At 38.2% G+C, this 288,358-nt stretch overlaps 2 protein-coding genes and 2 pseudogenes across 4 annotated transcripts; 3 read left to right on the plus strand and 1 right to left on the minus strand.

The window, feature by feature from the left end:
* Positions 1–2,226: 2,226 nt before the first annotated feature.
* PLBD1 (phospholipase B domain containing 1) lies at positions 2,227–80,901 on the plus strand. 2 transcript variants are annotated; one of them, XM_032644190.1, is made up of 11 exons: positions 2,227–2,830; positions 21,303–21,522; positions 40,949–41,032; positions 42,361–42,499; positions 44,636–44,776; positions 45,185–45,329; positions 70,019–70,219; positions 70,327–70,467; positions 74,779–74,964; positions 75,645–75,751; positions 77,776–79,766. In XM_032644190.1, the coding sequence occupies exons 1-11, from the start codon at positions 2,728–2,730 to the stop codon at positions 77,941–77,943; spliced, it is 1,635 nt and encodes a 544-aa protein (XP_032500081.1). In that variant the 5' UTR covers positions 2,227–2,727; the 3' UTR covers positions 77,944–79,766. The 2 variants fall into 2 exon arrangements, with proteins under 2 accessions (XP_032500081.1, XP_032500082.1); XM_032644191.1 differs by having other exon boundaries at positions 2,830–2,921; positions 77,776–80,901.
* On the plus strand, positions 16,858–18,647 carry LOC116760441 (annotated as a pseudogene).
* Positions 78,749–208,451, minus strand: ATF7IP (activating transcription factor 7 interacting protein). 2 transcript variants are annotated; one of them, XM_032644189.1, is made up of 15 exons: positions 208,259–208,451; positions 157,171–158,720; positions 149,924–150,004; positions 142,064–142,209; positions 140,250–140,387; positions 129,443–129,508; positions 108,811–108,884; positions 108,170–108,258; positions 104,705–105,343; positions 99,226–99,290; positions 90,924–91,002; positions 88,956–89,111; positions 86,593–86,775; positions 84,874–84,986; positions 78,749–83,365 (listed from the first exon to the last, which is right to left on the minus strand). In XM_032644189.1, exons 2-15 carry the CDS (start codon positions 158,711–158,713, stop codon positions 82,943–82,945), a joined length of 3,795 nt encoding a protein of 1,264 aa, XP_032500080.1. In that variant the 5' UTR covers positions 158,714–158,720; positions 208,259–208,451; the 3' UTR covers positions 78,749–82,942. The 2 variants fall into 2 exon arrangements, with proteins under 2 accessions (XP_032500080.1, XP_032500079.1); XM_032644188.1 differs by lacking the exon at positions 208,259–208,451 and adding an exon at positions 190,113–190,435.
* A 54,799-nt stretch (positions 208,452–263,250) lies between these two features.
* Positions 263,251–264,128, plus strand: LOC116761234 (annotated as a pseudogene).
* Positions 264,129–288,358: the final 24,230 nt, after the last annotated feature.

The raw sequence follows: 288,358 nt of genomic DNA on the forward strand, positions 1-288,358 counted from the left end.
TGTAAAATTTTGAATCCACCACATATATGTTACAGCAAGGGAAGAAACATAGACAGAGGCCACTGTCTCTGTTTCTACAACTGGTCCCCCAGCTGTAGTTATTCATGACTTCTCTTTTCCTGTTCCCTTTGCTTTGGGCCAGCATCCCAGCTGGTTGGCGTTCTTTGCCCATCGGAGTGAGGGGCCTGAGTCACTGGAGGGGCGGCCTAGGAGAGGTGACAGCACTCTAGTTAACCTTTTCAGGAGGACATGGTGATACAAGGGACTCTCCTGAGCTCCTTCTACTGCCCCCTCCTGCTGAGTAGCAATGCTATATTCATTCAATTGTCAGGCTCACTCACTCTGACCAACACTACAATCCTATTCTTGCCTGTTTCTTTCACAGCAGCCCAATAAAGGCCAGGCAGAAATTTAAAATTCCAATTCAGTGAAACAGTTATTGTATCTCTTGGTGGAAACATATCTCCTCCCTTGTTCACTGAAACTCCAAAACCAATAGGGTCCAGATTCATGAAAAATTGGTAATAGGAACTGGGTAATGAGTGGTAAGTAGCCCAAACCGCACGTGTCTATCTGCTACAGAAGTGATAAAAACATTGCACAGTCAACGTCTTCTTTGGTCCCCCTCCCCTCAGCTTTGCTGAGTTTAGCTGCTCATCTCCCTCCTGGATATGTAAACTGACAATTTAAAGAAGGCAAGATTTATCATCCTCGAATTCAGTGATTCTCAACTGAGGGCAACTTTGCTCCCTAGGGGAACGTGTGGCAATGACTGAAGACGTTTCTGACAGTCACAACTTAGAGGGAGGTTCCAGTGCATAAAGACCAGAGGATGTGTAGGACCACACTCACAACAAAGAATTGCGTGGTCCAAAATGTCACGGCACTGAGGCTGATAAACCCTGATCCACTTAATTTGTTTACATGTATAACTTGCTTCCCGCACTAGAACGCAAGCTCTGTGAGGGCAGGGACTTTGTCCTGTTTACTGTTCTGTGCCTGGAATGTGGAATTCGGCAAGTATTTGATGACTAAATAATAGATGAATGAGTGTCTCTCGTAGTTCGCATCAGGCATCTTACACATGATCGCATCCAACCACTTGCTTCTTGGATTGGAAGGGTTATAAGGTGAAGGAGGGTGGTGGAGGGTAGCATGACTGAAATATTTGGGGTGGCACAACTTCCTTTTTAAATTTTTTTAATTATCTATTTTATACATATTAGTGTGTGTATGTCAATCCCAATCTCCCAGTTCATCCCACCACCACCACTCCGCTTTCCCTCCCTTGGTGTCCATATGTTTGTTCTCTACAACTGTGTCTCTATTTCTGCCTTGCGTTTTTCTAGATTCCACATGTATGCGTTAATATACGATATTTGTTTTCCTCTTTCTGACTTACTTTCTGACTTCCTTGAATGTCCCATTGTAGCTCTCTTCTCGACATGGCACAATCAAAATGTGCATCATTTTCCTTCACTGTTATTTTCTAACTTGAAGAAAAATGGACATTGCAATTTTTACAGTGTCCTCAATTCCTTCATTCATGTCTATTCATTACATGATATTATCATCCAAGTACTGTGATAGGTGTTGTCACCAAACAAAATTATGACTTAGGACTCGCGTTTAACATTTTGCACAGAGAGTTGATGTAATTGTTCTGTATCTTTTCTAGCGATTACAAATGTGTTTCCCCTTCTAGGAAATGTGCCTCTTTTCCTCCCTTCCCATTAACACTTCAGTTAAGCTTGGAAGAAAGATGGAGAAGAAGGGGGTGTCTAGGCCCCCAGCTGGGTTCCCTCACAGACCCTTAAGCAGAGCTCTATTGCGGCGATAACGTCAGCTTCCAGTACCTGTTTATTTATACAGTTTTATCCCTACTTGCCTGTCATAGACATGCTTTTAATGGTCTTTATATCACTGGTACCTGACACAAAAGGGGGCTCAACAGATGCTTACTGAATAAATAAAATGCCTTTTGCCTACTTCTCAATGTCACCCAGGGCACCCTCTGCCGACTTCACAATGTCTCTTTCAACTGATCCTGCACAGAAATGGGGACTTCACAGGGGGTTTGGAGATATATCTGGTTTCAGACCCGTCTGAATCACTCGCCAGTGGTGGATCCAGCCAATGAAGAGAAAAGCAAACGATCCAAAGTCTTGAGCAACAGTCAACGGATTTAGGTTAAACAGCCTGAGATGGAAGGGCACTAACCTGGAGTTAGAAGGACCAGTGAAGACCTCTCCAGAATGGCGAAGAATCGGGGCTGCGTGTAGGCAGGGGTATGCATTTCTCCACGGCCAGGGGGTCTCCTCCCAGCTGCTGCAGACGAGTGGTCGGCCCTAGAGGCTAGCCGTGTGGACATGAACTGATTTGTTCCAGCCCAGGACCGCCAAACCGCCCGACGAGTGAGGGGAAAGCAGCACGTAGCCTCGGCAGGCCCCAGAAGTTTAGCAGGTGAACTGTCTCAGCCCTGCCCACAGGGCGCTAGAGGGTCAGAAAGGTCCCGCCCTTCCCCGACTGGGGCCCAGCAGGGCGAAGGTTGTCCTCAAGGCCACGTGAGCCTTCCTCGCCTCTAAAAGCCCCAAACAGGCCGGGCTCACGAGAGAGGAAAGTTAAGGACGCTCCAACCTCTGCATCGCTCCGCCCCACCACCGGCAGCAGAACCGCTCTGCAAACAGCCGCCTGGTCCAGCCGAGCGGAGATCGCGGCCGCCGAGCGATGTCCCGCCGCAGCCCGGACGGGAGCCTCGGGCTGCTCTCGCCGCCGGCCCTGCTGCTGCTGCTGCTGCTTCTGGCCGCCGTGGTGCCGTCGGGCCTGGCAGGTGAGCAGCGCGCCCCGCGGGCAGCCCGGGCGGGGGGCGCCGGGAGGGTCCCTGGACGCCCGCGCGCTCCACGCTGAGCCCGCGCCGCTCGGTGAGTTCCAGAGTCGGGTCAAGTTTACTTCCCGCGGGTGTGTCCGTCTGGCTTCTGGGTGGACGCCAAGGAACGCGCTTCTGCCGCGGTTGCTCCAGCCCTGCTGGAGCTCGGGGATGGCCCCAGACGAGGGCATAGGGTGTGTGCTTCTGCGAATTTAAGAAGCGCTGGCCAGAATTCCTGGCAGACAAATCGGTTCGCTCCTGCACGACTCTTGGCTTTGCTGAGCCTTGGCTGGTCCTAAAAGCGTCAGCCAAAGGACGTCTGAATATATTTATTCGCACCATAGAGAGGTATGATCCCAGAATGCCACTTTTTTTTTTTTTTTTTTGCCTTAATTGACAATGACTTTGGTTTAAAATGATGAGAAGTGCAGCCTGGTATTGTCAAGTTTGATATGTGCCAGGCAGCGTGCGGAAGGATGTGTGTTCTTTCATATAATGCTCACTACAATCCTAAGTAGGCTTATTATCCCCATGATACAGATGAGAAAGTTTGAGACTGAGAGATTTCAGTAATTTGCATAAAGATACACAGCCAATGAAGGCAGAGCTGAAAGGCAAAAGACCATTTACTTGACTACTCCCCTCTTAGTAAAACAGGTTTTAAAACTGTTTTATTCCTACGGGTATTGACACTGACCCTTTGCCTAAAAAAAAAAAAAAGTTTGGGCTTTGTCACTTTCATTCCCAATGAGTAAAACCAACATTAAGTTAAAAAAAAAACCTGAAAGACTTGGAAAGTAATATTAAGAGAGGATTCATTTCATTTTATCTCCTAATCCCTTTTCTGTGCTGACCTTCTGAAAGACTAGGGTGGGGTTTGGGAGAGCAACCCCTTCCTAAAAGCACCTACTGGTTCTTGTTCCTCCACCTTCCTTCAGCAAGTGTGTGCAGTCCAGATTTCAAGGCCTTTGCTTTCGCAACTTGCCCACTTATCATTCTTAAATATTTCCAGTCTTTGAAGCTGCCTGGGCTTCTGAGCTCAGAAGTGACCAATCCCAGGCTCCTGCACATTCTGGAAGTGGTGGAGTCCCCATGCCACCCCTTAGCCCATTGAGACTACTCATTAGGACACACCTGGGACAGGCTAGGGAGCGCCCTGGAAATGTCTTGTGTGTCTGGAGTGCTGGCGGAATCTTCTCTCCCTTTTCTGTTCTTCTTTTGGATTATTGGGATTGTTTTAAATGTTTCTGTAGCTGTGAGGGGCAGCCTGAGGAGTGAGGTGGAGACCTTGTTTTTCTGAAGATGGGGCACCGTTTATTCAAGAAAATATCAGCAGACAAGAAACAGCTTCTTAAACTGAGTTCCCCAAATAAGAAGCTGAAGCCATGCCAGGTGGAGGGAGTCAAGGCAAAGAGTGAGGGCACTTCTGCTGCAACTGATCCTGATGGCACTGTGCCCAGCAATCCAGAAAGACGTCTTATCATGGCATTGAGGAATGACTGGTGATGCCCACCCCGACTGTCTCAAAAGATGCGATCTCTGTTTCCTTTGTTCCACCCATATTAACCTGTTTTCTAGTGCAGCTTTTGGGGTCTTTGTCTTACCCTCAACTGCTGGACTGCCAACAACTTTTGGGCAGAAAATGGGGCCTTTGCTACCCCTTGCCTTCCATGTTCTCTCTTAAATGCCCAGCTCAGTACTCAGCATTTAACGAGTGCCCAATAAACACTAAAGGGATTGTATTTTCAACCCCCTGGAATGAATTTTATATCTGCTAACATACACCTCTTTATCCAAAACCAACTTCCTTAATTTTTGAAAGTTACGTTGTAGTTTCATTATTCTAGAAATCGGCAAACAACTACCAATTCATCCTAGCCATATATTTCAAACTATTAAAGACTTCAGACATATAATCGCATTGCCTTTATCTTTCCAGACTTTCAAGCCCCACGTGTGTTTTTAGGATGTCTTGTATAATTTTTCTTTTCTTTTCTTTTCTTTTTTTTTTTTTTGCTACATAGCTTGCAGCTCCTACCAGGGATTGAACTCGAGCCCTTGGCAGTGAAAGCTCGGAGTTCTAACCATTGGACCACCAGGGAATTACCAGTTTTTCTAAGTCGTATGTATAGTGCAGTCAGGTTGTCACCAGGGAAAGAGGTGGGTTGGTTGCCAAGAGACTCGTAAGGTGGCATGTGCCTTGTAAAACTGGTTCCAGATCTGGCCCTGGGACTTGCAGGGCTAGACTCCAGAAATTCATTCTTTCCAGTTCTCCAGAGCTGATCAGATACAAGGAAGCTGATTTGTCCTGATAAACACACATCTATTCATCAAAATACTGATTGTTGTTCATTTTTATCAGACTGGTTATTTGTGTAGCCTGCTCCAGGCACATCCTCACTGCAATCAAACTACACAGGATAAAATATCAGGGATTCTTAGGCTGGGGACCTGATTCATCTGCATCTCACTAGGACTGGACACTTCAGTCAGCCCATGGGTCCTGCTTACCAGACACTGCTTGCCCAAAAACCTGGTCACCAACTCCTTTTCCACTCTCCCATGACTCACCAGTGCCACGTGAGACTAACAGATTGCCTCTCTAAAGAGGCTAATCCCTTTATGTGGCTGTCGAGGAGTTTACAGTCCTGGGAGTTGTTCAGTCTCCTTAACTGATGTAGCAGACCTGTGGCTGAGGCCAATCTCAATTGATCCTTTGTCTCTGAGAACTTTCTTATTTCCAGATTCCCTGAGGAAGTTGCTCCATATGTTCACTCTTTCTATGGCAGGTCTTCATTCTTGGAAGTCAAGTATTAGAGAGATATGATGGAATTCCAAAACAGAAGCTGTAGAGCCAGACTGCCTATGTTTGAATCCTGGCTTCAATACTTACTAACCACATGACCTTCAGTCAGTTATCTAACCTCTCCATGCCTCAATTTCCTCATCTGTAAAACGGGTATTATAATAATATCTATATCATAAGTTTGTTGTGAGGAACAGTGCCTGGCACATAGTAGGGGCTATAAAATTGACGAGCTATTGGAATTGCTTTTCTCTGAAAAGGCATCGTGGATCTCTTGATAAGGCAAAAGGATTGCAAAAAGATTGTTATAAAAACAGAATTTTTTCTTAATCATGGCCTAACATTGGGGTCCGTACCAGCACATTAAGCAGCTGTTTCAGAAAACACTTTCCTGGGTTATAACTGTCTGAAATCATCTTGATTATTTTTGCCACAGTGCAATTTTTATTAACCGTGGCTGCTTTAGAATTTCTCAACGCTTTTCTGTCTTTCTGAGACTCACTAAGTCTTCCTACAGCTCATTCCCATTGTCTTAGTGTTTTAGACCCAAAAGAAGACAGTGCTCTGTGTGAACTCAAACATTTTCTTGTGCTCTTTCTATACTAGTTTTTTTTAATGTGGTATCTTTTTTTTTGAACTTTTTATTTTATATTGGAGTATAGCTGATTAACAATGTTGTGATAGTTTCAGGTGCACAGCAAAGTGACTCAGACATACACGTATCCACTCTCCCCCTAACTACCCCCCCATCCAGGTTGCCACATAACACTGAGCAGAGTTCCCTGTGCTATACGGTAGATCCTGGCTGGTTACTGGTTTTAAATATAGCTGTGTGTATATGTCAATCCCAAACACCCTCACTATCCCTTCCCTCCACCCTTAGCCCCTGGTAACCATAACTTCATTCTCTAAGACTGATTCTGTTCTGTAAATAAGTTCATTTGTATCATTTCTTTTTACATTCCGCATATAAGCGATATCATACAATGTTTCTCTTTCTCTCTGTGACTTAGTTCACTCAGTAAGACAATCTCTAGGTCCGTCCATGTTGCTGCAAATGGCATTATTTTATTCTTTTTAATGGCTGAGTAATATTCCATTGTATATATGTACCACATCTTCTTTATCCATTCCTCTGTTGATGGACATTTAGGTTGCTTCCATGTCTTGGCTATTGTAAACAGTGCTGCAATGAACATTGGGGTGTGTGTATACTTTCGAACCATGTTTTTCTCTGGATATATGCCCAGGAGTGGGATTGCAGGGTCATATGGTAGCTCTATTTTTAGTTTTTTAAGAAACCTCCATAGCGGCTCTACCAATTTACATTCCCACCAACAGTGCAGGAGGGTTCCCTTCTCTCCACACCCTCTCCAGCATTTATTGTTTGTGGACTTTTTGAAAATAGCCATTTTGACTGGTGTGAGGTGATATCTCACTGTAGTTTTGATTTGCATTTCTCTAAAACTTCGCGATGTTGAACATCTTTTCATGTGCCTCTTGGCCATCTGTATGTCTTCTTTGGAGAAATGTCTATTTAGGTCTTCTGCCCATTTTTTGATTGGGTTGTTTGTTTTGATGATATTAAGCCACATGAGCTGTTTGTATATTTTGGAGACTAATCCCTTGTTGGTCACATCATTTGCAAATATTTTCTCCCATTCTGTGGGTTGTCTTTTCATTGTGTTTATGGTTTTCTTTGCTGTGCAAAAGCTTTTGAGTTTAATTAGGTCTCATTTGTTTATTCTTGTTTTTATTCCCATTACTCTGGGAGATGGATCGAAAAAGATATGTCAGAGAGTATTCTGCCTATGTTTTCCTCTAGGAGTTTTATAGTGTTTGGTCTCACATTTAGGTCTTTAATCCATTTTGAGCTTATTTTTTTGTATGGTGTTAAAGAATGATCTGATTTTATTTTTTTACATGTAGCTGTCCAGTTTTCCCAGCACCATTTGTTGAAGAGACTGTCTTTCCACCACTGTATAGTCTTGCCTCCTTTGTCATAGATTAATTGACCATAGATGCATAGGTTTATTTCTGGGCTTTCTATCCTGCTCCATTGGTCTATATGTCTGTTTTTGTGCCAGTACCATATTGTTTTGATGACTATAACTTTGTAGTGTAGTCTGAAATGAGGGAGCCTGATTCCTCCAGCTCCGTTTTTCTTTCTCAAGATTGTTTTGGCTATTCGGGGTCTTCTGAGTCTCCATACAAATTTTAAGATATTTTGTTCTAGTTCTGTGAAAAATGCCATTGGTAATTTGATAGGGATTGCAATAAATCTGTAGATTGTCTTGGGTAGTATAGTCATCTGGACAATATTGATTCTTCCAATCCAAGAACACGGTATATCTTTCCATCTGTTGGGGTTGTCTTCAATTTCTTTTATCAGTGTCTTATAGTTTTCAGAGTACAGGTCTTTAGCCTCCTTAGGCAGGTTTATTCCTAGGTATTTTATTCTTTTTGATGTGATGGTAAATGGGATTGTTTCTTTTTTTTTTTGGTGGTACGTGGGCTTCTCACTGTTGTGGCCTCTTCCGTTGCAGAGCACAGGCTCCGGACGTGCAGGCTCAGCGGCCATGGCTCACGGGCCTAGCCACTCTGCAGCATGTGGGATCTTCCCGGACCGGGGCACGAACCCGTGTCCCCTGCATTGGCAGGCGGACTCTCAACCACTGCACCACCAGGGAAGCCCAGGATTGTTTCTTGAATTTGTCTTTCTGATCTTTCATTGTTAGTGTATAGAAATGCATCAGATTCCTGTGTATTAATTTTGTAACCTACAGCTTTACCAAATTCATTGATGAACTCTAGTAGTTTTCTGGTAGTGTCTTTAGGATTTTCTATGCCTAGTGTCATGTCATCTGCAAACAGTGACAGTTTAACGTCTTTTCCAATTTGGATTCCTTTTATTTCTTTTTCTTCTCTGATTGCTGTGGCTAGGACTTCCAAAATTATGTTGAATAAAAGTGGTGAGAGTGGACATCCTTGTCTTGTTCCCCATCTTAGAGGAAATGCTTTCAGCTTTACACTGTTGAGTATGATGTTAGCTATGGGTTTGTCATATATGGCCTTATTATGTTGAGGTAGGTTCCCTCTATGCCCACTTTCCAGAGAGTTTTTATTGTAAATGGATATTGAATTTTTATCAAAAGCTTTTTCTGCATCTATTGAGATGATCATATGGTTTTTCTTCAATTTGTTAATGTGGTATATCACACTGATTGATTTGCAGATACTGAAAAATTCTTGCATTCCCTGGAATAAATCCCACTTGATTGCGGTGTGTGATCCTTTTAATGAATTGTGCATTCGAATTGCTAGTATTTTGTTGAGGATATTTGCATCTATGTTCATCAGTGATATTGGCCTGTAATTTTCTTTTTTTATGATATCTTTGTCTGATTTTGGTATCAGGGTGATGGTGGCATCATAGAATGAGTTTGGGAATTTTCCTTTCTCTGCCATTTTTCAGAACAGTTTCAGAAGGATAGGTGTTAGCTCTTCTCTAAATGTTTGATAGAAATCGCCTGTGAAGCCATCAGGATCTCGACTTGTTTCTTGGGAGTTTTTAATCACAGTTTCAATTTCAGTGCTTGTGATTGGCCTGTTCATATTTTCTACTTCTTCCTGGTTCAGTCTTGGTCTATATGTCTATTTTTGTGCCAGTACCATCTAAGAATTTGTCCATTTCTTCCAGGTTGTCCATTTCATTGGCATACAGTTGCTTGTTGTAGTTTCTTATGATCCTTTGTATTTCTGTGGTATCAGTAGTAACTTCTCCTTTTTCACTTCTAATTTTATTGATTTGAGTCCTCTCCCTTTTTTTCTTAATGAGTTTACTAAAGGTTTATCAGTTTTGCTTATCTTTTCAAAGAACCAGCTTTTAGTTTCATTGATCTTTGCTCGTCTCTATTTCATTTATTTCTGCTCTGGTCTTTATGATTTCTTTCCTTCTACTAACTTTAAGTTTTGTTTGTTCTTCTCTAGTTGCTTTAGGTGTAAGATTATGTTGTTTGAGATTTTTCTTGTTTCCTGAAGTAAGATTGCATTGCTGTAAACTTCCCTCTTATAACTGCTTTTGCCACATCCCTTAGGTTTTGGGTCATTGTGCTTTCATTTTCATTTGTCTCTAGGTATTTTTTGATTTCCTCCTTGACTTCTTCAGTGATCCATTGGTTGTTTAGTAACATATTGTTTAGCCTCCATGTGTTTGTGTTTTTTACAGTTTCTTTTTTTCTTGTAGTTTATTTCTAATCTCATAGTGTTGTGGTTGGAAAACATGCTTGATATGATCTCAAATTTCTTATATTTACCAAGGCTCTCTTTGTGGCCCAGCATGTCAATCCTGGAGAATGTTCTGTATGCACTTGAGAAGAATGTGTATCCTGCTGCTTTTGGTTGGAATGCTCTATAAATATCAATTAAGGTCCATCTGGTCTAATGTGTTATTTAAAGCTTATGTTTCCTTATTTATTTTCTGTCTGGACGATCTGTCCATTGATGAAGGTGGGGTGTTAAAGTCCCCAACTATTACTGTGTTACTGTCGATTTCTCCCTTTATGGCTCTTAGTATTTGCCTTATATATTGAGGTGCTCCTATGTTGGGTGCATATGTATTTACAATTGTTATATCTTCTTCTTGGATCGATCCCTTGATCATTACATAGTGTCCTTTTTTGTCTCTTGTAATAGTCTTTATTTTAAAGTCTATTTTGTCTGATATGGGAATTGCTACTCCAGCTTTCTTTTGATTTCCATTTGCATGGAATATCTTTTTCCATCCCCACTTTCAGTCTCTGTGTCCCTAGGTCTGAAGTGGGTCTCTTGTAGACAGCATATATATGGGTCTTGTTTTTGTATCCATTCAGCCAGTCTGTGTCTTTTGGTTGGAGCATTTAATCCATTTATATTTAAGGTAATTATCGATATGTATGTTCCAATTACCATTTTCTTAATTGTTTTGGGTTTGTTATTGTAGGTCTTTTCCTTGTCTTGTTTTCCTGCCTAGAGCAGTTCCTTTAGAATTTGTTGTAAAGCTGGTTTGGTGATGCTAAATTCTCTTAGCTTTTGCTTGTCTGTAAAGGTTTTAATTTCTCTGTTGAATCTAAATGAGATCCTTGCTGGGTAGAGTAATCTTGATTGTAGGTTTTTCCCTTTCATCATTTTAAATATGTCCTGTCACTCCCTTCTGGCTTGCAGTGTTTCTGCTGAAAGATCAGCTGTTAACCTTATGGGGTCTTGCTCTTGTGGGCAGGGATGTGCTCAGTAAAACTTTAGTCCACTTGTCTGTTGATGGATGTGGCTGTGTTCCTTCCCTCTTGGTTGTTTGGCCTGAGGCAACCCAGCACTGGGGCCTACAGGCTGTTTGGTGTGGCAGCCTCCGGGAGGGCTCATGCCAATGAGTATTTCCAAGAAGTGCTGTTGTCAGTGCCAGTGTCCTTGTCCCTGTGGTGAGCCACAGCCGTCCCCCCCCCAACCCCCTCACAGAAGACCCTCCAACATTAGCAGGTAGGTCTGGTTCAGTCTCCTATGGGGTCACTGCTCCTTTCTCCTGGGTGCAAATGCATACAGGCCTTTGTGTGTGCCCTCCAAGAGTGGAGTCTCTCACTGTGGCTTCTCCTTTGTCTCTGGATGTGGGTATCTTTTTTGGTTGGTTCCAACGACTTACTGTTGATGTTGTTCAGAAGTTAGTTGTGATTCCAGTGCTCTTGCACGAAGGGGTGAGTGCATGCCCTTCTACTCCACCATCTTGAACCAATCCAAGCTCTATACTAGGGTGCTTATAAGAATGTATACAAGATAAGTTCCAGAAATGGGAAGAGCCTCAACTAAAGTGATACATAGGGAAGAAAAGGAAATAGATAAAAGCCTGAGGACTTGGTAAATGGCCAGGAGGGATGACTTCCAGATCAAAGTGGTGGATGTTTCTTGCCTTTATCAAGGTGAGAACTAAAGGAAAAGGCACTTTTTTGAGGACTGGGAACAGGGTGACTTTAGTTTGGGACACATGGAGTTTGGAATATTTTGAGAAAATTTAGGGAGGTTCTCTCATAAAGATTAACCTACACATATTTTGACTGAACATTTATTGTAGACTTTGACAGGGCAGAGACAAGCGTAACACCACGTTTATTGATTAGACCTTAGCAAAAAACTTTTTTTTTCAAAGAGATAAGTTCCAGAAGAATTTCTGGGAGAAGTACTTATGAATCTTTATTATTAAATTTTGTTTCCTGGTCCTGAATCTGATAGCAAAGATCAAAAACTTTCTCTGGAAGAAAATTTAAAAGATCTTCCTTCAGTATTGAAATTGAGGTAGAACATTTTAAGTAACTATTTCATGGTGATTTACTTTCCATGATATATTAACTGTTTATCACATGAACTTCATCTTGGGTCTTGGTTCTGACACACAAAATAGAAACTTTAGTTTTCACACTTATTTAGACATTATTTTTACTTTTGTCACCTGTTATGTTTTGTTGGATTCCAAATTTCAAAGCATTACTATTGAAATAGCAAAAAAGGTAGTAGCAACAATAATGGAATGAATCTCAAGGGATTAATTTTGTTTAACATTTTAAGAGTTTTTTTAAAAAATGCATTTGTTTCACCTTTTTTTTAAATAAAGAAGATTCCAGTTGCTCCTACAACTTATATTTCACAATCTTTTGATAATTTGGCTTTAAGATGTGGCTAGAAAATGTATTAATAATGTTATTATGTAGGTTTTTTGTACTACTGTGAAACAGGAATTTACTTAATGTGGTTAAAAAAAGGAAACTAATAGAGGTAGTGAAATTATGAGGAAACTTGAGTCTAAAATTTGAAACTCTCTGTCTGTATAGACAACAGATATGTTATCATCTTCTTGGGGAAAACTGTGCAAGTCTCTTGATTGAGAGAGACAGGCTTGCTCTGAAATTTGTCCTTCAGCCTTGCACACACAGCTACAATTCCAATATAAGGTAGTGTCGAGTTACTCAAACCAGACCTAAGATATCAAAATTCTAATGTGCAATTAGAAATTAAGAATTAATATACTGTAGATGTGATGTGAATCTGTCTCCAATGGTGACCCTCCAGCCAGTGTGAAAGTTGGGGATTTACGTGGCCATATAATAAAGCATTGTGTTAAGCCCAAAGGAGCCAATACAATGAGATTTAAGATGCTATCCCTCATTCTTAAGAAGTTTGTAATGAAATTTATTGGACCAAATACACACAAATACATATAACTGAAGAGTGATCTAGATGAGCGGTGAGCTGAGTGCCGAATCAGAATGGGGCAAAGTTGACTTTCTGTTGATAAGACTTTTGGCAAGAACTCTGAGTTAATTTAAGCCAGCAATGAAGAATAGGTACATTTTTAGGAGATGAAGGAAAGAGATCATTCCAGAGCCAAGCAAATCTCCAGCATTTTTATGTATTAGTATTTTGTTTCCTTGAAGCTCTTTTTTTAAAAAAACGAATCCCTTTCAACCTGCCTTGTGTATCAGGCACATTATTCATCCCACCGCACATCTTCTTACCTGCCTTTTATTCTAGTTTCTCGTATATAAGCTGAAGCACCTCACCTCAGCCAGACTGCAGGAGCCCCCTGCTTTCTACCTCAGAGCTCCTCCGAAATCATAACTGTTTAGCACTGGAGCATGTGCAAACCTGAGAGTGAAGGATTTAACACCTCATTTAACACTCCCTTTGACCTATGTGGGATGGGAGCAGTTGGATAAATGCTCCCTCTTCCATCCCTGGGATGGAATCTTCAGAGGCTTATTCTGCACACCTCTTTGGACCATCTCAAAATGCACCCTCCTGCTTTCCCTCCCTCCCTGTTTCACTCTCCTGGCCCCCTACTCCTGTTCTCTGGGAGCACTTCCCCAAATAATTCTCCTTTCATCAACAATCCCAGGCTCTGATTTCTGGAGGGAGTGAGAGCTAAAATACCTACTTACAGTTTTGCTGCCTAGAGGTTGATTATTCATGAATCAGTTATTTTCTTAATGACTCCGATGAAGAGACAAAGCAAATCTAAAAACCAGGTATCAATTTACTGAAAGCCCTTTCGAAGAAGGAAAGGTGCAAAGCCAAGGTACACAGAGGGATGCTGAATGACCATGCTCATTGAGCATAAAAGAGAAAAGCAATTCAAGGATCACAGTCAGTAAACTATTAGCTAAAACCAATCTGGATAGATTAAGTTGCAATTTTATTGTTTTTATATTTTTCTCTGACATATTCTGCCTCTGCTTTCTCATGTTTCTTTTTTTCTCTAACTGACTGACTACATCAGGCAAAAATTGTATTGCTCAGGGTTGAAAACTACTTCCTCTTTCATAAATGAGGTGCTAGCAAACTTAGGTTCCAAATATGGGAAAGAGGGATTTAGGCCACTTATGATTATTTTACAAATTCTAAGACAGGGTTAGGAATTATTTTTCAACTGAAAACAATTAACTCATAGAAAATATTAGAATAAACAGGTAAATAAAAGAAATTCAATTTGGGTGTTTGGGTTTTTAGAGAGAAATAGGAAAATGATGGGACCTCTTTCATCTTTATTTACAGAAGAAAAATACTCTGCTTTTAGAAAGTAATATTCCCATTCATTCAACAAATATTTATCAAGTGCATTGATTCTAAGGATGTTAATGTTAAAAATGCTTAAATCTGGGACTTCCCTGGTGGCGCAGTGGTTAAGAATCCTCCTGCCAATGCAGGGGATACAGGTTTGATCCCTTGTCCGGGAAGATCCCACATGCCACGGAGCAGCTAAGCCCATGCACCATAACTACAGAGCCCGCACTCTAGAGCCCATGCTCCGCAACAAGAGAAGCCACCACAATAAGAAGCCTATGCACCGCAGCGAAGAGTAGCTCCCACTTGCCACAACTAGAGAAAGCGCGCGCACAGCAATGAAGGCCCAACGCAGCCAAAAAAAAAAAAAGTTGAAATCTCATTTTCATGACTCTAGAGAAAATATCAACACGTGGCCCTTGCCCCTTGGGCATCTGAACGTCCTCTAGGCTCCTTACCCAAGCGTGAAGACATACGACTTGAGTTATTTTAGATTAACTTCTGTGAATGTTCAGATAAATTTCACTTTTGGGTCAAGAACACACACAATTAAACGAGATTCATCAAAGAAACATTACTGTGCCAGCTACAGCACCCCAGGATATGGGGTCATAAGCAGAAGAGGCCCCTGCCTTCACAAAGCTTGTATCGAGCTAGACCGAGATTAGAATTATGTGATATTTGTCTACCTTTTTGCTATTACCCTTTCCACACCATTTGCCTCACAACATGGAGATGTTTTTTTAAAAATAGAAAAGCATAAGGCTTAAATTATTCGAGGATTTAAGAAAATCAGCAAAAAGCATGGGACTGGGCAACCAGGAAGAGTTGATACATGGAGAAAACATTGAGGAACGGAGGACATCAATTAGGGGTAGCAGGAGAAACTCAGATTTTGGCTTAATTCTCAAAGCAATTGCTAAATTGGTCAGTGTGGGGCTTCCCTGGTGGTGCAGTGGTTGAGAGTCCACCTGCCGATGCAGGGGACACGGGTTCGTGCCCCGGTCCGGGAAGATCCCACATGCCGCAGAGCGGCTGGGCCCGTGAGCCATGGCCGCTGAGCCTGCGCGTCCGGAGCCTGTGCTCCGCAACGGGAGAGGCCACGGCAGTGAGAGGCCCGCGTACCGCAAAAAAAAAAAAAAAAAAAAGTAAATTGGTCAGTGTGTTAGCAGTAAATTTTTCTCATTGAATTCTCTTGAGGACTGGGTAAAAGTTTTTTTCTCCATGCATGGGGGCACATGAGCGTCAAAAAAGCACAGATTTACAGAAGTTTATTATTTGTGGTCAGAAAAGTAGGTAGTACCAGTAACAGTGAAACAGCCACCCTTTTTCATTTCCTACAAAGCTCACTGGAGGTGAGGGTGGGAGAGAATGCATGAGAAAAGCTGGGGAGGGGCTGAGGCTGTGGCGTTTGTGTCGCAAAATCAGTTTGGAAAACATACTTATTATATTTGGGAGGAGAAGAAAGGACATATCTATGGATGATGCCAACAATTGTCCAACTGTGGTCAATTGACTTAGTAACAATTAGACTCATTCATCACCAGGAGCCTGTTGACATGTATTCTGCGCCTGCCTATGTTTATCAATGCCATTACTTCCATGTTACCGTTTTTAAAGAAAGCCCACCAATATGGTCATGACTCAGTTCAGAATGAATTGACTTTCCTGCTCAAGATCATTCTTTAAGGGTCATAATCAGCAGTAGCTGATTAGCATAGCTTGACCAAGTCCCAGTGTATCACCCTCTTGGGCCAAGGTGCCACGATGCTCTAGTATTAAGTTTCTAATTTTAGTGCTAATTTTCATAGCCAATCTTTGCATCAAAAAAGATAAAATACTGAGTCAGTTTTGAATGTGGAAAATAGATAACCATAGATAAATATTTAATCTGAGCTTTATAGTATCTTAACCACTAAAAACTTAGTGTGTCCGAAACTAAACTCATATTCCCTCCCAGACCTGTTTCCCATCTGCTCCCTCTCTCAGTGATGATACAACAACCATCCACTGAGTCACAGCCTAGATAGAATCTGAGTCATTCTGGCCTCCTCCCACCTCTTTGATGACCTTAATAAGTTTGCCTTTAACCTGAGCAGCTGTACAGTGGTTTCTTAGGCAGAGAAATAAATGCACTACATACCATTTCTTTTCTTCATTTCTTCTTTTTTCTTTTCTCTCTCTTCCTAAGTCTTCCTTCCTTTCACAGATGTTTATTGAGCACCTGTTGTGGGTCAGACACCATATCAAGTGCTGAGGAAACAATCTCTGGCCTCGAGTTCATAGGCTAGAAGCAGGGGCAGACATATAAATTACATTACAATGTGATAAAACTGGAAGAAGACCTGCTTTCAAGGTACATGGAGCTTGTAGAGCAAGTCAGTCCCTACAAAGCGGGTGTTGCTTCCTGAGTCTTAAATAGCAATTTTGAGATTGCTAGGTATTTAACAAGGGAGAAAATGTCAGACATAGGAAACAGCATATGCAAAGTCAGAGGTGCTGGACCAGCTCATGGCAGGTTGGAGAGCTGTGTGTGCAATGGTTTCAAGGTCACAAAGTGCATGGAGTGGTGGATGAAACTAGATAGGTAGGCAGAAAGCAGGTCATGAATGTCAAGAGGGTAAGTCAAAGAATTTTAATTCTAGGAAGTAGAAGCCATTGAAGATTTGGGGTAATTAAGTAAACAAATCAGTTTTGCATTTTAGAAAGGTCACTCTGGCAAAGTATGAAGAATGGTTTAAAGGTCAGAGAGACCTGGAAAAAAAGCCTCTTCATAGTTCAGAAACTATGAGAAAACTCTTTGTATTGCTGTATATCAAGAAGATCCAGACTACTTATGGAAATGTTTGCAATCTGTGAAAAGGCCAACCTACCCTGGAATTAAAGTTGTCATGGTCATAGAAGGAAATTCAGAAGATGATCTTTACATGATGGACATCTTCAGTGCAGTCATGGGCAGGGACAAATCAGCCACTTAGATCTGGAAGAACAACTTCCACATGAAGGGTCCTGGTGAGATAGATGAGTCACATAAAGAAAGCTCACAACATGTCACCCAGCTGGTCTTGTCCAACAAGAGTATTTGCATCATGCAAAAATGGGGTGGAAAAAGAGAAGTCATGTACACGGCTTTCAGAGCACTGGGACCAAGTGTGGATTATGTACAGGTTTGTGATTCAGACACCATGCTTGACCCTGCCTCATCAGTGGAGATAGTAAAAGTTTTAGAAGATCCCATGGTTGGAGGTGTCAGGGGAGATGTCCAGATTTTAAACAAGTATGATTCCTAGATCTCCTTCCTCAGCAGTGTGAGATACTGGATGGCTTTTAACACAGAAAGGGCCTGTCAGTCTTATTTTGGATGTGTCCAGTGCATCAGTGGACCTCTGGGAATGTACAGAAACTCCTTACTGCATGCATTTGTGGAAGACTGGTACAATCAAAAATTTATGGGCAGGGGACTTCCCTGGTGGTCCAATGGTTAGGACTCTGTGCTCCCAATGCAGGGGGCCCGGGTTCTGTCTCTGGTTGGGGAGCTAGATCCCACATGTATGCTGCAACTAAGGATCCCACATGCCGCAACTAAAGACACGGCGTGAGCCAAAAATAAATAATAAACAAATAAATATTAAAAAAAAATTATGGGAAGCCATTGTAGTTTTGGAGATGACAGGCATCTAACAAACCGAGTGCTGAGCCTAGGCTATGCAAGAAAATACACAGCTCGATCCAAATGCCTTACTGAAACACCTAAGGGATATCTCAGATGGTTAAACCAGCAGACCTGTTGGAGCAAGTCCTGCATCCGAGAGTGGCTGTACAATGCAATGTGGTTTCATAAACATCACTTGCGGATGACCTATGAAGCAGTCATCACTGGGTTCTTCCCTTTCTTTCTCATTGCCGCAGTAATCCAGCTCTTCTACGGGAGTAAAATTTGGAACATCCTCCTTTTCTGGTTAACTGTCCAGTTAGTGGGTCTCATAAAATCATCTTCTGCCAGCTGCCTTAGAGGAAATATCGTCATGGTCTTCATGTCCCTCTACTCAGTGTTATACATGTCAAGTTTACTTCCCGCCAAGATGTTCGCAGTTGCAACAATAAGCAAAGCTGGGTGGGGCACATCTGGAAGAAAAGCCATTGTTAATTTCACAGGACTCATTCCAGTATCGGTTTGGTATACAATCCTCCTGGGTGGTGTGATTTTCACCATTTGTAAGGAATCTAAAAAGCCATTCTCAGAATCCAAACACAGTTTTAATTGTTGGAACATTGCTCTATGCATGCTATTGGGTCATGTTTTTGACACTGTATGTGGTTCTCATCAAAAACTGTGGCAGGCGGAAGAAGGGACAACAGTATGACATGGTGCTTGATGTACGATCTTACATTTGATGTTTGTAGTTGCAGATGCAGACACACACAAAACCTTACTTCCTCTAGGGACTGTATGGTTGTGGCATCAGCTAATGCCACCAAAGGAGACACATCACTGCTGCTGGGACTTGAACAAAGACATTTGTATGGGTTTATTTTAATTCTGCCAAAGTAAAATGATACATGAAGAAGAAGAACTCACATTTAATCGGATACTTCTATGAAAATGGGAAGAATTCTTTGTTTATGCACTTTTTCCTTATTGTACATCCGCCTAACAGTGTTTTGCCCTATATACCTCACTAGTCATGCTTTACGTGGGTAACCATGGAAGAAGAGGATTTTGGAAGCTCAAGGAAAAGTTCTTTCAACATATACAACCTAACTTATGGACTGTGTTGATGCTAATTTTTTTTAAGAAAGGGTTTTCTGTTTAACTCTACCAAATGAAAGGCCGAAGGAAATTTTACAGGCTGTTGTCTGTGCTATATTTTTATATAATTGTACTGTGTTTTAAAATTTTGTATGCCAATTTTAAAACAAATTTTGTATATTTTATATTTTACTTCTCTGCCAAAATACACCTGTTCTTCCTTTTTTTAAAAAAAGAATAAAATAGGTTCTGAAAAAATTCATACTTAAAAAATTTCTACCCAAAATGTGAAGCTTGGTTGATTTATGTTGTTCATGATAGAAAGAATAAAATGTTTCTCTCTCTCTCTCCCTTTAAAATTGAATAGTTTGTTTCTGTGAAAAAGTATTTAAACTTTCAATATTTTAACTTTTTTTCATTTCTTTAGAAAAGGCCAATATACCTGTCACACTTTGGGAGGAGAAATTCATACTTATGTGTACAAAAAAGAAGTCACTGAAAATCAAGGCCAAAGGGGTAGAAAAGTACAATTTTTTCATAAGATTGAAAAAAAAGGGAATGCTAGTTCTCAAAAGAAAACACTAGGCATCCAGCAGTGGACAAAATCTGGGTATTAAAGATAGTCTTTGGAGATTCTCACAGTGTTTTCCCAGGCTAAGTAAAAAGGAAAGTGGGAAAAATTATCTGTACAATTTGGACAAATACAAAGCAGTTCATCATTTTGTTCTGTGACCTGTATTCACTGGATCCTGTCTATATATTGAACATACTTTACCTACCTTTTTTTTTTTCCAGCTTGTCAGTTCACTTTACATGTTAGTATGAGGTTTATACGGGTGAGTGGGATAAATTATAATAAGGCTAAGGCATACAGATTCAAAATTGGCAGAATCAAGCTCCACATGTCCTCTTTAACTTGCTAGGGAAGATTTTTTTCTGAATTATACAGATAATTGCTTCATCTCTTCAGTTCCTGGCCTACATAAATGTGTTTACATAGTAGACATGATATCAAGGCTTAATAGTTATATCAAGAATTGGCACAGGGCTTCCCGGGTGGCACAGCGGTTGAGAGTCCGCCTGCCAATGCAGGGGACACGGGTTTGTGCCCCGGTCCGGGAAGATCCCACATGCCGCGGAGCGGCTGGGCCCGTGAGCCATGGCCGCTGAGCCTGCGCGTCCGGAGCCTGTGCTCCGCAAAGGGAGAGGCCACAACAGTGAGAGGGCCCGCGTACCGCAAAAAAAAAAAAGAATTGGCACATAAAAAATTGATGGACCAGGTACCCTCAGCCTTGTTAATTTAGCTACTCTGGGGCCTCAGTTATCCAGTTTGACTTTTGACATGACCCATCTTACCTTGTAGCTGGTGCTGTGTTGTGTAGACCTGTGTTTAAAAACAACTGAACACATGAAGAGTTGCATAAAAAGTATTGTGAGGAAGCATAAATGGGGAGAAGTATTCGACCATGTGTTTCTTGCCTTTGTGCTTCCTTTTTATGCAGACACCTATATGCCATCCATCCTGCTTAAGAAAAAACTGCACATTCTACCTTCAGAGTACAAAAACTTACATAACGTTCTACAACTTAGACTCTCACTGATTAGAGAGCTTGTGAGAAAAAAACAGACCATGCCATTAAATGAGACTAAAACTTGAGTTTGCCTTTTTGAATATTTATGTTCTAAGTTAAGCTTTGATAACATTCAAATGTCAAATTCTCTCATTCTCATAAAACATGGAATTAATTGCCTATATTTATTCTAGCAATTATTCAATGTATTTCCAGTGTAGGATGTACAGTATAATTGAATTTTTTTGTAAATAAGATATTTTTGATAAGAAAAAAAAAAGAATTAAGCAGGAGAGATAGGATGGAAAGTGAGAGAATATGGATGCTTTGGCCCAACTATTGAGGGGGATGGAAAGGGTTGCAGACCAGGGATATGAACCCTATTCTTGGTTGAATGACAAGGTGGGTGAGAGCTCCAGCTCCTGCCTTGCCCAAAATCCCATCTCTAAGGATGAAGCACTTAGACCCACCTCTCTGATGCTCCAACTACGCCCCTACCTTTGACCTGGTTCTTTGTGCTCTAGGTTCATCCCCCTTGGTCAAGGCTCTGGTATTTTCCCACTTGTAACAAGGACAAACTATAGTGTGGCAGATTTCCCAATTCTGTTGTAATAGAACAGAACTCTTTAAAAGCAAATGTGCTGGAATTGTTGGTTACAAAGAAAAAAAAATGTATCAGCAGTTCAGTTCAATGACATCCTGTCATTATTCCTTTTTCTTTTTTTCCAGGGGTGTACTATGCAACTGCATACTGGATGCCTACTGAGAAGAGAATACAAGTCAAAAATGTCCTAGACAGGAATGGGGATGCCTATGGCTTTTACAATAACTCTGTGAAAACCACAGGCTGGGGCATCCTTGAGATCAGAGCGGGGTACGGTTCTCAATCCCTGAGCAATGAGATCGTCATGTTTGCAGCCGGCTTTTTGGAGGGTTACCTCACTGCCCCGTAAGTACTCAGTCGTGGTGGAGAACTGCCAGGCAACCTCTGTCCTTTTCTTTGCCCAACAGTGGTTTTTTCTTCCTGGCATTGTACACTAGAATTGAAAATTTGCCATGGTTTTTCTCATATGATAGAAAGATTATCAGAATTACATTTGAACCTGTAGTAGTCATACCTGCCTAGAAGGAGCAAAGCCCCCAATTGTGACACATTTTTAAATCTTTCCCTCTCATGAAACTCTTTTAAAAGACTGCTGAGTCATTTCATCTTACTAGTCATTTATTGTCAGGTAGAAAGCAAATGGAGGTGGAGTGGCTCTTTGAGGACCACAAACAGATTAATTCAAAATAAAAATAACATTTAAGAGCATTTATTTTCAACCATCTTAGAACAATACTTTCAAGTGGGGGAAGATTTTAAATTGAAATTTTAATGTCTAACATGAATGTTCTTTCCAACTCTATTGTTATTTAATTCTTGTGTTCTTCCCTTGTCTTATGGAAATAACAAAATATGTACTTATAATAATGCAATCATGACTCATCCTTTTTAGAGAACAGACCTTTGAGGAAAGGAAAGTTGCAACTCATTTACATAAGCCTCATTCTTCCTTTGATATAAAATGTCTTGAGGACGTGGTTTTCTTCTTTTATGCTCTGTGACCTAGATTGTTGAGTGCAGTTTAACCAAACCTTATTTTGCACTGTTACCATCTTAGTCATAGTAAATGTAGTGCTGATCTTAATCTGTTTCTGAGTACTGGCAATTATATCAAATGTTGAATGACTAATTGCTGGACTCTGGCTGCTCTTTTTTAAAATTTAAACTAAAAATTCCTGGTTTTGTTTTTATACCAAATTTTTGTTACCTTACCATACAAGTCCCCTTAATAGGGGACTCTCAGTTTGGAGATGTAGAAAACTTTATAAACTAAATACGATTTAAAAAACATGTTTAAAACTGTATTCAACATGTAAAAATCTGAACTTCTTCTTTTCCCCTACAAATCTTTATTTCAGGATCCACTGGTTTCTTACTGCATTCTTGAAATTGAGTTGCAAGTTTGGAGAAATAATTCAGATTGAAGTTGTGTGAACGTAAATATATTCAATGAAGTCACGCATAAGATACATATGAGTTATTAAGGGAAGCTATGTAACTTGAGTGGAGCATCTCTAATCTGTGTTAGAGATGCTAACATAGATTGAATGTTGAGAGCCTAAGCTTGTCTTCCTTGGACTTTGGCATCAGTACTAGAGAGCTCAGGGAGTTTGACGGAGGAGACTTCTGACAAAAGTGACCCTTCTGTTATTCTTATGTCTCAGGAAAACCTAAGTTTTAACATCTCACTTTGGGAAGTAGCTTTATCATTTCTGCCTTATTCATAATATAAAGTACTGACCTATCCTTGAGTTCCTTTATCCATAACCACAAGCTGTGCGGCTAAATAAATGCTACTATGTAAAAAAAAAAAGAAAGAAATACAACCAAAACCATCTTTAGAAGGGCATTTCCCAGAAGCTCCTTTTCAGAGGCTGTCATTCTGACTGCATTGCTGAAAAGTCCAATAAGTAGGGGAATTTCTGAATCAGCATGCATTCAAAGGCTCTGCTCTGTGCTTCACTCAAAGCTCAGAATAGTGGGATGTGACCCGGCAAGCTTAAAACAGACCCCTGGCAATGGGTTGGGGAAGAGGGAAGAGACAGAGGTGGTTACCCATTTCCTGCCTTCCTCTTCTGATACGGTCTAGGAGGTGAAGGCTTACTACACATTCTGTTGCCCAAGAGTTTAATTTGGAGGAAGGAGAAATGCCAAATGGAGTAAAGAATCAGGGCTCACAGAGACAAGACCTCTGGCAGAGAGATAGGGCAGAGGGGAGGCTGGAAGAATTCATGTGATTGAGACTCTCAGACCCAAGGCGTCACCCAGGAAGGACTGCACCAATAGGCACCCCGTGCACTGTCTCAACTGAGCAGAGAGGCAGTGGGGCTCCCTCCGAGCAAAGGTATCCAGCATTCTCTGAAGCAAAGCAGAAGAGCTTAAAATGTCAACCCTCTGGAAGTTGTGACTGTAGCCACAAACCAATGGCGGAGAAAGAATACAGGTCACAGGCTAGAGGTTTTTTTTTAAACATCTTTATTGGGGTATAATTGCTTTACAATCGTGTGTTAGTTTCTGCTTTATAACAAAGTGAATCAGTTATACATATACATATGTTCCCATATGTCTTCCCTCTTGCGTCTCCCTCCCTCCCACTCTCCCCATCCCACCCCTCCAGGCTGTCACAAAGCACCGAGCTAATATCCCTGTGCCTTGCGGCTGCTTCCCCCTAGCTATCTACCTTACTACGTTTGTTAGTGTGTATATGTCCATGACTCTCTCTCGCCCTGTCAAAGCTCACCCTTCGCCCTCCCCATATCCTCAAGTCCGTTCTCCAGTAGGTCTGCTTCTTTATTCCTGTCTTACCCCTAGGTTCTTCATGACATTTTTTTCCCCTTAAATTCCATATATATGTGTTAGCATACGGTATTTGTCTTTTTCTTTCTGACTTACTTCACTCTGTATGACAGACTCTAGGTCTATCCATCTCATTACAAATAGCTCAATTTCATTTCTTTTTAAGGCTGAGTAATATTCCATTGTGTATATGTGCCACATCTTCTTTATCCATTCATCCAATGATGGGCGCTTAGGTTGTTTCCATCTCCGGGCTATTGTAAATAGAGCTGCAATGAACATTTTGGTACATGACTCTTTTTGAATTTTGGTTTTCTCAGGGTATATGCCCAGTAGTGGGATTGCTGGGTCATATGGTAATCCTATTTTTAGTTTTTTAAGGAACCTCCATACTGTTCTCCATAGTGGCTGAACCAATTCACATTCCCACCAGCAGTGCAAGAGTGTTCCCTTTTCTCCACACCCTCTCCAGCATTTATTGTTTGTAGATTTTTTGATGATGGCCATTCTGACTGGTGTGAGATGATATCTCATTGTAGTTTTGATTTGCATTTCTCTAATGATTAATGATGTTGAGCATTCTTTCATGTGTTTGTTGGCATTCTGTATATCTTCTTTGGAGAAATGTCTATTTAGGTCTTCTGCCCATTTTTGGATTGGGTTGTTTGTTTTTTTGTTATTGAGCTGCATGAGCTGCTTGTAAATTTTGGAGATTAATCCTTTGTCAGTTGCTTCATTTGCAAATATTTTCTCCCATTCTGAGGGTTGTCTTTTGGTCTTGTTTATGGTTTCCTTTGCTGTGCAAAAGCTTTGAAGTTTCATTAGGTCCCATTTGTTTTTTTATTTCCATTACTCTAGGAGGTGGGTCAGAAAGGATCTTGCTGTGATTTATGTCATAAAGTGTTCTTCCTATGTTTTCCTCTAAGAGTTTGATAGTTTCTGGCCTTACATTTAGGTCTTTAATCCATTTTGAGCTTATTTTTGTGTATGGTGTTAGGGAGTGATCTAATCTCATACTTTTAAACGTACCTGTCCAGTTTTCCCAGCACCATTTATTGAAGAGGCTGTCCTTTCTCCACTGTACATTCCTGCCTCCTTTATCAAAGATAAGGTGTCCATATGTGCGTGGGTTTATCTCTGGGCTTTCTATCCTGTTCCATTGATCTATCTTTCTGTTTTTGTGCCAGTACCATACTGTCTTGATTACTGTAGCTTTGTAGTATAGTCTGAAGTCAGGGAGCCTGATTCCTCCAGCTCCTTTTTTCGTTCTCAAGATTGCTTTGGCTATTCAGGGTCTTTTGTGTTTCCATACAAATTGCGAAATTTTTTGTTCTAGTTCTGTGAAAAATGCCAGGGGTAGTTTGATAGGGATTGCATTGAATCTGTAGATTGCTTTGGGTAGTAGAGTCATTTTCACAATGTTCATTCTTCCCATCCAAGAACATGGTATATCTCTCCATCTATTTGTATCATCTTTAATTTCTTTCATCAGTGTCTTATAATTTTCTGCATACAGGTCTTTCGTCTCCTTAGGTAGGTTTATTCCTAGATATTTTATTCTTTTTGTTGCAATGGTAAATGGGAGTGTTTTCTTGATTTCACTTTCAGATTTTTCATCATTAGTGTATAGGAATGCCAGAGATTTCTGTGCATTAATTTTGTATCCTGCTACTTTACCAAATTCATTGATTAGCTCTAGTAGTTTTCTGGTAGCATCTTTAGGATTCTCTATGTATAGTATCATGTCATCTGCAAACAGTGACAGCTTTACTTCTTCTTTTCCAATTTGGATTCCTTTTATTTCCTTTTCTTCTCTGATTGCTGTGGCTAAAACTTCCAAAACTATGTTGAATAAGAGTGGTGAGAGTGTGCAACCTTGTCTTGTTCCTGATCTTAGTGGAAATGCTTTCAGTTTTTCACCATTGAGGATGTTTGCTGTGGGCTTGTCATATATGGCCTTTATTATGTTGAGGAAAGTTCCCTCTATGCCTACTTTCTGGAGGGTTTTTAACATAAATCGGTGTTGAATTTTGTTGAAAGCTTTCTCTGCATCTATTGAGATGATCATATGGTTTTTCTCCTTCAGTTTGTTAATATGGTTTATCACATTGATAGATTTGCGTATATTGAAGAATCCTTGCATTCCTGGAATAAACCCCACTTGATCATGGTGTATGATCCTTTTAATGTGCTGTTGGATTCTGTTTGCTAGTATTTTGTTGAGGATTTTTGCATCTGTGTTCATCAGTGATATTGGCCTGTAGTTTTCTTTCTTTGTGACATCCTTGTCTGGTTTTGGTATCAAGGTGATGGTGGCCTCGTAGAAGGAATTTGGGAGTGTTCCTCCCTCTGCTATATTTTGGAAGAGTTCGAGAAGGATAGGTGTTAGCTCTTCTCTAAACGTTTGATAGAATTCACCTGTGAAGCCATCTGGTCCTGGGCTTTTGTTTGTTGGAAGATTTTTAATCACAGTTTCAATTTCAGTGCTTGTGATTGGTCTGTTCATATTTTCTATTTCTTCCTGGCTCAGTCTCGGAAGGTTGTGCTTTTCTAAGAATTTGTACATTTCTTCCAGGTTGTCCATTTTATTGGCATAGAGTTGCTTGTAGTAATCTCTCATGATTTTTTTTATTTCTGCAGTGTCAGTTGTTACTTCTCCTTTTTCATTTCTAATTCTATTGATTTGAGTCTTCTCCCTTTTTTTCTTGATGAGTCTGGCTAGTGGTTTATCTATTTTGTTTATCTTCTCAAAGAACCAGCTTTTAGTTTTATTGATCTTTGCTATCGTTTCCTTCATTTCTTTTTCATTTATTTCTGATCTGATTTTTATGATTTCTTTCCTTCTGCTAGCTTTGGGGTTTTTTTGTTCTTCTTTCTCTATTGCTTGAGGTGCAAGGTTAGGTTGTTTATTCCAGATGTTTCCTGCTTCTTAAGGTGGGCTTGTATTGCTATAAACTTCCCCCTTAGAACAGCTTTTGCTGCATCCCATAGGCTTTGGGTCATTGTGTCTCCATTGTCATTTGTTTCTAGGTATTTTTTTATTTCCTCTTTGATTTCTTCAGTGATCACTTCATTATTAAGTAGTGTATTGTTTAGCCTCCATCTGTTTGTATTTTTTACAGATCTTTTCCTGTAATTGATATCTAGTCTCATGGCGTTGTGGTCAGAAAAGATAATTGATACAATTTCAGTTTTCTTAAATTTACCAAGGCTTGATTTGTGACCCAAGATATGATCTATCCTGGAGAATGTTCCATGAGCACTTGAGCAAAATGTGTATTCTGTTGTTTTTGGATGGAGTGTCCTGTAAATATCAATTAAGTCCATCTTGTTTAATGTATCATTTAAAGCTTGTGTTTCCTTATTTATTTTCATTTTGGATGATCTGTCCATGGGTGAAAGTGGGGTGTTAAAGTCCCCTAGTATGAATGTGTTACTGTCGATCTCCCCTTTTATGGCTGTTAGTATTTGCCTTATGTATTGAGGTGCTCCTATGTTGGGTGCATAAATATTTACAATTGTTATATCTTCTTCTTGGATGGATCCCTTGATCATTATGTAGTGTCCTTCTTTGTCTCTTTTAATAGTCCTTATTTTAAAGTCTATTTTGTCTGATATGAGAATTGCTACTCCAGCTTTCTTTTGGTTTCCATTTGCATGGAATATCTTTTTCCATCCCCTTACTTTCAGTTTGTATGTGTCTCTAGGTCTGAAGTGGGTCTCTTGTAGACAGCATATATAAGGGTCTTGTTTTTGTATCCATTCAGCCAATCTGTGTCTTTTGGTGGGAGCATTTAGTCCATTTACATTTAAGGTAATTATCAATATGTATGTTCCTATTCCCATTTTCTATATTGCTTTGGGTTCGTTATTATAGGTCTTTTCCTTCTCTTGTGTTTCTTGTCTAGAGAAGTTCCTTTAGCATTTGTTGTAAAGCTGGTTTGGTGGTGCTGAACTCTCTCAGCTTTTGCTTGTCTGTAAAGGTTTTAATTTCTCCATCAAATCTGAATGAGATCCTTGCTGGGTAGAGTAGTCTTGGTTGCAGGTTTTTCTTCTTCATCACTTTCAGTATGTCCTGCCACTCCCTTCTGACTTGTAGGGTTTCTGCTGAGATATCAGCTGTTAACCTTATGGGGATTCCCTTGTGTGTTATTTGTTGTTTTTCCCTTGCTGCTTTTAATATGCTTTCTTTGTATTTAATTTTTGACAGTTTGATTAATATGTGTCTTGGTGTATTTCTCCTTGTATTTATCCTGTATGGGACTCTCTGTGCTTCCTGGACTTGATTAACTATTTCCTTTCCCATATTAGGGAAGTTTTCAACTATAATCTCTTCAAATATTTTCTCAGTCCCTTTCTTTTTCTCTTCTTCTTCTGGAACCCCTATAATTCGAATGTTGGTGCATTTAATGTTGTCCCAGAGGTCTCTGAGACTGTCCTCAGTTCTTTTCATTCTTTTTTCTTTATTCTGCTCTGCAGTAGTTATTTCCACTATTTTATCTTCCAGGTCACTTATCCGTTCTTCTGCCTCAGTTATTCTGCTATTGATCCCATCTAGGGTACTTTTAATTTCATTTATTGCGTTGTTCATCATTGCTTGTTTCATCTTTATTTCTTCTAGGTCCTTGTTAACTGTTTCTTGCATTTTGTCCATTCTGTTTCCAAGATTTCGGATCATCCTTACTATCATTATTCTGAATTCTTTTTCAGGTAGATTGCCTATTTCCTCTTCATTTGTTAGGTCTGGTGGGTTTTTATCTTGCTCCTTCATCTGCTGTGTGTTTTTCTGTCTTCCCATTTTGCTTATCTTACTGTGTTTGGGGTGTCCTTTTTGCAGGCTGCACGTTCGTAGTTCCCGTTGTTTTTGATGTCTGTCTCCAGTGGCTAAGGTTGTTTCAGTGGGTTGCGTAGGCTTCCTGGTGGAGGGGACTAGTGCCTGTGTTGTGCTGGATGGGCTGGATCTTGTCTCTCTAGTGGGCAGGTTCACATCTGGTGGTGTGTTTTGGGTTGTCTGTGGCCTTATTATGATTTTAGGCAGCCTCTCTGCTAATGGGTGGGGTTGTGTTCCTGTTTTGCTAGTTGTTTGGCATAGGTTGTCCAGCACTGTGGCTTGCTGGTCGTTGAGTGAAGCTGGGTGCTGTTGTTAAGATGGAGGTCTCTGGGAGGTTTCCACCATTTAATATTATGTGGAGCTGGGAGGTCTCTTGTTGACCAGTGTCCTGAAGTTGGCTCTCCTACCTCAGAGGCAGAGCCCTGACTCCTGGGCTGGAGCACCAAGAGCCTTTCATCCACAAGGCTCAGAATAAAAGGGAGAAAAAGTAGAGAGAATTAGTAGAAGTATGAGGAAAGAAAGAAGGAAAGGAGGAAAGGAAGGAAGGAAGAAAGAAGCAAAGAAGGAAAGAAAGGAGGGAGGGAGGGAGGGAGGAAGGAAGGAAGGAAGGAGGGAAAGAAGGAAAAAAGACAGAAAGAAAGAAGATACAGTAAAAATAAAATAAAGTATAATATAGTTATTGAATTAAAAAATATTTAGAAAAAAAAAAGGGACGGATAGAACCTTACGACAAATGTTGGAAGCAAAGCTGTACAGAGAAAATCTTACACAGAAGCATACACATACACGTTCACAAAAAGAGGTAAAGGGGGAAAAATCATAAATCTTGCTCTCAGAGACCACCTCCTCAATTTGGGGTGATTCGTTGTCTAAAGGAGGGAAGGAAGGAAGGAAAGAAAGAAAGAAAGAACGAAGGTAAAGTATAATAAAGTTATTACAATTAAAATTAATTATTAAGAAAAAAAAATTTTTTTTAAAAACCATGGACGGATAGAGCCCTAGGACAAATGGTGGAAGCAAGAGTATACAGACAAGATCTCACACAGAAGCATACACGTACACATTCACAAAAAGAGGAAAAGGGAAAAAAAAATCATAGATCCCGCTCCTAAATTCCCCCTCTTCAAATTGGGATCATTCCTTGTCTATTCAGGTATTCCACAGATGCAGGGTATATCAAGTTGATTGTGGAGCTTTAATCCGCTGCTTCTGAGGCTGCTGGGAGAGATTTCCCTTTCTCTTCTTTGTTCTCACAGCTCACAGGAGCTCAGCTTTGGGTATGGCCCTGCCTCTGCGTGTAGGTCGCTGGAGGGCGTCTGTTTTTTGCTCAGACAGGACGGGGTTAAAGGAGCCGCTGATTCGGGGGCTCCGGCTCACTCAGGCCGGGGGGGGTGGGGGGGAAGGAGGGGCACTGCGTGCGGGGCGGGCCTGCGGCGGCAGAGGCCAGCGTGACGTTGCGGCAGAGGCCCGCGTGACGTTGCACCAGCCTGAGGCCCGCCGTGCGTACTCCCGGGGAAGTTGTCCCTGGATCCCAGGAACCTGGCAGTGGCGGGCTGCACAGGCTCCGCGGAAGAGGGGTGTGGAGAGTGACCTGTGCTCGCACACAGGCCCCTTGGTGGCGGCAGCAGCAGCCTTAGCGTCTCCCGCCCGTCTCTGGGGTCCGCGGTTTTAGCCGCGGCTCGCGCCCTTCTCGGGGGTTCGCGCTTTTAGCCGCGGCTTGCGCCCGTCTCTGGAGTTCCTTTAAGCAGCGCTCTTAAACCCCTCTCCTCGCGCACCAGGAAACAAAGAGGGAAGAAAAAGTCTCTTGCCTCTTCAGCAGGTGCAGGCTTTTCCCCGAACTCCCTCCCGGCTAGTCGTGGTGCACTAACCCCTTCAGGCTATGTTCAAGCCGCCAACCCCAGTCCTCTCCCTGCGCTCTGTCCAAAACCGAAACTCGAGCCTTTGCTCGCAGCCCCGCCCGCCCCGGCGGGTGAGCAGACAAGCCTCTCGGGCTGGTGAGTGCCGGTCGGCACCGATCCTCTGTGCAGGAATCTCCCCGCTTTGCCCTCCGCACCTGTCGCTGTGCACTACTCCGTGGTGCCGAAGCTCCCCCCTCCACCTCCCGCAGTCTCCGCCCGCGGAGGGGCTTCCTAGTGTGTGGAAACTTTTCCTCCTTCACAGCTCCCTCCCACTGGTGCCGGTGCCGTCCTTATTCTTTTGTCTCTGTTTTTTCTTTTTTTCTTTTGCCCTACCCAGGTACGTGGGGAGTTTCTTGCCTTTTGGGAGGTCTGAGGTCTTCTGCCAGCCTTCAGTAGGTGTTCTGTAGGAGTTGTTCCCCGTGTAGATGTATTTCTGTTGTATCCGTGGGGAGGAAGGCGATCTCCGCGTCTTACTCTTCCGCCATCTTCAAGGTCCCCCTAGGCTAGAGTTTTTTGTTTTCAGCTACACAGGGGCAGTTGTATGAGAAGCAATAGCATCTTCATACAGACATCATTTTATCAATTTAAAACATATACTGCTGGGGACTGTTTTGCAAAGGACAATTCCACGTACCAAGACACAGCCTTGGAGCCTGGGCAAAGAAGGTGAGTTTGTGCCAGAGGCCAAAAGAAAGAACTGCCTTGTTTTCCTCTCATCTTGCAGAGCTGCTCAGGCAGCTGCCAAGAGCAGTGGGAAGTATAGGGCTGCCACGTTTTTCCACATCACCACATTTAAAATGCAGCGGTGTGCCTTATATTCTGCCGCACCTTGGGGGGATGTGTGAAAGGACGAACATCGTGCGATGAACGACTGAGATAGGCAGATAAGGACGTTGGTTTGACGGCCTCAGAAAATATAATTTGCTTTTACCAACCTATGAAACGCTCGAGAGACCAAATCAAAACACAAAGAAATACGCTCAAATCCTCCATCACTACCTTCGAAGCACGCAGCAATTTGTTGCTTCTTTGAGCTTTTACGACGCTTTTACGACACCGTCCCGGGCCCCCGCTCTGTCCTGTATCCGGAAGCTCCTGGTGGTGTAAGTGCGTGGCTCCTGCAGGGTTATTTCGCCGTGTGCAGCGGAGGGAGATCCACCAGGGCCACAGCCTCGGGTAGGCATTCACAATTTTCAGGAGCTTCTCTCGCTGTCTTGCTCTTCTTCACTCTCTCTTCTCCCTCTTCTTCCACTGCCCCACCCCCGGCCCCTGAGGAGCCCCTCACTGCGTGATGCACCACGCAGACGTGCATTCCGGAGGGGCCCCTGAGGCTTGCTGTGATGCCCCTTCAGCCGCCCGCACAGCCCCTTCCTAGCATCTCTTAGAACTGTGATTCCTGAGAGCCAGATGCTGCCTTTTCCGTCTCCACCTATCAAAATCCTGCTCAGGGCTTCCCTGGTGGCGCAGTGGTTGAGAGTCCGCCTGCCGATGCAGGGGACGCGCGTTCGTGCCCCAGACTGGGAGGACCCCACATGCCGCGGAGCGGCTGGGCCTGTGAGCCATGGCCGCTGAGCCTGCGCGTCCGGAGCCTGTGCTCTGCAACGGGAGAGGCCGCAACAGTGAGAGGCCTGAGTACTGCAAAAAAAAAAAAAAAAAAATCCTGCTCAACCTCCAAGACCCATCTCAGATGCTCTCTTCTTTTTGTTTTATACCTTTTTTTTGAAATTACAATATTTTGTATTGTGTGTCAATATGATGCTACATCATATAGCTGTTAGAAATGACCTTTTTTTATACATCTTTATTGGAGTATAATTGCTTTACGATGTTGTGTTAGTTTCTGCTGTACAACAAATTGAATCAGTTATATGATGCTCTCTTCTTGATGAAGCTCTTTCTGATTCCATTTCCACTGGATCAGAGCCCCATCTCTCCCCTCCACCACCTGTTAGTGCCTTGAGGACAGGGTCCCCATCTTATTCATCTTTATATACCCCAGGCGCCTGGCACAGCACTTCTGCCCTCCCCCACAGTGGTTACTTAACTACACGCTTATGAAGTTTAATTGAATCCTGTTGTTCCAGTTTTATGAGAGATGAATCGGAAGTGTCAGCTACGTATTTCCGTGTAATGCATTGTCTAGCAGCCTTGGCCAAATGGAATTTCTGCCTTCATTTTTTTTTAACTCTACTGGGTGGCTCCCTAACAGTTGCAAATTAAGAGTCTCTGATGGCTCACTAATGATGTAAAACCTGATAAATAGTCATTGATAGTCAATAAAATAAGTCAGGAAAACTTTCTGGAAAGAATGGTGATGGGGGTGTGAGGACCTGGTCTGCTCTAGTTTTTAACAAAGTGGCTGATCTCTTGTGTCGCTGAGGCACATGTAGAAATGACCTCCTCTGGAATTACCTAGCCAGTTTGGATGCCACAATTCAATGTGACACACCCTCGTTATACTACCTGGTGCCGGGCTCTGGGGATAGAGAGACAGTGGGGAGTGAGTTCCTGAGTACTCTCCCCACTCGTTTTAAGGTAATGTGTTGACACAACAGTTGGTAAAACTATGATGAAAAGAGGTTCTAGCAAGATTATGGCACAAGTAGAGAGACTAGTCAAAGGCGGAACCTTTTTGGGCGTTTGTCTTACCATCAAGAGATACTTCAAGAATCTCCTCTGTACCCCCCCAACTTGCTCCTTCTGTTATTAGAAATTGAATATGGCTCCAGGTCAAGGCTGTAGCCAAAGCAAAGATAAGTAAGACACAGTCACACCCTCAAAATTATCAAGTGACCCATCAGTTGGTAATTATTTGGGACTTAACATGAAGCACAAAATAATGATGATGATGATGACGACTAGCACTTATATTTATATATATATACACACACGTACACATATATATATATAATTTAAAATATGCCGGACATTGTTCAAAACATTTTATATATGTTAAATTATTTAATCCACAGCCACGCTGTGAGGTATATATTATTACTATCCCCATATTACTGAGAGAAAACTTGGGCACAGAGAGGTAAAATACGTAGCTGAAAGTCACAAAGCTAGTTAGCAGCAGCCAGAATTGGAGACCAGCTGTCCAGCCACGGAGTCTGTGCCCATGCACACACATACACACGTGGATTAATCACACTGGGAAATACTAAAGGAGCCTGATATGGTGTCAGACCCAGGAAGCAGGAAGTTGAAACAGCTAGGAAAGAGTCGGAGAGATCACCTGACAAGCACTAAATGATATGGTATTAACACAATGCAAAAAGACGCAGGGAAAAGTAGGTGTCCGTATGTCTTTGTGATTGTCACAAAGTGTGTGTGAGAGATGGAAAGATGGGCAAAGTCTTGGCCAACTTAGGAGGAAACTTACTGACTTTATACACCACAGGGGCTGAAACGAAATCTAACACGTCCTTGACGTGGAGACTGGTCTTGGCTCTGTTGGATGAGAATTCGGAAGCATGGTGAAGTTGGGAATCCTGCTTATGGTTGTAGAGCCTACAAGGAGTGGATCAAGCTTTGAGTTCAGAATTCAAAGCCTCTGCTCTTATCTGCTGTCCTGTGTTGCTCCAGCACGCAAAGGTATAGGGCCCCAGGCTCAAAGATCAGAGAAGGGCCTCAACCTTCTCAGGGGACTGTGAATGGATTATGTTCCTCAGGGCCCCTGGGTGGGGCAGGGTCAGGTGAAGCCTCCACTTCTGGTCTCAAGGTGCAGGTTTCTCTTCCGCAGCTCTGAATATCAGAATCAAAAAGTTTAGCCCCTCCCCCTCCCCCCCCAAAAAGAAAGAAAAAATATTAATAATTCTGGCCTAGTTACCCTCTTTTATCTACATCTGTCTTTACTGTTATATGGACCTCCACAGCAACCACCCCCAAGTCAGGATGAATGTTCCTCTGTTTCAGGGTTTCTCAACCTCAGCACTTTTGACGTTTGGGATTGAATTATCCTTTGTTGTGCATTGTAGGAAGTTTAGCGGCATCCCTGGCCTCTACCCACTAGATGCCAGTTGCACCTTCCACCCCCCTGTTGTGACAACAAAATATGTCTCCAGACATTGCCAAATGCCCCTTGGAGGGAAAAATCACTCCAGTTGAGAAACAGCCCTATATTGAAATAGACTGAAAAATTGAGAGGATCTGGAACTCTGGGTGGAGCTGGGCAGGGTGCAGTGATGGAGACTTTAGGTAAAAAGTATGAATTTTTGTATCTTTACCTGAGTGCGCATTGGTAGGTCAATAGCCCACAAATTATTTTTTCCCAAAACAGAGAACTTTATTTCCATTTAAATCATTTTAAGAGCCCATTCCTCCTCATGGCAGGAAATGTTACCATAGTCATTTCTATAGGGACAAAATATCATTGAAACTGAGTCAATTCAGAATGTTCCAGTCCTCTTCCAAACGCTTTTTTCCAGAATGGATTGGTGTTACTGAGGCATCTTGGAGGGAGGGGGGATGTTTAAGCAGTGGTTGTCCTGTGTCCTTCTCTGGCACGTTTACTGAAGTGGAACAGTCTCATTGAGTCTTTAGCTGGGGTGTTTCCCCACCTGACATCTAATGAGGCTTCCATGGTCTCCCTGGTCTCCAGTTGCAAAATCAATGCCATTGAGGTTGCAGTAGTCACCCCAAGTATAAGTCCTCTGCCCCCAGGAGGTCCATCAACTCCCAATGTCCTCAGGCCAGACAAGAAAGCCTTTAGCTGCTCCCTGAAACTCATGGAGGGGTGCAGGGGTGCTGCATTTGGCTCCTGAGCCCGGACAGTCCGGGCAGCCATCTCTACTTCCCCATGCAACCTCGGAGGGAAAACTGAAGGGCTTTTGCTTCCCTAAGCAACTAAATCAAGTCATCCCACTCACCTGGAGTTTCTGCATTCCATTCACCTGGAATATGAGGCCAGGGCAGAGGGTCCCTTCCCTGTCAGCCACACCTGTCCAGCTTTATTGCTGTTCTCTCCCTCAGTTTTAGAGATGATAGAAAAGGGGCCAACTTGATAGAAGAATAGGTGTGGCAGCATAAAAGATATATAAACAAAAGTTAAATATGATAATTCAATTTTTAAAAAATATTTACAGATAATTTGAAGGAAAAGCACTCATGACGTTTGTTGAATTCAAGGACCATAAAATAAAAGATTTCAAAGGATTTTAATGTTCTTTGCCTCACTGGCAGTAAAACTCTCTTCGCATCGATTTCAGTTCTGGAAACTATTAGATGAAGATATCTAAAGTTCCACCGTGCTGGGGGCCGGATTCCCATTTCTGGAAGCCGAGTCACCTCCCGCTTACAGTGCTGACCTCTAGGTTGATGAAAAGCATCAAATAAAAACCAGAACTCAGACTTTAGGTAAACTTCCAGTCCAGAGGGTGCAAGGGGCTCACCATTTGACCCACTTTGCTCCAAACTTAGAGCAAATAGTAGATAAAATGTATAGAAAGAGAGCGTCATGGTAATAGAGCTGGCCCCCCCAAACAAGATTAAAGATCTCTTGAACCAGAAATGAAGCAGAAAAGCGCTGGGGTCTGGATCTGCTGGGCCCTTGGCATGAAGCAGGCAGAGACAGCCACCCCGGCCGGTGGGTGAAGGCCTCTGTGACCTGAGGGAGCTGAATCAAGGCTGGGAAGCAGAAGTAACCTTGCTGCTTTGGACTGTTTGGAACATAGGAGGCCACAGAATAACTTCTGCTGATGTGCACTCTGGTTTAGAGATTTATAAGAAACCGTGAGCTTGACGGGAGGCGGGGTGGGCAAAAGAACCAAATCATCCATGTGCTGGTTCCAGGACACGTATACGTGCAGCATTCCATAGGAAAGAAGTTCCCCCAAAGCCGCTATAAGACCTGGTTCTCAGGGAGTCTGATGGAAGTACCTAAAAGAAAATGAGAGGCAAGAAAGAGGGAGGGAGAAAGGAAGGGGGTTGGGGGGGGAAGAATTTAAGAATGTAAACAAACACATAACTTAAAATGCCTGAATACCAAGTTCAAAAAAGCAGAAAGACATTTTTTTTCTTAAATTCCATATATATATGTTAGCATACAGTATTTGTCTTTCTCCTTCTGACTTACTTCACTCTGTATGACAGACTCTAGGTCTATCCACCTCATTACAAATAGCTCAATTTTGTTTCTTTTTATGGCTGAATAATATTCCATTGTATATATGTGCCACATCTTCTTTATCCATTCATCCGATGATGGACACATGAAGAACCTAGGGGTAAGACAGGAATAAAGACACAGACCTACTAGAGAATGGACTTGAGGATATGGGGAGGGGGAAGGGTAAGCTGTGACAAAGCGAGAGAGAGGCATGGACATATATACACTACCAAACGTAAGGTAGATAGCTAGTGGGAAGCAGCCGCATAGCACAGGGAGATCAGCTCCGTGTCTTGTGATCGCCTGGAGGGGTGGGATAGGGAGGGTGGGAGGGAGGGAGATGCAAGAGGGAAGAGATATGGGAACATATGTATATGTATAACCGATTCACTTTGTTATAAAGCAGAAACACACCATTGTAAAGCAATTATACTCCAATAAAGATTTTTTAAAAAAAGATAAAAAACACAAAGAAATTGAATGCTAAGAAAAAGCAAAATCAACAATAAAGTAAGTCATTAATACACTCCAGATTAATTTTGTAGATGGGTTTAACAAAGACTTTAAATATGCTTAAGGTACTCTAAGTTTTAAATGAAGGAAAACTTGGAAATTCCCTGGTGGTCCAGTGGTTAGGACTCTGCGCTTTCACTGCCGAGGTCGCAGGTTCAGTCCCTGGTTGGGGAGCTAGGATCATTCAAGCTGCAGGTCACAACAATGACAACAAAATATATGTACACACACACACACACACACACATATATATATGAAGGAAAACCTGAAAATTTTATGGAACAAAAAGGAAGAAGTAAGAAGACAGGTAGATATTTTAAAAGAACCTGCTTGAAATATCATAAATGAAAATTATGGAAATTAATTTTTTAAAATATCAGTAAGTGGGCAAACCCTGGACTAGACCAACTCAGAGAAATAATTTCTGAATCAGACATTAGTATTGAGAGATTTGTACAGTACACTGCCCCAAAAGAGAAAAGGGTAAAAATAATGAGAAAGCTGTTATTAAACAGAGAAGTTTGATTGAGAAACTCCAACATATGTCTATTAGGAGTCCCAGAAAAAGAAACTGGAGGGAATTGCAGATAACCAATAGTTGACGGTAATAGTGAGAATTGATCAAAATTGAGAAAGACACGAGTCCTTAGTTGGAAGACACAGCCTATTAAAGTGCTACAACACAGAGGATGAAACTACAGAAATTTGAGGATAAAGGGAATAATTTAAAAAGCTATCAGAAAGAAAAACATTGATTACAAAGGAATCTCAGCTTGACTGACAGCATACCTCTCATTAGCAACAATAGACCCAGAAGATATGAGGATGATATTTTTAAAGTACTGAGGAAGAATAACTAACTAGAGTTTTAAAACCGTTTAAATTATCCAAGAGCAAGGGCAAAATAAGGATATTTTTAGATATATAAGTTAAAATATTTTACCATTCACAGGCTTCTATTAAACTATTATAGGACATACATTAACAAATATAGTAAGAGGGAACATTTGGGATATAAAGAAAAATAGTTAACACAAAACACAAAGAAGTTAATAAAATTTGATTGTAAAAGGTAAACAATAAAATTTATTTTAATATTTCTTTAATCAAAAGGTAAAACTAAATCTTCAAACAATAACATGATGGGTGATGTCAATGGGTAAAGCTTGCTAAAATATGTATGTTTGGAGGAGGAGAGAAATAGAAAATTCATTTAGATTTTATATAAGAATTCCCTGGCAGTCCAGTGGGTAGGACTCCATGCTTCCATTGCAGTGGGCACGGGTTGATCCTTGGTCGAGGAATTAAGATCCTGCATGCCACGTGGTACTGCCCCCCCAAAAAAGTCATTTATATTTTATAATAAAATGCATAATAATGAATGTTTTCACAATTTTTAATGATGATCACTAATGGAATAGAAATGCAGCTGACCCTTGAACAATGCTGGGGTTAGAGATGCTGAGTCCTCACCCCCAACCCTGCACAGTCAAAAATCCTCATGTAGACTTATGGTCGGCCCTCCATATCCAAAGAGTGTGTAATTGCTGAAAAAATCCATGTGTAAGTGGACCCTTGCTGTACAAAGTCATGTTGTTCAAGAGTCAATTGTACATTTTATATAAAGCTTCTAAATTGGCAGAAGTAAAAAGAAGGATAATGAAAATATTATTTAAACAGAGAAACCATAAAAGAGAGACCAAAAAAATGGGATGGTAAACGCAGAAATAAATTCAAGTATATGAAAATCACAGCAGATGTAAATGGATTATTTTCATCAATTCAAAAACCTTTAATTGAGGAGATGTTGTTCAAGGATACAGACTTGCAACTAGTAGATAAGTCCTGGAGAGCCAACGCACAGCATAGTGATTATAGTCAACAATACTGTATTATAAACTTCAGAGTTTCTAAGAGATTAGATCTTAATTGTTCTTACAACCAAAAAGAAATTACAATTACGTGACATGGTAGAGGTGTTAGCTGATGCTATGGTGATAATCACATTGCAATATATAAATGTATTGAATCATTATACAATGTTGTATGTCAATTATAGCTCACCAAAAATGTTTACTGTATAGCGTATGAGGGACATACAACTTTTTTTTTTTTTTTTTTGTGGTACGCGGGCCTTTCACCGCTGTGGCCTCTCCCACCGCAGAGCACAGGCTCCGGATGCGCAGGCTCAACGGGCCCAGCCGCTCCGCGGCATGCGGGATCCTCCCCGACTGGGGCACGAACCCATGTCCCCTGCATCGGCAGGCGGACTCCCAACCACTGCGCCACCAGGGAAGCCCAGACATTTAACTTTTTAAATAAGTTTTAAAAAATCTCAAATAGCCAGTAACGCTGAGGGGAATGGAAATTAAAACACAGAATCATTTCAGCTACAACAGACTGTTGAAAATTCGAAAGTCTGACTGTGCCAAGTGTTGGCGAGGGTAAGGAGCAAGGAGAGATCTAACATGTAGTTGGGGAGAATGTAATTTGGTACAATCACTGTGGAGAACAATTTGGCAGTATCTAGTAACTATAGGTGTATAGAACATTCAACCCAGAAATTCTGCTTTTATATGTATATGTATATATACACATACATACTAGAAAAACAAATGTGTACAAAGAGACATTTACAACAATGTTTGAAGTTGCACTGTAGTAGCGAAAAATTAGAAACCAGTTAAATGTCTACCATAGGACTGCATAAATGAATTTTTATATAGTCATAACGGGATACCATCAACACATGAAAAGAATAAGTTTAAGCTGCAGATGATAACAGATAATTCTTTCAAAATATCATGTGGAGAAAAATAAACAAGTTAGGGTGGTAGATAGTATGATCTTATTTATATTTGTCCTGAAACATGATTAATAATAATATACATTATTTATGATTAAATATATATATAGAGAGAGATGGTATAAAAATGTACATGAGAACAATAAATCACTCATTCAAGACTGCAGTTGCCTCTGGGGAGAAGGGAGGACAGTTAGTTTCAGCGGTTGAACTCTATCTTCTATTTTATATCTTTTTTTAAAAATATGAAGCAAATGTGGCAAAATCTAATGATTTTATGTAGTTGGGTAGTGGATACTTGGGTGTTTGTTATATTCTATGCTTTTCTATATGTTGGGAATATTTCCCAATTTTATTTTTTTATTTTTTTTAAATTTATTTATTTATTTATTTTTGGCTGCACTGGGTCTTCGCTGCTGCGCGCGGGCTTTCTCTAGTTGCGGCGAGTGGGGGCTACTCTTAGCTGCGGTGTGCGGGCTTCTCGTTGCGGTGGCTTCTCTTATTGCAGAGACCTGGCTCTAGAGCACAGTCTCAGTAGCTGTGGCGCACAGGCTTAGTTGCTCCATGGCCTGTGGGACCTTCTCGGACCAGGGATCGAGCCCTTGTTCCCTGCATTGGCAGGAGGATTCTCAACCATTGCGCCACCAGGGAAGTCCCAATATTTCCCCATTTTAAATTGTGCATTTGATTTATAAAAGAAGATAGAGAAGGTTTGCCATAGGGAACATCCCAGTTAGCCAAAATACTGGGTAATTTACTGTGATGGGAAAATCCAAGAAGTAAAATGGAAATGTAACAATTTTCATCTCTCCTTTCAGACATATGTATGACCACTTCACAAACCTCTACCCACAGCTGATTAAGGAACGTTCCGTGGTGGATAAAGTACAGGAGTTTTTAACGTAAGTATTCCTCTTTAACGTAAGCTTTCCTCTTCTCATTGCTGTTGAGGCTTCAGGGCTTGAATCTGTCATTTCAAACAGCAATTTCTCCTTCACCAATTTCTTTTCCATCTCTTAGGCAGGAATCTGGAGTAGTTCTTGTAGTTAAGTGTAGCACCTTTTGGTGATGGCATGAAAACTGGTTGTGGACAAATGCCTTCTAATTTGTGCTCTTTCAGAGGTCAGGTTGAGTATCCCATTATCAGTTGCTGATGCAGCTGGAGGAGGACCTCACCAGTGCAAGACAGGCAAAGTCAAACCCCTGGATCCCTTCCACCTGGGGGCTTCTCTCCTTGCAGAAATCCTTCCTCCTCCCTCTGAAAGGTGTTTCCATTTCATGGACCTGGTGACTCATCTTAGCTGGGAAGTTAGCTCATATCTAAAGTTATAATTCTTAACATCCTCTGAGAATATTTCCATTTTAGTAAAGTTTTCTGAAGACTAATAATTCTCGATATTCAGAAAATCTGTTTTATATTTGTGGGATGACAGACTATGAGACTAATTTGGGGATAAAGGAGCTCTTGGTTTGGCCCTCCAAATTATATACTAAGCAACCCCTTCGCCAGATGCTAAGGTCCTACAGAGCCTCTGGGCCAGATCCCATGGAGCCGTGGCACTGTATTTTTAAATTGATCTAGAGATATAGCCTGAACACACCAGAAATAGCGTTTAGTATACAAATTTATATCAGCTCATCCTGCATAAAGTGCAGACAACAAAAGGAGAAGAGAATGAAAGGACTATTAAAAAAAAAAGACTTTTTCCTAGGACAGAGGCATTGAGGCTGTTATTAGCGACAACTGGAATAGGGCAAACCATAAACTATGAAAATGATCTGAGAGAAATAGACAGATACAAACCACCCCTGTCCTTAAGAGCTTTTGTCTTTTCCTGTTGTTTATCACTTCTATCTACAAAGAAAAGTTAATCAACTTGTCCTTACCGTTTTAGTGAAACATGATTTTATATAAGATATATTTGAACCAGTCTATCCTCGACTTTCTTAGGTCTCAGTATCACAGATAAGTAAATATTACACCTGTGTTTCTAGATAGTTCTAGATAGAGCATGGGGGAAGTTATAATGGAAGAGTCATAGTCCTTGGGAGAAATTAAAAATCACTTAGGATTTGCTCTGATATCCTTTCAAAGTGATTGGAATGTTATAAGATCCAGAATTTAAATTATACTAGCTAACATAAGTATCTGAATATATAATCTCTAAATACCTGGGTTTAATTTAGCTTTGGATGGAGACCTCTAGTACAAATCTAATTTGTCTTCCAGGAAGCAAGATCAGTGGGCCCGGGATAACATCAAAAATTACAAGGATGACCCATTTTGGAGACACACAGGCTATGTTATGGCACAAATGGATGGGCTATATGTAGGGGCCACGAAGAGGGCTATAGTAGAAGGAACAAAGGTAAGATTTTTTAAAAGCTACTCAGGATTTATATGGTATGGCAAGAATATTGAAAATTATCTTTAAAATTATTGATACATTCCAATTAAGGAGAAGATCAAATTAGGACTAGAGAATAAATTTCTTGCACAAAAGAACTGTCTTATCTATCTCATTACTAGCACCTGACTCAGTGTCAGGTTAACTCACAAATAAACCAGCTTGTTTCTGTGTTCTTTCAGTCTCATTCATGCTATACTCTGGGGTAGGTTAAAGAGCCCCATATGAATGTACTAGCTATTTAATTAACCTAATAAAGCAAGTGTTTTAGACAACATGTTTGTTAAAGAAAAATGTCTAAGTTTTATAAAATGTACAATAATATTCTATGATTATATATTATTATATATTATTATGTATAATATTCTGTTTTTAAAAAACTGTGAGGTGGGTAATAGGAGTTTATTATTTTTCCTTAAACTGTGCATATACATCTTTATTCTTTCATATGTATGGTATCATTCTTAATTTTTAAAATAAAGGCAAAATATTTAAAAGCAAATTACAAACTGAAAGATATATTGCAATTCATCTCGGAGACAATGAACTAATCTCTCTAATACTTAAAGAACTCTTAAAAGTAGGTAAACAAGAATAACCTGGTAGAAAAACAGATAAAGCACATTCACAGTTCACAGTTCACAAAAAATAAATCCAAAGATTTTTAAACATATGCTCAGCAGTGCTCATAGTAGAAGAAATGCCAGTATAAACTACAATGAGATACTGTTTTTCACCTGTCAAACTGTTGTTTAATATGTTGTTAGGCTGTAATAGTATAATTGAAATAAGCCCTATGAAAACAATTTGGAAATATCTATTAAAATCAAAATCATTTCTAGAGCTCTGTCCCACACACAGACTCACACACATACAAAATGATGTGTCCAAGTCTGACTATTGTTACATTATTTATATTAGCAAAAGACTAGAAACCACCTGAAAGTCTACCAATAAAATACTGGTTAAAAATATTATAATGCATCCATTCATTGGAATACTATTTAAAAGAATGAGGAAGATTTTTATATCAAATATGGAAAGGTCCCCAAGATATGAAAAGATATTAAGAGAAAAAAATCAAGGTGAAGACAAGTATATGTAACACACTATCGTTTATGTTAAAAAATGTATTTGTAAGACATTTTTAGAAGTCTAAAGATACGCAAGAAACCAATAAAAGTGGTAGTAAACTGGAGACAGGGTGGGTCTTGAGTGAACAGAGGATAGGAGTGAAGAGAATTTCCACTATAGATCTTATAATTTAAAAAAATATTGAATAGTGAATGGATTACTTATTCAAAAACAGAACAAAGAGAATGTTTATATAAATAAATAATCAGGTGGTTTTTCTTCTTGCTTTTGCTTTTGTTAAAATTGTCATGTGTATTTGTCTTCTCACCACCTCTGTCCGAAAACCAATTTGTTTGTAGATGCCTAGCCCTGGGCGACTCTGGTGGTTTGAATCTTGCTGGAGCAGTGCTCTCTAGTTAACACAGAGTTCATGTTCAAGCCTGATAATTGCCTCAGGTTTAATGCTGTCAAGTCTGTTAGTCCTGTTTTAAACATACGATCAAAATCAAAAGCACCTTAGTTGAATATTTTCGCTGTAAAGCAGTGCTTCTCCGCTAAGGATGATTTCTCACCAGAGGACATTTTGCAATGCCTAGACATTTTGGGTTGTCAAAATTGGGAGGGTGCTACTGATATCTAGTGGGTAGAGGCCAGGGATGCTGCTAAACTTCCTACAATGCCCAGCCCCCCTGCCCAACAAGAAAGACTTATTTGGCCCCAAATATCACTAGTGCCAAGACTGAAAAAACCTGCTGTAGAGGAATGCAAGCAGAGGGCTCTGTTTATTTTACTCTCATAGGACCCACTCCCCAAATCTGTGGCTAACAGGCTAAAATGTCTCACAAACTATAAAGTAATAAAAATCATTTTATAAACTACAATAAAATCTAGTGTATCTGTTACATTAGGGAACCTTCACAAAGCAATAATGTAATGGATACCTAGCAACAGGAGCCCTCACAATAGACAATGACATCTGATTGTCTGAAATCAATGTTAAGTGCAGTCTCTCTCTTTTCCCAGCCCATAACCCTGTTCCAGATTCAGTTCCTGAATGCTGTTGGAGATCTGCTGGACCTGATTCCCTCACTTTCTCCCACAAAAAAGTCCGGCCTGGAGGTTTTTAAGAGATGGGACATGGGACATTGCTCTGCTCTTATTAAGGTGAGACATGCGACAGCCTTTCTCTTCATCCTTCTGGTCCATATGGACTTTTTCTATATGTCACCCAAGTATGGTAACATCCATCACTCCCAGCTATAGTTATATATCAGCTCATGGGTTCCTCTGTCAGAGAAGTTAAGAACTAGAAGGAACTGATGGAGGGAATTGGATGTACGTGATGTTACCCGTTTCTTCCATCATTTTTCCCATGCTCTATGTACCTGCCACTCCCACCATCCAGAGTCTTCCATTTTGGAAGCTAGGACAGACTCTGTCTGTTTTGTGCACATTAAAGGTTAATTTTCCAGTAACAAAAACAGCAGTAAACGCCTTAATAGACATAATCCCTCTACACTTCCTACATTTGTAGTCAGTTATCTGTATACTTCACTATGATTCTGGCTATAGGTTCTTCCTGGATTTGAGAACATCTTTTTTGCTCACTCGAGCTGGTACACGTATGCTGCCATGCTCAGGATATATAAACACTGGGACTTCAACATCATTGATAAAGACACCAGGAGTAGTCGCCTCTCTTTCAGCAGTTACCCAGGTAAATAAATTTAGAGAGACATCTGAGTACTCTGAGTACTATTTCAGGATAAAACCTTAGTGATTTAACTGGAGTGGAATAAGAAATGTTTAGTGATTAGCATACATTAATCAAAATTGGTTTTTAGAGTGCTATGAAATATAGCTCTAATACTTGTGTTTAATAGAATGTCATAAACTATGTTAATAGGGTTGACAGAACTTCACTTCAACAAATGCCAATTGAGTATTTAAGCACAAGGCACTTGCCTAGGCTCTGCAGTAGAATCAAAGATGAACGAGGTAGATCCTGGTCTCAGCATCTCCTTGACAGCCTGTCTCCATTTCTCTTTTTTTATGATTTCTTTTTTCTTTAAATTGGAGTATAGGTGATTTATCCATTTCTCTTATTCTTTGCAATATCCACAGCAGTTCACCTAGTATGTGGCACCTAGCACTTAACAAATTTTTGCTGAATGGATGGGTGGATGAATGTGCAAGCTTATAGATCTTACACAAACAAGATAAGTACTATACAGATAAGAACAGTATTATTACTGGAGACTGTATAGGCTACAAAAGAAGTGTAAGAAATGTTGTGAGTATTCAAAATAGGGACGGCTCACATCTGATTGTGGGGTAAAGGAAAAAGGTGGACATTTGAGATGAACCATGGACGATGACTAGAATTTGAGCAGGTAGAGATGGATGGGAAGGATGATCTTTGTAGAGTTGGGATTGCAAACTCCCATACCTAAGGGAGACAGAAGATGATGCAAATGAATGAAGGGGCTGGTATAAGAAAATAGAAATGGAAACAATTGTAGCAAACACGTGGTCCATTGACAGGGAGCCAGTCGGCTCCCACTGACTATTGTCACCCAGCCATGTGGAGATCGGTATTTCCATATCCTCTAGCTTCTCAAGAGAGAAATACGGATTTGAGAAACAAAACCCCAAAACGTGTGTCTGCTAGCTGGAATTGCCCTCAGCTGCAGGTTTGCAACCTCTTCAGGAAACACCATGAGCAAAGGCAAGGGGGAAATTCTTACCAAACGTCTAAGTGTCCGATGCAGGTGTGATGTGGACACTTTTGACCTTTAATTACATATATGCAACTTACAGGGTGGTTATACCAACCACCTGTCATCTCTAGCTTTGTAAGAGTATTTGTGTCAGAGTATTATTGTCCCTTCTGGCACTGTTGTTCTTGATAATATTAACATCACCCTATCGGGAATTCTGACCAGGGGAATAAAGTGATGTCTTTCTGTCCTTGTGACCTGATCCTTCCTTTGAGACCACTTTGATTTCATCTTTGTCGTAGTTTGCTCAATTGTTTTAGTACTGAGGCGGACTGAGAACTCCTTTCTCCAAGTTAGACTGTGCTTTGATTCTTCTGTGTTCCTTTGCACTGAAATGTAACGACGGCAAGATACTGAGACAGTCAAATATTCGTACTCTTCCTCTTGTTTGTGATAGAATGCAAAGTCCAGCTGTTACCTGAAACTTTTGCTTTGAAATCTCTGCAGAATGGTGTTCTTCCATAGTCTTAATAGTCTTGAATCCCAAAGGTAGTGGTGGAGAAGGACGTGAAGGGATTTCCTGTGAAACTTTTGACCTTGCTCATATTTGCATATATATCTTCCAGAATAGATAGATTTAGAAGTAGACATATAGATAATAGAGCTCTTTAGAGCAATTAAACTGAGAGAAAACAAAAGACTTTTTTTTTTTTTTTTTTTTTTTACTCCAAGATGTTTTTACAGGAGCCAGTGGAGCAATGTCATTCATAATTTCTCTAACTGGACTGCTTTGTTCTCAACAGCACACATGTCGAATTTTATTTATATTACAAAGAATTGTTTAGTTATGGGATCAGCCACACGGAATTCATCGCATAGATACAAAACTAAGCTTTACCGTGAACTTTATGCCATGTGTATGCACTGCTGATGCCAGAAATAAGCTAGGTGACTTGTTGTTTTTCTTTGGTGCAGGAGTACCGTGATAGATTGAGTGGGTTAGGAGCGTGGTGTCAGTTTTGTATTCAAAGGGGCAGGACCTGGAGGCTCTTCCTGTTACGGACAAGGATATTAAGAGTTATTGAGTCAGAACCGATAGATCAAGTCATGATATAATTTGTTCAGCTACAATTTTCTATTAAAATGTGCTAAGCGGAGTATTTGTGATGAAAAACAGGACAAATGCAGCCCCTATTCTAACAAACTTTACATTCTGGTGAAAAATAGACACAAATAAAAAAGCAATGACTAAAGTGTGATTTGTGTAATAATAGAGAAGCCTAGTTTGGGGATGATGAGATAGCTTTTAAGAGAAAGTAAAATTTATGTTGAGACTCAAAGGCAAGTGTAAATTCCCCGGGTTAATGGGGATAATGGGGTGATAGAATGTTCCCTGTGGAACAAACAGCACATGTAAAGGCCTATGGGCAAGAGAAAGTGTGGAGAAGGCCAGGGAGAGGGAATGAAGGGCAATGCAAGACCATTAAAATGACAAGTGAAAGTGACATTAATAGATTTGCATTTTAGAATTACAAAATGTCTGGCCCACGAGAGGAGGACAAGAGAGGCTTCCCACAGAACATGTAGAAGCCTGAGGCAACAGTCCAGGCAACTCCAACCACATAAAGTTTTGCAGATGGTCAGTCAATATACGGCTGGAAGATTCATATTGTAATAGTGTTCCTGTTGTCCTTGCCAGAATCCTTGAGGGATAATTGCCTAATAAGAATTGTTGGAAGGGCACTCCCAAAACTGTACTCTAGCATAGAATAGGAGGAACAGTAGTAATCCTTCACAATACATTCATCAATATTGCAAAAGGATTTGCAGACCCCAGCTCACCCAGGCTTATCTAAGCCAGTCTCATGCTCTGTGTTCAGGAGAGTCCCAGCTGACTCCGTAAAAATACAGGTAGTTATTCAAGGAAATAATATAATAACCTCCATCTTAATCTAGAAAGGATTTAAGGTGGGGTCCAAGGTGGCAGAGTAGGAAGATTCTGAACTCACCTGCTCTCACAGGCACCCTAAATCTACAGCTACATTTGGATCATTTCCCTCTGAAAAAGATCTGAAAATGAAATGAACTGATTCCCACAACAGAGAATAAAAGGACCACACTGAGACAGGTAGGAGAGGTAGAGACATGGTCTTGCAAAAGACCCCACTTTATTGTGTGCAGCAACACGCGATAAGGAGGGATCTCATGAGACAGGTGCTTCTCCAGGAGGAGCAAGGGATTGGTGACGCCCACCAGGCACCCCAGCCCCTGCGATCCACACCAGAATGATGAGCTCCCAAAACGTTTGGCTTAGGAACCCAACAGGGCTGATGTCCAAGGGTACCAAAGTGCTATAGGAAACTGAGATTCCCCTAGTAAAGGATTTGCATGTGGTCTTACACACCCCAAGACCCAGAAAAATAACAACAGTTTGGAAAGTGCCATATGTGAGGAAGATTCATTTGCCAGTCTAAAGGCTGGAGAGGCAGGGGACAACCAAAATGGTCCTGCAGGCAGAGGCGCTGGCGGAAGCCATTGGTGCATTCTCCACCTAGCGTGCTAGCACAGGTGGGTGAGCCTGGATGCAACACCCTCCCACTGCCTAGCGAAGCAGGCAGGGGTGAGTGGTCGTTGCAGTGTCCTACTTCCTTGCTGAAGTCTGCACATGCAGTGGTTGCAACACTCCCCTGCCCCCTGGCTGGGGCTGAAGAACTGCCTTTCTGAAGCCAGTGAGCAGGCCCCATCCCCTCCACTCGCCAGCTGCCCTGCTAAAGCCAGTGAACATATTCAGTCCACATAGGGGACACCTCTTGATCCCCCGGCCTTGCTGGCCAGGGGCCCTGGCGTTCCTGAGCTCCACAAGACGGTAACGATCAGAAAGACAGCTCTTGGCAGGCTACCACGCCCAGGGCACTGCACAGACAGCAAGCTGAAATAAAACCCAAGTATCCCTGTGAAAAAGACCTGTTTACTTAGCCTGGTGCTTCAGCTTCAGACAGACTTCATGTTTCCCACGCATCTAGAGGCTAAGGAGACATTGCCAGGAGACATAAGCTGGGAGACACCATCCTTGTACATCCCCTTGGCCTCACTACAGCTCGGCAACACTTCCCAGGTAAAAAGCTTATTCACTTGTCTGGAGCCCCAGTTTTTGCAACTGTCACTAGGCCCAAGGCTGCCAAAGGTCACGCTTACCCTTGGGCTTAAGCATCTGCTTTCACCCGTGTTCTCACTGCAGTGCTGCTTCCTTTCTACCCAAGGGCAGCAGGGGAGGTGACAAGTGAGCTTTACTCTGTAGCTCCCCCACTGGGCCCTGTGGCAGTCACGGCTCCCCCTGCAGGCTCAGCACCACATGTTCAGCAGTGCTGTGGGGAGGGCTGGCCCTGGCCCCTGAAAGGGCTTTAAAAACCTTGCTTTTGGGCTTCCCTGGTGGCGCAGTGGCTGAGAGTCCGCCTGCCGATGCAGGGGACACGGGTTCGTGCCCCGGTCCGGGAAGATCCCACATGCCGCGGAGCGGCTGGGCCCGTGAGCCATGGCCGCTGAGCCTGCGCGTCCGGAGCCTGTGCCCCGCAACGGGAGAGGCTGCAACAGTGAGAGGCCCGCGTACCTTGCTTTCTGACACAACCAGGCCTTTGTAACAGATCTCATGCCTCCAGCTGATGAGGTGACATCCTGCTCGCACGAGTCGGTTACAAGTTGGATGGATATTCTGTGGAGCAGCTGAGACTGCTCTTCTGCCTCCTGCCTCAGGCTTCTCACCTCTCCTACCCACGGTGGGAGTGTATCAAAGGTAGGGGTGTAGGCAGCATGGATAGAGATCAAATTCTAGGAGAGCACTGATTATAGCATAAGAAGTCTGAGAGAAGACAGACAAAAGTTGGAAATACGCTGATGTATGTTTACTCTATAAAATTCTGAATGTAATTAATAACCAGGAAAAGAACTATCATTCACATTTTTCTTAATACTGTGGGTAAGACTTGCCATTGTGGTCATGATTAACAAAGCACAGTAATGGTTTCTGAGACAGTCATTAGAATTCAGTATTCACAGGTGACATGATAAACGTTGCAGAGTCATTAAGTAAATGGTGTTAAGGAACTGCAGAGGCAAAGAAATCTATGTTGTTTCAGTGCAAACAGGTTACAAAGAGTCATGGCTTTGAGAGTAATAATAGTATTGCTGCTTTTTTCTCATGAAGGGAGATATAAAATTTTCCAGAAATAATGCATCGCACTATAAAGAACCTGGACATTACAAAGCATCTTCACATACACTGATTGGACGATAGACAGATACATTAGTGTGTTTCTCTACTCACTATTCTAAATCTTCATTAATAAATCACTACACTTCACATGGGCCCTTGAATTTTGTCATATATTTCTTAATCAAATTGTTTATTTAGGCAGGGGCCCTGCAAAAATTACTTGCCTGAAGCTCTGAATACTCTTAAGAAAGGTGGCCCTGTATTATTGAAGCAAAAAAAGAAGGTTTTGAATAACCATGGTCTGTTTTACCTAAGAGGTGATAGGGCAAAGCAAGATAAAAGCCCTGGCTAGTCCTCCGCCAGGATACTGTATACAGACAACTCTTGATTTTGGCTATGCAGTCAAGAATCCCATAGGGAATGACGGCATTGAAAAGGTAGGCATTACCACTGCATGAACACTGCAGTGCAGAGGTCTACTTACCATCAAAAAGAACACAAATAACAAATGTTGGCAAGGATGTCGAGAAAGGGAACCCTCGTACACTGTCGGTGGGAATGTAAATTGCTGCAGCCACTGTGGAAAACATCATGGAAGCTTCTCAGAAAACTAAAAATACAACTACCATATGACCCAGGAATTCCACTCCTGGGTATATATCTGAAAAGAACAATAACACTAACTTGAAAAGATACATGCACCCCAATGTCCATAGCAGCATTATTTACAATAGCCAAGACATGGAAGCACCCTACATGTCCATCAACAGATGAACGGATAAAGAAGATGTGGTACATATACACAATGGAATATTAGCCATAATAAAGAATGAAATCTTGCCATTTGCAGCAACATGGATGGACTTAGAGGGCGTTACACTAAGTTAATTATTTCACTTATGTCAGACAGAGAAAGACAAATACTATGTGATATCACTTATGTGGAATCTAAAAAATACAACAAACTAGTGAATTTAACAAAAAAGAAGCAGACTCACAGATACAGAGAACAAACTAGTGGTTACCAGTGGAGAGGTGGGGGAGGGGTTTATAGGGTAGGAGGAGTGGGAGGTACAAACTATTGGGTGTAAGATAGGCTACAAGGATGTATCGTACAACATGGGGAATATAGCCAATATTTTGTAATAACTGTAAGTGGAATGTGACCTTTAGAAATTGTATTAAAAAATAAATAAAATTTGTTCATGTCAAGAAAAAGATCTACTGATTTCCATTGCATTGAAGGTTTAAGTCAATCAGAGATAATCAACCTGTCAGTAATACTGAGTCTTCCAACCCACGAATATTGTTTATTTATTTAGATCTTCTTTAATTTGAGCGATGTTTTGTAGTTTTTAGTATATGGGTCTTACATACCTTAAATTAATTTGAATCCTAAATGATTTTTGATGCTACTGTAGTCAGAATCAATTTTTTATTCCTTTTTCCAATTGTTCATTGCTTGTATATATGCATTAGTTATCTATCGCTACATAACAAATCACCCCCAAAATCAGTGACTTGAAATGACAATAACCATTTAGTATCTCATAGTCTCTATGGATAAGGAACTTAGATAGGGCCCAGTGAGGAGAGCTTGTCTCTACTTCACTGTATCTGGAGTTTTTTAGCTGAAGACTCAGAGACTGAGGGGCTGAAATCTCTGGTAACTTAACTAAAGCTAAAGGATGTACTTCCAAGGTGACTCAATTCCATGGTCAAGAAGATGGTGCTGGGAAATTGATTCCCCTCCATGGGCCTCTTCACAGGACTGCTCAAGTATCCTCAGGACAGGATTCCTGGTTTCCCCCAGACCAAGTGATCTGAAAGAACACGGCAGAGACAGCAATACCTGTTAGGACCTAGTCTCAGACGTCATATACTGTCACTTCCACCACATTCTGTTTATTAGAAGGAAGCTATTATGATCAGCCCACATTCAAGAAAAGGAAATTAGAATCTATCTTTTAAAGGGAAAATTGTCAAGGAATTTGTGGAAAGTTAAACACCACCACCACAATATAGAAATATTATTTTTTTGTATATTTACTTTTTCTCTTGAGAACTTTCTAAGTTAATGTATCAATCTAATAGCTTTTTTGTAGATTTCTTGGGATTTTTCTAGATACATAATCAGGCCATCTTTGCATAAAGACAGTTTTACTTCTCTCTTACCTTGTATGTCTTTGTTTTCTTTCATGAATGTACTGGGTAAGACCTCCAGGACACCGTAGACTAGAAGTGGCATGGAAATCTTTGCCTTGTTCCTGATCTTAAAGGGACAAGTATTCAGTCATTCACCATTAAGTATGATGTTAATTGTAGGCTTTCTGGATACCCTTTATAAGGTTAAAGAAGATCCCATCTCTTCCTACTTTGCTTAATGTTTTTATCATGAATGAGTGCTGCATTTTGTGCAGTTCTCAGCTTCTATCTATGATCATATGATATTCATCCTGTATTAATATGGTGAGTTCCACTGATTAATTTTCAGATTTTAAATCAACTTGGCATTCCTGGGATAAACCCCACTTAATCATAATATATTATTCTTTTTTATTTATTTTTTATTCAACGTACTAATATTTTGTTAAGGATTTTTTCATCTAGTATTCATGAAACATTGGACTGTGGCTTCCTTTTCTTTTAATAGTTTTGGTATTGGGGTAAGCTTGTTCTTATAAACTGAGTTTGGAATTATTTTTTCCCTCTATATTTTCTGAAAGAGTTTGTGTAGGACTGCAATTAGTTTTTTCTTTAAATGTTTTAAAGAATTCATTGACTAAGCCATCTAGACATAGAATTTTATCTGTTGGAAAGTTTTTAACTGTGAGTTCAATTTCTTTCATTAATATAGGTCTATTCAGGTTTTCTAATTCTTTTTGAATCAGTTTTGAAATTTTGTGTCTTTCAAGGAATTTGCCCATTGACTCTAATTTATCATGTTTATTGATATAAAGTTATTTATAATATTTTTATTTACTTTTTAATGTCTGTAGGATCTGTAGCTAAGTACCTTTAATCATTCATGATATTATGTCTTTTTTCTTTATTTGTCTAGCTAGAGGTATATAAATTTTATTGATATTTTCCAATAACCAGATTTTCTTTTCATTGATTTGTTTCCTATTGTCTATTTTTCTTCCTCATTGATTTTCATTCTTATCTTTATGATTTTCTTTTTCTCTACTTACTTTGTGTTTAATCAGTGTAGTTTAATAGAGAGCCAAAGGTTTTGGCAGGGACTAGCTGAGATTTTAGAGCTAACTCTCTCTGTGGTTTTCTTGTTTCTAAGGTTTTCTCTAAATTTCCATTTGTTCTTCCAGCTCTGGATCTTGCCCTTTGATAGCTGGAGCAGTCTGAGCTGTATATGAGCTCAGAGCAGAGCACCCTCTGTCAAAGTTGCAGCAGATTTGTATATCTCACCAGTAAGAATTCAGTCTTACAAGGGTAAATCTCTCAATTCTTTCTGGTTTTATCCCAAGCTCTTTGGCATCTCTCACATTCTTGCATAGTTAGTGGTCAGCCAGGAAACTAGGCAGAATTGATTTTCAGATTTTGGATCTCTGCTCTTCTATACTTCTCTCTTGCTTTCAAAATTTCCCTCTTTGGGACTTCCCTGGTGGTCCAGTGCTTAAGACTCTCTGCTACCACTGCAGGGGGCATGGGTTCGATCCCTGGTCCGGGAACTAAGATCCCGTATGCTGTGTGATGCAGCCAAAAAAAAAAAAAAAAAAATTCCCTGTTAAATTCTCAGATATCTACAGCACTGAACTTTGAATACCCTCTCAAGTCACTATGGCTGCAGTTTCCCACCACCAGAGCTGGCTGGGGGATTGAGGAATGCACTCAAACAATGAGGTCACATACTCATATGCTTTTTTAAAAAAACTTTTGTTTGTTTGTTTGCTTTGCCGCACTGTGCAGCATGCGGGATCTTAGTTCCCCCACCAGGATTGAACCTGTGGCCCCTGCAGTGGAAGCGTGGAGTCTCAGCCACTGGACAACCAAGGAAGTCCCCATACTCATATTCTTAACTAATGGGATCAGTGCTCAGTTTTTCCCTGCCTTTGGGCATCTTCTAGTACCTTCAACTAGTTATTTTACATAATTTTATACAGTGTTTATCATTTTTACTTGTGGGAGAGATCATCAAATTTCTTGGTGCTGCCATTGGAAAACTCACCCTTGGTATGAGCATTTTTATTGCCTTTTAAATGCGTTTTGCCCAAATGTTTTCCATATTAACAAAAGTATCACAAGAGCTCCTGGTCGAAACCTTCGCTAATTTTCAGGCTGAGTCAGCTACCCCTCCTTTCAGCCTCCTCGGTGCCTTGTGCGCAGTTTCTTCAGAGCCCACGTTCTGTATTCATGTCTGCATCCTCAGGGCCAGCAGAGAGCCTTGCACGTTGTAATCACTGAACAAATATTTATGCAAGGAAGGAGGAAAGGAGAAAAGGAAGGAAGGAGGAAAAGATAATGGGAAGAAAAAAGAAAGGAAACAGGTTACAGATAATCCCTTCTGATGTGGACAGGTAGAAACTGGAGAAAGACGGGAAATGCAGTGAGAGGTGAGGAGGGGCTGCCTGAGAGAGCGTCATCTATGAATATATCACAAGCTCATTGTTTTCTCTTCATCCTGCCCTCCCTTTTATACCCTTGATTTGAAAAGAAGAGTCCGAGATGTTCATGAATTGGTATCAAGGCATCTCAGATGCAAACCTGTATGTTCAGCGCAGGGATTGGACCTTGAAGCTAATCCTTTGCAGCCACCCTGATTATGAATGACATGAATAGGACCCAACTAGTTTTATGGGCATTGGGCAGCGCCCAAGATTTAAGTAAGTTACCTTAAAATCGTTTGTGCTTAACTTGTTATTGAAATAAAAAGAAAAGAAGTAATGTTTGTTTAGCTTCTATTTATGTGCCTGGCATTATAACTGACACTCTGTGTATGCATAATACACATTTGGTGTGTATCATGTCACTTAATTTTCATAAAAACCTCACAAGGAGGGTATTGTATCAGCATTTTTCAAATAAGGAAACAGGTTCAGAGAAGTTAAATACCCAGCTTAGAAGTTGGGCACTGGGGTTCAAACACAACATATCTGACTATAAAATGCCCAGTGTTTGTTTTCAGAAATGGTTCTGTTTTTATCTAAGTTAAATGGTTAAAACTAAAAGAGCCATGAACTCAAAGGACCTCCTGGGATGCCAGGTGGGTGGAGCTTTTGTGTGGGAACAAAAGCTGGAACCTATTCAAAGTGTTTTAATTGAGGGTTACAGTAAATAATGATGATGCCTATGAGGCTGAGGCTTCATGCTTAATTATCTGTAAGTGGAGCTCTCTGGAACACACTTAGTGTGTTTCACCAAGCATGCATGTGTTCCTACTTTGCATCACATCTGGGCATCCCATCACTTCCCACACACATGTACGTACCCCTTAAAATTTCCTCTGGAGCTTGCTAAAAATGCAGATTCTAAAGTGCCATCCATAAGAATTCTTATTTAGTTGATCTGGGCTCGTGCATTTGTAACAAGCACCCTAGGTGATTCTAACATATTGGGTCCAAGCCCATCCTTTCAGACTCTGGCAGCCTTTCTGGTCTGGGTAGCCATGACTTTGCTCAGCCTTCTCCTGTTTGAAGTTCAAATACTTGAAAGTAGATGCACAGGGAAATAAAAGAATAGTCTCAAAGCCCCAAGAAAATGTAGTCAAGTCTCCTTCATAATCCATAATGTTATTACTTTCATGTGTTATTAAATTGCCTCTGTAGTTGTAAACATTTTTAATGTAATTGTATAATTACTTTTATTAATTTCATGTTACCTCTTTTATCTTAGATCCTTTGATCATAAGGCTGAAATATATACAAACAATCTGTGATTTAACACACGCCAAGATTCATATCTTCTGCCTTTAAAAAGTAGAACCAAAGGAGGAGAAGAAATAAAAGTAGAACTAGGGCACCCATTCCAAAGGACCATAGATAGATTTTGTAGCACTTCATTTTTGCTTTCCTACGTATCAATACCTTCCTTTTGTTTTGTATTCCTCTTTGGCACCATCCCAGGATATTGATGACTTCTGCCAGGCCACAGCTGTCTTGAACATCTTTCCCCACCTAGCTAAGGAAGCTTCCTCCCTTCTATCTTTCCAGAAATCCCACCTTATTTTCCACACTTTTCTTGACTGACTGGTCATAAGGTGATTTTCCCCAACTCCACCCTGTCTAAACATGCAACCCCCATGAGTCAGTCTCTTCCCAATTGCTTTGAATGCATTTGCTCTACTGTGTATAAGTGTTGTCACTGTTTGCCATGACTACCTATCTGTTTCCCTCACATCTGTCAGGCGAATGTTGTAGTGGAAAAGGCATGTGTTGAGGTTCAGTCCTAAATTTATTCCTGACAATGCTGTTTATTAGCTTTAAATAGCTAAATATTTTTTAAATTAGCTCATCTAAGTGCTCTTTTTGTGAAGATCAAATGATAGTATCCATCCTTCTAAAGAAAGGTTTCTGCTGTGTCGTGGGTACACAGTAAATGTTAGTGACCACCATCTTCTCTTTCTTCCTTGGATTTAACATTTATTGAGCACCTACTATGTGTCAAATCCTTTTCTGGTGCTAGAGTGAACAAGACAGGAAAAGTTCCTGCCCTGGTGGAACTTACATGCTATGGGATAGATGGAAAAGGAAACAGTAAACAAGCAAATAATATAACCTAAAATAAATTATTATTGAAGAAAAACAATTTTATGTGGATAATAACAGAATATTGGTTAAATGTAAGCCACCTCTTCATAATTACTTTCTGTAATCTTTAAGAGATTATTATTATTATGTTAGAATTAGAATTATACTAATTCTTTTATTTGGACCACTGCAGGATATTCAAACTCCCGAATATGGCTTCACGTGCTTGAATATCTAATAGTATGAATCCTTCATTGATCACCTTCCTATTGCAGGATTAAGCAGAAATCTGCTAAAAAAAAAATACGTACTTGATAGAAGAATAATTACTGGAAAGTGAAGGGGAAATTGATTGGTTCCAGTTAGGATCTTGGCAGGAAGAGAAGTAAATGAATGCCATTCTGGAAGGTAGGAAGACTGAGTCCATTGCAGAGTAGACAGAATAAACGGCTGGAGGATTTCATGTCCTGGGATAACAAGGAGAGCACGGGCTGCCTTTTCTTAGGCAGGAAGCGGAAGACTTTTCCAGCTGTAGACAGTAACCTTACATAGGAGTTCTGGTGGAGACTCAGAGGGGAGCAGAGGTGGCCAGAGAGGGCAGTCTGGGCATATGCCTTTTGAAGAAGGTCCTGAGAGAATTCTGATACAGTCTCTGGGCTGAGACCCATTACACAGTGCTTGAGATACAGTAAGTGTTTAATAAAAATTTATTGACTATCAGACTGGCTTAGAGGAGTCAGACAGCCCAGCATAGGTGGGTGCCTTTCACAGGTCTGAGAAGTGATACAGTTCCTCTTCAACTGTGGGGAAAAGCTGAGCAGAAAGGCTGAGTATGGCACCAAGATGTTATTTTGTTTTTTCTCTTTTTAAAAAAAAAGAAAGAAAAGAGTTCCCAAAGTGTCACATCCATCTGTGTTAAAATCAAATGGCAGGGCTTCCCTGGTGGCGCAGTGGTTAAGAATCCGCCTGCCAATGCAGGAGACATGGGTTTGAGCCCTGGTCCGGGAAGATCTCACATGCCGTGGAGCGACTAAGCCCATGCGCCACAACTACTGAGCCTGTGCTCTAGAGCCTGCGAGCCACAGCTGTGGAGCCTGCATGCCACAACTACTGAGCCCGCGCACCTAGAGCCCGTGCTCCGCAACAAGAGAAGCCGCCGCAGTGAGAAGACCGTGCACCGCAACGAAGAGTAGCTCCCGCTCTCTGCAACTGGAGAAAGCCCGAGGCAGCAGTGAGGACCCAGCGCAGCCAGAAATAAATAATTTTTTTTAAAAAAGAGAGAAAAGAATCAAAATAAAATAAAAAATTTTTAAAAATCAAATGGCAGTAAGACATTTCAAAACAAAATATGTTGTATAATTGGATTACTATTATTATATTAGCTACTGCTGAACCTCCAAATTTTGTGCTGGAAACGTGATTATCATTGCTTTTGAGTCCACACGTCAGCTAAATGGTTCTTTCTGGTGTCTCCGCTGGGCACTTCGTGCGTCTGAGGTTGGCTGGGGTTGGGTGTGCAGCTCTGCTGACCTTGGATGAACTCTGTAGCACTTTGGGGGACTGGCCAGCTAGAGGCTGGCCCTCCTGCATGTGGTCTCCCATCCCAGAGACTAAATTAGACTGGGCTGGTTTACACTGCTGTAACAGGGTTACAAGAGGTGAGAAGAAGTATGCAAGGTCTCCTGAAGCCTAGACTCAGAACTGGCGCATTTTGTTAGCCGAAGCGAGTTCCGGATCCAGCTCAGATTTAAGAGATGGGGAAACAGACAATGCCTCTTTCTGGGAGATGTTGCAGAATCCCGTTGCTGAGTATGGATAGAGGGAGGGGTGAGGAAATGCAGCACAGCTATTTTTACAATCATGATCCACACTCCTGACCCTGAGTTGTATGTCATTTGTGTCCTTGGTCAACACTGAATCTACTCTTTTGGAAGGAAGGAATGTGTGTGGTCTTCAGAGGTTTGGAGCAGCTAATGCATGTGATATGCAAATAAGCACATTTAAAATTTTTTATTTTACTTTTAATGGTTTATAACATTACATACGTTTTTTCTGTACCTACATATTATGTTTCGACTTCTGCATATACTACAGCGCGCTCATTCCCAAAGGTTTAGCTTCCATTCATCACCGTGCAGTTGACCCCCTTTATCCATTTTGCCATCCCCCTGCCACCCTTCCCCTCTGGTAACTGCTGCTCTGTTCACTGTATCTATGTGTTTGTTTTTGTTTGGTTTGTTCATTTATTTTTGTATTCCACATATGAGTGAAATCATATGATATTTGTCTTTCTCCATCTGACTTACTTCACTTAGCATAATACATTCTACGTCCATCCATGCTGTCACAAATGGCAAGATTTCATCTTTTTATGGCTTAGTAGTATTCCATCATACACACACACACACACACACACACACACACACACACACACCCACCACATCTTCTTTATCCATTCATGTGTCTATGGGCACTTAAGTTGTTTCCATATGTTAGCTTTTTTTTTTTTTTTTTTTTTTGCTGGTATGCGGGCCTCTCACTGTTGTGGCCTCTCCCGTTGCGGAGCACAGGCTCCGGACGCGCAGGTTCAGCAGCCGTGGCTCACGGGCCCAGCCGCTCCGCAGCATGTGGGATCCTCCCAGACCGGGGCACGAACCCACATCCCCTGCATCAGCAGGCAGACTCTCAACCACTGCACCACCAAGGAAGCCCCATATGTTAGCTATTTGTAAAGAATGCTGCAGTGAGCATAGGGCCGCATATATCTTTTTCCAATTAGTGTTTTCATATTCTTTCAATAAATACCCAGAAGTGGAATAGCTGGGTCATATGTTAGTTCTACTCTTAATTTTTTGAGGAACTTCCATATTGTTTTCCACTGTGGCTGCACCACTTTACCTTCCCACCAACAGTGTATGAGGGTTCCCTTTTTTCCACGTTCTCTCCATCGCTCTGGAAGGAGAGAACCATTCTGACAGGCATGAGGTGATACCTCATTGTGATTTTGACAGGCATGAGGTGATACCTGAAAGGCATGAGGTGATATCTCATTGTGATTTTGATTTGCATTTCCCTAATAAGAGTGATGTTGAACTTCTTTGTATGTGCCTGTTGGCCATCTGTATGTCTTTGGAAAAATGTCTTTTTTAGCTTCTCTGCCCATTTTTAAATTGGGTTGTTTGTTTTTCTGTTAAGTTGTATGAGTTCTTTATATATTTTGGACATTAACCTGTCATTGGATATATGATTTGCAAATATCTTCCCTCATTTGGTAGGTTGTCTTTTCAATTTGTTAATGGTTTCTTTTGCTCTGAAGAACCTTTTTAGTTTGATGAGGTCCCATGTGTTTATTTTTGCTTTTGTTCCTCTTTCCTGAGGAGACATATTCAGAAAGATATTGCTAAAACCAATATCAAAGAGCATCTTGCCTATGTTTTCTTCTAGGAGTTTTATGGTTTCAGATCTTACTTTCAACTCCTTATCCATTGTGAGTTGATTTTTGTGTATAATGTAAGACAGTGGTCTAGTTTCATTCTTTTGCATGTGGCTGTCCAGTTTTCCCAACACCATTTGTTAAACAGACTATACTTTCTCCATTGTATGTTGTTTGTTCCTTTGTCATAAATTGATTATCCATGTATATGTGAGTTTATTTCTGGGCTCTCGATTCTCTTCCATTGATCTCTGTATTTTTCTGCCAATATCATGGGAAATCAAGGAGTGTGACACCCCCCAGTTTTGTTCTTTTTTCTCAGGATTGTTTTGGCTATCTGGGGTCTTTTGTAGTTCCATATAAATTTTAGGATTTTTGTTCCATTTCTGTGAAAAATGTCATTGGAATTTTGATAAGGAGTGTACTGAATCCATAGATTGCTTTAAGTAATATGGACATTTTAATAATGTTAATTCTTTCAGTCAATGAGCACAGAATATCTTTCCATTTGTGTCATCTTCAACTTCTTTCAACAATGTCTTATAGTTTTCAGTGTACACGTCTTTCATCTCCATGCTTGAATTTATTCTTAGGAATTTTATTCTTTTTGATGCAATTATAAATGGAATTGATTTCTTAATTTCTCTTTCTGCACAACAGATTTTTGTATACTGATTTAGTACCCTGAAACTTGACTGTATTCATTTATTATTTCTAATCGTTTTTAGGTGATGTCTTTAGGGTTTTCTATACATAGTATCATGTCATCTGCAAACAGTGACAGTTTTACTTCTTCCTTTCCATTTTGGATGCCTTTTATTTCTTTTTCTTGCTTAATTGATCTGGCTAGGGCTTGCAATATTATGTTGAATAAGAGTGGCAAGAGTGGATGCAGAAAAAGCTTTTGACAAAATTCAACATCCATTATGATAAAAACCCTCCAGAAAGTGGGCATAGAGGGAACATACCTCAACATAATAAGGGCCATATATGACAAACCCACAGCTAACATCATATTCAATGGTGAAAAGCTGAAAGCATGTCCTCTAAGATCAGGAACAAGACAAGGATGCCCACTCTTACCACTTTTATTCAACATAATATTGGAAGTCCTAGACACAGCAATCAGACAAGAAAAATAAATAAAAGGAATCCAAATTGGAAAGGAAGAAGTAAAATTGTCACTGTTTGCAGATGGCATGATATTATACACAGAAAATTATAAAGATGCTACTAAAAAACTACTAGAGCTCAACAGTGAATTTGATAAAGTTGCAGGATGCAAAATTCATATACAGAAATCTGTTGTATTTCTATACACTAACAACAAACTGTCAGAAAGAGAAATTAAAGGAACAATTCCATGTACAATAGCATCAAAAAGAATAAAATACCTAGGAATAAACCTATCTAAGGAGATAAAAAGACCTGTACTCAGAAAACTATGACACTGATGAAAGAAATTGAAGACCACACAAACACATGGAAAGATATACCATGTTCATGGATTGGAAGAATTAATATTGAAATGACCATACTACCCAAGGCAATCTATAGATTGAGTGTAATCCCTATCAAAATACCAAAGGTATTTTTCACAGAACCAGAACAAATAATTCAAAAATTTGTATGGAAACACACAAGACCCTGAATAGCCAAAATAATCTTGAGAAAGAAGAACAGGGCTGGAGGAATCATGTGCCCTGAGTTCGGACTATACTACAAAGCTACAGTTATCAAAACAGTATGGTATTGGCACACCAAAAAAACAGATACATGAATCAGTGATACAGAATAGAGAGTCCAGAAATAAACCCACACACTGATGGTCAGTTAATCCACAACAAAGGAGGCAAGAATATACAATGGAGAAAAGACAATCTCTTTAATAAGTGGTGCTGGAAAAACTTGACAGCTACATGCAAAAGAATGAAATTAGAACTTCTAACACCGTATAGAAAAATAAACTCAAAATGGATTAAAGACCTAAATGTAACACTGTAAACCATAAAAGTACTAGGAAAAAACATAGGCAGGACACTCTTTGACATAAACTGTAGCAATATTTTTTGGATCTGTCTCCTCAGGGAAGGGAAACAAAAGCAAAAATAAACAAATGGAACCGCATTAAACTTTTGCACAGCAAAGGAAACCACTGACAAAACAAAAAGACAACCTACTGAATGGGAGAAAATATTTGCAAATGATATGACTGATAAGGAGTTAATATCCAAAATATATAAACAGCTCATATAACTCAACATTAAAAAAAACCCAACTTGATTAAAAATGGGCAGAAGACTTGAATAGATGTTTTTCCAACAAGACATACAGATGGCCAACAGGCAGATGAAAAGATGCTCAAAATCATCAATCATCAGAGAAATGCAATTAAAACCACAATGAGATATTACCTCACGCCTGTCAGAATGGCATCATCAAAAAGAACACAAATGACAAATGTTGGTGAGGATGTGGAGAAAGGGAACCCTTGTACATTGTTGGTGGGAATGTAATTGGTGCAGCCACTGTGGAAAACAGTATGGAGGTTTCTTAAAAACTTAGAAATAGAACTACTATATGACCCAGCAATTCCATTCCTGGGTATATATCAAAAGAACCAAAAACACTAACTTGAAAATATACATGCACTCCAATGTTCATAGCAGCATTATTTACAATTGTCAAGATATGGAAGCAACCTAAGTGTCCATAAACAGATACATGGATAAAGAAGATGTGGGATATATATATATATATATATATATATATATATATATATATATACACACACACACACACACACACACATACACACATATATGATGGAATGTTACTCAGCCATAAAAAAGAAATATTGCCATTTACAGTATTACTAGAATCTTCCGTCTTGATACTGCTTTTGCTTCATCCCATAGATTTTGGTAAGCCATATTTCCATTTTCGTTTGTGTCTAATTTTTAAAAATTTCTCCTTTGACATCTTTGTTGACCCAATAATTGTTCAGTAGCATGTTGCCTAGTTGCCACATATTTGTGATATTTCTGGCTTTCTTCTTGTAGTTGATCTCTAGTTTCACACCATTTTGATTGGAAAAGATGCTTGATATGATTTTAATCTTCCTAAATTTATTGAGACTTGTTTTGTATCCCAACATATGGTCTGTCCCTGAGAATGTTCCATGTGCACTTGAGAATAATGTGTATTCGGCTGCATTTGGATAGAATGTTTTATATATGTCTATCAAATCAATCTGGTCTAAGGTTCATTTAAGGCTGCTGTTTCCTTGTTGACTTTCTGTCTAGATGATCTATTCACTGATGTAAGTTGGGTATTAAAATCACCTACTATTATTTTGTTGTCTCCCTTTAGGTATGTTAATAATTGCTTTATATATTTTGGTGCTCCTATGTTAGGTCAGTATATAGTAATAACTGTTCTGTCTTCTTGACGAATTGTCTGCTTTACCATTACTTAATGTCCATCTTTGTCTCTTGCTACCATTTTTGCCCTGAAGTCTATTTTTCTCATGTGAGAATGGCTACACCCACTTTCTTTTGGCTGTCATTTGCTTGGAGTATCAACTTCCATTCCTTCACTTTGAGCCTATGTTTCTCTTTAAAGCTGAGATATGTCTCCTGGAGGCAGCATATAGTTGGGTCTTATTTTCTAATCCATCCAGTTATTCTGTGTCTTTTGATTGGTAAAGTCAATCCATTCACATTTAAGGTGATCGTTGATAGATGAGGACTTAGAACTGCCATTTTATCTTTTATTTTCTGGTTGCTCTGTATCTCCATTGTTCCTTTTTTTTTTTTTTTTAAGATCTTTATTGGAGTATAATTGCTTTACAGTGGTGTGTTAGTTTCTGCTGTATAACAAAGTGAATCAGCTATACGTATACATATATCCCCATATCTCCTCCCTCTTGCATCTCCCTCCCACCCTCCCTATCCCACCCCTCTAGGTGGTCACAAAGCCCTGAGCTGATCTCCCTGTGCTATGCAGCTGCTTCCCTCCATTGTTCCTTTTTCCTTGTGTTTCTGTCTGCCATTTTAGTATGGTGGTTTTCTATGATGTTTTTCCCTATTTCCCCTTGTTTTTACGTTTCCTCTCTCTGCTCTAGATTTATGTTTTGTGATTACCATGAGATTTGTATGAAACCTATCATGGATAAAATTGTTCTTTTTCTGCTGATAGTATCTTATCCTCATTTGCCTACATGGGTTTCCTCCTTTTCCTCTCCCCTTTTTACATTTTTGTTGTCTTAAATTATTCCCTTTTGTGTTGTTTGTTACTAAATTAAAGTAGCTAGAGTTATTTTTACTGCTTTTTTCCCTTTAATCTTTATGCTGTAATTAAGTTTTTAACAACCTATTCTGATATAGAATAAGTTGCAATTTTTTTATTCTGTCTGTCCATTTACCATTTTACTCAAAGTTTTGTGTACAGTACTTCTCCCTTTTCATTTCAGGTAGAAGAGCTTCTTTCAACGTTTCTTTTAAGGCACATCTAATGTTGATGAGCTCAGTCAGCTTTTGTTCGTCTGGGAACGTCTTTATTTCTCCTTCATATCTGAAGGATAACTTTGCTAAATAGAGTATTCTTGGGTGATGGTTTTTATCTTTCAGTATTTCGAGTATGTCCTTCCACTCTCTCCTGGCCTGCAGAGTTTCTGCTGAGAAGTCTGCTGATAGACTGGTGGGGATTCTTTTGTAGGTTACCATCCTTTTTTCCCTGGCTGCCTTTAAAATATTCTTTCTTTGTCATTGACTTTTGACAGTTTTAATATACCGTGTCTTGAAGAAGGTCTTTTTGTATTGAAAAAGAAGGTCTCTTGGCTTTGTGGACTTGTCCATCCAGTTCCCTCCCCAGGTTTGGGAAGTCCTCAGCTATTATTTCTTTAAATAAACCCTCTGCACTCTTCACTCTCCCTTTTCCTTCTGGGATACCCATTACCCTGATGATGCCCTTCCTAAAAGAGTCAGATGGTTCTATAGGATTTCTTTACTTTTTAGATCTTAATTCACTCTCCTCTTCTCCCTGTATCATTTCTAGATTTCAATCTTTAAGCTCACTGATTCTCTCTTCCATGTGGTCTGCTCTATTTCCAGTGCTTTCTAATGCATCCTTCATCTCATTTATTGAGTTCTTCAGCTCCAGAATTCTTATTTGGTGCTTTTTTTGAATTTCAATCTCTTTGGTAAAGTATTCCTTCTGTTCATTCATTTCATTCCTGAGGTCATTGAACTGCCTTTCAAAGTTTTCTTGTAGCTGGTTGAGTATCTTCATGACAGCTATTTTGAATTCTCTATCAGATCACAACATTCCGTGACTTTAAATTTGGTTTCTGGAGGACTGTCATTTTCTTTTTCTGGTACTGTGTTACCATGGTTCTTTATGGGGCTTGATGAGTGCTCCTCTGCCAGTGCATTTGAAGTGGTGAACATGTTTCTTCTTTAGGTAAAGCTTTTTTTTTTTTTTCCTCACTTGATTGTAGCTATTAAATAGGTTAGTAATTAGATGCCTTTCTTTTGTTTCCCAGTAGGTGGCGCTATAGCACGAGTTTTTGGTTTCTCTTACCCGCGCTGGTTATTTTTGAGAGCTAGCACTTTCCACCCTCCACTGTCCGTGTTAGAGGTGTCGCCTGGTGCCCTCCTTGTCACTATTTCTGTCTCCAGGGTTGTCGGTTCCTTGCTGCTGCCGGTGTTGCTGACAGTGCCATCTGGGGGCACGGAGATGGCCGGCACTGCCTTCACCGTCTCTCTGGTTCCACCTACTTTATGTGTTCCAGTCCACCCACCCTTAGATGACAGAGGTGTGGAACTCTCCAGCATGCTGCTGTGTTGGGCCGAGGAACCTTTGTTGAGTTATGGAAGTTTTACTGGTTTTACTGGTCGTAGATTGAAGGGGAGAGACAAAGGGAGTGTCTCACACCCCCCATGATGTTGATGTCACTCTTCCAAATGGGCACATTTTAAATACATTTGATAGGATCATAAGGGTAAACTTTTCTGTGTTTTACTAAGCAATGGGTCTAAATGGAATCAGAGGAAAGTGGTCCTTGTTCATGTTTACAATTCAAGCGGTTACATATTTTTTAAGTCCTGAAAGATGCTTTATTAACTGTAAGGGTTCTCTTATTTCTTGATTAAATTTAGCAAGAAGCTTACTATGAAATCTTATTTGCTGGCTGGCTTTCATACTGAAGTGTTTCACTTTACCCTGATCTAAAATAGTGTGCCTTCCAAAGCTACTAGTGACAGATAAGAGCAGGAATACAACTTCACATAGTCAAGGAACATTTGTTTCTCTTATAATGCACTGTTTCAGGACTTTGTCCCCTCTCTGGGCCTTTTCCTTTTTTAAATCTTAAACTCTAAACTATAGAATTAAACTCCTTGACTAAAGTTTTCTGTAAGACAATTTATCTTCTTTGTTCCAGAACTCTGGGTGGCCTACATTTCTTTTGTCTTCAACAAACAGTCTTGCTCTTGAATGAAAGACTGCTCCTTTCATGTTAGTATTAGTCACTCACACATATGAAAGAACGCCTGCCCTCTTGTGTCCACAGAGACTGCTACAATAAGGAGTGAATTAGCAAGTTTATCATGCCAGAAATACAGAGTTCTCTCCTGTGGAGATTTGTTACCAGAGTTTGCTCAAGGCTGCCAAGTATGGCTGTACAGTTCAAACACTGCAGAACAACCTCAGCCCAAGAGCTGAATGAACAGTCATTGAGGGGCTTCCCTGGTGGCGCAGTGGTTAACAATCCGCCTGCCAATGCTGGGGACACTGGTTCGAGCCCTGGTCCGGGGAGATCGCACATGCCACGGAGCAACTAAGCCCGTGCACTGCAACTACTGAGCCCGCACTCTAGAGCCCGCGAGCCTCAAGTACTGAAGCCCTGGCACCTAGAGCCCTTGCTCCCCAGCAAGAGAAGCCACCGCAGTGAGAAGCCTGGGCACCGCAACGAAGAGTAGCCCCTGCTCACCGCAATTAGAGAAAGCCCGCGCACAGCAGTGAAACCCAACGCAGTCTAAATAAATAAATAAAATTTTAAAAAAAAGCTGTCATTGAAATTCATCTCATACTTTGCTTGTCAATCATGCCTCCTATGTCTAGACTGTGTCTTCTCAGAGGGGTTGCCCATTAAAATTTCATTCAAGGCTGCCATCCCCTCATAGAGCTTTGCACCACCTGAAGTGTGCATCCTTCTGTCGTTTATGCAGATCTCCGTATTGGCTAATGACAGCCTCGTGGAGGCTCATTGTGAATTAGTTGTACGCTGCTCTCATCATGTAACTTTCCTACTCAGAAATTTCCAGGAATTAAAATTCAAAATCGGAGGTGAATGACATCACATAGTCCCAGGTTATCAGAGGAAGGGAATAAGGAACAGAGAGGCAAGAGGAGAAGTGCTAAATTTGTTGGTGGCGATGCAGGGAACTAAAATGCCGGCCTTCTGACTCCCAGCATGTACGCTCTGAAGTCTTAGGCGGTCCCGTTATTTTACCCCACCCCACCTATCCCTGTCAGGCCTAGAGTAAATGCACAATAGCTTGTTTGTTGAGTGAATGAATGAATGACTGTCTTTGCCTGGCTTCCCAGAACACACGCTCTCCTGTGCTACATCCTGCTATGCACCTTCACTCAGTGTTGTCCCCACCTGTGATGCTCGCTGCTCTCTACCTGGTCAGCACTTACACAAGCTTCAAGACTCAGATCCACTTCCTCCATGAAGCTCTCCTCTTCCAGCCTTCACTAAGCCAGAAGAGGGAGTGCCGTGGAGGCTGAGCATAGGTGTTCAGACTTAGCGGAAGAGCCCTGGACTGGATCAAGGACCTGCATTCCAGGCCCAGGTCTGCCAGGAGCTGGCCCTGTGATCCTGGATAGATCCCATCGCCTCTCCTCTCGGAGCGTCATTGGTGTTGCTCAGTGCATGACATGCATAGTTCTAGTGAGGTGACATTAGGGACTTCCTGAAAATGTATTTTCTTGCATGTTAATAGAAATGTATTTGCTTAAATGTACTGGTTTTGGGGGGAAAAGCCCCCAAAACATTAGACCCATGGTTCCTTGGATATTATTTTATGTGATAAGGCTAAGTATTTTAAGTTTAAAAAGAGAGCTCATGTAAGGAAAAATATTAAGTAAAGCATAATACAAGTAGTAATCAGACATGGCAAAAATAATAAAGTAGTATAAAAATGGTGGGAGTTTGTGAAGCTCTGGAGGAGCTTACCACCCTGGTTCCTTTTAACTCTCCCTGGGCTCTTCTCTGACCTTAATGTAGCACCGCCAGTTTGTCCATCACTGTTAGTTACTGATGACAATACAGCCTCTCTCGTTGTTACAGCTGTGTCTGATATTCCTTGATCTCTACCACACTCATCACAAAATAAATCACACAATAGGCCTTTAAAAAAGACTTGTGGGCTTCCCTGGTGGCACAGTGGTTAAAGAATCCGCCTGCCAGTGCAGGGGACACAGGTTCAAGCCCTGGTCTGGGAAGATCCCACATGCTGCGGAGCAACTAAGCCCGTGCACCACAACTACTGAGCCTGCGCTCTAGAGCCTGCGAGCCACAGCTACTGAGCCCGCATGCCATAACTACTGAGGCCCACGTGCCTAGAGCCTGTGCTCCGCAACGAGAAGTCACGGCAATGAGAAGCCTGCGCACCACAACAAAGAGTAGCCCCCGCTCGCCGCAACTAGAGAAAGCCCGCGCACGGCAACAGAGACCCAACACAGCCAAAAATAAAAACAAACAAATAAAATAAATTTATTTAAAAAGAAGACTTGTGGCTCTGCTGATTTTCCAACATTTGTAAAACACATTGACCCAGAGTGTCAAAACCATGTTCACTTTTATAAATGTAGATACTTTTTCTACTTAAAAAAATTACGTAGACTCATTACATAAAATTTGGAAAATACAGAAAAGGAGAAAGAAAGAAGGCATCCGTATTCTTACTATCCAACAATGAATCCTGCTAATATCTCCCCCTAATTAAAAGTTCTCCTGGAAAATCCTAGCAAGTGAGGATCTACTCTGTTCGTCATTTTGGAAACTTGGAATAGTCCTGAGTTAATGTATTCTTGTCATCCCAAATCATAAAATCAAAATTTTTCAATGGCAAATCCAGGGATGGAGGTCCACTGGCACCTTTAGAAACGGCAGTTGAGTAACTCCCACAGAGGGGAACCAAAGCTGGGAGAGGATAATAGTAACGGACACTGCAAAATGCACTGTGTACACAAAGCTCTGTGCTAACACTGATGGCTCAGTGTTTTGCATATGTGTTATGCTGGTCTGTATATTCGTGTTTCCTGCAGGGTTTTTGGAGTCTCTGGACGACTTTTACCTTCTCAGCAGTGGTTTGGTATTGCTGCAGACCACAAACAGCGTGTATAATAAAACCCTACTGCAGCACGTGGTACCCAAGTCTCTCCTGGCCTGGCAAAGAGTCCGGGTGGCCAATATGATGGCAAACGGAGGCAAGCAGTGGGCAGAGGTCTTTTCAAAATACAACTCTGGTAAGTGGCCCTGCAGAATAACTTTTAGGCGTGTACGTACGTTTAGATCTGGAGTTAACCAGTAAAGCCATACCCATGCCCTGTCTTCATGTCTCCCGATATTTCAGGCACGTATAACAATCAGTACATGGTCCTGGACCTGAAGAAGGTAAATCTGAACTACAGCCTTGGTAAAGGCACTCTGTACATCGTGGAGCAAATTCCTGCATATGTAGAATATTCTGAACAAACCGATGTTCTGCGGACAGGTATTTTCTTCATGCTAGAAGTCCGGAAGTCTGATGTGTGTGTGTGTGAGATGGGTAATATGTGCTGTGTGAATGTATGATGCGGGGAGTATATATGGTGGGGAAGGAAGGAGGGGAATGCCGTTGCTAGTCACACAGGGAAAGAATGACCAGGTTCAGCACAACATGTAAAACCTGCGCCTCAGACTCTTACGTGACAGCATGATCTACCCTTATGCGTAGACTGGGACAAAGCCAGGCATTCACAATCTTAGGACTACTTATGGTTCCAGTATTACCTTCTCTGCTGGGTTCCCAAGTAAAATTTTAGTTCAGCGACTATTTATGGGAGTGCTACTCTGGCCCAGGGACTGGAAAAGCGTGGATGTACAATCCCCAACACACAGTCTGATCGGGAAGCAAGGCACCTAAAGAAGCTATTAGAACCCAGAAAGCAAACAGCAGTGATACGCTCTGGTGTAGCAAACCTGGTGGTGACGCTGTCAGTGGGAGGGATGAGAGAAGGCGGTTATGGAGGGCAGGGTCACAGCCCAGACGTTGGAAGTGCTGGTTTTGGAGTCACATTGCCTTGATTTGACTATCTGTTCCTCAAAATCTTATCCACTCTGTCCAAGCCTTACCTTCTTCACCTGTAAAACCTGACAGTCATGGTGCAGGTCCCTAGTCCCTTACTCGTAATTACAAAATCCCCAAACTCTAAAAGTTCTTTGTTCCTTTGTCTTTTGTCCTAGCTCACTTGTGGTAGCCAAGTATGACCTGATCTGAACTCACTCAGCAGCAAAAACTAACTTGAACTATTTATGGCCTCTATTTATTTCCTCTCCTCTGGAGAGAATTTATACATCAGGCTACAGAGTTATCAATGTCTTTGATTATGAGGGGCTCCCCACAGAGAGACTGCAACATCATCTGTAATTTACACATTGCTGTTCTACAATCTGGAAAACCCTGAATTCTGAAACACATCTGGCCCCCAGGAGCTTTGCGATGTGGGAGTGTAGACCCTTGCGGTTTCACAGGGTCGTCCTGGTAATTCACTGAGATCAGTTTTGTCGATTCTCGAGCACATTGCCGACACTTAGAAGTCCTAGCATCTTGCATTGAACATAGTGCTCAGCACACATAAGAAGTCCTCACTGAATATTGGTTAAATAAATGAAAGAGAAGATGATGTCTGCCTGGAGGTTTACAGGCTAGAAAGGAGCTCAGCAATTTGACAAGGGGACAAGGTCAAACAGAGGCATGAAGACCGTGGTGTGAAGGAGAAACTATTAGCCCAAGACAGCTAGAGAGAAGGCTGTGACACGGAAGATAGGTAGTCAGAGGAAAATACAGCCTTTGGATCCTGATGAGCAGTCAGTTTAGCCTTTATACAAAGTCCAGAGATAAACCCATGAACGTATGGTCACCTAATCTACGGCAAAGGAGGCAAGAATATAAAATGGAGAAAAGACACTCTCTTCAATAAGTGGTGCTGGGAAAACTGGACAGCTACTTGTAAAAGAATGAAATTAGAACACTCCCTAACACCACACACAAAAATAAATTCAAAATGGATTAAAGACCTAAATGTAAGACTGGACACTCTAAAACTCTTAGAGGAAAACATAGGCAGAACACTCTTTGACATAAATCGCAGCAAGATCTTTTTTGACCCACCTCCTAGAGTAACGGAAATAAAAACAAAAATAAACAAATGAGACCTAATTAAACTTAAAAGCTTTTGCACAGCAAAGGAAACCATAAGCAAAACAAAAAAATCAACTCTCAGAATGGGAGAAAATATTTGCAAACGAAGCAACCGACAAGGGATTAATTTCCAAAATATACAAACAGCTCATGCAGCTCAGTATCAAAAAAACAAACAACCCAATCCAAAAATGGGCAGAAGACCTAAATAGATATTTCTCCAAAGAAGACATACAGATGGCCAAAAAAAGCACATGAAAAGATGCTGAACATCATTAATCATTAGAGAAATGCAAATCAAAACCACAATGAGGTATCAGCTCACACCAGTCAGAATGTCCAACATCAAAAAATCTACAAACAATAAATGCTGGAGAGGCTGTGGGGAAAAGGGAACCCTCTTGCACTGTTGGTGGGAATGTAAATTGGTACAGCCACTATGGGGAACAGTATGGAGGTTCCTCAAAAAACTAAAAATTAGCCTTTATCCTTTAGAAAACTGGAGTCTTTGAAAAGGAAGAACACACAGGTCAGAGAGAAGACAGGAGGAGAGTTAGGAAACTGTTGAAATAGATCAGCTGAGAGATGAGAAGGAACAGAACCAAGACACGGTATGGATCCTGGGGATCAGGGCCGGTCCTTCATTTCCCAGGTCCTCGAATCCATTTTGTAACGACACCCAGAGGGAACCGCCTCACTCCAGGGTGGCTCCTGCCAGCTAAAGGCATATAATGTGCATAAAACAGAATTAATTAAGGTGGAAACTTCAAGAAGATCAGATGCCACCAAGTAGCGGACCTACCTCTCTTCTTGCTGGAAAATGCACCTGAGAAGTCAGATCATTAGGTGGCTACTTGGTTGGCATGGCAGTTCAAAACTGAGAACCTAGCTGTCTGACTTGGTTCTAAGAGCCTGATAATAATAGGAAGCCGCTGATTATATGCTGGTAGATTCAGGTTCTTTGCAATCCCATTCCTAGATCCCATGAAGAAATCTACCCTGGGACTAAAACAAGCTGATGCTGATCTTTCTGTAGTTTTGTTTTGTTTTCCCCCAGAGGCAAGAAGAACACAGAGTTAAATTCATTGAGTGTCTCCTATATACTTGACATACCTTTTACTTACATTCCTTTGTTTGACCTTCATAACATATTTCCAGATAAGTAGTTTTGTTACCATCTTACTGTGAGGGAAGAAAGGCTCAGAAAGAAACATGGGATTTTCCTAAATAATTAAGCAATATCATATAGCCATTTAAAAAAAAAAAAAAAAGTCCCGCAAACCTCCTAGTATTTGGAAGCAGCTGTGATACGCCGATAGAAGCCCTGGGTGATTTTAGTCAGCAGGAAGGCATTCGACCTCTCTGAACCTCTGTTTCTTCCTTTAGAAGGAGGGATGTAATATTTATACATCAGCAGGTATTGTGTTGTTATATAAGATACTCTATTTTAAATCTTTTTTTAGTCATGAAGCTTTATGAAAATGTGAAGTATAAAGCGGCCATTTTTATTATTCATTTGAGCTATTCACATAGAGAACTATAATTATAAAAGTTAATATTCATCTAGTGCTTACCAAGTACCAGACCCTGTTGTAAGCTACTCCATCTGTTTGAACTCATTTAACACTCACAATGATCCTTATAAGGTAAGTACTATCATTGTTCACATTTTATAGACTGAGGCACAAAGAGGTTAAAAAAGTCGTGTAAGGTCACATACCTAATAATGGCAGGACCAGGCTGAAGGTCCAGGCACTCTAACTCCCAAGTTGTATAACCTAGGTACACTGCAATAATAAATGTGACTTTTAGCCTGCACTTTCAATGTTGTCTTTATCTCACTTCTTCCTGATGCTGGCTCTGTGCCCCAGAATCAGCAAGGTTGAATGTCTTGTCATTTGTTTTCTCTTAATAAGTTCACCCCCGAGTAGGGGATCCTATAAAACAGTAAGAAGGGAAAAAGGCAGACAAGGGCTAAGAGAATATGGGAGTGGGAATTAATCCCCGAATGCTGAAGGTTGACTGTCCTATAGGCAATACCCTAGGCCACTGTAATCTGAGCTATTCCCGAAATGTTGATTTTACTAAAGGTGTGTCACATGTTTGACACCTAGTGTCGTTGGCACACTGAAGCTCTGAATGAAGCTGAGCCTTTATGAATGTCGAGCGTCAGAGGAGTTAAATGCCTACTGGAACCGTAAAGACCATCTCCATTCCCCTCACATTATGAACTCTTCCTTTCCCCCCTCCTGCTAAAAAAAAGGGGGTTGGGGGAATGAGGTTAACTGCCTAAGGTCTAGTTATTCAACCCTGAGCCTAGAATTCAGATAATCTTCTGCTTAACAGACTGCTTTAAGAATTTGGGGTGAAAACCCAAAGAACCCTGATGCTTTTCTTCCCCTCATGGAATAATCTAGAGGTCTACCGAGTCTGTAAATGTCAAAGGATCTGTTTGATTGCCAGGGTTCACAGTCATTATTTTCTATGTAGTATCATTTTGTAATTACACAGCTGTGCCAATTTTCAAAAGAAAGTACCACGAATAACATTTCTTTGGTTTCCTCTCTCTTCTGTCTTCCTCCCTGTCCATCCCACCCTTCCCTCCCTTCCATTCCAAATTAGGCTACTGGCCCTCCTACAACATTCCTTTCCATGAAAAAATCTACAACTGGAGCGGCTATCCAATGTTGGTGAAGAAGCTGGGTTTGGACTACTCTTACGATCTGGCTTCACGAGCCAAAATCTTCCGGCGTGACCAAGGGAAAGTGACTGATATGGAATCCATGAAGTATATCATGCGCTACAACAGTACGTAGCACATTTCTCAGGAATCATTCTTCAGAACTCCTTTTCTTCCCCATGGATAAAGAATCCATGTCATTTTATCATCTCTGTACTAGAAGGAATTATAAGAAGTTATTGAATTATTTAGTATTCAGTTGATACTATGCATATTATATACACAACAAATAGAATTTTGTCCTCTTTTATAAAAATGGTAGGGAAGAAGATTCTACATTTCTTTTTTACTGAAAAAGTTATATGTAAAACACAGAAGAAAAAACCCATGTAGGGTACTTTTTTTTACCCTACCGTCGCAAACACAGATTTCCTTCCAAGGAGAAAAGCAGCTACTAAAACAGCAATTATTCATAAATACTTTATTTTTGATGAACAGTATCGAGTCAGATTTGTATTTATTTTGTTAAAAAAAATGTAGGTATATTTGTCCTCTGTTACCTTTCTTCCATCCAATTCTTCACTGTGCAAGGTCCTTGAGACCAGGCTGAGCCTGGAGCAGGGGACTTGGCGGTTGCCTCTTCCCAGGACAAGTCGGAGGTGACTTCTGTATATGGGAGCAGGCTGGGCCGAGGAGGTCTCTGGGGTATACGCTCTGATCATCTAGGCTTTAACAGGTCCAGTTTACTGTGGATAAGTGGATCTCAGAATGGTCGGTGCTCACGCTTTTCCCCATCACTGTTTCCTAGATTACAAGAACGATACTTACAGTAACGGCGATCCCTGCAATACCATCTGCTGCCGACAGGACCTGAACTCACTTAATCCAAGTCCTGGAGGTTGCTATGACACCAAGGTAACACGCCATTGGTGGTTTGGTTTTTTTTTTTTAACTTTTTGTTTTATACTGGAGTCCAGCCAGTTAACAGTGCTGCAGTAGTTTCAGGCGTACAGCAACGTGACTCGGCCATACGTAACATGTATCCGTTCTCCCCCAAACTCCCCTCCCATCCAGTCGTTACTGGTTTGGGGATTTAATTTCTACCAGTACCTAGGCCTTTTCAAAGGCAGAGCTGCAGAGGTTTTTGTGGCATAAAACACAATAATGTCTCTAGACACAAACTCAATTCAGGAATCAGCTTTTTCAGAGATTCTGGTGGTAGGTCCTATTGCCTAACTTCCAGTTCCTGCTCGGCCACTCAGCTGTAAACCACATAATCTTTTATGCTTCTGTTTCCTCATCCGAAAAATGGAAATAAGAGTACTTGCCTCAAGGGTTGTTGTGAAGAATCCACACTTAATAGCTATAAACTGTTCACAACAGTACTGAGTGCGTTGTTTGTAAATGTACACAGTCATGACGATGATGATGGTGATATTGTGGAGGTTTTAAGGTTTACCAGACCGGCCCAAAGTCCAAAGAACATACTGAGAGCAGTGTGATTTCACGTTACACAGGAATTGAATGTAGCTGAAGGAACAAGTATTGGACCAGATGCTCAAGCAGTAAAGACTTTTCACTATGCTAGAATTGTTAAGTGCCGTAATGTGTCTCACAGTATAGGTAATAAGAAGTTTGCAGTGGGGCTGAAGCCCACTCATATAGGCTTGTGAGAACCAGCTGTTAAAATAGTTGACACCAAGTCGATAGCTTGAAGTGGTGGAATATTTACATCATGGAAATCAGCAAACACTACAAATAGGGGTCTTTTTCCCTCAGAGAGCTAGTTAGTTAAAAATTTACCAGGATTTGGGATGTCCAGGGTTGTGAGTTAGCCATTCAGTTGGTGGAAGGAATCATTCTACCACATCCTTTTGCACTTTTGGCTTGGGCATATGTCTTTTCATTTGCATCTCCAGTCCTAAATTCTAGAAGAAATCTGTTACAAGCGGAGTTAACTGTTCTATCTGAAGCTCTGATAACTGTAAGAATGCCAACCCCCCCATACATTATTTTTTCTATCAGCTTAATGTCTAAACAGAAGATGCCTTAGAATAGTTTGAGCCAAGCTTTAGCCTTAATGACTCTCAAAATGTTGTGTAAGAAAAATGTAGTGGATGTAGCGAGCCTGGCACACGTGAAGCCCCAGTGAATGCTTTTGCATTTATTTCTTTTTAATGGCATTTGCAAACATTCAGTAAAGTGTGTGAAAAGCGTTATATCCATTCCAGAACACACAAAGAGAATTACTTGAACTGGGGAGAGCCCAAGTCAAGCTTCCATCTGCCAAATTTTACTTTCTTCAGGAGACAAGAGCCTGCCAATTTTTCATCAAAAAAGTCTCTGTTGAAGCATATACTTTAAAAATATCATTTCTCTTGAGCCATTTTGAATATGAGGAAAACCAGAAGTTATGAGACGTTTCCTGCTTTCCCCTCTAGGCTTAAGATCTGCTGCTACCCAATGTTCAAGTGTTTTTAAGAACCACGGACCTCACTTTTCATCAAGTTCCTTCTACTTTAATGCTCGTTAGTGCCCTGATTCATAACAACTTTTCCTGAGGAATTAATCTAGTCTAGGCACTGCTTCAAGTATTTGCTCTCATTAATCCTTATGACAACTCTTCTATGAAGCAGAGTTTTTTACAAATGAGAAAACGGAGTCAAAATACGTTTTGGAGCTAGAATTCCAAACGTGAGTAACCTGATTCCAGGTCTCACACTTTTGGCGGTTCGCTTAACACGCTTCTACTGGTCAGCGCACATTTGAATGCCGGATGGATGCAGAAGAACGTTCCTGTGGAAGCCTGTAAGATTCCACTTTAAGGGGAGCTAATATTGTGCCTTTGGACGAGGAGCAGGAGCGACAAGTACAGCAGGGATGTCGTCTAGCTTTTGCCCAGCGGTTTCCTAAAATGTCCCCCTCTCCTCTCTTTGCAGGTGGCAGATATCCACCTGGCGTCCGCGTACACAGCCTATGCCATTAGTGGGCCCACAGTACAAGGTGGCCTCCCTGTTTTTCACTGGAGCCGTTTCAACAAAACTCTCCATGAGGGCATGCCAGAGGCCTACAACTTTGATTTTATTACCATGAAACCAATTCTGTAACTTGACATGAAATGGAGGGAGATGAGATACAAAGGGCACTATTTTAACTACGTTTTCCCATTCAGACTTAGTCTTAAAATATATTCAATCCAGTCTATCATCAATTTCATTTTTCACTGCCAATTTTGTCATGTTTAAAACAAGCATTTACCATAGGGTAGAGCACTGTAGAAGAAAACATTACATACGGTGAACGACAAGACCGTTTTAGCACACAAGCTTATACACAAGAAAGTATGGTAGCAGCTACTCCCTTGCTCACCAAAATCCATCCTCTGCTTTTAAGCCTGGCCCCACAGACCGCACCTCCCAGGCTGCCTTGGGCAGCTGTGCCACGTGGCGGAGTTCTCGCGAGTGGACTCTTTCCAGGCCTGGCCCCTAACAGCCTGTACTGCTCATGCTCTTTCCCCTTCTCCCAGCTGGATGTGCTTGATGACAGAGCTCTAGGGGGTGCTGGGACCTGCAATAGGAATACTCCAATAGTGTTCTTTTTCTGGTCATTAGGAAGCAACAGCTGGGTCTTTTTCTGGCGCAGGATAGGCACATAATACAGCAAACGTTAATGTTGTCTCCCGTTAGTTAAAAGCAGCATAGCTAATCTGGGAGCAACTCTGCATAACAAACTTTTCTTTCAAAGCTGGAGAACTATATGTGGTTTGAGTGCCGTGGTGCTGGCAAGTTAAGTTAAACGAGCCATGCTGAACAGTGTAACAGTGACTCTCAACAAGGTGAAAGACTCCCAAAAGAAAAAACAAAGACACACAAGGGCTGAGAACAATCAGAATGAATCAGAGTACACAGGATGTGAAAAACCCAGCAGTTTATTTCAAAGTATAAATTTCAGGCTTGCTGAACAAAATCCCACTACAGTTAACACTTATACAGACAACACTCTACTGTACATTTAAAAAAGAAAAACCCCCACAAAAACCTTCAAAGCCTAATAAAAATAGGGCAACTTGCTATAGCCCAGTTGCTATTAGACATTAGGAAGGTCTTACATTGTCTTATTATTTACACTTTCAACTGCAATAAAGAAAAATCAGGATGCAAGTTTACTACAAAGGAATTATTTTTATATTTAAATTTGAAATGGTTGATAAAACACTAAAGCCAGGATTTCCCAAAAGGTGTTTGATTGCCCAGTTACCTTATTTACAAACAAAATGTTTTTAAAAGATGGCAATTAAATATAAATGATGGGTATTAACTGACTCTACAAATAAAAAAAAAAATGAAAAACTTATTTAGCATGATAAAATAATTTGACCAGAAGACAAAGCATGTATTTGTATCATCCTGTCCCTCCCCACTGGCTGGCTCAAGGGGAATAAGTTTTAGGAATTGGGTAAACCTGCCGCACTAACAAAACACCTTATAGGAATTGTTCTAATCTTTTTCTTTTTTTTGTCCCAGAATTTTTAAAAAGGGGAGGGAGCTTCATTTGCCCAGTAAATAGTAAGGCAGGCAGAATCATACAGTGGTTTTAGATAGAGTTATTTTCAATAATCTAATACTGGGACATGGTATTTCTGGAAATTAAAATAAAACAGGCCAATGATAAAGCTAAAGTAATGAATAAATCATAGGATACTGAAATAGCCCAAGAAGGAAAGTCCCGGAGAACACTTGGAAGTGTCTGCCGTAACCTACTGTGCTAAGATCACAGTGTATAAAAGTGAGAGAGGAGGATACCACAGGCATTATTTTCTTAATCTTGTACAGTACTGGAAAATTCGCAGAATAAGACAAAAGTGTATGCAGTATTAACACCTTGCTGCGTAAATGATCATTTTGAAAGTGTAAGCAAATGAGCAAACAAAAAAAACTACGTCAACACTTAATCCAATACAGCAAGAGAACTGTGTGGTGCGGCCCACCTAAGGAGTTCTGCCGACAGATGGTCCTAAGATTCCAAGCTCCTTGCTTTAGGTCATTTTTTTCAATTAAACCTTTCATTTACTATCTGGCAATGGGGGTCAGGAGAGTGGGGAACACCTCTCTGTGAGGCAAATGGTATCCCAATAAACACTCACTTCTCAAGGAAGAAAGCGCTCTACTCTTCACTTCTCTCATAAACTTCTACTGTGTTAAACAGCACACAGTTTTCTGCATATTTTAAAAAGTGAGTCCAGAGAAATAGAGGGATATAGTTACCTCATAAAGTTACCTGTTAACAACAGATGTCTTTGTATGTAATTTATAAATTTACTGGCAAGAACATAATTTTAAAATGTGAGGCTTACACTTAAAACAGGGTGAAGATTACTCTGACAAAGTGCAAAGTAGAGAGTAACAAACATCACAGTTACCTTTAAATGTCATATAAACATCCTATATTTCAGGCTGAAGTATCAGAAGTTTCCAGGATTTCCAATAAGGCAATACTTACACAAGTATTGTCAGGCTAAAAAGGTAGCAAACTTGCATTCCCAAAATGGGATTATCAAGTTTATTTATAACACTCTGTGAAAAGATAGATACTGTGAAATAAAAAAAGGTACCATGGAGTGTGAACTGCTATTAAAAAAATCTGTAACCAGTAGCTATTTCTAGTTGAGTCCTCCATTCTCTGTCCCCAAAGAAACAAACCAAACAAAAAGAAAGTACTCCTCAACATGAAAACCTGCCCCAAATAAAAGCCTAGAGTTCTACCCTAGCACCCATAAGTAACTCCAATACAGCTGCTGCCTATAAATCCCATGGCAGGCTAACTGAAGGAGACCATCTCATAATATCTTTTCCCTCAAATAATCACAATTTCTCTTTGTACCTTCCCTCCACCACCTGTAATAAAGTTTTATTTTACTGTAGAAAATTTATTTTTAGGGTTACTATTTAAGTATTTTTTTTCTCTGACAGAAATGACACAATATAGGCTAAAATAATATTCTCATTCTACTGGGCTTTCTTCACCTGATTATATAATGCTATGAAAGCTTTAAAAAAAAAAAAAAAGGATTAGTAAATATAAATAAAAAACGTTCACCAAGGGCACCTTTCTAGGCTAGGTAAGCAAATTATCATCAAGTGACCACAAAACCGGTCAATAAAGAACAATTTTGAACGTGGGCTTTCTATTCTGTAGACAGGAATGATCTTGAACACATAATCAACACTGCAACCATTGCAGGTAAAAACATATATACATGCAGATATAAGATAGGTGCTCACACACATCTAGAAGATCATCAATTTCTCCCTTTAAAGTTTCATTGGCATGACATTGGCAACTTCTTTACCATCATCATTAGTACTAGAATGAGTAACGTCTGCATAGTTGGTTGGCAAATACAATTAGTGGAAACTTTAATTCTTATTGTGGTCTCATTTTCTGAAAGCAAAAGGAAGATTTTGGATTTACTTTTGGCAATCTGTAGGCTTTCTTCAGCATCAATCAGACTTCACACCCAACATGACAGTACACTGACCGGTAAAAGTCTCTAAAGAGTTTCTTTACAACTAGAATGTTTCCTTATTACAAGCCACTGAAGTTGCAAACAAAGCAGCATTAATATTGAAGCCATAGCTCCTGCTTATAATTCCAGGAAAAATTAATGACTAACTTATTTGAGAAGGTAGGAGTATGAATTCAAATATGGTATGGGAAGATGACTTGAAAATTTGTTTCACAAACTCCACAAATTCCTTTCCACGTATGGCCAACCACGCTCTCACCCCCCAAATTACACCACCTCTCCTGTCTTAAGCTATCTACACTCAAACATGTACCTGATACCACGTATAGCTGGCACTCATAATGAAAATCCATGACCTAAGCTGAACTTGATTAAAACTTTGAAGAAGAACAGAGATGCACAGAAGTTATATCTAATTGTTACATAAAATGACTCCAAAGGATATACTTTAAAAAATCCTATCCAAAGCTGACATACAGTAAATCAGACAAAACTTAGCACCATCAAAACAAAGTTAAAAGATTAAGACAGGAAGAATGACAGGAGAATAAAGAAGAAATGGAGCTTTCCCTTTGATAGTTTACTCACTGTATTTTGTGAATTTTACTATTTACTTCCTTTGAAAGAATACTATGCTTTGGGTGATAAGGTAAACTAGAATTGCTTTCATCATCTCTAAAACCTTGTGCAACACAGATACCAAAATATATTTGAAGGAAAATTTTCTTACACAACGTGGTGCAAAAATAAAAAGCATTTATATTCTTGGAAGAAAAGAGCAAGTCAAATTTTTGGAGTTAAATGTAGTGACGTCACTGATGAGACTATTTATAAAAGGCTTGGTCTAAAATTTACTTGAGGGAGATGTGCTACGTTTGGTGGAGATAAAGGAGAAATGAGGGTGAAAGGCTGTCAGGGAAGAGTAAATAATAATGGACAAATGGCCCTGTTTACTTTTGTCGTTAATCTTTAAGGCACAAAATAAATGGAAAAACCAGATTAGAAAAGGGAGGGCCCATTGCAGATCTTTTTCATCTAACTGACAACCCAGAAGAGACAAGAGAAAAGATGAACAGATCCTTTCCTGTGTTCAAATTAAACTATTTAACCATTTTGCTTTTTATTTTTTCTTTGGGTTCCATTTAGATTCAGTTTAAATCATTTATCTATGAACCTACAGATCTCTGAGAAGCAGAATCATGCCAGATACATACGTCAAATCCTTTGATCTACTTACTTCACACTGGAAGAGAGGTAAATTTGAGAATGAAAATGGGAGATTCCACTGCAATAAACATATAAATACAGAAAAGCACAAACACCCACACATATACCCCAGCCTCAAAACTAAAGCAAGGTGCACATTTACATTTCAAACCCTTGAAGCGTGAATTGTTCAGGAAAAGGTTCTGCTTTATGGGCTGAGTTTATTCTGATTATAAACAAATGTAATGTATATACACATCTGTCCAAGAAATCCTGCACAGTGTGGATTTTACAGTGGGTATCATGCACAAGATTAAAGCGAGACCCAAATGTGGAACTTTTGAAGAAGGAGGAAGAGATAAAGGCCCCAAGGTTTAACTGCTCTGGGAAGAAGAGATCACATCCGTTGACTGAGGATCACAGAAAGGTCCAAAACGTCCATAAATGTCCTTGGCTCGTACTGCAAAGTAGTATTTGCTTCCAGATACAAACTGGGTGAGAGTGCATGCCATGGGCAAGGGAAGCGCCTTTACTTCTCCAATCTTCTTCCACTGGGAGGGCACAGTGGCACTGGGCTCCTCGTGGTAAGCATACAGATGGTAGCTGTCGACGGCGGCACAGCTCCTGTCCACCTCGAGGACGCTCCAGGACAGCACAATGCCGTTTTGACTCTGCACCCGGGCTAACTTCAAGTGCGGCTTCTGAGGCGGAGATGTGCTGGCAGCCTCTGGGGGCAGGCGCTGCGGCTGCGGGGCTTCTGGTAAGGGCGCCGGGTGCACAGGGCGTGAGGGGGGCTCCTGGAGGAGGAAGAGGCACGCCAGTTTATAATGGCCACGAAGAGGGCCGCTGCTGAAGGGAGAGCACAGCATCCTAGAGAACATTTAGAGGGGCTTCACCTTACACCAAGGACCCTGGGAGACACCAGACCCCATGCCATTTCTGGCAAGTTCTAGTTGATTTGTAACCAGTAACGCCCCGCACGATGAGAGCTAAGGTTCCTCCCACTCTACGTTTGAGGTCTAAAATACTGAGTTTTCCTTGGGAAACAAAAGCCCTTGCTGATGGAACATCATCTTGATAAAAACTGAAATAAGCATCTACTTCTAACAAGATAATTTATGATTTGATGATCTGTACTACAGATACTTATTTTAATATAACATAACATTTTTAAATAACATGTGTGGCAGTCTATCATGTAAAATTTGAATATCAACTCTACTTTCATTTTCAAACTGCTTTCCCATATAAGGACAGCAGCGTATTCTTTTTTTTTTTTTTTTATAAATTTATTTATTCATTTATTTATTTTTGGCTGTGTTGGGTCTTCGTTTCTGTGCGAGGGCCCTCTCCAGTTGTGGCAAGCGGGGGCCACTCCTCATCGCGGTGCGCGGGCCTCTCACTGTCGCGGCCTCTCTTGCTGCGGAGCACAGGCTCCAGACGCGCAGAGCTCAGTATTTGTAGCTCACGGGCCCAGCCGCTCCGTGGCACGTGGGATCCTCCCAGACCAGGGCCCGAACCCGTGTCCCCTGCATCGGCAGGCAGACTCTCAACCACTGCGCCACCAGGGAAGCCCAGCAGCGTATTCTTATAAGTAAGCACATTTAACACTGAATGTATGTTCTTTTTCCCTTGGTCAGCACGAAAAAGGTGACATTTATATTGGACTGTGAAAGATAGAATTTAGAAATGTAGAAATAGTCACAGACCTTTCTGCCAGTAGGTAAAAGCATGAGCGAGGGCATGGGGATAGGCAAGTGAGGGGATTTATGGGCAAAAATAAGTATTAACTTTTATTTAGATATCGGGTATGTGAAGAAGAACATACACATTTGGAAAGGTAAGTTAAGGCCAGATGACGAAAATGTATGACGTATGACCTTGGGCTGGTTACTCAACCCCTCTGTACATTAGCGGCCATACCTATAATACAGGTATTAAATAAAAACTAAAGTTAGAACATGAAAAGATACTTTTTAAAATATCCTTTTTAATACTCCAAAATGCTCTTTTTAATTTAACCATGAGTTTAAAATGGTCTATTTCACTTTGCATGCCCCAGATGTGGACTCTTTTTATACACTGTTCACCACCACAAGCAAACTCAGTAATCCTCAACCATCATTCCCTACAAACATTTGCTCACAATGGTAAGGTCTATTTTCTTCAATAAACTTCTGCTGGAGACACAGAAGACCTGTCATTTCCTTTTGATGTAACCAGTTTAAAGAAAAAGGTACCAACTGCAACGATATTTGACGGCTCTACAGGTGAGAATTTTGTGAAACCAAGCACCCACACTTACAGTATGCACCTGTGGTGGCCGGTGATGCACTGTGAGCTGAGGCCCTGTGGATCCCAGGGTTAATCCGTTGTTGACAACGTATGTAGTTGCTTGAGGCACTCGAAGTGTAACACCTATAAAAGAAAATTCAGTGACAAAATTAGAATTCCATGACACTGAATTAACCACTTAAAGTCAGTAAAGTGATGTTTTCACCATTCAAAGGGAAAAATATTTCTATTTTTCCATAAGTCTATACTCAGCTAAAGTATTATTTGGGCATGAGGATAAAGAAATTCTCACATATGCGAGCTACCAAAATAAAATCTACCTCTGTGAACTTTTCCTCAAGTAGCCACTGGAGGATATATGCTCCCCAAATGAGAGAGAAAATCAAGAAAGAGGAAAACAGGAGACTTAGTGAACAGGAGAGAAATAAATGCCGTCCCTACCAAAAGGACTATAACCGAAAATCCTAGAACGCTGAAACACTGGAGCTGTAGACATGTACAAGGCAAACAGGTCAGAATGGAGCAGTGTGACTCTAAAGAGAGAAAACTTGAAGCTATCTTCACAAGGATCGCCGCCGCCTCCAGGACAGGGAGGTTACCCTTGCCTTGCGTTAATGAGGTTCCTCTTTCTTTCCATGCCCTGCTGATCAGCTGAGGATACTCATTTCATCCAACAGAAAACTCTTCTGACATACATCAGGGCAACAAAAGCAGAAAATTTAGAAGCCACCCATGCCTCAACCATATTCCTGCCATATATTCAGTACCACCATGTACCCTGACTGGGGTGAGCCCAGTTTCCCAGGATTCATTCATGACACAGTTGACTGATTTCCCCAGAGAAAGCTCTTGTAAACTTGAGAAAGCTGAAGGCAGAATGTGAACCAAAGACTCTGCTTAGTTTATTTTCTCCTAGGAGCCATCACCTAATAATGGCATTACTGAAGTTTCTTTAAACAGCTGGATTTGCCCTTGCTATTAAATTTTGCAAAACTAAATATTTTTAGTGATACATATATAGATTGCAAAACCATACAGAAAAACAGAAAGTAAGTAAGGATGATGGTTATCTCTGATAGAAAGGGAGAGGGATGCAATTAAAGGCGGGCATATAGTAGACTTTTGGATACTGATAAAGCTCTATTTCTTAGGCTGGTGGGGAGTTCATACGTGGTTCGTTTTGCCATTTTTCTTTAAATTTTAAATATACCTTTTACAGAAACTTGTTTGTATGATATATTTTACTACTAAAAATATATATATGTACTTTTTCCATTTATATACACATACATATACATATGGAAATTACAAGTTACCTTTAACATTTTCCCATCTTTTATTTCTCAGCCACTTTCCATACCTTTAAGACTCTCTCATTGGAGGCTATCTTTTACCATTATCTCCATCTGGGCTAAGTCACAATTGATCATTCCCACTTTAACTAGGCAAGGTATCTCTTAATAGAGTACAGACCAACATCAAATAGGGTACTGTGATAGTACAGGCCACAAGTAATTAAATTGAAGACAACACCCAGAACACATATCAGATAATATACAAGTCCAATTTTTCTGGTTAACTCTCCTAAGGGAAGAAAAATGAATTAATAATAGTTTTAATATGATATTTAGCACTTTTTGCTAAATCTAATGTCAATATAAGCTACTCCAGCTAAGTGCTAAAGAACTACATGTAACTTGGAGCCATATACAGGAAAAGAGTCTCTTACTATTTTGGGGATTGACCTGCCGAACAGCAGGAGCCTGCATAACAGTTCCTCGCAGGGAAGCCTGAGCTGGTGGTGCGGGGAGAGCTGTATAAACCACTTGATGGTTTGCAGGAGCTCTTGGTACAGGGAGCCTCGTGGTCACCTGAGTTACTGGACGATGTGTTACATTCACGGTGGTTGGAGCTAATGAAAAGCAGAAAAATATATTTAAAATGCAGTAAATGTTATGCTAAGTAAACAGTATTAAATGATAATTAACTTTATACAAAATCTGATTTACTATAATAAAGAGAACTAGAGACAAGCGACTCCTTTTGTAATCGTGAAAGGTAAGAATGACAGGGCCAATCAAAATTAATACTACTACAATCCAAGCTTCAGAAGAAAAGAGTACCTCAACCAGGTCCAATGCCCTTCCTACGCTAGTTTAACTAGATTAAATAAGCAAGTGAAGATGAAGAAAGGGTTTAGACCTTGAGAGTATGATCTTATAGGAGTGATTTAAAAGAGTAAATTTTCCCTTCCTCAGTGTTAAATTATTCTTAGCAGAGTGGAACTTTCGGCCCTCCAGGCCTTCTACCGATGGGTATAAATCCAAGAGGGTAACTCTGTGTTCCCACAGTTTAAAAAAACTGGCTATTATAATTGACATTTTCTTCAGATTAGCCAAACCATTTCTTACTCAAAACAATAAAACACCCATTAAAATACAGGCTTCTTCCTTCTCTACTGTGGCATTCCTCCTAATTTATGTCCCAGAGAGCATTAATGCCTTGAGTGATATTAACACATATTTATCAAAATATGAGTCCTAGATGTTCACTGACAGCATAGAAATACAGTAATGATTTCAGGAGTTAACAGTTTCTTGTTGATAACTCTCTAAATTAGAATTTACTTTTATAAATGACCACATATTAACTATACAATAAAAATCAATAATAAATATACTTTCATATGGAAAAATGGGCTCTATAATAAAATAAATTTGGAGGTAAACACTGGATATAATAAAGAGACTGCTTAGTCTTTACATATCCTAACTTTCAACGTGAGTCTTTCAAAAGCGGAAAAAAGTAAAGTATACAAGGAGGAATACTTATCTCTTCATCTCCTTATTCCCCATTTTACTATCTGTATTGTTCATGGGTTTGCATAATGACATTTCCTTCTAAATTATCTAAATTAGGTGACTCTCATTTTAATTTATCTCACTGGATCAAATTCCATGTGAGCTCAATGTATACCTTAATGAGAAGAGTGCTTATATAAGCATTTTGCAGATAAATCTCTTAAGCAATAGGCTATTTTTTGAAGAAGACAACCTGTCTTGATTGGCTTCCAAACAGATTAGGAGATACAGGCGACATCTTGAAAATGTCTGATTTATAGTTTCTTGAGAGGTAGCAGGTAAAATATCAGTGGTTCTGACAGTAGTGTTAGGCCAGTTAAAACTATTTCTAGTTAAGAATCATTTAAAAATTCTTGTTTGATCAGTCAATTATAACTTCTTGGTTATAATCAGAATGAATCATTACACTCATCCCTTCCAGAGAAACTATATTCATTTCTGCTGTTTACAGTGGCAAAGACATATATAATTGAACTCTTCTTTATAACTATTCTGTATCAGTGCTGCTACTTGAGACTGTCCACGAAATTAAGTCATACTGCATTCAAAAACATACATTGCCTTCAAAGTAACAATGAGGACTATTCTTAATTTTCTGTCTAATCTTTTTTTAAAATACTTTATAGTTTTTATAACTTATTACTAACATAATTAGGGTTAAAATCCAATTCATCTCAAGGGAATGAGAAGACAAGCCACAGACTGGGACAAAATATCTGCAAAAGACATATTTGATAAAGGACTATTATCCAAAACATACAAAGAACTCCTAAAAATCAACAATAAGAAAATGAACAACACGATTAAAAAGTGGACAAAGAATCTGAACAGACACCTCACTAAAGAAGATAACAGATGGCAAACAAGCACAAGAAAAGATACTCAACATAACATGTCATTAGGGAGATGCAAATGAAATACCAATGAGATTCCACTAAACCTATTAGAATGGTGAAAATCTAAAACACTGACAATACCAAATGCTGGATGTGGAGCAACAGTTCCTCACACTCATTGCTGGCAGAAATGCAAAATGGTACAGCCACTCTGGAAGACACTTTGGCAGTGTCTCACAAAACCAAACATATTCTTCCCGTATGATCCAGCAATCACGCTCATTGGTATTTATCTAAATGAGCTAATTTTCTGTCTAATCTTTCCATTCAATTTCATAGTCATATTTCACTGCAGGCAAAACTAAAGTTTCAGCTTAGTGATTCAGCATATTTACCTGTAGGTAGTAAGTGTATGGTTGTCTGAGATGGTCCACTTGTTGGCACCCCAGATGGCTGAAGAGGTGGTGCTGGCTGGATGGGTTGCAGTGGTCGAGATATAGGCTGAGAAGAGCTCATGGTTGACCCAGGAGTGTGATTTATCTTTTTAAGGTCTGTTAATTAAAAGTGAGACAATATGATTATTGATAGAAAAAAATTAGAAATACAAGTTTATCCTTGCCATTCAGTCACATTTACCCCTAAGAGAACAATTTCTTTATTTTAATTAAGTGTACTTTTGCCAATTTGAAAACCAAGTCAGGACCTTAAACAATTCACTGTTGGCTCTATCACAGATTCTAATTCACATTTAAAGAAAACACAGTTTTACTTTTTTTTTTTAACGAAAGAATCCTACTTCTAACTCAATACAACAAATTTAAGGCTTTAGCAACTGCTACTTTAATACTTGAGTGTTGATGAAGAACAATGCACTGTAGATGGGAGAATTTAAGTCACACTCAGTGGTGGGGCAATGGAAAGAGACTCCAAGAGGCAGGGGTGATAGAAAGGGAACTGACAAGAGCACTGATAACAAACTTTGCTTACTTTACTTTTTTATCTACAACCAGCCTTACCTGTGTCTTCTCAAAAATAACCTGTATTTATTTTTGTGCTCTAGGAAATTCCTTCCATTAAGATTTCTCTATTAAAAAAAATAGTAAAAGCAATACAGAAAATCTGAAACTTTTAAACAATAATCAGACGGGCATGAATTCAACCCTGACACATGATGGCACAAATCTTCCAATTTTACATCAGTTTTATACAAAAAAAAAAAATTGATTTTAATGTCACATAATGAATTTTATAGCTAATTAATTTTGTTTTCCTAAAACCAACTTAACTATCTTATCCCTAAAACGTAATTTTTAAAAATCTTTAGTTTTAAAAAAAATTTAATGTCTTTAAGGTAAAATAATTAGCACCTGATCCTATTAGATTTTCCACATGTATTATATAATTACCACCACAAAGTTTTAAAAATATGTCTGTGAACAGTTATTCTCAAATAAGTTTGAGAAATACTTTATAGCTTGAATCATTCTTGGAGATTTACACTGTAAATTAGCATAGCAAAGACTCGGAGAAATCTGTATTAAGGAAAAAATCCATATAATTTTAACTCAGCATTTTCCAAGCATATTTAACCATGAACTTTTATCACAGAACACCTATTAACACTGTGGAAGAATAACTGGGAATATTGGTTAATATCTAACCAATATAATTTCTAAATATTATAACTCAGAATAATATTGAGAATTCTGGGTGTGCATGGTTTTTAACATTACTTTCATTTAACATCTACATTAAAACACACACACACGGAAAAAACATTTAATTTAAAGTCAAAAGACTTGGGTTTAATTTGCACTCTGAATCTATCCTCAACTCTAAAATGAGCAGTATAGGGTTATTGTAAGGATCAAGTGAAATAACAGATATAAAAGGAGAGGTGTTCCACAAGTCAAATATTCTCCTAGTTGCTCTGTTTTCCTTTATGCCTTGTTCATATACATTCAAGATTTGATTTCTATTTTTTTTTTTTTTTTTTTTTTTTTTTTTTTTTTTTTTTTGGTGGTACGCGGGCCTCTCACTGCTGCGGCCTCTCCCGCTGCGGAGCACAGGCTCCGGACGCGCAGGCCCAGTGGCCATGGCTCACGGGCCCAGCCGCTCCACAGCATGTGGGATCTTCCCGGACTGGGCCACGAACCCGTGTCCCCTGCATCGGCAGGCGGACTCTCAACCACTGTGCCACCAGGGAAGCCCTGATTTCTATTTTTTAATTCTAATCTTAAAAACCCTCTTTCTAAAAAGGACACAAATAATGGGGTAGAGATCTGTATTCAGTGAACATAATGGATTAAGAGAGAAAAATGGTATCAAAGCATTCCTTAGTATGATTACTTATATTTAAGTACCTTGTGAAGCTCCACTCTCTTCATCATCCATTGTCAGATCAATGACCCCACCTGAATCGTTGCCTGTGGCTTTTCCACTCTGAAAAAAACAAAACATTTGCATTTTGCAAAGAAAACTCTGGCAGACATAAGGAAAATAAAATAATACTGAGGGGAAACAAGGATAATGCACAGACTGTTTCAATTTGGACACCTAAATGGCTTTACCTGAAGAAAGAGTGTTTGTCAGATAAATGACCCAAGGATACTCATGAGCTAAATATGTGCCACATAAAAATAATTTTGAAATCCTTTCACTATAAATTTTTTTAAAAATTACACTGTCAATTGCATAGAGCTATTAAAGTGATGATCAAGTGTGTTAAGTGATTAAATGTAAACAATTCATTTTCTTTTTTTTTTAATTTTTTCTTTTTTTTTTTAACTTTTTCTCTTTTTTTTTTTGATGTGGACCATTTTTAAAGTCTTTGCTGAGTCTGTTACAATATTGCCTCTGTTTTACGCCTTGGGTTTTGGCCCCGAGGCATGTGGGATCCCATTACCCCGACGAGGGATTGAACCCACACCCCCAACATTGGAAGGTGAAGTCTCAACCACTGGACTGTCAGGGAAGTCCCACACAATCCATTTTCTAACATTTAAATGTTGACCAATCCTACACTAAATTATCAACGTTAATTCACAAAAACACCAAAGGCAACTTTAAAGCCAGAATTAGGTTACATAAAATAATATATTTTTTCCCTGAAGAATGCTGTCGTACGATAGGATGTGATGTGCTATAATCAACTGCCATCTAATTTGACTGAAGTCCACCCACTGCCCAAAATCATTAGAAATGTAATTTAAAAAAATTTTAACTATATAATAACAAAAAAGGAAAGCAGTACAAAACAGACCTAAAGAGCCAAGATCTTCAAGTCAAAAAGACTGAGTGCATCTTTTAGTTCCAACACATACAAGCTATGTGAATTTATGTTAAAAGCGCATTTCCTCGATTTCCAAAATTTGGATATGAAGTCTATTATAAGGATTAATGTAAATATGCATACAAAGAGCTTAACACCAGGCATGATACACGGTAACTGCTTAATAAATGCTAATCATAATTACTTTATGATATATTATATCAACTCCAAATGATTAAGGCTTTCATCTATAAAACTCCCATTTTGCGAAATTAAAGAAAATAATTCTTTGATGTTAGCTATTCAGGCCAAATCCAAACACAATGGTGTAATTCTAAATCTTACACTTATAAACCTTTCTTTGATAATGACTTCATAGAAAATGACTTGTTTACAAACATCACAAATCTGAAAAATCCAAAATGAAAAGTTCTTAACAAGCCCTTGAAGAATATAACAGAATCCACTTGCTACAACAGATCTATATGGTCCACTTTTCAAACTAAGCTCCACTTTTAAAATTAAGTTTTAAATTCATCAAAAATTACTAGACAAACATGCAAACACCAGTAAAGTAGAACCCAACTAAAGACAAAAAGATAGTCAATAAAAATAACTCCAAGTGGAGCCAGACGTTGAATTCAGCAGAATTCAAAGCAGCTGTTAAAAAATATGCTCAAAGAATTACTAGAACAAATAATCCTAAAATTTATATGGAATCACAAAAAACCCAGAATTGCCAAAGCAATCTTGAGGGAAAAAAACAAAGCTGGAGACCTAATACTCCCAACTTCAGACAATAAACAAAGCTACAGTAATCAAAACAGCATAGTATTGGCATAAAAACAGACATATGGATCAATGGGTCAGAATAGAGAGCCCAGAAATAAACCCACACACCTACAATCAATTAATCTTTGACAAAGGAGACAAGAATGATACAATGGAGAAAAGACAGTCTCTTCAGTAAGTGATGTTGGGAAAGCTGGACGGCCACATGTAAATCAATGAAGATAGAACACTCCCTCACACCATACACAAAAATAAACTAAAAATAGCTTAAAGACTTAAATATAAGACATGATACCGTAAAACTCCTAGACAAGAACATGGGCAAAACATTCTCTGACATAAATCATAGCAATGTTTTCTTAGGTCAGTCTCCCAAGGCAACAGAAATAAAAGCAAAAATAAACAAATAGGATCTAAATAAACTCATAAGCTTTTGCACAGCAAAGGAAACCATAAACAAAACGAAAAGACAACCTTTGGACTGGGAGAAAATACCTGCAAACGATATGACTGACAAGGGCTTAATTTCCAAAATATACAAACAGCTTATACAACTCAATAACTAAAAATCCAACAACCCAATCAAATGATGGGTAGAAGACTTAAATAGACATTTCTCCAAAGAAGACGTACAGATGGCCAATAGGCACATGAAAAGATGCTCAACATTGTTAATTACCAGAGAAATGCAAATCAAAACTACAATGAGGTATCACCTCAAACTGGTAAGAATGGCCATCATTGAAAAGTCTACAAACAGTAAATGCTAGAGAGGGTATGGAGAAAAGGGAATTCTCCTACACTGTTGGTGGGAATGTAAATTGGTTCAACTGCTATGGAGAAAAATAAAGAGGCTCCTTAAAAAACTGAAAACAGAGCTGCCACATAATCCGGCCATCCCATTCCTGGGCATATATCTGGAGAAAACTCTAATTCAAAAAGATACATGCACCCCAATGTTCACAGCAGCACTATTTACAATAGCCAAGACATGGAAGCAACCTAAATGTCCAGTGACAGATAAATGGATAAAAAAGATGTGGGATTATATATACACACACACACACACACACACACACACACACTCATATATACATATACATACATACATATATACATATAATTGAATACTACTCAGCCATAAAAAAGAATGAAATATTGCCATTTGCAGCAACTTGGATGGACCTAGAGATTATTGTACTAAGGGAAGTAAGTGAGACAGAAAGACAAATATATGATAACACTTATACGTGGAATCTAAAATATGATACAAATTGACTTATTTACGAAACAGAAACGACTCACAGGCATAGAAAACAAACTTATGGTTACCAAAGGGGAAAAGTGGGGGAGGGATAAATTAGGAGTTTGGGATTAGCAGATACAAACTACTATATATAAAACAGATAACAAGGTCCTACTGTATAGCACAGGACACTATATTCAATATCTTGCAATAATCTATAATGAAAAAGAATATATACATATGTATAACTGAATCACTTTGCTATACACCAGAATCTAACACAACATTGTAAATCAACTATACTTCCATTTTTAAAAAATGAAAAAAATATGTCAAAGAATTAAAGGAAAATACAATATTAACAGATGTGCAAATAAGAAATCTCAAAAGTAGAAAACGAGAAAAACATGAAGACAACAGAAAAATTAAGATAGAATATTAAAAAATCAACACAAAATAAAAGTAGGGAAACAGTACTCAGAAACAAAAAAATAGATGACATATTTTTTAAATTACAGAACAGCAGACCTAAATTCAACCATATCAACGACTATACTAACTAAATGGAATGAAATTTCCTATCAAAATTAGGGATTGTCAGATGAAATAATATATCAAGAAATCAAGAAATAACTAGTTTTCTTCTAGATACTCACTTTAAATACAAATACACAAACACACTAAAAAAAGCAAGCATAAAAAAACTGCTGTAATCACATTAATGTTAGACAACATATAAAGAGGTAAACCTTATAACGATAAAACAGTCAATTTGTCTATTTCTTTTATTGTTTTCACTCATGTTTTGATGCTCTATTATAAGGTGCATATTTTTCTATAATGTATAATATAATAGGAAGAGAAGATCTATAATCAATGATCTAACCTACATTATATTTTTATTTACCATAACCTGACTGATAAAATTCATCTATTATCACATACTACAGGTAGTTTCCTGGTTATATTTTCTTCTTGAGAAATAAAACTGAATTATTTCAATAACTATTAACAGCAATTATAAGACAGTCATGATAGCTGGCACTATTCCCATCAGGCTCTGTGCTAAGTGTTTTATCAATACATTCATTAACAAATTTAATCTTTACAATAATCCTGAGGTTGAGACCAGCATTAGCCATATTTTATAAGTAAGAAATCAAGGTGTTAGATAACTTATTCAAGGCTTACACATTATTAAGTGACAGGAGGCACTGTCTGACTCTAGAGCTTATTATTTCTATGCCACTAGGTGCACATTTATATATTTTCGCATTTTTTCTGCCATCAATTCTAAGAAAACTTATGTAATCAGAGACATTACATGCCTATATCTGCATTTACACACATTACAGAATTACTCAATTTGAAACTATTAAAAAACATCTTAGTTGTATCAAATAGCTTTTAATACTAAGAATCTATTTTATTAAAAAGTTACTTAATCATGTGTCCTTCCCGCAAAATGAGACCACTCTCATTAAGTGAACACTAAGAAAATTTCAAGAAAGCAAAGATACTGGCTTTGTAGGTTTTTGGGGGGTTTTTTGGTTTTTTTTTTTTACTGAAACAAATAACAAGAACATATTTGAAAGGCAATAACTAGAACATATTTGAAAGGCTAGAGTAGGGCACTTCAACAATTGCAAGGGAAGTTATAAATACAGAAGACCTGGTTGTTCACTCCACACACTCTCCAAGGGGACTTGGGAACTACAGGCAGGCTTGGTTGGCTACCAGGAATGTGACCCTTAGAAAGTTTACATTAATAAATGATAATTTTCTTATGTACTCCTTAAACAGTGTCATACTGGCTTATCAGGATTGATTTGCACAGACATCAAGTCTGACGATGCACACCTGGTTTCATTGTTGAGGTCCTGAGTTTTGACTGCCATGGCTGGTTACAAAGAAAGAGGCAGCTGTATAGTCAGCTCAGACCCTGATAGTCAGTCTTCTCTGGGCAAAGACTATTGGCACATGTCCCTGCAGTTAATAACCAGAGAGACAGCACATCCTGTGCAGTGCTGGATAGGAGAGAATATGGAGGCCTCAGCCTGACCGCACTTAATCCCACTTGATGCATATATTTTTCCTGCTGTTTTTGCTCTCTACCTTTTGCTGTGATAAACCATAACCATGAGTATAACCTGTCACAGGTCTTATAAGTCCTTATAGCAAATAAACAAAATTGAGGCTGATCTTGAGTCCCTCAAAAAAGTAGTATAAAACTACAGATGCGGCAGAAAAAGATTTCTATACTGTTTTACAACATACGATGTTACTTCGAATAAATAATGTTTTTCACCATATGAAATATATTAGTAATGTACTGTATGAAATGAGATCTATGAATAAAATATGTAGTAATAACTCATTATATGGAATATGTTAATAAATACTTATTTGGAGGACATTAGAGAAATCTTCAAGGACTACAAAGAGAATATTTTACATATTTAATTATTTTCAAATTAGCTATGTCTGAACAACGATCATTTCCATACAAGCCATCCAGATTCCTTCTAATTTATAATAGCCTTAAAGAGTTCAGAAGTACAACTAAGTAAGATTTGGCAGAGAAAAAAGAAGTTGGCAGAGTATACTTAGAAAGTTAACAGTCTAAAGAATCACAAGCTACCTGTTTCATACCAGATTCTACTTGCTACTAAGCAACATACAGGGGAAAAACCTAATGATAATTTCTTAATATATCCTCAAAAAACAATAGTGTTGGGGCTTCCTTGGTGGCGCAGTGGTTGGGAGTCCGCCTGCCAATGTAGGGGACGCGGGTTCGAGCCCTAGTCCCGGAGGATCCCACGTGCTGTGGAGCGGCTGAGCCCGTGCACCACAACTACTGAGCCCGCGTGCCACAACTACTGAGGCCTGCACGCCTAGGGCCCGTGCTCTGCAACGGGAGAGGCCACGGCAATGAGAAGCCCATGCAAGGGAGAGTAGCCCCGGCTCACCGCAACTAGAGAAGGCCTGTGCGCAGCAACGAAGACCCAACGCAGCCAAAAATAAATAAACAAAATGAATAAATTTATTTAAAAATAAATAAATAAATAAATAATAAATTATTTATAAAAAAATAAATAATCAAGGTATTCAGCACAACAACAAAAATTTTATTTGTAACCCAAAAGAGCCAGTAAAGCATCAATTTATAACTGGCAGCACATATATATTTCTAAAATGGTTTCTTATCATATAATAAAGCTTGCATATTATATTTATTATTTAAATCCATAACTGGTACTCATTCAAAGCTGAAAATCTTTTTTTGACCAGGCATGACTTTGGCAGGTTAGCTCCCTAGTCATGCTACTTGTATGTGTTTTTCATACAATGGTATTGAATTACTCTTCCTGTAAGCCAAATAAAATAACCACTGAGAACTTAATATTTGGTTGCACTGTCTCTTTGCTACCTGATGCAGTCACTTACTATTTCAGGCGTCTTTTGGATCGACTGGTTCATCAAAATGTAAGTTATACAATACAATGTAAAGTAAAACATTTTAGATTCTAAAACCTGTGAAGTGGGGAGTAACACATGATGTTTTAGAATTCCTAGAATATAATAAGCAGCAGGGTGTTACTGGATTTTATATTATTTTGCTTTGTTGTTTTTCTTTAATTTAAAAAGGATATTTTTAAGTAAACAATTTTAAAAGTATAGCAAACTTTTATATCAATTTTAATTTCACCTAGATGTTTATAATATTACATACACTTTATTTCAGCAATCCAGTATAACTTTTTGCAATGATGAAAATGTTCTGTATCTTTGTTTTCCAATATGGTAGTTACTACCTATATTTGGCTATTGAGCCTTGAAATGGGGCTACTGTGATATAAGAAGTAAATTTTTAATTTAAGCTTAAATTAAATTTTAATTTAAATGGCGAACATGTGATTAGTGGCTACCACATTAGACAGTACAACTTTAGAAGAATCATCAATTTTTTTTTTGCCGTACACGGGCCTCTCCTTGTTGAGGCCTCTCCTGTTGTGGAGCACAGGCTCCGGACGCGCAGGCTCATGGGCCCAGCCGCTCTGCGGCATGTGGCATCCTCCCAGACCGGGGCACAAACCCGTGTCCCCTGCATCAGCAGGCGGACTCTCAACCACTGCGCTACCAGGGAAGCCCAAGAATCATCATTTTTAATAAGATAAAAACACAGCCATTACAATGTCCATTTTCGTGTCTTGAAACATTACCTAGTATGTCCAGACAAACAAGAAAAAAAACTACTGAGGGAAATAAAGTTGTTTGTAATTTCTTTGTTTAGTTTTAGGTTTACTTTATAAAGTAAGGCTAGACTTCCTATAAATGTTACATAGAAGTCACTGAATATATCAACATTTCCTATACCATGTGTCTTCCAGAAAGTACTCCATATACTTTTAATTAAAAACACAGCTACTACAAGACATCCTCAGAAGCAATCAAAACTCTGATCTTGAATATCATATAAAAAGACTGCTAAAATTTGTAAGAAATAAAATATTTCTAATAGCTTTCTATAAAGCATGGTGTACACCTATCTTTGGTTTAAAATCCATCATTTTAAAGGAAAACAGTCAAAATGAAAGATTATGCCCTTGTTTTAAAATTCATGTCATTTATTCATGCCTGACTTATTCAAGATTTTTTATTTTTCTAGGAAAAATATATGCATTTCTTGATATGATTAAGAGGAAGGGAAGAAAATAAAATTAGACTATCAACAACCTAATGGCTTCCCTATAAATCTATTACACCTAAAGCAATATAGTAGAAGAAGTATGATGAACATTGTTAATTTACAGGAAAAAAGTAGTTACTCCATTCCTGAGTGACTTAAATTTAACATGAAAAAGTACCAGGACTGGCAAAGTGCTAATAAGCTATCAGAAAGACCAAGATTTCCTTTCCATAAAAGCTATCTCTGCTCAGCTTTGAAGAAACTAAAATGATGTCTCCGTGTGTGTTGGCAATGGCAGGACAGAGGACTGGGTGGGGGGACCCCCGTGGGGGAGGTAAACCAGTGAGACCTTCTTAAAAAGATGGGCCAGGAAGAAATTACACATGGAGACTTAAAACTTCACAATATATGAAGAAAAACAACTAGACTGCCAATTATATATAATCCAAGCAGTTAGTTAATTTAATAAACATATTATTTCTAAGAGAACTACTAAGCAAAAAAACTCAATTCTTGTCAAACAACACAGAGACACTAAAAATTTCTGAACAGTTGTAAAAAGCAGACTTAGAATAATTTTCATTTTACCAAAGAATATTGATAGAAATTCATTCTCTTATGGACTGTAATTAGAATTTTACTTTGAAACAGTAGGAAAAATCTTACCTGTGATGTGCTATCAGCTGCTTTCTTATTAACAGAAGCATCTATTGTTTTGTTTGTCTGGTTTTCTGAGGAGCCAAAAAACAAAACAAAGCAAAACTCAGAGCTATTCTTAAAGGCACGTACAAAATGTGAAAGGATGGGTTGCTTTACATACAACAATTCATGTTAATTTTCTCCAATTGTTTTTGTCTGTCAACATGTTACATATGTAAATAGATCCTCTCATAGACCACCACTACAAAACCTTTCAGAAGGACAAATTCGTAATAGAGATCAAAACACTTCACATACTCATTAACCAGAAATTTTAACTCTAACCTAAGGAATATTGCAGGGAAACAATTTAAGACGTCTGTAACTTAAATGCTGAAACATGAATAGTTAAATAAAATATAATCCTTCCATACTATATACCTTTGGAGAAAAAAAATTTAATAGCATGGCAAAAATGTAATAAATTCACTAGAAAAATAGTTACAGTGATTCTGATGAAATATACATGGATAATCTCAGTAGGTCAATCACAGATGATTTTTCTTTATTCAGTTTTCAATTAACTTGTGTTGAGTTTGTGGCATATGTATGTATGTGCATGCATGTATGTACACACAAACACACACACACATGAAAGTTGTATGTATAGAACTACAACTATATAGTTGTAAAAAAGATAGCTGAATGAAAAAACAGCACAGAAAAGAAACCAAATAGGTTTTTCTGCCTCAATTTCTAAAGAGAAGGTATTAAATTTTATCAAATGTCTTGAGCATCTACTGAGGTGAGTAATCAGTTTTGCTCTTTGGTAAAATGTGGTCAATTATATTAATAGGAATTTTCTAGTGTTGAAACATTCCATCCTTGCTTTTTTGTCAAAAAAAAGTTGGTCAAAATATGGCACTCCTTTCATCTGTAAATCTTCATAACACACATATAAAGTAAACCATTTATATTAAAAAAACAAAACAGAAACAGGAGACAGAACCATGTATTTCTACATATAAATCTGTATGTCAAAAAAATCAGGATAAATCTCTACCTATTAAAAAAGAGGGTTTTCTAGGCTAGGCACATAAAAGGAGGCCCTTACAATTTCTCCCTACCCTATCTGAATTATCTTAGTTCCTTTCGTAGGAAGAATATATGTAATATATATATATATATATATATATATATATAACTCTAACCTAGGGAATATCGCAGGGAAATAATTTAAGATGTGTATAACTTAAAAAAGATATATACATATCTTTAATACCTTAAAATTACTTCATTTACAATGAATCAGCTTCTCTTCTGGACTGTGAAGTTCTTGAAATACTACTTAATAAAAAATAAATTCCAGGGTACTGATCCTACATGGCTGAGTATTAAATTACACTTATGATATTACCAAAACATCATCAATTTACTACCCATTATTTAATACATATATACAATGTCAATACATTCATTTGGATTTAAAAGACATTTTCATTTTCAAATGAAAATAAAAGGTAAATTCAGAAGCAAAGTAGGTGAGGGAGCTTCATTTTTATTTTTTGTTGAAATATCCTCATACAATTATCCTCAAGACTCAGAGAAGATTTAGACTGCTTAATAAAATGTTTTACTTCTTTACACACACACACACAAACACACACACACACACAAATACTAATAACTATGAGAGTTCTGTTATCCAGAGTGATTCTTTGACTAACTATCTCAGGAAAAAGAGTTAATTATTCACAAAGCTGTAATAATATTCCTTATTCTAGATTTTCAGTTAACTTCCCCTACCCCTTTATTACAGATTGTTTTCTTGATTCTTAATCATTTTTTAGTCTCACTGCATCTTTTGTTTTCTTTTACTATAATATCTACTTTAGATAAATTCTGGTTTTGTTTTTGTTTTCTTTTTTTGGCGGTACGCGGGCCTCTCACTGTTGTGGCCTCTCCCGTTGCGGAGCACAGGCTCCAGACGCGCGGGCTCAGCGGCCATGGCTCACGGGCCCAGCCGCTCCGCAGCATGTGGCATCCTCCCGGACCGGAGCACGAACCCGTGTCCCCTGCATCGGCAGGCGGACTCTCAACCACCGCGCCACCAGGGAAGCCCCACTCTGCCAATTTTATTGCTTGATAGATTGATTTGTAACTTTTTACTTTCAGAATTAGCTAAAGTTGGGGCGCCTGCCGATGCAGGGGACACGGGTTCGTGCTCCGGTCCGGGAGGATGCCACATGCTGCGGAGCGGCTGGGCCCGTGAGCCATGGCCGCTGAGCCCGCGCGTCTGGAGCCTGTGCTCCGCAACGGGAGAGGCCACAACAGTGAGAGGCCCGCGTACCGCAAAAAAAAAAAAAAACTGGCAGGGTGTAAAGTCAAAAATTGTACCTCGGGCTTCCCTGGTGGCGCAGTGGTTGAGAGTCCGCCTGCCGATGCAGGGGACACGGGTTCGTGCCCCGGTCCAGGAAGATCCCACATGCCGCGGAGCGGCTGGGCCCGTGAGCCATGGCCGCTGAACCTGCGCGTCCGGAGCCTGTGCTCCGCAACAGGAGAGGCCACAACAGTGAGAGGCCCGCGTACCGCAAAAAAAAAAAAAAAAAAAAAAAAATGTACCTCAAATTCTTTCTGTCATATGGGAAACATCTCTATCTTTTTATGTTGAAAAGATATTGTCACTTTTTACCAACACTGAATTTTTACCAGAATAATAAAAAGGTTTTACAGGAGTGCCAATTAGTAGTATACCCCAGTAGGTGCTGGATAATGGTATGAAAATGAATGCAATGCAAGACCTTTAAATCATTTTTACAACACCATCTCTCATTCAGATCACTCCAAGAGCCTCCTAACTGGTCTCTCTAACTCTGTTTTTCCCCCTCTAATCCATTCCCCTCACTGCAGCCAGTGTTCATGGATGTCACACTCCTTCCTCTCTGTAAAAATCCTTTAAAACCTTATTTCCCACCATCTTTCCATTCACTCCATTCTCATACCATCCCAGATCTCCCATATCCTCTCACAGAAACCTTCATATCTTTACACTCATCACATTGATAATTAATTATTTATTTAATATCCAAGTTCCGTATTTGATTATGAGCTTGGTTAGAATAGGGACTATTTTGTACATTTCTGTGTATCTGCAGGATTTTAGAATACAAGCATTTGATATTTTATGAATAAATGATATAAGCTATCATTTGGTCTCTAAATTTCCAAGTAGTCCTTAGAACAATTTTTACTTTACATTTTACAAAAAATATTGACTTACTCTATGGGGATATATGTATATAAAATACATACAAATGCATATCTAGTTATACAGTATATGTTCTCATTAAGTAAATAAAACCTACATAAGCATAGGATTTAAAACTAATTACTTTATCACATTAGGGATGTATTAAAGTTTGGTTCAACCTTCATATTTAGCCAAAATTTGCTATTTGGCTTCAGCTTAGGCTTTGGCAAGCCTCAATAGCTAAATGCCTACTTTAATGCCATTTATGGCACCCCTAAAATTATGCATGATCAAAGAACATATCATCTCATAGGATCTCATTCTAATTAACATTATGAAAAACAAAGCTTATCATTAACATTTTTGGTTAATATCTAATAATTTACTTTCAAAAGTAGGTAAGCATTCTAAATAGAACTCAAAATGAAGATTTCCTTAATATAATTTATGTATTAAAGTACATATAAATGTGTTAAATATATGTTAAAATATAAAATTCTAAGTGTAAGTATAAATGTATATATCACAAAAGTAGAGTGATGTTCTAATTAATAATAATGGGGAAAACTATTAATTTTATATACAAAAATAATCAAGGACAGTCAAGTAATTAAATAGATACAAAACAGACTAACACTCATTACAACTAATAAAGCGCACTAAGCTAGATAACTTTGGGAAAAACGTACCTTTTGTGTCAACAGATGTTCATACAATGTTAACAGGATAATGAAACTGAATTACAATTCTGATATTGTAGAAGTATTTAGGGTACTTGCATTCATAACATTAAACAAAATAATCTTTTAAGTTATTTATTTCTTTTCAGGCCATGGTCTTTCAGGGAAAGTTCTATATTTAAGAATATATCTTATCTTGTGACCATGAATTAGAAACAATGTCAACTAGGCTAAAAATTTCATAAAGAAAAAAAACTCCAGAATCTCATAAAAGAATGTCCATGATAATCATCTTCCACCTGACATATTAAAAAACAGTAATGACTGGAAGAAAAATAAATTAGAGAAATATGAAGTAACCCCCAAAATCTTGCTCATCACTGACCTCTATTAAAAGTAAGCATCTTTAGCATATAAGGATGTGATAGCAGATAATGCTAAAAAAATATGGTTACTGTACCATGCAAATATTTAATTTTAAATACTAATAATTCTATTTGAAATTTCAGATTTACTCTTATATCCCAGATGTTAATTATATGAGGATGATATTCAGGTTCAGTCCAATATTAATTTTTAGCTGCCATTCATTTACTCTCAATAACTCTATGAAACACCATCACTATTTTATGAGAAAATATACTCAGAGGGCAAGTACACTACTGAAGACTACATGAGAAATTAAAAAAAACAAGGCTTGTATATCTCACTTGTAAGAGTAATTTTGTACTTTATAATCTGTTTCTTATATTCCACGGTCACTTCCTACATCAGTAAGACAGATACTATTGGCAATTTCATTATATACATGATGACTAGGCTCTCTTTCCTGTCTTTCCAAAAGCAGTGGGGATAAATGTGAAATCAGAAATAAAGAATAAACAAGTTCAAGAATGCATAAAAAATGTATGCTTTTGAAGAACAAGGAAGACATAGAGTTTTACAGATTTGAAAAACAGGAGCAATCAAGTTCTCCTTTTTGCAATACTTCAAAGTATATATACATATGCAAACATAATCATATGTCATAACGGAAAAATATATAAAAGAGAAAACAAAAAGCAAGCAAACATTCTGTAGTAAATTAAAGAGGGAAGACCTAGTTTTAAACCTCTCAAATTTGCAAGATATGAGTGATTGCACAGAGGATTTTTCCAAATGGGTAGGGAAGATATGTGGTTTTTATTTTCTTCTTATTAGCATATATTATGTCAATTAGATCCTTTAAAATATACTTGCTCTATTCAGATATATCTGAAAAATGTATTAGAAAAGTAATTCATAATGCTTGCTACAAAGCCTAAATTAAAAATTCGCACAGATTAGGAAAATTAGTAAAAGATAAATTACAAATGCTAACTTCTCACTCAAAATAAACTCTCTCTCAAATCCCACTGTAACAACATCATTTCTCTTAGGTAACAAAAAACTTACTAAAAATAATCTCTGTGGAAATTCTATTTACTCTGTTCTTCCAGTAATGCTAGTCACTTACACACACACACACACATGTTCAATTACCTATAGACTATTAACATGCTTGCATTTCTATTATTAAACCTCCATATTGACTTACCAATTCTTGTGGTGGCCATGCTGCTCTGTTCTGCAGGAGATGAAGTACTAAAAGCAGAAATTGGGATTTTCATCTGTATAGGGCCTCGATTATTTGATGGACTATAGAGTCCTGATGGGCCTACTGTGGGTAAAGAAGTCCTTGTGGCTTGTACAATAGAGTGCGCTGTTGGAACAGCCTGTACAGCAAGTGTTGTTCCTAATGGTGCAGCACCGGCAGGAGAATTCCTTTGAATACTAGGACTGGGCACAGAAGGAACGTTGTTTGGTTTAGTGGGGTTTGGCAAGGATGGCAAAGATACTGGATTTTTGGTTAGACCACTCATTGTAGGTGGGCTTTGTACAGAAATGAATTCAACGTTGCCAGATGGTTGATTGGTCACTAAAGTCCCTGGATGGCTCTGTAGGAGCTGAGGTTGGGAGGATACAGCAACAGGTACATGCAAAATCACTGGCAAAGACTGTAAAGAGATTGTAGGTTGGGGATTTCCACTAGGCACCTGAGTAGAAGCAACTACTGTAGCTGTGTTGGGTGCAGGAAGAACTGACGTTGCTGTCAGAGAACCCGACGTCACTGGAGGCTGCAATTTAGGTTGACTACTGACAACTGTTGGAGGAGTGACAAGATTGGTTGAAGATACTATAAAAAGAAAAAAGAAGTCTCAGTTTAAATAGCTATCTATCAGCTAAGATAATATAATACAAATTTGATGTATTGCAATATATACAGGAAAGTCTCTCATAATTAAATTTTTAATTCAAGATTTAAATCCTTGAACTCTTAGATTATCTGTAGAAGCATTTTTGCATCTGTATCTGGTACATTATGAAAACAGCACATGTTTTATGATTAAGGCAGAGGACTGCTATCTCTATAAAAGGAGTCTCTGAAAATTATTTTACTTACTTCAGAGTAACTAGTTGGAAAAACAACTAAAAAACATTGAAAACTAGGTAAAATTGTATAGACAATTTTGAAAGTACATTAAATATATTATAAATGCCTTAGAACACTGGCAATACATAAACTCAAATAGAAAATCTAGAAAGAGTACCATTAATGAATAACAGGTAAACCTGGTGATGGTATTTTGTCATTTGGACAATGTGAAACCTCTATCTGTGGATCAAAAATTTTACTGGATTCCCTGGGGAGGAACTGGTGAGGAGAGGCTGTCTCTATTAACACTCTATTGACATTATGTGATATGGAAAATAGCACAGTGAAGATGGGAGATGAATTAAGGAGCAGATGACAAAGAGCAGAGAAAATCAAAATGCTTGTCACTATAGTTTTATAGTCATTTTAGTTCAACCATCTGTGTTTATTCTCATTTGAACAGGTTTAAAATCAATGACCAAGTTTCTTCTCAATGATTTGTAGTCTTTCCAAAATCATAGGCATGCTAGAGCAGCAATTCTCAAGGTGCAGTCTAGGGAGACACCTGGGGATTACTGAGACCCTTTCAGGAAGTTTGAAATGTCCAAACAATTTCCATAACAATAAGAAAACATTATTTGACTTTTTCACTGTGTAGATATTTACAATGATGGAGCAAAAGCAATGGTGAGTAAAACTTTTGATGTCTCAGTATAAAAATCAAGGTAGTCGTACCAAACCATCACTGAACTCTTTAACACCACATGTGCACAGTAAAAGCCAAACAAAATCAGTTTCATTTAAGAATGTTCATTATGGGGCTTCCCTGGTGGCACAGTAGTTGAGAGTCCGCCTGCCGATGCAGGGGACACGGGTTCGTGCCCCAGTCCGGGAAGATCCCACATGCCACAGAGCGGCTAGGCCCGTGAGCCATGGCCACTGAGCCTGTGCGTCTGGAGCCTGTGCTCCGCAACGGGAGAGGCCACAACAGTGAGAGGCCTGCATACCACACAAAATAAATAAATAAAACAATGTTCATTATGAAGTAGTAAAAACTACTAATTCTATTAAATCTCAATTCTTGAGTATAGTCCGTCTTAATATTTTATGTGAAGAAATGGGAAGTACACATAGGGCATTACTGCTGCATGCCAAATAAGGATGGTCAGCTCAAGGAAAAGTGCTTGTAAGACTGGCTGAGTTGTAAGCTGAGCTAACAGGATTTTTTAATGGAAAACCACTTTTACTTGAAAGAATTACAAGCATACTGTGGTTATTCACACTTGGGTACCTGGCAAATATTTTCTTGAAAATAAACCAAATATGGCAGTCACTTCAAAGAAAATGACCAACAGTATTTATTGGCAATAATAAAATTTGAGTTTTAAAAAACAAAAATTAGGGGCTTTCCTGGTGTCACAGTGGTTGAGAGTCCACCTGCCGGTGCAGGGGGACATGGGTTCGTGCCCCGGTCCGGGAAGATCCCACATGCCGCGGAGCGGCTGGGCCCATGAGCCATGGCCGCTGAGCCTGCGCGTCTGGAGCCTGTGCTCCGCAACGGGAGAGGCCACAACAGTGAGAGACCCGCATACCGCAAAAAAAAAAGAAAAAAAAAATTAGAACTTTGGAAAACACGTCTACCTGCCACTGAGGGCATGACAGCTTCCCAAATCTTTAAAGACTTGTCTGAGAAGAACTGATAGTGAAATAAATAAATATGATTTTTTAAAAAAATTTATTAATGAAATGTGTCAACATTTGGAAGACTCAGAAAACTCAGTGAATATTTTCCAAATGATCAATGATATTAGTGAAAGAGCCATCCAAGCACAAGATAGACAAATGAATTTTAATGAAAAATTTAGAAAAGTTTATTGGTGTCGTTTCTGATTCCACTTTGCAACTAACCTGTAAGAAACTACTACTTGCTGTATCAAAGAAGAATATCCACAACTCACTAAAAGGGCTATAGGCCTTTTCCAACTACATATTGGTATGAGGCTGAATTTTCTTCACATATTTCAACCATAACAACAAATTGCAACAGATTGAATGCAGAGGCAGATATGAGAATCCAGGTATCTTCAGCCATCTTAATGTTTTAAGTGAGGTATAAACGAGATTTATAAAAACTTAACACAATAACACTCTTTTTGCTAATTTTTTTAAAGCTTGGAAAAGAGCTACTTTTCATCAAAACATGTTACTTATGGTTCATAATATAGGTTTGTAATCATTTTAAAGTGAATAAATAAACATTAAAAATTTTTATGTTTTAATTTTTACCATAGTAAATATCAATTAGTACACCCGCATAAACAAAGCTCTTTGGATTCTTAATAATTTTTAAGATTATAAGGGGATGTGAAGACCCAAAGGTTTGAGAACCACTACAGTAGAGGTCTGAATTTCTGTATTTTCATGCATATCTGCGATCCTGATTTTTAAATAAACTTTGTGCTTAGCACTCAGTTTTACATAACTGTGCTCCGTTTCTTAGTCCATTTCAACCTCAAAAGAACATAAGAAAAGAGAACCAAAACCTTCAATTCCTAAGAAAATGTATTTCAGTGTTAAGAATATTACCTGTATTCACAGGGGTTTGAAAGGAGGGCGGTGTGCTCTCGCTTATATTTCTTTTGGACTCCAACATCTGTCTCACTGTGTTTGCATTTCTATGAAATATATATACATACAAATGGTCACTTGATATGCCATTCTAGGGAATATCTATTTATGTATAGAGAAAGCAGTGGCCCCTTGGAAAAAAGGGTGGCTAGACTTGGATATTAAAGCATTAAACTGAGAGTGAAGGCAGTGAAGCAAAGCTGGCACAAAGACTTTGGAATGCTGGGGTCTACAGCATTAGGGGAGAGTCTTCCTTCTATATTCTATGTCTTCAATACTTGAACCTGAGAACCAAATGTAGGTCCGAATATCTGCACACATTAGATTTTATCACCCCTGATGAAAGCATTTCTCAATTACTTAAGATAATACTATTTAACACAAGTGGTTAAAGCCTTATAATAAATTAGCAAAATCAATATCCATAGGTGAACAATTACAACAAAGCAAAAAGGAAGCAAATATACTTAATCCAGTGTACCAAACACTTATCTCTACATAAATACACAGAATCACGTTCCAAGATTTTTCTGCAAAGAAAATCAGAACCTTGTTCTCTTAATTAAAAACTTGATAAATAGACTGTTTACAATTCTCACCTGTAGGGCACACTGTTATTGCTGCCGCCATCAACCACAGACTTTCCTGGTGATACAGGTGGGTTTGGTGGATTCTGGGGGAGAAAAATACCAAGGTAAAATAAAACCCAATTCACAAGGGATCTTTTAAAATAAGACCTTTAAATGCCTTGTCAATATGTTATCTGTTATTTCTCTAATATAGTGGAAAATCTTACTGAGAAACAAATTTAAATCTTGGCATTGCCACTTGTTAAACCCCTTACACAAATTACTTAGTCTATTGACACAATTGCTTATCATATGAAAAGTGAATAGAATAATTCTTAAACCTCAGTTTTTGATATGAGTAAATAAAATAGAGAATATGAAAGTAGCTTATATGTTCTAACAGTTCAGTAAACATTAATATGAATCTAAAGAATAATTAGACACTCATTCAATAAATATCTAGTGAATGCCTACTATATATCAGGCAGTTCAGGCACGATTACAGGCAGAAACTCAACAAACAAGGTAAGTATTTATTTTTCCCCAGAAGTAACTGATTGCCAATTAAGTGGTATCCTAGGTCACAAATCAAAATTATTTTTACAATTTTCGCTTAAAAAATAAATACTTGCCACTATGTGATTTACAATTTCATAAAAAGATGTCCCAATTCTAAACTTCAGAACAAACTAATTTAACCCTTTTCTGCTCCCCAAAACAGGGAATATAGAAAGAGAATTCTAATATTTATATGCTAATTACCATTATTTGGGCCTCCATCATTAATGACACTATCATCATTTATTTCTTAAATTGAGAAAAATAAATAATTCCACTCAAGAGTTAATTAAGTATAATAATACATATAATACTAAACAAAAGGTGGTAAGTGCTTAGGATCACATCAAGCAGATGCCACTAATCACTCTTCTCAACAACAAATATATCTTGCTGCTTTTTATAGGATAAAAGGATGATTTTAACCAAACAGTATAGTGTTGTACTAGTTATCTGTGTAGAGGAGACAAAAGATAAAGAATTAAGATAAACTGTTCTAACCTGGCTGTGGATGCAAAAACATTTGAAATAAATAGAAAAGCAAATGAAAGTAACACTGTAGTATTACTCGAAAAAGTTTAAAAACTTTAGGGGAAAGAAATGCATCTTCTAATAAGTCTTTGAGTAATTAGTACACTCAAAATAGTTAAAATGAAGGTAAACAACATTTCAGGGAAAACGAAAAAGGAGAAGTATAAGCATAATAAATAAGTATAACAGGGCTTAGAGTCATCAGAGGGAGGACCTTAAACACTACCGTGTGGTAACATCAGCAAGATGGCAGAATTGGAACTCCTATACCCTCCTTACCTCATGAAGACAATGATTTAGCAATATAAGAAACAAATTTCACTTGTAAGAAGTCCAGAAACCTGTCGAGACATTATAGAACCCCAAGCGAAAGCAAGCCCCAAGAGACATATGGTAGTGGGTAGGAAAGTCTGCTGCTCTTACCCACCATACTCCATCCCCTTCCTCGCACAGTGTGGTGCAATCAAGAAAAAATTCCCAACAACTGTCCTCTCCTTTGGGAAGGAAAGAGAAGAGTGGAATTTGCATGCAATATTCTGGCTTTTTGGGGTACTGATAAGGCACTGGCTTCAGTCTCACCTGACTTGGATAAAGCAGCACAAGCTGGATGTCTGGGGACTAGATGAGAACAAACGTGAACCCCTTGGCTTGGTACCAAACCAGAAAAATGGCAGTAACACAGACAGACAACAGGGGTAACTCCAATCATGGCTTGCTAAAGCAGCACAAGACTGCAATATGGAAAGTAGATAACAGGTGAGGGATGGGAAGTTCCCAAGTAGAAAGAGATAAACCTCTTCAGATGCGAGATACATGCACAAGCTCCAAGAAAACGCATCTTTAAAAATAGGTTTGAGAGGACACCAGAGTATCTACCCAGACTGACTAGTAAAAGTCTTCATCTATATACAGGTATTCCAAAAAGATGGGGAGGTTATTTTTTCAAATGCCCTAATTTCAACAAAAGAGAACCAGACATACAAAAAAAACAGGGAAATATGGATCAATCAAAGAAATAAAATTCCAGAAACTGAAGAAACAAATCTATGAATTACCCAACAGAGAATTTAAAATGACTAGCACTAAGATGCTCAATGAGATAAGAAAGAACAGGCAGAAAATGAAATGAAATCAGGAAAACAATGCAAGAAGAAAAAGAAACTTTATAATAGAACCAATAGAAATTCTGAAGCTGAAGAGTACAATAACTAAATCGAAACCTTTACTAGAGGGGATCAAAACCAGATTGTAGCGCTTCCCTGGTGGCGCAGTGGTTGAGAGTCCGCCTGCCGATGCAGAGGACACAGGTTTCTGCCCCCGTCCAGGAAGATCCCACATGCCGCGGAGCGGCTGGGCCCGTGAGCCATGGCCGCTAAGCCTGCGCATCCGGAGCCTGTGCTCTGCAACGGGAGAGGCCACAACAATGAGAGGCCCGCATACCACAAAACAAAACAAACAAACAAAAAAAACAGACTATCAAGTAGAATAAAGAATCAGCAAACCTGAAGACAAGTCACTTGAAATTCCTGAGTTAGACCACCAAATAGAAAAAAGAACGAAAAATATAAAGACAGAATAAGGGATTTATTAGACACCATCAAATGGACCAATATACAAATTTGGGAGACCAAGAATGAGAAGCCTACTTAAAAAATGGCCAGAAACTTCCCAAATTTGAGGGAAAAAACTGACAAATTCAAGAAGGTGAAAAACTTCCAACTGGAATTAACTCAGAGACCTACACTAAGAAACATTATAGTCAAGCTGTCAAAAGTCACAAAGATTTTAAAAGTAGCAAGAGAAAAACAACCCATCACATTTAAGGCAGCTCCCATAAGATTATCAATGGTTTTCTCAGCAGAAACCTAGCAGGCCACAAGGGAGTGGAATGACATATTCAAAGTGCTGAAAGAAAAAAACTGCCAAGCAAGAATACCATAACCAGCAAAACTATCATTCAAAAATGAAGGCAAAATTAAGATTTTCCCAGTAAATAAAAACCTGATGGCATTCATTACCACTAAACCCACCATACAAGAAACACTAAAAGGAGTCCTTCAAGTAGAAATGAAAGGACACTTGGAGGCTTCCGGGAAGATGGTGGAAGAGTAAGACGTGGAGATCACCTTCCTCGCCACAGATACACCAGAAATACATCTACACGTGGAACAACTCCTACTATCCATACCCCCTTTCCGGGGAGCCTGTGCAGCCCGCTACTGCCAAGGTCCGAGGATCCAGGGTCAATTCCTCCGGGAGAACGCACGGCGCGCCTCAGGCTGCTGCAACGTCAAGCTGGCCTCTGCTGCCGCACGCTCACCCCGCATCCGTGCCCTTCCCTCCCCCCGGCCTGAGTGAGCCACAGCCCCCGAATCAGTGGCTCCTTTAACCCCATCCTGTCTGAGTGAAGAACAGATGCCCTCTGGAGACCTACATGCAGAGGTGGGGCAAATCCAAAGCCGAGCCCCTGGGAGCTGTGAGAACAAAGAAGAGAAAGGGAAATCTCTCCCAGCAGCCTCAGAAGCAGCAGATTAAAGCTCCACAATCAACATGATGTACCCTGCATCTGTGGAATACATGAATAGACAACGAATCATCCCAAATTAAGGAGGTGGACTTGAGAGCAAGATTTATGATTTTTTCCCCTTTTTCTCTTTTTGTGAGTGTGTATGTATATGCTTCTGGGTGACATTTTGTCTGTATAGCTTTGTTTCCACCATTTGTCCTAGGGTTATATTCGTCCATTTAAAAAAAATTATTTTTCTTAATAATTATTTTTTCTTTCTTTCTTTCTTTCCTTCCTTCCCTCCTTTAGACAACGAATCATCACAAATTGAGGAGGTTGAGAGCAAGATTTATGATTTTTTTCCCCTTTTCCTCTTTTTGTGAGTGTGTATGTGTATGCTTCTATGTGAGATTTTGTCTGTATAGCTTTGCTTCCACCATTTGTCCTAGGGTTCTATCCATCCGGTTTTTTTGTTTGTTTTTTAAATTTTTTTTCTCTTAATAGTTTTTTATTTTAAAAACTTTATTATATTTTATCTTATTTTATTTTACTTTATCTCCTTTTTTTTTCCTTCCTTCCCTCCTTCCTTCCTTCCTTCCTCCCTTGCACCCTCCATTTTTCCTTTCTTTCTTTCTCTCTTTCTACTTCTACTAATTCTTTCTTTCTACTTTTTCTCCCTTTTATTCTGAGCCATGTGGATGAAAGGCTCTTGGTGCAGCAGCCAGGAGTCAGTGCTGTGCCTCTGAGGTGGGAGAGCCAACTTCAGGACACTGGTCCACAAGAGACCTCCCAACTCCACATAATATCAAACGGTGAAAATCTCCGAGAGATCTCCATCTCAACACCAGCACCCAGCTTCACTCAACGACCAGCAAGCTACAGTGCTGGACATCCTATGCCAAACAACTAGCAAGACAAGAACACAACCATTAGCAACCCATTAGCAAGAACACAACCATTAGCAGAGAGGCTGCCTAAAATCATAATAAGTCCACAGACACCCCAAAGCACACCACCAGACGTGGACCTGCTCACCAGAAAGACAAGATCCAGCCTCATCCAGCATGACACAGGCACTAGTCCCCTCCCCCAGGAAGCCTACACAACCCACTGAACCAACCTTAGCCACTGGGGTCAGACACCAAAAACAACGGGAACTACGAACCTGCAGCCTGCAAAAAGGAGACCCCAAACACAGTAAGATAAGCAAAATGAGAAGACAGAAAAACACACTGCAGATGAAGGAGCAACATAAAAACCCAGCAGACCTAACAAATGAAGAGGAAATAGACAGTCTACCAGAAAAAGAATTCAGAATAATGATAGTAAAGATGATACAATATCTTGGAAACAGAATAGACAAAATGCAAGAAACATTTAACAAGGACCTAGAAGAACTAAAGATGAAACAGACAACGATGAACAACACAATAAATGAAATGAAAAATACTCCAGTTGGGATCAATAGCAGAATAACAGAGGCAGAAGAATGGATAAGTCACCTGGAAGATAAAACAGTGGAAATAACTACTGCAGAGCAGAATAAAGAAAAAAGAATGAAAAGAACTGAGGACAGTCTCAGAGACCTCTGGGACAACATTAAATGCACCAACATTCGAATTATAGGAGTTCCAGAAGAAGAAGAGAAAAAGAAAGGGACTGAGAAAATATTTGAAGAGATTATAGATGAAAACTTCCCTAATATGGGAAAGGAAATAGTTAATCAAGTCCAGGAAGCACAGAGAGTCCCATACAGGATACATCCAAGGAGAAATACGCCAAGACACATATTAATCAAACTGTCAAAAATTAAATACAAAGAAAACATATTAAAAGCAGCAAGGGAAAAACAAAAAATGACACACAAGGGAATCCCCATAAGGTTAACAGCTGATCTCTCAGCAGAAACTCTGCAAGCCAGAAGGGACTCGCAGGACATATTTAAAGTGATGAAGGAGAAAAACCTGCAACCAAGATTACTCTACCCAGCAAGGATCTCATTCAGATTTGATGGAGAAATTAAAACCTTTACAGACAAGCAAAAGCTGAGAGAGTTCAGCACCACCAAACCAGCTTTACAACAACTGCTAAAGGAACTGCTCTAGGCAAGAAACACAAGAGAAGGAAAAGACCTACAATAACGAACCCAAAACAATTAAGAAAGTGGGAATAGGAACATACATATCGATAATTACCTTAAATATAAATGGACTAAATGCTCCCACCAAAAGACACAGATTGGCTGAATGGATACAAAAACAAGACCCATATATTTGCTGTCTACAAGAGACCCACTTCAGACCTAGAGACATATACAGACTGAAAGTGAGGGGATGGAAAAAGATATTTCATGCAAATGGAAACCAAAAGAAAGCTGGAGTAGCAATTCTCATATCAGACAAAATAGACTTTAAAATAAAGACTATTAGAAGAGACAAAGAAGGACACTACATAATGTTCAAGGGATCGATCTAAGAAGAAGATATAACAATTGTAAATATTTATGCACCCATCTTAGGAGCTCCTCAATACATAAGGCAAATATTAACAGCCATAAAAGGGGAAATCGACAGTAACACATTAATAGTAGGGGACTTCAACACCCCACTTTCACCAATGGACAGTTCATCCAAAATGAAAATAAATAAGGAAACACAAGCTTTAAATGATACATTAAACAAGATGGACTTAATTGATATTTACAGGACACTCCATCCAAACACAACAGAATACACATTTTTCTCAAGTGCTCATGGAACATTCTCCAGGATAGATCATATCTTGGGTCACAAATCAAGCCTTGGTAAATTTAAGAAAATTGAAATTGTATCAAGTATCTTTTCCGACCACAACGCTATGAGACTAGATATCAATTACAGGAAAAGATCTGTAAAAAATACAAACAGATGGAGGCTAAACAATACAGTACTTAATAATGACATGATCAATGAAGAAATGAAAGAGGAGATCAAAAAATACCTAGAAACAAATGACAATGGAGACGCGACGACCCAAAATCTATGGGATGCAGCAAAAGCAGTTCTAAGAGGGAAGTTTATAGCAATACAATCCTACCTTACGAAACAGGAAACATCTCGAATAAACAACCTAACCTTGCACCTAAAGCAGTTAGAGAAAGAAGAACAAAAAAACCCCAAAGTTAGCAGAAGGAAAGAAATCATAAAAATCAGATCAGAAATCAGATCAGAAATCAGATCAGAAATAAATGAAAAAGAAATGAAGGAAACAATAGCAAAGATCAATAAAACTAAAAGTTGCTTCTTTGAGAAGATAAACAAAATTGATAAACCATTAGCCAGACTCATCAAGAAAAAAAGGGAGAAGACTCAAATCAATAGAATTAGAAATGAAAAAGAAGAAGTAACAACTGACACTGCAGAAATACAAAAGATCATGAGAGATTACTACAAGCAACTCTATGCCAATAAAATGGACAACCTGGAAGAAATGGACAAATTCTTAGAAATGCACAACCTGCCAAGACTGAATCAGAAATAGAAATAGAAAATATGAACAGACCAATTACAAACACTGAAATTGAAACTGTGATTAAAACTCTTCCAACAAACAAAAGCCCAGGACCAGATGGCTTTACAGGCGAATTCTATCAAACATTTAGAGAAGAGCTAACACCTATCCTTCTCAAAGTCTTCCAAAATATAGCAGAGGGAGGAACACTCCCAAACCCATTCTATGAGGCCACCATCGCCTTGATACCAAAACCAGACAAGGATGTCACAAAGAAAGAAAACTACAGGCCAATATCACTGATGAACATAGATGCAAAAATCCTCAACAAAATACTAGCAAACAGAATCCAACAGCACATTAAACAGATCATACACCATGATCAAGTGGGGTTTATTCCAGGAATGCAAGGATTCTTCAATATATGCAAATCAATCAACGTGATACATCATATTAACAAATTGAAGGAGAAAAACCATATGATCATCTCTACAGATGCAGAGAAAGCTTTTGACAAAATTCAACACCCATTTATGATAAAAACCCTGCAGAAAGTAGGCATTGAGGGAACTTTCCTCAACATAATAAAGGCATATATGACAAACCCACAGCTAACATCGTCCTCAATGGTGAAAAACTGAAAGCATTTCCACTAAGATCAGGAACAAGACAAGGTTGCCCACTCTCACCACTCGTATTCAACATAGTTTTGGAAGTTTTAGCCACAGCAATCAGAGAAGAAAAGGAAATAAAAGGAATCCAAATTGGAAAAGAAGAAGTAAAGCTGTCACTGTTTGCAGATGACATGATACTATACATAGAGAATCCTAAAGATGCTACCAGAAAACTACTAGAGCTAATCAATGAATTTGGTAAAATAGCAGGATACAAAATTAATGCACAGAAATCTCTGGCATTCCTATACACTAATGATGAAAAATCTGACAGTGTACTCAAGAAAACACTCCCATTTACCACTGCAACAAAAAGAATAAAATATCTGGGAACAAACCTACCTAAGGAGACGAAAGACCTGTATGCAGAAAATTATAAGACACTGATGAAAGAAATTAAAGATGATACAAATAGATGGAGAGATATACCATGTTCTTGGATTGGAAGAATGAACATTGTGAAAATGACTCTACTACCCTAAGCAATCTACAGATTCAATACAATCCCTATCAAACTACCACTGGCATTTTTCACAGAACTAGAACAAAAAATTTCACAATTTGTATGGAAACACAAAAGACCCCGAATAGCCAAAGCAATCTTGAGAACGAAAAACGGAGCTGGAGGAATCAGGCTCCCTGACTTCAGACTATACTACAAGGCTACAGTAATCAAAACAGTATGGTACTGGCACAAGAACAGAAACATAGATCAGTGGAACAGGATAGAAAGCCCAGAGATAAACCCATGCACATATGGTCACCTTATCTTTGATAAAGGAGGCAGGAATGTACAGTGGAGAAAGGACAGCCTCTTCAATAAATGGTGCTGGGAAAACTGGACAGGTACATGTAAAAGTATGAGATTAGATCACTCCCTAACACCATACACAAAAATAAGCTCAAAATGGATTAAAGACCAAAATGTAACGCCAGAAACTATCAAACTCTTAGAGGAAAACATAGGAAGAACACTCTATGACATAAATCACAGCGAGATTCTTTTTGACCTGCATCCTGGAGAAATGGAAACAAAAATAAACAAATGGGACCTACTGAAACTTTAAAGCTTTTGCACAGCAAAGGAAACCATAAACAAGACCAGAAGACAACCCTCACAATGGGAGAAAATATTTGCAAATGAAGCAACTGACAAAGGATTAATCTCCAAAATTTATAAGCAGCTCATGCAGCTCAATAACCAGAAACCAAACAATCCAATCCAAAAATGGGCAGAAGACCTAAATAGACATTTCTCCAAAGAAGATATACAGACTGCCAACAAACACATGAAAGAATGCTCAACATCATTAATCATTAGAGAAATGCAAATCAAAACTACAATGAGATATCATCTCACACCAGTCAGAATGGCCATATTCAGAAAATCTAGAAACGATAAATGCTGGAGAGGGTGTGGAGAAAAGGGAACCCTCTTGCACTGCTGGTGGGAATGTAAATTGATACAGCCACTGTGGAGAACCATATGGAGGTTCCTTAAAAAACTAGAAATAGAACTACCATATGACCGAGTAGTCCCATTACTGGGCATATACCCTGAGAAAACCATAATTCAAAGAGTCATGTACCAAAATATTCATTGCAGCTCTATTTACAATAGCCCAGAGATGGAAACAACCTAAGTGTCCATCATCGGATAAATGGATAAAGAAGATGTGGCACATATGTAAAATGGAATATTACTCAGCCATAAAAAGAAACGAAATTGAGCTATTTGTAATGAGGTGGATGGACCTAGAGTCTGTCATATAGAGTGAAGTAAGTCAGAAAGAGAAAGACAAATACCGTATGCTAACACATATGTATGGAATTTAAGAAAAAAAATGTTATGAAGAACCTAGGGGTAAGACAGGAATAAAGACACAGACCTACTAGAGAATGGACTTGAGGATATGGGGAGGGGGAAGGGTAAGCTGTGACAAGGCGAGAGAGAGGCATGGACACATATACATTACCAAACGTAGGGTGGATAGCTAGTGGGAAGCAGCCGCATAGCACAGGGAGATCAGTTCGGTGCTTTGTGACCGCCTGGAGAGCTGGGATGGGGAGGTTGGGAGGGAGGGAGTCGCAAGAGGGAGGAGATGTGGGAACATGTGTGTATGTGTGGCTGATTCACTTTGTTGTACAGCAGAGGCTAGCACACCATTGTGAAGCAATTATACTCCAATAAAGATGTAAAAAGAAAAGAAAAATGGAACGGAAGATGACACAGGTGACATAATGATACAGAAACCTAAAAGAATATATGTGATCTATTAGAATTAATAAGTGAATTTAGCAAAAGCATTGAGATACCAAAACAAATTGTATTTTTACATATCATTCAAAAAGAATTTGAAAATGAAACTTTTTAACATGACACTATTTTTAAATGATACTTATACCCAAAAAATGAATACAAAGAAATAAATCTAATGAAAGATGTTCAAAACTCAATATAGAAAGCAAAAAAGCATTACTGAGAGAAACTAAAGATGTAGAGAGAAATTTCCTAATTAAGTAATGAAAGACTCAGTGTTGCAAAGATGTCAATTTTCCTCCATATTGACCTATAGACCTCATACAATCCCATTCAAAGTTCTCCTGAAATTTTTTAATGGAAAATGACAAGGTGATTCTAAAATTGATATGAAAATTCAAGGGCTCTACAATAGTCACAGCAATCTTGAAGAACAATGACATTGGTAGAGTGATGGGAAAGTATGATCTTTACATTATTTCTTGGGTGAATGAGACATCCATATTTTAAAATATGAATCTTAATCTCTATCACATAGGATACACACACACACACACACACACACACACGCGCGCGCGCGTCAATTCCAGATAGATTAGATCCAAATGTGGAAGGTAAAACTATAAGGTGCCTAGATGATAGCATAAGACATATCTTTATAACCTTTCTTAAACAGAACACAAAGAGTAATAAGCATAGAAGGAAAGATCATAAAGACTACATTATTCTGTTTGTCAAAAGACAACTTTAGGAGTGAAAAGTAGAAGATGTTTGCAAGCCGTATATTAGACAAAGGACTTATATTTCAAATATATAAAGCACCACTGTAAATCAATAAGAAAAAAGAGCAACCAGTTTTATTTTTTTGTATCTTTGTTGGAGTGTGGTTGCTTTGCAGTGTTGTGTAGGTTTCTGCGGTGCGGCAAAGTGAGTCAGGTATGCGTATGCATTTGTCCCCATGTCCCCTCCCTCTTGCGTCTCCCTCCCACCCTCCCTGTCCCACCCCTCTAGGTCATCGCGGAGCATCAAGCTGATCTCCCTGTGCTATAGCTTCCCACTAGCCATCCATTTTACATTCAGCAACCAGTTTTAAATAATTGACAAAAGGCATAAAAGAGGACATCCAAATAACTGATAAACCTATGAAATACTGTTGAGCCCTATGTCAAGGACACCCTGTATCAAGGATACAGGACAAAAATTCCAGAATTAACCAAGCCCCCACTGCAACTGTTGCCATGGGCTCTCGTAATCTAAACCAGACAGCCCCCCAACTCCGTATTAAGCAAAATAATCACCATGTAGTAACCTCAGAGCATCCTGACAAGAATGACCTAATGCCATCTTGCCGGCAGGAATTTTCTTTGTCCTGAGGCTATAAAAGTTGGCTACTAGCTCACAAAGAGGATCGGCTCTCCCTGATCTATCAGGAAGTCGGCCCACTGTATTTGCAGCACCCCTCACTAACTTTGTTCTCAAGAAACTCACTCTTTTCTAAATTACTTCATTTCTGGAAATTCTTCTTCCAACCCACACTCAGACCACGATAAACACTATTCAACATCATTAGTGATTAGGAAAATTCACTTTAAAACCACAGTGGTATATCATTACACACCATTATATTGGCTATTTGTTGTTGCTGTTCCAAAACAGACAATAGCACGTATTTGTGGGGATACAGAATAATGAAAACTCTCCAGCATTGCTGGTATGGACGCAAACTGTGCGACCACTTTGGAAAAGTTTGTCATTATCCACTCAGTCTGAAGATATGCACATCCTTTGACCCAGCATTTCCACTTCAAGTTATACAGCTCACAGAAATACGTGCTTGTGAGCACCAGGCACTTGCACAGATGCTCATGGCACATTATGTGAAATAGCCAGAAACTGAAAACAGTACATATTCCCTCAACAGCAAACAGGATAAATAAACTGTGTTACATTCAGACTAAAAATGAATTAACTACAGCTATTCAAAACAACACATAAAAATCTGAAAAGCATAATGTTGAAAGACAGAATCCAGGCACAAAAGATTAAAAGCTCTATGAATCCACTGACATAAATCTTATATAAAGACAGAATAGGTTACCTTTCGGGAAAGGGTAATGACTGGGAGAGAGCAATGGGGAAGTTTATAGGGTTGTAATAATGTAGTTTTTAACCTGAGTGATAGTAATATTGGTATGTTTATTTGGTAAAATATCATCAAGCTAATATATATTATATATATCTATGTGTGTATACATATGTATATGTGTGTGTATATATGTTATAGTTCATAAATTATGTTCACAAATGCTGTAGGAAAGAAGATTAAATGTTTACTGAAGAAAAAAAAAGAAAGGACACTACAGCAACTTGAAAGCAAATGAAAATTTGAAATTCTCTGGTAAGAGTAAATACACAAATAAATGCAGAATGCTGCATTACTGTAAAGTTGGTGCAAAAATCATGTAATTCTGGTACAGAATTTAAGTATAAAATATAATTGTAAATCTATGTTAAAGTATACACAATACAGGGCTTCCCTGGTGGTGCAGTGGTTGAGAGTCCGCCTGCCGATGCGGGGGACACGGGTTCGTGTCCCGGTCCGGGAAGATCCCACATGCTGCAGAGCGGCTGGGCCCGTGAGCCATGGCCGCTGAGCCTGTGCGTCCGGAGCCTGTGCTCCGCGGTGGGAGAGGCCACAGCAGTGAGAGGCCCGCATACCGCAAAAAAAAAAAAGTATACACAATACAAAAAGATATTATGTATGATACCAATAACATAAAGTAGTGGGAGGAAAGATGTGACTGAAGTTGTTACTAGTTTAAAATAGGTGTAAACTTAAGATATTTTATGTAATCCCCATGGTAATGACAGAGAAAATACCTATAGAAGATACACAAAAAAATGAGAAATGAATTAAAGCACTGACAATACTAACTAAGAAAATAAACAAAACACACAGGAAGTAAGAAAAAACTGAAGACAGACAAAACAGCTCCAAGACAAACAGAAAATATTCAACAAAATGGCAATAATAAGTTTGTCCCTACAATAGTTACTTTAAATCCAAATGGATTAAATTCTCCATAGAAAGATATACCCTGGCTTAATGGATTCAATAAAACAACAACAAAACAAAAACAAAAAAAACCAAGGTCCTGCTATATGCTGTCAACAAGAGGAACACTTTAGGTCTAAAGACACAAACAGGCTGAAAGTAAAAGTAAGGAAAAAGATATTCCATTCAAATGATAAGCAAAACAAAGTAGAGGTGACCATACATATTTAAGACAAAATGCATTTGAAATCAAAAACTATTACAAGAGACAAAGAAGGACACTACATAATGAAAAGTCAACTGACCAGGTATAACATTTATAAATATATATGGACATATCATCTATCTCCCCAAATATAGGATGTAAAAATTGGTTTTTTTTACAGAAAACCAGAAACACCATAATAGTAGGAGTCTTCAGAACATCATTTTATATAATGGATAGATGTTCCAGACAGAAAATCAGTAAGGAATCCCTAGAAATGAACAAGACTAAAGATCAAACAGACAAATGTAGAAATTGTCACCCAACACACATTCTTCTCAAGCACACACAGAACTTTCTCCAGTATAGATCATATATTAGGTCACAAAACAAGCCCGAACACATTTAAAACAATGAAAACCATACCAAATATCTTTGTGAATCACAATGGAATAAAACTTGAAATCAACATCATAAGGAAAATGGAAAAAAGTCACAAATATGTGGAAAACTTTTAAAAATCCAGTGAGTAAAATAAGAAATCACAACGGATACTAGAGAATATCTGAGATATATGTAAACAAAAACACAACATACTAAATTTATGGGAAAATTGATGCAGCATAGTACTAAGAGAAAAGTTTGTGGTGGTAAATGCTTACCAAAAAAAAAAAAAAAAAAAAACCCTCAAATCAACGGCCTAACTTTACACCTCAAGGAACTAGAAAAGAAAAAAAACAAACTAAACTCCAAGTTATAAGAAGGAAGGAAACAATAAAGATTACAGCAGAAATAAATGACATAGACAATACAAAATCAATAGAAAAAAAATTTTTAATTGGTAAAACCTTATCTAGATTACCTAAGAAAAAAGAAAGAAGGCATAGATAAACAAAATCATATATGAAACAGGAGGCATTATAACTGATGTCACGGAAAGAGAAGGATCATAAGACACCACTGTGGCAACAAATTGGATAATCTAGAAGAAATGGATAACTTCCTAGAAATATGCAACCTACTAAGACCGAATCAAGAAGAAATTAACTTGAACAGACCTAAACAAGTACAGATTGAATCAGTAATCAAAAACATCCTAGCAACCAAAAAAGTCAAGTACCAGATGGCTTCACTGGAGAATTTACCAGACATTTAAAGAAAATCAACAACAGCCCTTCTCAACTCTTCCAAAAAACTGAAGTGGAGGGAACACTCCCAAACTCAGTTTATGAAGCCCACATCATCCAGATACCAAAGCCAAAGACACCAAAATAAAAGAAAATTACAGGCTAATATCCCTGATAAACATATATACAAAAATTCTCAACAAAATGCTAGCATATAAAATTCATCAGCCCATTAAAAAGAATTACACAACATGGCAAAGTAGGATTTATCCCTGGAATAAAAGGATAGCTCAACATATGAAAAACAATCAACGTAATACTCCACATTAAAAGAATAAAGGGGAAAAACCCCACACGATCTTCTCAATTGTTGCAGAAAAAGCATTTGACAAAATTCAACACCTTCTCATGATAAAAACACTCGACAAGTTAGGAAACTACCTCAATATTAAAAAGACCATATGTCAAAAGCCCATAGCTAATATCATACTCAATGGTGAATAACTGAAAGCTTTCCCTCTAAGATAAAGGAACAAGGTAAGTTTGCCCGCTCTCACCAATTTCTTCAACATGGCACTGGAAGGGCCTCACAAGAGCAATTAAGCAAGAAAAATAAATAAAAGGCAGCCAAATCAAAAGGAGTAAAAGTATCACTGTTCACTGATGACATCTTATATTTAGATAACCCTAAAGAGGCCACACACACACGAAAAAGTCTGAACTAATAAATGAATTCAGCAATGCTACAGGATAGAAAATCAACACGAAATATCACTTACATGTGGAATCTAAAAACTAAGACAAATTAGTGAATATAACAAAAAAGAAACAGACTCATAGATATAGAGAACAAACTAGTGGATACCAGTGAGGAGAGGAAAGGGGAGAGGGGCAAGATAGGGATAGGAGATTAAAAGGCACAAACTATTATGTATAAAATAAATAAGCTACAAGGATATATTGTACAGCTCAGGGAATATAGCCAATATTTCATAACAACTATAAAGGGAGTATAACTTTTAAAAATTGTGACTCACTATGTTGTACACCTGAGATTTATATAATATTGTAAATCAACTATACCTCAACAACAAAAAAGAAATCCGAAGTACGTCTATATACCAACAATGAGCAATCTGAGAACGAAATTAAGACAATAATCCCATTACAATATCACTAGAAAGAATAAAATATTTAGGAGCAAACTTAACCAAGACAGCAAAAGACCTTTACACTGAAAACTACAAAACCTTGTTGAAAGAAATAAAAGACACAAATAAACGGAAAGACATATTCATGGGGATTGAAAGACTTAATATTGTTAAAATGCCCATCCTATCCAAAGCGGTCAAAAGTTTCAATGCAACGCCAACCAAAATCCCTGTCATTTTTTGAAGAAGTAGGAAAAAGCATCCTAAAATTCATATGGAATCTCAAGAAACCCTGAATTGCCAAAACAATCTGAAAAAAGAACAACGCTGAAGGCTTCATACCTTCTGATTTTAAAAGCTACAGTAATCAAAGCAGTTCAGTGCTGGAATATAGACAGACACATAAACCTGTGAAACAGAATAGAGATCCCAGAAATAAACTCTTATGTATACACTCAAGTGATGTTCTACAAGGGTGCCAAGGCTACACAATGGGGAAATGACAGTCTTTTAACAAATGGTGTGAAAACTGGATATCCAAATGCAAAAGAATGAAGTTAGACCATTAAACCATATACAAGAATTTATTCCAAATGGATTAAAGACCTAAATGTAAAACCTAAAACTATGAAATTCCTAACAGAAAGCATAGGGGGAAGCTTCATGACAGTGCACTTGGCAACGATTTCTTGGATCAAAGCAAAGGCAACAAAAGCATAAAAAGACAAAGAAGATTACATCAAACAAAATTTTCTGCACATGAAAGGAAACAATCAACAGAGTGAAAAGGAAACCTATGGAATGGGAGAAAATGACAGCAAATCATGTATCTGGTAAGGTGTTAATGTCCAGAACATGTAAAGAACTCCTACAACTTAACAACTAAAATACAAGTAACCAGATTTTAAAATGGCCAAAGGCCCTGAATAAACATTTCTCCAAAGAAAATATGCAAAATGACCAACAAGCATATGAAAAGATGCTCAGCATCACTAATCAGAGAAATACAAATCAAAACCACATTGAGATACAGTCTCACATCCATTAGGGTGGTCACTAACACAAAACAGAAAAAAACAAGTGTTGACAAGAATGTACAGAAATTGGAACCCTTGTGTCCAGCTGATAGGAATGTAAAATGGTGTGGCTGCTAAAGAAGAGTCTGGAGGCTCCTCAAAAAAAGAATCACAGAATTACCATATGACCCAGCAATTTCACTTCTGGGTATATATATCCAAGACTTTGATCTCAAAGAGGTCAAAGAGGTCACACCAATGTTCATTGCAGCATTATTCATAAGAGCCAGGAGTTGAAAGCAGCCCAAATATCCATCAATAAATAAATGGATAAAGAATATGTGGTATATACATCCAATGGAGTATTATTCAGCCTTAAAAAAAGGAAATCCTGTCACATGCTGTAACACAGACGAACCTTGAGGACATAATGTTTTGTGAAATAAGGTAGTCACAAAACAACAAATACTGTATGACTGCACTTATGAGATATCTAGGGTAGTCAAAATCATGGAAACAAAGTAGAACAATAGTTCCCAGGGGTTAAAGGGGAGGGGAAATGGGAGTTGTTCTATGGGTACAGTTTCAGTTTTGCAAGATGAAAAATTTCTAGAGATCGGTTACACAACAATGTTAACACAGGTAACACTACTGAGTTGTAGAATTAAAAATGGTAAATTTTGGGCTTCCCAGGTGGCGCAGTGGTTGAGAGTCCGCCTGCCGATGCAGGGGACGCGGGTTCGTGCCCCGGTCCGGGAGGATCCCACGTGCTGCTGAGCGGCTAGGCCCACGAGCCATGGCCGCTGAGCCTGCACATCTGGAGCCTGTGCTCCGCAACGGGAGAGGCCACAGCAGTGAGGGGCCCGCGTACCACAAAAATTAAAAAAAAAAGAACAACAACCACCAAAAAAAGGGTAAATTTTATGTTAACTATTTCTATATTAAAGTAAGAAGAATTTAAAATATTTTTTAATAAAAAATTGAAATGTAGGATTTAGATTCAATCTAAAATTTGTTTGAGAATCAATTATGTCATTGATTTTCATAGATAAAAGATGAGAAATATCTTGATATTTATTTTGCAGTAAAAAACTAGAAAGGATGAAAGTTAAAGATATCAGTCATAGAGGAGTAAAATAGATTAGATTATGTGTGTGGTCTTAATAGCAAACTGCCTATGAGGATTTTCTATTCTTTCCGAAATTAATAGAAAATGTTTTAAGACAAACCTCAATAGTGGGGTTCACTATTAACTGGTTAATATCAAAGGACCAAGGAACAAATCTAAATAGAAGAAAAGCATCTGAAGTGCCATTGTTTGTTTAGTTATTTTCATAAGGGGGATAAAGTTCTAAACATTCTTTCTATATGTCTTATTTTTAAAACAGCAAGACACAGATGTAAAAGTACAGTGGATACCATAATTAAAGGGAATTAAACATGAAAGAACAAAATCTTTGAAATTTCTACAAATCTCTCTCACAAGAAGAAAACATTAACAAGAATGAGTTAGAAAGATGTCCAAGTTTTGAAATTTAAAATTGGCCTTGTTCACAAACTAAAGAAGGAAGGAACAAAATTTGAAAAATTGAATACTACACCTTAACATTTCCTTCAAGTGCCACATACACTAACTGTCCAAATTAATCTTTTCCAATCTTTAGGAATTACACAGTATTTGTCCTTGTTTCCATACCAGTTGTAGCCCTTCAAGACAAACTTTTCATGGATTGTAATATTTTCATTTTTATTCCTTAAGGTCTCTGCCTGTCTTCTTTAACTAAACAAACAAGACTTGGAAAGCAGATTTGAGAACAAATTTGATATGCATAAACACTGGAAAAGTACATGGTGGGCAGCACTGCTTAGTTCAGACACAGGATGAAAGGAAAAAATGGAAATTCATATTGCACAAAACAATGGAAAAATTTCAAACTCCTATATTTGGTTGATGCATAGCAAATAAAGGTTAAACAAAGATTTATACCAATTTTCTAATATAAGAAATAAAACACCTTAGTTTTTATACTGTGACAAAAAAACAAAGCTGAGAAAGTAGAGTTTAAAATCAGAGAATTAATTACATCATCGAAGAGGAACATAATTAAAAAATCTTTGGCTGTGGCCAAATGAGGGTTTGATGAGAATAGCCTGTGTAAACAAAGATAAAAACTATCAGTTGGGCTTCCCTGGTGGCGCAGTGGTTGAGTGTCCGCCTGCCGATGCAGGGGACACGGGTTCGTGCCCAGGTCCGGGAAGATCCCACATGCCGCGGAGCGGCTGGGCCCGTGAGCCATGGCGGCTGAGCCTGCGTGTCCGGAGCCTGTGCTCCGCAACTGGAGAGACCACAGCAGTGAGAGGCCCGTGTACCGCAAAAAAAAAAAAAGCCAATAGAATAGAGATAAACCCATGCACATATGGTCACCTTATCTTTGATAAAGGAGGCAAGAATATACAATGGAGAAGAGACAGCCTCTTCAATAAGTGGTGCTGGGGGAAAAAAAAAAAGAATACAGAGATGCAGAACAGATTAGTAGTTGCCAGGGTACAGGGAGTGAGGGTAGGGTTAAAGCAAGGTTGAAACTATAAAAGAACAGCATGAGGGAGTCCCTTTATGGTGAGGGAACGGTTCTGTATCTTGACGGTGGTGGCAGGTTATATAAATCTATACATGAGATCAAACTGCGTAGAAACACACACACACACACACAATTAATTCGTGTAAAAACTGGTGGAAACTGGTATGGTCTACAGAACTATTTAATAGAATTGTAACAATTTCTTGGTTTTGATATTGTACTACAATTATAGAAGATTTCACCATTGGGGAAGCTGAGTGAAGGGTTCATAGGAGTCTATGTATTATTGCTGCAACTTCCTATGTATCTATCATTATTTCAAAGTAAATTTTGTTTTAAAAAGTCAAGTAAAGAAGATATGAAAATGATTCAAGACAGAAAAATCCTACAGTAATAATGACTACTACTGAAATAATTATTATTGGCAATTACTATGTCCCAGGCAATGAAGATACCAAGACACAAAGAAATGTAACTTGCTCAAATGATTAAAAAAAAAGAAAAGGAAGAGGAGGAAAAGAAAGAAATTCAACTAAAAACAATAGTGCAATGTACAAGTGCTATACTAAAAATACATATTACTGAATAACTAAGGAAACAACAAAAGCAAAAGTGTGACTACAGACTAGTTTGTGTGCTATGCTATGACACTTGGACTAAACTACATGGGGGAAAAAAGAAAGAGGAGAACCAGGCTACTTGAGGCAGTGTATACTAAAACATTTTGGAGGAAGTAATAGTCTAGACTAGGACACTGGCAAATACAGGCATACCTTGTTTCATTGCACTTCGCAGATACTGCATTTTTTACAAATTGAAGGTTTATGCCAACATGCATCAAGCAAGTCTATAGGTACCATTTTTCCAACAGTATTTCCTCACTTTGCATCTCTGTGTCACGTTTTTTGGTAATTCTTGCAATATTTCAATATTTTATATTATTATTATATCGCTGTGGTGAGCTGTGATCAGTGATCTTTGACATTACTCTCATTGTTTTTTGTTTTGTATTTCTTAATTAGGTATGTACATTGAATTTTTAGACACAATGCCATTGCTCACTTAATAGACTATAGTGTAGCGTAAACATAACTTTTACTTTTTTTATAACGGAAAAATTTTTTACAAATTTGTGACTCGCTTTATTGCAATAATCGCTTTACTGCAGTGATCTGGAACTGAACCTGCAATATCTCCAAGGCATGCCTGTATGTAAAAAGAGACACAAGGTAAGGCAAATCCCCAAAACACAATTTTAAAGATGGATAGAAAATACAATTTCAAGAATGCCTTATATAAATAGATTAATATGTACTGATGTATGAAAACAGTGAGGATTAGAAACGGTTAATAATTAGTTCTAGAGTAGCAGCTCCGGAAACAACATGCAGGAAGTGCACAGTATGAAAGCAAATTTCCGACCTGTAATAAAGAGTTTCCTCCTAAATCAGCACTGCCTAATATTACCACTTAAGGCTAAATATTAATTATGCAAGAATAGAAATTCTTACTTCTTGTCTTTTCTTAAGATCTTCTTTGGCTGCTCCAAAGCGTTTGGTTAACCTGGCTATCTTGGCCTAAAAAGAGCAAAAATGAGACGGAAATCAAATGGCATTATAGTATTAAAAAGAAACCCATGCATATATAACAAGAAACCCACAGGTAATAGGATCCTCAGAAGATAGCTAACAGCAAAGGAAATAAGGCAAGTTGACTGTAAAACATATATTTGAAAAATACAGAAAATCATAACAAAAACGTAAACACTCTTAATTTTGTAAGATTGGCTTTTTTCCTCCTTGAACTGTGGTTGTTTGCTCACAAACCAGTATATTTCTGAATATGTGTGCTTGCGTTTGTTATTTTTTAACACAGTTGTAACCACACTTAATTTTCTCACTGAGAAGTGTATAGTAAGCATATCTATAAATCCCTTACTGATGGTACATATGAGTATATGTATGATATATTGAATCATTAGTTATACAGTCTCTTTCCTACTGGATGTGTTCAATTGTTTCTTAACTAACTGCTGTAGTCAAATAACATGCAATTAATAATTTTGTTCTTTCAGATTACTTACTTAAGCTACATTCACAGAGGTGGAATTCCTGAGACAGAGTATATTTTTAAGGCTCCTATCTAAATGCTTTTCCGACAGGCTTTGTTAATTTACACTTTCAATAGCAATGTATATAAATGTTCACCTGATATTACTCTTTGAAGTATTTAATTTCATATTGTGTTAACCTTTAAAAAACTGACAAAAATGTTACCTTCTTGGTGTTAACATTTGTCAGTGAGATTATTTTATTAATCATTTGTACTGCTTATTAAACACTGCCTGATCACATATTTTGCCCACATACATATTCATAAAAATTTAATACCAGAGGCAGAAAGGAAAAAAATAGAAAAATTACCCCATCACCACGTGAATATTTTCTTTGTATTTATTTCCTTTAAGTCTTTTACTAAGGCATTGCTATGATACTCAATTGTTTTTCTTGTGGCTGTTGCTGTCATTTTATGATAAATATATTTTTAAGAATTTTAAACTTCTGAGTGCGTTCATGAGGCCTGCCTAAGGAAGTGCTCTTCCAGATAATTTCAATTAGCCAATACAATCATATCATAAAAAGAAAATATTATTTACTTTTAAACCCTTTGTTCCCAAAACAGTCACTTCTAAAGAAGACCCCAAAACTTAAGAAGTATTCAAGTCCACCGATATGGGCTAGGCAATCAATTACCTGTGACTCCCAAGGTGAAGATTTTCCTCAGGACTTAATTATTTATGCATATTATTAACACCCAAGGACATGTACAGCACAATTTTTTAAATTCTTAATATGGATTTACCTTCCTGTAACTAAAATATTTCAAGTAATTTTTTTTGTTTGTTTGTTTTGTTTTTTTTGCGGTACGCGGGCCTCTCACTGTTGTGGCCTCTCCCGTTGCGGAGCACAGGCTCCGGACGTGCAGGCTCAGCGGCCATGGCTCACAGGCTCAACTGCTCCATGGCATGTGGGATCTTCCCAGACCGGGGCACGAACCCGCGTCCCCTGCATCGGCAGGCAGACTCTCAACCACTGCGCCACCAGGGAAGCCCCCTCAAGTAATTTTTTCAAGAAAGGTATATGAGAAAGTGTTTTCTGTACTCCAACTTATACAAGAATGTCTTTCATTTTTTCTTTTGGCAGGCTATCTAGTAGGTAGTCTATAAATTGCATAAAATGTATACTATTATTATTTGCCCTTAAAAATGAAAGCAAATTTAAAACATTATTTTGTATATGTTATATATGGGGAAAGGTCTAGAAGAATAAACACCAAAGCTAACGGTGGTTACCTCTAGAGGCTATGATTGGCAGGCAGTGTAAAGAGAGCTTCAATTTCATGTCATATACATCTATAGTATATTCAAATATTTCTTAAAAAAATATTTTTATCACTTCAAAATTTAAACTACTGGCAGAGGAAAAAAATAACAAAATTTAGACACAGACATGCTTTCTTCTGCCATTTAATATCATAAAAAAGAAATCAAAGAGCAGACTTTTTGTGTTGTTTTAATCTAGGGAAACTACAATTTTTTAATTATAATTCAAAATATCTGTCATAATATGTCTAAGACTGGGTCTCTTTTTCTGGCAAGCATTCTGTGAAATCTTTTAAAAAACTCTATAAAAAAGTCATTTTTTTAGTGAAGGAGGTAATATTCTATTACTATATCTTTGATTACTACTACTATTTCATTTGCTCTTGGTTTCTTAGGCATATCTATCATTTCTTGTATAATGGCACAATGGTACCTGTTTAAATAAAAGTTGCATAAATTGTTGGGATTCAGACACACTGGGGCCTTGTTTAGCAAACTATGCAAACCAAGAATTTCTTTGTTATATTTACCAAGAAATATCTCAGGAAATAATTCTGTGTGGGGAAAAAAAAAAAAGTAATCGTATATCGTTTGCCTAATAACAAATGTTAGCACTCAAAAACGCTAGTGAATAAACAGACACATGGTATTCATTATTCAAAATTCTCTCGTGGATTAGGCAGCCACAGATTTACTCATTGAGGGAGGCGAGTGGGAGGAGAGACTGAAAGAAAAAACTGAAAAAGCTATTTTCAGTTAAAACTACTTAAAATGGCATTTTATAAATCATAACCAATGGAACATTGGATTCCAGAGTGTGTTGACAGTTTTTCCATAAAAAATCCAGTTGAAATATTGAGTATCCTGAATTTGCATAGTGATTTGAGAGGAATCAAGTCTTCCTATCCAGGAACATGGCAGATCACTGTTGACTCATGTTTTCTTTTTCCATCCGTTTTCTTCATAATGGTCTTGAAATTTTGTTTTTCGGTTTATTCCGTAGTATTTTCTTATTTTTAAATGTCTACCATATGTGAAACCGTTTTCTCATTACAATTTCCCACTGGTTGTTGCTGATGTACAGCAAGGCTACTAGAATAGGTTTTCCTTTTATCAGTTAGTTGCTAAGCATTACAGTTTATCATTTACCATTATTACTCCTCATGCCTTTTTCCTGTTTTATTTTATTGCCCTGTCACCAAAGTTCTAAATAGCAGCACAGATAAGGCATCCTTGTCCTATTCTCAACTCTAGTGGAAATATTTCCAAAGATCCACTATTAAATATGATATTTATAACAGGTTTCTGATAATCTTTATGAGATTTAAGGTACTTCCCTCCTATTTTTTGCAACACCTGGTCAGTTTTAGCAAATCCTCCTTGTTTGGTATCTACTGAGATGATCACACAATTTACATCCTTCTTCTGTTAGTACAGTGAAATATAATGGTTAATATTGAACCAGCCTTACATTCATGAGAGAAACCAATGCTGTAAAATAAAACTGGCCTATATTTGTTCTTTTCTAATGCCACAGAATTCCACAGTTGGGTGTGCTTCATAAAATGAGGCCTCATCTTTTCCTATACTCTGGAAGTGTTCATATGAGAAGTGAATTAACTGTTCCTCAAATGTTTGTCAGAATTTTCTGGCAAGGCTTTTGGGGCCTAATGATTTCTTCAGAAACAGATCTTTCACTACAAGTGACTACAATTTTAACAGAGTTCCTCATAATTTTCAGCTTTCTACTTTCTTCTTAGATAAAATGGACTTCATAGGTATAAGGTTGTATATAATAATGTTCTCTTAACTTAAAGAATCTCCTCTAGATCTTTATTTCTTGCCTTTTTGAATCCTTATACAGTTTATTTGTACTTTTATTTGTAGATCAAAAATGTATCTACTTTTAAGGCTTTTCAATAAGCTTTTGTCTTTATTGCTCAATCTTCAAAAGGGGTCGGCTTTTTTGCTATTTCTATTAACTCCTTCCTCCTTCTCTGGGTTTTAGTTTGTTATTGCTATTTTTCCCTAGCAAAGGAGATGCACATATAATGCTTTTTTATTTTTCTGTTTGTTAGTAATAAATTAAAGTTATAAATTTCCCTTTGAATACTGCATCAGCTTTAACTTACAAGTTTTAATATGCAATGTATTATTATAGTTCTGACCTAAAGAGTTGAGAATGTCCATTTTTAAATTTCTCTTTGTAATTACCTGGAAGTATGTTTTGGGGAAGGTACCATCTGGGAGAGGAGAAAAGCTAAATATCTGTCGATAATTTCTAATTTTACTACATAGTTACCACTGAATCCACAACAAATGATGGTGGTTAGCATTTTAAGATGCTCTTAGGAATCACTACATTTCTAATGTGACAATGCATTAAAGATATATAAACCTAAAAATTATATGTTTTCCTACTTAAAAAATAATGAAACTCGTGGACATAACTGTTTGGATTTACCTTACAATTTGACATCTCTGAAAAAGTGAAAATACATAAAACTTTTTCAAGATTCAGAAAGCAACAATCCCTAAACTAACACAGAAAATAATTATATAATGAATTCTCCATATATTCCAATGTTGGCGATTTTTTCAGCTCTTATAAAATATGTTTAATACACAGAAAATAAGCTAATAATTACAAACAGGCTTTATGGACAAAAGTCATAACACACAGTGAACTATTATTTAAAACTTAAAAATGACTTTAATCAAGAACTAGTCCATTGAAAAAATACATAAGAATGGCAACTAATTTGAAAATCCATAAAAATCTAACTTCCTTTATCTACAGAGAAATTTATACATTAAAAATTATAGCAGAATAGAGACCTTCATGAGTTCCTTCTAGAGGTAAAGTCCACATTACTCAATTCTATCCTCTTACCACAGTTTTTAATGTATGGTAAATTTTTATACTTATGGCAAAGGATCACAAGTCCTTTAAAAGTCTATTTTTTTGTAACTGCAGAGTTAAAAAAAAGAAGAAGCCACTAATACTAAAATTAATAATATTAAATTATGTATTCCTTAAAGCAAAATACCTCCTACTAAGCCACTGGTGATTAATTATTTGCTTTCAATTGTGTTTTGACTTTGAATGCTACAAAACTCATACTGGATTCTGCCAAAGGAAGTCAGGTATAATAAACGAATATATATGCATATCAGGAAGATGTACTCATCTACTGCTATGATATGAGATACAGAAGTACTATATACACACTGCAATATTTTCAAACAGTTTACTGTCAGCTCTACCTAAAAATAGTAAATTATTTAATAAAATACATAGTTATCTGCTGAAGCATATGATAAAGTAGGCTTTAAGTTGAAGAACTTGAAAACAATAACTATTAAAATATTGAAAGAGTAAGTGACATCACCAAAAATGCCTGAGTGAGGAAATTCAGGGTTGTCTCTTCCCCAAAGCAACTAATTAGCTTGCAAGCATTGTTAGAATCAACTTTTGGAATCTATTCAAAAACTTACAATAGCTAAGGGAAGACTTAGGGAATAATAAAGCTGCACTTTGCAGTATGACAGCACTGGGGTCTTTTAAAATTGTCCTTTATGATTCCCCACACCCAGATCAGCAGCAGCTATAAGGATGACAGCTGGGATACGTGAAGCAAGTTATGAGTGCCACAGGAAGCAATATGCACCTTATTTTCTCTAGTAACTCCCTCAAGAACCAGCACAAAGGCTGGCCTTTGATTTACCCAAGTCTGAGTAATTCCCAAGGCTGGGGCAACATTCCAGACAGATTTTCCCAAAAATATTTAAAGGTGCTGGTATTGGCACAGCAGCTTGAGGCATAGAACAATTTGGACAAAGAATATAAAGAAAAGCCTGAGATAGAAAAGGGCAGAAAAAAGACACACAGCAAAAGGGGGCTTTAAAAGCTCTCACCCATGTCAGGAAATTGAGAAGAATATCTGAATGCCCAGGGCAGAAAGCATGCTCAGAAATGGGCTGAAAAGACCCTAAGCTTTCACCTCTGACTGGCTTTCAGAGTCTGTGCAAGCAGGAAGAGAAGGATAAGGCAAGTCTGATAAAGCAGGTTGTAAATGGCCTAGATTAAGTGTGGAAGGAGTGCTCCAGCACAGGCAATCTGCTAAGACCTGGGAGAGTAATTTTTTTCCTTCTTTAAGCTCCAGGCATTTAAGGTAACTGTCAAAACACAAGCTGACCACTAAGCTAATAAAACACAGACTTTAGTGGTCACACACAATAATGAATACATACTTTCCAAAAACAGTTGAGAAAACTCACTAAGCAAGCAAACAACAAACCACAACAAGCAGCAACAACAAACCCTGGACAGGACAGGAAAACCTGATTTTCTGAACTGCCACATTACAATATTCAAAATATCCAGTTTTCAACAGTAACAACAAAAAAAATTAGGAGGTATACAAAGAAATAAGTATGGTTTATTCACAGAAAAAAAAAGAATTAACAGAAATATAGCTCAGGCATAGGACTTACTAGACAAAGACTTTAAACAGATGGTTTTAAATGTATTCAAAGAGCTAGAAGACACAACAGAAAAAGAACTTTAAAAAAAAAAAAAGGAAAATAATGTCTCACCAAATAGAGAATATCAATAAAGAGACAGACATTACATAAAGAAAACAAATATAAATTCTAGAGCTGAAAGTACAATAACTGAAATTAAGAAATTCACCAGAGAGGTTCAACAGATTTGAGCAGGACAGGGCTGTAAAGGATCAGCTTTGTATACTATTGAAGATAAGTAGGTATTAATTCAAGATGTTAAGTGTAATCCCCAGAGTAATCACTAAGGAAAAAGCTAAAAAATTTACAGAAAGAGAAAGACAAAAAGAATCAAAATGGTTCACTAGAGAAAAATCAATCACAGAAGAAGGCAGTAATGTAGGAATTAAGGGAAAAAAGGGTGGAAGACAAATAAAATGGCAGGAGTAAGTCTTTCCTTATCAGTAACTAATTTAAATGTAAACAGACGAAAACTCTCCAATTAAAAGGCAGAGACTGGCAAAGTGGGTAATAAATCACGACCCAACTCTATGCTGTCTACAAGATTTCATCAAAATTTGAAACTTTTGTGCATTGAAGGACATTATCAAAAAAGGAAAGTGAAAAGAAAACTTACACAGTGCGTAAGAATATCAATAGTTATAAATCGTGTATTTCTAAGTGTTCAGTATCCAAAATATGTAAAGAACTCTTACAGCTCAACAACGGAAGGGCAAAACAAACAAAACAAAAAGAACTTGAATACATATTTCTCTAAAGAAGATATGCACATGTTCAACAAACACAGGAAAAGATGTTCAACATCATTAGCCATTAGGAAAATGCAAACCAAAACCACAGTAAAATATCACTTCACACCATTAGGATGCTATAATAATAATTTTTAAGATACACAGTAACAAGTGTTGGCAAGGATGTGGAGAAATGGAACCCTCACATTGCTGGTGGGGAGTAAAATATAAAATGGATTAGCTGATCTGGGAAAAAGTTGAATGTTCTTCAATAAATTAAACAAAGAATTACCATATGACCCACAATTCCATTCCTAGGTATATGCCCAAAAGATTTGAAAACAGGTATTCAAACAAATACTTGTATATGAATGTGCATAGCAGCATTATTTACAATATCCAGAAGGTGGAAACAACCCAAATGCCCATCAAATGTTCATCAGCCAAATGTCCATCAAATGTTCATCAGCCAAAGAATACATAAACAAAATGTGTGTGCGTGTGTGTACACACACAAGTTAACATCTTGAATTAATTCCTACTTATTTTCAATAGTACAGAAATATTAATATTACTTAGCTATGAAAAGGAATGTAGTATTGATACATGCTTCAACATATATGAACCTTAAAAACATTATGCTAAGAAAAACAGGCCAGACACCAAAAGTCACATATTGTATAATTCTGTTCATATGAAATATGCAGCACAGGTAACTCAGTAGAGACAGAGAGCAGATTCATGCTTCCCGAGGGTTAGGGGGAGGGGGAAATGAGAAGTGACTGTTCAATGGGTACAAGGTCTTCTCCTGGATTGATGAAAATGTTTTGGAACCAGATAGAGATGATGATCATACAACAGTGTGTATGTACTAAATGCCACTGAAGTGTAAACTTTAAAATGATTGTTATCTGAATTTTACTTCCTTAAACAAAGAAGGAGATGGGAACTAAATTGGGCTGAGTAAAATTTAAATAAATGGCATGGTAAGGGCAGATCATAAATGAATGGGAGAAGCAATATGAAGTCAGAGGCCTGAAATAAAAATACTATGGACATTAATACTCTGTAGGACAGTGAAGCAACTGGTGGGTATCAGGAAAAGTGGATCAAAATCTAGGAGTTCCAAATTACAAATCGAAGAATGAATACAGGTTTAAACTGGTACACAGTTGAGCAAACTGGACTATACAGAAGAGAATGAACAAGAAGTATTTTAGAAAGATGAGTAGAATGCTTGAGAAGGACCAGCAAAGACTTAAAAAGCAGTACCAAAGTGGTCATGTAAAAGGCTGTTACTATAATCAAGAAATTGGGTAATGATGGCCTTGCAGATAGAAGAAGCAAAAGATAGACTTTTATAAGAAACAAAAAAAGTTGTAATTTGGCAACCCACTGTGTATATGTGAAGTGATACAGAGGAATCAGTTTCCAAGAACTAAAAAATTGTGAATAACAGGAACAATGGGAAGATATTCCTTGAAGATTTTTCTAAGAATTCAAGAATTGTGAGTAAGAGGAACAATTGTGAAGGGGGACTTATTTGTGCAGAAGATGATTGGTTTGATGTTGGAAAGATTCAGATTCTGAGGCTACAAAGAAATATCCAAGTGCAAAGGATTATTAAATGTTAGATGCAGACTTGCATCTTAAGTAACACTATAAGAGTCAAAATCTCAGGTTCTAGAAACACAAAACCATAGATGCAGCCACGGGAGTGATAACAAACAACGAATGAAATTACTTTCTTAAATCTTCAGACATTTTCAATTTCTCATTCAAAATTCTTAACAGTACTAGTAAAATAAAGTTTAATGATGAGACAATGCTATCACTATACAAGGACCTGCTAAAGGTAAGAAACAGGACTAGTGGTGTCCTAAATGATACATTACGAAATTATTAATAATAAAGTCTTTGCAGTAAAGTCTCACTGTAAACAAAACTAACAATATGAAACCAAAAAAGTAACTTGTAGGCTGCCAAATATAATACCTAAATTCTAGTCACATTTGGTTGCAATTTGCTTTTAACTGTGAAGAAGCGACTTTATTTTCACTGACCACTTCTCTCTCATTTGTAAAAAAGGCTCTATAAGTGGTTTGCAAGTCAGCGTCTGAGACTATGCTTATATAGAATGAATGTAGTGATAAAATTTTCCAGTTTCTTAGTCTTGGAATAAAATGAATTACTGCACCATGGTACTGTGTGCTCATTTCAACTGATTAGAAGCTCTAGCAGTACATGTTAACATACAGGTGTATTTAATAAAAAATTAAAAGTAATTATTAATAAATATAGATTAACAAGCTAATATCTTTAAAAACTATGATTCATGGGAGAAGTAGATTAAAAAGAATCACAGCAAATATTATTTAGTACTCATGACATTTTAGATGATGCCAGCCTTTCTTCACTGAATGAAGAAATATTCAAGATGCACTAAGTTAGATTATTTCTGAAGCTCTGCTATGGGTTGAACTATATATCTCAAAAGTATATGAAAGTCTGAACCCCAAGTATCTCAGAACATGACCTTATTTGGAAAGAGGGTCATCACAGAGGTAATTACAGCTGACTCTTGAACAACATAGATTTGAACTGTGTGGGTCCAATTATACATGGATTTTTTTTCAATCAATATAGGTAATTACAGCTGACTCTTGAACAACATAGATTTGAACTGTGTGGGTCCAATTATACATGGATTTTTTTTCAATCAATATAGTACCTATATTTTCACTTTACAGATCTTTAAATTAAGTGTGGGGAAAAGATTGTGTTCAATTACAGATCACCAGATGTGAAATCAAAAGAATTAGGGCTTGAGTTCCGATTCTATCTGAAGTGTTTCAGCTACTGCCTTGGGTGAGTCATTTATCAACTCCTTCATTTTTTTTTTTTTTTGCGGTATGCGGGCCTCTCACTGTTGTGGCCTCTCCCGTTGCGGAGCACAGGCTCTGGATGCGCAGGCTCAGCGGCCATGGCTCACGGACCCAGCCGCTGCACAGCATGTGGGATCTTCCCGGACCGGGACACGAACCCGCGTCCCCTGCATCGGCAGGCGGACTCTCAACCACTGCGCCACCAGGGAAGCCCAACTCCTTCATTTTTTGAAGCAGATACCAGTGTACAGATTTTCAACTGCAGGGGGTGGGGACAGCACCTCTAACCTTCACATTGTTCAAGAGTCAACTGTAGTTAAGATGAGGTCATACTGGAATAGCATGGGTCCTAATCCAATATGACTAGTACCCTTGTAAAAAGGGAAAATTTGGAAACAAACATACAGAGAGAGCACCATGTGAAGATGAAGCCAGAAATCAGGGTGATACTTCTACAAGACAAGGAATGCCAAAGACTGTCAGTAAACCATCTATAGCTAGAGTAGACATAAGGAACAGATTCTTCCTCACAGCCCTCAGAACCAATCCTGACGACAGCTTAATCTTGGACTTTCAGCCTCCAAAACTATGAGACAATACATTTCTGTTGTTTAAGGCATCCAGTTTATGGTACTTTTTGTTAATGGTAGCCCTAGCAAACTAATAGAGGCTCCTTTTATTTCTAATACTTAAAAGTTAAATATACTTTATTGTCAACTTCAAAAACATATCCCAGAAAGTAAGTTATAAAAATGATGACACACGGATATGCAATTCAAGTCAGTGTACAAACCTGTAGTTCAGTTAAAACTGTTTTATGCCTCTTGTTACACTCAATCTTTTCCACTCGTGTTTTCAATTCTGCCAATGTCTTATCAAATACACCACACTGTAGCGCACACAATTTTTCTTCCAGCAACCACTGTACAACCTAAAAAAATACATAGTCCTTTGTTATAGCAAAAAAGGAATTTCAAGCAAGCAGCAAACAGTAAATATTCTGAAGTACTAATAAGATAGTACTAATATATTAATTTTAAAAAACATACTGGCATCCGTAACACAATGCTATCTGCTGAAATCCTCCACTTCTACATATATAATATCTACTATAATACAATAAAATGTACTAAAAATAGAAAATTTCCAGAGGGTGAAATTTTTAAAACATTTTGAAATTGAAGTTTTAGTATTTTCTTCCCACACCCTCTACTGTGATTTAAAAGAAACCAGTTGAAGGTAAGGAGCAGGTTTTAAATTTTCTAATCTGTTACAGATGATATTTTTGTGAGACACCAAGAATGTCACTGCACTATGAAATTCCTATAAAACATTTCTAAATGCCTACTCGCAATTTCCATATTTATCTCATTATGGACCCATAACAAACAGGACACATGGTGCAGCCCACAGACCATCCCCAAATTACACTGCTCTAGAGGAGTAAACCCTCAGTATACACAGAAGTATATTTCAAAATGCTTTCTCATAGCTATCTTCATATTTCTAATAGCTCTATAAGAAAGACTAAACAAGCATTATTATCACCATATGGTTAAAAGAAAAAAGACACTGGGAGGAAAAAAAAGCTACTTTTGTACTGCCTCTCTGTTCCTTTCTCTAATGGGGATATTTATACTTTATCTGGGTAGAGGAACACTGGCCCAGATTATTTATAATTTCACCATTAAATCTATAAGACCTTGAAAAATTTTCACCTGAGTCTTCTATTCTTCTCTTAAAAAGGCATTTGTCACCAATATTTGTGAACACATCTTAAAACATATACTAAATACTTTATATTTTCATTATTTCTATCTCTAATCTAACATATATAGGGGGAAGTTTCCAAAGTCTGTACTTTAAATAGTCCCTTTCCCTAGTCATTCGAAAGCCTTGTCCATACCATTTTTAATACTAAGCCTAAGGTACATAACAAAGATTTTAGAACATAGGGACTTACAGCCATGAAACCAGCTTATGACAAAACTTATAAAAACGAAAATGTTAACATATAAGACTCTAATGTTTCCATTAGAATAAAGTTCAATATAGAAGAAAAAATAAAAGCTGAAAACTGGTATTCAGTTTTGTTACTAAAGCAAATAAGAAAAGAAGCCACGGGCTTCCCTGGTGGCGCAGTGGTTGAGAGTCCGCCTGCCGATGCAGGGGACACAGGTTCGTGCCCCGGTCCGGGAAGATCCCACATGCCGCGGAGCGGCTGGGCCCGTGAGCCATGGTCGCTGAGCCTGTGCGTCTGGAGCCTGTGCTCCGCAATGGAAGCGGCCACAGCAGTGGGAGGCCCGCGTACCGCAAAAAAAAAAAAGAAAAAAGAAAAGAAAAGAAGCCATAATTTCTCTCCCATTTTGAAAATTACTACCATATCTAAAAAAACAAAACAAAAAAACTATTTAGCTTCAAAAGAGTCATAAGGAATTTTAGAATTAAATTATTAAGGGTAATAAGCTTAACCAATTTCTTCAAGTTCTTTCTTTCTATGAAAAAGCTGAATATTTCAGTAAAATACAGAGTAATGTCAAAAATCTAGTAGAATAAAGATGGTGGTGTTTTTTGTTTAATATGGTTTTAACTTATAATCTCTAACACCTTTTGTAGCTTCTGGTTTATATCTCCTTTGGCTGTAATCTTTACTTGAAACTCTGCCTCATATTCTTCTTCCATATATCGACGGCGTTTGGACTGTACATTGTCCATGTCCTCTGACTTAGAACGTTTTCTTCTAAAAAATTCACCTGAGAAGAAAAAGCATAATGACCAGTCAGCTGTTTTTATTACACGTAGACCTTAATGCCTCTTCTCCATCCTCAGGAAGATATTATTTCTAGCTATCAAAATAGCACTCTCAATAAATTATTTTATGAATTGTTTTTGTGATCAGAAAAGTAAATAGATAGCTTTTACCTTAAACTTGAAATGATTTTCAATATGCTAAATAAGAACCTCCCAACACTAAATAAGTAAATGTACAAACAACATGAACAAAGAACATTTTTTCCTTGAAATCTTCGTATTAAGATGGAAGCTCAACTAACAATATGGGATGAGAAGAAATCATCTCAAATTCATTCCTTTCAGTAAATTCTCTAGTGTATTTGAATTCTCTGATAAAATACAGTATTCATTCACAAGTCACAGATTTCTCAGTATTTATTCTCACATCACATGCTTCTACTAACTGTGCATAGCTTTAATTATTTAATTCTTCATCCTCAGTAAGTTTTCTTCCTCAGTAAGTTTAGGAAAAATTCTTTCTTAATCACCAGCCTTAGGAAAATAGTATTAGTTATTCTTAACATATCCTAATAAATTTCAAATATATAAAAATAATAAAATTAATGTCATTATAAAGGTAAATGTGGTAAAGAACAGACATTCAAAGACCTTCACTTAGAAAATTTGTTTCAAATACTGGTAACACTCATGAGATCATAACATATTTTATATGGTTTCTTTTCAATATAGAAACAGGGAAATATTAAAATATTAAAATCTCCACACTATCTATGAGCCTATTACTGAAATCCAATTCTATTCTATGATTTCCCTTGTATCAAAACTTACATAGTCACAGAGAGATAAGGTCAAGATGGCGGAGTAGAAGGAGGTATGCTCATCCCTTCTTACAAGAACACTGGAATCACAACTAACTGCAGAGCAACCATTGACAAACACTTGAACCTACCAGAAAAAGATACCCTACATCCAAAGACAAAGGGAAACCATGGCGAGACAACAGGAGGGACACAATCGTGATAGAATCAAGTCCCATACCCACCAGGTGGGTGACCCACACACTGGAGAACAACCGTACCACAGTTCTCCCACTGGAGTGAAAGTTCTGAGCCCCATGTCAAGCTTCCCAAGCTGGGGGTCTGGCAACGGGAAGAGGAGGCCCCAGAGGGTCTGGCTTTGAGGGCCAGCGGGATTTAATTGCAGGACCTCCACAGGACTGGGGGAACCAGAAACTCCACTCTTGGAGGGCACACAGAGGGCCTTGTGCACATCAGGACCCAAGAGAAAAGAGCAGTGATCCCACAGGAGACTGGGCCAGACCTGCCTGCTAGCACTGGAGGGTCTCCTGCAGAGGTGGGGAATGGCAGTGGCTCACTGCAGCGACAAAGACACTGGCAACAGCAGTTTGGGGAAGCACTCATTGGCACGAGCCCTCCCAGAGGCACCATTAGCCCCACCAAACTGCCTGTAGGCTCGAGTGCTGGGTCACCTCAGGCCAAACAACCAAAAGGAAAGGAACACAGCCCCACCCATCAGCAGACAAGCAGATTAAAGTTTTACTGAACTCTGCCCACCAGAGAGACACAACCCAGCCCTACCCACCACCAGCCCCTCCCATCAGGAAGCCTGCACAAGCCTCTTAGATAGCCTCATCTACCAGAGAGCAGACAGCAGAAGCAAGAAGAACTACAGTCCTGCAGCCTGTGGAATGAAAACCACAATCACAGAAAGGTAGACAAGATGAAATGGCAGAGGATTATGTCCCAGATGAAGGAACAAGATAAAGCCCCAGAAAAACAACTAACTGAAGTGGAGATAGGCAACCTTCTGGAAAAAGAATTCAGAATAATGATAGTGAAGATGATCAAGGACTTCAGGAAGAGAATGGAGGCAAGGATTGAGAAGATGCAAGAAATGTTTAACAAAGACCTATAAGAACTAAAGAAGAAACAGAGATGAATACAATAACTGAAATGAAAAATACACTAGAAGGAATCAAAGCAGAATAACTGAGGCAGAAGAACAGATAAGTGACCTGGAAGACAGAATGGTGGAAATCACTGCTGTGGAACATAAAAAAGAAAAAAGAATAAAGAGAAATGAAGACAATCTAAGAGACCTCTAGGACAACATTAAATGCACCAACATTCTCAATATAGGGATTCCAGGAGGAGAAGAGAGACAGAAAGGACCTGAGAAAATATTTGAAGAGATTATAATTGAAAACTTCCCCTAACATGGTAAACAGTCACCCAAGTCCAAGAAGCACAGAGAGTCCAAGGCAGGATAAACCCAAAGAGGAACACACCAAGACACATAGTAATCAAATTGGAAAAAATTAAAGGAAAAATATTAAAAGTAACAAGGGAAAAACAACAAATAACATACAAGGGAATTCCCATAAGGTTATCAGCTGATTTCACAGCAGAAACTCTGCAGGCCAGAAGTGAGTGACACGATATATTTAAAGTGATGAAAGGGAAGAATCTACAATCAAGAATACTCTACCCAGCAAGGATCTCATTCAGATTTGACAGAGAAATCAAAAGCTTTACAGAAAAGCAAAAGCTAAGAGAACTCCTCTAGGCGGGTAAGAGACCAGCAACATAAAACAACCTTCTACATATATAGACTACTATATCAAAACCTCATGGGAACAGCAAACCTAAAAACTACAATAGGTACGCACTCAAAAAAGAAAAAGCAACCCAGACACAACACAAAGGATGGTCATCACACCACAAGAGAAGAGGACAAAAGAGGAAGGGAAGAAAAAAGACCTACAAAAACAAACCCAAAACAATTAAGAAAATGGTAATAGGAACACACATATTGAGAATTACCTTAAATGTAAATGGATTAAATGGTCCAACCAAAAGACACAGACTGACTGAATGGATACAAAAACAAGATCTGTATATATGCTGTCTACAAGAGACCCACTTCAGACCTAGTGACACATACAGACTGAAAGTAAGAGGATGGAAGAAGGCATTCCATGCAAATGGAAATCGAAAGAAAGCTGGAGTAGCAATACTAATTTCAGACAAAACAAACTTTAAAACAAAGACTCTTATAAGAGACAAAGAAGGACACTACATAATGATCAAGGGATCAATCTAAGAAGACATACCAATTGTACATATATATGCACCCAACATAGGAGCACCTCAATATATAAGGCAAATACTAACAGCTATAAAGGGAGAAATCAACAGTAGCACAATAATACTGGGGAACTTTAACACCTCAGTTTCATCAATGGACAGATCATCCAGGCAGAAAATCAATAAGGAAACACAGGCCTTAAAAGGCACATTAGACCCGATGGACTTAACTGATATTTATAGAGTTTTCCATCCCAAAGCAGCAGAATACACATTCTCAAGTGCACATGGAACATTCTCCAGGACTGACCACACACTGGGCCACAAAGGGAGCCTCAGTAAATTTAAGAAAATTGAAATCATATCAAGCATCTTTTCTGATGACAATGCTATGAGATTAGAAATAAACTACAAGAAAAAAACTGTAAAAAGCACAAGCGTGTGGAGGCTAAACAATATGCTACTAAACAACCACTGGATCACTGAAGAAATCAGAGAGGAAATCAAGAAGTACCTAGAGACAAGTGAAAATGAAAGCACAACGACCCAAAACCTGTGCAATATGGCAAAGGCATTTCTAAGAGGGAAGTTTACAGAAATATAATCTTACCTCAGGAAACAAGAAAAATCTCAAATAAACAACCTAACCCTACACCTAAAGCAACCAGACAAAGAACAAACAAAACCTAAAGTTAGTAGAAGAAAAGAAATCATAATGATCAGAGCAGAAATATAGAGACAAGCAAAGATAAATGAAACTAAAAGCTGGTTCTTTGAAAAGATAAACAAAATTGATAAACCTTTAGCCAGACTCATTAAGAAAAAAAGAGAGATCACTCAAATCAATAAAATTAGAAATGAAAAAGGAGAAGTTAAACTGACACCACAGGAATACAAAGGATCATAAGAGACTACTACAAGCAACTGTACGCCAATAAAATGGACAACCTGGAAGAAATGCACAAATTCTTAGGAAGATACAGTCTCCCAAGACTGAACCAGGAAGAAACAGAAAATATGGACAGGCCAATCACAAGCACTGAAACTGAAATTGTGATTTAAAAACTCCCAACAAACCAAAGTCCAGGAACTGATGGCTTCACAGGCGAATTCCATCAAACATTTAGAGAAGAGCTAACTGCTACCCTTCTGAAAATGTTCCAAAATATTGCAGAGGAAAGAGAACTCCCAAACTCATACTATGAGGCCACCATCGCCCTGATACCAAAACCAGACAAAGATACCACAAGAAAGGAAAATTATAGGTCAATATCACTGATGAATATAGATGCAAAAATCCCAAACCAAATATTAGCAATCAGAATCCAACAATACATTAAAAGGACCATACACCATGATCAAGTGGGGTTTACCCAAGGATGCAAGGATTTTTCAATATCCGCAAATCAATCAGTGTGATACATCACATCAACAAACTGAAGAATAAAAACCATATGATCACCTCAATAGATGCAGAAAAAGCTTTTGACAAAATTCAACACCAATTTATGATAAAAACTCTCTAGGGCTTCCCTGGTGGAGCAGTGGTTGGGAGTCTGCCTGCCGATGCAGGGGATACGGGTTCGTGCCCCAGTCTGGGAGGATCCCATATGCCACGGAGCGGCTGGGCCCGCGGGCTGTGGCTGCTGGGCCTGCGCTCCACAGCGGGAGAGGCCACAGCAGTGAGAAGCCCGCGTTTCACAAAACAAACAAACAAACAAACTCTCCATAAAGTGGGCATACAGAGAATATACCTCAACATAATAAAGCCCATATACGACAAACCTACAGCTAACATCTTACCCGACGGTGAAAAGCTAAAAATATTTCCTCTAAGATCAGGAACAAGACAAGGATGTCCACTCTCACCACTTTTATTCAACATAGTTTTGGAAGTCCTAGCCGCAGCAATCAGAGAAGAAAAAGAAATAAAAGGAATCCAAATTGGAAAAGAAGAAGTTAAACTGCCACTGTTTGCAGATGACACTATACATAGAAAATCCCAAAGATGCTACCAGAAAACTATTAGAACTCATCAATGAATTTGGTAAAGTTGCAGTTTACAAAATTAATACACAGATATCTGTTGCATTTCTATACACTAACAACAAAAGACAGAAAGAGGAATTCAAGAAACAATCCCATTTACCATCACTTCAAAAAGAATAAAATACCTAGGAATAAACCTATCTAAGGAGACAGAAGACCTGTACTCCAAAAACTGTAAGACGCTGATGAACGAAATTGAAGACGATATAAACAGATGGGAAGATATACCATGTTCTTGGATTGGAAGAGTCAATATTGTCAAAATGACTATAGTACCCAAGGCAATCTAGAGATTCAGTGCAATCCCTATCAAATTACCAATGACATTTTTCACAGAACTAGAACAAAAAAATCTTAAAATTTGTATGGAGACACAAAAGACCCCAATAGCCAAAGCAATCTTGACAAAGAAAAACAGAGCTGGAGGAATCAGGCTCCCTGACTTCAGACTACACTACAAAGCTATAGCAATCAAAACAGTATGGTACTGGCACAAAAAACAGAAACATAGATCAATGGAACAGGATAGAAAGCCCAGAAATAAACCCACACACCTATGGTCAATTAAATCTATGACAAAGGAGGTAAGACTATACAACAGAGGAAAGACAGTCTCTTCAAGTGCTAGGAAAACTGGACAGCTGCATGTATAAATATGAAATTAGAACATTCTTTAACACCATACACAAAAATAAGCTCAAAATGGATTAAAGACCTAAATGTGAGACCGGACACTATAAAACTCCTAGAGGAGAACATAGGCAGAACACTCTGACGTAAATCATAGCAATATCTTTTTCAATCTGTCTCCCAGAGTAATGGAAATAAAACCAAAAATAAACAAATGGGACCTAATTAAACTCAAAAGCTTTTGCACAGCAAAGGAAACCATAAACACAATGAAAAGACAACCCATAGAAGGGGAGAAAATATTTGCAAATGATGTGACTGACAAGGGATTAGTCTCCAAAATATACAAACAGCTCATGCGGCTTAATATCATCAAAACAAACAACCCAATCAAAAAATGGGCAGGAGACCTAAATAGACATTTCTCCAAAGAAGACATACAGATGGCCAAGAAGCACATGAAAAGATGTTCAACACTGCTAATTATTAGAGAAATGTAAATCAAAACTACAATGAGATATCACCTCACACCAGTCAAAATGGCTATCACCAAAAAAATCCACAAACAACAAATGCTGGAGAGGGTGCGCAGAGAAGGGAAACCTTCTACACTGTTCGTGGGAATGTAAATTGGTACAGCCACTATGGAGAACAGTATGGAGTTTCGTTAGAAAACTAAAACTAGGGCCACCATATGATCCTTCAATCCCACTCCTGGGCATATATCTGGAGAAGAACATAGTCCAAAAGGATACATGTACCTCAATGTTCATTGCAGCACTGTTTACAATAGCCAAGACATGGAAGCCACCTAAATTTCCATCGACAGAGGAATGGATAATTAAGCTGAGGTACATATATACAATGGAATATTACTCAGCCATTAAAAAGAATGAAGTAACGCCATTTGCAGCAACATGGGTGGACCTAGAGATGGTCATACTGAGTGAAGTAAGTCACGACAGAGAAAGAGAAATATCGTACGATATCACTTATATACATAATCTAAAAAGAAATGACACAAATGAACTTATTTACAAAACAGAAACAGACTCACATTCTTAGAGAATGAACTTATTGTTACCGGGGGGTGGGGGAAGCGTGAAGGGAAGGAATAGTTAGGGAGTGTGGGATTGACATGTACACACTGCTATAATTAAAATGGATAGCCAACAAGGACCTACTGTATAACACAGGGAACTCTGCTCAATATTATGTAACAATCTAAATGGGAAAAAAATTTGAAAAAGAACTGATACGTGTATATGTATAACTGAATCACTTTACTGTACACCTGAAACTACCATGACATTGTTAATAAATACTCCAATATAAAATAAAAAGTTAAAAAAAAAGAAGATGGAAAAAATTTAGAACTGTGTCTGGTACATAAAGTGTTATCAACACAGTTGCTTTTATTATTATTAAATAGTAGTAGTATTGAAAGTTTTAAAAAATAATAACTTACATAGTCACAGATGGAGAGCAGTATGACAGAGAGAGTTACAGAACCAAACCTAATGACATTCAGTAACATCGTTTCCCCTTCTCTTATAGCTTAAGAACTTTAAGTAGATTGAGACACATACTTCCATTTGCCTATATCATCCCAGACAAAATTCCTATGGTCCAATGCTCTAAAAGCAAATCTAAAACAATTTCTCTCAAGACATTCAGATAGCAACTTACTAAATAGTAAGCTTAAATCTTTCTATGGAGCAATGGAAAGAATAAATAAACAATAAAATACATGAAATAATTAATACTTTCAAAGATCCTTGAGTTAGCCATCAACAAAACGATTTAACTGTGGCTTACTTAAACTGAAAAATTTTACAAGCATCTCATGGACAGAAAAGTATTTTCCACAGCCTTAAAAGCAGAAACAATTTTTAAAACTATTTCAGGTTTGTTTGTACATGCTTACTTTTCTCAGGTCTTTCATCTTCATGTATTACTTGCTCTTCTTCCTCAGGTTTGCTATCCTTTTCATTACTTTCTACTTCTTCTGTAACAAAAATAGAAAAGGAAATTTTCTTCCATCAGAATTTGTAACAGTTCATTATAATTTACACTTTTGGTGTAATTATCCAGTTGATAATATTTTAGGAAATCAGAGTCTCAAAATGTAAAATATTGGGAATAAAAAGGGAGCATGAACTGGTGGAAATAAGTGGACAAGTCTAGTTTTAAATGTTTCTGCAAGTTCATAATAAACTCTTAACATGGAAAAAAATTAAATAATATAGATTTTAAAACAAAGAATCTTAGTGATTTACTGTCATCAATAGATTAATAAAATGTGAAAACAACTACTATAAAGCATTCAGACTCCTTTACATTCAATTATTAAAACTAAAACAGTGGTTGTGGCAATTACAAAAAAAATTATAAATTACTGGTGAACTCAGAACACCTAATATTTTGACCAGACAGGTTGAATCATTAGGTTATTTTAACGGTTACGGATAGGGAAAAGCTATCCTAAAGATAATAAAAGTTTTACTTAAAAGTAATAGCTACTTTGATACCAGTGCCAACAACTAACTTAGCTCGGTGCTTGCCATTTATTAGTTCATATCCCCCAAAAAATCCTACACTATAAACAGTATTTTTGCCATCATATATATAGATGAGGAAAGTAACGTTCAGAAAGGTTAAGTAATTTTCACAAAAGGCACATAAAATCTAACTAAAGGGTGTTACCAAAAAATATTGCTAAAAATAGCCATACAGTTGCATTGTTACAACAAATAAAATCCCAGAGGCACCGTAAATGGTCTTTGGTCAATCAAACTATAGCTCCTCAACTAACTTAATCATTTAGGGGAGAAGAACAAGTCACTAACATGTTTGGGTTTCTATTTTTCCCCCTTACATCCCTGCAAGTGGCTCCCCTGCAGCTTCAATAAAGCATGCTGTATTTCATCATATTCTACAACCACAATTAAATAAATAATCATGGGTATATAGAACTATATAAAGATTTTGATATGGCATCTCTGCTCCAAACACCAGGGTTTTAATTTCAACAGCCCTGATGGTAGAAGCCAAGGTTAAAAAAACTTAAAAGAATTTTTAGGTGAAAATAGGCAGAGACTAGGATCATTGATGAACCTATTACAATGTTTTTCACATTAAGATAAACAATAAAGCTGTAAAACGTGAACACAGTAATACAAAAGAAGGACGTTTACACAGTACATACAGAGATTACTGAGACTATTTTTAAACTTTAACATAAATGAATATTTAAAAATTAACTTTCCATTTACTACCCTATGCTCATTAAGAAATTTTTTTAAGATCTCATCCCTCAACACCAGTTCAATGAAATGAAAGCTTGTTTTGCTCCCCTGTAGACTGCACACTCATTACATAGCATTTTTTCCTATATATACTTTTCCAAGTTTTCCTGCCTTTAATACTGAGGATGGTGACTCCTATAGTTTCCTAGTTTCCAGAAACACAGAGAAATTGGGTTGCTTAAGATGAAGGTTTACTTAGTCTTTATTTAGCAAACCATCCTTCCACCCAAAGAACAAAATTAGCCCTGGCTCCAATCAGGGTTACTTCAAGCCAGATCAGAAAACAGCAAAGCAAACTGGCCTGGTTTGGTCTGCTCTTTTATGCATACGTTAGATCCCTCTCCGCCCACAGACATGTCAAGCTTAGCTCCCAATTCGTTCATTTTATTCAAACAACTCCTCTTATCATCAAATTCCCATTTTCCAGGTATGTTTAGAAGATATGACTGGATTCTCAATACTTAAAACACTTATTAGGAGTTTGAAATAGACAAACAGAATTAAAATTTAGGCTCGAGTTTTATATAATAAAGAAGTTGGGATTTTAAAAAATGGTACTAACAGAGTCTACAGAAGGGAGTAAGGCCCTATATTTCTTTAATTTTTTTTTGTTGTTGTTCACAAAGCCTGTAGAGAATCTAAGTGAACCTCCATCAACTCAGAATAATAATCAGAGGCTCAGGTACACAGTGTTTTTATATATATATATAATTTCAAATAGTTTCTGGGACTCCTAAAACTCATCCAAATACTTGGGTTAAGACTGTCTTTTTTAGAATCTGTCTTCATTCACAGTTTCTGCTATAATTCCTACCATCTTGAGTATAGCCTCATATGTTGGCATACATTCACAAACCGTTCTATCTGTGGTATTCTTTCCTTTCAACCAGACTAGACAGTAAGCTCCTTAAGAGCAGGTACCGAACCTTGTAATTTTGGTAACCCTAAAAACTTTGGGGAAGAGCTGAGACAAAGTAGATATTTAATATCTTTCTAATGACTGCTATCTTTAATAAAATTCATTAAATGAAGGTGGAAAAACTGTATTGTAGAGGATTAGAAAACAGAATTTACATTAGGGGTTAGTTTCCCATTTTCAGAATTACATAGAACTTTATTCCAAGAAAATACGGACAAAACCGTTGCCCTGGATCAGGGGTTGGCGAACATTTTCTGTAAATGGCCAAAACGAAGTATTTTCCATCTTGTAGGCTCTATGGTCTCTGACACACTACTCAATTCTGTCCTTATGGTGGGAATTGATGATAAACAATATGTAATATGTAAACAAATAGATGTGGCTATGTTCCAACAAACCTTTATTGACCAAAAACAGTTAAGGCCTATTGGTCACAGTTTGCCAATCCCCTGTCTTAGATTAATGGCTCTACGAGAATACTTAAAACAAAATATTCCTACAGACTAACTGAAGATAATATATCCATCAGAAAAAATGGGCAAAGAAGAGGAACAAGCAATTTATAGATAAGGAATACAAATGTAAGATTCTCAGCCTCACAAGAGGAATCAGAATTAAATGTGGCATTACTGGCAATGTGACTTTTCCAGAAAATGTTTAAAAGCTTTATTTAACTAATACAAATCTCTAAATAGTATCTTCCACAGTAAGTTTCTGTGCTCCCTTTTAAAGCAAAATTTGGGGGGTAATTTACATTTTATTATCTCCAATTCTTCTCCTCCCCTTCTCTCTGAAACTCAATTATCAACTAGGCTTTCAACTGCACTGCCCCCTGTAAAGGTCATAAATGGTCTCCAGGTCATTAAATATTTCTCTTCCATCTTAACTGAACAAACAGCTGCATTTGATACACAAATAGAGTTACTCCTTCCTCCTCAAAACATTCTTTACTTGACTTCTAAGACAACAAAATCTCCTAATTTTCTTTCTAGCTGAAGATTTTTCTTGGTCTCCTTTGCTGGTTCTTCCTCATATCTTCAACCTCTAAATACAGGACTGCCAAAGACCTCAGTTCTCAGATCTCCTCTCACTGAATTATACTCACTTTGAGGTGATTTCACCTCGTCACTCAACTTCGACTAATGTCTATATGGTATCTACCCCTAATTTTTTCTAGACAGTCTAAGCCTCTGCTCTAAAATCCAGACATATATCTAACTCAGGCAACAATCGTCAGTTGAAAGTGATCTTCCTCCCACACTCCCCTTTCCAAAACTTGCTTCATCTTTGATCTCACTCAACTCTGAAAAGAAAAATCTGCAACTTCTACAACAATGTACAGGAATACAAGATTCCATAAAGAAAATCCAAGTACGTAAGACACAGTTGAATATAAATAGGCTGAGATAATAAAGAATTTTAGCTGAACACATTAAATAGTGAAAACAAAATATCAATAAATTTTAAGTATGTAAACCATGGCAATTCTACCACTATTGACCTAAAGCAAAATTAGACAGAAACCTTAAATTCTATTCCCATGCAATTATCCTCATTAGCATTTACGTTCATCTCATTTATCTTAAGGATCCAATGAAAGGGAAAAACAACCAGATATTTTTAAAATCTGAAATAATATTTGGAAGGAAATTATGTCAGAGCTTAGGGTAAAATCTTATTTACTTTGAAACAGATTTTTCTCCTCAAAAATATTAAGAAAAAACAATGTTTAAAAAATTTAAAAAGCCGAGTAGAAAAGAGCTCTCCCTCTCATTTCTACATAAGAAACAAAATGAGAAGGGCCAAAAGGGAAGAAAATAGAGAATGCGGTAGCCTGAAAGCTAAGGAGAATCTCAAGAGGGAGGAATTGTTATTAAGAGGTCATCTAAATATGAGAGAATAAAGACAAATAAAGGATGCCCCTGGATTTAACAACATGAGCATCAATGTCACTCCACTGAGAACAATTAGGAAAGAGGCTGGGAATGTGTAAATCACAATTCAATTAAGTTAAAGAGCAAACAGGAGGAGATGAAACTGTGCTAGCTTTGTTAACATAACTTGAAGAATGGCACTGAAAGAGAGGAAAGATGGAACAGTAGTAGAGGAGAGTATATGGTATGGAGAATACATGGAAGGTAACTAATACGTGTACCTCCTCTGGTGTTGTTTGAATGTTCCCAAAGAGAAACTTTTATTTTCCTAGACTTCTTAAACAGACTATGATTGCAAACACTTAATGAGTATCTGGCATTATACAGTATTAAGCAACCATATGACAGCGTCCTCAGGCCTACTAAGGAATATCTGCAATAGGTTTTTAGGTCTTTCATCTATCTTTGTAAACCTGAAATCGCTTTTCCATTTGTTTTCAGATACCTTTCATTATTTTTTGCTGCTGCTCATATCCATAACTGCTATATTTAAGACAAATTTGCTAAAGTGTCTGAAATAATAGAGGTTTATGTTTTCCTACTAGTGCAGCACATAAATGTTAGTACTTAGAGGGAAAAGCCAGACTTATAATCCTGTGTTCTGAAAACATTAAAAATTAGTCAAGAATAAAGAATCTGAAGAAAGTAATACCTCAACAGATGAACAACAGCAAATATGACATGTAACAGATTCTACTACCATATAAACAGAACAGAGAACCGTTGAAGAAACCATACTTCAACTTACAATACACAAAATCTCCTTTGGGTCAGGGGACAGAAAATAAAAGTTCAGTTACCAGCTAAGAAATTAAATCTATCACTAAACCTACTCTAACAGCATACAATCAAATAAAAGTCTAAAAGTAACCAAAAATAAACCGAACCCTGAATTTTCAAAGTATACAGTAGGGATGGCTTAATATTCATCTTTCTGCATTTAACCACTGGGTGGGAGGGATGGTCTCCAATCTCCAAGATTCTGACATAAAGGTAAAATGTATAAACTCATTAAATAATTAAGCTTCAATTTGCCATGACTTTCTTATACACACTACCAAAAGATTTTAAGGACTTACCCCAATATTACTCTCTATATTCTTACTGAAAAATGAGTGAAGTTGTCCTTAAAAATTGTTATTTATTATCTTTCCAAAATGTAAATTTCATCGTGTCATCCTTCTCTGCTTGAAATCATTCAATGGCTCCCCGGTGTTAGTATGTTTTAGCATTGTAAGCAAGGTCCTCCATAACATCCTTCTATTACCAATTAATTAGTTCTACAAACATTTACTGAGCACTAACTGTGACCCAAGCATTTTTTTGGCCTGATTATGATGGCTCAAAGCAGGGGTGATAGCAGTGAAGATGGTATGAAGAGACTGCATTCTAGATCTATTCTGAAAGTAGCACCAACAGGATTTCCTGACAGATTGGATATGAATGAAAAAAATAAGAATGGCTCCAAGATTTGGGGCCTGAGCAAGTAGTATGGAGCTGCAATTAAGAGGGATTATCTTCCTTAAAACCCTATGTTACACAGAGAGTGAAAGGAAAGTGCTTCCCTGAAAACATCTATATTCTCAAAGTTACTCTCCTCTAAACTCCCAGCATACCAATTTAACATTACTACTGTATTCACAACCATGTATTTAATGGCTTGCAATTTAATTCTTGTCAGAATCCTCAGGGCAAGTAATGAACTTTATCTTTAAATCCCCAAGCCAAGAAGAGCTTGGCCTTTCTATATATACAGGTTTAATAAATGAATGAATGCTCTTTGGAAATGAAGTCATTTTTTAATAAGAAAAAGTTTCTATCTCCAATAGTAGGTATGATATATTGGGGGTGGGGGTGGGTGGGAGGGAATCCTCTGTGTCTTCTAGGCTTTTTTTTTTCTTTGAACAAACTAAAAACCAGATGTTGTTTTTCTTATTACAAGGTCACTCCACTCACAGGGCTCTAAGGCTAAGAGAATGTGACACGATGGGAACATAAAGGTATTCACACCAGTCTGAAAGTAACTGAGAAAGTTTCACAAAGTTTCAAACAGTTTTACACATGTTTGAGTTTGGCCATGAAAGCAAAGTAGGATTTTTCTCATTCGCTCTTTTTTCTCTAGTAATAATAAAAGAGATGGAAAAGACAGGCATTGACCAAATCATGAAGTTTATATAGCTTTTATATAAGGAGTTTGAAATTACCCTAAAAGTATTGGGTTGGCCAAAAAGTTTGTTCAATTCTAACTAAAAATAAAGGACAAATTTTTCATTTTCACCAAGAATTTTATTGAACAGTGTATTCACTAACCAAACTAACTTTTTGGCCAACCAATAATAGTGATCTAATGAAAGAGAGGAACACAATCAAATAAAAGAGATTTAAGTTATTGAGAGATCATTCAGAAAATGAGGGGAGTACATTAGGTAGAATCAAGAAGGCTTAGGAAGCAAATGGATAAAGTCTTTATCAAACATATAATTAGACCTCTAGGTTTTTGGCTTCCAGCAATGGTGGTGCTATTCCCTGGACAAAGAATATTAAAAGAATCAGATTTCAACTGGAAAATTAATTGTAAAATGGAATTTGTTACACTTGAAGCAAATAAATTAAACTAGTAGGCTTTTAGATTCAGAGTTATTTGGTTGCTGAGTGATAGCATGAACAATTGCTAGGATTTTGATCAATTATGTACTGGAAATTGTTATATCATGGTGTTAAACTGGTCCATCTTATCTCTATTCCCAGTCTATAAGTCCCTTATGGGCAAGTGCAAAATTTTCTACTTATTTTATCTCCCTCCTCAGCACTTCACACAATGCTGCTCTCAGAGTGGTTCTCTGTAATTCTAAATTCTGTGAAGTTAAGAACCTATGAAGTTAAGAGATCATTCTAGTCACCATCATTCTCAACTTTCTCTGTAACTAAAAGAAATTTAAACTTTAAGAGAATGTTTTACTAAGCAGTTTATCAAAGCTAATCAAAATCTTTAGAATTTAAATAATATGCTAACCTGGAGAGCATGTCTCATTTTGTGATACAACTTCAGACTCATCCTTTTCACCCGAAATATCCTCTTCATCAGAGAGGACCAAAAAGGCTTCTTTTGGCAAACTCTCACTACTTTCTTGTTTAGATGGTGAACCAAAAGAACCTTCCATCTTTTCTTCCAAATCTGGATTTGTCTCATCAATTGGAAGGAGAGAAGCTTTAGAAAAGCAAGTAAGTTCATCTTCAGCAGGTGCAAGCTTTTCCAAAATAGGAATGATTTCATCTGTCTCCATAGAATCTGTATTTTCTAAGACATTCTCATTTTTGTCATCTTTTATAACATTTTCACTAATGGTTTCTGCAAGGTCTGCAGAAATTTCTTCTTCAGTCTTTTCACTTTGGTCAATCTCAATACTGCTAGATATAGCTTCCTCTCCAAGAGCAGATTCTGTGATAGCATCTTCTTCTATCTTCTTTTCAGGAGACACATCTGAACAAATAATTGTATCATCTGTTTCTAGAGCTTCTGCATCAACATCAACATTACTATCAGCTTTATTTTTCTCATCAAATGGGAAAATTTGATCTAACTTCTCATCACCTCCATTTTTTTCAAGAAAATCATCACCTTTATTGCTACTAGGCTCTGTACTATCAGTTTCAGGAACTGGTTCACAAACTGGTACAGAATTTGGTTCAAAGGTGGGATCAAAGACTGACTCAGAAGTTGGTTCATCAGAAATTGGTTCATCGGAGGCTGGATCACCAGAGGCCGGATCACCAGAAGTTGGATCACCAGAAGCCAGATCACCAGAGCCTGGATCATCAGAGGCCAGTGATTCAAAAGCATGATCACCAGAGGCTGGATCATCAGATGCTGAATCACTGGAGACCAGTTCAGTGGAGACCGATTCACCAGGGACTGGCTCAACAGGGACTGGTTCATTGGAGACCAGTTCATCAGAGACTGGCTCACTGGAGACCGGTTCACTGGAGACCATTTCACTGGAGACCAGTTCACCAGAGGCAAGATCACCGGAGACAGGATCAACAGAAGCAGGATCACCAGAGGTGGGATCACCAGACGTTACTGCTTCAGAGGCCAAGTCTCCAGAGGCAGAATCTCCAGATACCAGACCTCTAGCAGCTAGTGCACCAGAGGCTGTGTCAGCGGAAGATGGTTCAGCAGTCAGTTTAGAGGCTAGTTCAGGAGTTATATTATTAGAAGACACAGGTTCACACTTTAAATCATCATCCTGCTTGTTTTTTACATTAACGTTTAAGGTAGACGGTGTTTCTTTCCATTCTGATTTACTTTTTTCGGGGTCAAAACAAAGCTCTTCAATGCCATTCACCTCGTCCTTGTCACTAATATAATCCATATTTTCCAAAGGCGAGGTTGGGTCCAAGTCTCCATTTTCATGGTTGCCATTTAACAGCTTGACATCAGTTTTCAACAGTTCTTCTTTGACCTTGTACACTGCTTCAAGTTGTTGACGATCACTCACTCGCATTGTTTTTCGAGCCTTAAAGACTTTTTTCTGAGGTTCTTCTATACTATCCATTTTGAATCTGTAAAAAGAGAAAGAGAAAGACAGAGTTTAACAATTGAAACCGAAGCCACCTAATTACAGACTTACTGCAAACTGATCTTATAAGCAAGCAGCCCTTTATGTAATTTTGAAATAATTACATATAGAAAGCATAATGATCCTTGCTGTGTGTCATTTTTCACATTTACTGAATTTATATAATATAAAATTGATAGCAGATACAGTTCACAGGAGATCAATTACTAGGCAGTATTAGGAAAAAAGTGACTAATTTCTAGTTTTCATTCTCAGTAAGCTAATGGATTCACAGAGTCCGGAGGAGATAGCATTAAAAAAAATACATGAAGTAAAAAAGTAGCTGTCAAAGGAAAGATAAAATTATAAGAGAATGAAAGCCGTAGGGGAATGGGAGAGAGGTATAGAGATAAGGGGAAAAAAAGAAGGGAGAATTAAGGAACGTAAGGAAAGATTACATTTGCAACCAGGAATATCTAAATTAACAACTGTAAACACATTAATAAGAGATTACTATCAAGAAAGTGAAAAGACACAATAGAAGGAAATACAGTCAACCCTTGAACAACAGAGGTTTGAACTTCATGGGTCCTCTTAAACTTGGAATTTTTTCAATAAATACATACTACAGTACTACCTGAACCACAGTTGGTTTAATCTGTGGATGCCAAGGGACAACTATAAAGTTATACGAGGATTTTCAACTGTGTGGAAGGTCGGCCCCCCCTTAACCCCCACATTTTTCAAGGGTCAACTGTATTTACAAATCATACATTTGCAAATAATGTATCTGATAAGAGACTTGCATCTGGAAAATATAGAATATAAAATATTGTTGCAGTTGAAAAGTAACAACAAAAAAACCAATTTAAAAATGGGCAAAGGACTTGAACAGACATTTCTCTAAAAGATACACACACAAAAAAAAAAAGATACACAAATAGCCAATAAGCAGGAAACATGAAAAGATGCTTAACATCATTTAGTCACCAGAGAAATGTAAATCAAAACCAAAATGAGACAACAGCTCACACACACCAGGATGGCTATATCAAAGAAAATAATGAATGTTGGCAAGAATGTGGGCAAATTGAAACTCTCCTGCAATGGCAATGGGATTGTAAAATGGTGCAACTGCTTTGGGAAAACAGTCTGGCAGGTCCTCAACATGCTAAACATTAATCATTCATTTTTAATCTTTCCCTTTTTTTGTAAGTGTATGCATGTAAAGCTATAAATTTCCCTCTAAGTGCTGTTTTAGCTGCATCTTACATTTTAATGTGTCATATTTTTCATTGTTATTCTATTAAAATATTTCCTAATTTCCATTGTGATTTCTTCTTTCATCTGTGAGTTACTTAAAAGTATGTTTCTTTAAAAGGTAATACACTATGACCATGTGAAGCTCATTAAAAAAAATACAAGGTCAATTTCATATTAAAAAATTAAGCAACATAGATTTACGAGTGAGACACGAAGCATTATAGCTTAATATTATAGGCCCAACCAAGATGTCCACTTGATAAAAATACATTAGAGCCCTAAGCCCTAATTCCTCAAATTGTGACCTTATTTGAATAGGGTCTTTGCAGAGATAATCAAGTTATTAGGGTGGGCCCTAATTCTGCATGATCAGTGGCCTTATAAAAAGGGGAAAATCTGGACACACACACACACACACACACACACACACACGGGAGAACGCTGTGTGAAAAATGGAGTTAGCCACAAGCCACAGCTGGGAGAGAGGTGTGGAACAGACCCTTCCTTAGCTTCCTCAGTGGGGGCATGGCCCTGTCAACACCTTGATTTCAGACTTCTAACTTCCAGAAATGTAAGACAATACATTTCTGTTATTTAAGAAAAAACATTTTTTTCAAGCAGTGTGATTTACCACAAAAACAGAATATAGGATGAAAATAAACAACAGATCACCTCAACAGACACATAATATTCATTCATTTGACAAAATTCAACACTGACTCATAGTTAACTCATTTCTGAGTTAAACTCTCAGAAATCTAACAGAAGGAAATAACGCAAATCTAATAAAGATTATCTACAAAGAAAACTGCAGATATCATACTTAATGGTAAAATAAGATCAGAACTAAGATAAGGATACTCTCTATCATTGTTTCTGTGTTAACATCTGGTCAGTGCAGTAAGGCAAACAAAAGACTTGGTCCTAGAGAAAGACAATGTTCCCAGTCTATAGTGGAATAAAACAAACGTCCTGTAAGGACTAAGATATACAGAATCAAGAATATTAATTTTACATTGGATATTCACTTAACATCACCATTACCAGTAGGAATGATGTTAGGACATACTTGCTTTGGTTGGAGCAGGGAAAAAAGCAGCCTCGGAAGTCTGGGAACTTATCTAAGGCTCAAAGCTCAGTGTTGTTATAAACTGATTTGATGCTTATAGCTAAATCATGTTGGACATAAAGCGACTTCACCATTCAAATTAGACAACGTCACTGTGCAACCCAGCATCCCGTAAAGTACTAAACATCTCCCTCTCTGACATCTCTCACTTTTTTATCAATTGCAGCTTTATCCTCGCTGTAGTTTGTCCTCCCTATAGATAACAGTTGCTGAGATACACAAGCATAGAATTGCCCCTGCTTTCTGATAGCACCTAATACAGAGTAAGGCTCTACTGCCTCAACCCCCACCCCCAAAACCCCAACTATACTATAACTGAATCTTTTACCAGGTTTTTTTCTAACATCCTCCTACTGATATGCCTCGCTGTTTCCCCATGGTGAACATTCTCTCTCACTGCAACAAATAATAAACCCAACTTGTTCAATTACAGGTGTGTTCTTGGTGTTCCACTGTTCCTCTAGCTGAAAGGCAAAAAACTATGGCCCAGCCTATTTGCTGGAGGCCAATAAAGCCCGAGAACCAACCATTTTGTCACAGTACTTCTAGACTGTGGCATAAAATCTGCATTCATTCTCTTACTTTAAGCCAATTACTTATATTTCTTGGTCTTTCTAGGTTTTTAATTTAAATTATGGAGCTGAGTGAAACAATTTACAGAAATTACCTTAAAATTGAGAAGAAACGTCAACGCAAAATTATCATAGGCACTATTTTAAGGGTTATTAACTGCAGCTAAAATTTAAACTTAAAAATTTTTCCCATCTACCATCCATTTGAAACTCACACTAACTGAAAAATTTTCTGCAAAGATAAAATGCAAATTTTTTAGTCACTTTTCCTTGCTGACTCCAAACATACAAAAGGATTAAATTTACAGTACAAGGAGTATGGTTACCCTTTAAATATTTTCAAATACTAAACTGCAATTCTTTTGGACTTTGACCTCATAACAGCCACATTTCTCAACCATTATGCATAAGTGGCAGTTATTGCCAGTCGCAGTAAAAGCAAACACTCCTCTTTTTTAAAAAAAGTATATTTTCATAATTTTTAGTAATCCCATTAAGAACACGAACTCTGCAAACAGAAACATGGATTTGAATTCTAGCTCTCCGATATACTATGTGACAGACGACAAGTTACCTAGCCTTTCAATGTTTAGTTTCAGCCACCTTAAAAAGGGAATATCAGTACCTGACACAGAGGTTGTAATAATGATTAAATGAGATTCTATACATTAAGCACCTAGAAGGTAGTAAGCACTCAATACATGTTATTATCATAATTGTCTATGTATATTCACAATGGCTTTAGGCATAAACTAGAGAATCTGAAACAAATTTCTCTTAAATACTTCTGGGATTTTTTGTATATGAATTAGAAAATCCAACACGCAAACACCACGTTCAATGTTAATAGCCACCACCAAGTAACATTTAATAAAAATAAATGTTATCGAAGCAAGCTGGTTTTATCAACAAAACTGCCATTCAATTCAGTACACTAAAGGACTACCTATACAAAGAATTACAGAATAACTACCACCTATACCCACAAGGGTGCACACTACAGCCATTTACAAGATTTTTTATGGGTTCTACGTATAATGAATAACAGACAAAGCAATAAGGAAGTAGCATGAACAACCGTAGCATGAACAACCAGTTCAAACTAGTTCAGCCATATCTATGCAAACCAATCAGCAGTTAAGTTTTTAAAAATCTATTTTGCATGAGCAATGTATATTTAAGAAAGACACACATTAGAGAAGGGTGTGTTTACCTGAAAACAAGTCTCCATGACTGTACTACCGGAACAAAACATTTCTAAAGATCATTTTAAATACTATCATCTGGAACTGAGACGCCATTCACAAAACTATTTGACAAAAGAAATACTACTTTTTTAGGTGGCAACACTAGAATCATGAAGCTCTCACAAGACTGTAATTTATTTTCACAGGAAAAAGCATTTATATTTTACAGCAGAAAATGTCTGCCATATCTAGAAGTAAATGTGTAAAACGTGATGAACTACTTTCTCCTGAAAACATTTTTTCATGAGAAAGACAGTAAGAAAAAAGTGCTTTTAGGTCCTTACTCTACATATTCAGATTCAAGAACTCTAGGGAAATACTATCACTATAAAAAAAAAAAGAATCTTTTTCTACAGCATTAACAAGGATTTCACCTTTACTTAAGGAATTTACATTTAAATAACCAAGAAGGATGTGTTATCTGCAAATAAGTCTCTATGGCTTGGAATTTTTTTTTTGAAATTTGTGTAAATTATTTTTAAGTAAAGCCCAATGAGCCTCTTCTTCTTTAAGTGAAACCACTATTTTCTTCTCTGCTTCATCCCCCTCCACCCACTCCCTTCACACTCTTCTTTCTAGCAAAGAGATTATAGCTATGAAACAACAAAGAGAAGTATTACCAAAAGCTGCAATGTCTTAGCCTAGTCTGCCTGCTCAAAACGCTCAAGAATTTAAGTGGCTATTCAAGAGCTGGTCACAAACTCAGCCAATCAGTAGCCAGCATTCTGATTCCTGCCCAGCAACAGGAGACAGACAATAAGGTCAGAAAAACATAGTTAAAACCTGGATTCACAACACTTCAGAGAGGTTCTTTGTCTGATAAAAGTAACCTAGAACATAATTGCAAAGAATTCTAAGTGCATAATATACATTAAATATATCATATAAATAAATTAAAATAAGATAAAAGGTATAAATCTTATTTATTTTCATTTAAAGAATGTTTCCAGAAATATAAATCCATTCCCCACCTGGGGAATCAGTCAAACATGGACAATGCATAACACGAACATACTTTTCTACATAACGGGTTAGAATCTGCAAAATTCAAATGTAAATTTCTTTTTAAAATTCCATAGTCCTTAATGTTTATAAAACATTTATACGAAAAATCCAGCAAAACCTTAAATCCAAACAACTAACAAGATTATTTTCACACTCACCTACCTCTATTGTTACAGATTTCCAATTCCAAAAATTAATTGTGTTCTGGACCCAAAAAAGGTTTACTATGGATAGCATTATAAAGTGTTTTGTTGTCTACTGCACTGAACTGATTTAGTTTGATTCATCTAATGAAATTAAAATATGATTCTTGATAACCTGTATTAAGTGTTGTAAGTACAATTACTACATTATTTTCTCCTTAACTGCCCTTGGCAGCAGGTTACAAAAAGGTTATGAGCTCTCCCCTTTTGAAGAAATAAAGCAAATGTGTATATTACATAGTAAATACTCATGTAAACTAAAGGCAAATTTTTCCTATATTACATCATTCTACAGTCCTTTAAATGTAAAATTATAAAATAAAAATAGGAAATCTGTCATCAGAATTTTTTTTCTCAAATTTACTACCTATAAAATTTTCTTAGTAATAAACAAGTTTTTTAAATAAACGTCATGTTTTTCTCCTTCAATTACAGATAAACCCTGTAATTTTTCAAACACACCCAAGAGGGAGCTTGCTGCAGCAATACTCTTAGTTTATATAGTCTCCCCATAGGAAAAATAAATCAGCAGCTGCTTGAATGCTTCAGTCCTGTGAGAGAACTGAAATTCACTGTTTGATTGGCTCAAAGCCGTAGTTGCCTAAACCAATCAGACATCAGCATCACGTACCTTGCCCGGCAACAAGGGAAGCAGATGAGGGCAAGTGCTCTACCAAGAATCCAAACGGTGTGAAATTAAAGGTGAATGATGAAATTGACACATATTCGTAATATACCCCCAGATTCTTTGCTTCAATAACAGGTCTATGGTGGGGTTTTTCTGAGTAAATAAACAAGGATCTATACTACTGCTTTCCAAGAACTGCCTTAACTAACAAAACAATAGTACGTACCAGGACTGTTGGGTCAAAACACGCGCACACACATAAACACTGTGTTAACTCAAAGTATGGATACTTGATGAAGTGTATTTAAAAATAAAACTTTAGCAAAAATTTGCAAAATGTTAAGCAAAGCTACTTAAGTGGACTTGACACTTCTATCTTTGACACAGTTACTCCAATTAAATTCATGCTGTTAACTGACATTAGTATAACATTATTCTGAATAATGGGATGCTGAAAATAATTTTTATTCAGATCTGAGTTTGTTAAATGGCTTAAATAAATATTAGTCAATAGGCTTGACTAATAATGGCTTACTCCTAAAGAATCACTTTATGCTGAGGATTCCTAGCCTCTGTAGAGGCTCTGCTACTGAGTTCTTTAAGAATCCCATTGTCAGTTGAGAACTGTGTGATTTTACTTTGCACTCCTAAATTTTACTTGAGAATTCTGCAATAGTCCTGGCAATAAAACCATAAAGAATAATCAGTGTGTTGCACGGTAAATGTTAATAGTCTGCGTATGTTTACTGCCCATTAATGAAGACTGGTGAAACTGCTAGTGCAGTGATTCATCCTCTTGATACTTATCTGCTCAAATTTAGTATACAGACTTGCTAAATTTTTCTCTTAAATACTGGATATCTTGTCATCTCTGTCAATAATTATTTTTCTAAAACTGTAGTAAAACAAAATCACTACTTCTGTTAAAAATCCCACAAAGATTTTCATCTTGTTTCCAAACTTCTCTCTCCCAGCCACTCACAAAGCACTGGCAATATTTACTTGAGGATCCAGAGTCCCTTATAGTTCACAATTCTTCATTTCTACTATGCTATGGTTCTTCTCTCACATGCATAAAAACACTGTCAATAGCTATCCTACCACACTTTAAAAAACATTAATTGGTGAAATCTGTTCCTTACCTAATACTCACAAATTCAGTAAAGTATTGAATGTTCATAATATTTGACACAACAAATAACCCCTTCTGCCTGTCATCAAGCTAATGATATAAAAATATGTAATGGAATATCCCCTAGGAAACGGAGTTTGCTTTACCAACAATTCCTTGGACAAAGCAGGAGCAAATCAATATTGGTTATGCACATCAAACCAGAATGGTCACTACTGTCTAACTTGTTGCATTCACTGATATTGATCTTTTGAGAAATTCTAAGGTAGTCTACATGAAAAAATGCAAGATACCTTAAAATCACTTCTCCAAGTGCATTCTGGGGATCATTCTGTTATACAGGCAAAGTCAAATTAATTGACCTGATCCAACAAATGCAATTTTAGAACACACTTACCAAATTACACCCCCTGAGAAAATTAGCCAGTTATCCATCAGAGCCCTACCCACTAGCTTATCTCACTCACCAAATCCCACCAGCAATGAGTAAAGTTACAGAAGGCCATGTATTTTATTTCCTCAGGAATTTAAGAACCACTTGTCCAAAATTTTTCACACTTTACCTGGGTGAATTACAACACCCAGAATGATTTAAGGACAAGTTGAAAGATGTAAATCCTTCAAATGCCGGGAAATAGCTTTTACTTTCCTTATTGACCCAACCTAAGTTGAAAGAACGGAGAGCTTACTTTCTGTGTCAGTCAGCTTTCACTAGGTGATAATGCAGTATGAAAAAAAAATTTCATTGGCTAATAACTAAGATTCTTCTTCATTCTAAGTCATAGGCTGAAGGAGCAGCAACTGTTCCCCCACCCCCTGCAATTCTAGGTCTTGTGGCAGAGAGAAAATCCACAATGACAGAACCATACAGTATACAATGGTTTTAAAGCTTTTTCTTAGACATAGTACTTACTTTCTTAGACATAGCACTACTTTCACTCACATTCCATTGGCTAAAGCCAAGTTAGACATTAAGAGGGTAGAGAAGAAAAAAGCTCTCATGGGGAAAGACTTCACGTCACATGGCAAAAGGCAGGGATATATAATCTTACCAGAACAAGAATAACAGTGAGCTATATAATCTACCACACCTCAAAAATACATAATTATAAAAGCTTAGCACAACAAAGATTTCTAAACTAACAAAACTGAATCTACTCCATGTTCCAGCATTACCATAACAGTTGTCATAGGATAAATCACCCAAACTCTCTAGATTTCACATCACTCAACTGTAAAACTGAGGTTAGACCAGATGGTGGCTAAGTTTGATTCTAGCTCAAACTTTGTATTATTCTACTAATGTCTAGCTATACTGATGCTCTTTTATAATTAATTTTTCATTATGAAATACAGTGAACATGCAAGATATAAAGCCTGATATAATGAACACATGTGTACACATTATCCAGATAAATTAAAAACAAAGCCCTCTGTGTAACACTACCAGATAGCACGCTCCTCCTTCCCCATCCCCAGCTCCTTAACACAAAGATAAGCATACTCTTGCATTTGATGTTTATTATTCCCAGGCATACCTTATACTTTTTCTATAAATTCCCTTTTTCATTAATGAAACAACACACCTTAAAGGGATAAAAGGAACTGACATTTATCACGGGGTAATTATATGTCAGGCCCTAAACCAAGGCATATTCTTTTCCCATTTATTTAAGTGACAAGTTATACAAATTCAACTTTACATCTGAATTAATACATCAATAACCATGCTGCTATCATTCATCTCATTACACAGATAATAATTAACTTAGTAAGGTCAACAGACACCCAATTTCAGCATGGAGTTGTCTCCACTGCATATGAACATTTCTTATGCATTTCATCCTTTAAATTTTGCAACCAGGGAGTGTTCTAGCGTTCAAAATGCTAAGCGATAAACTATACTGTATTTGCCACAATTTTCTTCTCTATCTCTTTGAAAATGGAAGAGTCATTTAATATAATTGCTAAGGCCCATCCACACGGTAAATGAGTTCTGACAGTACACACTCAATTTTACCACCCTGCAGACTGGTTCATATATTAGCTCCAACAGTATTACCAAGAGGTTCTTAAACATTCAAGTATTTTTTAAAAGTAACTTTTCATTAAGTCATCCAAGCAAATAACAACAGAACTCACTCAACAAACCACAGAGTTTCCTCAATCTGATACAGAGCATCTAAGAAAAACCCACAGCTAACATCATACTTGATAGTGAAAGACAGAAAGCCTTCACCCTAAGATCAAAAACAAGACAAAATGTCTGCTCATACCACTTCTATTTGGCACTGACTAGAGGTTCTAGCCAGGACAATTAGGCAAGAAAACGAAATAAAGGTCATGCACCTTGAAAACAAAAAAGTGAAACTACCTCAACTTGCAGATGATAAAATCCTGTACATAGAAAATCCTAAGGAATCCACTAAAAATTGTATTAGAACCAGTAAATGAGTCTAGAAGGTTGCAAGATATAAGATCAAGATATTAAAAAATCTGTTGTAGGGCTTCCCTGGTGGCGCAGTGGTTGAGAGTCCACCTGCCGATGCAAGGGACACGGGTTCGTGCCCCGGTCCAGGAAGATCCCACATGCCACGGAGCGGCTGGGCCCATGAGCCATGGCCGCTGAGCCTGCGCGTCCGGAGCCTGTGCTCCGCAACAGGAGAGGCCACAGAAGTGAGAGGCCCGCGTACCACAAAAAAAATAAAATAAAAAATAAAAATCTGTTGTATTTGTATATACTTGCAATGAACAATTTAAGAATGAAATTAAGAAAACAATTCCATTTACAATAGCATCAAAAATAATAAATTTAATAAAATGTACAAAACTTAATACTCTGAAAAACTACAAAACATTGAAGAAATTAAAGAAGACCTAAATAAGCAGAAAGATAACTTAACCTCTTGAATCAAAAGTCTTAATATTAACATGTCACTACTCTCGAAACTGATCTACTGATTCAAGGCAAAGCCTTGGCTAGGGTTGAGGGTTGGGGAAGAAATGAGGAATGGCTGCTAAAGCGTACAGGATTTCTTTATAATGTAATAAAAATGTTCTAAAATTAATTGTGGTGATGGTTGCACAAGTGTGTGAATATTTCAAAAACCACTGAGTTATATACTTTAAACGGGTGAATTGTATGGTATGTGAATTACATCTCAATAAAGCTGTTTTTTTTAAATAGCAAACTAGAGTTGAGTATTTTTTCATTTATTTTTAACCTATGACTTTTACTGAGTCACACTTTCATGATGGACAAAACAACTATACCAAAAGAACTGAGTACCGGTTCCTACTTTAGGGAATTTACATTTCTAGGCCAACAAGTATACATGTAATTATACTAGTGATAAAGGGCAATATACAGAAAATAACAGCAATCTTGTTCTCCATGTGTTCATCTTAGATAAGCCAATTACTTTTTTCCCCTTTCCTAAATGGGACATAATTCTATGATGTTTATCTCACAGGATGGTAATAATGGGCATGAGATAATCATATGAGATAAACGAACAGAACAAATTTTATCAACAAAAACAGTACCGAGCACGGTGCAAATGAACACTCCAGGTACATATACGAATAAAGTCTTCCACACACGGAAAATGCAATTAACCATCTTTACCAAAAGGACTAGGAAGTCTTAAGTGAAGCAGGAGCATTTCCTTTTATTATAAACTGGCACTATAATCAAAAGGCCTTACACGTAATTAATGATAATATTTATAAATGAGGTATACTTACTGAGCTTTCTGGAGTTACATAAAGCTTTGTCACATTTTATTAATACTGTCTTTATTCAATATGAAGTGTCTTGCCACTGTATTTACCAGTACTTTACATGTATCTTTCTAGAAATAATTATTAGGGGAGGTAATGGGGGGATGGGTAAAACAGGTGAAAGGGATCAAGAGGTACAAACTACAAGTTATAAAATAAATAAGTCACAGGGAAGTAATGTCACAGCACAGAGAATACAGTCAATAATATTTTAATAACTTTGGTGTGTAACATATAATATCGAATCATGTTTTATACCTGAAATATATAAAATTGTAAGTCAACTATACTTCAATTTTTTAAAAAAAGAAATAATTAGTATAAATTGACTGAAATACCTATGTTTAATGATACACTTTGGCACATCTCATCATGTATTTAGTATAAGATTAATACATTTTAAGTGCCCAAGCTTCGTCGTCAGAAAACATCTTAAAATATGCTGGTATCATTATGACGTACTTCAGAGGTCATTTAACAAAAGAACAAAAAATAAAGTAAGTAACCTGGAATAATATTTATGAGCTACACAGTGTCTGGCATATAGTATACACTTAGTAAATACTGACTAAAAGAATAATAGGCTATATACATACAACTAAAATCAAAAATAATTCTTAAGCGAAAAAACTAAATTATTCTTTATAAAGCAAAGGTAGTAATCTAGAATATTTCTGACAGAATTGCAAACTAACATGCTGGCATGTTCAAATACAGCAGGTTTACATACAAAGGTCAACCTTCCTTTGAGGAGTCAAAATGCTTATTTACTAACAAAAAGTAACATATGCCTACTTACACAAAATGCTGCCTCTGACAGGCTGCAATACAGAGCACCATTAAAATTAATCTAATCTGACATGAGAGACATTTTTCAAGGCTCATAAATCTTGTTTAGATAGTTGATTTTACATTTCAAAAACTAAAATACCGTTTTGAAAGAAATCTACTTTTGCTTATTACTACATAATGATGAAAATCCTCTAAAATAATAAACATACCCCAAAGGAAAACCCCTGCAGCCATCTTATCAGTTCTCTCACTGCAACAGAAACTGAAATACAATTTGCATAGTCACTGTGGTTGGCTAAAGAAAGCAGGTTCATGTAACCAATCAGAAAGCTAGAAATTGGGCAATCATAAGGGGAGAAATTTTTAATCTGCCCGGCAACAGCCTAAAAATAGAAACAATATGCTAGTATGAATCCCAGAATAGATGTGACTAAAAGAACAAAACCACCAGCAAAAACCCTTTACTTTCTTGGGGAAAAAAGATGCACCTTGCATTTCATCATCTAGAATATTAAACTTGCAACTTTTTCTTACTAAGTGGCAGTTAAAGAAAAATGGATGCTAAGCTAAATTAATGGGCCACTTTCAAGTTACATGCCATTATCCATATTATTTTACTTATATACATATGTGTGTGCATGTACATGTATATTTAAGCATTCTTTTGTCAGGAGAAAAATTAAGCACTTTAATCATAGTTCTTACATCTCTAAACCTCTAAAAATCTCTCAAATCTGAACACCACTGCATTTTTTCTTATCACTTTTCCCCTGCAATCATTTGAGAATCTTACTTAAGGGTAAAAGACTATTTACTGTGTATTAAAAATACAAAGATTAAATAATTTATCAGAGCAGATCTCTAAATAGGGTGGGGATTATGCCTTATTTATTTTTGACACAAACTTGTTCCAACATACAGTAGTGTCTTCCATATGGTAGACATTCAATAATCGTTTCCTCAATCAAACTAAAACAATTCCTGTCAGTGAGGAAAACAAACCATCTTATTGTATATGTCAAGTAAAAGTTAAACATGTAAATACATAATCTGTAAAATACTGCTATCTTTGGTTTTTCAATTTTGTCAATTTGTGGGATAATATTAAAGTTGACAACACTTGACTTTTCTTATTCTGTCACTCAAATAAAAGAATGTTTTTCATCATTCTAACTTTCCAACCTAAGTATGCTTAGTATGCATGTTTCCTTGTACATAACAAATTTACTTTGGATAAATTTTAATTCCTAAAGATGGCAAACAATGTGCAGTCTAATGTAATAACTATGAAGATTATGGGCTACTGAGGAATGACCAAATTTAAAAATAAATAAATAAAAAGAAAGTAAAGAGAAAAGGAAAAAGAACTTTTTAATTCCAAAAATTTAAATTATAGCTGCTGAAATGAAAGGCTGGTTAGACAATCAAACCATATTAAAACAAATGCTATTTATCAAATTTCATGTTCTATACATTTCTTACATCAAACCCTCCATCAGTATGTTTTAGTGATGTAGTAAATTAACTTGAAAATGTTTTCTTTGGTCAAAAAATGAATTCATATATTTGATACTAGGAAAGTCTTAAAAAGTTCTTATGAAAATTACATGTAAAGGACTTATTTTAATAAAGCTTAGAAACAATGTCTCTAAAACATATAAGAACGCAGAACAGCTTTAAGTAACAAAAAGAGCTCCTGTGAAGGATGAAGAAACATCAAATGAGCAATCTATTGAGTAGTATATCCTTTTAATCTACACATTTAAAGATAGCTAGATTTTAAAATTAAGCTTAACCATGCCTTTTTTTTTAACCATGCCTTTTTAAAAACATAAATACTATTATTTTAAACATTCGTCTGAATGAAAAGTAACAGCTTATTGTCTTCACTTTTCTTAACGTTGTATTCACGTGACTTCGATATACAGATCTAACTACAACTGTATTCACATCTTTAAGATAACTTAAATACTATATGTACATAGATCTTGTTTACTTATTTGAACAAATAAACTATGATCCTCATCACAAAGGAAAGCAGTATGAATTAACCTATGAGTTACAATTAGTGGGGAGAATATAACAAATGGGTCAAAATTTGATAACAAGGCACAAAAAGTGGGAAAAAGTATTTTATAATTCCAGATATGTAAGTCAAATATCCCTTTAGATATACATCTCAGCACTTCATATTTTCTTAGGTATTATTTAAAGCAGTTATAATACTTTTTAGTTTTACTTACACTAGCCAGTTTCATTTCAAGAGAACAGAAAAAGCATGAGGTTTGCAGAATATTATTCAAAGTAAACATTTTATCACACACCAATAGGAATTTTGGGGGGATTGAATAATCAATGGCACCTTAGTGTTAAAAATTAGTACAGCAACTAAAATGCCCTGGACAAGTTTAGATGCATTCCAGAAACATCACCCTCCATCTCTCCATTCTCTGCCCCATCTGTAGACCCTCCCCTCCAACAACCCACAGGAATTTAAAATGTCAGCTGAGAACCAGATGTTCTTGTGGCCCTAGCCTATGGGTACAGAAGTCTAACTTTAATAACAAATATAACTAAACTAAAAGAAGAAACCTAATCTTCTTTCATATCCCAGAGGAAACTCAAATTCTTCTTTGTACCTATAATTTTTCTCTTCTGTAGCAAAGCAATATTGCTAGTATGTTATCCCTTTGCAGCTCTAACTAAAATTCTATTTACCACAACTTTTTGAGCTGATCTTATCTGCAAATCTGTATCTTTCTTCAGTTAGAATTTCAGAAAAAAAAAGTTATGCTTTTGATAACAAGATCTCTCCTGGGCATACAACTCAGAATGGACCAGCACCCCCCGCCCCCCAGGGAGCAAAAAAAGAAAAATTACGTTCCCAGTCTGAAATCTTTCTGGCAAACTATACGTGAGAATATAATCTACTTGCTTCAGGCAAATGTTCCTAAAAAGTTAATACAGGTTGGGCTATCAGAAGCTACTATCAAAAGTTTGTGATGTATTTTAAGAAAATACAGAGTTCCTTTACCCAAAACCAAGGATTATCACTTTGTTTCCTCTTTCAGAACCTAATAAAATCTGCAGATCTCACCAAAAAACACTATACTTTGGAAACTCTCTTAGCTTCTCTCCTCTTAACCATCAGACCAAATGAGCTGATGTTTTCCACACATTCTATGAACATACAATTGATAACCACAAACATACTGAGATCTCATGTTCTTCTACTCTCATCTAAATCAGTTCATATTAGTTGTGCTTATTACTGAATTCAGTTGTATGTTTCTACTTTAAATTACAGAATACAATTAAACTTCGTATAAACTGATGAAACATGAATGCAAAAAAAAAAAAAGCTGTTAGATCTGTATCGGTAAGAGAATAATGCAGAAAAAACACAGATTGGAGAGATTTGGGTTAGGCAAATCATTTAAAATCTTCAGGTCTAAAGTTTTCCATCTGGAATAAATGGAAAACAAATTAGAAGACCTGCGAGAATACTTATATTTTGATTCTTAAATAAAATTTTAATAAATTCCACTCTGAAGTCCACTGCTCTACTGAGAAATGGCGAAGATAGCTTGGTGTATTCATGCATTTATCAAATGTCTACATGGTCACTATTAAAGGACAATTTTTAAGACACTAAAGAAACAATGTGATTAAAAGTATAAAAATATAGCCAAAATTTAAGTGTTACAACATGTAGATTTTAACATAAATGTGGGAAAAAAATATAGGCAGTAATACTATGTGTGGTCATCTTTCCACATGAATGACCATGAAACTTAGGAGAAGTACTCTATTTTCCATTAACTACCATCTCTCCAGTATAGACTATTCAATCCTAATAATCAAAAAAAGGCTTTCAGATGTGTGATTACAAATAGGACCTCTACAGAGCCCTTACTGTCTTCCTGATAGGGTTAGTACACCCAAGTTTTATGAGCCAGATTTCTAAAAACTGACCCTGCATAAAGAATAACTCAAATTTAAATGGGAGGGAAAAAAAGAGTATGCCTTTCTTACCAATCTCAATTTCAATTGCACTTCTGCTCATAACCCTATTTATAATTCAGTTAGTTACATCCACAAGACTTCACAAGTAGTTGCTTAGAAACAGCAACACGCTGAGTTCAGGGCTACTGGAGATCTGGCTGGCTGCCACATAAAAACATTTAACTGAGCCTAGAGCCTCCAGAATTTAAAAAAGAAGAAAGGAAAGAAAGGGGGAAAAAAAGGAGGTGGGGGATAAAAAAAGCCCAAAGAAATACAATGATAAATGCAAGCTCTTTTCAAGGGTTCACAAATTCAGAATCAAAGACCTTATTTTGGTATTTTCAAATATTTGTTATATTTCTCTAGGAAATTTTTTATCATCTTTTAAATGTTGGAATAAAGAGTCTGAAGCTATTCTACTGGAGAACAGAAGAAATGTGATTAGCCACCTCACTGTTAATGGCATAACAACTGACTCAATAATATACTGTGCAAAGAATAGCCCCAGTCTGTAGGAAAATGACTGAGACTTCCTACGCTAGATCTTGAAGGCCCAGAGACAAAAAACTATAGATTCTCATCAAAGCACTCTATCCCTGTAGGCCTGGTTAAATACTAAATGAGAAATGTTCTACCCCAAACTGCACTGTTTTTCCATTTTAAACACTTCTAATAATTAAAAACTTAAGCATATTCAGAAATGTATTAACAACCTAAAAATTAACTGTCATTTTTCAACAGAACCTAAAAAGGCACTGAATATGTTTCAAGACTCATTTACTGATAAAAATGAAAATTAAGAACATAAAGACTGCTCCTTTAGCTGACAGTGGCTACTTCAAACCAACAGGAAACTTCACATTTAGTAGTAAAACACCATAGGCATTTCCACTAAAGGCAAAAACAAAAGTGTAATACTATATTCACACATTTATTGTTCTAGAAATCCTGACCAAAGCAGTAAGAGTTCAAACAAAAAAGATATAAAGAAGAAAACATTTAATTCAGAACAGCAAGAAAAAAAGGTATCTAGAAACATTAACATATAAGAAAAAGATTCGTGAAGCTATGAAAATATGTGAAATATTAGAACTATGTTGGGTATATGACTCAATGTAGAAAAATATCAAAGGCACAGAAAAGTACTACAAGTAACCACACGTTTTGAGAAATACGCGAAAGATAAAAAACATAGTGGGGTTGCACTCCGGCCCTTCCCAGCTGGACCTTCCTTCCCTCCTCTGCTCGCCCTGTCTTCTGGGAGTGCTGATCTGCCGATCTTCAGATCTTCCGTGCACACCAGGCACTGCACTCAGTCAGGGTGCCTCGCACGTGCTGGTGGGCTGCAGGTGGCCAGCTCCAGGCTGCGCCACCGAATAGCTGGGGCTCGCGGCCCGGGGTTGGGAGGCAGGTCTACTGCACAGCGCAGTGGTAGAGGAGCCGCTCCCAGTTTAAAAAAAAAAAAAATAGCGTAGTGGTATGGAATTAGTTCCCAGAATAAAAAAGAACATCTACTAGTGAATAAAAAGGACAAAAAATTCAAAAGAAAAGTAAAACAAGAATCAAACAAGTAACTCATTAAAATAAGTTAGAAAAAATGTTCAACTTCAAAATAATCAGGGAAAGACAAAACAAAGAGAAAATACATTTTTTCTTTTACATCAGATTGGCAATTACTTATTGTTAGCAATAATGTACAGCAATGAGTAGCACCATACACTGCTGGTAGAAGACTTCACTGTCATAACTATTTTCAGGGGCAAATAAGCAGGAACTGTGCATCACTTTGACACACCAAAGACACTTTGAGATGTATCTTAAATACACTAATAATATGTTTTAAAAAGGTAATGTATCAGAATACCTACTGCTGCACTGTGCTAGCAAACAATCAAATTTAACAGCCATCGCTAATAGTTAAAAAAAAAAAAACTTCAGCATCCACAGTAAAGAATAAAGAACACTGGGCTTCCCTGGTGGCGCAGTGGTTTAGAGTCCACTTGCCGACGCAGGGGACACGGGTTCGTGCCCCGGTCCGGGAAGGTCCCACATGCCGCGGAGTGGCTGGGCCCGTGAGCCATGGCCGCTGGGCCTGCGCATCCGGAGCCTGTGCTCCGCGGCGGGAGAGGCCACAACAGTGAGAGGCCCACGTACCACAAAAAAAAAAAAAAAAAAAAGAACACTAAGAAAAGTAAAGAATGCGGTAGATCTCTTTTAAAGGCATGAATATTAAGTGTACAAGCAGCTACAGAATTCACAGTACTTAACAGTACAAACACTGAAACCAGATATACCTCTTTGAATATGTTATGATCACTTCCTTGTTAAGTTACCTGTCCAAGATACTTATTCTCTCCTTGCCTCAGTATCCTCATCTACGAAATTGAGACTATTATAATGCCTGTCCTCATAAAAATGTTAGGTGGATTAAATGAGAACGTAAGTAGAAAGTTCTCAGACATATAAGTAGTCAATAAGTGTTTCCAGTTTTTATGCAATTATGTTTTAAAATGCAAAATAATATACTTCTAAACATTTATATATCTCAATATATAATCTCTGAAATATCTCAAGTGATATTTCAAAGTCTGGAAGGATAAATGCCAAACTAGTTACAGCAGTTCATTTAGGGAGAAGACAGTAGAATATATAGACTTTCACTTAGACTTGCTATATCAGTTTCAATTTTAAAATGAAAACACATTCATGTGATTTTTATCTTAACAGTTAAGCTCATTCCACTTCCCCCAATCTCTTTAATGCTAATGCTAAACCAGGGCAGCAGTGACATTTATGAATGTGGAAAGGGTAGTGACCCACACAAACCCAGAAGAGACAGGGAAGGAAGGCTACCATTCAAAACACAAATTCCCAGCACATGCCATGAGCAGCAAGTACCACCTCCTTCACAATCACTTGGGTCAGCATCTACCCAACATAAAATAGGAAAACTCAAACACAAAAATGAGTACAATCAATTAAAAATTCAGCGTGGGGGGGTGGGTAAGGATTATACAAAGGAAAAACAGAAAGAAAGGAGGCATAGGGGATACACCCAGAAGCAACAACTTTCACCAAAGAGGATTTATAGAAAAAAAGAACTGAGAAAAAAAGGAGAGAAGAAAAAAATTCACAGATTCCCCCTCCCAAAAAAAAGTTTTCCATAGAAAAGGCCTACTAATTACCAAAATAGACTAAATTAAAGTAAGAAAAAAAAAAGTTTTTAACACTCAGACATACTGTGTTAAGATTTCAGAAAACCAATATGAATAAATACTAATATCTTAGAGTTTTTTAAAAAATCATTTTTAACTACAAAGGAATAAGAATTAAACTGACATCAGACTTGTCATCAGCAATACTGAATGCTAAAAGAAACAACAATATCCTCAAAGTTCAGGGGAAAAGTTATTTTTAGCCTAGAATCCTATTGCCAGAAAATCAACAAGGATAGAAAAACTAAAGGTATTACTTCTGAGCAAAGTCTGAGGAAACAGATTATTGCTAACATAATTATATAAAGATATACTACAGACTCAAGACAGCAAAAGGCCCTAGGAAGAAACTCAGATAAGGGAAACAGCAATGCTCCATAAAACAAGTAAAACTCATGGGCAGACCGAAATAACTGAGGACCCACCATCTTTAAAACAAATATTCTGGAATCAAAATCCAAGATAATTACAAAATGGGAGTTAATGGACTTAGAGATTGTGGAATATGGAACAAAAATAAAAAAAAACTATCATCTAAAAATAACTTAGGTTTCAAGCTGGGTTTTAAAATATAAATATCATCAAATATGTGCTATAAAAAAGAGACATACCTTAAAAGAGCATAAAACGTTGAGAACTAAGAGGTGAAAAATGATACATGAGGCAAATGCTAACCAAAAATACAAAAAAAAAAGTTAAGTATACATATAAAGCCTATATGTAACATATTAAAAAAAAAGTTCAAATTGAAAATCAAGTAATGGGACAAAAAAGATATTTCTAATTAATAAATGGTACAATCCACTAGAAACATTATCTTTGATGTATCTAAATAATATCGCTTCGAATAACATAAAGAAAAAACACGTTTTTAAAAATTCAGGAAAAGACTAATAAATCCACAAAGACACACCTTTTTCTAAAATCTACAGATAAAAACAAAAGTAATATTTAAAAATGCATTTCTCAATTAACATGCTAGAAAAACAGAAAAATAAATAGAATTGTATATCAAAAAACCCAGAATATGAATTTTTTATGAACAAAACCAACATACATTAATATTGACTGTGCATGTGGTGACAAGGAAATCATAAATTCCAAGACCACCCCCCCCAAAAAAATTCCCACAAGGCCACATTCTCTGGCCATAACATAATACATTTAGATAATAATGAAATGAGAGGGCAAGTTATCTCCTTATAAATTAAAAAAAAAAGAAAAACAAAACAACTTTGGATTAAGGAGGAAATCAGTGGTAAAAATAATAAAAACGACAAAGTATTAACAAAATACAACCCAGGGAATTCAACTAAAATGATACTCTGGAGAAAACCTTAAATGCACGTATTAATAAAAAAGCACAAACTCAAAAATGCTAGTAAAAGTTATAAACCCAAAGCAAGTAATTACAATAAAAATGGAAAATTATCATGGGAAACTCAATAAAACAGCAAGCAATCAATGAAACCAAAAGCCAGTTCTTTGAAAAGACCACTAAAAGGGGGAAAATATACCAAGGAGAATCTAAAGAAAGCATAATAATACTAGAAATCATGAAGAAAATATAACTACAAATATAAGGTAATACTCTTGGTTCAAATATTTAAGTATATTAAATGTTATCAATGGAATACATGAAAAAGACTGAGGGATTTTAACTTACCGCAAACTCAGTAAAATTCAACAGTGGGAGGAGGCTGCCAAAAATTTCAATGCAAAGTTAAACTGCAGAACAGAAGTACACAGTCAGAGGAAAGGGATATTTTTTAGTAATACATTTACTTATGAGCATCACAGATAAAGAGAGACTTTTAAGAACAGCAGGATAAACAAGTGGATGACCAGGCTAAAGAAGGACCTAGAACAATGTAGTGTATGAGGAAACGTTAGAAAACAGGATATTTAGCCTAGAAAACACAAGGGAATTTTAATGACTTTCTTTAAATAGTGCAGATCTGTCATGTAAAAAAGATAGATACACAGAGAAAGAGACAGACACAAGGTAGAGGGCAGGAACAAAACAATGAAAGGCCAATTTTGTCTCAAAATCTGCAAATGTTAATTTTTTTTCAGATATCCAGCAAAAGAAGGAACTGCCTTAAGAAATCAGAGCCTCTCTCTTCTGTCATTAGAAAGGTTGACGCAGAAACTAGATAATTACCTGTCAGAAATACCAAACAGTAGACTCCCATGCAAAGTGTGATGTTAGAACTACTAGATCACTTAGGCCCATTTCACTTTGAAGATTTCATAAGTCTACCCTGCTTGCTAAATAAATTTTGTTGCCTAAGAGGAACACAAAAACTAAAAATTCAAATTTTATCCCCCAGATTTTTGGATCACGCACACCCAACCTCAGCAGTCTCAAAGATTACACATCTTTATGCTCATGGCCTTTATTTTTTTGTCTTACCTGCTTCCTTTTAGGTTTATTTCTCTATAGACAGAATACTCCTCTGTCTTACTTTCCATCATCTTTCTCTTCCATGACCCCCAACTCTAATACCAATCAATAAATTCCTCTGTTTTTTGGTCTAACAACTCCTTGCCTCTTTACCTATATATATAAACCAGTCAGTCTATTTCCACCATCTTCCCAGCCCAATATACTCCTAAACAATGGCTCAAGAAAAGTCTGAAAGTATTTCCCAACCATGCTGTCCACACCAGGAGAACACATCCAACCTCATTCTTCCATCCAACCTCAAGCACATTAATCGAAATTGCTATATTTCTACTATCAGCATTTCTCCAATCCTAGTAAATTTGTTTACTTAGAGGAAATACACCCATAAACATACACTTTTATACTTCAACAGAACATACATTAAAACAATCATTTTAAAAATCCCAAGCAATATTGTCAAAGGGCGACAGGAAATAGTTCATGCCCCTGAAACATGAGTGTGCCTTCTATCACAGCTGGCCTCTAGATTTTTTTAAGTACTCAACTACACAGTAGTAACAAATGACGAGCTACCTTTCAGAATCTAGAGAACTGAAGTCCCACCTAAAACTAACACTTTCAGTTTGCAGAAAGAACCTGCTATTTAACTCCCAGAGAAGGCAAAGGCAGAGAACTGCCTAATCTAATTCATTTCCTCCACTTCTCTAAACTAGCTTCTCTAAACTACCACTAGAGTGGTAGCCTCTAAACTACCACTAGAGTGGTAGCCTCTAAACTACCATCCTTCATTTCATCCAACTTCCTCACCTCCCCACTCTCATCCCCCTAAAATTATTATTAGATCAATCAGTAATATATTTTATCATTGGCCATACTGATATCAGTATGCATTTCTTTATAAACATAAATCTTCATATCTTTACAGTAACGATTATATATTCTTTATTTTATATAGTTTTTTATTTCAATGAGATTTTTTTGTATGCAATTTTTCAGACATACAAAAAAAAGAATATAACAAATGCCTATGTACCTTTCACCTACCTTAAGAAATAAAATATTAGATTCAATGGAATTTCTAATTAACACACTCATGTTAGTTTTAAATTCTTAAATTCACTTTGTAAAATGGTGATACATTTAAATATGTGGAAATGGAAACAATGAGGGTGGTAGAGAAAACTTGACCATGTTATATATATATATATATATATATATATATATATATATATATATATACATTATCTAATGTATGTCAATGAGCCCCTTGTAAAAACATAAGCATTCTGATTTTGATGAAGTCAAAGGGGTACATTTAAACTAAAACTTTATAGTTTAGTAAGGTTACAAAATGTCATCGCTCCGTATGTACCAGTTGGTGTCACTACAACGGAGAACACAGTAACAGGACTATAATGATGAGAGACCTAAAACTGATTTCTATGTAATGTGAATATATTGTATGCATGAGTAATGTTCACATATGACACCCACTGTTAATTTCAATTCGAACCCGAGGAAAATTAGAGAAGGTGAAAATAATAGTTTTTTAAAAATCAAATCCAAATATGACATTCAGAATCTCCTGAAAATTAACATTAAACAATCTAGTAATCCTGGTATTACTAAAACTAAAACAAAGAAAAACTTCCCAAAGGTGAGAGACAGATGTAAGGCCTGAGGAGGGAGGAGAGGCAGAAGGGTTATCACAGAAAAAGGACCTGAATCTCTTACCTGTGGGCAGCTTGATACTGTGAAAAAGATTTCCTCTTCTGTTAACCACTGCTACTCAGTTCATCTGTATAAGCATTAAAAGCTAATGCAGATTTCTAGATCAGCCTTTTTGAGCCTGAATTCCTCTTTTGGTACATATTCATTAAAAATAATAATAATAATAGGAATACAGTAGATTGGCTACATATTAAAATTCCTTTCAAACAGTGGTTCACATCTGTTATGTAGTTTGTGCAGCAAACATCCCATCAGCCACAAAAGCCAGAAGACATCAGACAGCGTGTCAATGAAGCTCACAGAACACTCAACATACACCTTCCAAAGGACTGTTGCAAGTGAAGATGCCTAGAATCAGAATTCTTTTGTATGGCTTTCTATGCTGCCAACTATTAGGTTTGCAGCAACTGTGTGCAGTTAGGTACCTCCCACATATTACCCAATAGTATCAATAGGCATGAATCTGTAAAAGCAGAATAGAAACTTAAAAGGCTTATAGCTTCTTACTATTCCACATATTCACTGGCAATTGTTCAGGTCTCAGTATTCCTATTCTAATGCATCAACTCTGCTCTTTCAGTCCAAAAGGCTGCATTCTTATACATTCCAAACAGAAAATCCATGACACATATTATTTGCTGCCCTAGTACAGCCAGACTGCAGTTACAGCTAGCTGGCGCCAGAAAGAACAATTTACATAAAGCAGTCCTCATTTCATGACCAAACTAAAGAAGAATACTGCTGAGTAAACCCTCCCCCATTCGTTCCCCAACAGGCACTGACTGGTTCTAGAATATATCTAGTTATCTATTTATTAATATGATTAAAATCCAGGTAATAAGAAAAAATCAACTTGTAGTTCTTATATAACTGAAATCCCACCTCCACCCCACCAAAAATATTTTTAACCCCCAGAGATATTCAAAAGCCTTAGTTTATTTGTGGCATGGGCCACTATAATTACATAAATCCAATGACCGCTATTTTTAACAATCATTAAAAATATAAACTATAATTCATATTAGCTAAAAGCTGTCCTCATTCTACTCTACAGCTGCCTTTCAAATTTAACTAATCACTAAAATAGTAAATGATCATTAAATAGATGTGTTCTTAGAACCAAATTGCTTTATGTTTCACCAAATATAACAGGACAATACATCTTCAGGTATCACTGTTGTGATGTTTAAATAATTCAACATATTTACCACTAGTTAATACTACTAAAGCATGCACTGAATATCAAAACTCAGGCATGTTATATTACAAATGTCTACACAAGAACATATTTTGTGTGGTATATTCTTTTTTGAACCTAAATCATTTGTGTATTGTTTTAATTGGCCAGATCTGACTGGGCAAGAGTTGAATCATTATCTATGAAAGTCCTCTGTTTAAAATTTTTTTATAGTTACTTTATGACCTACTAATAAATAGTTCTATACCTCCACTTCTATTTTTCCACTACTTTATTGAGTTTAAATATATTAAATTTCATTTTCAAATAATAAATGCGAGACTAGTTTAGTGCCACATCTAAAATGGTAATAAAATGAAAAGTATTTAATACGCTAACTGGGGTTATCCAAAATATGTTCCTTATTTTTTAATCTTATTTTCAGCTGTCTTAAAACATAGGTCTTAAATTATCCCTATTACACAATAAGGATAATAAGGCCCTAGATAGGGGAATGATAAAGTTACATATCAACAGGAATTGGTGGACTTCTAATATGTGGATAATCTTAAATGTTACCCACATTATCTTTGATAAGCAGTAGTAGATTTCCTCAAACAACTATACTCTCTTCTTAGGATCTGTGCCCCCACCAGTGGCAGATGAAGGTACAGGGACAAATGCATAATAAGATGGTGTAACTTCACATAGTAGACCCTGTATAAGCAACACTTTGTGGGAGGAAAGGTCTTATACCAAAACAACAATTGATCATAAAATCTCAGAGTTGGAAATCATCTAAGTATTGTATTCCTTCCATTTTTAATTTTGCTTCCTCCTTCTCTCTTTCTACTTTATACACCCAACTATTTGAATAAAAGTACTTTAAAATCAAAGGACCTAAAATCCTTTAGTCCATCTGTTAATAACAAGTATTTAGATACTGTTTTTGAAAGTCAAATAAGTTAAACAATCCCCTCACAATGAATTAATCATAAGAAGCTCAAATTCTCTACAGCCTGCTTAAGTGCCAACAATGGAAGTTACCAATCTAGCTGAGCGTTTCTCAAACTAACAATGGTAAAGACCCAATGTTTTATTTCCAATCCATTACATACCAATATTCTTGTAAAATACAATGAAAATGAATTATTTGGGGAAAAAAGGCATATAAATTAAGCCTTTTTCTTATTTGATCTGATATAAAATTATTTTATTAGACTGATGTGAAATTTCTAGACACTTTTTCTTTTTCTAGACACTCTTAATTTCAGTTATCTAATGGAGAACCAGGAACAGATGAACTGATGAGAACTGACCTTGAACTGATCCACAGAACACATTCTGAGTAGGGCTCACCTAGGCACTACTTATCCCATCCTACCCCCGGCATTCTCAATCTCTCAGCATAAGCATCTCATATTTACTTCTCTCTTCCTTTTTTCCCTGCCCCAATGTAAACTCCTTGAGGGCAAGGGATATTGTATGCCTGCAATCAAAACAGTGTCTGGCAAATAACAGGGGCATAATAAATATTTGTTAAATTTGTTGAATCAATTGATCAATTCACAGTCCATTTTTGTTCTCACTCTATCATGCTGCCCTAGCACAAATAAGAATGCTTGTTTTGTCCCCTTTAGGTTCTTTAAAGTCTTCAATTTGAGATTTAAACACCTTGCTCTCGGGCATTTTTACTGTATTATCAGCCAGGTCCCTAACAATCCCCTCTCCCTAAAGATCCTTTTCTAAAGTATCCAGTACCTCAGATTTCCCCCCCCCAATTTCATAATGATTGAAAAAAGAAACAGAGAAAAAAAAAATCTGTGCTGGAGGAAACCTTGTGAGGAAAAATAACCAATCTTACTCACACTTAATTTGTATCACACATACACTAGGTACTTTGTTATGCCCATTTAAATCCCAGTATCAACTCTGTATGGTACTTTATTCCCATTTTAAAGATAAGAAAGCTAAAGTTCTGAAAATAAGCAACTAGCCTCATCCCATAAAAAATAATGCATAAGACCTATTGAGCACTTACTGTAAATAGCCATTATACTTTGGGCACTATTATACGCTTTTCATATAAACTTCTAACTAGTGAGTGGAAGGACATGAATTCACCTTGACTCCAAAGTTCGTGTTCTTCCCTGTAGTCTAACCACCTCCCTTGTTTAATGGTCACAGAATGGCAGTAAGAGCTTAACTAATTTATCCAAACTATACAACTACTCACTAGCAGCACCAGAACTATCACCTCTATACTAATACTTGCCACATTGCATGCGATGATACTTGTATGTCAGCAAAAGAAACACCAGTCAGATGACCCCACTGGGCAGCAGTGCCTGGTTTACTTCAGCAGGGAAAGTAGAAGCCCTCAGGAAGATGCAGAAGCAACTCTTTTCTCTGGTGTTAAACTCCCCCCTTCATTAAACTCAAAGAAAACTCCCTCCTTCATTAAACTCAAAGATTCGTTGAGTCAATAAGCACTATTTTCATCATCTCCATATTCACACATTCATGTCCAATAACAGACTGTTACAAATTACTAATGAGAACACTTAGTGAAAGTTCTAACCTGAGCAATTTATTAAAAATCCCTTCTTTGAATAAACTTTAAGCTTTCTCCCAAATCACTTTCTCTTTTGGGAGTGTAAGAAGTGGGAAACAGGGGAGCCCATCAGTGTTTCCTATGCATGTTAACCGGTTTTTCAATTTTCACTAAAGCTTTCTAATTTGAAAGCCATTTTCCAAAAATGAGTAAATTTCTTTTAGCACTTCCCTAGAGTTACCTATGTCATGGTATTACATGAATGCTAAGAAGCTGGCTTTTACTCTGGAAAATGTGGAATTCAAATTTAAATCAGATCATTATTATATACCGCCAACGTTTCACAGATCATGAAGGTAGTCTTCACATAGTTGAGATGGTCAATGTTTTGTAAACAGAAGTGCAATTTTAACAAAAATAACAGCCTCTGAAATTATCTAGTCTAGTGCAGTTAAGAACACTTTCTTCTAGGAACTTACTCATTTTAAGTGCTAAAATTTCTTAGCTCAATCAATTTAGGCAAAAATCTTTTATAAAGCTCATTTCATTTACCTGTTCAGGAAACTGCACATCTTGAATATAATTTAACATTTTTTTATTCAATATCATCACTAAGAACATCGAGTCAACAAACAGTGATGTCTTTAATAGTGATAACATGTAAAGAAATGAGAATTTATTATCACATTAAAAGACCTCAAGGAACTTGTATGTTTCTAGTTTGTATTTTTTTAATCGCCTCACTTTCAACCAATTGTCAGTTTTTCCTGATGTCACTGGATCTCCTTCAATCAGCCACCAATGGTACTCTAATACAAAAATCAGGACAAGAAAAACATTAGCAATGTGCCATACCCTCTAAAGAGTAAGCTGACTTTATATATGCTATCTCTCCTACCAAGTGAAGGAGGTTAGATTTTACTTATGTTTACTTTCTTCTGGATGAGAAGCTGTATTTTAGATATTAAAGGTTGCCAACAATCTGTCAAGTAAGTAGAATAGGGATTGAAAAGGAACAGCTCTCAGGGGCCCAGAATCAATGAAGAGGACCAGCTGTGTGGAGTAGGCCCTATCTGGAGGAGACAGTAGCTACTCAACTGTAGGTTATTTTTCTCAAGCAAAAATACATTTCTAGCACTGCCCAATATTCTATTTTCTGAAAGATGAGACATGCAGATTTTTGTGTAAAATCTGACAACTTTAAATGTTAACTAGAGAAATACGGCAGTGGTTAAAGGACCAAAGAAGTCTGCTGGCTGCCAGTTTGTGGCCAGTGAAAGAGAACTATACTGTAAAGATTCTCATTTGTACTGAAACATATAAAACTCTAGGCCCTGAATTCACATCATCCCTTTAGAGAAGCTATTTTCTCACTGCATATTTGGACTACTCAGCCAGACTAGAACTGAAACATTTCTCCTACTCTGATTCTGTAATGACAACATTCTATATTGGCTTTACTTAATAAACACATCTGCCACTACCCACATACAGCAAAGGATGGCTAATTTATTTAACAGAGTAGAACCCAGGAGTGCAAACATGAATATATCAATTACCAAGTGGATGCTTGGTAATTACTTCTTGCTTCTAAGCATGAGTTCTGCTTCTTGCTACTTCTTGCTTCTGAGCATGAGTTCTATGAGAAATTTCCCATTCTTTCTAAACATACCACATTCCCTGATCCAATCACATTTGATAAAGTATATGACATCTGAGAAGCAAAGAAACTGAAGAGCATTCAAATACTACTGGAAAATTAGCATGCCAGATATTTGTAGAGTATTTCCTGGTACTATTCAGAAACATTATATAAACTAATCATCAACATATCCTTGCCAAATAGATAGGATTTTTCTCCTCCATTTTGTACATAAGGAAATGAGAGTCAGAAAATGGAATGAGTTGGCCAATATAAGAAAAGGGTAGCAAAAACAGAATTCAAATTTTGATTTGAACTCTTGGTCAGTGTTCTTTTCACTACCTCAACATTTCTCTTAAAGGTTTATGCTAGTGAAATGGCTTGTGAAAAAGGGTAAACAAATGGGGAGGACAAGAAGTGACAAAATAATAACACCTCAATTACCCAGCACCCAGATTTATTATGCCCTCAATTATTCAGCATAATAGCTAACCTGGAATTCAGCATAGAAAATTTGAAAACTGTCACCAACCCCAAAAGTAATAATCCCAGTGAGGTCTAGTTTATGTTTATAGTTGCAAAAATGCAACATGGCACTGAAAGAATTAGCAATAACATCCTGAGTAACCACAGAGTGTTGGTGTTTCCCCATGTATAAGTAATAATCAGTGGATTCATCTTGTGGAGGGGAGGGTGGATGTAAATATTACAGTCCACAATAGAAGGCAAGAAGAATGGATCATTAAAATTTCCCTGAGGTCCTACTCTGAAGGTTAACATAAATTGATCAATAATTTCAACCTGGCCGGTTTCTCTACAGCAATAAAGAATATCAAACCAAGTAGCTGGTTTACATGGTATGCAATTTTTGAAATCCAGTGAGCTGTTCATACTACGAGAGGCAAAAAAAAATAAGAGTGATTAGAGTCACAGCACATTCACTTTCCTATGTCATACTCACTCTAGGGCACAACCTTACTGAAGTGAAATGCACGATGGATAGAACCTCTCACATATATTGGATTTGTCACGCATATTGGATTTGTTATTCTTTTTCCCTTTCAGGAGCAAGCTCCTATATACATTTACATGAAGAAATGTTCAGATTACGAGAATCCATTATATCACATAAAATAGTCCTAACAATGTCACAAAGTAATAAGTTAATGGAAGTAAAATAAGCATACTACAGCTGTTGATAAAACTGAGCTAATTATTCCAAAAACATTTTAGGCCACCGAACAAATAAATACTGATTAACTTAGGAAAAACAATAATGTTGCTAAAAGAATTTTAAAATAAGAACAAGTAAAAACACAATTTTGGGGCAAGGCAGCAATTTTAAACTGTTAAATCATGTAAATATAGAACTTATATACTACCTTCATGAAAATTTGTAAGTCAAAAAAGAACATGAAGAATATATGTTCTAGAATACTTCTCAAACTGAATTCCATAGTCCCTTAGCGCCTGGATGTCTACAATTAAGTGACCTAGATCCTGACACTAATAATAAGATCATAATTGTCATACATGATCTGGTTTCAAACCTTTATTTTCATCGTAACAGCCTAATTGTTCTCATTTTATTAAGAAAATTAATAAGTAAATGTTATAATTTTACATTATAAAATAATTACACAATAATAAAATACCATACATATATCCCTTTAATATTCTGGGGTCCTTCATAAGAATTTAAGGGGCAAAAAGTTGCTGTCTTTTAAAAGTTTCTGTATTTAGAAAGATCAAAACTTACTGTTCTATGTCATATTAGTCAGGGATATATTCATAATACTCTATTGACAAAGCTAGAGGAATGCACAATACTATTTAGAAAAAATTTTATTAAGTACTGCGATTCAAACATCAGTGCTTTAATTATAACTAACTGTTCTGCTATCTGAAATAATACGTGAATAAAAATTTTATTCTCCTACTTTCTGGGTCACTATGGACTTACAATATCTCAATAAACTTTTCTATTGATACTTCAGAACAATGTTAAGAAAGCTTTTTGAAAATTTTGAAACTAAATTTACAAAATTATTGAGTCATTACTTTTAAATATATCACAGATTTTAACTAAGATAAGGTGGACATCAACAGTTCATATCACTTAACCAAAAAACCGAGATTTACTTCAGCCCTGTTGTATAAGCATACATTAGATACAAAGAAAAAGGGTATCCAGACCTAGAAGATGTGAATTATTTCTAAATTCAAAATCTGAATCTGAATGCCAATTTAAGCAAAAAATAGTTAGGATGAAAAGTTAGCCCCATCAAAAATGTGAAAGAATTGGATGGCTGGGAGGAGGCAGCATAATGAGAAAGAACTGAAACCCAGTAAAAAAAAAAAAAAAAAAAAAAATCTAACAATGTTAAAAATTTGTTTATTTTTGTAACTGTGATTTACATCCAGAGAATTAACATTCTTCCCAAAAAGCTACCAAACAATACCTCCAAAACACACACACACACACACACACACACACACACACAGAAAAATCACAATCTTCATGCAAAACACGGCTTACTTATGGCTTCTTTTTAAAAAAATCTACTGAGATAATATATTGTTTTTAATTTCTACAAATAAATATCAAGCAAACTAAAATATCCAACATAAAAGGAACATTAAGTTAATCAGGGCCAGAAAAGCACTACTGTGGTGATCAATTGTTCTGGCAATGTCAGAACATAAGACGGTGAGAAATTACAGGAATTTAACCTTTGACCTCACCATCCTATGTACTGTTTCCGTAACAGAGGCTTCAATGTTCTATCAGCAAACATTTCAACTTCTCAGCAAGCAAGCTCTTAGTTCGCCTTCCTATATAAACTTAGTAAAATTCAAATGTTTTTTAATTAAAATGTTCAGAGATAAAGAGTAATGTGGTTCTTACCTCAGGTCCTGATGCATGTGACAAATCTCCTCAGTGGCATAGTAGCTGCCTAAGCAGCTACAAAGACTAGGTTAGCAGCCATTTTGAGACAACTGCACTGTCTCAGTTGCACTAAAGTGTAATTAAGATGGCTCCAGTGTGCACTCAAGAACTCACACAGTGGAAACTCAGCTATGTATCAAACAAAGCCCCTCCCACTTTGTCAGCCTGCAGGAAACTGAACACTGACAACAGCTAATGCATATACTGCAACAAACAATGCAGCTACTCACAACACAGCAAACAGAGAAGGCAGCAAGCCAGTTTTGTAACATAATGCCTGTGAATCCCGACTTGCAATACAGAGTTTGGGCACATCCTGATCCCAGACAGCTTGAAGTCCATGCCACATATTAGCAGTTACAGAGATAGAGCCAAATCACACACAGCAAACATCAGGGAATTTGCTTGAAAGAAAGCCTCCATTTCAGTCCAGAAAAAAAAAAAGTCAAACTATGCTCAAGGTCCTTTTTTTTTTTTTTTTTTTACTCTTTTATAGTACTTTTTACATGAAAAGAGTGCCAATTTTTATAATTTCTAGAAAGTTAAGTTGTTTAAATCCTGATAATCAATTTCTATTTATAGAAGGCTAATTAAAGGTTTTTCCCACAGAATCTAAGCCCCAAAGTGCTCAAATCTAGCCGAATGGTTAAAGCTTGCAATCAAATTATTGAATCTTGACAATAATTTTAAATAACTGCTGGGGAAGACTAGAGACATTAGAGCTACAGTGGCAACAAAGCTTATTTTGAGTAATCTGCCATAAAGATAAAAAACAATTTCTTCTCTTCTGTAGTCCAGATGGTCACAAAGACATCTCCAGGTGAGTGGTTGGTCCCAGGGCAAATTAAATTTCATGCCGTGGCTCAGACCTCCCAACATTCTGACATGGGTGAAAAGCAAATAAAATAAAGAATGTAGACACCCCCGGGAGAAAAAACAAATAGGAAGAACAAAAGGGTAAAATTCAGTATGAAAGTGGGTGTATTAAGAAGACAAATTTGTTTTAACAGTAACCAACCATCAAGAGAAGGATAAAAGCACAGAAAGAACCTGTTTGCTTGATAGCTCACATCAGCTAGGAAATCCATCTTTTCCTTTTGTCTTACTTGGTTCACCATCCTAAAATTTAGCTGCCTTGTGCTATTTTGTCTCTTTCCACCACTAGATGTAGGTCTTTATTAAAACACGTTAGGGTGTAAGGGGGTGGCAGGGGTATAGCAAAAAGGAGATGGCCCCATAAACTGATGATTGTTCAAGCTGAGTGATGGGCACATGGAACTCATTATTTCATTCTATTTCTGTATATATTTGAAATTTTTCCATAATAAAAGTTTAAAAAAATACTCAGCTTTTAAAAAGTCTTTATTTATTCTCCCTGAGGTAAACCAGATAACGTAAACTGCTTTAAGTACTGTATGAGGGGAAAAAAAGTTTATAGTTGATCTAAGCCACATTAATTCTTCAAAAATATAATGGATTCTCTGAGGGTGGCTCGAATCTATTTGTTAAAAGCAAGAGGTAAACTGGGAAAGATTCGAACAGGATAGACATTACTGGAGCACTAGAATGTGGCTAAGGTTAACGGAGAGACAACCAACCAAAACATTTAGAGCTGCCTGATGAAGAGCAGCTGATATTCAAAAAGCAGATTCTTTCGGAAGCCTGTTCCACAAAGGTTTAAATTATGTAATATACCTTCAAACGTGTGGTGCTCCCCACACCTTCCTCAGCCTCCCCCGTCTCGCCAGACACCTTCCAATGTAAATACTAAATACTTTTTTCTCAGTCTAAGCTTTCCCGGGCAAGCTAAGATGTTGGCTATTGGCTATGAGATCTACCTTTTCACTCAATTTAGACTTCAAAATAAGAGACAATCTAAGTTCCCTCCTTATACCAATCCTCCTTCAGCCACTACAATCATTTTACTACTAATTTACTATATCCTCTCTATTATCCCAAGGCACGTAAGTCAAATCAATATAATGATTGCCTATTTCATGCAAGGGGCTTTAGAAGACAAAGGAGTAGGGAAGTCCATTAATATAAATCAAGCCTTCATATAAGTTTTTATACACATTGTTTAAACTAATTCTCACATTAACCCTACAAGATAGGTTTTATCTCCAATTTGTGATCGAGGAAACATGCTCAGAAATTAAATAACTTCACGAAAGTGCTAATAGCTAAAATACATCCTAGACTACACTCAGCCCAAGCCTACTGGAGCTTTGTCTGTCCCTTCCCACACTGGTTCTGTTTCTGTGCATCACGGAAACAACTTAGGAAAGAATAACGGTTAGGCTGTTAGTCAGGTAAGTGGTGTCACTGCCAATGTTTCATTCACTCTTTATCCCAAAGAGACTATCCCGGTTCACCCAATAAACCCTACTCATGATTCAACCTAAATTATCTTATCACTGACAATCTCTTCCTTGCTCTCCTTTCCCCTTATTATGCCCAACCCACAAACCAGGTGTAATTGCTCTCTCAAGGTCTTTTATATATACCATCATTATGCTTAGCATATTTCATTATTTATATCTTTATATATGAGTTCTTAAAGGACAGAAACAACTTAATTCACTTTCCACTCACTTTCATAGTGTGAAATAGTATTTATTTGCTCAATAGATGGTGAGTTGAAAGTAATTCCCTGTGTTTGCATTTCTACCACAAAAATCTCCGAAAATTCTACATCCTTAGGAACCTTCATTTTTAGGATCTCAACTCTTACTTTCTAGCAAGAAGAAGAAGTCAGCTAAGTTTTTAGTCTTGACCTAAACAGCTCTGTACTTCAAAACCCAAGGTGGAAAAAAATACCTTTGCAGGGCACTTTTCAGTTTTTAAAGTGTTTTTAGAGGCACTACATAGGAGCTAATATGTGTTAGAATAAAGTCTGGAAAATGTCTATAAAAATTATAGAAATATATTATTTACTTTAAAAAGTTTTTAACATTACTAAGAAAGAGTACAGCTTGATTATATAATGTCATAGATTAAAAGAAATTTGTTTTTGGAAGGGTTAGTCAGTAAACCCAATCATTGCTTATTTGTGAAAGCAAACACATTTGGAAGGCATTTCTAATGTAAGGTAAACATCTCCATGATTACTCAATGTTTTACCTCTTCCTAAATAAAACTAGCCGTTTTCATATAATTTTTTCATTTCACTCTTACAATGACCATGTAAAATAATAGTGCTATAATCTCAAATTTTTCAATACCAGAGAATGTAATCATTTGCCAGGGGTCACACAAGTAGTAATGAAAAAGAACTATAGGAGAATTAAGTTTAGTCAACTACTACACTTTTTATATATCATATATCACACTATTAGAAAACTCTGGGGCTTCCCTGGTGGCACAGTGGTTAAGAACCCACCTGCCAATGCAGGGAACATGGGTTCGAGCCCTGGTCCGGGAAGATCCCACATGCCACAGAGCAACTAAGGCCAGGCACCACAACTACTGAGCCTATGCTCTAGAGCCCACAAGCCACAACTGCTGAAGTCCACGTGCCCTAGAGCCCGCGCTCCGCAAGGAGAGAAACCACCACAGTGAGAAGCCCGCACACAACAAAGAGTAGCCCCCACTTGGAGCAACTTGAGAAAGCATGCGCTCAGCAACAAAGACCCAATGCAACCAAAAATAAATAAATAAATTTATTTTTTTTTAAAAAGAGAAAAAAAACTTTGCACATGCAGAATATTGAAAATTCCATGGAACCTAAATAAATGGTTTCAGTGTATTAAGTAGAAAGTAAATATACTTTTCATTAGTTAATACACTTTAATTACACAAGTTATTATCAACATTTTATATATATATATGTATATAAAGAGAAAAGGAACATTAGAAGGTTACTAAGATGATAAACTGAAAACACCTAACTTCACTCCCTCAAATCCCACTAAAACTACAGTGGAGGTATTTTTTGAAGGCATAAATCCTCAAGAACAAAGAGAAAAGTAAAAGGGACAATAGCTACATGATTTGCAGAGCTGGAAAATAAGCAGAACCACTGGTAACTAAGTCAGCAGTTCCCAAAACACTATATTCTAAGCTGCATTGGGGATAAATTAAGAACCAGTTTGATTTACATGGCAGAAACTTCAAAAGACATAGAAACTAGAAGAACTAAGCACTTTGGAAATTGGGGTGAAGGGAGCAAATAGTAGGATTGTATGACTAAAAAAGAGAATACCAGTGAAAGCTGTTTGTGAAGCAGTAAGATACCCTAAATGTCCCTCATCACATTCCACTGAATGCCTGCTCTCCCCAATCCTAGCAGAGGTCTGAAAACAATATCCACAGTTAAAAATGAGAGTAGCATACCAAAAAGACGGACTGAGTGCTCACTGAAGAGAATCCAATCCTCTTCCTCCATTAATCTCCCAGAATGCTAGCAATCCGATCCTTACTATGTATGAAAATGTAAGACTACTCTCTGAGGGTAGTTAACAAGCACAAGACACAAGGCCTTAAGGTCTTGGGAGCTCTCCAAAAACAGCCCACCCAGATCAGCCTCTATAATGAAGTCCAAAACTGACAAATTTAGATATGCTAATCAACTTTTTACTCTTCCACAACATATTATATACAGTCAGGCAAGGAAGAGAAAGGCAACTAAGTAAAGTCTAAGAGTCTAAGATGGAAGACAGAAATAAAAAAAAAAACACAAAGCAACAGACTACACAGGGAGAAAACTTCAAAAATAAATTAAAATCTATATATATCAAAAGATGCTGCATTCATTTGTCAAGAATAGAATACTACAGGCAAGGATTACAAAACAGAAATTAGGAATATGATAGAAAAAAATGAAAAACTCAATAAATGGACCTGATGATAAGAAATCTACCTGAGGGCTTCCCTGGTGGCGCAGTGGTTGAGAGTCTGCCTGCCGATGCAGGGGACACGGGTTCGTGCCCCGGTCTGGGAAGATCCCACATGCTGCAGAGTGGCTAGGCCCATGAGCCATGGCCGCTGAGCCTGCACGTCCCGAGCCTGTGCTCCGCAACGGGAGAGGCCCGCGTACCGCGAAAAAAAAAAAAAAAAAAAACTACCTGAGCAAAACGACAAAGCTGTAAACAAGAGAGAGAAGAAAATTTGAGTATCCATCCAAAAATTCACATTGGAATGATAGAATGGCAGAAAATATCACCAATGAAATCATTTAAGAAAAATTCCAGGACTGAAAGGCAACAGCTGCTAAATTGAAAGGGCCTGATGAATTCCAGCAAACAATAATAAATAGATCCATATGAAGGAATTAAAGTGAAATTTCAGAACACCTGGAAACTAACAACAGATTCTACATGCTTCCATTGAGGGAAAAAATCAAAAATAAGCACGGCTTCAGATTTCTCACTAGTAACAGAAGCAAAAAGCTAATGGAGCAGTGCCTTTAAAATTCTAAAGAAAAATGATTTCCAACCTAGCTTTGTATACCTAGCCAAACTATCAATCAAGCATTAAAAATATAAAATGACAATTTTCAGACACACGTAAGTTTCAAAGAACATATCTCCTATATATTCTTTCTCAAAAAGCTACTAGAGAATGTGGTCCACTCCCCCTAATGACAGAATAAGTCAATAAAAAGACATAGCACATGGAAAACAAAGGTCCTACACAGAAGAGGGGTGAGAGAAATCCCCACAATGGTGAATAAAATTCTAAGGATGAAAGCGGTATACCAGATATAGAAAGCAAGCAGGCCAGCCTGGAAAGATGAAAATCAAGAAACAAAAATGAGTCATGATCCTTGCTGCCACTGTACCTGAGGGGGACAAAAAGTGTCTTCCAAATAAAAATTTTAAAAAATCCTTAGTAAAGGATTGTACCAAATCATCTCAACTATTACTATTACATGGATGAGATTCATGGATACAGGCATCCTGGTACAAAATTACCTTCACGGATGGACCTCTGTCATAACTGTATCAAGAGAATGAGTCATGATTTCCATAATTCTGTTATAGTTCAGGGCAGACAACTTTGTGTAAGTAGATTACTTAACTCTAGATCAGGAGGATAAGAATTATTTAGGACTAAATGAAATGATTTAATTGTGGTTAACATTTTCTTTTTAATGGTCATATAAGAAAAATACTTTCTTCTTAATCTACCTTTAACCCTCAATTTAAGATATATTTTGTATAAATAGTAATTTAAATAGTATCTTGATCCAATACCCTCAGAATTCTGGGGGGGGGGGGGGCAGAAAATCCTATGAAAGACCTTACTACAGGTTTTAAGTTAATAATCTATGAGAATATTTTAAGAACAATTCTATTAAAAAATACTGAATATATTGATTGGCCTTGTTTAAAAACTACTTAGAAGAATGATTAAATCTTGTATAAAGTATCATAACTGAGTCTCTCTACTTTTTATGAACCCACTTACATGAGAATCTGTTTTCCTTCCTTTCAGAATAAAATGGATAAATCAAATTTGTAACCATGACCACAGAAAAATGCAACGTTTAAAAACAAATCTCCTTTAATTAGCTATGACAGGGAACAAGGACTGCATCTCAAATGTAGAAATGATGCCTTCTAGGTCTTCACAGGAAATCAATACAGTATCTCTTTCATAACTTATGGATTCCCAGCTTTAAGAGGAATAAAGAATATCACTTCCTGACAGACAAGGAACACTGACAAATGTGGGACTCTTAGAGAACCATGATACCATACAGTTTTAAGTAATGCAGGCAAAATTTCATTGAGATAAATTAAATGGCTCTTGGTTCCTAATCTTGTAATCAAGCAAATAAATAAGTAAATTATTATGCTTTATAAAACTAGACAGAACTTAACTCACATATCAAATGGACATAGTTTTGTTAAACAGCCAAAGAGAAGCCTTTCTATACTTAACAATACGTCATTAGTTCAATAAATGAGTCAAACAAAACATCGAAATAAAGAATCAGAAAATTATTAAACAAACTTATATGATCAAATCTGTACCTTAAGGGGCAGAAACTTGGCCACGGGAAGGGTTATGGAAGAAAACTGACACTTTGTTTTGCCTCAATTTTAAGTGAGCATGCCCAGCAAGTTCCATAGCTGAAGGGTAAAAAAGGGGTGAGGGATCACCCTGCACCCTAAAATTACAAAAAGAAAACAGGATAATTCTATGTGGATCTAGCTCCCAAAATAAATGACTTCATCTCTAACTTTGGCAATAATGACAGTCTGAAGAATTATGACAAACCTTGCAGATAAATAATTAATGTGAGAAAATGGCTGCTTTTTCACCATGATGAGGTTCAGAGACTTAGTAATCTTTGAGGGGTTTTTATTCTGAAATACTCTGGTGGTGTTTTTTGTTTTTGTTTTAATTTAATGAATAAGTCCTAAAGCTGGACTCTCTCACAAACCTTTGCAAATAAACTACGTTTCTAAATTCATATTTTTCCTACTAGTAAGGGGCATGATTAAACTTTTCTAAGTTGCTTTTTAAATGTATATAAGTTCTAACTCCAGTAAGGAAGAATACTGTCATTTTCCATGTATCGCCTTGTACTGCAGGGCTCCCTAAAGCTTCACGTAGCTGCCTCTTAGTAAATATTCATGTCTTACTAATAGATTCATCAATTGGTTGAAGCCAGAGATGAAAAGTGTGTCAGGAACAAATGCTAACATTTTATATAATTAATCTCATTTAATCTCTCAAAATAAGCCTACCAGGTAGGTGGTATCACCATTTTATATGTAAGAAATACTGCTGGGAAACACAAATTGGCCAGGTTCCAATACAAAATTACTATACTTTCCACTTCATGATATTACTAACTGGTTTTAGGAAAATTCTTTGTCTTCTCTTTTGTTCTGTATTTTTCTTCTGTCAATTTGCTTGCATATTTTTAATCTGCCAACGATTATATCACTTAAAATATGTTTGATGGAGAAGAGAATTACACAACTCAAAATAATTATGTCATTCCATTTTTTCATCAAACCTTTATTAATTTCATACATATGTCCTTCAGAATTATATTTTAGAAACTTCTTATTAATAGGTAAGCAATGGTGTTTTTTAAATTTTTTCTATTTCTTAATGAATGGGATTGAAGAATTTTTTCCAAGTTATTTTACTATTTATAATTTTCCAGATGCAAAGTGCCTGTCAAATCTTTTGACAATTTACCCAGTGGATGCTTGCTTAAGTAAACTTCATGGTTAATTATTTAAAAACAACAACAACTAAAAGTTCTGACGTGTAGATTATCATGCATTAAATGAAAGGAGCTAGAACATCTTACCCTTTTTTTTTTTTTGCACCTAAAACAAAGGGGTTCTATTCTTTCAATAAGCAAATATTTATTGAATATTAAGGTAGGTATTGTGGAACGCAATTTTATACTTTTATTAGCAGTCTTATTATACCTAATTAGAAAGGGTTTGTCCTTAAAATGCGACATTTGCCAGATACTTCAGTAAGATAAAATTCCTAACTGCAGGAAGCTTATAAAGTACTACACAAATAACTATAAACATAAAACTTGAAAGGAATAAATGCCTTTAAAAGAGATACAAAGTAAAAAGAGAAATTAGAGAACTTCCAGCTGAGGATAACAATATCCTTTATTAGGTACATTATGTAGGCACCATGGCATCAATGATTTTTTATTTACAAAAATCAAGGATTTATATCAGAATATGTTCTCCTAAACGTAATACTTTCTTTCCCACCTCTGAGATTTTGAATACCCTCTTTATTCCCTTTACTAAGAATATCCTTGTAATTCTTCTTTTAAAATACAACTCTTCTGGGATTTCCCTGGTGGTCCAGTGGTAAGACTCTAAGCTCCCAATGCCGGGGGTCCAGGTTTGATCCCTGGTCAGGGAACTAGATCCCACATGCCGCAACTGAAGATCCCACATGCCGCAACAGAGACCCGGTGCAGCCAAATAAATAAATAAAATTTTTTTTTTTAATTTTTTAAATACAACTCTTCTAAGGTTTCCTTGACCTCCCCCCAACAGAGTCCCACTTTCTGTGCCTTACACAGATATCTATTGTGTTACACTTATCATCTACAAAGAGCTGTTTTTAATTAGTTACTTATTACTTACTTATCAGATAAGTTTTACTTGTAAGCAAAGAATTTATGACCACAGTTATTTTTTACCTGTGTATATTACAAGGCCCTCAAAAATCACATTTTCCATCTTGAGAAATCATAAACTCAACTCTGAAACTAAAAGAAGCAGTTCAAACAATTGTCAGAGTTTACCTACAGTCCTTCATCCTTTTAAAGTAAGTTAACTGGCAAGATTCAAAGATAGTACACTGAATTCTTGCAAAACTAATCATGATTTAATGTTTTCAAAAGCAAGCAGAAAGGGCTTCCCTGGTGGCGCAGTGGTTGGGAGTCCGCCTGCTGATGCGGGGGACGTGGGTTCGTGCCCTGGTCCGGGAAGATCCCGCGTGCCGCGGAAGCGGCTGGGCCCGTGAGCCATGGCGGCTGGGCCTGCGCGTCCGGAGCCTCTGCTCCACAGCGGGAGAGGCCACAGTAGTGAGAGGCCCACGTACCGCAAAAAAAAAAAAAAAAAAAAAAAGCAAGCAGAAAGAGGAAAAACTCTGCCTAATAAGGTAAATATTTATAGTAACTACAATCTGTCAGGAATCATGATTACAAAGCTCTCAAAATTCCATTTCAAAGGAAGATATATAGTTACAACTGGATCTAATTCTTAAAACAGAAAACCAGTTTTCAATATCAAATTATGAATTAATTAGAGACCACTTCTCCAGCTACCTTTAGTAGCAGAAAAGGCTAACTGTTCTCTAATACCCATTTCTCTCCTTCTTTTATAAAATTTTCTAGTTTTAGCTGAACACATGGTTGTCCAGCCAGATACTACATTTCCCAGCTAAGTATGTTCCAGTGATTAAATTCTCACCCATAACACATGAATCTAAATGATAGTACTACTTCCAGATGAGGCTCTCAAAACAATGAGCGTGCACTCCCATTGTTCTTTCTCCCTTGCCCCTGGCTGGTGAAAGCAGCCATGTTCAACCCAGAAACCATGTTCAACATATGGAAACCATACATGAAGCCAAAGCCACTTACAAACCTGAAGAGTTTTCCTCTGTATTATTACACAAGAGAAATAAACATCATCCTTAACAGTAACAGAGTGTCTCAGAGCAGTTTAGCCTTTACTGTAATCCAATCAGCTCCTGACATTGACTACCTAAAAGGAAATAAAAGAAGTTCAAAAACAGTCTCTTTTCCATACTCTTCCCCATTTCTTCCTTCTCTTGAGACATTTAATCTAATAATGGTAACAGGGCAGGTACACTCCTAAGCCGGCAAGTCTTAGTTGAAAATGAGCTGAAGCAGTCAAGTCATTCGTTATTGTTTCACCAAAATCTCTTTTTCTTTTGCTCCTGGTCCTCAGAACAGCAGAAACTCTTCCTACCTTCTAAGTTTACCTTTCCACAAAATGGAAGACATCATCTTGGACAATTACTGGCTCAAGGAGAGACCCTTTTACAGCCGTCAGTTCTCAGAACCACTATTCCAACATACAATTCAAGTTCCTTATTAGAATGTAAAAGTGCCATACACATAATTCCTGGGTACCTACCAAGACAATAGTTCCCAAAGTAACACAGGGCTACACAAACAACAAAGAAAGGGAGAAAGGATTATACGGTTTGACATAATAACACTACTACCTCACATCATCATCATAAAAAGGGGTCTCTCTCCCAAACTAAAGGGAAGATATCTAGTTATTCCTAGTTACTAGAACTATAACTGATCATTGTTATCTTGTATAACAAAAAATAACACAAAATTCTTAATAATATTCTAAACAATGAAAAATTGCAGACATGAATAAGTGAATATTTCTGATGGTAAAGTTAATATTTCTGATGGTAAAGGTCATCTTCATTTCCCAGACATTCATGTTTACATAGGTCCAATTATAAAGACTCTCAGGAAGATAGTATCAACTGTACCCTTAGGCCTGCCACATTTTTTGGAAGGTGACCAAGGAGATGCCCGGGTCATTCTCTCAAAGACTCAAAAACCCAAAGATCAAAATTCAAAACTGAAAACGTTCACATTGTATAAATAAACACTAGCGCCCTGGTTTTCTCACTTTGCAGCACTTAAAAAACTGGAAATGCTGCCCAGCAATCATAGTGTCTCCAATACAAGATGGATTCCACCATACAACTTGAAGCATATATAAACAGTTTAATTTTGTGGAATTCACTTCTCTGTTTTGAAAAAAGTAAAATAACAGAAAAAAAACACTGATTTCCTCTGCAGATTGCATGACAATCTAAGAACACTGAGAAGTAATTTTTAGTCTTGGACTCTCTAAAGAACATAACAAGATCAAATGGGCAAGGATTTTAAAAAAAAGAAGCTCCACTAATGGATAGGTAGTTTCTAGATACTCTAAGAAACTAACAAGGACAATGCTCCCCAGAGCTACTTGATATTTTTTGTAATCTACTGTTAAAATGTCACCTTATTTTTATTTATAATGCCCTACAGCTGTTAGGAACTCAAAAGCAAGAACTTTACTCTCAAACTTCTTTCTACATGTGACTCCTTTGAAAAACTTGGTATGATAATGTATGAATTTTCCATATACCTCAAAACTTAAAAACAAAAAGTATAATAGAAATCTTTCTAAACCAAATCATACACCTCTTTGTTTTCTTGAACAAATTTAGCATAATTAAATATTCCTATAATTCAGAATCATAATAAGATCATCTATTACCGTAATGAACGTGCTATAAATAATGTGTCTTTAAGAATAACAATTCCCAAATTAAGTAACCTCAAAACTAAGTTTTTTAATTCTTGTTCTAACACTTGGAATCTGACAGCTCTTCTCTATCAAGATGCCAGCCATCTCTTCTTGCCCCTATCAATATGCATTTTTCTAGTAGCATTTCTCCTGTCCCTAATTATCTATTATAGTCTGAAAACACAGATACCACAATACATCAGAAGTATGAAAAGTTCTCAGGTAAGGGCAAAGGTCATACACAAAAAATGCAAACTGCTATAAGTGGATTTGCTTGAAAAATATCCAAAGACAAAATTTTTTCATTAGAAAGAAAATGCTGAAGAAAAGCCAATAATATCTTAACACAATTTCTACCTATTTCCTAGAGTTATTTTTATAAAGCCAATAATATTTTACCATTTGATTTCTATCTTTAACTTCCCTGATTTCTTCTTTACATGCAACCACCAATTTTTCAAGTTTAACTATATTCAACAAAAATATTTTTACAATAATCTGACATTCTTTCCTGTACCTAATATAAAAATAATTTTTAAAAAGTAGGATTACAACTAAAATACACTATCAATCAAGATTATACTTTTCACTGCAATCAGCACAAAGAATAGATTTAATAGAGAATTAATGTATACTAATACTTAGGGAAACATCCTTATGAGAGGAATATTTAATGTTACCTAAAGAGACTAAAATGAAAATTTTTTACCTTAATTATATATTATTTATTAGGCTCCACACTGGCCAAAAAATGAAACAGATAACTTTTCAAATTTTCTCTGTTTAAAAAAAAAAAACGTCGGGCTTCCCTAGTGGCACAGTGGTTAAGAATCCACCTGCCAGAAGACCTAAATACACATTTCTCCAAAGAAGATATACAGATTTCCAACAAACACATGAAAGAATGCTCAACATCACTAATCATTAGAGAAATGCAAATCAAAACTACAATGAGATATCATCTCACACCAGTCAGAATGGCCATCACCAAAAAATCTACAAATGATAAACACTGGAGAGGGTGTGGAGAAAAGGGAACCCTCTTGCACTGTTGGTGGGAATGTAAATTGATACAGCCACTATGGAGAACAGTATGGAGGTTCCTTAAAAAACTAAAAACAGAACTACCACACGACCCAGCAATCCCACTACTGGGCATATACCCTGAGAAAACCATAATTCAAAAAGAGTCATGTACCACAATGTTCACTGCAGCTCTATTTACAATTGTCAGGACATGGAAGCAACCTAAGTGTCCATCAACAGATGCATGGATAAAGAAAATGTGGCACAGATATACAATGGAATATTACTCAGCCATCAAAATAAATGCAATTGAGTTATCTGTAGTGAGGTGGATGGACCCAGAGACTGTCATACAGAGTGAAGTAAGTCAGAAAGAGAAAAACAAATACCGTATGCTAACACATATATATGGAGTCTAAAAAAAAATGGTTCTGAAGAACCTAGGGGCAGGACAGGAATAAAGACACAGACATAGAGAATGGACTTGAGGACATGGGGAGGGGGAAGGGTAAGCTGGGACAAAGTGAGAGAGTGGCATGGACTTCTGTATACTATCAAATGTAAAACAGATAGCTAGTGGGAAGCAGCCACATAGCACAGAGAGATCAACTCAGTGCTTTGTGACCACCTAGAGGGGTGGGATAGGGAGGGTGGGAGGGAGACGCAAGAGGGAGGAGATATGGGGATATATGTATATGTGTAGCTGATTCAATTTGTTATAAAGCAAAAACCAACACAACATTGTAAAGCAATTATACTCCAATCAAGATGTTAAAAAAAAAGAATCCACCTGCCAATGCAAGGGACACGGGTTCGAGCCCTGGTCCAGGAAGATCCCACATTCCACGAAGCAACTAAGCCCATGCACCACAACTACTGAGCCTGCACTCTAGAGCCAGCAAGCCACAACTACTGAGCCTGCATGCTACAGCTACTGAAGCCCATGCACCGAGCCCATACTACGCAAAAAGAGAAGCCACCACAACGAGAAGCCTGTGCACCACAATGAAGAGTAGCCCCCAATCGCCGCAACTAGAGAAAGCCCACACACAGCAACGAAGACCCAACACAGCCAAAAATAAATTAAATAAATAAACTTAGAAAAAAAAAAAAAGGCCTACGTTAAATACACAAGAAAAATTCTGTTTTCAAATACTGTAGAACACTATCTTGGTAACCTATTTTTCTCATTTCTAACTTCATACTTGCACTATTTTCAAGATGCTATATTCTAAAGCAGATTAAAACTGGAAATGTTGTCCTATATCCTCTACCATATCATCCCTATTAACATTATACCATTATAGGAAACCAGTAAGATAACATCTTAATAGAAAGTAACGGTACCACAATTTTTCTCAGAGTTCCTAAAAACAATACATTTTTGTGGGATCTACAGAAAATGCATCATATTCTTGAATTAAAGAAAAAAACTAACAGTATAAAGATGTAAACATACCCTAATTTAGGTTTTATGCAATTCTAAACAAAACTTCAAATAGTTGGTTTTTAAACTTTGCCAAATGTATGTACAAAAGGAGGGGAAATTAGCTTAGAAAATTGTGAAAAGGAATGATATCTACTGCCCCTTCATATATTTATATAGTCTATAGCACTACAGCAAATAAGACAATGCAGTACTGCTATATAAACAAGGCCCAGTTCCAGGGTTGTTAACCTGCTTTTAGATTTTACATTACATATTCTTGTGAGAAGCTGATAAAACTGTAACTCTTTCCCCAGAAAAAAAAAAGCACATATGTACACTCACACAAAATTGCGTATATCATGGAATCCATGGAAGTTTTTTAAGTATCTCTAGAACCCCCAAAGGTCAATGGACCTCAAGTTAAATATCCCTAGTAAATGAAGCAGAATTGATAGCTCAAACTTAGTAAGTTATGATCAAAAGAAGAAACGTATTATCAACATAAAATTCTAAGAAAATTAGGAAAAGATGGAAACTAGCAACCCATCTTTATGCAATGTCAAAATAAACTCCATATAGGCCAAAAGGTATTTTTTAAGATAATTAAAACATCTAGAAAAAATAAACAGAACAGACGAACATTTAGTTCATCTTACAGTATTTTTTATGCAGAGAAGTCCTGGAAGAAATAACACATGAAAAAGCAGTGCATTTGACTTCATAAAAATGTAACAATTCTAAATATGTAAAACCATAGCAATTAAAAAAAAAAATCTTAACTAAAAAAAAACTTCAGGGCTTCCCTGGTGGCGCAGTGGTTGAGAGTCCGCCTGCAGATGCAGGGGACACGAGTTTGTGCCCTGGTCCGGGAAGATCCCACATGCCACAGAGCGGCTGGGCCTGAGCCACGGCCGCTGGGCCTGCACGTCCAGAGCCTGTGCTCCACAACAGGAGAGGCCACAACAGTGAGAGGCCCGTGTACCAGAAAAAAAAAATCTTCAAAAAATATGAAAAGCAAAGGGCTAATATCCATAAATAACTTACACATAAGGAAGACATTAACATTTACCACAGAAAAAGATACACAAAATAACCTCAAACAGCAAAGTCACAAAAAATGAGAAAGTTGCATATATATTAAATATTTAAAAGTTCAATTTCACTAGTTATCAGAAAAAATGCTAACCACCAAATTGATGGTGGTATAGGAAATGCTTTTCAATAAAACTAAGTTTTTATCAGTTTTGTAAATTACTTTAAAAGTCCTTTGTAACAGTAATTTCAAAAAAATATTATGAGATGTAGATCATGACTCATGTACAAGGATGTTCACTGCAGCTTTATTTATAATAGAGAAATGGGCAACAAAATGTTCAATAAGGAAAGAAAGATTTAGTAAGTCACAGTACATTCTTATTAAAGACACCAATATTACATAGCCATTTAAAAATATATTTCAAGAACATTTGATTATTTGGGATATTTTCACAAAATAACTATTATGTAATCATTTTAAAAAAAATTTCAAAAGAATAATGAAATGGATAAATATCCACAATAAAATACTAAGTTAAAAGGGCAGGAATGAAATTATGATCCAAATGATAAACTAATTGATCAATCAATAAATGGAAATGTCATAAAAATCACCAAAAAAGTGTTTATTTCTAATTAATTTTCAATACTTTCCAAATGTGCTATAGTGAAAAAGATTTTAAATGGCTCCCAGTAACTTGGTATTCATTCGGTAACCTAGTCTTAATATTAACTGAAATTCCACAACATGCTTGTTATTGATAGAGTACCAATGAACAAAGAGTAGATGTTCAGACAATTCATTAATCTTAGTTTTAAATTTATAGAACTATATTTGCCTTTCTAACAAACGTAACAGCAAAACTGTCCTACCAATACATATTTACATAGTACATTATGTTCTTCAGTGTTTCAAGTGCCTCTTATGATCTTCCACATTAACCTAAGAGGCAATCATTTGTATATGCAAATGAAAACATAAGCTTAAATATATAAACCAAAATATTTCACTTTTTTGGAAGTGCAGAATGAACCATGCCCTATGATCAAAGTTCTTTTCTTAACCTAACACATACACACAGACATAGACATAGATACAGAAAATACAATGTATTTCCAACTCTACAACACCTGAAATAATGTCTGGAGGGTGGAGGCGGTGTGCTGGGTAATTACCCTGGAAGCATAAAAGGGAAAAGATTACACAACTGCCCTCTAAATATATTTCTCTGTAGAAGACTTCAGGGGTTCAAAAATTATATCAACAAATTTTCTGTTGAGAAAAAAAGAATTATTCCCATCACTTCATTCTATCTCCTTTGTGATGTCATTTTTTAAAACTCCACCAACCAAAAGTACTCCCTTCAATTACATCTATTTGATACTTAACCGTTCTTGTTGGCAATAAAGTCCCTAAACCAACCAAGATTATAAAGCAATAGCCACTTCTTCATCTGACAAGTGACTGACTTAAACTCAGTTACATAACCAACCAAGAAAACAATTGTTGTATATACAAACCACAGATGAAATTTATGACAACCATTTACAAGTTTTCAGCCCAGTAAGAAATAATTTACACAATGGTAGAATTATATCAAATCATATAAAACTTCTCCCAGTTTATATAAGATTTAAATATAGTGACACTACCATTTTAAAGTAAAATAATCAGTAACATACTTATAACTACTTTAAGAAACTAAAACCAGGAACATACAATTTTTAAAAATCTAACACAATTGTATCTTACACACATGTATATATGGCAGTTTGTTTTTTTTTAATCAACTGATTTATCAATGATTCACAATTTCTTCATAAAGGCCTCAGTGTAGTTGGGAGTTCTTTGTAGAATTCTTTATCAGAAAAATTTACCAAGTACTATACTTTATATATCATTACAAACAAAATGGTAAGGAAATGATTAATTTTAAAAGTCAAGGTACCAAAAATAATCTAACTGAAGCAGTAATGGACAAGTGATCAGAGACAGAAAAAATGTAAAACTCAAATGCAAGCAAGATCAGAGGCACACACTGATTAAATTAAAACTTCACCGACTGAGGATCAAATATTTTTTTTAAAAATAAATACCCAAGGAGATTGAGATTTCTTTTTAAATGACATTACACAGATTCTTCCAATGCCCCCTCCCCCTCATTTTTCCAAAACTCAAATTGTTTCTAGTTTGAAAACATTCCAACAGAACTGGTAAAGATAGGGTTAAAAATGTATTTGCAAATATGCAGTTCAAATAATTGCACTTCCCGTGAGAACACCACTAGGTGCTGATCTTCCGCTCCCTAAATATAAACTTGAATCCAGCAATACCCTTAAAGTGAAATAAAAATCGAGAACCACAAGGGGACAATCATTTTTACACAAAATTAAGTCCACAGCTTCTCAGAGAATCGGAGAAATACAAGAAAGGAGTTTGAGGTCGGTACGGGAATACAACATAATAGAAAAGTTTTCCATTTAAAATATAGGAATTCGAGCGTAACAAAACGAAACCCCTCAAGAATGAGTAAAATTAAATCTAGAACCCGAATGGCGTCCAACAAGAACATTAGATCTTGAAAATGAATATTGCGCTTGCGCAGCCACCGCCCCGCCAGCTGCACAACTGCAGCTAGAGCCCGACCCCGCAAGATCACGTGCTCCCATGCAGCGCCCGCCCGCAGCTCCGCAACCGCGCAGGCGCAAACACAGCTCCCGCAGTCGCCATAATGCGGTCTTGACTCTAAAGAAATACAATAATAATTTAACAAAATGTGGTTATAATAGACCCTGGGACTCACATATACCTTTCGAGGTGGGAGAGGAGGGAGGGGGAACCAAATTCCTTCCTACAGAGCCGTCCCGCGCCTCCGTCCCCTCCGCTGCAGCCTCAGTCTCGCGCGCTCCAGTCGCCGCGCCGCCGCCGCTGCCACCGCCGCCGCCGCCTCCGCAGATTCAAAAACAAACCCGCTTCTCCCTTGCACGCGCCGGGGCCGTTATGCAAATTATCGTAGGCGGGGCTCGGCGATCGTAATATTGGTCACGCCCACCATGCTTTTAGCCAATGGGCTCACGGACTGGCCGTTCCCCATGCAAATCTTCTGGTTTTTTATTTGAATGAGAAAAATTGGCCCCGCCTCCTGCCGTGGAAAAGAGAAGGAAGTCTGAGGTGGTGGCGCTGCGCCTTTCAGTTGCAGTGAGGTGTGTTTTTTCAGTGGAGCCTTGCCCAACCAGTGAGTAGCGCTTTGTGAGCGCCCTCTATGAGCCTCAGGAAGGAAGGAAGGGAGGAAGGGAGGAAGGAAGGAAGGAAGGAAGGAAGGAAGGAAGGAAATAGGTAGGTGAAAGTTAAAGAGCTGAGGTAAGGATTTTCGAAAAAGGCTGGAGTATGTTAGGTTGTTTATCGTTTATATTAAAAAGTCAGAAAATATACTTCAAACTGTGTAAGTCACGAGGGAGTGGCACAAACACATCTTTTCTTTCGGTCCTGTGCCAGAGCAAGCGCTTCCAGTCATATCCTTCCACCTGTTGTATCCCTGTTATTCAGTTTTATTTAGGGAGCCAACCCTTCATGAAGGCCACAGAGTGTAATGAAAAAGGTGCCTCTGTATTTGTTGGGATATCTGGGCTTACGTCCAAGGACTCCTGCTTACGTGCCTGTTCCTTGAAATAAGTGTGTTACTCAGTTTTCTCTTCTCTAAAATGGTGATAATGGCTATAATTCAAATCAGTTGAGAGGGCTAAATGATAGGATAAATATAAGTGTGTTTTGCAAAGCAAAAGCAGCCTAGCAAATATATGGTGAGGTTTGGTTGTCGTTTTTTAACATCATTTCTCCCTTAAATTAATCTATTCGTTCAATATTTATTTAGCAATGCCGGTGTTCCAGACCTATATTAGGTGCCTGTCCTCAAGAAATCTCTACTACAGTGAAGGAGACAGAAAAGTAAACAGGAAATTTTTGTAAGTAATAAGAAATTAGTGCAGGGTGGTTAATACTTATTTCTATAATTTGGGGCTTTCAACTTAGTTGAAATACTGCGTGGCTTTTAGGAGGATCACCTGATCTAGACTTGGAGAATCAGTAATGCCTTCCTAGAAGAAGTAATCTCTAACATGAGAACTGATTTAGTAGATTTCTTGCCTAAAAGCTGGACTTCATTGTAAAAGCAATGAGGAATCACTTAAAAGGTTTTAAGTTAGGAAATAACACAATTAGATTTGCATTGCTTAATTGCTAAGCTTTGTAAAGTCCTTAGCACAGAACATAGTACATGGGTGCTCAATAAATTACAAATAGAGGCTCAGTTATAACAAATTATGTATTGTAATTTATTTAGTACATAGTGCTCAATTATAAAATAGATGCTCAGCAAATTATAAGTAATATCAATATTTAAAGTTCCATTCTATAAAAAGAGAAATGGGATAGGAATAACAGAGTTCATTAGGTTTCTCTTTGTCTTCTATAAGCAAATAGAAAGGAATCATTTTTATAATAGTTCACTCTCAATTGTCTTGGCTAATGGCAAAGGGAAAGTAATTGAACATGAACTCCAACTGATCAATTTTCTTTCTTGCTCATATTCTAGACTTGCCTCCCTAAAACTCCAGTTAGACAGTTTTATTGTGTTTGAATCTCCTCAAATATCCTCAACCATGTGTTTACAGTCTCTTTAGTTGTCTACCTGCTGGTTAATCTAACCAATCATTCATTGTTTCATTCAACAAGTACAGCCTTTATTATTTATTCACACACTGTTCTAAACATTGGGGATGCCCAGAGAAAATGACACTGCCTCTGGTAGGGAAAGAGTCATATATACAGATATACATTATGAGATCATTACTATCATGGAGGTATATACTAAGTATATACTAAGTATAAAAGAAATGTAAAACAAAAGAACCTAAAACTTCCTCATGGAATATAGGAAAATTTCACAGAACAGGTGATGCTTGATCTGACTTATAATGTAGAACTTAAAGTGGCTGTCAGAATAGGTACAAAAGAAGGAGAATTCAAATTAGGTAAAACAGAAATGCAAAGACACTGAAAAAAGAAAAAGGCATGGCTTCAATTTATAGGTGGGATGATATTCAGAATGTTTATCAATCCTTGTGGTACCAGACACTGGTCCATTAGAATACAAGAAGGTTTGAAGACCCCCTATTTTCTCAAATGTTAATCCTCTAGTTGTAGGACTGTGGAGAACCCAGGGGTTCTTCAGCTGGGCACCAAGACAGACTGGCTGGTAGGAGGGGTATTCACGGTAGGGCGGCTACTTACCAATCAGTACTGAAGGATTTCCATATTTTACCCACCATTGTGGGCTTATTTATATATACAGGCTGAATAGACTTCTAGAAAAAAAGTGCTGGAGTAAAGCAGTATCACAAAAAAAAAATCCAAAAACAAAAAGCAAAAAATCCTAAAATAATAAACAGTTTTAAATGAATTTCAGTTGTAGCAATTGAGCAAGGAAAACTGAACTTTTGAAAAACAGTATAAACTTGAAAAAGGAACAACTGAAGTTTCTAAGCACTATAATATGAGACAGTCTAATTTAGTGATTACAAAAATGGGCTCTGAAGATTTACTACCTGAATTAAAATTTTTTTCTCTACTTCTTACTTACTGCCTGTTCTAAACTTCTCTAACCAAATGGTTCCAGAAATATCAAATGCACATGAAAAAAATAGCCCTTATCTGGTAAGGTTTTTACAAAGATTAAATTCTGGTAAAACACTTCGAGGAATACTGGGTATATAGTAATACTTTGATAAGTGTTAGCTAATAGTAATCATAGTAGTAATAGTAGTACTAGTACTAGTAGCACTTGTCAGAGTAGTAATGGTACAGGCATAGATCAGCTTGAGCAGTTTCTATCTGTACATCCTATACTACCATTAAGAAAGAAAATGAATTAACCATAACCTGATAATTCTTATTATTATCCTACATTTCTCAGAGAAGTTTACTGAGGTGTTAAGTAGGCAAACCTGGGAAAACTTAAGAAATAACTTTCTGGAATAGGAAGTGTGATAAATAGAATTCTAAGATGATCTCCATCCCTTTGCATTCACACCCTGTATAATCCTCTCCCCTTGACTGTGGACAGAACCCATGACTTACTTCTAACCAATAGAATATGGCAAAGGTGAATGAATTTTTCAGATGTAATTAAGGTCTCATAAAAATTGATTATGAATAACTAAAAGAGAGATTATCTTGGATGGGCCTGACTTAAACTGGAAAAAGCCCTTTAAAAAGGAACTGGGCCTTTCCTGAGGAGAGAGGTTCTCTTTAATGGTTTGATGAAGTAAGCAGCCATGTTGAAGAAGCCCACATGGAAAGTTACTACAAGTGGCCTATAGAATCTTTGGATAGCCTCTAGAACCTGAGGGTGGGCATTAGCCAACAGTGAGCAAAAAAGCCAAGACTCTCAATCATATAGCCATAAGGAAATGAATTCTACCAACAAACCAAATGAATTTGGAAGTAGATTCTTTACCAGTCAAGCTCTCAGATGAAAATTCAGCCCAAATAACACCTTGATTATAGCCTTAGACTCTGAGCAGAGGATCCATCTAAGTCAGACTCAAACTCCTGACCCACACAAACTGAGATAATAAATGCCATTATTTTAAGTTACTGAATTTGTGGTAATTTGTTACTTGGCAATAGAAAACGAATACAGGAAGTCATCAAAGAAGGGAAGGGATACCTTAAAATCTTCAAAGGTAGATAGGTGACCTAAATGGATAAAATGGGTCCTAAGTAAAAGATATTGCCTGGCATTTGTAGAAAGGCTAGAACTAGTACTGTAATTATAGCTGGGCAAGAGGGACCTGTGTTTGGGTCCTCATATTTTAGAAGGCCCCTACATATAATAAACATACACACACACATTTAAAAGAACACATGAATGCCTTTGTCACTCAGAATATGACAATCAGCAGTACCACATGGGGAACTGTGATCTTAAATATCTGCTCTCCTAATACTTTTCAAGGCCTCAGGGGAACGATTCCCCATATTTCTTGCTCTGTGTCCTCAAAAACAAAAGGAAACTATCAGAATGTTGTGCAGGTTAGGGAGTAGAGATACACACACAGCTTTAGAGTATGCAAATATTTGAGCAGCAAGATAGGTAAGAAAAAAACTTTAACTTCTCAGATGCTTCTCTGCTATTAGTGCAGACTTAATAGATTTTTGCACAGTGAATTCACTTGCCAATAGTGTCAAACCTCCATTTTCTTGCTTTTTTGAATGTTCCAGTTTGTGGTTCTGTAGATACTCAGAATTTATTGCAGTATTCCTAACATTTGGGGGAAAAATTTAATATTAACTAATCCATGTTATTCTTATAGTTGTATACCATACATGTAGATGTTGATGGAACATATATGAAACATGATATTCAGTTTTTAAATTAACAACTAAATTACACTAAGTTCTAGAATTATAAGTAATTCTGTTTTCATAAAAATACTTCATTCCTGAGCAATGGGTCAAAAAAGAAATCAAAGAGAAATCAAAAAATACATTGAGACAAATGAAAAAGGAAACAAAACATACCAAAACTTATGGAATGCAACAAAAGGATTTTCTAAGAGGCAAATTCATAGTTATAAATGCCTACATCAAGAAACTAACACAACATTGTAAAGCAATTATACTTCAATAAAGATGTTAAAAATAAATTAATTAATTAAAAGAAACAAGAAAAATTTCATACAACCTAACTTTATACCACAAGGAACTAGAAAAACAAGAACAAATGAAGCCCAAAGTTTGTAGAAGGGAGGGAATAACAGAGAACAGAGCAAAAATAATTAAAATAGAGGCTAAAAAAAAAAATTTTAAAGATCACTGAAACTAAGAGGTAGTTTTTTGAAAAGATAAAAAAATTGACAAACATTTAGCTAGACTCACCAAGAGAAAAGACTCAAACAAGTAAAATCAGAAATGAAAGAGGAGAAATTACAACCTACCAAGCCTGAAGCATGAAGAAATAGAAAATCTGAACACACCAATTAACTAGTAAGGAGGTTGAATTAGTAATCAAAAATTTTCCAACAACAAAAGTCCAGGACCAGATAGTTTCACTGGTGAATTCTACCAAACATATAAAGGCAAGCTAATTCCAATTCTCTTCAAAATCTTCCAAAAAAATAGAACAGGAAGGAACACTTTCAAATTCATTTTAGGAGGTCAGCATTACCCTGATACCAAAACCAGAAAAGGATGCCACCAGCAAAGAAAATAACAGACTAACATCCCTGATGAACATAGATGCAAAATCTTCAACAAAATATTAACAAACTGAATTCGATTAGCAAACAACACATTAAAAGAATCATAGACCATGATAAAGTGGAACTTATTTCAGGTATGTGAAGATGGTTCAACATCTGCAAATCAATCAGTGTGATACACCACATTAAAAAAATTAAGGATAAAAATCATATGGTCAGCTCAACAGATGCAGAAAAAATGTTTGACAAAATTCAACATCTATTTATGATAAAAACTCTCAACAAAGTGGGTGTAGAGGGAACATACCTCAACATAATAAAGGCCATATACGACAAGCCCACAATTACTATCACCCTCAAGGGTAAAAAGCTAAAAGCTTTTCCTCTAAGATCAAGAACAATACAAGAATGCCCACTCTGGCCTTTTTTATTAACACTGTATTGGAAGCCCTAACCAGAGCAATTAGACAAGAAAAAGAAATAAAAGTCGTACAGATCAGAAAGAAAACAGTAAAACTGTCATTAAGACAGTTTTATGTAGATGACATGATATGATATACAGAAAACCCTAAAGAGTCAGAATCACACACATACACACACACTCACACACCTGAATAGCCAAAGCAACCTTGAGAAAGAACAAATCTGGAAGCATCATTGTCCCTGATTTCAAACTATATTACAAAGCTATAGTAATCAAAATAGTATGGTACTGGCATAAAAACAGACATATAGGCTAGTGGAACAGAATAGAGATCCCAGAAATAAATCCATAAATATAGAGTAAATTAATTTACAACAAGGGAGCCAGGAATATACAATGGGGAAAGGAAAGTCTCTTCAGTACATGATGTTGGGAAATCTGGATAGCCACATGCAAAGGAATGAAGCTGGATCACTGTCTTACACCATATATAAAAATTAACTCAAAATAGATTAAAAACTTAAGTGTAAGAACTGAAATCACAAAACTCCTAGAAAAAAACATAGCCAATTCAAACTCATTGACATTAGTCTTAGTGATGATTTTTTTGGACTTGACACCAAAAGCAAAGGCAACAAAAGCAAAAATAAATAAGTGGGACTATATCAAACTAAAAAGCTTCTGCACAGCAAAGGAAACCATCAACCAAATGAAAAGGCAACCTACAGAATGGGAGAAAATATTTGCAATTTCATAATTGATAATGAGCTAATATTCAAAATATATAAAGAACTCATAGGGCTTCCCTGGTGGCGCAGTGGCTGAGAGTCCGCCTGCCGATGCAGGGGACACGGGTTCGTGCCCCGGTCCGGGAAGATCCCACATGCCGCGGAGCGGCTGGGCCCGTGAGCCATGGCCGCTGAGCCTGCGCGTCCGGAGCCTGTGCTCCGCAACGGGGGAGGCCGCGGTAGTGAGAGGCCCGCGTACCGCAAAAAAAAAAAAAAAAAAAAAGAACTCATACACTCGATAGCCAAAGAAAAAAAAAAAATCCAGTTGAAAAAAGGGCACCATATCTAAATAGACATTTTTCCATGAAGACGTACAAATGGCCAACGGTACATGAAAAGGTGATCAAATCACTAATCATCAGGGAAATGCAAATCAAGACCACAATGAGATATCATCTCACTCTTATTAGAATGACTATTACCAAAAGGACAAGAGATAACAAGTGTTGACGAGGTTGTGGAGAAAAAGGGAACCCATGTGCACTGTTGCTGGGAATGTAAATTGGTGCAGCCACCATGAAAAACAGTATGGAGATTTCTCAAAAAATTAAAAATAGAACTACCATATAATCCAGCAATTACACTTTTAGGTATTTATTCAAAGGAAATTCAAATACTAACTCAAGAAGATATATGCACCCCCATGTTCCTTATAACATTATTTACAATAGCCAAGATATGGAAGCAACCCTAAGTGCCCATCAATGGCTAAATGAATAAAGAAGATGTGGTATATATAGAGAGAACAAAATATTATTCAGCCATAAAAAAAAAAAAACGAATGAAATCCTGCCATTTGCAACAACATGGATGGATCCTGAGAGCATTTGGCTAAGTGAAATAAGTCAGAGAAAGACAAATACCATATGATCTCGCTTACATGTGTAATCTAAAAAACAACAAAAAAGCAAAGTAGGGTTTCCCTGGTGGCGCAGTGGTTGAGAGTCCACCTGCCGATGCAGGGGACACAGATTTGTGCCCCGGTCCGGGAAGATCCCACATGCCACGGAGCGGCTGGGCCCGTGAACCATGGCTGCTGAGCCTGCGCGTCCGGAGCCTGTGCTCCACAATGGGACAGGCCACGGCAGTGAGAGACCCGCATACCACAAAAAAAAAAAAAAAAAAAGTAGTTGCCAAAGGTATGGGGTAAGGAGGTGAGTGAAAGGGGTCAAAAGGTACAAACTTCCAGTTATAAATAAGTCATGTGTATGTAGTGTATGGCTTTGTGACTATGGTTTAAAACACTGTATTATGTATTTGAAAGTTGATAATAGAGAAATATTAAAAGTTCTCACCATAAGAAGATATTTGTAACTATGTGTAGTGATGGATGTTAACTAGACTTATTGTGGTGTTCATTTTGCAAGATATACAAATATTGAATTATGTTGTATATCTGAAACTAATGAAATATTATATGTCAATTATTTCTCAATGTTTTTAAATTAAAACTTGTTTGCATCAAAGGACAATATCAAGAGATTAGGAAGACAACCCACCTAATGGGACAAAATCTTTGAAAATCTGAATGAAAATCTAGAATTTATAAAGAATTCCTATAACTCACAACAATGACAACAACCATACCCAATTCAAAAATGGGCAAGGGACTTGAATAGACACATCTCCAAAAAAGATATACAAATAGCCAATGAGCACGTGAAAAGATGCTCAACACCATTAATCATTAGGAAAATGCAAATTAAAATCACAATGACATACCACATTATAGCAATTAGGAGGGCTATCACCAAAAACAAACAAATAATAATAACAAGGGTTGACAAGAATGTGAAGAAATTGGAACTCTCATGCATTGCTGGTGGGAATGTAAAATGGTATATCCTCTGTGGAAAACAGGTTGACATTTCCTCAAAAAGTTAAACGTAGAATTACCATAGGATCCAGCAATTCCATTCCTGGGATATAAACCCAAAAGAATGGATAGAGGGAATCAAAGAGATGTTTGTACACCCATGTTCATAGTAGCATTTGTCACAATAGATGAATGGTGGAGAAAAAAAAAGTGTCCATCAACAGGTTAACAGATAAACAAGACATGGTGTATACATACAGTGGAATAGTATTCACCCATAAAAAAGGAAGGAAACTCTGATACATGCTACAATATAGGTAAGCCTTGAAAACTTTATGCTAAGTCAAATAAGCCAGACACAAAAGGACAAATACTGTATAATTCCACCTATATGAAGTACCTAAACTTGGCAAATTCATGGAGATAGAAAGTAGAATAAAGGGTTACCAGGGACTTGGGGAAGTGGGGAATGGAGAGTTACTATTTAATGAGTTCAGAGTTTCTCTTTGGGGATGATGATAAATGTTCTGGAAATTGATAGTGGTGATGGTTGCACAAAATTGTGGATGTATTTAGTGCCACTGAATTGTATACTTAAAAATGGTTAAAATTGTAAATTTTATGTTATGTATATTTCCCATGATAGAAAAAATAAAAGAACAGAGGACAAGACACGATCTTGGATATTATAAATATCATCACCAAACTTTTAAAAATTAAAGTATTTTTGGAATAAGTTGTCAAGTTCAAGAAAGAAAAACAGTGGAAAATAGGAGAAAAAGAATTCTTTAAAAAAGGATTGCTCCAGAAGGTCCAGCATCTAACAAATAGTTCAAAAGAGAGAGAAAAGATCCAAGAGAGGGGAGGAAGTTTTCAAGATATATGAAGAAAGAATTTCCCAGAACTAAAGGATACAAGAGTCCTAATTCATAGTGTTCATTGCAATTCAGTACAAAACATAGAACATGTACCTAGGCCCTTCACTTTGAAAGTCAAGATCTTGGGAAGAGAGGAAAGATCGTAAAAGCTTATGTCAGGGTGGGTGTAGGGGGATAATAGGCCACATATTAAAATAAATAAAAGTGATATTAGTCTTCTTCTATATTGGAAGCCAGAGAAAATTTTGAAGTATTAAAATTTCTGAGTGAAACTGCTTCTCAACATTTAATTTTATAACTAAGCTATCAATCAAATATGAAGCTAGGATAGAGACATTTTCAGACATGCAAAATGTCAAAACTTTACCTCTCGTATGCAATTACACAGGAATCTTAATCAAGGATGCCATCTACCAAAAAGAGGACATTAACCAAAAAGAAGTGAGTAGGTTCCAGGAAAGAGATCCCAATATAGTAGAGAGACAAAGAAAATTCAGAGGATGAATTAAAAAGGAAAAGAAGTCATGATCGGAGCAGGACAGGAGAGTGCTTGAGAGAGGTCTTGAGAGAGAAATACTGGAAATATTAGATAATCTGATACATTGATCCATGTGAAAAATTATCTTTAGAGGATGTTTAAAGATGGGGTAAGAAAAAAAAAAGATGGGGTAAGATAATCCTCGATAAAAAACTGCTCACCAAAAAATGAAAAGCAGGGCAATTACCATTCATAAGAAAAATTAACTTAGACAAGGATATATAATCATAGGGTACTATTTGGTTCAACAACAAATAATATTTACCTGGTCTTGATAATGTAAATACTGGATGTTGAATTCATAATGCTTTAGCTATATTGAGAGAATAAAGGGAAGGGTAGTTTGGAGGAATGGGATATAAGTGAGGTTAATTCTGATCTACCATACCAGTAGGTTATAAGTCAATGGGTGAACAAAGAGATAGTGATATACGAATGTCACTTAGAAACATGTGGCCAAAAAAACAGAAGAATAGAGCATCAAAATTGTAAGTGGTTGTTTTTGGAGAAAGGGTTAGAGTAGGGAAAGGAGGAATAGTAGAGTGCTTTTTTTACTATAAGACTTTTAACACTATTTGATTTTTTAAACTATAGACCTGTATTTGGTAAAAATTAAAATGAATATGTTAATAAATAACTTCAGCAAATAAAAGGATAAATATGGTAATATGATAAAAAGATAGGATAGGATAGGATAAAAAAGATAGGATAGGATAGGATAAAAAAGATAGGATAGGATAGGATAAAAAGAATAAATAGGATAGAATAAAAAAGAATAAAACTATTAAATGTTCAGCTATCAACAAATATAGAGCTTCTACAATCACTAGTAAAATGACAGAACTGCAGTAAATTATGTATGCAGCAGTTACCCTTTGGTAGGAAGAATTTCTTAAAGCAGAATCTTTCTAGTTCTTTCCTTTTATACATGCTAAGCAGTATTCTTTTTTTTTTTTTTTTTTTTTTTTTTTCCCAGTATGCGGGCCTCTCACTGTTGTGGCCTCTCCCTGTTGTGGCCTCTCCCGTTGCGGAGCACAGGCTCCAGACGCGCAGGCTCAGCGGCCATGGCTCACGGGCCCAGCCGCTCTGCAGCATGTGGGATCTTCCCAGACCGGGGCACGAACCCGTGTCCCCTGCATCAGCAGGCGGACTCTCAACCACTGCGCCACCAGGGAAGCCCCTAAGCAGTATTCTTGATTAATTATATTGAGTTGAAGAATATGAATAATTATCAAAGTATCTTGTCCCTAATTTTCATATGCCAGGTCTCATTCAATCTGTACTGATAAAATCACTTTTAGAAAATTAATTCCTGAACTCAATCTCTCTAATCCCCCTTTGTAGAATTATAGTGTTTTCAGTCACAGTATAAATTTTAAAATGACAGTACTGCTTTTGTATGGAAGGAACACTGTGATAAATGAAAGAAGCTGCTTATGGTCTGTGAAGAACAAAGATAACTGGGGTTCCAGCTGCCCCAGACCCAAGCTGACTGTACTGATAGCTGAGAGGATCAGTGTATCTATACATCTGTAACCCACTCATGGCACGTCAATGAACCTTAGCATATCATTGTACTTTGGTACCTCAGTTAGGAAGCTCTAGTCTACAAGACCCCAATTAATATTTTTTTCTAAAAAGAGGAAGACCTGTATTTAAAGTTTGTTGGAGAAGAAAGGAAACTAGAGGGGGAAAAAGAAGGTTTTTGGGGATGTTAAAGAGGGTAATACATACATTCAGCAAGGAAGTATTTTTAATTTATTTCTTTTTAAATTTTTGTTTTATTTTTGTCTGCATTGGATCTTTGTTGCTGTGCACGGGCTTTCTCTAGCTGTGGGGAGCAAGGGCTACTCTTTGTTGCGGTGTGCGGGCTTCTCATTGCCATGGCTTCTCTTGTTGTGGAGCATGGGCTCTAGGCACGCAGGCTTCAGTAGTTGTGGCACACAGTCTCAGTAGTTGTAGCACACGGGCTTAGTTGCTCCATGGCATGTGGGATCTTCCCGAACCAGGGCTCGAACCCGTGTACCCCGCATTGGCAGGCAGATTCTTAACCACTGTGCCACCGCGGAAGCCCAAGGAAGTATTTTTAGAAAGGGGAAGCAATGAAGAAAATAATATGCTATATGCTGGGCCCTATATAGGGTGCTTTTAAAAATTATAACAAATTATACATAATAGATATTATCCTAATTTAAAAGAATAAACATTTAGTTTCCAAGGTAAAATAACATAAGCATTTATGTGGTAATTTGAATCTGTATGACTGTAAGGTTGAATTAGAGATATTAAGCACAAAGCCAGCCAGTCCATATCCCTTCTAATGAAAGTTCCTAAAGTTCACAATAGTTGTTTTTTTTTTTTGCCGTACATGGGCCTCTCACTGTTGTGGCCTCTCCCGTTGCGGAGCACAGGCTCTGGCCGCGCAGGCTCAGCGGCCATGACTCACGGGCCCAGCCGCTCCACGGCATATGGGATCCTCCTGGACCGGGGCACGAACCCGTGTCCCCTGCATCGGCAGGCGGACTCTCAACCACTGCACCACCAGGGAAGCCCCACAATAGTTGTTTTTGTATGTCCACAGGCATTTCTGCTCCTTCTGGTTAGAGAAGTACATCATTCTGGGTTCAGTGAAGGGAGAATAATCACTAATAAGTGTTAGAATAGGATAACAATTGGTCACATGCTTTCAAGTGATAACAGCTGATCACACGGCTGTAAGTGGTATTTATAACTGAATTCTTCTACTACTCATTACATGTTGCTATTCCCCTCAAATGGTTCTGTTTTCCTACCTGTGATGATCCAAACTTTTGTTTCTGAAGGGTTTGTTCCATTAATGGTCCTGATTTTACTGGTTTTTTGTAGTGTTCCCATTAATTTTATCACAGGATATGGGTGTACTAAGAGACACCCCCAGAGTATCTCCTGTGTTCCAGACATACTTCTCTTTATGTCCATTATGTAGCAACAACCTAATTTCTCCTTAATAGTATTAATTACCCCCAACCAGTACAGTATCATTCACTGGCATGAGTTGCCTAAAAACCAGGTAATTTCTAGTTTAATAAAATCAATATATTTGCTGGTGGAACAGTCTTCACTTGGGAACAAATACCTCCAGATCAGCAGAGCCTAAAGTTGTGGGATAGGAAGCAAAGAATTCACTAGTGGAACATTAAGTGTAATTGCAAAAGGAGGCACTCGCATATCCAGACTTTGATTTTGAGACTCATGAATCCTACTTCTGTCACTGAATCAGAGTATATGTCACAAACTGGAGAACATTATCTTGGCCCCACAAAGTGTTGCCACCCAGTTGACATCATAACTAAGCCTTCAAAAGGCCATTCTTGGCTTCCAGATTTAGCTCAGAAAGCTGAAAAGAGTGTCACCCTTACAGCAAAATAAATTATCTGTGCAAATTAATGACTTTTCTTGAACCCGTTTGAGAACTGCAGCTATGGGGCAAACAACTAACCTGAAATCTGGAGAGAGACAGAGAAAAACAAGGTCTGAGCACTTTTTTACCTTGGCAGATGCTTCCAGATATCATTTAAGCCAGTAAGAAGATGCAGCTAGCAATTTTTTACCAAATTGCTAAAGTCCAGGTATGGGCTAAAATGAGTGTGAGGGTCCTGAGGGACATAGACATGCAGGGCATTGCACACTCTTTCAGGCTTTTCCTCCAGGAATCCAACCACTCCCATGAGGAAGAGTGGGGGGAATCCTGAGAAAGATTTCTTCACAGTGCCGGCTGGGAGAGGGGAACACAGCCACTGCTGAAACCTGTCTCTCCTATCTCCTCTGTGGAACAAAAACCTTAATTTGCAGTGAAAAAAGCAACAAAAACTAACTGTAGGACAAAAAGAATGCTCTACCCCTATAGGAGGAGCAGGAAGACATGCTAGGCCTAGTATATATTTGCAAGAGACACAGAACACTTATGAAATCCATACCCCAAGACCCAAGTTTACAGTGCCTGCTTAAAGCTATGACTTAATCTCCACATTATATCCCCCACCCTTCCCCACCACCTCATGCTAAAATGATTTGACTTTTAAAATAACAGTACAATATGGCTGGGAGAGCTAAACAAAAAACACAGTAATGGAGATGAAGAATGCTGTAAATGAGCTTATCAGTAGACTCAACATAGGTAAGCAAAGAACCAATAAACTTGAAGATAAGCCAACAGAAATTACCCAAAGTAAAATGCAAAAAGAAAAACAAGAATGAATGAACAAATAGAACAGAATAACCAAGAGATGTGAGATAGTATCAAATGGTGTGATATATACATAATTACAATCCCAGAAGAAGAAAGAACAAGGCAGAATATTTGACTAAATAATGGGCAAAATTTTTCCAAAATTAATGACAGACAATAAGTCATATATCCAAAAACCTCAGAGAACCAAGTAGGATAAATACCAAAACCCCATAACTTAGACATATTGAAAGAGCTGCAAACCAGACAAACAAAAACCTTGAAGGCATCCAGAGAAAAAGATACATTACTTACAGAGGAGCAAGGCTTAGAATTATAACATATGTCTCATCAAAACCTATGCAAGTGGGCTTCCCTGGTGGCGCAGTGGTTAAGAATCTGCCTGCCAATGCAGGGGACACGGGTTCAAGCCCTGGGCCGGGAAGATCCCACATGCGGTGGAGCTACTGGGCCTGTGTGCCACGGCTACTGAGCCTGCGCTCTAGAGACCGTGTGCCACAACTACTGAAGCCCGTGTGCCTAGAGCCCATGCTCCACAACAAGAGAAGCCACCGCAACGAGAAGCCCACGCACCATGACACAGAGTAGCCCCCACTCGCGACAACTAGAGAAAGCCCACGCGCAGCAACGAAGACCCAATGCAGCCAAAAATAAATTAATTAATTAATTAAAAAAAAGACTATGCAAGCAAGAAGACAATAAAGTGACATCTTTCAAGTGCTGAAAGAAAAAAAAATCAACCCATAATTCTATACCTGGCAAAAGTTATCCTTAAAAATGAAGAGGAAATAAAAATGTTCTCAGACAAATCAGAACCGAGGGAATTCACTGTCAATAGAACTACTCTAAAAGAAATGTTAAAGAAGTTCTCAGGGAGAAAGAATATTAGATAGGTGAGAAACATGGATCAACATAAAGCAATAAAGAGTATCAGAAATCAATAAATGAAGGTAAAAGAAAATATTTTCAATTACTCTAAAAGACAACTTAGTCTTTAAAGCAAAAGGCCATTGTACCATTCTATTAGGACAGTTGTTTTAGGTGATGGGGACATGGTAAGACTAGTGAATTCTGAGATGAGCATATCACCATACTTCATTTGCTGTAAAATGAGTTCCTTGGTTGGAAATGCTATTCTTTGGAATATTACGATGAAGGCATTCTGTAAATCCACAGGTTGTAGTGATTTTGGCAGAAGTACTGTAGGCAGGGAAGGTAAATATGCTTCCAAATTATATTAGTCTGAAATAGTCTGTTTCAGTGAGAACAGTGTGTACCCTTTGAATGATGGAATTAATCTAATGTAATCATCCTCCTACCAAGGCTGGCTTATCCTCCAGGAATGGTTCTAAAGCAGGAGGGTCATTGTTGATCTCCACTGTTGTAGCTTGGGCTCACTGCAATGGTTTTAGTCAGTGGAAATTCATGTTGCTAAGTCTATGCATAACCTCCATCCCTGACCACATGACCACTTTGTGCAAAAGCCCATTTAACAAGGACAGGGATATCTGAGGAAAAATGATCCCTGACATCTGCAGAATGGGTCATCTTTTCTACCTTATTATAAATATCCTCTTTTGTTGAGGTTGCCCTTTGGTGATATTCACATGGGACGCAAATATCTCCATACCCTGTGCTCATTTGGAGAGGTCCATTCACATACCTCTACCCCAGACGCTGTGTCATCAGTCTTCCAATTCTGTATCATCTCTGACCATCCAGCCAGATGTCAGCAAATGCCCATGAATGTAGATCCATACTTCTGGCCAACTCTTTGGTCCAGATACAGTGGACAGCTAAATGTACCACTTGAAATCCTGCCCAATGAGGTTTTTCCTTCACCAGTATTCTTCAGGTCCACCCCCAGGGTGTGGCTGTGGGACTGCAGCCATCCAATTTCAGTTGGTGCCAGCATATAATTCAGAACCATCTTTAAACCAGGCCCAAATTTTTCTTAGTTATAGGAATTTTCAGTGCATTCACAGGGGCAAGAGAGAGAAGAGGCAATGTAGCAGGAGATGGAACCAGACTCATAAAACTTACTACTTTCTGTAGGAGTTTCTCAAGACCAACCTAGACTGATGATAGAGTGCTGCTGTGCATACTTAATTTTAGGGTTTTATGTGTCGTACAATACTCAGTTCACGAGGGGCAGCTGAGGCCACATGGTAACTTAGTGGCCATACAATACTCAGTTCATGAGGGGCAGCTGAGGCCACATGGTAACTTAGTGGCCATACAATACTCAGTTCACGAGGGGCAGCTGAGGCCACATGGTAACTTAGTGGCCATACAATACTCAGTTCACGAGGGGCAGCTGAGGCCACATGGTAACTTAGTGGCCATACAATACTCAGTTCACGAGGGACAGCTGAGGCCACATGGTAACTTAGTGGCTCGTGGTCCCGCTATCAGTCTGTATTAGGGCCAATAGCAGGACAGAGCTATTTCTCAAAGGACAGTGGTCATCTGCAGAAGATGGCATAACTCTGTTTCAAAGTCCTATAGGAGCCTGCCGAAGGCTGCATACAGTATCCCTATCCATACCAAAGAAAGCACAAGCACGATCACGTCTGCTGGGTTATGTGGCCCAAGTGACAGAGCAGGTTGTGCAGAAGCCTCAATCTGATGCTGAGCTTCTTTCAGGATCCGCACCAAACCAGCGGCCTTTTGGGTTATCCAGTAAGTGGATCAGAGTATGTTGTCTCTAAAATCCAAAGAGGCCCAATAGGCATCCTTACTGGTAGGAAGAATCAGATGAAAAAACTTGTACTTTATCTTGGAAGGGGTACCCTCCAAGTCCATACCCTGGATCACTGGACCCTATAAAGCAACCAATTCAGGAAAGGTCATTACTGGTTCTTCAGACAAGGGGAGGCTAATTTACAGAGACAGAATACAAAAGGCTATTTCTGATGCAAAAGATGCTTGACAAAATTTGGGTTCTTAGCCTAAGTTGAGTCTCCTCTATGTTCCCACCCCAATTCTCTCACTCCTTCCAATCAGTGTTCTAACATTAATATAAGAGACCATTTGGTGTTATAATTTTAATTTGCATTGTAACCTAGCCATCCACATGACTAGACTTTGGGCTTGGTCAGAAACCTTGCCACTCTGCAGCTAAAAGAAATAAAGGTTTATTTTAGGGCAGTCATAGAAGCCATCTTGTTCCTTACCTGGATCTAAAACTGGGAATTTAAAGTTCTGAACTCATCATTTTCTTCCTTCAAGTTCTATAGTGCATCTGGAAGCAATCAACCAATGCTATTGTTTTTCCCCTAAGATAATCTATGGTATCAGCTATTTCTATAGGCAGACCATGTGTTATAATTTAAGTAACTATTTTGCCACTTCATGCAATAGGCTACCATTTTATTACTGGCAACAGGGTCTTTAATCCCAAATTTAGGTAGATCAGAGAATCAATTCTAAAGTCCCATAATCATGTTTCTGTTCCCCTGGAACAATTTTCAGTACCAATAACAATATCAGCTGGGTTTAGTAAGAGAAGCAGAGATCTTAATAAGTCTTATGGAATAGGAGATTTACTATAGGATTTAAACCTTCTATACCTATAGTAGGAACTGGGGAAGTAACAGCCAGAGAAGGCTAGTTGAAGGAACAAAGAAGGAGTCACCAACTAACTAATCAGAAAAGTAAAGCATATATAGCTGCCTAAGTGGGACTGCAAAGGGAAAGCTATTGCCTCTGCATAGTTAGTTATTGCCTCTGTGTTTAACCCAAGTGTCTGTTGCTCATCAACAGGTTTGACAGATAGGAAGACAAGTTGGAGGTGAAGTGAAGGAGAGTGAGGACCATCTGGAACTTGTCAAGGTCAATATATGACCTCTTTGTCTGTTCATCACCACATTTGACTAAGATGACCTTCAGAGAACAATGGCCAGTGCTTCACTTCAGCTTGGTATGGGCTTAAGAGGGTATATATGCCATGGTGGGTATTTGGTGGGTGGATGAAAAATGGAGACACAATATGCTATATTCCAAAGAACAAAAATCAAATTAACATCAGACTTCTCCTCTGTTATATTAAATACCAAATACTTAATTGAGCAATACCGTAAGAGTTTTGGGAGGGAAAGGATGGGCCATTAGAAATTATGTTTAAATTGTCTTTCATGTAGAAAAGTAACAAATTTTATTCTTTGATATGCAAAGGTTCAGAAAATATATGACCTATCTACCCTTTTAGAAGAGCTACTGACAGTTATAGACCTATTTATCTAAGAGAGTCACCAAAATTAATAGCTCCAGAATTAGAAGGTTTGGGTATTAGTTAAAAAGATTTCTTTAAAAGAACTATTTATAGGCACAGCACACAACTCCCAACAAAAATTCTGAGAATAATAATTTAAGAAGCCACAATGAATTGACTTTACCATCCTAATGATCTTGCAAGAATGCAAAAGTGTGGATGCCTCCTTCTCAAAGAAAATTGGACAAAATTTTAAAGCAAGCAGTCTCATTATAAATATTATTTTCCTTTAGGATTTGACAAAAAAATATATTTTTTAGGTGACCTCACCTCAAACTTTTAGAATTTCAATTAAATAATGAAACAATTATAAACTATCTAGCCCCAGGATAATTTCTGTAAGAAAATACATCAAAATAATGATGTAGCTTTATTGAAGTGATGGCATTTTGATTGAGTTTTGTCTTTCTATTTGGAATTATTTTCCACATTGTCTTTCAAAGGCAATAATAAAGTTGTTAATTGCAGGAGTTATGCTTCCAGGTAAGATGTAGCCAGTCTCACAATGCCTAGTCTAAAAGTCCTGCCAGAGGAATGAATATGTTATACACACAGGAGAGAACTCCAAATTTCACCCTCAAGATGTTTGAAACCTGAGGTGAACTCAAACAAAATAAACTTGTAATCTAAACCCAACAGAGCATAATCCTGATTGGATCAAAGTAATGTTTCTCAGTCTAGCTTCCTGACAGTGGAAAAGACATGCACTCTCTGGGACAAAATAATATTTCAGTTCCCATAAATTTTTAGATATGTAATTTCTGCATACAATAAAAAAAAGAAATGAGACATGCAAATATGAAGGAAAGTGTGACTTGTCAACAGGGAAAACATAGCCATTAAAAGCAGAACCATAGATTACCCAGATGTTGGAATTGGCAAACAATAACTTTTAAATTAGTATTAGGAATGTGTTAAGGAAAACAGGGGAAAAGACGTATAAAACAGTTAAAATAGGGCTTCCCTGGTGGCGCAGTGGTTGAGAGTCTGCCTGCCGATGCAGGGAACATGGGTTCGTGCCCTGGTCTGGGAAGATCCCACATGCCGTGGAGTGGCTGGGGCCGTGAGCCATGGCCACTGAGCCTGAGCATACGGAGCCTGTGCTCCGCAATAGGAGAGGCCACAACAGTGAGGGGCCCACGTACCACAGGAAAAAAAAAAACAGTTAAAATATAGAGAACTTAATAAAAATAAATTTCTAAAAAACAAGCAAGTATATATTCTAGAACTGAAAGATACAACAATTGAAATTAAGAATTCATTGTATAGGCCTAACAGCATACTGGATGTAGGATAAAGGATCAGTGAACTTGAAGAAAATCAATATATATTATCCAAACTAAAACACAGGGAAAAGAAGAAGAAAAAAGAGATGAGAGGGCTTCCCTGGTGGCACAGTGGTTGAGAGTCTGCCTGCCGATGCAGGGGACACGGGTTTGTGCCCCGGTCCGGAAAGATCCCACATGCCACGAAGCGGCTGGGCCCATGAGCCCTGGCCACTGAGCCTGCGCGTCTGGAGCCTGTGCTCTGCAACGGGAGAGGCCACAACAGTGAGAGGCCCACGTACCACAAAAAAAAAAAAAAAAAAAGAGATGAGAGAGTGGGAAGAAGTAAAGGAGAAGAGAACAAATGGAAGAATTTTGGGAAATTCTCTGCTGTTATCTCTTCAAATATTTCTTCAGACACTTACTTCTTCTGAAACACCATTTAGATTCATATTAGACTTTTTCATTGTGCTAACATTTCTCTTATGCTCTTTTCTGTATTTTGCATTCTTTTTTTCTTTCTGTGCTTCAGAAAATTTTTCTGTTTTCAGTTCACTAATGATCTCTTTTGTGCCAATCTACTGTGGGACCCTTCCATTAAGTTGTTAAGTTCAGTTACCACTGAGGTGAGATTTTACAGTTTAGAATTAGAAATTCCATTTGATTCCCTTATATAGATTCCAGTTTTCTGATTAAATTCTCCATTCTTTCATCAGTTTTGTCCATCTCTACTGTGATTTTCTTGAACACATTAAAGTTCCTGTCTGCTGTTTTCAATATCTGGATCAGCTGTGGATCTATTTCTGTCCTCTATTTTGTCTTCACTTATCTATTTTATGTTCTTGTCTCTTGGCATACCTAGTAATTTTTGACTGGATGCTAGATATCATGTATAGAAGTTGTAAAATCTCCAGATGATATTGTTTCCTTCAGAGAAGATTTACCCTCCCTTTTTCTTTGAAGACAATAGGTGCTCCTTTAATCAAGGGGCCATCGTTTGGGTAAGGATTTTTGTCTGCCCTTGTTTTTTCCCCTATGCTTATGGTATACTTCTCCAGGGCTTTCAACGAAATGCCTGATATGTTACCCTGAGCCCTTCCCCAGAAAGTTCTAAATTCTAATCTTTACCTCCTTAGTACCTTGAGATTGCAAAACTCTCCACTCTAATTTTTGGAAGCACTCTACTTTGTTTCTTAGCTTAAGAATTGTACAACTTAAGAATTCAGCAAATGACAAGGGGAAACTCTGCATGTCAACCTCAATTCTCCATTCCTCTCTTCTTACTGGCATCTTAGCTCCTCATGCCTTCAATTGTGTTTCTCTAGCAAAAACTGTGAGAAAGCTCTGTTAATTTCTCTGTTCTCCAGTATTGGCTCTCTGGGTAAATCCTGGAATATCAATCTCTTGCTTTGTGTCCAGAAATAGAAACTTCCTCAGTGCAAAAGCACCAATAGACATCATCAATCTATAATAGGATACTCTATCATGTCCCTCAGATGTTTCACTTTAACTGAAGAACAAGCAGAAGAACTGATTTAAGCAGAAGAGGGAGAAGATCAGATTTACATTTTAATATTAATATTTTACAACCTCTAATGAAATAATAAATTCAGGGAATAATCATCAATGGCTACTAAATTCATAGGCTCTGTTGTTCTCCAACTTTTTCTCAGGGATGCCTCACACTTTTAAAAATTATTGGACACCACAAGGAGGTTTTCTTTTTGAAAGTTATATATCTCAATATTAATTACACTAGAAATTAAAACTGAGAAAAATTTAAAACACAAGAATGTCATGTAGTGTCTGAAAAACTGCTGTACACTTGTGAGAATATAAAGAGGAAAAGCAAATAATGTCTATTATTATTTTGAAATATTTTTGACCTTGCAGACTCCCTGGAAGAATTTCAGAGATCCCCAGAGTTTATGGACTACAATCTGAAAACTATGACATTAGCTGAAATATTGTTAGGAAACTTGATGATGAATGAATTCGGCTAACAATACCTGAACTCAAAGCCAATCTTGTCCACACAGAAAAGGACATATCTGACTCACGATGCAATACAATATGAAGTATACAGCATCATCTCTGACACATGCTTGCCAAAGAATATTGAACCCTAATCTAATAAAATTTCTAGATTTAACAAGTTTACAGGAAATACAAGGAATAGAAGAACATGTTTGCGATTAGCAAAGTCTATAAAATGGGAAATTCTACATGACAAATAAACCAGCTTTTTAAGCAAACAAATGGCAAAAGGAGGAAAAGGGAGGCAGGGATTATCGATTTTTTTTTTTTTAAACTGGAAGTTTGTACTTTTTGACTCCCTTCACCCATTTAGCCCACCCTCTCCACCCCCCTGTCTCTGGCACCCAGCAATCTGTTCCCTATATCTATAAGTTTCATTTTCTTTTTGTTTTTTAGCTTCCACATATAGGAGAGATCATATGGTATTTGTCTTTCTCTGTCTGACTTATTTCACTTAGCATAACGCCCTTGAGGTCCATTCATGTTGTCATAAATAGCTAGATTTCATTCTTATGGCCGAATAATTTTCTGTTGTTTGTACATACCAAATTTTCTTTATCGTTCATCTGTGGATGGACACTTAGGTTGTTTGCATATCTTGGCTATTGTAAATAATTCTACAGTGAACATGGGGTGCATATATCTTTTCAAGTGTTTTTGTTTTCTTCAGCTAAATACCCAGAAGTGGAATTGCTGGATCATATGGTAGTTCTATTTTTAATTTTTTGAGGAATCTCCATATTGTTTTCCATATTGGCTGTACCAACTCACATTCCCAGCAACAGTGCACTGTTGTTCTAGCAGGTATGAGGCTATAACTCATTGTAGTTTTGATTTGCATTTCTCTGATAATTAGTGATGTTGAACTCTGCCTATCTTTGAAGACTTCCATTTTGCCAGACTCATGTGAATATACCTTCCCACTATATGAAAATAGTCTTGTTAATGTCAATTAGTGTTGAAATATAACATCATTACCATATATAAACAAGAAATGCCCCAGTAGGACCAGGATACAGTCTCATGGGGCCTGCAATCTACAGATGGTCAGAAATGCAAATTTCTAACCAGAGATAAAGAGATTTCTAAACAAAAGTTAATTATCCCTTATTATCATGATATAATCACATATGGTAGGAAGAGAAATTTTAACAAAATTACATATGTTAAGCTAGACTGAATCTGGTGTACAGGTATCCAGTGGGCTCCTGATAACATTTCATATAGAGAGATGCAAAAGACCGTGAGAACTTTGTCAAATTCCTTAAAATTTGTGACTTGACCATGTTTGTAGTTTTAGTCACCTTATCTGTTTCTTTACTGCCTTAAAGCCCTTAGTACATTCCATTTACTGAGGGTTTCCAGTGTGCCTAGTACTGTGCCAGGTATTTTAAATATTTTGTGTCATGCAGTCTTTACAACCATGATAGGTAGACATAACCTTCATAGTGGAGGAAATTAGGGATCAGAGAGATTAAGTGACAACCACAGAGCTAGTAAGTGGTAGGGACAAGATTTAAATACTTGACTCGATATACCATAATCTTTTCAATACAACTGAGATCTCCAATTATGAAGTACAAAGGAACTAGTAGAAAGCTGATTAAAAAAAGAGAGAGAAAAAAATCTCAGCCCCGCCCCCCCAGACTATTAAATCCAAATGTCTCTGCTAACTGGTAATCTTCGCCACATTTCAAACTCCTTAGTCAAAATTACAGAGGAAGCTAGGGTGTTTGTCTTAGATGTTTACAATCACATGTTTAACAGGTAATCTCATAGGTTATAAACTAGCTTCCCTCCAATCATGTACCTACCCTGATCTAATCATTAATCCTGGAATGCAATTCAAGGTGGCTTCCCCGAGTAGGGCTTGAGTTAAGAGGATAGTGGGTGTGGTAGCTAGTATGACTTTATGTCCAGTATATTTCACTTTTTGGGTGTAATGCATGAAACGTCTCCTTATGATCTATCATGTGAAAAACTATAAATGTATTCAAATTGTTGTTAATACACGGTTTAACTACTCTATCAGAAAGTGATATTGGACTTCCCTGGTGGGACAGTGGTTAAGAATCCGCCTGCCAATGCAGGGGACACGGGTTAGAGCCCTGGTCCGGGAAGATCCCACATGCCGTGGAGCAACTAAGCCTGTGTGCCACAACTACTGAGCCTGCGCTCTAGAGCCTGTGAGCCACAACTACTGAGCCAGCGTGCCACAACTACTGAAGCCCGCACACCTAGAGCCAGCGCTCCGCAACAAGAGAAGCCACCGCAAAGAGAAGCCCACACACCACAATGAAGAGTAGCCCCCACTGGCCACTAGAGAAACTAGAGAAAACCCACATGCAGCAGCAAAGACCCAACACAGCCAAAAATAAATTAATTAATTAATTTTTTTAAAAAAGTGATATTAAGGGCTTCCCTGGTGGCACAGTGGTTGAGAGTTTGCCTGCCAATGCAGGGGATGCGGGTTCGTGCCCCAGTTCGGGAAGATCCCACATGCCGCGGAGCAGCTGGGCCCGTGGGCCATGGCCGCTGAGCCTGCATGTCCAGAGCCTGTGCTCCGCAACAGGAGAGGCCACAACAGTGAGAGGCCCGCGTAGCGCAAAAAAAAAAAAAAAAGTGATATTAAGACGTGTAGTAGGAGAAAAAATGTCCCCTCCCCTAAAAGGTGTATTTACTTCCTAACCCCCAGAACCTGTTAATACTACCTTATATGACCAAAGAATGAATATTACCATGTATGGCAAAAGATGTGATTAAATTAAGGATCTTCAAAGGAAGAGTTTATCCTGTATTATCTGGGTAGGCCTGAAATACAGTCAAATGTATCCTTATAAGAGAGAGGTAGAGGGATATTAGAAAGGCACACAGAGGAGAAGGCAATGTGAAAACAGAGGCAGGGTTCAGAGTGATGTGGCCAAGAGCCAAGGAATGCCAAGGAATGGCAGGCAACCACGAGTAGCAAAACAAGGCAAGGAATCAAATCTCCCCCAGAGCCTTTGGAGGGAGTGTGACCCTGCTAACACTTTGATTTTGCACTTCTGAACCCCAGAACTATGAGAGAATAAAGGTGTGTTTGTTTTAAGCCACCAAATTTGTGGTGATTTTTTTATGGCAGCCACACTAAACTAATACAAGGTGTAATTTTCAAAGTTGGTTTTTCCCTTCAGTTCGAAATCTCCAGACATTTAATATTAGCCCTCTGATTCCTTTGGGGACCTCTCCAAGTTTTACTCCTTGCTATTCTTTAGTCTTTGGACTAAATTCTAAATGTAAATACCACAAACATTCCCTGTTGATTAGTGGTTTACAAATACTGGTGGCATAGGAATACCCAATCTGCACTCATCACTAATGCAGATTCTTGGACTCTACCGTAGTCTTTAGAATCTAAGAACATAAGCATCTAAGAAACTAAATTTTTTGACAAGTAGCACAGATCATTTTGATAGGCCTTGGACCACATTTTATTTTTATTTTTATTTTTTGCCACACCTCACGGCACGTGGAACTTCCCTGACCAGGGATCAGACCCATGCCCCCTGCAATGGAAGTGTAGAGTCTTAACCACTGGACCACCAGGGAAGCCCAGACCACATTTAAAAAACCAATTATTTGAAATAGTGGAGGAAACATGAAACATAACTACATAAAGTCAGGCTCAGCTGTGAGTGATGGAAAATCAATAATACTGACTTTTAAAAGATAGAAGTTTATTTCTCTCACACATAAAAAATAGTCAGAGGTAGGCAATCCAGGGCTGTCACAGCCCTCCATTATATAAGAAATTCAGTCTTCTTCTAAATTGTTTCTCCTTGTATCTGACAGCAATATCATCCTCAGCATGGACCTTTTGCCTCATGGGACCAAAATGGCTGCTTGAGTGCCAGCCATTATGTCCACGTTTGTCCTATGGGAAATTATCTTGATGCAACAGTAGACTCTAAGTACACTCCATGCAAGCTATCACAGAAGTCATGAAACAAAAAGGTCTGCAGACCAAGTAAAGATGCTCAAATTATATGGTTTATTAAATCAATTTAAAACAGAATGAAAAACAAGGAAAAAGAAATGGGATAACAGTTTTGCACACTTAAGATAGGATGCAAGTGGGATGGAAGGACCACATTATCTGAACCCTGGGTTACATAATGTTCATATATTCTCTTTTTCTCTCCACCACACATATCTTCCCCTTTGATGGTGTGATTTTGACGAGCAGAGCTAGGATTTGAGCAAGGGAGCTTGGCAGACAGGAGGTGTCTGGAACCAACACACTCATGTGTTCTATCAGCAAGAAATGGGTGAGTATGCCTGGCTACCAGTGTAGCTCCCTAATTAGCCTGCTGAACAATTATGCGTGTTATCTATGTTTGTAGGGTAGAGCACATGTGAGGCCAGAATGATACCATAATGAATATCACTAATGAGTAGCTGTATTCCTTTCCTATTGTTGTGTCTCAAATTACCACCAATTTGGCACCTTAAAACAATACCCATTTAGTAGTCACAGCTCTGTAGGTTAGAGGTCTGGCACCGCATGACTAGGTTCTCTGCTCAAGGCCTCACAAGGCTGAAGTCAAGGTTCAGCTGGGCTGAGTTCTTGACTGAGGCTCTGTGGACAAAACCACTTCCAATCTCATTCTTCTTGTTGACAGAATTCAGTTCCTGAAGTTGCAGGACTGGGGTCCCATTTCCTCAGCGACTGAGCTAGGGGCTGCTCTTGGCTCCAGCTGGCTGCTGACATTCTTGGCAACGTGTCCCCCTTCCATCTTCAAGGCAGGAATGGTGCATCAATTCCTCTTGCTTTGAATCTCTGGCTTTCCGTCTCTGATCTCTAGGCCTGTGTGTAAAGGGCTCTAGTAGTTATAGGTCAGGCCCACCTGAATAGTCCCCCTATCTCAAGGTCAACTGATTGAGGATCTCAAATACGTCAGCAAAATCCCTTCACAGCAACACCTAAATCAATGTTTGATGAATAACTAAGTGAAGATGTGTAGATAACCAGGGGCCACAAATTTGGGGGGCCATTTTACAATTCCGCCTACCACAGCGGCCGCCTGAAGGATGGCCTAGCTGTTAGCCTAGAGATGTATCTACACCTTGTGACTTGCCCTTTTTACCCCTTTCTACCTGTGACTAGCATTCTTGTTTGTCCTGTCATACACTCCTTTTTTTTTTTTTTTTGGCCACACCATGTGGCATGTGGGATCTTAGTTCCCCCAACAGGGATGGAACCCGCTCCCCCTGCAGTGGAAGCGCGGAGTCTTAAGCACTGGACCACCAGGGAGGTCCCTATACTCCATTTATTATATGTAACTTCAAAATGTTTTACAAATTACTAACTTACCTAAAATCTGTATTTAACACATTTTATAAATTCTGCCTATGTCTCACAAGCTACGTGCTTACACATTATCTGTAGTTAACACCCTCTACAAGTTTCACCTGTATTTCATAGGCTATTAGCTTACCTGGTGTTTAGACTTAGTACTTCTTAGGAGTTTCAAATATCTCATTTGTTTGTCTTATCCTGAATGTAAGAATTGAATATTCTCAAATAAGATGACACACATACATTCTTTCAGTCAGCAGGAAAAAGAAGGAAGTGAAAATGGTATGTCCCTACTACCCCCACTTAAGGACTTTCACAAACAGCATTTCTCCTTATATTCCACTGGTGAGAATGGGGTCACGTGCACATACCTAGCTTAAAGAGAGATGAGGAAAAGCAGTCTTTATTTTGAGTAGTCATGTACCTAGATAAAAACTGAATGTTCTGTTACAAAGGAAGAAAGGAAGAAAGGAATAGTGAAGGAAAATTTGTAATTTCTATTACAATTAGTAAAAAGAGAAAGTAGCAATAATAATAAATATGATGTAGAGACTATGGCTAAAGCTGTCATGTCTGCAACTGGTCATGAGGCACTAGCTAGTATTGACGCTTAGTAACTGACCCCTCCCTTTACCTAGACTGTGTGTGCTTTGCCTTCTGGCGGCACCGCAGCTTGTAGGATTCTACTCCTCCTTTCCCTCTCCTCCCTCGCCTACTCACCCAACCCACAGTTGAGTGGTTCAAAGCTTTAATTCTGAGAGCAATGAATCATTTGTGATCCTGCCTGTGCATGTCTCTGGTACTCTGGTACCACTAGATAACAGTGAGTGGAGATGTCCCCAGGAGTTCCCTAGGATTCTTGCTGTACTCTTCATTTCTCCTTTATAATCATGATCCATCATCCAGCTAAAGTCATTGCCTCCTTTTCTGCCTCTTGCTTTGGTGTCATAAAGAGCCTGAATTAGCCAGATGGTAGCTTCTTCTTCAAACTTATTTCCACTATTACTACATCCCATCTCCTTGGTCACTAAGGCTTGAGAGCTGAGAAGTCCATTGTTTCAAGCTCAGGAAACAAAAATTCTGAAACAATTATTAGGTGCCATCATGTGCAGTGCCACTCTCGAGTACACTGCTTGTTTCCTAGATTCATTCTTCATTATAGGAGAGAAAGTATCTTTGTTGGTCACTGGTTCAGTACATTTATCACATTCTACAAGACAGGACTCTAACTTTTCAAAATGAGGTTCCCAATTTGATACCCTGGTTGGATTTTCAATGAAATATTCTTCTTTCTTCTAAAGCCAACTTGTGGGCACAACAAATTATGATAACAATAAATACTCTGGGCTTCAGCCTCATTTCTTTTGCTGTGAAGAACTATCTGAGACAATGTGGATGGAGTGTCATAATGATGCATAATGCATCCAATAACTTTATATATGATGTCACTATAACTATGGAACTGAATACACAACCAGAGTGAGTCTAGGTGAGAACAAGACATTGTCCTCTACTTGTCAGGAGAGCTTGATGAAGTTGACTTATAATCAGGTAGACTGCTTCCCCTTAAAGCATGGATGGGCTCTCTCTCTATTTTCCTCTTAATTGTTCCCTGATCACTGTGGCTTGCCAATTAAATCCTTAGCAGTGCTAGCAGATGAATTAGCCTTGGTGAAGTGAAGTCCAGGTGATAAACGCATGATGGCCTCCTTCACTGCCACCATTGCTGCTTTGCTTATGGGCCCATTGAGCAAGAACAAGGCCAAGGATGATTGACAATCACAATATGGGTCGTATCATCCAGCTAAATAATTAGCCATCATGTTTTAAGCAAGAATGAGTTCAGAATCTGACTGAGCCAACTGGGCAACAAATTCATTGCCAACTCTCATATCTCTAAGCCCATATTCTGACAAGTGGAATTAGTGATGTCCTGGGTCCTAAGAACTTGGTATGTTAGGTCACAGCCAATATCAAAAAGTTTTGCTATTTGCCCTCTCCCGCTATGTGATGTTATATCATCCTTTCTGTGGGGTTTCTCATCTCACATATATTCAGATATTTCACTTTTAAACTTGTCAGAGAACTGCCCAACTGCCTGTAATTCTATTACTGTGGTTTAAACCATTCTTTGTTATGTCTAGTGTTTTTCTGAAGTACACATTAAGCAACCTCTTAGTAAGCTGGTTGTCAGATTTTTCTTGCAAATCCCACTGCTCTAAAGTTAAAACCATTGATATCTGGAGTGAGGCATCTTTTGGCAGGACTCATATTACAGTGTCTAATTACCCACTGCTTTTCTTTTAACTTCTGCGATTGCTGTGCCTGGACCACTACACCCGTTTTATTTTCTTAATAGTTGCCACTTGGTCTAGGTCAGCCCCAATTTCTCCTAACACTGTAGTTACCAATTGTATTTTGGGTTTTGCCTCCATATCAGTTGGTATGGAAAATTAGCTTTCAAAGCCTATTTTCAAAATGTGTTCTAAGGACCTTGTGCTTAAGAATTCCCTGGGAGGTCTTGAGTAAAAATTCAGACTCCTGAGCTGATCTCAGTTCTATAGAATCAGAATATCTGAGTACAAGGCCAGGAATCCTCATTTTAACAAGCTTCTTAGGTAAGTCTTATGTACAATAAGAACCATTGCCTGGTTGGCCTTCTCTTATCAATTGAATCCTAATGGATAGAGAGATGGGCAGGTAATTGAATCTTGATTGATGAATTGGTTGGGGCAGTGAAGAACCAGTAAAATATTCCTTCTTGGGAAAGAATTTATATTTCCTTTCAACATAAAACCAGATAAAGAAAGTGAGGCAAAAAGAGTTAATGTATTTATCTAAGATCACAAGCTAGAAGGAGTTATGCTGCTTTCTTTTTTTTTTTTTTTTTTTTTTTTTTTTTTTGCAGTACACGGGCCTCTCACTGTTGTGGCCTCTCCCATTGTGGAGCACAGGCTCCAGACGCGCAGGCTCCGTGGCCATGGCTCACGGACCCAGCCGCCCTGCGGCATGTGGGATCTTCCCGGACCGGGGCACGAACCCGTGTCCCCTGCATCGGCAGGCAGACTCTCAACCACTGCGCCACCAGGGAAGCCCATGCTGCTTTCTTAAAACCCTGTTCTATGCGACAGACATAAGGTCTTGGAGTAGACCACAGAATAAATACCTCAAAACATATAACTAAGTTGTAATTGAGTGGAAGAGCCAAAAGTAAGTTTTGCATATTATACAGGCATAAATAAATGTAAAAAAATTATTCATAATTATTTGTGAGGCGGCCTGAAATGTGGAAGTTATATTAGAACTTGATCTGCTTCAAACTCCATTTCTCCATTTTTAGAAACTCAGCTAAAAGTGTTACTATTAAAGAAATATTAGCATTTATTTGCTTAAAAGGAAAGTAAAGGTATTAGAATTCTTGCTTTTGCTAATAAATTAGGGGAAAATTCTCAGTGAAAGCAGTTTTAGGTGACCTGCAGGGCCCCCTGGCTTGGGATCGCAGCAAAATGCAAAAATGTGGCAGAAGTAACTGAGAAATAAATGAAAGTCTACAGATGAAGTAAATTTGAACTAATTTTTTTCACACTTTACTCTCATTCTTGTTAAGAAAATTTATCCAACACTTGGAACTAAAGCAAAGGGTTAATGTATGTCCTTTCAATGTTATACTTCATCCTGTTAACAGGTTGTCTCTAGTTCTAAGATTAAGTACTATGGTTTAGGACTGTAGAGGTACATATCACCATGCAGATTTTTTTTTGTTCTGGCAGATATATAAGTAATAAATGTTGTATAAAAAGATATCATCATAGGCTATAGCATTATGGACCAGTCGGATTTGAATCACTTTTGTACCAAATGTAACAAATTTTTTTCTGTATGTCTTTCTTGAAGGTTTTAATAGTCCTTAATTTCTCTAATTCTCCTTTAAATCAACTTTACAATCCTGCTAGTCCCCTCATTAATGAAAATTGTTGATGGTGTCATTCTATGTGTGGTTGAGTCGTTTTAAACGTTTTAGAAATAAAATTATACTTTCACAGTTATGGAAGCTATTCCACCTAGATGCCAACCTGGACTCACCCAACTAGAGCCGGTGAAACTGAGGAAGTATACCACATGGAATACTCAAGGCATTTCTCTTTTTGGCCTTTGGAGTGAATTCTAGGCAGCAATATAATTTTACTTTCATTGACTCTCCTGTATCTCCTTTTTTGTGCGACTCTGTTTTGTTTTTTTGTTTGTTTGTTTTAATTCGTTTTTATTTATTTATTTGGCTGCGTTGGGTCTTCATTTCTGTGCGAGGGCTTTCTCTGTTTGCGGCGAGCAGGGGCCACTCTTCATCGCGGTGCGCGGGCCTCTCACTGTCGCGGCCTCTCCTGTTGCGGAGCACAGGCTCCAGATACGCAGGCTCAGTACTTGTGGCTCATGGGCCCAGTTGCTCCACGGCATGTGGGATCCTCCCAGACCAGGGCTCGAACCCGTGTCCCCTGCATCGGCAGGCAGGCTCCCAACCACTGCGCCACCCGGGAAGCCCTGTTTTGTTTTTATTTTTGGTTCTTGGCCAGGTTTGGTTCCAGTTTTGGTGTGCACACAGCTGATAAATTGTTTCCCATTGGTAGCAACAAGGATTAGAAATCTGATTTTATGATATGAGTCTTTGGTGACTCTATTGATTTGGTGGGAATCAATTCTTTGTTTAATGGGATATGGCAGAGAATTTTGGCTTATTCGTCATTTTGCTCACTTATTTGACGATTTGTGAATCCAAATGAATTAAGCAAATGTTTTGTGCCCACTGGAAAGAAGACATGTCTTTGGCTATGTGGACTGGTGAGTTTTTGTGTTCTGGGTTTACTTTTTGCCCATGGGTAAGGTTGTAGAAGAGAATCTTCGGGCTCTCAGTGTGTCTTTATGACTGTTATTAAAAATAGCATACACATCCCATTGCATGAGTACAAGGTAATATATTACTTTTGGAATCTGTTCACAAATTAGATTATAAAGCCTCTAAAGTTAAAGGATCTCCAATTTTGTTGGTTTATAGAGACTAAAAAAATCTTACAACCTATAAAGAGCATAAGAATTCCAGGGGAAAACCCCTGAATTTCTAAGACTCTAAATGTATTGGCCTTTCAAGAAGAAACAAATCTTCTCATTGAAAACTTCTAACTCAGATGCATTTATATATAAAAATCCAAGTTCACAGGACTTTGGTGAGTCCTTGGACATATGGGACTAGTTTGATAGTTTTGGTTTTAAAAAAAACTGTCTTCTTGATTTAATCAATAGAGAGTATAATATAAGAATTTAAGATTATGAAATATGTAAAATTATATATTCAATTAAATTGAATTATAGTTCTAATAAAGTTCTTCATATCAATAGTAATTATGTTCCATAGCATGTCAACTTAAATAAAATCTCCAAGATCCCTAGTTAATTTTAAGATGCTAATATTGGCTAATTAAAAGTTCATCTTTGATTACCTGGAAAATTTCTAAATATGATAGAATACTGAAAATTGGTCATTATATAAAATATATATATATATATTATATTAAGTATGCATGTATATATAAAGTATACATGTATTTTCATATATACTTTTCCTTCTTATGTTTGTACATTATTAAACAGCTGTAAGTGTTCATTTTTGCAATCTTAAGAAAGTGTTTAAGTGATGTGTGTATGTGGTTATGAGGGTCATCATAGATACACTCCAATGACGTGCTAAAATGCTTACATATGACAAGTATCAATATCCTATCTCCTGGGTCTCTTTGTGAAATAGCAGTTAGTTAATTTGTTTAAAATGTATATGCAATATGGGTAATTAAGACTACAGGTAGTCCCCACTTTGCACTGTTCTGACATGCATGAATTTTAGTTACCACATTTTATTTTACCATCTGTATCATTTTATAATTTTAGTTAATGTGAGAGAGTAGAAAATATGTATTGGTCTCTGTCCCCCAGTTCCTGGCACAGGGCTCCGGAAACCCTTGTAATTTCATGGGTGATAAGTGTCTTTTGTTCTAACGTGATGACTCCCAGGTGAGGGCTGGTCACTGGAAAGACCAAGGCATGATTAGAAGCTTGGAATTGTCAGCTCTGTCCCACCCCACCTCATTCTCTTGAGAACAGAGAAAGGCTGAAAACGGAGTCAATGATCGATCGTGCCTATGTGATGAACCTATGGGATGTGATACTATCTCCAAGGCCATAGTGTCAGAATTAAGCTAAAATGCAGGACAACACCCAGCTGGTGTTGCAGAATTGCTTGGTGTGGGGAAAAAAGAAAAAACAAACAAACAAACAAACAAACAAAAAAAAAAAAACCCAAACATTTGGTGACCAGAAGTGTCAGAAATGATATGTTCTGTGTGAAAGTAAAGGAGAAAGACCCAGGAGGAGAAATGTAGGTTTTCCAATATAGTTACAATGTGTATTAGTTTCCTAGGGCTGCTGTAACAAAGTACTATAAACTGGGTGGCTTAAAACAACAGAAATTTTTTCTGGAAGCCAGAAGTCTGATGTTGCAGCTCCGTCATTCCTTGCCTCTTCCACTTCTGGTAGCCCCAGGTGTCCCTTGGTTTACAGCTGCATAACTCCAACCTCTGCCTCCATCTTCACATGATTTTCTTCCCTCCTATCTTCATGTCATCTTCTTATAAGGACACCAGTCATACTGGACTAATTTCAGTATGACCTCATCTTAATCAATTACATCTGCAAAAACTCTTATTTCCAAATAAGGTCACACTCTAAAATACAAGGGGTTATGACTTCAAATTATTTTTTAGGATCATCATTCAACTTATAACACCATCATTTAGTTAAATAACACCAATCCCCCAATAACATGTTTCAAATTTCAATTATCATGGTATATTAATTGAAAGTAATTGCATAAAGTAAAAACTTTGCTATAGGTCTTATTAAAAAACAAGACAACAGACCCCAAATGGAGTTGCTTATGCTAATAAAGCTCGGGTTATAGTTTCTGCTCTCCCACAAATGGAATCTTAAACTAGTCAATTAGGAATTACCTCATCAGCACTAGTTACTAATCTGCCTGATAGACCCCTGTGATCCTCTAAAGGAAAGCAACTTCGCCATAACCAACTTGCTTTTTTGCCAAGTATGAATTCCTTGCTTCTGCTCTCTTCCGCTTGTAAAGCCTTTCATCAAATACAGGTCCTCGGATCTCCTTTGTACCTGCTAAATTGCACGCTGCCCGATGCAAATCACTGTTTGCTCAAAAAACTCTTAAAATTTTTAATATGATTCAGTTCATCTTTTAACACAAAAATCACTATGTAAATATGGTCAGCGACCGATGTCACTTCTTTCAAGGTCTGTCGGTGACTGACCACTGTGCATATCATGGAAGTAGCAATTTGCAATAAGCAGCGAACACCCTTCCTTAGTACTAAAGCAACAAAGGGAAGCAGTTGGAATGATTAAAACTTAGAAATATAGAGGAAAGTTCCCGTGACGCTAAAACCTAGACTTCTGAGGAATCAAATAGGTCCTGAGGGGGCATCAGTCACTGCTGGTGTCTCTAAGGGTATTGGAGGCACACTAAAGTTCATCCGGCCGCTGGTGGAAAAACTGCAAACTATATTCAACTGCTGCTACAAGAAGGAACTGCTGCTGCCACGGTGAAGAAGCACTGCCAGGGCGATGCTTATAGGAACCACAAGGAGACAGGACGCAGACAGGACGCAGTCCTCTAGCCTTGCAGTCTCCCTCTAACATCCCTTATGGAGAGAGCATAAAATGGAGCCATCTGGCAAAGCAGATATGTTGTATGAAGAATCTTAGCTTTACTAAGATTCTTAGCAAAATATGGAATGGTGGGTTTGGAGCTAGAAGACAGTAACTTAATAACTGGTGCACGATTCTAGGGGCAATAGTGGCAGAGAGATATAACCAGGTATGCAAGGTAATGGGTTGTATTTTATTTATCAAGGGAAATTGCGAATAGTTTTGGGCTAATGTCCCTTGTTGATTGAGACTATAAAAAGAGAGCTAATGATGAAACTTAAATGATTATAGAAAATTGTAAAAGATATGCAGAATGTGGACTTTATTTGCTGTGGCTTCTAATGCCTGCAATATCTGAAAAGAAGGAATGAGTCTGAAAAACAGTAATGAATATGTTTTTTAAAATACAGGGGAAAAAAAGTAAAAAAAACAAACACATGGAGGCTAAACGATATGTTACAAAATAACCAAGAGATCACTGAAGAAATCAAAAAGGAAATCAAAAAATACCTAGAGACAGATGACAATGAAAACACGACGACCCAAAACCTATGGGATGCAACAAAAGCAGTTCTAAGAGGGAACTTTATAGCTATACAAGCCTACCTCAAGAAACAAGAAAAATCGCAAATAAACAATCTAACCTTACACCTAAAGGAACTAGAGAAAGAACAAACAAAGCCCAAAGTTAGCAGAAGAAAAGAAATCATAAAGATCAGAGCAGAAGTAAATGAAATAGAAACAAAGAAAACAATAGCAAAGATAATAAAACTAAAAGCTGCTTCTTTGAGAAGATAAACAAAATTGATAAACCATTACCCAGATCATCAAAAAAAAGAGGGAGAGGACTCAAATCAATAAAATTAGAAATGAAAAAGGAGAAGTTACAACAAACACCACAGAAATAAAAAGCATCATAAAAGAATACTACAAGCAACTCTATGCCAATAAAATGGGCAACCTGGAAGAAATGGACAAATTCTTAGAAAGGTATAACCTTCCAAGACTGAACCAGGAAGAAATAGAAAATATGAACAGACCAATCACAAGTAATGAAATTGAAACTGTGATTTAAAATCTTCCAACAAACAAAAGTCCAGGACCAGATGGCTTCAAAGGTGAATTCTATCAAACATTTAGAGAATAGCTAACACCCATCCTTCTGAAACTCCTCTAAAAAATTGCAGAGGAAGGAACACTCCCAAACCCATTCTATGAGGCCACCATCACCCTGATACCAAAACCAGACAAAGATACTACAAAAAAAGAAAATTACAGACCGATATCACTGATAAATAAAGATGCAAGAATCCTCAACAAAATACTAGCAAACAGAATCCAACAACACATTAACAGGATCATACACCATGATCAAGTGGGATTTATCCCAGGGATGCAAGGATTCTTCAATATACACAAATCAATCAATGTGATACACCATATTAACAAACTGAAGAATAAAAACCATATGATCATCTCAATAGATATAGAAAAAGCTTTTGACAAAATTCAACACTCATTTATGATAAAAGCTCTCCAGAAAGTGGGCACAGAGGGAACCTACCTCAACATAATAAAGGCCATATACAACAAACTCACAGAAAACATCATTCTCAATGGTGAAAACCTGAAAGCATTTCCTGTAAGATCAGGAACAACACAAGGTTGTCCACTCTGGCCACTGTTATTCAACATAGTTTTGGAAGTCCTAGCCATGGCAATCAGAGAAGAAAAAGAAATAAAAGGAATACAAAGTGGAAAAGTAAAACTGTCACTGTTTGCAGATGACATGATACTATACATAGAGAATCCTAAAGATGCCACCAGAAAAATACTAGAGCTAATCAATGAATTTGGTAAAGTTGCAGGATACAAAATTAATGCATAGAAATCTCTTGCATTCCTATACACTAATGACGAAAAATCTGAAACATAAATTAAGGAAACACTCCCATTTACCATTGCAACAAAAAGAATAAAATACCTAGGACTAAACCTACCTAGGGAGACAAAAGACCTGTATGCAGAAAACTATAAGACACTGATGAAAGAAATTAAAGAAGATACCAGTAGATGGAGAGATATACCATGTTCTTGGATTGGAAGAATCAATATTGTGAAAATGACTATACTACCCAAAGCAATCTACAGATTCAATGCAATCCCTATCAAATTACCCATGGCATTTTTTATGGAACTAGAAAAAAAATCTTAAAATTTGTATGCAGACACAAAAGACCCTGAATAGCAAAAGGAGTCTTGAGGGAAAATAACGGAGCTGGAGGGATCAGACTCCCTGACTTCAGACTGTACTATAAAGGTACGGTAATCAAGACAATATGGTACTGGCACAAAAACAGAAACATAGATCAATGCAACAGGATAGAAAGCCCAGAGATAAAACCAGGCACCTATGGTCAACTAATGTATGACAAAGGAGGCAAGGATATACAATGGAGAAAAGACAGTCTCTTCAATAAGTGGTGCTGGGAAAACTGGACAGCTACATGTAAAAGAATGAAATTAGAACACTCCCTAACACCATACACAAAGATAAACTCAAAATGGATTAGAGATCTAAATGTAAGACCGGACACTATAAAACTCTTAGAGGAAAACATAGGAGAACACTCTTTGACATAAATCACAGCAAGATCTTTTTTGATCCACCTCCTAGAGTAATGGAAACAAAACCAAAAATAAACAAATGGGACCTAATGAAACTTCAAAGCTTTTGCACAGCAAAGGAAACCATAAACAAGATGAAAAGACAACCCTCAGAATGGGAGAAAATATTTCCAAATGAATCAATGGACAAAGGATTAATCTCCAAAATATATAAACAGCTCATGCAGCTCAATATTAAAAAAGCAAACAACCCAATCCGAAAATGGGCAGAAGACCTAAATAGACATTTCTCCAAAGAAGACATACAGATGGCCAAGAAGTACACGAAAAGCTGCTCAACATGACTGATTATTAGAGAAATGCAAATCAAAACTACAATGAGGTATCACCTCACACCAGTAAGAATGGGCATCATCAGAAAATCTACAAACAACAAATGCTGGAGAGGGTGTGGAGAAAAGGGAACCCTCTTGCACTGTTGGTGGGAATGTAAATTGATACAGCCACTATGGAGAACAGTATGGAGGTTCCTTAAAAAACTAAAAATGGAACTACCATATGACCCAGAAATTCCACTACTGGGCATATACCCTGAGAAAACCAAAATTCAAAAAGAGTCATGTACCAAAATGTTCATTGCAGCTCTATTTACAATAGCCCGGAGATGGAAACAACTTAAGTGCCCATCATCGGATGAATGGATAAAGAAGATGTGGCACATATATACAATGGAATATTACTCAGCCATAAAAGGAACGAAATTTGGTCATTTGTTGAGATGTGGATGGAACTAGAGACTGTCGTACAGAGTGAAGTAAGTCAGAAAGAGAAAAACAAATATCGTATATTAATGCATGTATGTGGAACCTAGAAAAATGGTACAGATGAACCAGTTTGCAGGGCAGAAATTGACACACAGATGTAGAGAACAAACGTATGGACACCAAGAGAGAAGAAGTGGCGGGGGTTGGTGGTGGTGGTGGGATGAATTGGGCTATTGGGATTGACATGTATACACTGATGTGTACAAAATTGATGACTAATAAGAACCTGCTGTATAAAAAAATAAAATGAAAATTTTTTTTTAAATTCTGCAAAGTTTGCTCAGTTTGTTTTTTTTTTTTTTTGCAGCAGGTGGGCCTCTCACTGTTGTGGCCTCTCCCGTTGTGGAGCACAGGCTCCGGATGCGCAGGCTCAGCGGCCATGGCTCACGGGCCAAGCCCCTCCGCGGCATGTGGGATCTTTCCGGCCCGGGGCACGAACCCGCGTCCGCTGCATTGGCAGGCAGACTCTCAACCACCGCGCCACCAGGGAAGCCCGTTTCCTCACTTTTGATGTACCCATCCATAAACAAAAATTTTTAAAGAGCTTATTACTCATTTCCTGCCAAATATTAATGAACGTGGAATTTGGTTTTCTTTCTATTAAAATGGCAAAGTTTAGTCTTAGCAGATAGAGAGGTAGTAAAATGTTATTTAATGTTTTAAAATTTTAATTGTGATAAATACACATAACATAAAATTTACCATCAGCCATTTTTTAAAATAAATTTATTTATTTGTTTATTTCTTGGCGACCTTGGGTCTTCATTGCTGTGTGCAAGCTTTCTCTGGTTGTGGTGGCTTGTCTTTGTTGTGGAGCATGAGCTCTAGGCACGTAGGCTTCAGTAGTTGTGGCACATGGGCTCAGTAGTTGTGGTGCATGGGCTTAGTTGCTCCGTGGCACATGGAATCTTCCCTGACCAGGGCTCAAACCCGTGTCCCCTGCATTGGCAAGTAGATTCTTAACCACTGCACCACCAGGGAAGTCCCTCATCAACCATATTTAAGTGTGTAGTTTAGTAGTGTTAAATATATCATATTTTTGTGTAACCAATCTTCAGAACTTTTTCATTATGCAAAACTGAAACCCATTAAAAGTCTCTCCTTCTGCCACCTCCTGGCAATCACCATTCTAATTACTGTTTCTATGAATTTGACTACTCTAGATACCTCATATAAGTGAAATCATACAGTATTTGTCTTTTTGTCACTGGCTTATTTCACTTAGCATAATTCATGTTGTTGCATATGTCGGAATTCCCTTCCTTTTCCAGGCTGAATAATATTTCATTGTATGTATATACCACATTAGTTTATCAATTCCACCATCAGTGAATATTTAGGTTGCTTCCACATTTTGGCTATTGTGAATAATGTTTCTGTGAACATGAGTGGACAAATTTCTCTTCAAGATCCTGCTTTCAATTCTTTAGGATATATACCCAGAAGTGGTATTGCTGGATTATATGATAACTGTTTTTGAGGAACCACCATACTGTTTTCCATAGCAGCTGTACCTTTTTACATTCCAACCAACACAAAGATTCGAATTTTTCCACATCCTTGCTAAGATTGGTTATTTTCAGTTTTTTGTTTATTTCTGATAGTAACCATCCTAATAGGTGTAAGGTGATATCTCAGTGGCTTTTATTTTTTCATTTACATTTCTCTAATGATTAGTGATGTTGAGTGTCTTTTCATATGCTTGTTGGCCATTTGTGTATCTTATTTGGAGAAATGTCTATTCAAGTCATTTGCCTATTTTTTGAGTTATTTGCTTTGTTATGGCTGGTTTTGTGTTGTAGGAATTCTTTATATATCCAGGGTATTTACTAATCAGATATATGATTTGCAAATATTTTCTCTTATTACATTGGTTGCCTTTTCATTCTGTTGTTTCCTTTGGTGCACAGATGTTTAAAATTCTGATGTAGTCCAATTTATTTTTTCTTTTGTTGTCTGTGTTTTGGTATATATCCATGAAATTATGGCCAAATCCAACATCATGAGCTTTTTCCCCATATATTCTTCTAAGAGTTTTACAGTTTTAGCTCTCAGATCTTTGATTCTTTTTGAGTCAATTTTTGTGTATGGTGTAACTTCATTCTTTTGCATATCCAGTTTCCTCAACACTATTTGATGAAAAGACTGTCCTTTCTCTATTGAATGGCTTAGCATCCTTGTCAAAAATCATTTGAGCAAATATGTGAGGGTTTATTTCTGAGTTGTCTATTCTATTGTTTCATATATATCTTTATGCCAAGACCACACTGTTTTGATTACTGTAGCTTTGTAATAAGTTTTGAAATCTGGAAGTGTGTGAGACCTCCAATTATGTTCTTTTTCAGATTGTTTTGGCTATTCGAAGTCCCTTGAGATTCCATGTAAATTTTAGAATGGAATTTTTTCTATTTCTGCAAAAATAGAACATTATATTTTACTTTCTGCTCATATAGAAAAGATTTGTTTTCTCACTAAAATAATGTTCTGTGCCTTCTACTGTACTTTATTTTTCAGGGTTTCACTTCTGAAAAAGCTAAGGTTCCTTGTAATTGTGTTACTGTCTGGTATGTTTTTTAAATTACCTTATTGACATTTTGATTAATAGACAGCTAAGCTCTAACCATTTATTGTTCTAAGGCATATATGATCCTATCTTAATCATGACCATATCTCCTCTTATAGTTTTTGTATTTTTTTTCCACCCAAAATTAGAACTTAAATTTAGGGATAAAACTTAGGATATCTTTTACACTTAGGGGTTTTCCAGAGATCCCTTTGGTGATCAAAATGATTTGTTCTGTTACCTTATTAAAAAAAATAAAAAGCTGAAAATGAAGTTTGATATGCTCTATATTTTTTAATTATTTCAACACTATTTTAAGAGGTGCATAGAAAGAACTTCCCAGTCAATATAGAAACATAACTTTCCTTGTTTAATTGTAGTTAAACATTTTTAAAATTAAAATTGTGTATATTTAAGGTGTACAACATGATGTTTTGATATACAATACATAATAAAATTATTACAACAGCAAGCTAATTAAGATATCCACCTCCTCACACAGTTACTTTTATGTGTGTGTGTATTATAAATACCTGATATCTACTTTCTTAGCAAATTTCAAGTATGCAATACAGTATTATTAACTATAGTCACCATGTAATACATTATATCTCTAGAACTAATTCATCCTGTACAACAAAAACTTGTTATCCATTGACTACATCTCCCCCCTGCCCCCTACCTCCCTGCCCCTGGTAACCACCATTCTACTCTCTGCTTCAGAAATTTTGACTTTTTTAGATTCCACTTATCAGTGCAATCATGCCATATTTTTCTCTGTGTCTAGCTTCTTTCTTTGTCTTAGCATAATGTCCTCCAGGTTTATCCATGTTGTATAGTACTGTTGAAATGGCAAGATTTCTTAATTTTTTAAGGCTGAATAATAGTCTATTTTGTGTGTGTATGTGCATATGCCAGTTTCTTTATTCAGTTATCTGTTGATAGACACAAATTGTTTCCGTATTTTGCTTATTGTGAATAATGCTGTAATGAGCATGAGATCACAGATATCTCTTTGAGATGCTGATTTCATTCTATATCTATATCTATATCTATATATATATCAAGAAAAATGATTTCTGAATCATATGATAGGTCTATTTTTAATTTTCTGAGGAACTTCCATACTGTTTTCCATAGTGGCTGCACCAATTTACATTCCTACCAACAGTGTACAGGGGTTTCTTCTCTCCACATCCTTGCCAACACTTATTATTTTTTGTCTTTGGTAATAGCCATCCTAACATGTGTGAGGTGATATCTCATTGTGGTTTTGATTTGCATTTTCCTGAGTAGTGCTGTTGAGTGCCTTTCACTTGATTAATTTTGAACAGGTAAAATATTATTAATATAAATATGTTTCAGATACTGTGTATACTTTATCTGGAGGAAGATTTGTCAGTGTTCTTACTCCCCCTAATATGTTATCTTCAGGAAAACACTGATAAATATTTAATAAAATTGTTATGTATTTTATCCTATAAAGAATTTTTTTCTCCATTTTATTGGCTAGTGTTATTAATCAGAGCCATTCAGCATTATCAACATGTGGTTTCTGCTTTCCTCTCATGCTTGTCTAAGAGCCTTGCCATAAACTCCTAGTACAAATTGAATCTTCAGCAAAGGACAGCTTTAGAGCCTCATGAACAGGACTGTACCAGGTACTCTGTCAACAATGAATAGACTCATCAGTATTGGCTTCTGAGCCAGCGTTATTTATACCTTGTCATACTGTGCTGGAGGACTGAACTGTGATTTTCAGATCAAAAATCATGACTTTGAAAAAAAAAAAAAAATCATGACTTTGCGAAAACCTAGTAACCCAAGATCTACATAGAACTGAGTGAACTGATGAGAAAAAACTAATAATAATAATGGACATTTATTTGGGGTGGGGAGTATATTGTTGTATTACTCATAGTGTTCTATTTTCTGATAGATATATCAGGAAGCCCTTTTTCTCTTTCTTCAAATTCTATCTCCAACCCTAAATATAGTAGGCTATGCTTTTTATTTTGTTATCTATTTTATACATATTAGTGTATATATGTCAATCCCAATTTCCCAGTTCATCCCACCCCCACCCCCTGCAGACTATGCTTTTGCAAACTGAAATTAAACATTCTTTAAATGGTGTTTTGTTCTCCCTGATGCCTTGGCATTCAAGAATAAATACTTCTGCTGAGTCACTTTATTTTTCTTGCCAACATAATAATTTGCATACATTCAATAAGAATCTGTCCTACTTTCTATGAAGATACAGTTAAATCAATTGTCCTATCAGGTCTATAATGGAGTATATTTTATGGAATGAATCTCATTTCATTAGGTGTGAAAAGCCTACCATGAAGAAACTGGTAGGGTTCTTTTTTTTTTTTTTTTTTTTTTTTTTTTTTATAAATTTATTTATTTATTTTTGGCAGTGTTGGGTCGTCGTTTCTGTGCGAGGGCTTTCTCTAGTTGCGGCGAGCGGGGTCCACTCTTCATCGCGGTGCGCGGTGCGCAGGCCTTTCACTGTCTCGGCCTCTCTTGTTGCGGAGCACAGGCTCCAGACGCGCAGGCTCAGTAGTTGTGGCTCACGGGCCCAGTTGCTCCGCGGCATGTGGGATCTTCCCAGACCGGGGCTCGAACCCGTGTTCCCTGCATTGGCAGGCAGGTTCTCAACCACGAGCGCCACCAGGGAAGCCCTGGTAGGGTTCTTAATCTGTGGAAACCATACACATAAATGAATCAGGTTGCAATACGAGTCCAGCTTTTAAAAATATGTGTTATCAAGTCTAATTTTCAGAATTTTTTTATGATCATAAGGAGGACTATTGAGAAAAATTATCCAAAACTCAGAAACAAGATTAAAAAATGACTGCATGTCCCTTTAATGTCTAACAAACTTCCCCAGCCCCCCCATCCAGGATTATTTAATTTTCTAGGGAATATGCTTTTGTGTGACTTAATACTTGATTAGACCCCAGACTTTGTGAAGTTGCTCATTAAGTTGTAAATTTTTTTCAGGGAAAGATGCAAATTATTTCTTTCCCATACGAAAACAAACAAAAAAAACAAAACAAACAAAAAAACCCAAAAACACTCCAAAATTTATTCCCAAACCTAACAAATGCATTTCTGTATGACTTTTCAGATGGACTGTTATATATCCTCCATTATTCTAATTCTTCTTTGAACTAACTTACCATTTAACTCATTAATGAGTTAAATAACTCATTAATGAGTTAAATAATAATCATTGACACGTGTTCATTCTATATTTGTATAAAAGTCATATCTTAAGAAATTATGCTCTTTTAAAATTATACTTTGGATGCGCACGCTATCAGGCAAGCTCTGCCTTCGGGAAGCAGCAGTCTCACAGGTGGGCCCAGCCACAACCCATCTGCTTCCCGCCTTTGCTGGAAAATGGGCCACAGAATATAGGTATTCTCAGACTCCCCAGCGTTCTCCTCAGTCTCAGACAACCCTTCGACCACAGAGAAGGGCACACCCCTAGAGAAGGACATGGTGACCAACATGGCCTAAGCTTCTTGGCCCTGTATTTCTCCTGAAGAAGGCTTAGCTCCTGGTGGCACGGAGCTGGGAAACCGTCACCAGAGCGACAGCGCTGCCTTTGACCCTACATGGGGAGGCTGTGCGCTCTGCCCTGTGTGACCCACCCTTCTCAACTTGCTCTCACCACCCTCCCCCCGCCTACGCACCCAATGTAGGACCAGAACTGGCTGAGTTTCAGTGACCATAACTTCAGCAAAGACTGAAACCAGGACCCCTACCAGATGGAAACTGCTGACTGTAAATGCTAAACCATAGACTGGCTGGAGCCAGAGATTTGATGACTGAGATTCCTGAAACTTCACCCTGTTACCTCACCACTAACCAATCAGAAGAATGTCCAGGAGCTGATCACACACCCTGGGACCCTCACCCTAATGTTGCGCTGAAAGCCATTAGGGAATGAGTGTTTTGAACACTAGCTGCCCATTCTCCTTGTCACCCTGCAATAAACGCTGTACTTTCCTTCACCACAACCCAGCGTCAGTAGATTGGCATTCTGCTATATTGGCAGAGTCGAGCAGTTGCAAAAAGAGACCATATGGTTCTCAAAGTCTGAAATATTATCTGGCCAGGCAAAACTATTACAAAAAATGATAACTAAGTGAAAAAAATATATTATCTGGCCCTTTACAGAAAAAGTTTGCAGTGTCCTGTTCTAATCCATAACTGCCAACCTGCAGTTGCCCCATCCTCACCACACTCCTGCTCCAGGGCAAAAGTCAGGAAGGAGCAGACTTAGGATGAATTTCCTGCTTGTGCACACTAGTCCTGGTCCTGATTTAGAAAGCTGTATTATCCTGCCAGCTTCAAAAACTAAGAGAAGAAATTCCCCCAATATCCATCCTGACCAAAGATTCCAAAATGGGAGAGAGGGACGTGCTCTGCTTTCCACATTCCACATGGAAGGAGCTGTGGCATCATAGTTCTCCACCCACACCATCCTGTGTCTCCTCTCCAGGCTTTTGAGCATTCTATTTCCTCTCCTGGGAAAACGCTTCCTTCCCTCTTTGCTGACCTAACCATTTCAAAAATCAGTTCAGACACAACTGATGCCTTCCTTCATCACTCATAGATCCTCTCCTTAGAGGTTACTGGTTCATTCAAGCTCTCATTACATCCTGGGTTGACCTCTAACCTTACCATATGACATTCAAATTATTAGTAGATATGTGTCCCTAGCCTGACCATGAGCTCTTCAAAGACAGGGCAGGTCCCAAGGGCAAGGACCATGTCTCAGTCATTTTTGAATTCACAGCATGCATGGCAGTGCCAAGCACACAGTGGGTACTCAGTATATACCACTTATTGAACTGCATTGAACACCGGTGGATTAGTCATCTCAGGCTGCCATAACAAAATACCACAGATTGGGTGGCTTAAACAATGGAAATTTATTTTCTGGAGGCTAGAAATCCAAGATTGAGGAGGCAACAAGGTTGGTTTCTACTGAGGCCTCTCTCCTTGGCTTGCAGATGGCTACCTTCTGGCTGTGTCTTCACATGGCCTTTTCCTCTGTGCTCCCATGGAGAGACAGATCTGGTATATCATCTACTTTCTTTTTCCCCACATCTCTTAGCATATACTAAATTCTCACAAATATTTAGTTCTGTCTCTGGACTCCCTAGACTGATCCATAAATTTGTCTGTCCATTTAATGTACCACACTGTTTGAATTATTGTAGCTTTATATTAGCTTTTAATATCTAGTAGAATTAGTCCCACCTCATTGCCTTCTTCTTCAGAAATTTCCTGGCTGTCCAAGTTTGTTCATATTTCATGTGAACTTTAAAACCAGCTTATCTAATTCCATATCCTCTTCCACCAAATCTCATTGGTGATTTTATTCATCATGTTAAATTTATAGATTAGTTTAAGGGCCTTTATATATATATATATATATATATATATATATTTTTTTTTTTTTTAGGACCTTTATATTTTATGATGTTAAGTCTTCCTATCCAAGTTCTTGGTATGCCTTTATATTTATTAAAGTTTATTTTTGTATCTTCCAGTAATATTTTAAAGTTTTCTTCAATAAATATTTCACATTCTTGCTATGTTGGTAACTAGGTTTTTTCTTTTTCCTTTCTAATGTAAATGGGAGTTCCCCATCTCCATATCTGTTAACTGCTTGTTGTTTGTATACATGAAGATTTTTGATTCTGTATATTTATTTTGTACCCAGATATTGTATGAAATTCTCTTATTTTTTGTAATACAATTTATTTGGGTGCTCCAGATGTGTAATCATATTGTTTGAATATAATGATAACTTTACCTTCTTTCCTATTTTATATCTGTTAATTTCCTTTTTTTTTTTTTTTTTTTTTTTGCGGTACGCGGGCCTCTCACTGTTGTGGCCTCTCCCGTTGCGGAGCACAGGCTCCAGACACGCAGGCTCAGCGGCCATGGCTCACGGGCCTAGCCGCTCCGCGGCATATGGGATTTTCCCCGGACCAGGGCAGGAACCCATGTCCCCTGCATCAGCAGGCAGACTCTCAACCACTGCGCCACCAGGGAAGCCCTGTTAATTTCCTTTTGAATGCTTCCTTGGGCTAATACCTCAAGTACAATATTAAATGAGAATGACAATTAAAAAACTAAAATAAAATAATACTTTGACACTCCCTAATAGCTTCTCTGATTTTCCTATCCTTATTTAAATTACATTCTGCTGTCAGTCTGCTCCTCCTAAAATACCATTTACGATACTTACTCCCCTCCTTGATGAAACACCCTACCAACAGGATAAGTTTCCAAAAGTCATCAGCCTGCTATTCACAATCCCTCACTGTTGAGCTCCAGTTGCCTTTAGCACCTTATCTTCCACACAAACTCTCATTCCAGTCAAACAAAAATATAGTACTTTTTTTTAAACCAATATGTCATATTAAAACAGTGAGATTAAAAAATCTCATCTGAATTGCCTTATCTGTCCTCCTCCCCTCTGTAATTTCTATTTCAGCAAGCCAGCTCATTTTATGTCATCCATTAACTCCCCATGGAAAGTGAATGCCTGAATTCTTATAGTGTTTAACACAACATAAATAAAGATATACTGTGATGTAATAAAGATATATCTGGTCTTTGTTCCTGTTCCTGCCACAGAGCTTCAAATACTCTTGGAGAGGAGTATCTTTATTATACCAATGGGTGACTCATCATGGGCCCCTAGATAGCCTCAGGGTGGGGACTGGTCACCAAGAAGCCCGACCATGTGATTAGAGGATAAGATGATTAAGATTTTTGAGCCAGGGCTTCCCTGGTGGCGCAGTGGTTGAGAGTCCGCCTGCCGATGCAGGGGATGCGGGTTCGTGCCCCGGTCCGGGAGGATCCCACGTGGCGCTGAGCGGCTACGCCCGTGGGCCATGGCCGCTGGGCCTGCGCGTCCAGAGCCTGTGCTCCGCAATGGGAGAGGCCACAACGGTGAGAGGCCCACGTACAGAAAAAAAAAAAAAAAAGAGATTTTGAGCCAGCCTGACCTCCAGGGAGGCAGCAGGGGGCTAGAGATTGAGTTTAATCATGTGGCCAATGACTTAATAAATCATGCTTACATATTGAATCCCCAGTAAAAATTCTAGACACCAAAGCCCAGTGGAGTTTGCTGGTTGGTGAACATATTGATGTGCTGGGCAGATGACTTGCCTGGATTCCATGAGGAGAAGGCACAGAAGTTCTGCATTCCCTCCCAGACCTCACCCTATACGTATCTTCATTTTACTGTTCCTGAGTTGTATCCTTTATAATAAAACTAATTGTAAATAGAGTACTTTCTGAGTTGTTCTAGTGAATTATCAAATCTGAGGAGGCTATGGGGACCCCTGAATTTATAGCCAAGGCAGTCAGAAGTGGAAGTTGTGGCTGGTGGCGCTAGTAAAAGCAGTCTGTGGAGGACTGAACTCTTAACCTTTGGAATCCGCACTGACACTGGTGGTGGTTAGTGTCAGAACTGTATTGCAGTATACTCCAGTTGGGATTGGAGTGTATATCTAACACTGTATGTTAATAGTTGACATTTCATGTATGGAAAAAGCATGTTAATCCATTTGTCTGCTTTATCCAGCCGTCTTCTCAGGAATTCTCTCTCATGGCAGTGGACTATGTGATTTTTGCCTTTTGAGTACAGCTGATCTGATCAGAGTGGGTGCATGAACTATATGAGCCAATAAGAGTCTGTCTTATTGACATGTGCATGGAATGTGTCTAGAAACACTGAAATGTTAATCTGGTGGTGGTGGTGCTGGAGCAGGAGGTGTCGGGTCCAAGCACGGGTTGGAGAAGAATTTCCAGACACAAGGCAGAATGTAAGGAAGACAGAGTTTATTGAAAAGAAGGGTCACTGCAAGAACAGCGGGCCAACTTCCCGGTAGCCAGGGAAGGTCGACAATGAGCATGGGTTGCTTGTCTGTTTTTATAGCCAGGGAACATGCAAGTCATCTGCTGACTGGGCAGAGTATGTATACTTTCAGTGTGCTGAGTGGGAGAAAAACGGGGCAAATGTCTTTCCTTACATGGGATGGGAAAGGGACAGGGCATGCTCTGGGACATAGCAATGGTCTCATTGTGACAGAGTGATAGGAGTCCTGTAACTCTTCTGGCAGTATTGGCCCTTTGAGTTTGTCTCGTTCTTTGTCCTTGGAGCATACCACAGGAGGTATCTGGCATAGTAAGTACCCAACAGATTTTTGTTGAATGACTACATGAAAGAGGTTTCTGTAACTTTAGGGCTTGAGAGGGCCATTTCCCCATATACATGGAAAACAGAAAAAAGTGAGAAGCAGAGGCAAAAAGATCGCATGGATTGGGAAATATGGTGAGATAACCACTTTGGACTCCTAAAGATTTTCCTATTCCAGACCTAGTGAGGCCCTTATACATCCTGCTTTGGTTTTCCTTGAAATGGACCTGTGCATTCCCTTTACATTTTCCCATTTGCCCAAGTTAGTTTGAGTAGATTTTGTGTCTAGTGTTTAAGGGTAATTTTCTAACGATAAAATCATGATTCTCATTACAAATATAAAAATAACATGTATTGAAGATTTTACTAACACTATAGTTAAATGGGGAAGCCAGCAAGGTGTTACAACAGATTCAAAGGAGAATCCACACAACAGACACATTTGTTGATCAAGAATATTCAAGTGGGGCTTCCCTGGTGGCGCAGTGGTTGAGAGTCCGCCTGCCGATGCAGGGGATGCGGGTTCGTGCCCCGGTCCGGGAGGATCCCACGTGCCGCGGAGCAGCTGCGCCCGTGGGCCATGGCTGCTGGGCCTGTGCGTCCGGAGCCTGTGCTCCGCGGTGGGAGAGGCCACAACAGTGAGAGGCCCACGTACTGCAAAAAAAAAAAAAGAATATTGAAGTGAATTTGCAAACGGCTGTAAAACTGGCTTTTGGGAGAGAGGGAGAATTGTCACACCACTGAACAGAACGTACATGTATGACTCTGGAAAAGAATGATCTGCATTGCTACTTGTTTCCTACAAGTTAATTTTAATCTCTAAACAGTTGTAAAATAGTCTAGTCAAAGACAAAAGTGACTATCTCTGTATGATCAGATAATCCCAGCATTATAGCATTTCATTGAGAGTATATCCAGTAATCTCTTTTGCTTACTTCACCATCGTGTTTCCTCATACTAGTAAACAAGTGATTCCTGTATAAAAGAGAGTGTTCCTCATATCTCTGTGTGAGAAAGTTATCCTTTTTGTGAAAGATCTGTACCTATGCAGAGACAAGAAGGGAATACCTGCTGCTACAAAGGCTGAATCAACCCTAGTGACCAAAGGACAATAAAACCCCTTATATCCAATCCCCCAAGCTGACGTTAAGCCACTCAAGTACAGGAAACTTGCTTTATGACAAGCTGACCTTCACAAAGTATGTGGTAAGAAGTAGGTTAGAGCAAATCAATAGTTGCTAATTGATGCTTTAAGTTAGCAAATTCAAGTAAGAAATTTGTGACTCTCAATATTTAAAACAACAAAAACAACAACAGAAACTAAAAACAAGCACTCTCCCTACCCTGCTGTCAGGAATATCAGAAACTGAAGATTCTTGTAATCTACTAAAGGAGTCCAATGAGCTCATTGTCAAACTGTTCTTATATTTTAGGAACATTAAAAACTCTCTATAAAACATGAACAACTATACAATAAATATAATTTACTCTGTATTTTACATATGAAAAAGAAAGAATCCTGTAAAAAAAAAAAAAAAGAATTTATTATACAAGGTACTAGGGAAAATGGGCTGATTCTCTTTTTTTTTCCCTATCCCTTCCCTCAAGCCCAGGAAACTACTGTTAACTTGAAAGGATAAAGGATAACAGCGATCTGATAGTGGTGGCTGCCAAGCACCCAGCTAAATACAGCTAATAAGAGACCTTGAAAAAAGAGGGAGCTCTTCCCAGGAGTGACCGCTGGGGTCGGGAAAGCATGTCCTCCATAGAGATGAGTTGGTCCCGTGTGAGACCAGTCACTGATCACGGATTTCCCATCTCCAACAGCTGCATGAATGCTTAGGCATGCTCTGGGAGATCAATGTAAGACTAACGAGCTCAGATAGTAAATTCAGAATGCTAGGACACCTAGTTGTGAACCCACTGCTCAGCCACAGGGCCCCGTCTCAAAGCCAGCCCGTGTTCTTTCTTCTTGCTCTTAGGCTGTAGCCTTCTTTCTCGCCTTCAGGTGATGCGATCTTTCAGTTTTCTGTCAAGCTGTAAAAGACAAACCTACACCGGGGATTTTCCTCTTTGGGAGTTTTGTTGTTAATCACTACCAGGAACTAAATTAACATGAAAAACGGAGACAGAAAAAAAGGCAGATACAATGTTCTTACAGTAGCCTAGTTTCCGATTTAGGAAAACAATTTTAGGATTTTTTTTCCTCTACTTTTATTTCTCCAGTGCGGGGAAGGGTGGAGTTTTCCTCCTGCCCCACCCTCTAACTCCACATTTAGATGTAAATGAGACATGAAGATAATATCCTGGTGCTAGAGTGGGTGTCTCTTTGATACAAGTCGCAATTTACATTTTTTAGAACACCTAGAGCTTTTCTTGCCCAGGCAGAATCCTTTTGCAAAAGTGAGTTAGTTACCTCCTTTTGGAAAAAATGGAAGAAAAAAAATCTCAGCTGCAGTTGAAATTTGGAGTACCAAATTTTTTTTTTTTTTTTTTTTTTTTTTTTTCTCGGTACGCGGGCCTCTCACTGTTGTGGCCTCTCCCGTTGCGGAGCACAGGCTCTGGACACGCAGGCTCAGCGGCCATGGCTCACGGGCCCAGCCGCTCCGCGGCATGTGGGATCTTCCCGGACCGCGGCACGAACCCGTGTCCCCTGCATCGGCAGGCGGACTCTCAACCACTGGGCGCCACCAGGGAAGCCCATGGAGTACCAAATTTTGAAAGGATTTTTTAAAAAATTAAGATTAAGAAGCACTAAAGAGGGCTTCCCTGGTGGTGCAGTGGTTGAGAGTCCGCCTGCCGATGCAGGGGACACGGGTTCGTGCCGCGGTCCGGGAAGATCCCACATGCCGCGGAGCGGCTGGGCCCGTGAGCCATGGCCGCTGAGCCTGCGTGTCCAGAGCCTGTGCTCCGCAACGGGAGAGGCCACAACAGTGAGAGGCCCGCGTACCGAGAAAAAAAAAAAAAAATTGTTTTCTAATAACTGAATCAAATGAAGAGTTCTGCAGTTGGTGTTGGCTAGGAATTTAGAGAGGTGAAGGAAGGACAAATGGTGGAATTCTGGCAACATGGCAGCCTGCAGGAGAGATAGCTCTATCTAAATACATGTTCTAATTCGTGAGCGATCCTCCTTTCTGCCTCTTGTTTCTACTGAGGTATGCTTACTTACTCACTACCACACAACTGCAATTGCTACTGACTCACTATCTAAAGTATTGAAATTTTTTTACATTCTTATTTTCTTTTCTTCTCTTTCAAGCAAAATATGTCAGGATCTATCATCAATTACTTATACCTTAACTGAAGCTTATTTACATTGTCTGCCTCTCCCAAATTTAACTGCATTTACCTTTTACTTTTGATAAACCTTCATCTAAGAGACGTGGACACCTAGCCCACGACCCTGATACAGACCTGACTGAGGAAAATAATCCTGATTCATGCCAAATGAAAGCTACACACTCTAATCCCACAGTGGGGTTTCAGGAGAGCAGGGCTCAGCAGAGGCAGTTGGATGCTGTAATCTCAAGATGGGTACCAAAGGCACAATGGATCATTTCCAACCAGCTCAGTGCTTATACAGCTGATAGAGCTAGGAATCAGTAGCCAATGATATCTCTCAGAGTATTTCCTTTCCTAGTATGGGCAGATATAGTTTATGATCTTTTGACTTCAAATATTATCCCATTTAGTAACACTCTTTCATTGAGCTCTCAATCTTTGGTCTCTAATAATATTTATTTTTTCTTTTATCTCTTTTCAAAGGAATTTCAGGTGTCAAGGGAGAGGGAGAAGGGTATTTGAGGAGTGGAGTAGTGAGCAGGGTAACCCTCCCATGGCCCCTGAAATGTTACTTGTCTCCATCCTGTGATTGTACCCAGTTGAGAATCACTAAATCTTCCATTTTACCATTAACAAAGATTTGGTCAAGTTTAACATGTTGTTCTTTGTGTTATTAAAGCAATATTAATTTTTATTTGCTCTCCAAATAGAAAATTATAATATGGAATATACTTATTCACACTGCACATATTTTCAGAGGTACAATAAATGTACTATTGATCTGTGCTTTGCTTTCATTCTTCAACATTCCTGAAATATGCTAACAATATAAACTTAAAGAGAAGATTGGTTAAACTTACGGAGAAGATTGGTTTTATTCCTTAAACTGGGTGTGTGGTTTGTAATCCAAGATTTTTTCTAGTTGTAGTGAAGTAGCTTCACACTGCAGATATCAGCTGAATGTTTTTGTGCTGGTGATGACAATAGAAGAATATTAAGAAGTGGAAAGTTGGGGCACAAAAACAGAAATATAAATCAATGGAACAGGATAGAAAGCCCAGAGAGAAACCCACACACCTATGGTCAACTAATCTATGACAAAGGAGGCAAGGATATACAATGGAGAAAAGATAGCCTCTTCAATACGTGGTGCTGGGAAACTGGACAGCTACATGTAAAAGAATGAAATTAGAACACTCCCTAACACCATACACAAAAATAAACTCCAAGTGGATTCGAGACCTAAATGTAAGACCGGACACTATAAAACTCTTAGAGGAAAACATAGAAAGAACACTCTATGACATAAATCACAGCAAGATCTTTTTTGACCCATATCCTAGAGTAATGGAAATAAAAACAAAAATAAACAAATGGGACCTAATGAAATTTCAAAGCTTTTGCACAACAAAGGGAACTATAAACAAGACCAAAAGACACCCCTCAGAATGGGAGAAAGTATTTGCAAACAAATCAATGGAGAAAGGATTAATCTCCAAAATATATAAACAGCTCATGCAGCTCAATATTAAAAAAACAAACAACCCAATCAAAAAATGGGCAGAAGACTTAAGTATACATTTTTCCAAAGAAGACATACAGATGGCCAAGAGGCACATGAAAAGATGTTCAACATCACTAATTATTAAAGAAATGCAAATCAAAACTACAATGAGGGGCTTCCCTTGTGGCACAGTGGTTGAGAGTCCGCCTGCCAATGCAGGGGACACGGGTTCGTGCCCCGGTCCGGGAAGATCCCACATGCCGCGGAGCGGCTGGGCCCATGAGCCATGGCCGCTGAGCCTGCACATCGGAGCCTGTGCTCTGCAATGGGAGAGGCCACAACAGTGAGAGGCCCGCGTACCGCAAAAAAAAAAAAAAAAAAAAAACTACAATGCGTCAAAAAGAGTCATGTACCACAATGTTCATTGCAGCTCTATTCATAATAGCCAGGACATGGAAGCAACCTAAGTGTCCATCAACAGATGAGTGGATAAAGAAGATGTGGCATATATATAAAATGGAATATTACCCAGCCATAAAAAGAAACGAAATTGAATTATTTGTAGTGAGGTGGATGGACCTAGAGTCTGTCATACAGCGTGAAGTAAGTCAGAAAGAGAAAAGCAAATACTGTATGCTAGCACATATATATGAATCTAAAAAAAATATGGCTCTGAAGAACCTAGGGGCAGGACAGAAATAAAGACGCAGACATAGAAAATGGACTTGAGAACACGGGGAGGGGAAGGGTAAGCTGGGATGAAGTGAGAGAGTGGCACTGACATATATACACTACCAAATGTAAAATAGATAGCTAGTGGGAAGCAGCCGCATAGCACAGGGAGATCAGCTCAGTGATGTGTGACCACCTAGAAGGGTGGGATAGGGAGGGTGGGAGGGAGACGCAAGAGGGAGGAGATATGGGGATATATGTATATGTATAGCTGATTCACTTAGTTATAAAGCAGAAATTAACATGCCATTGTAAAGCAATTATACTCCAATAAAGATGTTAAAAAAAAAAAACTACAATGAGGTATCACCTCAAACCGGTTAGAATGGGCATCATCAGAAAATCTAGCTTTTTAATTTTTTCTGTAAAGCTTTCTTTTTTTTTTTTTTTTTCTGTAAAAACACCAAATGGCGAATGACACCGGTGCTGTGAGAGAGCCCGGAGGGCCCGGAGGCCCCAGGGGCCCTGGAATGAGAGGCCACGGAGGCTTCAGCAGCGGCATCCAGGGCCGGGGCCGGGGTCGCGGAGCTCGCGGAGGCAAGGCCGAGGACAAGGAGTGTCTCCACGTCACCAAGCTGGGCCGCCTGGTCAAGGACACGAAGATCAATCCCTGGAGGAGATCTATCTCTTTTCTCTGCCCATCAAGGAATCTGAGATCAGTGACATTTTCTTGGGGTCATCCGTCGTGGAGGAGGTTTTGAAGATCATGCCTGTGCAAAAGCAGACCCATGCTGGCCAGCGGACCAGGTTCAAGGCATTTGTTGCCATCTGGGATTACAACAGACGTGTTGGTTTGGGTGTGACGTGCTCTAAGGAGGTAGCCACTGCCATCTGTGCGACCGTCATTCTGGCTGAGCTCTCCATGGTCCCGGTGCGACGAGGCTACTGGGGGAACAAGATGGGCAAGCCCCATACTGTCCCTTGCAAGGTGACTGGCTGCTGAGGCTCTGTGCTGGTGTGCCTCATCCCTGCCCCCAGGGGCACTGGCATCGTCTCAGCCCCTGTGCCCCAGAAGCTACTGATGATGGCTGGAATTGACGACTGCTACACCTCTGCCAGGGACTGCACTGCCACGCTGGGCAACTTCGCCAAGGCCACTTCTAATGCCATTTCCAAGACCTACAGTTATCTCACTCCTGATCTCTGGAAAGAGATGGTGTTCACCAAGTCTCCATATCAGGAATTCACTGACCATCCTGTAAAGACCCACACCAGAGTTTCCATGCAGAGGACCCAGGCTCCAGCTGTAGTCACCACATCGTTTTCTATGAGAAAAATAAAGTGAATGAAACTAGTTAAAAAAAAAAAAGAAAATCTACAAACAACAAATGCTGGAGAGAGTGTGGAGAAAAGGGAACCCTCTTGCACTGTTGGTGGGAATGTAAATTGATACAGCCATTGTGCAGAACAGTATGGAGGTTCCTTAAAAAACTAAAAATAAAATTACCATATGACCCAGCAATCCCACTACTGAGCATATACCCGGAGAAAACCATAATCAAAAAGACACATACACCCCAGTGTTCATTGCAGCACTATTTACAATAGCCAGGTCATGGTAGCAACCTAAACGCCCATCGACAGACGAATGGATAAAGAAGATGTGGTACATATATACAATGGAATATTACTCAGCCCTAAAAAGGAACAAAATTGGGTCATTTGTAGAGATGTGGATGGACCTAGAGACTGTCATACAGAGTGAAGTCAGAAAGAGAAAAACAAATATCATATATTAACACATGTATGTGGAATCTAGAAAAATGGTACAGATGAAGTGGTTTGCAAGGCAGAAATAGAGACACAGATGTAGAGAACAAACGTATGGACACCAAGGGGGGAAAGTGGATGGGGTGGTGGTGGGATGAATCGGGAGATTGGGATTGACATGTATACACTGATGTGGATAAAATAGATAATAAGAACCTGCTGTATAAAAAAATAAAATTAAATTTTAAAAAAGTGGAAGGTTGGGTTTCACTTCTGTAGAGTGAACATTAAAGGTTATTCATGGACGGTGGGGAGACTCTGCCTGTGTGTGGCAGGAGGTACATGGGAGCTCTCGTACTTACTGCTCAATTTTTCTGTAAACCTAAAACTTCTCTTAAAAAAAAAAGTCTGTTAAAAAAACATATCCAAGTAGGAGTAAAACAAGGTACCCATGTAGGGTCTTCCTTGGACCACATTTTGACACAAATGATAGTTAACATTTACTGAGTTTTTAACTATATGATAGATGCTGTGCTGTGTGATTCACATGCCATAGCCAAGACTGCAACTGGTCACCACATATGTTCTTCTCAATTTTTAGCTGGGTATTTGGTTCCCTTGAATAAAGCCTTTATTTTCTTCTAGCTTCCCTTGCAGGTAGGTGTGCCAAGTAACTAAATGCCTACCCATAGGGCACAACTAGAATTGGTGAGTACTTTTTTCTCTGGACAGTGTACTCAAAGGAAGAGAGCATACCTTTTTGCCTCTTCCTCTTAATAGCTTTGCAATTCTGCCGTACTCCCACACCTAGCTGAAAGGTATGCTTTCATAGTGTTGCACAGAACTAAATTTTAACCAATAGTTATAAGCAAAAGTGAAATTGAGCAGGACCCTGTGGGGCTTCTGGGCATGGAAGCCCTCCTGTGTCCCCTGTTTCTTTTTTGTAGGAAATCGGCTTCAGCCTCTATGACCTTCCCTGTGTTCCAAAATGCAGATTCAAACAGTCGCTAATCAGGGAAGGGAGGGGAGGCAGAGGCAAGGGAGGAGCTGTCAAGAAACAATAGTGCAGTCTTGGGACAGGGTCCTGGTTCCACCTCAAGGGATACACATAACAATATCTTTGAGCTCTTTTGCAGAACTAAAACCCCCAACAGGGACTTCCCTATTGATGCAGTGATTAAGACTCCGTTCTCCCAATGCAGGGGGCCCGGGGTTCGATTCCCAGTCAGGGAACTAGATCCTACGTGCATGCCGCAACTAAAAGAGTTCACATGCTGCAACTAAGGAGCCCACCTGCTGCAACTAAGACCTGGTGCAACCAAATAAATAAATAAATAACAACAAAAAAACACCCCCCAACAAATGGAAGATGTTAACTACTTGATGAACCATTCTTCATTCCAGAGAGACGGTCACAGTTTAATAACCTCAAAAACCACACAAGCTCATCAGGAGGCCACCTGAGGCCAGGTGAAGGGAATGCAGGCCCTGCACACACCTTGATCCTTATCAGCAAACCTGCCCTTGAACCATTGCTATAAAACTCCTCACCAGATCCCCCCAGGTGGGGACACACAGTTCTTAAGGGCATGAGCCTGCTGTGTCCTCCTTTGCCTGACAAAGCAATAAAGCTATTCTTTTCTACTTCATCCAAAACTCTGTCTCCAAGATTTGATTTAGGACAGGTGCACAGAGGCCAAGTTTTTGACATCAAAAGTAGTTTCACGTACACTTCTGGAAAATTGTCTTTAAAAAGAGGAAGCATGATCTTCTTCACACCTTTCTTTTTTCTACTGGCTAGAAGCTCCAAGTTTTTTAATTTATTTTATTTATTTTTGGCTGCATAGGGTCTTTGTTGCTGTGCGCAGGCTTTCTCTAGTTGCGGCGAGCGGGGGCTACTCTTTACTGCAGTGCGTGGGCTTCTCATTGCGGTGGCTTTTCGTGTTGCAGAGCACGGGCTCTAGATCACAGGCTCCAGTAGTTATGGCTCGCGGGCTCTAGAGCGCAGGCTCAGTAGTTGTGGCGCGTGGGGTTAGTTGCTCTGCAGCATGTGGTATCCTCCCGGACCAGGGCTCGAACCCGTGTCCCCTGAACTGGCAGGTGGATTCTTAACCACTGTTCCACCAGGGAAGCCCTAGAAGCTCCAGATTTTGAGAAGGTTTTGAGGAGAGCAGAGCAACAAGATAGAAGAATGGGTCCTTGAGGACTAGAACTGCTTTCAGACCCTGCCCCATTTACTTCCAACATAATATACATGAAAGAGAAAAAACTTCCGTCTGACTGAACTATCTATTGTTTTTAGGTTTCTGTGTTTCATGCTAAATGGATTCACAATAAACACAGGATTAAATACTTAGAAGTGGGGTACTGAATCGAACAAAAAATAAATATCATAAATGGTACTGGCTTAGAAGTTGAGCAGCAGGTGGTATAGACTCAGTATGGCAGAGGCTGATCTTTGGTGACAAACATTCCCCTGCTTTAGCCTGAAAAGGAGACCATGTACTGACTGAGGCTATAGCTTTAGGGGAAGTGATAGGAAAGATGAATACTTCTGTGTGTCTTGACTGCTTCTTGACACTTTGAGCAAAGCCTTACAGGCTAGAGATGGGCAGTATAGAAACAGAGATTGACGGGACCACAGCTTTGCTAAAAGAATTGCTCTCTGTCTGAGGCCTGCAATCTAAGTTGATAATATGGGACTTTGCAGGGATAAAACTACTTCTGCACCCCAAACTGAACCAGTTATAAGCAGTGGCTAAAATCCAGCAGTTTTAGCAGATCAATTGCTAGCGAACAGCCGATGAAGGGTTCTTTCTTCTGACTCATCTGTTTTAAATGACTATGCAGTAACTCCATTAACTTTAGAGAGAAATGAATGGGCAGAATAATACAACCAATAAGTAAAAGACCAGTATTCAGGCTTAAAAAAACAATGTCTAAACAAGATCTTGGCTATGATTACAAGGACAGGGAATGACTGAAAGTAAATAAAAAGGAATTCCTATTTGAAAGAATTATATTGCCTGCAAGGAGGAACTTCTGAGAGAGCAAAGCTGGGGGCCATGAGGATGGTATTAGTCTTCTAGGGCTGCCATAACAAAATACCACTGACTGGGGCTTAAACAACAGAAATGTATTTTCTCACAGTTCTGGAGGCGAGAAGCCTAGGATCAAGGTGTTAACAGGTTTGGCTTCTTCTGAGGCAGCTCTCCTTGGTGTGTAGACAGCTACCTTCTTGCTGTGTCCTCACATGGCCTTGCCGCTGGTGTCTCTCTCTTTTTTGAAGGACACCAGTCATATTGGATTAAGGCACCACCCTTTGAACCTTGATTACCTCCTTAAAGGCCCTATTTCCAATACAATCACATTGGGGGTTAGGACTTCAACATACAAATTTGGGGTAAACACAGTTCAGTGCATAACAAGGATAGCAAGTGAAGTAGTTCATCACCAAGAGCAGAACCAGGGAATACCAGTAGGCTAATCAAGGAACTCCATTCCCAGGCCAGGGAATCTCCTAATTCCTGCCCAACAGGGTTTGATCATTTCTATGGACTGGTGCGAGTGAGTGCTGTTTCCTATTTTTCCTTATCCAATTGGAATTTTTTCTTTTTTTAATAAATTTATTTTATTTATTTATTTTTGGCTGCATTGGGTCTTCGTTGCTGCACGCGGGCTTTCTCTAGTTGCGGCGAGCAGGGACTACTCTTTGTTGCAGTGTGCGGGCTTCTCATTGCAATGGCTTCTCTTGTTGTGGAACACAGGCTCTAGGTGCATGGGCTTCAGTAACTGTAGCACATGGGCTCAGTAGTTGTGGCTCACGGGCTCTAGAGCGCAGGCTCAGCAGTTGTGGCGCACGGGCTTAGCTGCTCTGCAGCATGTGGGATCTTCCAGGAACAGGGCTCAAACCCATGTCCCCTGCATTGGCAGGCAGATTCTTAACCACTGTGCCACCAAGGAAGCCCCCAGTTGGAATTTTAATTAAGGTTATTCCATTCCTGTTTTACCACTATATCAATATATCGAGTATGAGTGAGGGGGGAGGGAAAATGACTTTTAGTTTATGGATTTCTGGACTGTGAGTGGCTGCAACCTGCCATGATAGGGATGACTGGATATCACCCAGAGTTTCCAGACTTTGAGCTTAATGCAGTAACCAATGGCACTTTGCACTTACATCTCAAAGAGACAAGGTCTCTATGTGGAAAGAAGGAGCGTGTGGATGAGTGGTCTGTGGCAAGGATAGCTATTTGCCCCCTGATACCTGCTTTCTCCTTCAAGTTTTAGCTGAATATAAGATTTCCTGAAATAAAGATTTCATTTCCCAGAATCCCTTGTAGCTGTGTGACTTTTCTTGGAAGTGTTTTTAAAAAGAATGAACAAACACTACTTTACTTTTTTTCTCCTTCCTGCTGGCTGGAATGAGGACATGAGTTTTGGAGTTTTATTACCCATATTACACTATAAAGTTGTCTGCTGTGGATAGCAGTGCAAAAAGAGCTAAAGAGCTAGATTCTTGTTACTGTGGACTGACTATTGATAGGCTGTTTTTAGATGAGACAGAAATAAGCTCTATATTTTTTTCTCCCCAATAATATTTTTATTGGTTACATGTCAAAATTATAATATTTTTTTGAAGATGTTGGGGGTAGGAGTTTATTAATTTATTTTATTTATTTTTGCTGTGTTGAATCTTCGTTTCTGTGCGAAGGCTTTCTCTAGTTGTGGCAAGCGGGGGCCACTCTTCATCGCGGTGCGCGGGCCTCTCACGATCGCGGCCTCTCTTGTTGTGGAGCACAGGCTCCAGACGCGCAGGCTCAGTAGCTGTGGCTCACGGGCCTAGTTGCTCCGCGGCATGTGGGATCCTCCCAGACCAGGGCTCGAACCCGTGTCCCCTGCATTAGCAGGCAGATTCTCAACCACTGTGCCACCAGGGAAGCCCCAAAATTATAATATTTTGAATCTTTTCATCAAATAAAATATTCAAATTATTTTCATCCATTACTTTTTATTTTTTTAAACATGGCTACTAGAAAATGTCAAATTACAAATGTGGCTCAAATTATAATTGTATTGGATAGCACTGTTTTAATTTTAGCTCTTCTGTTTAGGTTTATGCTTCAGGTTAGCTTTTGTATGGTTTTGTTCTTTTCCTTGTGTCTGTTTTTTCCAACATCATTTGTAGAAAACACTATCCTTTCCCCATTGAATTACATTTACTCCTTTTTCGTGAGCAGATATGTGCAGTTCTATTGATGCACTCTTTGTTCTATTCCATTGATCTGTACTATCCTTATTCCAACACCACTTTGTTTGGAGTACCTGAGCTAAAGTTTGTACCTCTATTTTCCCTCACCACTTTCTCTCCTCCCCGAATCCGCTCCCCTCTGGCAACCACCTATTTCTTCTCTGTATGTATGACTCTGTTTCTGTTTAGTTATGTTTGTTCATTTGTTTTGTTTTCTAGATGCCACATATAAGTGATAACGTATGGCACTTGTCTTTCTCCGTCTGACTTATTTCACTTAGCATAATAACTTCTGAGTCCATCCATGCGGTTGCAAATGGCAAGATTTCATTCTTTTTTAAGGCTGAGTGATATGCCACATCTTCTTTATGCATTCGTCTATCGGTGGGCACTTAGGTTGCTTCCATATCTTGGCTATTATAAATAATGCTGCATTGAACATAAGTGTTTATATATATTTTCAAATTAGTCTTTTCATTTTGCTCGGATAAACACCCAGAAGTGGAATTGCTGGATCATATGGTATTTCCATTTTTAATTTTTTGAGGAATCTCCATACAGTTTTCCATATTGGCTACACCAATTTACATTTCTACTAACACTGCACATGGGTTCCCTTTTCTCCACACCCTCACCAACACTTTTTATTTGTTATCTTTTTTTTTTTTTTGCGGTACATGGGCCTCTCACTGTTGTGGCCTCTCCCGTGGCGGAGCACAGGCTCCGGACGCGCAGGCTCAGCGGCCATGGCTCAGGCGCAGCCACTCCACGGCATGTGGGATCTTCCCGGACCGGGGCATGAACCCGTGTCCCCTGCATCGGCAGGCGGACTCTCAGCCACTGCGCCACCAGGGAAGCCCACCTCCTCTTGATTGGTCTTTTGTCAGCTTAATTCTCAGAGCACAGGCACTGAACCTAAGAGGGTAGGAGAATAGTCTTTTCTCCCCTACACCCATAACCTGAAGCTACCTGTCCCAGAAACCAATCCATTACTTACAATAATCAGCTCAGAAAGCCAGCTCACAAGTCAGACTTGAAGAAGTCAGATTGCTATCTCTAGTGATAGTCCAGGAAACCAAACAATAACCCCTGTGACAACTAGCCCCATATGGCCAAGACTTGGTTAATAATTGATAGCTTCCCTAATTTTTGTTTCCATTTCCAACTTAGGACCAACCAGAAAAAGCCATATATGCACCCTAACCTAGCATGGAGGATGCCCCACTTCTAGTTAGCTTGCCTACAGTTTCCCTATGCCAATGGCCTTTATTTGGGGCATATTTGAAGCCTTCCCTTTTTTTCACTATGAAGTTTTCCCACTCCTCTGCCTGCCTTTGAGTCTTTGCCAAAACATGAGTGATAGTGGCTGACTCCCTTGCTATAGGTCTTTGTTTTTATTTCCACAGAATGCCCACCCTTGTAACTTTCTATGTGGGGCTAGTGTTTGAAGTTATTCCTTATCCTCTCCATCTATATTGCCCTAATATCAATGGCTTACAGTTTTAAACTTCCAAATATAATGATGCTTTTCATCCCTGGATAAGATTGCACTTTAATCTCAGCGAGACAGAATTTTAGGACACCAAGAGAAAAAGGCCATGGGATTTCACATGTCCTTTTCCCGCCAGATTTACTCACAAAAACAATATTTAGATTTTACCAGTACTGCTTTTGTCCCTTATCCTTTGCTTGAAGGTGGGAATCTACAATTGTGTGAAGTTTCCTAGTCTCCTAATATAGTTCTGCACCATCAGTGTCTGAAGGCTGAAGACGCTTGAGTGGCTGCCTGCAGCTTTACTATTGAGTGTCTTCAGAGAAGCTTCCAAGGGAGGTGAGAGAGTGTCTCGACCATGTTAGGTCCACGTGGTGTAACAGCCTTACAACCTCTCAGACTGGTGATTTACTTATTCGTTCTCAGCCCTCATTCTCACACTTGTGTGCTCTGCTGGACATTGTAAGGTGCTTATATTCTGTAACCTACATATATCCGATGATTTTTGGTCAGATCCTGCCAATGGAGGGAGATTAAAAGCAAGAGGAAGGGAGATGTAACTCTCTTTTTCCAGTTTCAAACAGTGGTTGAAACAACAAAGACTGCACCAGTGATAAAAGAATGGAGGTGGCAATAGTACTGGTGGCAGAGGCAACAGTAGCAGTGATGTCTGGGGCAGGGAAAGCTGCAATGACTCAATCAGCGGCTGATGGTTGCGGGTTCCTGGGCTGCAGCTCAGGCAGCTGGGCTCCAATAACAGAAACCTCACCTGCACACATCCTTGGCCTCTGCTTAATGATTTTGCTCTCCTAGCCTGGGAATGGTAGTGTTGATTACTCAAAGGTCACCTTCTCCTCTCCAGACTTCCCAACAAGTTGAACCAATTCTTTTATTTAAATATCTTCTGGTTGAGATAACTAAATTGGTTCTTGTTTTCCTAACTGCATAATGGTAAAGATCCTCAGTGGAGACATTCAGTTAGAATTCTGCCCAAAGTGAAGTCTTTGTGCATCTTTCTTTTGTTCTCTTTGGGATATAAAGGGACAAGTTTCTCTCTTATCTCTTTGGGAAGATATTTGCCTTAGAGAAAGAGCCTCAGGCAGTGGATTTGCATAGATTATTCATTCTTTCTTAGTGCAGATACATAAACATATTTCATAAAAAGACTCTCATGACCTTGACCTACTTTGCTTAAGAATAACATTCATGACATCTTAGTACTCTTTGTTGATAAATTTTAAAAATATAAACAAGAAACATTAAAAAAAATCATTACCAGGGCTGAGCCCCATGTGGAGATCTTCCAGAATATCTCACATAACACAGGTTTTTCCCAATCAGTAGTCTGAGTTATGGTGAAGGGTTGTGAAGGTAAATTAACATCTGTCATTCTCAAACACGAGTTTCGCTCTGTATGAAGTCATTATGCGCTGGTGTGGAAGCACTGTTTTTTGTTTTTGTTTTAAATACTTCTTTGGCAATAAGAATAATGCCCTAAGCCCATGAGTCTCTCCCCATCCTTGCAGCCCTGACCATCCTGGCCCCCGCCTTGGAACCTCCCAGACCTTCCTAAATTCAAGCAGCTAAAGCGTAAATGACCCTGCTTCAGAACTGTGACCAGTGTCCTTTCTGATTGGTTTATGTCCATGCCAGTCACTACTGGGCTGGGCTCTGGCACCACTTGTCTAGTCCACATCTACAAGGCACCTGCCTTGGTGAGAGTTGGATCCTAAACCCAGTGGGGAAGACTGGGCCTCGGATGTGGCTCTGGCACTCCAGCATCCAAGACCCAGGATACACCTAAGAATCCCCTGTTGATGGTCCCGAGTGACCCTCATACAGCTGCTTTTGGGAGCTGTAGTCTCTGTAGAATCTTAGCTTTGAGCGAAAAAAGGAGAGAAAATGCAGTGGGCATGTCATAGCAGGGGCAAATGTAGCCATGGAAAGATAGAGGTCTGTACTTTCTGCTGGCATTGCAGATACTCTCAAAACAGAGGGGAAGATGCAGGAAAAGACAAGGCTCTTGGAGTCAATTTGGAGCCAAGAGTGATGTGAGGTATAGAAACCACTTTTTAATATTCATGTTGAATTTCATATCCATTTAATGGTGATGAATTCATTAAAACTCATGGAATGCCCATTGATCAAGAACATTAATTTTATCAATAAAAATGTTAACTAATACGTTTTCTCTGTGTCAGGTTCTAGTCTAAAAGTATATTAACTCATTTAAGAAATCATCATCAATCATATTTTTTTTAATAATTCTTTTTTTTTAAATTTTACTTATTATTTTTGGCTTCATTGTTCCACGTGGGTTTTCTCTAGTTGTGGCTAGCAGAAACTAGCGGTCCACATTGCGGTCCACAGGCTTCTCATTTCGGTGGCTTCTCCTGTTGTGGAGCACGGGGTCTAGGAGCGCAGGCTTCAGTAATTGTGGCTCACAGGCTCAGTAGTTGTGTGGCTCGCGGACTCTAGAGAGCCGGCTCAGTAGTTGTGGCGCACGGGCTTAGTTGCTCCGCGACATATGGGATCTTCCCAGACCAGGGATTGAACCCACGTCCCCTGCATTGGCAGGCGGATTCTTAACCATTGTACCACCAGGGAAGTCCCCTATCATATTTTTAAAATGAGAAAATTGAGGCATAGAAAATAATTTAAGATTTATTTGACCAGCCAGCATTTGAACCCAGGCAACCTAACCTGGCACATGAGCACACATTAATTGCCACCTTTCATCTGGCCTAAAGGATTATCTTTGTCTTATTTTTAAATGGTGTTGCCTATCTGACTGTTGATAGTATGTATATTGATCATATAAAAATTAATTATTATTAAAAATGTTTTACTAGAAAAATTTTGAATGGAATGGCTTTTAGTTCAGCAGAAATTGAGAAATCAGCACCGTGAAAAACACTGCTGGTGTTAAGAAAAACTGAAAACTTATTTATATTACAAGCCACTTGATGCCTATCAATTCAATTAAAATGTTGGAAAATTTTTATGGCAGTTCTGTCCATAGAATCATGATTCATACTGGAGCATCCTTTAGCTAGTGAGAGCTGCATCAAAGAGTAACACCAAATATTTTGAAAAATCAACAAATTACTTGGAAATTAGAATAATTTGAAGAACAATCTGCACCCAGCTTTTATCCTATGGTGCACAGTTCTACACAGACACATCCACATCCATACAAGGATAAAAAGTTTTATACAGATACACACACACACACACACACACACACACACATATACACATATACACACATATCTTTTATAAATAAAACGTTTTATACAGATATACACACATATATATACATATATCTTTTATAATTTAGAAATGGAAATTATATTTAATTTTTTTACATTTATATATTGATATATATGTTAATTTACAATACATATAGATGATCAAATATGCTGAATATCAACTCCAGTTGCAAATATCAGCCAACCTCATCTCAAACATGCTAAGATAGTCAGTAAAGAAATTTATTTTTTCTCACATAACTAGTAGTCCGGGGTAGGTTGCAGGCTTAGTAATGCCATCAAGGGCCTTTCCATATCTGCTCTGTTTTCCTCAGCATGAGAGGACCCTTAGGCTGGAGCCCCTCATAATCTCAGCACAGCCTTCCTGCTGTTACATCTATGTTGGATTAAAACATACCTACAAATTTTTTAATACTCCTCCCTGCAGAAGTGGAGCATAATCCCCCTCCTCTTAAATGTGGGCCCCATTTAGTGATGCGCTTTTTACAGAATGTCATGGAAATGACAGAGTGTTGCTCATGAAATTAGGACATAAAGGCATTGTGGCTTCCTCCTTATACTTTCTCTCGGATCACTTACTTTGGGGAAAGCCAGCTACCATGTCATGAGGACACTCAATTAACCCTATGGAGAGGTCCACAAGGCAAGTAACAAGCCTCCTGCCAAGAACCAGCAATGAACTGCGACCTTCTGCCAACAGCCATGTGAGGGCACCATCTTAGAAGTAAATCTCCTAGCTCTGGTCAAGCCTTCAGAAGACTGCAGCCCTAGCAAATACCTCAGCCCTAACTTCATGAGAGACCCTGAACCAGAGCCACCCAGCTAAGCTGCTCCTGAATTCCTGACTTACACTGTGGAATACTAAACATTCGAGATAATAAATGTAAATTGCAACATAGTGCTAGATAACTAGTGTCATATCTATATATGACAACAGTTAGGGGAAGAAAGGAGTAACTCTTCTCTTTCTCTTTATTTAAATTCTTTTGAGAAACTTTTCTGAAGCTTCCCAGCAGACCTCTTTGTACATTTCACTGGCCAGACTTAGGTCACAATCCAATTTCTCAATCACTGACTGGTAAGAGAATATTACCATGATTGGCTTATGTTGAACAAGATCCACCACCCTGAGCTGGAGCTGGAGTCAGCGTCTCTGAAAACAGAAGACTGTATAGAGATAGTGACTTCTGTTAGGAAGGAAGTAGGGTAGAGGAATGGATATTGAGGTATCAAGGTAGTCTAGAGCATGCTATGTAACAAATAGCCACCAATTCTTAATGGCATAACACACCAAAAGTTCATTTCTCTCTCATCCTACCTACCAGTGTGGTTTGGCTAGAAGACTCCGGCTGAAAGAGGTGTTCACTTGCTTCTGTGATCTCCCAGAGATGGGATGGGAAAGTGGTGAATGGTTTACTGCGTCCTAAAGCTTTTTCCTGGAAATGACACATACCACCTCCTCTCCTATCTTATTGACCAAAGTATGTATACCTAGTTTCACAGTGATCAGATAATTCAATCTTATGTTGTGACCAGAAACTGGAAACGCAGAAATATTTGGTGAACATCACTGTTGAGTTACCAGGAGAAAAGCAGTGTCTGAAAAAGCTGCTTGCTGGAGGGACCAGAAACTGGGGTTGTAGTATGAAAACAGACTTTCCACACTCTGCCCTCCAACATTCGCAAACCCCTTAAGGAATCTCTCTTTTCCTGTTCTATAAGAGCTGAAGTGGTTGAATAGATCAGATGTTAGGTACGTGGCACGGGAGAGATCCTAGCTTAGGTACTGGTGCTAGATCTTAGCATAGCATGTGTGAACAGGTCTTAGCAGACTAACTGAAAATTTCAGTGAAAACAGTATTGACTCGGCATCAGGTATTTAATCGCACTCTGATATCAGGTCCAATAATGTGTAATTGTGCTAATAAACCTAAAGTTATAAATAACATGTTGAAATGTTAAAGTGCTGCAGTGTTGAGATCTGCAGGTCAGTAGCTCACTTTTTGCAGGATTCTTCATGCTTGTGAAGTGGCTCTTATTCTAACAAGATGCATGGAAGCCTCCTGGGCAAGGAAACAGATCAGCTCTCCTGCTAGGCTAGTCCTCTAGTTCCAGTCCTGCAAAGGTCCTGACCTACTGGACTTCAGCTTCCCCTCTTTGCCTTTATCTTTTGAGTATTTCTTTTCCCTTATTTTTTTTATTGTGGTAAAAGTCACATAATATGAAACATACTATTTTAACCCTATTTAACTGTGCAGTCCAGTGGCACTAAGTACATTCACATTGTTGTGCAACTCTCACCATCATCCATCTCCCGGATTTTTCGCCTTCCTAAACTGAAACTCTGTCCCCTTTAAACACTAACTCCCCATTCCCCACTCCCCCACCCCCCTGGCATCTACCAGTGTACTTCTGACTCTATGAATTTTACTATTCTAGGTACCTCATATAAGAGGAATTAAACAATATTTGTCTGCACCTAAACTCCACATATATGCATTAACATATGGTATTTGTTTTTCTCTTTCTGACTTACTTCACTCTGTATGATGGACTCTAGGTCCATCCACCTCACTACAAATAACTCAATTTCGTTTCTTTTTATGGCTGCGTAATATTCCATTGTATATAGGTACCACATCTTCTTTATCCATTCCTCTGTTGATGGATATTTAGGTTGCTTCCAAGTCCTGGCTATTGTAAATAGTGCTGCACTGAACATTGGGGTGCATGTATCTTTTGGAATTATGGTTTTCTCCAGGTATATGCCCAGGAGTGGGATTGCTGGGTCATATGGTAGTTCTATTTGTAGTTTTTTAAGGAGCCTCCATACTGTTCTCCATAGTGGCTGTATCCATTTACATTCCCACCAACAGTGTAAGATGGTACCCTTTTCTCCACACCCTCTCCAGCATTTATCGTTTGTAGATTTTTTGATGATGGCCATTCTGATTGGTATGAGGTGGCACCTCATTGTAGTTTTGATTTGCATTTCCCTAATAATTAGTGATGCTGAGCATTCTTCATGTGCCTCTTGGCCATCTGCATGTCTTCTTTCAAGAAAAGTCTATTTAGGTCTTCCGCCCATTTTTTGATTGGGTTGTTTGTTTTTTTGATATTGAGCTGCATGAGTTGTTTGTATATTTTGGAGCTTAATCCCTTGTCAGCTGCTTCATTTGCAAATATTTTCTCTCATTCTGAGGGTTGTCTTTTCATCTTGTTTATGGTCTCCTTTACTGTGCGAAAGCTTTTAAGTTTAATTAGATCCCATTTGTTTATTTTTGTTTTTATTTTCATTACTCTAGGAGGTGGGTCAAAAAAGATCTTGCTGTGATTTAATGGCAAAGAGTGTTCTGCCTATGTTTTCCTCTGAGAGTTTTAGAGTGTTCAGCCTTACATTTAGCTCTTTAATCCATTTTGAGTTTATTTTTGTGTATGGTGTTAGGGAGTGTTCTAATTTCATTCTTTTACGTGCACCTGTCCAGTTTTCCCAGCACCACTTATTGGAGAGACTGTCTTTTCTCCTTTGTCATAGACTAGGTGACCATAGGTGCATGGGTTTATCTCTGGGCTTTCTAACCTGTTCCATTGATCTATATTTCTGCTTTTCTGCCAGTACCATACTGTCTTGATTACTGTAGCTTTGTAGCATAGTCTGAAGTCAGGGAGCCGGATTCCTCCAGCTCTGTTTTTCTCTCTCAAGATTGCTTTTGTTATTCAGGGTCTTTTGTGTTTCCATACAAGTTGTAAAATTTTTTGTTCTAATTCTGTGAAAAATGCCATTGGTAATTTGATAGGGATTGCATTGAATCTGTAGATTGCTTTGGATAGTATAGTCATTTTCACAATATTTATTCTTCCAATCCAAGAACATGGTATATCTCTCCATCTCTTTGTGTCATCTTTGATTTCTCTCATCACTATCTTATAGCTTTCTGAGTACAGGTCTTTAGCCTCCTTAGCTAGGTTTATTCCTATTTGTTGCAATGGTAAATGGGATTGTTTCCTTAAATTCTCTTTCTGATCTTTCATTGCTAGTGTATAGGAATGCAAGAGATTTCTGTAAATTAATTTTGTATCCTGCAACTTTACCAAATTCATTGATGAGCAACAGTTTTCTGGTGGCATCTTAAGGATTTTCTATGTATAGTATCATGTCATCTGCAAACAGTGACAGTTTTACTCTTTCTTTTCCAATTTGGATTCCTTTTTCTTTTGAGTTTTTTTATGTCTGCCTGATAGCTGACTGACCGATACTCTGGAGCTAAAACTAACTTCTGACTCCGAGCTCTGGTATCACTCTAGCTAACTCCATCTCATTTTTCAGCTCTTGACAAGAAGCTCTCCAATTATCTCACTGCTCCACCCAGGCTTACTCTGTTTTTCATGTCCTTTTCTCCTCCCACACATACCTTCTTGTTCCCATCTTTACAAAGCATGTATCATACCATTCTGCAATGGCTGACTTCCTGGGTATCTTCCTTCCCATCCTGTAAGCTATTTGAAAGTAAGTTTCATGTTTTACATGATTTTTTAAATTCACAGGTTTAGTGTAGTGAAAAGTAACATAGTGCCTGATCGTTAAGAAGTGTTCAATGAATGTTGAACGAATATTTGATACTACAAGGATCAAACTTGGGAAGAGGGATTTTAAGTCCCTGAGTTCTAGGAATTTCCAACACTCAGAGTTTTTAGAAATTCATTGTAAAGATCCATTGTTTGCACTTCCTAAAGCAGGGTAAGCTAACAGTATCTGCTGAAATATCATTAACAGGGGAAAGGTCAACAAATTTAGGCCTTAATTTAGTATCAACAGTTCATCCAGTTAACTCTGTACAAGGGTAACACTGGCAGTGGTTCTCAACTTTGTTCCAAGTTGGGTGGGTGGGGGGGTGACACCTATCATGAAGTCATCCTCTGGCAGCAGAATCTCTGGGGATGGGGTAGAAGGTGTAGTTTGAAGAAGACCCTCAGGCAATTCCTATAAATTCACCTGGAGGAAAATATGACCCATTTTCCTTCCTCCCCCATCACTGCACAAAGAGGCAATGTTGAGGCAGGCCAATCTGATTTTGGTCTTGGAGGTTTTATGATGGATTGGGCTCCCTTGGGGCACCCAGAATCAGGTAGCAGGGCTTTCATTACCATGAGGCAGCTGAGCTCTTACTCTTTCTGGTTCATAACTGTTTACAAATTACATTATTTATAGGTGTGGGCTTTTATGTTAGATCGTTTGTTATTGAGCTTACAGTAACTTTTGTTCTTGGTCTTGCGGCTGGGGACTGACACCACGGTCCTGATGTCATCTTTAGGGAGGTCACGCCCTGGCTCAGCGAAGCTACAGACAGTCTTCAATGCTACGGGTGTAGTCTGGCTGTAGATCCCTTGAAAGCCTGGAGGAGTACAGTCACTGGTCGGCACACTGTCTTTCAGCCTTCTGAGCAGGAGTTTCTGAACTGCTGGAGTGGAGACTTGCAGGGGTGGGGCTGGAATGTCTTTCTCATTCCTTCTCCTCCTCCCCTCCCCCTTCCTCTCCTCTGCTGTCCCCTCTCACTTTCCTCCCCCTCCCCCTGCGCCGTCTCCTCCTTCACCTCCCCCTCCAGGCTGCGGTTGCTGGTTGCTGGCTGGGGGAGGGTGGCGAGTGGCTGGAAGCCCAGAGTGGGAGGACTTGAGCCCAGGGAGACCTGGTAGCTCCCAGGCCCCTGAGCACGTGGACATCAACCCTGTTTCACATTATCTGTAGAATTATTATAAAATAGGCAAAAAGGCAGGGCCAGCTTCACAAGGCGTTCTTAAAGGACGCAACAGTGTTTTAATTATAGTTTTACAGACAGCCAGTTCATTCATGATTACTAATCTCCCATCTGTAAAATGGGGATAAAACAAAAGTTAAACAAATATTACCCCAAAATAGGAAGCTTGCGCAACAAAGCTGTGTTCATTTCCTGTGAATAGTGGAGAGGAAATAAGTAACTGCGCTTTGTTGATTTTATTCCAGCCAAATACAAAGACGGACCTTATAACAACAAATGTTTTCCTTTGTTCTGGGCCTTGTAAAGAGTCATTTCTCTACAAAGAAAGGATCCCCTTTGTGCGTTCCCTGGCCCGACGGGCCGCGGGGATTATGAAGAGAAAGCTCTCTGGAGCTGTTTTCCTGGTTAGATACTTTGTTCTGGAAAGCAGGCTGGGTTGCCATGGCTACGGCTCCCCAGAGGCCTCGCCCTGCCCCTTTCCACCCGGCCTGCCGGTGCTGTCTGCTAGTACCAGGGCAGTCCTGACTTCAAATGTTCCTCCCGCACAGCATGGAAATGGCAGGGAAATTCCAAACTATAATTCCCAGATGGCCTCTGGAACCCAGAGGCAGAAAAAAAATAATCCCTTATACTGCAGCCCTGAATTGTCCTTGAAAAAACCGCCGTTAGATTGAAAGCTTGTTGAAGGCAGGAACCACGTCCTCATCGCTGAACCAATCCTTGCCTCTCACGTAACCATCTTACCCCCCAGCCGAAGGGAGGCTGACACACAGTAGGGTCTGGAAAAAAGTTTGTAACTATTTGCCAGTGAGGTGGCAGTTTAGCAGGGGGTTAAAAGCAAAGATTCAACCAGAATCTTGGTCTGCCACTTCGTTTGATGAGATACCTAATCTCTCCAAGCTCCATTTTCCTCATCTCTAGAATGGGAACGATAACGTCTAACTCCGAGGTATATGGTGAGTACTGAGTAAGATAATTTAATGTATCAAACACTTGGTACTGTGTCTGGCTTATAGTAAGCTCTCAGTATTATGATTCTGATTATTACTGTTATCGTCGTCGCTTCTGTAGCCTCCTGCATGTTCTTGTGGGGAGAAACACTGTCCCCTACTAAAAAACAAACTGAAAAACCCTCAACAACAAAAAAACCTCTAGCAGAGTCTATAGCAGCCCCAGTCTAACAGTTAATGAAATGAATGTAAAAGTGCTGCGTAAGTTATTTGTGTAATAGCGTCAACTAGGACATGCTAGTGACAAGCTTCGTTTATGAAATATTGTTGCACATAAATAATGCACATCGGGTGTGTTCCAATTGTCTACCCATACGTCTATGGTATAAAGATTAAAATAGCACGGAGACATCTTTTAGTTTGACCTTCTCCCTCTCCCCTCCCCCAATCTGTCAGGGCATTTTGAAACCCCACAGAGCCGGTTTTGATTGAGTGTGCATGTTCGTGTGTGTTCGTGTGTGTGTGAGAGAGATCCCTACGCTCACAGGGGTCCTCACAGCCCTCCCCGCACCAGGGCTGCCTTCCAATTCAAACAAGCCTTGGGGTCTGGAGACACTTATCTTGTGCCTCTGGAAGATTCTAAACATCCTTGGGATACTCAGGGGAAAGGGAGTTCAGCACCCCACACCCCGAAATCTCCCCTGCCCTGCCCCGCCCCGCCCCCCCAGCTAGGTCGGGACTTGGGCTAGAATTACTAGCCAGCCTTTGGAGTTTGGCAAGGCGTGGGGCGGGGGGTCAGGGGATGTAACTGGTCCGGGAAGGCTCCGAGCCCAACCTGGCCGCAGGATGTGCACACCCTCGACAAAAGTGGACCACAGCTCAGACGGCTGGGCTCTCAGAGGAGCCACCTGAGGGTGGGGCTAATCAGATGTCCCAGGTTCCGGCACCTGGGAGAGGGGAAGCGCGGTCAGGGGCGTCATTCCACGCTTACCTAATACTGCTATGTCCCTCGGTTGAGAAGGTTATGTACAGCTTGTATGTATTTTAGAGCACGAATGAAAAGAGCATGTGGACGGCACTATTCTTAACGCACAGGGCCGCAGGAGCCTGGTAATTATATGTACAAGGGCCAAGTGTACGCAGGGTGCTCCCAGGACACCTTTGTGCCGTGTGTACAGAGGTTGTGCAATAATGCAGCAGAGGTGCGAAAAGGCGGTGTGAACTGCAGGGTGTGAAGTGTCCTTCCCTCTCCTTCAGACCCTCACACACATTCTACCCCCTCCCTCCCCCAGCACCCTCATTAAACCTCCGGACACATAATCCTCCCCTCCCCCACACCTCAGCCAGCTTTCTCTGAAAACTGATACCCTGAGGCCCTTTTCCCTTACCAGCCACAATTAGGGGCAGTAAGAGGGAAAATGCGGACTGGATTCAGGCACAGAGGCACTGCTCTGTCGTTTTTCCTTCTGCAATAGGCCGCTGTTCCGGCTCCAGGCCTTATATTTTATCTGACTTTGCCACTCCAGGAAGCAGCTTTAGGCTCCTTCGGGTCCAGGCCAACTCCACTTCTTTCTGCAAAGTCCATTTTGTATTTTCCATTTCACCCTCGTCAAGTCTCAGCCGAGACTGTTGTTCTCAATCCAGCTCAGAAACTGGCTCAAACCGCCCTGAACTGGATTTGGTGGCTGTTGAGACAGTTTCTGCCTCTTTGTGAGGGCGGATCCGGCCTCATTTGCTCTTCAGTTTCCCTCCCTCCTGTTTTCCCAGTCACCACCGGCAATTCCCCTCCCCCCTGCCTCTCCAGTTTGGCATTTTTTTACCCTTCCCTGGGCCAAGGCCCCATGAAGTAGATTAAATTCTTTAATAAAATAGTGGATTTAGGTTGTAAACCTTCAGCTTCTGTTACATTAACTGTTTAGTTCTGTTTTTCTCAAATCTGTTATCTAACCAGTTGACATGGTGCCCTTAAAATCTTGGCTCTCGTTCTAACCTAGAAACATCTTAAATTTTCACTCTGGTTGGAAGTAACTTTAAATTTCACATCAAAGGCTGGAAGGTGTTGGTGCATTACATTGTTAATTTCTGTTTTGTAACTATATTTAAATCAAAATAATGTTTTCATTTCTTTGTTTAGAAAGGGCAAAACATAATATGTATAGAATTTTTACACAGTTACTCATACTGGCTGTTGCAACTGCGCGATTCCCAGAGAAAGAACTGAAAACTTGAGATGGTTTTGGTTTTCGAACATGTAATTTTAACCCTGGATTAGGTTCTGTGGATTGTTCAGTGAAGAAGGCTGTTCGGAGAATGCGCGGGAACCATTCCCAACGCGATGCTGGTGGAGGCAAAACCGGGAATGCGAGGGAATGAGGAGAGGACAGGGCTGGGCTTTTGTAAGTTCTCTCTGTATGAAACTTAAGCATTTCTTATGTGTTGGAACTAGACAGGGAATAATTGTACAATACTGTGAAGGTATTAAATGTACGCTCTAAAATGGCTAATTTTATGTTACGTGACTTTTTACCTCAGTTTTGAAAATTGAAGCGTTTCTGGACAAGAATTTTTCATTTTCTTCTTGTGGTTTTTGAAAAATCAGAGAAGAGACAGATAATAAGCAACCATTTTCGGGGTGTGGCTCTATTTGGTGCTTGACGACTGACTGGTCTCCCTCTGCTGGCCAAAGTGAGCAACGTGTCACGACGTCGCAAGGCCTTTTGAGCCTGTCTCAATTATATGTCGAAGCACAAATCCCGGGCTGCTTTACTGAGAATCGTCCTCAGTGCCTTGTTTCGTGTTTATTTTATTTGTTCTACTTACTTACGTGCTTGGTACAGGGCTCTTTTACTGCACGAGGATCACAGATGTTTTGCTTCTGCAGTGTTACAAAGGATTAATTATAACTCAGCAGTTTAAAATTCACCCCTACATCTCACAGCAGAACCAGAAACGTTGTCATTTCTCCTAGGCTAAAAACCAGATTTATATTGCTCATTTAAGTGTTTAGTTTCAGTAGAGCATAAAGCCCTGGAAAAAAGCCAATTATAACAGTAGATCTGGAAAAGCTATTTTTATCTGCACGAGAGGGCATCTGGCTTTGTGTAGTGACTCAGTACCCTGAGAAAAACTGGGTTTGGGCTAAGGTAGCCTTCAAAACGTACGTTAAAAAGGTGAATCCATCAATTGAATTTGTTTGTATGAGATTTTCACATCTTAAGTAATTATTGTGGGAAGAAAAACAGTAGTGTATGCTGTACTGGAGGTCAAGTAATCTAGATCGGCCTTCTTGTTCCATCATCTCTTCCTTAAGGATCTTCCCACCTTTTGTTTCACATGCTTAAAATGCTTCTCCTTCCTCCAGTTCCTCCAATTCATGGTCAAGCCTCACCTGTCAAGGCTTTCCTTATATGTCACCTCTTCAGAGAAGCCTTCCTGCTTGGTCAAAAGTAGATTCCTTATACCCTGTTATCTCTTATCCTCTTTTTTTTTTGTTACAGCACCACTGTGACTTACAATTACAGTGTATATACTTGTTTTTTTTGTGTATTCTCTTCTTGCTTCACTAGCTTTCTAAATCCCCTAAGGGCCATATCTGTCTGAACAGAACTATTTAACCAGCCTTTGGAAGAGTACCTGGCAAAAAAATAACAAGGAATAGGTATTTGTTGAACAGAATAAGTTAAATTCAAATACCATGTCTCTAGCTCCAGCCCAGTACTTTCTGGACTACTTTTCTTCTTTTATACCTTGTAGCTTTTTCAAGAGTTAGCCTGTGTCCTTTTTCTCTTGTAAACTCTCGGTAACTACTGATTTGGTTCAGGGCTCCTCTTACCATAATGGGAGAGCCACTGAGTGTAATGGAATCGTCACAGGTCCTCACATTTTAAGCCCCCTAAAAAATAGAGAAACAGACGAATCATTTATTTCTTACAGTCTGCGTTTTCTCATCTGTAGCACCTGATTTGACTCTGAAACACCCCTCCTACCACTCCGGCCATGTGCCATCCCTGCCCCCAACCCTTTGATTTCTGAATCTGGAGTCCTTAACTTGGTGCTCCACCCACACCCACACAACAAAACCTTCCCTGCCGGGGGAGTGGGGGTGGGTGGGGGGGTGGAAAGGGTCTACCAATTACTTCAAAAAAGTTTCTCCCTCCAGTCCAGAGAAAGACTCCTCCATGCAGAGATTTAAATTCCCAGGAATTTCAAGTAGGCAATTTGCATTTCTGAGAACCTTTAGACTAGATGTCAGTCTTTTCTTTGGACTTCAGCCCAACACAAGAGTAATCCCTTTGGGGCATTTCTTTACCTAGGCTAATTAGCTATTATTACACTCTTTGGAAAGCTGCGCTAGGGGTTGGAGGACTTTTGTGACCTGTGGTTTTACTCTGTATTCATTGAATGGTTTTGATTGACTGATGGTTGTGTAACTGGTAGAATTTCCCTAGCTGCCTAAAAAATGCTGTGACTTTCACTCCTTTTAACTGATATAGGGTAGCGACTAAACTACTGGAAGTCAGAAAAGCTCAAAGCTCTGAAGTCTTGGTTTTCTTACCCATTTTGGTTTTCATCTGCAAAAAGTGGATGTCCACTTTATAGAGTTGTAATAGTCATTATAATAGTATTTGTAGAGCAATTACTTTATGCCAGTTACTGTTCTATATACATAATACTACATAAATATATGATTCGAGACATAGATAGAGTCATTTAATCCCAGCCACCCTTTGGAGTAGGTATCATTGTCTCTATTTTACTGCTGAGGACACGGAGCACAGAGAGGTTAGGTACCTTCCCCAAGGAAACACAGCTGGAAGGTGGCAGAACACATACACAAACCCAGGGTGTTTGGGTACTGAGTCTATGCGTTTCAAACACAAGTCCAATTTACCAGGCACAAGGTGAATGTTTAAGTGTTAGTTTCTTATCTCCTCCCTTATTTCCATGAAAACAGTCATTACTTCCTCCAGGTGTCTTTGGGTTTTTTTTTTTTTTTTGCTGAGCCGCAGGGCGTGCAGTATCTTAGTTCCCTGACCGGGGATCGAACCCTTGGCCCCTGAGGTGGAAGCCCGGAGTCTTAACCACTGGACCGCCAGGGAAGTCCTCTTCAAGGTATCTTAACACAAAACCCTAGAAATTCGGAACCAACACAATCCCCTGAGTTTTCAGATGAGGAAATGGAAGGCTAAAGAGCTTGAACCACTTGGACTGTTGTGGCTGAATGGAACTAGAACTTAGCTCTCCTGACTAATCTATGAAGAAATAATGGTCCTCTGTATTAATGTGTTCTATTTCCTTCCTCTTACCATTTTTGAAAAGAAAGATCCTTTTATGAATTTCACTCCTACTCCCACTTCGTTTTCCGCAATTCAGTAACACAAGCTGCACTTGCAGAGACTTAACTGAATGGAATGCACTGCTCTTCTGCCAGAGCACACAAGGGAGTGAGCGAGCATCGCCCCTGGCAAAACCAGGACAGAGGAAAATTAGCCAGCACTCACTCCTTTATTCTTCCTCACTCTTTTCCCTCTTGATCCCTTCCCTACTTGTTTCTGGCTCCAGCTCTCTATTCCCTTCCCTGGATTAGGAGTATCGAGCTACCGCTGGTGTCCACCCTAATAAAAATCCCACCCTGAACCGAGATAGGGGCAGTAAGCTGGGCTGTCAGTAGCTGCCCAGTCTCCCCCACAGCCCCGCTTGAGAACAGTAGAGAAAGCCCTGAATTCCTGTCTTCATTGTGCTATTATCTCTCTCTCTATATATATACATTTGCATGATTTAGTTAACCTGTGCTAGCCATACTTTTCTCAAAATCTTTTTATGAAATACTATCTTTCCTACTGTTTTCTCACGGGGGATTTTGGCTTGGCCATGAGCAAGTACTGTGACAAAGCTCAAGAGACCACAATGTTTGCTTTATTTTGTTTGGCTTAAAATAAGAATTCTAAGAAGTATCACATAAACGTCTGTAGTTGCAAAAGTGCAACATGGCTTTACAGTCTTTGAACAGCGCTATTCTAAAAGGCCACAATATGTAGTGTTATGCTGTAAACACAGAGAATATAATTTCCAAGGAAACGTATTCTTTTACTATCACGGAAGAGGAAATTGAGGGGTTTTTTTTGTTCTTCTTCTTTTCCTTAGCAGTTTTCTTTGAATTGGACCTTGAAGAAGTAAAGAGTATAATAAAGGGAGCTTCTGGCTGGACTGTTTGATGCATGATGAGTCACAGTGAGAAATAAGTTTGAAAATACAGGTTAGGTTCAGATAGTGGAAGTTCTTGATTTTAACAATACTTAAAAAAATTTTATTGAGTTTCTACAATGTGCCAGGTTTTTGTTTTCTGCATATGCTGTATAATGTAATCATCACACACAACCTGATAGAGACTGAGACTTAGGCAACTTGCCTGAGCTCACAGAGAAGGCACAATTCCTTTCTAGGAATTTATAGTCTTCTAAGCACTGTCATAGAGACACATTCACACTACAGTGGGTCACAACGCAGGGAAGGATGATCTCAGACGAGGAGCGGAGAAGGAGGAAGGGGAAAGGCAAGCTTAAAGATTTAACAGAAGTGTTGCTGGAGCTGGGCGTTGAGGGAGGGGCAGGAGTTTGGGCCAGTGATGATGGGGGAGGGGCATGTCGGTCAGCGGGGCTGGGACATTAAAGATACAGATACCTGAAGTAGATACCTGAAGTAGAACATTGCACCTGGGGAACAGAAGAAGCTAAGCGAGCGGAGTGTAGAGTGAAAAGGTGAAAACAGTGGGAAGGGAGGCTGGAGGAGCTTGCAGGCTAGATCACCAAGGGTCTTGGGTGCCATGCAGTGGCATTTGAACTCATTCCTCTAGGCCTGGGGTTTTCAGCAGAGCACTCCTTCGGAAAAACAGACATTCTGTAGAATTCCAATACCTTCATTTGCAGAAGCCACTAAATCATGTCACAGTACCTAGAGGTTTGATGAACATAGTGTTCTAACTCCACTTAGCAGGCGTGGTGGAGCCAGGGGAGAATTCTAGGTTTGCCCAGGACTAAGGGGGAGTCCCTGGATGAGGCACTTTCAGTTTTAAAACCTGGATGATTCG

This window comes from Phocoena sinus, chromosome 10 (assembly GCF_008692025.1).
Source record: "Phocoena sinus isolate mPhoSin1 chromosome 10, mPhoSin1.pri, whole genome shotgun sequence".
Lineage (NCBI taxonomy): Eukaryota > Metazoa > Chordata > Mammalia > Artiodactyla > Phocoenidae > Phocoena > Phocoena sinus.

What these genes read in the sequence shown, in the direction of transcription:
- PLBD1 (XM_032644190.1), top strand. Translation starts at nt 2,728, where the DNA reads ATGTCCCGCCGCAGCCCGGACGGGAGCCTCGGGCTGCTCTCGCCGCCG. An exon ending in AAAGTACAGGAGTTTTTAAC is followed by an intron (nt 41,033 to 42,360) that starts GTAAGTATTCCT and finishes TTTGTCTTCCAG; the next exon opens with GAAGCAAGATCAGTGGGCCC. An exon ending in CTATAGTAGAAGGAACAAAG is followed by an intron (nt 42,500 to 44,635) that starts GTAAGATTTTTT and finishes CTCTTTTCCCAG; the next exon opens with CCCATAACCCTGTTCCAGAT.
- ATF7IP (XM_032644188.1), bottom strand. An exon ending in AAATGAGACATGCTCTCCAG is followed by an intron (nt 150,005 to 157,170) that starts GTTAGCATATTA and finishes TTTTTGTTACAG; the next exon opens with AAGAAGTAGAAAGTAATGAA. An exon ending in CAGTTTTAACTGAACTACAG is followed by an intron (nt 129,509 to 140,249) that starts GTTTGTACACTG and finishes TGCTCTTTTTAG; the next exon opens with GCCAAGATAGCCAGGTTAAC.